This window comes from Podarcis cretensis (assembly GCF_951804945.1).
Source record: "Podarcis cretensis genome assembly, chromosome: 17".
In the NCBI taxonomy this organism is placed as follows: domain Eukaryota; kingdom Metazoa; phylum Chordata; class Lepidosauria; order Squamata; family Lacertidae; genus Podarcis; species Podarcis cretensis.
The window spans coordinates 32,602,217-32,860,176 of record NC_137187.1 but is presented as its reverse complement, the minus strand read 5'-3'; the positions used below and the strand labels follow the sequence as shown (position 1 = coordinate 32,860,176).

Below are 257,960 nucleotides of genomic sequence, written 5' to 3'. Positions count from 1 at the left end.
TTCATCAAATGTAACTCAATTGATATACAGCTGTGGGTTCTCCTACAGTGGTTTCTCCTATGCAAACGGCCCCAACAAGGAACCTGCTTGCCCCCTCAACCCTGCAGAGCCTAACAGCTTTGTATGCTATAGCAGGGGAGCACTAGACCAAAGGACCAGAGGCACAGCTTGTCATTTCTTTCTCAAAATCCCCAACTGCTTTTGTTCAAAGTAGCACCATTACTGCCCATTGTCTAGGAAAGTTGCTTCCTACTTTGGAATTTTCAAGGCAACCAGAAGCAGAAAAGGACCTACTGAATGATGCTCAGGTCTGGGCCACTGCTTTGACAAGATTCAGGCACTAAGCAAGAGGTTTCAGAGCTATTCCCATTTCTGTGATCTGTTGCTCTTTGATTTAAAGACAAAAGTATGAGAAAGACATTAAAGCAGCCATTAACAACCCAAAGGAAGTTGAGGACTCTTCATCAGCATGACAAATGAAAGGCACTCTTATGTGACAGCAGGGCAAATACATAGACTGACAGTGCTTTGTTATTTTCCCTTCTCAAAGTAAAACATACCCTTAAGGGTTTTTTTTTTTTGGGGGGGGTGTTCCCCTATACTACATCTTACTTCTACAAAAATCTATTCAGTGCTCATTTTAAGGCCCCCAAATTACTACAGCCAATGACATTAACACAATAAACCATTGGGGCAGGCAGCTGAGCATTTCATAGACATTTAGGCCATTGACACTTTTCTTTACAAATGAACACACACAATTCTATCAACCGGCTTGTGCTTTTAAAAATTCGACTGCTCCATGCAAGGTGGCTGACATGATATAGACATGAGCATCATTCACAATGCAACAGCAAAGGAGTAGGGGATGCAGCAAACGACAAAATCATCTCCAACTGCAATCGACCCATGCCAAATCAGCAAAAAACATGCTGCATGCCTGAAAGGGGTGGGGAATGATAAAAATCAGACTGTACCTAACTGGCAAGATTTGCGGACAGTGATGGGAAATATGCCCCCACCGCATTAAATAAGCGAATAAATATTGCAAAAGTTAATCCCCTTTTTGGCTGCAGTTTCCCCCCCCCCAAGCAAAAAAAAACATTTGGGCACTGCTGCTGAAAGCACCAGTAAGAGCAGCGATCAAGTACAATTCGCTCAAAGCATCTATGCAGTTGTGGAGATACGAAAAGCTTCATGGAGCAGTGGTTTGCTTGGAGTGAAACAAAACCGCAGTCCCTGGTTCAGACACCCATGTTCATGGCAAACCGCAAAGGTTTGGTTCACTATGACATGCAAAACGCTTACTTCAGATTGGGACCCAACTTTAGCTGATCCACCATCATATGCACCCATAACTGCAGAGAATCGGGGAATACCCCAACAGAGAGAGGTGGGATGATGGAATAAAGCCTAATCATCAACAACCATAAGAAAATAAACTTATAAATAAATAAGGCATGTATTTTATGAACATTATGTACATACAGAATGCAACGTTTTGTGCAAAGGAAATATATATCTCAAACATTATACATCATTTACATGCTCCACAATCAGAGGAAGTGGTTGGAATCTTTCACAGCTTCAGGTCAAAGGGGTTTTGAGTGCTTTTCCTTGGTATGTAGTGTGCTGTCCCCTCCGTCAAAGGAAGGGAACTAGATGTGTCAGGCCAAGAAAATAAAGTTGCCATTTGTTATCCTAGGATAGCAGGGTAAGTGGGTATTTTCTGCTTGTTCGTTACTGAGTTTAGGACGGACTGGAGCTGCGGCAGACATTTGGAATTTACACTGATTCTACTTCCTTGAAAATGTAAAGATCCTTCATTAGGTGAACGGTAGCTAGAGAACACACCATGAGCTCAAATTCAGCCCACCTTAGAACATGTGGCAACCTGGCGCTTCTATTCACAAAAGCTTAAAAAGCATCACATGCAATATATATATATATATATTTCAACTAAGGTGCAGAATCAGAGTTTAGTGCAACTCTAGAAGGGGGCTGGGAGTCCCATTTGGCGTTTGCCTTAGTTAAGAAGCCCTCCGTTAGTAAGAGAAGGGATAACAGTATACAAAATAAGGCAAAGCTAAGGGCAGGAAATTTGTAAAAAATATACCTGGCATAGAGAGATGCAGTGATAAGGCAACTGTAAACCTGTGACGAAGGTAGAAGACACAGGAGAATGGCTTCAATTCCTGCTTTCTTGGCCAGCACAATCTATTGCCCTTTGTCCACCTGCCAAAAGGCACAAAACGGACCAGCACCGAGCAAAACGCAACAACCCCCTTTTCCCCTCCCCAAAGTCAGCCTGCTTGTCTCATTGGTTCAGTTCTTCCCCCCCTCTCACCCTCCTGGCAACACGTGACAAGAGAGCCAAAAGAAAGGAATCAAGTGCAAATACAGAAAATGCAAGGTTACAAAGCTACACGGGTCGCAAAGAGAAACGAGAAGAAATCAAACGAAAGTGGCGGGGGAAGGCTGAGAGAGATCTAGCAGCTCAGGGCCCACAGAGGGATCCAGGACACCTCCACGTTGTCCTTCCTTTCTTTGGACGTTAAGAGGGCAAAAGTCACTGTTTCTTCTTTGCGGCACGGATGGCAAAATCCACTCTTTAAAATTTTCCCCAGTCTAGCTTGGGAGAAAGGGGCCCAGAGGCTCACGAAGGCAAGGCGAGTTCTCAGCAAAGGCTCATGTTCCCGATTCCCTTCCAAGCTTGCTTCATGCCAGCCTGTCAGGCCTTTGGAGAGAAAATTGCTAGGCACAACCGTCAGCTTGTGAAAAGGACCCCGAGACACCCAGGTGTGCATCCAGAGAACAGCCACTGCCTTTGTCAAGTTACCGTCCTTCACGTGCGTGAAAAAAATAGTAATAAGTGACCCTGCCCAGATTAAAAATGAGACTCAGAGGACAGCAGACCTATCAGTGCCGTGGCAGCACTGGATACAACAATAAATATATCGAAACATAAAAACTCAACAAAGTGGCCCTGGTTCGTCTGCTCTGTCCTGTAAAGACAGTTGCTGACCGACGTACAGTTTCTTCCTTTTAAAAAAGGGAAAGGTGAGGGGCTGAGGAAGGGAAAGGTCCATCGAGTCACTGGGGAAGTGGCGTCAGACGGCTGAGAGACAACGGAAGCCAGGGCGTGCGTGATCTCCCAGAAAAGCAGCAGCAAAAGTCTGGGGAGAGGCACTTGGAGGCGTTGAGGTGGGCTCACGCTGTGGTGTCGTCTTCCAGGCTGACCATTTGTCTCTGTTGGGGAAGAGAGATTGGAAAGGAAGTTACTCAAAGGGTTTAGCTAGGTGGAACAACCGTAGAAGCCAAAATGTCCCAATTAGGGATAAAAAGTGAGCCTGCCAGCCGATTGAGGAGAGAAACAGAAACCAACCTACTCAAGAAGACAGCGTTCAGTGTTTTGCGGTCTCTCAAAAGAGTCATCTTGTAGTAAGGTTAAAGCTTACTGGGAAATGATATACAGACGTACCTTGGAAGTCAATCGGAATCCGTTCCGGATATCTGTTTGACTTCCAGAATGTTTGGGAAACAAGGCGCGGCTTCTGATTGGCTGCAGGAAGCTCCTGCAGCCAATCGGAACCAGCGGAAGTCGTGCCGGACTTTCGAGTTCCAAATAAAATTCGAAAACCGGAACAATCCCTTCCGATCGGGAGCCAAAACGTTCAGCAACTAAGCCGTTTGATTTCTAAGGTATGACTGTACAATGAATTGAAAAGAGTGTTCAAAATAACTTTTATAAAAAAACAACAACCAGAAACAACTGTTGGGAGTTATAGGGACAGAACTACCTAAATTGTATAGAAATGTATTTATGTATGCTACTACAGCAGCAAGAATGCTACTTGCTTCAAAGTGGAAAAAAGCAGAAGTCCCAGTAAAGGAAGAATGGATACAAAAACTTATGGAATATGCAGAAATGGCGAAACTTACCAGAAGACTAAGAAATCAAGATAAAAAAATCTTTTTATAAAAGAATGGAAATGGCTTATTGAATATTTACAGATAAATTGTAAACAGATAAAAGCATTAGAAGGATTATTGTAATAACCTGCAGTTTCTTAAGAGTGTATATTTACAGTAGATAATTAAACAAGCAAGTTAAATGAATTTGGATATGCAGAAGGTATTTTAAAAAATAAATTTAAGGAACCGCAGAAAGAAGGGGAAGGAAGTTAAACTTTGAAATGTTAAGTTGATTGTAAAACTAATGAAATGTATAAACTTGAAAAGTATAAATTAAAAAGTTTTTTAAAAGGGCAGGGGGGGAAGGAGTCATCTTGCCAGACCCAGAAAATTCACATTATGGATTTATACAAACAATGAGCACTCGTGCTACTTTTGCACGAGACCTTTCCTGAAGGGCACTGTTCTTCCATGTTCTTCACTATTACCACGGTCAACCATGGCGGGAAGGAATGGGGGCAGGAGGGCTTCAGGAGAGGGGCAGGATGAGAATGACTTGGGACCCCCACTAATATCAAAGAACACAAAGCACCCACCAGCAGTACAGAAAACTGCAAAGTTCCCACCATTCTGAATGTCAGCTTACCGATGGGTATGTGTACCCCTCCTGGCTCCGACAGATGTGAACCTCGTCCTCTGTCGTTTTCTGATAGACAGGGTTGTCAAAATTGATGCTGTTGATGTTCCTCAGGCGCCAGTTCTTCCAAACAAGGAAACCCCCAAAGGAGATTAAACAAATCAGCACTGAAAAAAAGAAATCCCAGAAGGCAGGACGTTATTTTAAACCAACCTCTCCTAACTGCTCGGGAGACCACTGGGGACGATGGTGAATATAGCACTATCTATGTGCGTGGGGCTTTACAAAGAACGTATGACAGGCCTGTATCCCAAGAGGCTTACAATCTAAGTACGCTATACCGTATACGCACACCTGAGAAATTAAGGAAATTAATGAATAAAATATGCACCGTGACTTATTTGCTACACCAATACAGTCACACCTCACGTTACAGCTGCTTCAGGTAGCATTTTTTCGGGTTGCAGACTGCCGAAACCCGGAAGTACCGGAACAGGTTATTTCTGGGTTTTGGCGGTCACGCAATGTGCAGAAGCCCTAAATCGCGCTTTGCACATGTGCAGAAGCACCAAATTGCAACCCGTGCATGCGCAGACGTGGGTTGCGAACGTGCATCCCGCATGGATCAGGTTCGCAACCTGAGTGTCCACTGTATTATATTTAGTTCAAGAGCATCCCGAGAAGGACTACTGATTTGGGCTTCTGCCTTGCCCACAACTACAGTGGTGCCCCGCAAGACGAACGCCTCGCAAGACTGAAAACCTGCTAGACGAAAGGGTTTCCCATTTTGGAGGCGCTTCGCTAAATGAATTTCTCTATGGGGTTGCTTTGCAAGACGAAAAAATATTGCGAGTTCCCATGGGGTTTTTTCGCTCCCCCCCCCCCTTCCTAAGCCGCTAAGCTGCTTATCAGCTGTTCCGCTGATAAGCCGCTTAACAGCTGATCGCTAAAAGCCGCTAGACCGCTAATAGCGCTAATCCGGTAAGCTGTCAATGGGCTTGCTTCGCAAGACGAAAAAACCACTAGACGAAGAGAATCGCGGAACGGATTCTTTTCGTCTTGCGAGGCACAACTGTATTATTATTTATTACTATTCTTGTTACTATTACGATTACTATTACACTGATTGATTGAATTTATATACCACCCTATGGCAGGGTTCACAGAATAAAAACAAGATATAAAACCACAAAATAATAAAAATAAAAACAGCAAGCCACTACCTTCCCCCGACACACACACACACACACAAAAAAAACATTTTAAATCTGAAGAAGTGTGCATGCACATGAAAGCTTATACCAAGAACAAACTTAGTTGGTCTCTAAGGTGCTACTAGATAATTGTTTTAATTTTTTAATATATTTTGACATTTTAAAAGGGTATAGGATGTAAATCAGATCAACCCAAGGCCTGGTTAAAAAGGAACGCTTTTGCCTGGCGAGGAACTTACCCAGTGGTAGGACAATTGACAGCGCTGGGGGACCCCCTTGCCTTGCCCCGTCCGTTTCAGCAGCAATTCCGTTTCGCGCTGGGGAATAGAGGAAACTTAAAATTAAGCCCTCTCCAGTCTGGAATATTGCTAAAGATGCAGAGGGGAAGGAAGGGGCAACAGGAGAGGAGGAGGAGGAGGAGAAGGAGAAGAACTTGCACCCAACTTAAGTTTTCCTATGTGCACAGCACTTTGCACTTAGGTGCAAAGGAGCCATAACAAGAGTGTCACACACTCGGTGTAAGCTCTTACCTTGCTGGGACAGGGTGACCATCGGAGGCGTGGTACGCTCAGAGATGCCTGGGATGAGTTTGCTCAGAACGGTGGGGGCAGCGGCAGGCAGGCGTTCAGTTTCATGCCTGGGGGCACTGGTTGTGGCGAGCAGCCGGCCCAAAGGTGTGGTTCTTGAGGGAGGCTGCCGAGTTGTTGTGGCAGCAACGGAAGCAGGAGCCTCGGGAACAGTGTCTGGGTGGCGGAGACAACAACATATCAATTATCTCTCCAAATAAACACTTTTGCAGTCGTACCTTGGATCCCAAACGCCCTGAAACTCGGGACGTTTTGGCTCTTGAATGCCCCAAACCCGGAAGAGATTGTTCCGGTTTGTGAATGTTCTTTTGGAACCCGGAGCTCCCGGCAGCCAATCAGAAGCTGCGATTTAGTTTTCGAACATTTTGGAAGTTTAATGGACTTCCAGAAAGGATTCCGTTTAACTTTGAAGGTACGACTATACTCGTTTTGTGGAAAAGGGGGTACAGTCGTACCTTAAATATGCTTCAGGTCGAGTGTTTTCAGGTTACGCTCCGCGGCGACCCGGAAGTAACGGAATGCGTTACTTCCAGGTTTCGCCGCTCACGCAGACGCTCAAAGTGGCGTCACGTGCATGCGCAAAAGCAGAGAATTGCGACGACGCAGGTTGCGTTCGCTTCAGGATGTGAACGGGGCTCCAGAACGGATGCTGTTCACATCCAGAGGCACCACTGTAGTGTCTGTCTCTCTCTCTCTCTCTCTCTCTCTCTCTCTCTCTCTCTCACACACACACACACACACACACTGAGTTTGTACCCCAGCTGCCAGCTGCTCACTGCACAAAGGCTCGCTTCACCCATTTTGCCTGCTTACCTGTGCTGCAACTTCTCATGTCTGCGGCCAGGTGCATGCCATCAGGACAGGCACAGGTGTACTTGGCGGAGTGAACAGTGATTTGCGGGGCAGGGAGACAGAGGTATTGGCAGCCTCCATTGGGAGTTCCGTTCTTCTCACACCAGTTGACACCTGTTAAAGGGGGGGGGGAGAAGTTGTACAAAGGAGACTCAGGATGGCACAAGTGCCTGCGCAAGTCTTCACCTTCACGAACACAGGAGGAATTCAAGGGGAGCCAGAGGTTATCCTCACTGAATGGCATCTCAGATTGTCAGGCAGCAGAGGAACCAACCCCCCACGGCAGGTGGCCAGGAATGGACAAGACAAGGAAAAGCCCTTACCATATGCTTTAATTCAATATAACCTTGTTCAAAACCTTGATTTAAAAATGCCCTAGAACTTTCAGATATATATAATGCCAGGGTGCCCTCAACAACTTGTGAAAGGCAGATGGGGCAGATATTCAGCTGTCACTCCCCTAGTGCTTCTTCTTCTTCTTCCTCTTCTTCCTCCTCCTCTCCCATTATCTCCCAGCTTCCCCCTCATCTGCCTCTGAGCTGAGACCTCCCTCAAACCCGTTGTAATTCTGAACTGTTCCCTTCTCTGGAAGGGTCAGGCTGGGGAGGCGGCCTCCACCGGTCCTCCTCTGGCCAGTCCGTGACACAAACACTGCACCTTCCCACCCAGTGGGAGTCCTCCAAGACAGAGCAAAAACCACCACTGCTAATAGCGATGGGGGGGGGCTGTCTAAAGCAGCAGTTCTCAACCTGTGGGTCCCCAGATGTTGTTGGACTACAACTCCCATCATCCCTGAGCTCTGGCCTTGCTAGCTAGGGGTGATGGGAGTTGTAGTCCAACGACATCTGGGGACCCACAGGTTGAGAAAGGCTGGTCTAAAAGGCTCTCTTTTTTGGCAGATGAGAGGAGATGGAGTGAAGCTGGCCAAGGGCTGGAGGTAGATGCTGCCACCCAGGAAGGAATAGAGAAAGACCGCTTAAATAGCCCTGCCTTCTGCAGGAAGTGGAAGAAAAAGCCCGTACATGGCTGTTCTCCTCCGCTGCAGGAAAATAGGGGGTTTCCCTGGCGGCAGAGTGCAGCGTGCTAAATTGCTTATTGTCGGCACAAGCGCTGCCCTCACCTGACAGTCCAAAAAGCACAAGGCGAAAGAAAAAAAAAGAGAAAAAACGCATTTAGGGATGCAACAGCAGGAAGGCGGTCATGATCAAATACCTTTTGGCTGCCGTACAGAATGAAACAACGTCAGGTCCTGGGGTGAATACAGGTCCCCTGCCACCTTGACGATATCGGAGCCGGTCAGGCGGTTGGCGCTGAAAATTGCTTCGTTCATGACATCTGTCCAGAACACTTTATCCTGGGTGAAGATTCAGTGATTTGTTTTTAAATGGATTTTTTTAGTTTTCAACAGTAATACTGTGAACATAACCCCCCCCCCAAAAAAAAAACACACCATGCAAAGCAACACATGGGAAACATATGGCTTGCCAACTCAAAAAGTAACACTAAGATACATGCACAATAGGTTCACAGATTAATTAGTCCTCTCCATAGAGATGCATGCACTACAGGGGGATGTAGTAACTGTGCCGCCTTATTGATGTGATCAATAAACAAAGACCACATGTCCAAAATGAGGCCATTTCTGAATCTGCCTCACCTCAAAGACTGTGATGGCAAAAGGATGAGCCAGCTTGTCCTCATTCACAAGGATGGTCTTTCTGTTTCTCCCATTCACATCTATGCTGGAGATGGAGTGGAGCTTCGAGTCTACCCAGTAGAGGCGCTGGTTGGCCAAATCTAAAGACAGAAGGTGTCAGAAGTGTCACATGACCAGAGGAACACACCCTTCCATTCATATGAAAGGGAGCAAGCCAAGCATAAAGGTAGTTCAGAACAGAGAACATGACACACTGGCCAAGAGGCGTTGTAAGTTAGCGCTGCATCCCCAAACGTCTTTGATACTTGCAACAAACTACAGCATACAGCTTTCAGATGAGAAGGGTTCCCTCCAAATCAGACTGCTCTGCTTTATTTAGACCCAAGGGCCAGCCCATTCCCAAAAAGATGTTCTTGGCTTTTGGTCCACTGGATTTCAGAAACATTTTATCCTAACAATTTCTCAAGAGCGCTTTTGGTTACTTGCCATTGTTCAGAACTCTGCCCCTCAAAAGCCAGGCCTACAAGGGGAAAATGGGTGATTATCTGCACTCAAAAACCTAACTGATCACCATTATGACCTTTACTTTTAACAACTATATACAGTGGCACCTCAGGTTAAGAACTTAATTCGTTCTGGAGGTCTGTTCTTAACCTGAGGTACCACTTTAGCTAATGGGGCCTCCCACTGCCGCCGCCACGCAATTTCTGTTCTCACCCTGAAGTGAAGTTCTTAACCCAAGGTACTATTTCTGGGTTACTGGAGTCTGTAATCTGAAGTGTCTGTAACCCAAGGTACCACTGTACTTAAATGGAAATTCTCACTGCACCTTTTCTCCTCATGCATGACCCCCCAAAATGTTTGTGAATCCAACTCAGGAGCTTCAGATATTCTTAGGATCGGAGGTCCATCTCCCCCCCCCCCCCCGCCCTTCTAAATATGCTAAGCCTTGCCTGGCCCTTGTGTTTGCGAATGCGCTCCCTAACTCCATCACTACAACTGAGTCAGGGAGGATGACAGCACCGCCTAGCAGTGGGATGCTAATCCAGCTGCAAATGGGTTGCCTAAGAGAGCAAACTTTGTAGCAGCACAGAAGCAGGAAGAGAGATCAGTCTCAAACAAGCCCCACATTTGAACAACAAAGCAAGTCCCTTTGGATCATGAGTCAACAGAGCCTCGTCTTCCTCCAGCCTGCTCTTCTTATTCTCTTCCCTGAGCTATGCAGAGCTTACCTAGAGTTATTCCGTTAGGCCAAAGAATGCCTTCTTTCACCAGGGGAAAGCTGTCCACCCCATTCAGACCACTTTTGGCAATTTTCGCAGACGTTCCCCAGTCAGCCCAGTACATAAACCTAACATGAGGAAAGGGAGAAACAAACACACAATTTAAGCCAACTCTCACAGAGCAACATTGTCCTTGGGGGAGTTGACCCTAAGCCCCTCCTCCTCCTCAATGGACAGCAAACCTGGCAAAGGCTCTCACCCTCTTTTTTAAATACAAATTTATTGGGTTTTTCAAATTAACATTTTACAGAGATATATCAAACATAATAAAAACAAGATTCCTAGGAATCTTCTGGACTTCCATCCTCCCCTTTGTAGGTTCTGTTATTAATCATTTCCTCCCACATCTTTTATAATACTCCAAATCCTTTACTTCTTCCATTATGTCCAGAATTCACCCTTATAAACTACAAGTGTTATTCCAATCCTACAAACGATTTTAACTGTTTACAATGGCCTTTAAGGTAAGTTGTAAATTTTCCCTGTTCCTTATTAAAATTTTGGTCCTCCTGATTTCTAACTCTTCCGGTCATTTAAGCCATTTCAGAATAGTCCATCAACTTCATCTGCCATTCTTCTCTGATAGGGACTTTTATCTTCTTTCCATCTCTGGGCCAGTAACATCCATGCAGCCATGGTTGCATGCTTAGACTATGCATGTAGACAAAGCCCCTCTCTTGTCCCAAAATGCCGTGCTCCTTTTGACCATGGAAAGCCTCTTAAGGAAGCCACAGCCAGCACTATTCTTTTAAAGTCAACACTACCCTAAAACGCTGTCAGATCCACAGAGCTATCTTTGTATAGCCAGGCCACTGGCCCATCCAGTTCGGCGCTGTCTGTGTTAGGCATGGGGACCTGGGGAGTCCTCCAGATGTTACTGGATTCCCCAAATCTCATCAGCCCGAGACAGCATGGCTAAGAACCAAATAGTTGTAGACTTGTAACATCTGCAGAGCCAAAGGTTTGCCATCCTTTCTCTAAAACCCTGGGCAGTGAAAACAGGAGTCTTTTCTCAGTCTAATCTGGAGATGCCAAGGATTGGATCTGGGATTTTTTGCATGCAAAGAACGTACATTGACCATTCCCCCTTACTAATCCACTGCTGAGGTCCCATCTCAAAGGTCAGCCTCATTCACACATATCTTTTGCCTCTCACTAGGGCATGTCCCTAGAAACAAGAGCCCAGTTCCTCAACAGACTGGCAAATCCCCGCAGCATTTAAGGCAGAACATACCCGTGGACTGGATCCACCACGATGGCACACGGCTTGGCTTCAACTTCCTTGATCAGGGTCCTCCTCCTCAAGCCTTCACTGCTGGCCACAGAGATCGTGCCCAGGGCAGAGTCAGCCCAGTAGATGTTGCTGTGCACCCAGTCCACAGCGAGGCCATCTGGGTATTTGATCCCGCTGTCAATCACGGTGACATGGTGGGAGTGGTTGTCTGCTTTGTCTATTGGAGTGCTGGAGGCATCACAAAGAAACAAAGAATCCCCATTGAAATGAAGGAAGGAGAGAGACGGGGTCATACATCATGGGCTGCAGGATACCATACAGGACTGGTTTTCTCCAAGTAGTTGTGTTTTGGATCACATCTGTGCCCAGATGCGATTTAAAACGCAAATACTACTGAGCCCTGCCAGTTCCTGCCCGCAGTGCACACATTTCATCTATTTTTACCTGTATATTTTTTTCTGAGAGCTGTCAGACCAGTAGAGTTTGTTGTTGGCTATTTCCATATCTAAAGCCACCGCGTTTTTGAGACGGGGGATGAGGCTGCTGTACTCGCTGCGGTCGAGAGTCATCTTCCTGACCTCGTGGCGATTGGTGAAGAAGAGATATGCAATGGTGCCTGGGGAAAGGAGCAAGAAAAGGGATATTGGGAACTCTGTGGCTTTTAAACCTTCTCTCTCAGCTTCCAGAAAGCAACTAAGCAGATCAAAAGGTCTCCCGGAAGAATTATTACAATTCAATAAGTGGATTTTCCCAGCATCCAAAGTGCACTAAATAAATAGTTGTTTACTACACATTCCAACTGTCCATGCACTCGTCATTTCACAAGTCAGGGTGGATGAAGATTTTTTTTTATTGGATTTTTTTTATTTAAATCAGATTTTTTAAAATTTAAATAGGATTTTTAAAATAAAATGCTTTTGGAGGAAAAATCTTTCCAAAGATAGTTTTCTATTTAAGTTACATTATAGTCCAAAGGCTATTCATCAGGAAATTAGGATTTGTTTTAAGGTTTTCATGTGTGCTAAAACTAGTCTAAGGTGTGTGGGTTGTGTTTTTTTTAAAAAAAATGTTTAACTACATCAGTTAACAAACATGGATACATATGCTATAATGTTATTGTTTTAGTTAAATAAATTGTATAAATTGTTATTAAGAAATTGATTGTTTTTCTCCTGCCAATAAAGTACAGCATAAAAGTTGACCAAATATAAACAGTTAACTTACTAAACTTCACAATAATTTCATAATTATCTGTCTATGTACGGTATTTCTAACAGTAATGTTTGTCAGTAATGTTTGATATAACTGTAAAAACTACTCTGAAAATTTATTATTCCAAAAATGAAACCTTCATCTGGTTGTGAATATTAAGATTATACCAGCAAGAATGTCTTTCTGTAAAAAAAGATTTAAATCAAGTCTTACTGACTAGTGATTTACATCAACTTGATTTAAATCAAACCCACCTTGTCACAAGTTAAAAAAGCATCTTACACTATAATGGACCTAATAAAAAGGAAGTGGGGAGGAAAAGAAGTAAATTCAGGTCCCCAATATTACATTAAAAAGGAAGGAACTGCAAAAACAAGTTTCTGGGGCTGGATGTATTCCCAGGGGAAGGATGGCTCCTGCAGGTACCCTAACTTTTTTACCACCACCCTGCAATGGTTACAGTAATACTCTAGAGTAGAACATGCCCAAGACTTACCAATGGCTTTGCAGGCCTTCGTGGTAGGGTCAATCTGATAGCCTTCATTACATTCACACTTATAGCTTCCTTTCAAGTTCACACAGATTTGGCTACAGGTATCAGGGTTGAGACACTCATCGATATCTAGGAAAATCAAGAGGATGATACTCATCGCCTGAAGTCAGTAACGTACGACAATACATTTGCTCCCCGAGGCTCAAGTAAGTTTTCTCTACTGCGGCCAACCTGCTACTTGCCTGGAACCTCCCAAACAAAGAGGAGCAGGAAGTATCCCATAATGGTCTTGGACTTTGAACTACTCAGATTTTTCCCACAGTGGCCACCACAAGAAGCATCAGCCTACAGTTCCATGACCAGGTCTATGGGATTCAACTTGACAAAGGGGCAAATAAACATTTTATAGAACAGCTCGGGGAATCAAGTGACCGAGTTTGTTGCCTATGTGTAAGGGAAGAAAGGCACATTTGATTGTATCTTGCCTGCCTTTTTCTTACGGAGATGGGACAACGCAAGGCTTCGCCAACGGCATGCTCATCTACAACTTCAGAAGCCACAATCGCAGACATCCTTTCGGAAAGGCCAAATTTTTCAACCTGGGACTGTGGCCTCAGCTGGATGGACTTGGCCAGATCACCAAGCCTTGCTTTTCCCAAAGAAAACATATAACGAGAAACATAGTAACCTCCCTGACTCCCATTAACTTTCAACCAGATATGAATTACCGTATTTTTCCGTGTATAAGATGCCTCCAAGTATAAGACACGCCCTATTTGGGGGGACTCCAAATTAAGAAAACACTCCTCAGCACTACCCGTGTATAAGACAAGCCCCAATTTTAAACCTTATTGTTTGGTAAAAAAACAACAACCCTAGTCTTATACACGGAAAAATACAGTAATTAGAGGTGCATTAAGAAAGTTTTGTGTTGTGGAAAGAGGAAGAAAACTTTCCCATTTACCTTCACATTTTCTTTGGTTAATCAGCTGGAATCCTTCAGGGCATAAACACTCGTACCCAATTTTGAGATCGTTGCATATGTGGGAGCAACCACCCTTATTATCCAAACATTCATTTGTTCCTGGAAGGGGATAACAAAGAGCTTATAATGATGCTATTCTTAGTGAATGAATGAATGAATGAATGAATCTTTATTTGTGTCAGCCATCTGCCATAGCAAGAAAACAACAATACAATATACAAAGAATAGAAATAAAAAGTCAATGATGGAAAATACATTTTGGGGTTTTGAATCAATCGTCAAATACTGGATCTTATTCTGATTGCCCCAGCTAAAAACCTTGCAACCTTTGCTGTCATCTGCTCATCTTGATCCGCCAAGAGAAAGACACTGTGGCAGTGGCTGGGCGACCCAGAAAGGACAATAAAAGAGGGGTGATAATCTCATTCCTCAAGTCTTTATAAAGAGTGCAAACCAGAAGGGACTTGGGACTGCCATCTCCACAGGGACATAAGTGTTTTTCGTGTGGAATCTGTTGGAATCGTCCCTCTAATATTCTTAGAGAAATTGCTTACGCTCCTAACGAGACTTGTATAAAACAAAGAATATTGAGTCCCCTCCACCCCACAAAAAGAAGAGAGTGATCAAATAATGTCATTTACACAAAGGCCTCCCATCAGTGAGCATTTACGCTGGGTTAGGTAGGGTGGACCTTGTATACTGCAAGAACTTCAAGTTATTACAAATTCAAATAAAATGTGTATGGATTATTTAAAAAAAAATGATTGATATTATTGTTTCTAATTTGCATTTTATTTAACAGTTATACTCAGTTGATCGCATGAGATGTTGTGAATCACTTTGGGCACAATTTTGAGGAAAAGTGGGGTGCAAATAAACACACGATGATAAGTGTCAAAGACCAATGAAGAAGATTGCATTGCAAATTTTGCTTCTGCCATGAGCTTGCCGGCGGTGGATGGGGAAAGCCATCACATCTAAAATATAGGGCTTGTAATAGGCTTGTGGTGAGGATTTCTGGCGTGAAGCACGTACATTTTGCAATCGTGTCCCCATTTTCAGGGAGCTGCACCTCTGTGCTCAGCCTGGCAATTCCATGCTGTCTCTTGCAGAAATAGGAGCTCTAGAACTTCAAGTTGCTTGAGATGTGCTACACTGGTCTTTCAACTTGGGGCTTCCCATTGGGATCCTCCTGCAGATTTAAAAAACTGCTGGGAAGGATGAAGATTACCCTATCAGTGGCAACTTAGCAATTCATCACAAGAACTATTGCAGTGGGGAAAGCTTCTTTACAGCATCAAGATACAGAAGCTCTCCAAGGATAGGCAAATCTGAACTGGCAACACCAAAGAATGCAGCTGTCTCAGTGCTGGCACAAGTTGATCCTTTATTGTGGCATGGAGGAAAAAAGCCTCTGGGTTTTTGACTCACAAAACAACTTCACTTCCACCTCTCGTGCTTTCTAATAAACTTGGGTTTAATCTGTTTCCACAAGATAATGAGCTACGTACGGGCTCATATCAGCTCCTGCTATTCATTACTGCAGCAGGGAACCAGTTAACAGACCACAGCTGAATCTAGACATTTATTTTAAAAAATGCTGCAAAGATGTCTTTTTTAAAAAATAGAGAGAATTTGCCCTTAGCTCACCATCGCTATCTAGTGTCACATTTGTATAATGCACTTAAAAAAGTAAAGGACCCCTGGATGGTTAAGTCCAGTTAAAGGCGACTATGGGGTTGCGGCGCTCATCTTGCTTTCAGGCTGAGGGAGCTGGCGTTTGCCTGCAGACAGCTTTCCGGGTCATGTGGCCAGCAGGACTAAACTGCTTCTGGTGCAACCGAACACCGTGATGGAAACCAGAGCGTACAGAAACACCTTTACCTTCCTGCCACAGTGGTACCTATTTATCTACTTGCGTTGATATGCTTTTGAACTGCTAGGTTGGCAGGAGCTGGGACAGAGCAACGAGAGCTCACTCTGTCGTGGGGATTTGAACTGCCTACCTTCTGATCGGCAAAGCCCAAGAGGCTCAGTGGTTTAGACCACAGTGCCAACCACATCCCACATAATTTGCAGTTGTATAGCCAAGTCCCAGGTGTATGGCAATACATCACTTTCATAGAATTGCAGTGTTGGAAGGGACCTGAAAGTCCAAGCCAGAGGAGATGCAAGGCAGCCTTCTTACAGCACACCAACAGAGACAAGTATTAAAAAATTCTTACGGCACTCCTTGAGGGGCTCATCCGACCAATCCCTGCAGTCTTTCTTCGCATTGCAGACCTTGTCCATAGTGATACATTCTCCAGAATGGCACTTGAATATGTTTGGCCCTTCACAGGTTGTCACTGTTGCAAAATTAAGAAAGCACGTTTTTAATTCCGTCATTGCAATTCAGACCAATTTCCTTTTCAGTAGCCCTGGGAAAGCTACTGTAGCTTGAGGTAGGGTCTGGGAAAGCTTATAACACTTGCTTGGGAATAAGCCCCATGGAATTGAGTGAGCCAAGCAAGGAAATACTGGGCCTTGGGCAGTCAATCCTTCAAAACACACCTTGCCTTCCCTCTGGGTTGCTGAGCTAGTGTTGGCTTTCAGACCGCAGCAAAGTCTTCCCTTCTTCACAGGGAAGAAATAAGAACCTAACAGGGGAAAGCTTTGCAAGAAGGGCGACTGTTCTGAAATCCTACTTTTATATCTAGTTGTTTCAGAGTGCAATCCTAGCGTTTTCTACTCATAAATAAGTCCAATTTAACTCAAGCGGCCTTACTCCCAAGCAAACAGGTTTAGGATTGCAGCAATTCTGGAAGTAAGCTCCGTTAAAACACACTATGGCTTGCTTCCACATAAGCATGCAAAGGCTGGTGCTGCAAATAGTCTGTCCCGTTTATTTCCATGTTCTGCAACTCGATCCTATGTTTGTATATTGGGAAGCAAGCTTAAATGGCTAGAATGCAGCTGACTTTCTATATAAGCACAGGGCCTGTTGCCTTAGGATCACTGCTGAGACTTACAGGTGAGAAGACAACAGTCCAACCAAGCCCTAACTGGTTCCTAAGTCCAACAGTTAAAATAGCTTCTAAGGTGAAATAAAGCACCAAGCCAAAAAGAGGGAAGCAGTGCGAGGAGAGAAGCAAATTCTTCTTTTGCTTGCAAACTCTGCTCAACATTAACAGCTCGAGAGCTGCACTGCCGTGCAAAATGTTACATATAAAAATCAATCATCTCTCAGATTCTCATAGCAGAAACCTGCTGCTGCTTGCTATTAAATGACTTTCTGGGGGTTATTTTTGTCCCACTAATGCCATCATAACGTGAATGGCACCATCCCATTTAAGCAGACAGAAATCTTAAGGAGATTTCTCGACAGTCACTGTGCAGACAAGAGAATATGAGCAGATTAAAGGATCTTTACTTGAACAGGAAGAATTTTTAAACTAAGAGCCGGGATGAATAAACTGTGTAAAACATCTTAATTTAAATGGGGGGGGGTTTAGATCTCATTTTAAGGGTGTGGCCTATAATTGGGTCGATGCAGTAGTTGTCACAGCAGTGCTGGCTCAAGCCAGGCTTCAGATCTGCCCTAGGCCCACAAAACCTGTCTGGGTTACATACCGTTGACACAGCCAACCTCATCACTCCTGTCTTTGCAGTCAATCTCCTTGTTACACTGCAGGCTCCCATGGATGCAAGTACCATCATTGCACTGAAATTCATCTGGGCGGCATGTGACTTTAGCTGGGGGGGGGGGGGGGGAGAGAAGCAGAAACTTAGAAAGAGACCACTATGCTGAGATTTTAATCACCTAACAGCCTAACAGTGTAGAGTTTAATATGATTCCACGTCACAATAGCTGCCCATGTTGTGAGAGGCATCCTAACAGCGTGCAAACTGCTGGCCCTAACTGTGGGCAGCAGTGAACAGAAAGCAGTAAGCGCCATCACTGTACCAAATGCAAAATGATGCACATCCACCTTAACCTCTCATTTATCCCCTACAACAATTCAAAGTGTTGGTGCTGACCTTTAAAGCCCTAAACGGCCTTGGCCCAGTATACCTGAAGGAGTGTCTCCACCCCCATCGTTTAGCCCGGACACTGAGGTCCAGCTCCGAGGGCCTTCTGGCGGTTCCCTCACTGTGAGAAGTGAGGTTACAGGGAACCAGGCAGAGGGCCTTCTCGGTAGTGGCACCCGCCCTGTGGAACACCCTCCCACCAGATCTCAAGGAAATAAACAACTATCTGACTTTTAGAAGACATCTGAAGGCGGCCCTGTTTAGGGAAGTTTATAATGTTGTGTGCCGCCCAGAGTGGCTGGGGAAACCCAGCCAGACAGGCGGGGTATAAATTATTATAATTATTATTAATCCCTCCGGAAAGCAAATATAGGCACACTACGGTACCCAGAATTTACCACAGTCTGCCTCGTCTGAGTTGTCTGCACAATCAAAACCCCCATCGCACTGCCATTTCTGATGGATGCATTCGCCACTTCCGCAGTGGAACTCCAGCGGAGAGCAAGGATTGTCCTTCTCCAGCTTCCCACAATGCTCGGGCGACTCATCCGACCCATCCTTGCAGTCCGCATCTTTGTCGCAGGCCCAGAGCTTGGGAATGCACTCCGAGCTGTTGCAGTGAAACATTTCAGGGCTGCAGGTCGGGCCAGAGCAGCCTTCTTCGTCACTGCCGTCCTCGCAGTCGTGGTCTTCGTCGCAGACAAAACTCAAAGAAATGCAGTTCCCATCTTTGCACTGGAACTCGCTGTCGGCGCAATGTTTAGGGGCTGCAAGGGCAAAAGACAAGAACGTCAAGTCATGTTCTGTGCCTGCAGGCTGGGTCAATGGCTGCAGCATGCTGCCATTTTAAAAACAGCAGGATCAATACACAAATGGCTTTTACCAAGTAACAAATGACTTATTATTATTTATTGAATTTATATACCGCCCTATACCCAGGGGTATCAGGGTGGTTCACAGAAGAAAAACAAGATATAAAACCACAAAATACATAATAAAAATAAAAGCAACAACCCAATAGTCCCCCCCCCCAAAAAAAACCCACACATTTTAAAAGGGCAAAGGATGTAAATCAGATCAACCAAAGGCCTGGTTAAAAAGGAACATTTTTGCCTGGTGCCTAAAGGTGTATAATGAAGGCGCCAGGCGAACTTCCCTGGGGAGAGCATTCCACAGATGGGGAACCACTGCAGAGAAGGCCCTGTTCTCGTGTTGCCACCCTCCACACCTTTCAAGGAGGAGGTACACAAAGAAGATGATCTCAGGGACCAGGTAGGTTCATATGGAAAGAGACGGTTCTTGAGGTATTGCAGTCCTGACTTAGGGGCATTACAGTCTAAACTGATTCATTTAGATCTTTCCCAACTGCCTTTCAGTTAAAATTTCCAAGGTGATTTAAAGGGAAGGACAGTGAGGGGTGTATACAAGCTACTGCAGCTATAGGCACTAGAACAGGCTTCCTCAACCTTGGCCCTCCAGCTATTTTTGGCCTACAACTCCCATGATCCCTAGCTAGCAGGACCAGTGGTCAGGGATGATGGGAACTGTAGTCTCAAAACATCTGGAGGGCCAAGGCTGAGGAAGCTTGCACTAGAAGACAACAAATTAATCTCAACTGCTTCCCTTTGGTAGTTTTTTCTTAGTTAAAAAAAAAAAAAGAAGAAGTACCCAAAAAGGATTTGGAGGTTTGGCTGCTATATCTGTTTTCCTAGACTACAACAGGACAGAATAGATGAAGTTCTGTGCTATGGAAGCAACTCTTGAAAAGCAATGTGAAAGCTTGAATTGAGCGGCTACAGACAGGCAAAGAGAGCAGCTCTTCTATTTGCCAATAAAGATTACTGGTCACACAGAGGCTCTAGGCTGCCAATTCAGTTACAGGCAATAGGCCTTGATGTAGAAGAACTGGTCAATTGCTTCAAATTTCAGAGTGTTACTGAAGCATGGGTTCTTACAATGCTAGTCTCCAAACCCAGCCTGAATCCAGAGAGAGAAGCAGAATCCAGGAGTTTCCCCACCATTTTCATCCCCTCGACCCTGCCCGACACTTTGGTAAAGCTCCATTACTATCATAGCAAAGCCTACAGAGTCTGACTTACGGCAATTTTCTTCATCGGAGCCATTCTCACAATCAATCTGCGAGTCACACCGCCAGGACATATCAATGCACCGATTGATGCGGCCGCCACAGCTGAACTGCCCTGGCTCACAGGTCACGGACTCTGGAAAAGACAAGTCAGATGTTAAAATGCCACCTCAGTATCGCCAGCGTGGGACTGGGGCTCTGTGCCTGCTCTTGCATGGATGACACAGAGCCACCAAGCGGTTATGGGGCACTACAATGTCCATTACAGGTCAGCCTCTGCTAGGAAGACAGAAAACCAATAGTGTCAGTGGGCAAGTGCAAGCTACAGGAAGGCTGTCAAGCTCACCTGTGCCAAAAGTCCAAGGCTCACATAACATGAAACAGAGTCCTCCTGCCACATCAGCACACAATTGCCAAATTCCACTTCCACCCCCATGTATTGTACATACAGTGGTACCTCTGGTTACAAACTTACCGTATTTTTTGCTATATAAGATTCACTTTTTCCCTCCTAAAAAGTAAGGGGAAATGTGTGTGCATCTTATGAAGCGAATGCAGGCTTCGCAGTTATCACAGAAGCCAAAACAGCAAGAGGGATTGCTGCTTTCGCTGCACAGCAATCCCTCTTGCTGTTCTGGCTTATGGGATTCAGAATTTTTTTTTTTCCTTGTTTTCCTCCTCCCAAAACTAGGTGCATCTTATGGTCTGGTGCGTCTTATAGAGCGAAAAATATGGTAATTCGTTCCGGAGGTCCGTTCTTAACCTGAAACCGCTCTTAACCTGGGGTACCACTTTAGCTAATGGGGCTTCCCGCTGCCGCTGGCGCACGATTTCTCTTCTCATCCTGGGGCAAAGTTCTTAACCCAAGGTACTACTTCCGGGTCTGCGGAGTCTGTAACCCAAAGCGTTTGTAACCCAAGGTGTTTGTAACCCGAGGTACCACTGTATTGTGACTGGGCCAGGGGCAGAAGAGAGGTGCAATTTTCTTCCTGTTGCATGCAAACACAGCAAGTGGATACATTCCCCCTATTTCTGGCAGGATTTTTGCACCCTTCCTTTGGGGACTTTAAAACCCCCCACAGGACGCCCATGCATCTCCACTCAACCCTCTAATACTAAACCATCTGGGATAAAAACAAACTTTGCTGTTGTTCAGATTGATTCTGCTTTGCCTTAGGGCGTGTGCACACAACAGACAAAGCAATGTATTCATTTCTGCTCCCTTGGCAACCCCTGGACCTTGTGAATAGCTGTTTCCTAAGGAACCCATAGGGATGCGGGTGGCGCTGTGGGTTAAACCACAGAGCCTAGGACTTGCCGATCTGAAGGTTGGTGGTTCGAATCCCCGTGACGGGGTGAGCTCCCATTGCTCTGTCCCAGCTCCTGCCAACCTAGCAGTTCGAAAGCACGTCAAAGTGCAAGTAGATAAATAGGTACTGCTCAGGCAGGAAGGTAAACGGCGTTTCTGTGCGCTGCTCTGGTTTGCCAGAAGCGGCTTAAGTCATGCTGGCCACATGACCTGGAAGCTGTACGGCGGCTCCCTCGGCCAATAAAGCAAGATGAGTGCCGCAACCCCAGAGTCGGCCACAACTGGACCCTAATGGTCAGGGGTCCCTTTACCTTTAAGGAACCCCTACTGCAAACAACTCCTGGCTCTGACCCAAAGTTGTCAATTCTCAAGTTCCTTGGGGGCAGCCAGGACAGGCAAACCTGAAACCCATAAAATAGGTAATACCCTCCAATGCATCTGGAAAGGTTAACTCTTGACTTTGAGGGGGAATAGCAGGAAAATATCAGAACTGCTATGACACATAGCAGCAGCACTGTTGCATTTATAAGGAAAGCATCAATGCTTGCTTGGCTCGCTCTGGACTGCAAGGGGAGGGAGAGAAAAGAAATGGCTGTATTTCTTGTTATTCCTTCCTTATGTCTGAACAGAAGCAGGTTGCTGACCAAGAGATGCAGAGGTCATTGGAAAGACCTTTCGACACCGATCCATTTGACACAAAAAGGCTTGAGGCACCTGAACCAATCTCTCATGACTTTCAATGTGCCCCAAGACACTTTGCTGTTTTGCTGCAACGGACGGGCATGGAAGCTGATCTAATAAATCCACTGTTGCTTTGAGTCAATAGCACATAGCTCACATCTCTCTCTCTCTTTTTTTTTTTTATATATATATATTTATTAAAATTTTTAAACATAAATGCAGAAATAAAAACAATGAAACATATATCATAACATATTTTCTTAGCTTCATTGGACTCCCTCACGTCTCCCGCTCCCACTTGCATCATTGTCAATTCTTACCCGCAATTTATCATCTTGTTTACATTCTTATATCCCATTCATTTAAAATATAATCTAATAATCCTCCCAAAGGTTTATGTTTTTTCCTCAATCTCACTTGTCATCCTAATTCCATCTAGTTTAGTGGTGCTCAATTATTTATGATCTAGCATCCTTCTTAACATTCAACCAAATTACAATGCTTTTTTAAATAAATCTTAAATTTCTTCCAGTCTTCTCACATCTCTCAACAATCCCTCGAATGCCCAATGGAAATCCATCTGCCTAGCATTTAAGCCATAATGTCCCATGGTTCTGAATTTTCACAGTGTGGTGATGCAGGTCAAAGTGGACTCCCTAGCCACAAGGCTGCAGCCTCATATGTTGAAGTAAGTCCGTTCCAAGGCAAGGCATACCTGCCCCAGTGTGATTTAAGGTAGAAGGAAATAAAAAAAAAAGGTAAAAGACCCTTGGATGGTTAAATCCATTCAAAGGGAACTATGGGGTGCAGCGCTCATCTCGCTTTCAGGCCAAGGGAGATGACATTTGTCCACACGACAGCTTTCCGGGTCATGTGACCAGCATGACTAAACCGCTTCTGGCACAACGGGACACCGTGACGGAAGCCAGAGCACATTACCTTCCTGCCACAGTGGTACCTATTTATCTACTTGCACTGGCGTGCTTTCGAACTGCTAGGTTGGCAGGAGCTGGGACAGAGCAATGGGAGCTCACCCTGTTGCGGGGATTCGAACCGCCAACCTTCCGATTGGCAAGCCCAAAGAGGCTTAGAGGTTTAGACCACAGCGCCACCCGCGTTCCCAGTAAGGTAAAGCTAAGATGTCTCTCCCCACACTTGGCTTTCAAAAATTCCTACTTCACCTGGCAGTTAAGTTAGTCACCCACCCTCAATCCAAGTCTTGCTTTCTTCATCTACATCCCACGGGGGTGCAGAAGAGACTGCTCAAAGGGTTTATAGAGGTTGGAGAATGATCTACAAGACTAGAAGCCCTTAAGTGTTCCAGTATTGGCAGGGTCAAGGAAAACCCAGAGTGTTTTCTTACACACAGACGTTTTCCTTCAGCTCCCTCCTACGCAGGATGATTTGGGAGAGGGGGTGGGGAGTCAATAATAGTCAACTTACTGCAGGCATCCAAGGATTCATCAGAGCCGTCCTGGCATTCAGCCTTGCCATCACATATCCATTTATAAGGGATGCATTCGCCATTCCCGCACTGGAACTCCCTCCTCCTACACTTCTCCACACCTGCAAGAGAGAAGCAAGCAACATCGTTAGCCGCCAGAAAGGCCAGTGAAACAATGATCTCATAGGATCTCCCACTGCTGCAATCAGAGTGTGAATTGCGCCAACATAATAGCTTGATAAGAGCCAACAAACTGAAGCACAACCCTTGATAAGCTTGAGGCAGTTTGTGGCTGGCTCCCTGGAACAGACGCAGTAGCGTCTCACATTTCAGTGGCACCCTCTGCAACGCCAAACTCTGACACACACCCTGCCTCTCACCTGCCGTTGTGCGTCGCAACAGCGGCGCCGGTCGAGGTGCCCCAGAGGTTCGGCACCTGGTGCGACCAAACCGGTCATGCTCCCTGGGATCTGCCTTTGCCAGATGGCTAGGAGGTTGTCTGCTCCTAATGGGGCGACTCTCTGTCTAAAGGAGTAGGTATGTAGCTTGGGGTTAGTTCTGGATCCTTTTGTGTTGTTTGAGTGTCAGGTGGCCTCAGTGGGGCAGAATGCCTTCCATCAGCTGCACCCCTAGGGATAGCCTAACTTCTGCCATCTATGCTCTGGTAACCTCTGGGCTAGATTACTGCAAAACATTATATGTAGGGCTACCTCTGGAGACAGTTCAGAAGCTTCAGCTAGTGCAGAAGTCGGCAGCCACGTGGCTGACTGGGGGGGGCAAGACGGTTTGAGCATATTGCACCGATCCTGGCTCAACTGCACTGGCTGCCAATTTGTTTCCAGGCCCAATTCAAAGTGCTGGTTTTGACCTAATACGGCTCAGGACAGCAACACCTCAAGGACCTCTACCCATATGAACCCTGCAATCATCAGCTGAGGCCCTTCTTCATGTGCCTCCACCACAAGAAGTCCAAAGGGTGGCAACACAAGTGGGCCTTTTCTGCAGTGGCTCCCCATCTGTGGAATACTCTCCCCAGAGAGGCTCACCTGCAGCCTTCATCATACACCTTTAGGTGCCAGGTGAAAACATTCCTCTTCAACCAGGCTTTTGGCTGATTAACATCTTATACCCTTTTAAATGTGTTTGTGATTTTTGGCTGAAGGGCAGTACAGTTGTACCTTGGTTGCCGAAGACCTTGGAACTCAAAAACGGGAAGTGAGCGTTCCGGTTTTTGAACGATTTTCGGAAGCCAAACATCTAGTGCGGCTTCCGATTGGCTACAGGAACTTCCTGCAGCCAATCAGAAGCCGCACTTTGGTTTCCAAACGTTTTGGAAGTCGAACCGACTTTCGGAACAGATTCTGTTCAACTTCCAAGGTACGACTGCATACAAATTTAATAAATAGTAACAGCAGCAAAAATAACGACAACAATACAACAAGCAATGTCTTCATTGTATTGTGGGATAACCCAACTCTATACTACAGGAACTCAGACTTGGGACTTCTTGGCAACAAGAGGTACACTACTAATACGTAGCTACAAACAGCAACCGCCACTTCCAACTTTAGACATGAGTGTTTAAAGAAAAGAAAATCCAGCTCCGGTCACTTCAGATAAAGGGGAAATGCCTTAAACACTCAAATAAAGACTGTAAACTCATTCTGCAAGATGAGCCTCTTTAGAAACTTGACAGTTTCCAGAAAGGACCAGGGAACATAAGCTCTCTCGTGCAGCTAACATCCTAAGAAGATTTTGCTGATTGTGATGGGAGCTTCAGAGCAGCATGTCCGGCAAAACATGCTTCTGTGTTTCAGAGGCTGTTTTTTAAATACCTACTTACAGCTGCAGGTAGACACGGCAGCAAAATAAACAGCTGGCATGGAGAAGCTGTGTACATTTGCCCTGCCACGTATAAAGGTTTCAAACATAACTACCAGGAACTGCAGGCTTTTTTGTGTGGAAATTGTAAAATTTAACCAGACACTCCAATTTGGGGCCATCCTGACCCATAAAAAATTAACCTGGCCCTGGGCCCCTCTGATCATCCTATTTCACAGGATTTTTGCAGGGAATCATCAAAGGGGCTAGAATCAAAGTGATGATATTGCTGTATCTCACCCATGGATATCCCTAAAGCCCACAAAAATGACCTTGTATTTAGGGTAAAAGGTAAAGGGACCCCTGACAGTTAAGTCCAGTCACGAATGACTCTGGGGTTGCGGCGCTCATCTCACTTTACTGGTCGAGGGAGCCGGCATTTGTCCACAGACAGTTTTTCTGGGTCATGTGGCCAGCATGACTAAGCCGCTTCTGGCGAAACCAGAGCAGCACACGGAAAAGCTGTTTACCTTCCTGCCGGAGCGGTACCTATTTATCTACTTGCACTGGCATGCTTTCGAACTGCTAGGTTGGCAGGAGCAGGGACTGAGCAACGGGAGCTCATCCCATCGTGGGGATTCGAAACACCGACCTTTTGAGTGGCAAGCCCAAGGCTCAGTGGTTTAGACCACAGCGCCACCTGTGTCCTGACCTTGTATTTAGATATTAACTAAAGGTGGGGATGGGAATTATGAACCCCTGAAGAGCCATTGCCAGCTAGATGGACCAATGATCTGCCTCAAGGCAGAAATAAATTCCGCTCATCCACTGGGGCATATTTCCAACTGAAGATGCACATAACCGAAGCTGTTGCATAAGTGATCTTCCTTCGCACATCCTTGCATGTATGTATACTTTGCCTATGAGCAGATGTAGTTCTCGGTGGGCTTCATGGAGAAAGGTGCAGAACTGTGCCTTTAGCTTACAAAAACACTCTGCTTCGTTGAAAACCAGCAAGCTATAACCCTTAAAACAGGATGCACGGCTCAGGAAACATGCTTATTTCAAAACAAGGAAAACTAATTAAACTGGTCGCTCTCTTTTGAGGCGATTTAAATCCATTCGCTTTGCGCAAGGTTTTCTGCCAGTGTCAGCAACGCAAGCAGGAGATTCAGTCCAGATATTGGCCCTCCTCCTCTCTCCACCCTCCGCTATTAGCATAAGACAGAGAATTGACAGGCCGATGGGAGGTCCCAGCACTTTTACAGCTTTCACCAGATATTTGCACAGGACTCTTGCTTAGCAAACAGCTCTCTCCACCAGCAGAGTTAAAAAGAACCAACAAGGATATCCTCTCTACGAGCAGCACACACAACCATATAGGGACACACCCAGAATCGGGCCTCTCCCATTTTGCACTTTTGCTGGAGACAAAGGATTCTGAAAGAGAGAGAACCATTTCACACATCTGCATTTAAGCCTCAGCTGAAATACAAGAGTGATTTGGGGTTTTTTGGGTGGGTTATTTATTCAAAGCATCTGCATGCTTGATCCTTCCTGCTCTTACTTATCCCTGGTGCTCAGATAGAGACCAATTCTGCGCAACATAAAAAACAACAACATCTGGCTTGCCTTACATTTGAACGGCATGTGCTGAATGTTATCTAAATCTAAATCGTTATCTGCAAATGTTTGTCCTTTATTGAGGAGATGTAGGAAAAGAGAAAAGGTCAACAAGAGAACGCCTGAAGGAATTTGCTGCAACTGTTTGTCAGAAACTTCATTAATAAGGCAAATAGGTCAGGGCAAGCGTAGTTAAACATCCACACTGATCTAGAAATTTTTTTAGGAGTGGTTGGCTTTTGCTGCCCAACTCCCCATGGGACTCTGAGTCCCATAAGTCCACGATGGGTCACCGATGAATAGATGGAGGCAGGAGGCCACGAAAGCAAGGCAGATCTTCATTTTTCTGTTGCAACAGAGTTCCCTCTCCTGGCGAGGAGGCAAGAGAGACCCAGAACCAAGAAGAAACTTCTCTTTTAAGGGTTTCCGGAAGAAAAAGAACATCCCCTCTATAAATAGAAATTACATCACACCTAAGGTGTGATGTCACTGTGGCTCACACAGGCCAAGGGGCAATTTAGCAAGTTTCACAGAGTTCCAGACAGTTTGCACAAAACATTAGCATTTGATAAGACAATCAGGATGCCCAGGTCAGGCATCCCTCAGTGCAGAGCATCTGGGCAAAAAATGACAATTAATACAAAGGAGGTTCATAGATATAGGAGAGGAATCCCTTCAGGAACTTCCCCTGATTGCTATTTGCCTCTGTGTTCTCAAGCAAGGGAGATTAAGGAGGGAAAGGAAATATTGAGAGTCATTAGGTGAGCCAAGATGGCTTTTGGATTGCTCTCCTATAGTATTTTAGACATGTGGTTTATATACTTATATACAGTGGTACCTCTGGTTACGAACTTAATTCGTTCCGGAGGTCCGTTCTTAACCTGAGGTACCACTTTATCTAATGGGGCCTTCTGCTGCTGCGCAATTTCTCTTCTCATCCTGAGGTAAAGTTCTTAACCCGAGGTACTACTTCCAGGTTAGTGGAGTCTGTAACCCGAAGTGTTTGTAACCCAAGGTACAAACACTGTGTCTGTGTTTACCTTGCGCAATTATCAACATTTATTTTTTATTTGAGACCTCTGAATTCCTATAAAAACATGCAGCCTCATCCAAAGAAAGGTGTCAAGAATAGCTAGAAACTGAAATCACATGCCTCTCCCATGCCCCCAATACCACTTGGGAGCCATGCGCCATCAGTGGCAAAGCCCACCCAGTACCTCCTTGCTCACTTGCCCCATTAACACATCCTTTCTATAACCTTTTGGCTGGACCACAGTCAACACCAGCATTGCCTCACAGGTTGAGCAAAGATGGCAGGAGACAAGAAAGATAGAGGGAGGGGAGATGCAACAGAGAAGGTGCTGGAGGAAATCCAAGAGAGAAGATAAAGGGCCAGGGTTTTTTGTTTTTTAAAAAAAATAAGGCCCATATTTTTAAAATAACAATGCAACTAGAAATAGTAAATGGAGGGTGCAGGAGAAAGAAGCTGTTCTAAGAGAAAAATTGTGTAGGGAGCAGGGAGGAAGGGTGAAGGAAAACTAAAATGGACAGAGTTAAAATACACCAAAAAAAAAAACAAGGTCTGTGCACATATGTGAAAGTTGAGTTCATCGCCAAGAGGAAATTGTGGGAAAGAATTTAGCAAATTCTAAAGAGAGATTAGATATGAACAGAAGAATGACATCAGTAGCATCAAGCTCCTTGTGCCAGTCACCACTTGCCACCATTTCATGAATGGCTCTGCCTCTGCACCACCATTTTGCGATTGGTGGGTCTCAGGAATTTTCTGTCCTCTCACGTGGGGCTTGAGGGTAATAGGTTTTGAGACCCCTGATCTCTGGCAAAGACTGAAGTACCAAGGATAATTATTCAATAATTTTGAACAAGCGGAGTTGGAAGCTATAGTACCAAAATGCACTGCTAAATCCAGCCATTGCTCCTTAATCTCAAGGGAAGGAGAGAAATCCTGTTAGATTATGCTTGGCTCTCAGGTCCATCAGGGAAATTGATTGGTAAACTCGAGGGAGTTGTAGGAACAACTTAATTTGCACATATTCATGAACAGGGTGAAGCACAGTCTTGTTAACATCAAACCTAAAACATCTAGGCCTACTCTTGAAACATTACTGTGGAAAACCCAAATCCACCCAGCCCTGTTTTTATTTGGCAGAAATTTATTTCCAATTCTGTGACTTCTTGGTCCCCTTACATTTTCAAAGTCTTCTCCTTGCATACAGACCAGGAACTTTTCCTTACACAAATGGATGTGAGGGTCCTCGGTTACTCTTAAAAACCCACAGACTTAAACTCATGAAATTCATGTGGCCCATACGTAGTTGGCTTTTTTTGTTCATTCCCCCCCCCTTTCTTTTTTAAAAAGCGTACCAAAGTCATGAGCTTTGAGTTGCATTGATCACAAGGTGACAGTAAATGAAAGCAAAAAGAGGTTTCTTTCTGCTGGAAGGTGACCCCGGGCTGTTGTCCAACCACAGCAAGTCACCCAATCCAAGTCTGGAAGTTTTCAGTGGTTAGTGGTGTTACTGGGCATGGATGAGCTCAAATATCATCTGATCTTGCCTCAAAGCTGTTGTAAGAATGAGTCAAGAGCGTACAGCATAGGTACATAGGCCCCCGATTCTAACCACGGGTATTGGAAGAGATTTGAATCCAGGGAAGTACAGTTAGGATTCTAGCCTCCGAGAAGTAGCAAAACCACCAATATGTTGCCCTACCCAAAGCGACACAGTGGTACCTTGGTTGTCGAACTTAATCCATTCCAGAAGTCTGTTTGACTTCTGACAATGTTCGTAAACCAAGGCACAGCTTCCGATTGGCTGCAGGAGCTTCCTGCACCCAATCGGAAACCACAGAAGCAGCATCAGACGTTTGGGTTCCAAGGAACGTTTGCAAACCGGAACACTCACTTCCGGGTTTGCAGCGTTCGGAAGCCCAAACGTATGAGTACCAAGGCGTTCGACAACCAAGGTACGACTGTACAAGCTGCTAACTATGAAGTATCACTCTTGACAACAAATGGCTGGAGTATGCATCATAAGAGGTCAAACCAACCTCTCTACCTAGCACACATAACATGCAAGCAGTGGGGTAGGATGTTGCAAACAGGAAGGCCACACCGTTTACGATGGTCTCTGCATCACAACGTGGTTTGGGCAGGGCAGATGGATCAGCATTCCTGCTTCTTCACAATTACCCATTTCCTCCTTTGATTCTAGGGCTAGCAACATTCCTCGGAGGGTTGAGAGAAGGTTGACCAGGAGCAACTTGCAAACATTGATTGCTGCTCATGATGAAGGTGGGAAAAGGGAACCTGTTAGTGCAAAAACACCTGGGAGGCAGCAGACTGGAGAGGACTTAGAGAACGATTTCATCAGAACTTCTATTGTTCGTAAAGAGGAAGCCATGCTCTGGGAGTCGCACCTTAATACAGTGGTGCCTCGCAAGACGAAATTAATCCGTTCTGTGAGGCTCTTCGTATAGCGGTTTTTTCGTCTTGCGAAGCAAGCCCATTGACAGCTTAGCGGATTAGCGCTATTAGCGGTTTAGCGGCTTTTAGCGATCAGCTGTTAAGCGGCTTATCAGCGGATCAGCTGATAAGCGGCTTAGCGGCTTAGGAAAAGGGGGGGAAAGGGGGGGAAAGCCGCAGGAACTCGCAAGACATTTTCGTCTTGCGAAGCAAGCCCATAGGGAAATTCGTTTTGCGAAGCGCCTCCAAAACGGAAAACCCTTTCGTCTAGCGGGTGTTCTGCCTTGCGAGGCGTTCGTCTTGCGGGGCACCACTGTATTACCAGAATGGCGAAAAGGGGTTTCAAAGTGGAGTTTCTCTACAATGTCCAACAACCTCCTTTTGTAAACATGACTGAAGTTCACAGCAAAGTTTTTAAAGCAAATACCTAGGACGCAGCCAAACCTGGTGCTACCGTCCTTCAGAACTTTGCTCCCAAGGGGGCAGAAACGCCGTCCCTCAATAATTAACAGTTGCATGGCAGGAGATATGCTGCCTTTCACATTAAAAGATGGATATGCAACTATCAAAACTTCGCATGGTGTTAAGCTTCTGGAATAAAAGCAAGGATCTAGGTCACTCCTAATGGGAGTGATGCTATTCATTTCTACATCGGTTCGGCGTCTTGTATAACCAGTTAAACTTAAATTTAAGTTTCAGTCAAGAACTGGCAAGACATCATAGGCTTCTTACACCGAACAGATGGAGAAGTTGTCTCTACACAAGCAAATGTCTGCATTTGTTGGTTTGTACAGCTACAAGCGTACCACTCAGCTAACTGTGTACATAGGAAGACGGACTGTACACTTGTTGAATGTAATGTGTGAACACGCCTTATGAGCCCAGGAGGCCACACATCTTGCACTCCCTTTGACACAAAAGAAAACAAACATTTCCTTTGCTGTCACATCGAGACACCAGCATACAGGGTTAGTTCAGGCTGACAGAGGTGAAATTAGCGGAGGCAGATAGGCTGAAGGGTCCAAACAAACAAAAGCCAGAGAATCCTTCACATTGAAGGAAGTTTAGCCCACGTTTGCCAGAGGTGCCTTTCCAAGCCAAGCCAGAGGGTGTTTCTTTCTCCGACACCCATTGGCGGATTGCAAAGAAGCCGACAAATGGCCCGTTTGGCCCACAAACCAATGGGGAAGCAGAGCGTGTGGGGAAGGGGAACGAATGGGCGAGGGCCGGGTAGCGGGTTGGCTGGACTTTGTGCCGCTGAAGACAGAGGTGCCTCCCTTTCTAACATGCACCTTCCGATAAACCCCACCCAACACTGTCACTCGCTCCCCTCCCTTCTTACACCCAAGTAGTTGCTAGTTCCAAAGAGGCAAATGACACCATTCCATGTCCTGAGATCCATATCCCTTTAAAAACAAAAGGGCTTGTGGTCATTCCTTTGCCGAGGTCTTATTAAAAGATGCAAACATGCCAGGAGGTGCCATTCCTCTCTGCCATCAAACCACCATCGGTTTCCCAGACCTCCTGCCCATTTTCAAAAAGACACAAGACACTCCGCAGCATTTCCAAACATTCTTGCTTTCCCCACCTCGCCACTCCTCTCTCCCCCCCCCCATATTATTTTACACACAATCCCCTCCTGGTAAAGGAGTCCCATTTGGAGCCTAGGCTAGCAACCCTAATGCAGAGAGTTCCATGCATGTGTCTTCGCTTCTTCTCAAAATCAAGTTTTAACTACTTCCTTCCATGTGCATGCCTGACCCCTCCTTTGGGGGGGGGCAGGGAAAAAAAGATGCGCTTCCTCACAGGGAAGATTTGTGTCTTTAAATGAGCAAAAGGAAAGGAAATAATGAAAGGAGGAGCAAAATAATCCTGTGGGATCTTATCGAGAAATCATTTAAGAATCTCATCCTACCCCAGGGAATGTTGCTCATTAACAGAACAGTAAAGGCTGCCAGGTAATAAATCATCCCTGGGGAGGGAATCTATTTCACCCAATATTATCATTGCTATTTATTAAATTTACAGCAGCAAAATAAAAAATACAGTGACACACACATCCCAGGCTATGGCCCCCACCCTGAAGCCATTAAAGGGATGCTAAGGCTTGGGAGATCTTGCTCCTGAAGGATGGATGGCAATGTGATGGCAGGGAAGGAGCCGCCCTTATAAGCTCAGGGCGGGGCAACCAGCAGCAGACCCAGTCCTTCCAGTGGGCCCTGCCTTGAAACAGGTATGGAAGAGAGATCACAGCTCAGGTGGGGGGGGGTAGGAAGGGGTCGGGCACCAGCAGCCCCTCCTAAGCTCACCAAAGTTCATACCTGCGGAATCAAAAGCAGAGGATGCTGTGGGGTGGGGCAGAACAAGGGGGGGGGGGCAAAGAAAACTCTTTGTAGCCCAAGAATTCAGTTTCCGGTCAGCACTATTTAGGAGCCCGATATCTGGGGAGGGTTGTTACTTGGAGATGCCCTTGTTTAGAACACCCCCATTCAAAAGAAGCGGACTCAAGGGAGGGCTGCGGGAACCGGAGTCGCAAAAAGGCACACACCCCCCACCCAGACCTTGGAAGAAGCAAGCTGAGCCACCGGAGGGCCGGCCTACCTCGCAAGGTTGTTGCGAGGATAAAATGGGGAGCGGCAGGATGCGCGCCACCGTAAGCTTCTTGGGAGGAAAAGTGGGGATGCGAATGCAATAAAGTAGATAAATACATATATACATTTCCCTGGCCCCCGTACCCGCCTTTTGCTACCTGATCTTCTTATAAAGAGCAACATCCAGCCCTCTCGTTCCGCAAAGGGAAGGTCCCATATATATATATACATATACTGAGATCGGGATTAGAGGGCTTACCGTTTCCAGAAACTTGGGCGCAGAGCACGAGCGCCAAGGCTAGCAAAGGCGTTTGCAATCCACCGGGACTCATCGTGGCTCCCTCGGGCTGCTGCTGCTGCTTAATCTGCTCGCCCCTTGTTCTCGATCCCACCGGGAGAGTAAAGCAGGGAGACCCGCGGCGCGCAAACGGGGAGGCTGCCCGGCGATGGGTCCCTAAAGCGCCGCTTCTCCGCACGTGCGCGCACTCGCCCTGCTGAACCAGATTTGTAGCATCCTCTCCGCGCGGCTCCCCCATTCAAGCGGCGCGGGGGAGGAGCTTCCAATGGGGTGATTTTCAAACCTCCCCAATTCAAGCGCGTGGGGGAGGAGTTGCGAACGCACCATGTGACGTCAGCGAGTTAACCCTTCTTTCCCCGGTCCTTCTCCCCACCCCGCCCCCTTTGGGTGGGGTGGGGATATCCGCCTTGCTTTGCGCCCAGGGTGGGCGTGAGCGTTTCTCTTCCTGGTTTCACCCTATGCGCCTGATCTAGAAAAGTAGGGGAGATTGCCTTTTGCTTCCCTATGGAACTCTTGAGTCCCCCATGGGTCAGAGATGAAGGGATGGAGGCAGGATGCAGCGAAAGCAAGGCAGATCTTTATTTTTTTTCTGTTGCAACAGAGCTCCCTTCCCCTCCTGGCAAAAGGAGGCAAAAGAGACCCAGAATCAAAAAGATAACACCTCTTTTAAGGGTTTGCATTTTGGCATGGGAGGAGGAGGACATCCCCTCTACAAATAGAAATTACATCAGGCATAAAGCCAAGGGATATTGTTCCTGAGGAATTAGCAAGCTTCACATGGTTCCAAACACAGTTTGCACAAAACATTGGCATTTGATAAAGACAACCGGGATGCCCGTCGGACATCCCTCAGTGCAGAGCATTGGGCGAGGTATAAATAATAAATTATTATAATTATCTGGGCAAACAATGACAATTAATACAAGAGAGGATCATAAGAAGAGGAATCAATTCAGAAACTTCCCCTGATTGCGATCTGCCTGCTTGTTCTCAGGCAAAGAGAATTAAGGAGGCAGAGGAAATATTGAGAGACTTTACAGGAGCCAAGATGGCTTTTGGATTGCTCTCCCCTACTAGTTTAGACATGTAATTTAAATTCTTGTGTATGTGTGTTTACCTTGTGCAATTATCAACATTTATTCGATATTTGAGACCTAAGAATTCCTATAACACGCCAAAACGCATTTGACACCTTCGTGCATTGCAGGCGGGCGGTTGGACTAGATGACCCTGGGAGGGCCCCCCCCTTCCAACTCGACAGTTCTGGGATTCTATCCCACCGCGTTTTGGGACCGAGAAAGGTGGGGCTCGGGCTCTGGCGTGAGGGAGTTGCTGCAGAGGCTGCTTCTTTTTAAACACAGAGGAAGGAGCGGCTCAGGGGGTCTCGTAATTTGCTCCGGTATGAATGGAAAGATCCTGCTTCAGTCTTGCAAGCGGGGCCGGAAAGAAAACATTGCAGTAATGTAGCGAAACTTTTAACACTGGCCGTCACTCACGATTGCATGACTTTTGTGCTTTTTTCCTCACTCACAATTGCATGACTTTGTGCTTTTTGCACACTTCTTGGGCAGGGCAATTAAAAAGAAGAAAAAGTACGCATGCCCTGTCAGTACTTAAGTGGCATAAGATAATCAATAAATTAGAAGGCAAACACAAAAAGGCAACGCCTCCAGGCGTGAACAGGAAACAGAGACTGAAGCTGCTGCTCAACTAACAATCAGAATATGTTTGGGTGTGGACTACTACGGTTGAATCAGAATCACAGTTGGAAGGGACACCCCCCCCCCCGGTCATTTAGTCCAACCCCCTGCATTGCAGGTATCTTTCACCCAATGTGGACTCGAACCCAGGACCTTGAGATTAAGAGTCTCAATGCTTTACAGACAGAGCGGACAATGTCCAAATGCAGACAAGCCATGAGTTTGCCTTCAGTGCCATCACTCCTGCCAAATCTGACTGGCTTCATGATGTTGTGTAAAGGTAAAGGGACCCCTGACCATTAGGTCCAGTCGTGACTGACTCTGGGGTTGTGGCGCTCATCTCGCTTTATTGGCCGAGGGAGCCGGCGTACAGCTTCCGGGTCATGTGGCCAGTATGACTAAACCGCTTCTGGCGAACCAGAGCAGCGCACAGAAACGCCGTTTACCTTCCCACCAGAGCAGTACCTATTTATCTACTTGCACTTTGACATGCCTTCGAACTGCTAGGTTGGCAGGAGCAGGGACCGAGGAACGGGCGCTCACCCCGTTGCGGGGATTCGAACCACCGACCTTCTGATCGGCAAGTCCTAGGCTCTGTGATTTAACCCACAGCGTGACTTATTGCCAGTTGACTATGAGAGCTTCATATAGTGCAGATAGTCAACGTGGTGACCCTTAGATATTTATTGTACTACGACTCCTAATAGCTGCATTTGGCATGGCCGGTGGTCAGGGATTATGGGAGCTGTACTCCAACGATATTTGAAGGGCACCGTGATGTAGGGACACACACAAAGGAAAAGGAGGGGAGGGAATTGCTGTATTCCAAAATCAATATTGATCAATATAGCAGCAGCACAAGAATTTTTTGATTCCTAATTGTAGTGAACCCAACAGTAGCCCAAGTGTTACCTAATTCATGGGTTCTCAAACCTTCTACTCCCCAGGGTCAACTTCAGATGCCTGGAAATAACTGAGCCCCACCAGCCACAAAATGGTGCTGTAGGGGCAGAACCCTTCACAAAATAGTGGCAGAGGGAGGCAGAGTCTGCCATTATCAGCGGGCAATTACTGACACCACTTTCTCTTGATATCTAATTTGTTGTTGTTTAGTTGTTTAGTTGTGTCCGACTTTTCATGACCCCATGGACCAGAGCACGTCAGGCATTCCTGTCTCCCACTGCCTCCCGCAGTTTGGTCAAACTCATGCTGGTAGCTTCGAGAACACTGTCCAACCATCTCATCCTCTGTCGTCCCCTTCTCCTTGTGCCCTCCATCTTTCCCAACATCAGGGTCTTTTCCAGGGAGTCTTCTCTTCTCATGAGGTGGCCAAAGTATTGGCGCCTCAGCTTCAGGATCTGTCCTTCCAGTGAGCACTCAGGGCTGATTTCCTTAAAAATGGATACGTTTGATCTTCTTGCAGTCCATGGGACTCTCAAGAGTCTCCTCCAGCACCATAATTCAAAAGCATCAATTCATCGGCAATCAGCCTTTTTTATGGTCCAGCTCTCATTTCCATACATCACTGCTGGGAAAACCATAGCTTTTACTATACGGACCTTTGTTGGCAAGGTGATGTCTCTGCTTTTTAAGATGCTGTCTAGGTTTGTCATTGCTTTTCTCCCAAGAAGCAGGCGTCTTTTAATTTCGTGGCTGCTGTCACCATCTGCAGTGATCATGGAGCCCAAGAAAATCTCTCACTGCCTCCATTTCTTCCCCTTCTATTTGCCAGGAGGTGATGGGACCAGTGGCCATGATCTTCGTTTTTTTTGATGTTGAGCTTCAGACCATATTTTGCGCTCTCCTCTTTCACCCTCATTAAAAGGTTCTTTAATTCCTCCTCACTTTCTGCCATCAAGGTTGATCTGCATATCTGAGGTTGTTGATATTTCTTCCGGCAATCTTAGTTCCGGCTAGGGATTCATCCAGCCCAGCCTTTCGCATGATGAATTCTGCATATAAGTTAAATAAGCAGGGAGATAATACACAGCCTTGTCATACTCCTTTCCCAATTTTGAACCAATCAGTTGTTCCATATCCAGTTCTAATACATCTATGGAAATGGCTAAAATTCTTTGCCATAGTGTTGTCCTTGTGGCAAGGAGTTCCAAAGCTCAGTTTTTCCTCAAGCCAAGTACAGACATTGGTTCTGGGGGTATTGCATGGGTAGCCAACATGGGGTTCTGCAACTCCCATCAGTCTGAGCCAATATGGCCAATTTTCAGAGATTATGGGACTTGTAGTCCAACAAAATCTCTTAAGTGAGATGGGCGCACAACCCCAGAGTCTGTCAAGACTGGCCCGTATGGGCAGGGGTACCTTTACCTTTACCTTTAGTCCAACAATATCTGGAGTTGAGGACACTATGTTCGCTACCCATGTATTTAGCTTCTCTATTTAGGCAGCATTTGCTGGTCCAGAGTCCAGAAGTGAAGAACCCTCACATGCTTCTCAAAGTATTTTTACCCATCTCCTGTAATTTCTTCTCCCATTCTCCTTTCACACTCAATTCATATCTTCTTTCCATCACTCTGCCGCACCAGTTTCTTCCATCCCTCCTTCCTGGTCCCTTTACATTCATTTCTGCCTCCTGTAACAACCTTCCTCTCTTATTCCTTTCCTTTCTATTCCTATTTTATGAACTTAATAATTAATAATAATAACAATTATTATTTGATACCATCTTCTGAGGCCCTCTTTCATGTGCCACCTCTTTGAGAGGTTTGGAGGGTGGCAACACGAGAACGGGCCTTCTCTGCAGTGGCTCCGTCTGTGGAATGCTCTCCCCAGGGAAGTTCGCCTGGTGCCTTCATTAGACACCTTTAGGCGCCAGGCAAAAACGTTCCTTTTTAGCCAGGCCTTTGATTGACTTGATTGACATCCTATGCCCTTTTAAAATGTTCTTTTTTGGGGGGGTGTTGTTATTGAGTTGTTGTTTTTATTTTGATTATATATATTGTGGTTTTATATTTTGATTATGTTCTGTGAACTGCCCTGAGACCTCTGGGTATAGGGTGGTATATGAATTCAATAACAAATAAATAAAGATTTTATCTCATTTTCAAATTTCCTTCAATAGTTCCTCTGCCTTTTCCCCTCAGAGAGTAAGTAGACCTTCCCTAACTAAAACTTCCCTTTACTCACCACCCAAATCCTATGGTATGGCTCGTGAGTCAAGCAAAGAGGAGGCACACAGTGTCCGAAGGCCCGCTGTTTAAGAAACACCGACTCTACTTATCATCACAAAAGAGGAAACATCATTCGAAAAGATGATTGGGACATGATGAGGTTTCTGTTTGTTTTGTACTGTGGAACATTCATTTCGAGATTTTGGTAAACGTAAGCCACAGAGGAGAAGCTTGCTAAATAGCTCGGGGCCAAGGAGATTTACTCAGATGGCAACTCAGCTGATATCAGTGAGGCTTACTCCCATGAAGTGTGCTTCTAAGTAGACATGCGCAGGATTGTACTGCAAGGCTCCCGAGTGGAAGGAACAAAGGAGGTCTTAGCATACTTTAGCAAAAACGCATAATACTTTTGACACTGTGGTTAATAGAAGCTGCACATAAACTATATGTTCCTCTCCATGTAGTGCCTATTGATAGATTACTCACAGAGCATCATCAGAGTTTAGGAAACGGCATGACTCTTTTTGAAAGCGTAGATCACAGTGTACACTAAGGTCCTTGAGCAAGCACCAAAAAAAAAAAAAAAGCCTTTCAGTGTCTATTTTTGAACATCATGCAGCCAGCCTCCAAGTTAAAGAGGAAAGAGATTCATTCCACTGTCATACACAACTAGACAGACACACAAGCAAAGGCCGGCACAGCTGGTTGATCTCTGGATGTAACAAAGGTCCACATGGTCCACTCAAGGCTCAGCCACAAATCCTCAAAAAACAGTTTTTAGCCTGGTTTTTGGGGGGAGGACAAGGGACCACATGTCATTCCCACTGTTCTGCTCACATTTTGGATGTCCTGGAACAAAAAAACACTTTTCTCTTAACAGCGAGTAGTGCAAAAATGATTTTTAATACCTTAACATGACGGTTCCCCATTAATATATGTTCATTGTATCACAATTCTTGCCTTTGTCCTGGATTTTCCCTGCTTCTGCTCTCTACCTCCCCACGTGACCCGTAAGATAAACGTAAAGGGACCCTACCATTAGGTCCAGTCGTGACTGACTCTGGGGTTGTGGCGCTTATTTCGCTTTATTGGCCGAGGGAGCTGGCGTACAGCTTCTTTTTTTAAAAAAAAAAAAATTTTTTAAATTTTGACATAAATATATTTCACAAACATACAAAAGACAAAATGAAAAAGAAAAAACAGAAAAAGAGAAAACAAACAAACAAACAAAACATGAAATACATACAACTTTGATGACATTGATCGACTTCCCTTTATCTCGATTTCGGAAATTATTATCTTGTTTATCTATCTGCTGTGTCTATTCCTTAATAAAACTTTTTACGTAGTAAGCGTTATCTCATGCCTACTGTGATTTCTATAAGTACATATGTGTTTCTGATCAACATTTTAATTTTCCCCTTGTCTCTATTTCCATATATATCCTAAATTTATCCCATTCATTGTTAAATTTTGCACTTCTTTGATTTCTTATTTTCTGTGTCAATTTAGCCAGCTCCAAATAATCAGATAATTTAAGTTGCCACTCCTTTAGTGTTGGGATTTTTGGTGTTTTCCAGTACTGTGCTATGAGGGTTCTGGCGGCCACCGTTGCATATTGAAAAAAGGTTCTATCTTCTTCTTTGATATCCTTACCAATTATCCCCAGCAGGAAGGCTTCGGGTTTTTTAACAAACGTGTATTTAAGAATTTTTTTTAATTCATTATAGATGGATTCCCAAAATTTTTTGAGAATCTCGCACGTCCACCACATATGAATGAATTCGCCCTCCTTGCTCTTACATTTCCAACACAGTTTATCGCCCGTTCTATACATTTTATGTAGTTTTACCGGCGTTATGTACCATCTGTACATCATCTTATACATGTTTTCCTTTAGTGTCGTGCATGCTGAAAAATTCATATCTTTACACCACAATGCCTTCCATTTGTCAAACTCTATGTTGTACCCTAGGTCTACCGCCCACTTCACCATTACATCCTTTACTTCCTCGTCCTTGGTGTCCCACTCAAGTAACTGGTTGTACATTTTTGATAATAATTTTGTTTTACTTTCTATTATTTCAATCTGAAATCTAGATTTCTTGTCATTTATTCCGATCTTATTATCTTCCCTCCATATTGAATTAATTTGATGGTATTGAATCCAGCCAGTCAGCTTGCTTTTTATTTCTTCATAAGGTCTAATCCTCCACCCGGATTCTGTTTTGGTTAGTAAATCTTCATATGTCCATCTTTCCCCCTCTATATTTAATTTTTTAATTGTTAAAATGTCTATTGGTGATAACCACCAGGGCGTTTTCTGCTCCAACAGTTTTTTATTCCTTTCCCACACCTCCAGCAGTGGCCCTCTGAAAATGTGGTTAGAAAAACCTTTATGAACCCTTCCCTTGTCTCGCCATAAATAGGCATGCCAGCCGAATCTTAGATTAAACCCCTCTAGATCTAACAAATTTTTGTTTTTGATGACAATCCAGTCTTTTACCCAACAAAGACATGCAGCTTCGTAATATAACCTCACGGCGTACAGCTTCTGGGTCATGTGGCCAGCATGACTAAGCCACTTCTGGCGAACCAGAGCAGCGCATGGAAACGCCGTTTACCCTCCCGCCGGAGCAGTACCTATTTATCTACTTGCACTTTGACGTGCTTTCGAACTGCTAGGTTGGCAGGAGCTGGGACAGAGAAATGGGAGCTCACCCCGTTGAGGGGATTCGAACCGCCGACCTTCTGATTGGCAAGTCCTAGGCTCTGTGGTTTAACCCACAGCGCCACCCGCGTCCCACTAGTAAGATAGCTACTGTCAGAGCTGCCCCTAGGTCCCAGCTCACAGAGGACCAACGCCCGATCGTCATTATGTACAAAAGTCTTTATTGAAGTTCAACTTCCATTCCAAAGCCGCAGCGCGCAGCCCTACGTCTTAAACCCTAGACCGGCGAAGTCCCGTCTGAATCTCCTCCCCTCTGACACCAGTTTAAGATCCTAGCCCTGCTCCACCTTTTCCGTTGTTCTCTCCTCCTCTGGGTCCTCCTGCCCGCTGGGGCTTTCCCCTTTCTGGACTCTTCCGACGCTGAGTCTCCTGACTCCTCCCCCTGTCTCCGGCGGGCTTTAGGACTCGGTTCCCAATCCTCATTCTCTGCTGTCCCGCGCTCCTGTACATTTGAACTTGCCTCTCGCGCCAACCCAGTGACCTTCCTCCTGACCGTCACACTGCTTCTGTCACTGCTTCCCTCTTCCGGGATACTGCCCGGATCTGACCTCCCCTCCGTTGTCTGGCTCTCCGATGGAGGTGTGGCCAGCCCTGACTTATCTTCACTCCCTGGTGTGGAATCCTCTGCCCTCGATACCTGGGACTCTTCCCCCCCACTATGCTCTGGTGGGGAAGCTGGTCCTGATTTCCAACTGCTACTCTGGGAGTCCCTGCTGGCCCCTTGCTCCTGGAGTGTCCCCCTTGGGAATCCCCTTGCCCTGGCCACTGGCGCCCCCTTCTGTGAATCTTCCGATTCGCTGGAGAGGCTCATGGAATCTCTCGGGCCACTGTCATCTTCTCCTACGCTGCCCTCAGATTCTTCCCCTTCACTCTCCATCTCCCCTCTTCCCTGTGCTTCTGCTCCTGAACCCCTGACAGCTACCTATAAAAGATGGCCCTCCAGTTTCCCCCATACATCCTCTTGGCTGTCTCCAAATGCACACTCAATTTGTGTTGTGAATGTTGTGACCATGAGGAGGCATGATACCTGCCTTCTGCTCAGAAGTGAGCCCTATTCAATGCAAAGGGACTTACTCCCTACACGTTTCCCACCAGCCCAAGCACCTTTTTGCAAGAAGAGAACAGGCAGGGAGGAACACAATTACCGTATTTTTCGCTCTATTACCTAGAAGAAAGTTCCTTTGCACTCAGTAGGGCTTACTTAGGTGTGGGTGGCAAGTGAGCCATTAGGGGCACAATATATTCAGAGCAAACCACCTGTGCACCAGATGGAACTGCTGCCTGAAATGCATGGCTAGCAATAACGTTTAGGCAGAGCATGGGACGTGGGTGGCCCTGTGGTCTAAACCATTGAGCCTCTTGGGCTTGCCGATCAGAAGGTTGATGGTTCGAATCCCCGTGATGGAGTGAGCTCCCTTTGCTTTGTCCCAGCTACTGCCAACCTAGCAGTTCAAAAGCGGGCCAGATAAACCCTGGATGGTTAAGTCCAGTCAAAGGGGACTATGGAGTTGCGGCGCTCATCTCGCTTTCAGGCCGAGGGAGCTGGCGTTTGTCCACAGACAGCTTTCTGGGTCATGTGGCCAGCAGGACTAAACCGCTTCTGGTGCAACGGGACACTGTAACAAGACCCAAGCACACAGAAACGCCATTTACCTTCCCTCCACAGTGGTACCTATTTATCTACTTGCACTGGCATGCTTTCGAACTGCTAGGTTGGCAGGAGCTGGGACAGAACAACTGGAGCTCATCCCATCACGAGGTTTTGAACCGCCAACCTTCTGATGGGCAAGCCCAAAGAAGGGGTCAGTAAACTTTTTCAACAGGGGGCCAGTCCACTGTCCCTCAGACCTTGTGGGGGGGCTGGACTATATTTTTTTTTTGGGGGGGGGATGAACAAATTCCTATGCCCCACAAATAACCCAGAGATGCATTTTCAATAAAAGCACACATTCTACTCATGTAAAAACACCAGGCAGGCCCCACAAATAACCCAGAGATGCATTTTCAATAAAAGCACACATTCTACTCATGCAAATACACCTGATTCCCGGACCGTCCGCGGGCCAGATTGAGAAGGCGATTGGGCCTTAGTTTGCCTACCCATGCCCAAGAGGCTCAGTGGTTTAGACCACAGCGCCACCTGTGTCCCCAAGACCTTGCATAGTGGAGTGCTTTTCAATGTTTATTTATTTTAATGCATTTATAAACCACTTAATATTTTTTTGAACGCTCCAAACCCCTCGCGGGTCAATGCAAACTGCAATTTCCAGCCCAGCCCTGCCTTGTTCACATCTGATAGTGAAGAGAGTTGGGCAAGTGGCAGTGGTGGCCTGTCCTCTTTCACAGCTGCTCCCCTGCTGCTGAAGCCTTGCTTTCCGGGGTTGCATGGTGAGATTGCACGAGAATGCCACGAGATCTAACTGGAAGCTGCTGCCATGTGACCCTCATGCTTCAACCTGCCTCATGGGCAGCCTATCCCTGGGAATGGCACAGCTCCAAACACCTTTCTCTGCCCACTGATTCCCCACTGCAAATCAATCCCTTTCAGTGGCTTTTCCCACAGGGTTTCAAATGCAGGCAAGCATAAATATTCACCCCAAGCAAGGGAGGGAAGTCTCTTGAGCTGGATTAGGGAAAAGCAGATAGATTGATTTCTTAATAGCATACAGTACTGCTGCCCTACACTTCCATTCAAATTAATACTCAGAACAGCTTGCAAAAAAGGTGGAGATGTCATATACGATATTAAAGACTCACAAACGAAGGGATCTTCCTGAGGGCTTGCTTACTGAGCAGCCATCCTTATCTGTTTGTAGTATTATTAGACAATGGTGGCTATTCAATGAGCATTCATTCTGATTTATTTGTAGGGAGGTTAGATGAGATTGCATCAAAGCAAGCGTGACCACACCTTCTCGAGGGCACGTCCCTATCCCTTTGTTCTTAGCAGAAACTCTGATCTTTTTGGGCTATGGGTTTGTTGTGCAAGAGCTCTGGATCATCTTTAATTGCAAAGCCATCATAATATACCTTTAGGCAGCAGGCAAAAGTTTACCTCTTTAACTAGGACTTTATCTGTTTCTTTTTTTAATTATTTATACTTTTCCGGTTCCAAACCTTGACTTCCTTCCCCCTCTTTCAGTGGTTCCTTAAATTTATTTTTAATATCTTCTGCATATCCAAATTAACTTAATTTGCTCATTTATTCATCTACTTTAAATATATGCTTTTATGAAACTGCAGGTTATTACAACAACCCTGCCAATGTTCTTATCTGTTTACAATCTATTTGTAAATATTCAATAAACCATTTCCATTCTTTTATTTTTTAAAAAATTGTTATCTTGATTTCTTATTCTTCCGGTAAGTTTCGCCATTTCTGCATATACCATAAGTTTTTGTATTGATTCTTTCTTTGCTGGGACTTCTGCTTCTTTCCATTTTGGGGCACCCAGATTTTGGCTTCTATCTGTGGCTCTCAGAGTGGGTGGGTGGGGTGTATTTAATGTATTATTTTGAACCACCCCAGTACGGGAATGATTAAAAACAGCAGCCATTCAAAACAGCAGTAGAACCTAAACTAAGGGCTCATCCTCAGTCATGGGTGTAGCCAGGGCGGGGTGGGGGAGCCAGCTCCTCCCCCCATCAAGTAAATAAATAAAAAATACTTAACTACAAGTAGAAATAATCAGGATATTTGAAATTGAAAGGCTCTACCACAAAAAAGGCTCTGCTCATCTCTCTTGCTCAGCCATGCAGCATAGAGCAGTCATTCAATACCTTTGGAGAGTAAAGACATGGCTAAGGTCAACGATGACAGGGGAACATGTCAGTGGGCTAGGCTTGCTGAGTGTGCACAGAAAACGTGCATCGGTAAAAAGGAGGAATTTGAGAAGGAAGTGCTGAAAAGGTTTTCAGCAAATCCAAGGAAACTTGTTTCAGTTTAAAAAAAGATGAATAGAGGCATGCTCTTTGCAATTTTGCAAAATATACTCCTGAACCGCACAAAAGGTACTCCCTGTGGTTAATTTTTCTTTATTTAACTTCCTAGTTTTCAAACGCCTGAAGATTTTGACAGATTTTTTTTCTGAGCACTTGGGGTCAAAAGAAAGTAAGTTTAAACAACTGTTGTTGAGAGGCACGGGGCTGAGTTGTTTCCCATTTGCCCCACTCTATAGGAGCAAATATAATTCAGCGGAAAACCTTATTGATATTTGCTCCAATTCAATGGAAAGGAGCAGGTTTTCCTGGGACAGGACAAGTGGAAGTGCAGATGGCCCCCTTAAAATATTCTCTGAATAAAACTGTTTTCAAGTTCTGTTTGAAGGAGGGGTCCCACCCCTTTGCCACCCGACACAGAGCTCCCTTTCCTTTGCTCTCTTAATGGCTCATCGCAGAGGCAATCACCTGACAGCAGGAAGCTAGCCTTGCTTATTGAGCTTTTAACACTTGCTGGGGATGAAAATGGTCTGGCATCCAGTTTAATGCAGCAAGCCTTGATTAATTTCTAACACTTACTGGATCCAGCACCCTGAACACGTAACGGTAGAATAGCAAAGAGGATTTCCTTTGTCTACATACATACATAATACGGTATTGCAAATCCTTTGCAGGTCACATCTAGGACACAACAAGACGTCAGTTGTGTGTAACACAGCAGGTCCCTCTCAGCGTTGCATCCTTCCCTTTGAGCAATTCAACTTGCACTAGTTTTGCCATCCATCTTCCTTTTTCTAGGTAGTGGGGGATTATTTTAAGAGCTTTCACACACCAGATGAAGACACTGCCAATTTGGGTGGGGCACATGTTTCACCATTTTGTGGTTGAAACTAGAAACACACTTCAACAGTCTCTTCTCCCTCCCTCTCTCTCACACACAAATCACTTATTGCATATTGCTACAGACTCTTCTCCAACCACTGCATGGCGTCTTAATATACTCTGCAACAGATATTTATTACACTAGCTGCTGAATAAAAATGCGGTAAAAGCTGGTAAAATGCGGTCTTGACTATGCTACCACTCAGTGGATTTGTAACTGGCTGACTGACCGAACCCAAAGGGTGCTCATCAATGGTTCCTCTTCATCCTGGAGAAGAGTGACTAGTGGGGTGCCACAGGGTTCTGTCTTGGGCCCGGTCTTATTCAACATCTTTATCAACAACTTGGATGATGGACTCAAGGGCATCCTGATCAAATTTGCAGATGACACTAAACTGGGAGGGGTGGCTAACACCCCAGAGGACAGGATCACACTTCAAAACGACCTTGACAGATTAGAGAACTGGGCCAAAACAAACAAGATGAATTTTAACAGGGAGAAATGTAAAGTATTGCACTTGGGCAAAAAAAATGAGAGGCACAAATACAAGATGGGTGACACCTGGCTTGAGAGCAGTACATGTGAAAAGGATCTAGGAGTCTTGGTTGACCACAAACTTGACATGAGCCAATAGTGTGACACGGCAGCTAAAAAAGCCAATGCAATTCTGGGCTGCATCAATAGGAGTATAGCATCTAGATCAAGGGAAGTAATAGTGCCACTGTATTCTGCTCTGGTCAGACCTCACCTGGAGTACTGTGTCCAGTTCTGGGCACCACAGTTCAAGAAGGACACTGACAAACTGGAACGTGTCCAGAGGAGGGCAACCAAAATGGTCAAAGGCCTGGAAACGATGCCTTATGAGGAACAGCTAAGGGAGCTGGGCATGTTTAGCCTGGAGAAGAGGAGGTTAAGGGGTGATATGATAGCCATGTTCAAATATATAAAAGGATGTCACATAGAGGAGGGAGAAAGGTTGTTTTCTGCTGCTCCAGAGAAGCGGACACGGAGCAATGGTTCCAAACTACAAGAAAGAAGATTCCACCTGAACATTAGGAAGAACTTCCTGACAGTAAGAGCTGTTTGACAGTGGAATTTGCTGCCAAGGAGTGTGGTGGAGTCTCCTTCTTTGGAGGTCTTTAAGCAGAGGCTTGACAACCATATGTCAGGAGTGCTCTGATGGTGTTTCCTGCTTGGCAGGGGGTTGGACTCGATGGCCCTTGTGGTCTCTTCCAACTCTATGATTCTATGATTCTATGATAAACAGCTAAACTGCCCATAGCAGTTTCCTTTAAAAAACAAAAACAACTTTTAGCAGAGGGAAGAATTCAGTGTTCAGCTTAGCTGATCATTCCACCAGTGCAAGTATTTATCTCCACTACCCCAGGCACTGTTCTGGGTGTTCTCCCACACTCCTGTGGCAATTTGGGGGTGACATGAAGGGGAAAGAGGAGGAAAAGAACCACGGCACTAGCAGGATTTGTGCTGGCTCCCTCTAGTGCTCCTGTTGAGCTGAATCTGGACCGCTGGACTGAATCTGGACTGAAAGCGACCACCTACCTCTAATCATCTCCACTACTGGCCAAAATTCAATTCAGCACTCTCACAATTCAGCAAATTATCCAGCACTGCGTGGGAAAAAATGGACACCTGAGATAGCAATTGCAGTTGAGAATAGATTGAATTCACAAACTGCAATTAAGTTAAGATCAATTATAATAAACAATTTATCAATAGACTCCTCCCTGACGGCTTACGAAAATCTAATTGAGTCCTTGCAAGATGTGATCTCGGTTAACATAAACTCAGCTGGCAAGCCACGCACTGCTAAAGGGCGCGGTTCGTTTGACCAAGAGTGCCGCACAAAGAAGGAAGCCTTAAGAAATGCTTATTTGGCCTATAGAAACGCTGGATTAAACTACTTACCTCCATCTTATTTCAAAATCAAAAAAGAGTATAAAGCCCTTTTGGCCTCAAAAAAAAAGGCAGTCCGAACAAAATTCCTGGTCCATGCTATTGATTGCCTCACTAAACAATGAAACTAAACTCTTTTGGCAACTGGTCTCTGACTCAATGAAAAATAGTTCCTCAGCCCCCAGCTGTGTCATTCCAGCTCAGGTTTGGGAGAACCACTTCAGAAATATATTTATGGAAAATCCAAACCTCCCTTCCAGCTTACAGGATGATAACAGGGCAGAATTGTCACTGCTCCCTAATTGGAGGCCGGTTACTGTGGAGGAAGTCCATACATTAATTGGGAATCTGAAGAGTGGAAAGGCTCCGGGGAAAGACTTTATCCCAGCAGAGTTGATTACATCAAACCAGCACTGGTGGGCTCCGCTTCTGGCAGCACTCTTTATGGTAGTAAATAACTCGGGTAAGGTACCATATAGCTGGAAACATGCTATTGAGGCATCTAATCATAAGCCTGCATTTTTATCAAGCTTATATTTTGATCAGGGCCTGTATCTTAAAATGAGCTTAAAGATTTTCGAATGTTCATGCCAGGCAGAAGAGCAGCTGCCTAAGAACCTTGGCAAAATGTTTTTCCTCCTAGACAAGGGGGCCCCCTGATTTATAGCAGAAAACAATTCTCAAAGTCGTAAAAAGGGAATTACAGGCTGACAGCCAAGGTTACACTGACCCTACATATTACAGAAGATAAAAAAAAGAGATAAACATAATTAAGAGTGGGTAAATAGTAAAATAAAACCATGTGCCTCCCATTAAACTTGAGCCATATTTTCCTAAGGTTCAAAGGTCAAGAGCAATGGAAAAGCATCTAGCTGGCAGAAAGGAAGAGAGTATTTTGGGAAGTCTTTTTCTAAAGTTGTTTCTTTCTTAAACTGAGATCCTTTTAAGATTTCTTTTCCTTTTAAAAGGTTATTTATGTTATGTATTAAATATATTGGCTTAAATGTAATTATGCAAAGGAATTAGAAGCTAAGAAATGTTAAATCCTTATGCTAGATTCTTATTTCATATAGTTGGAAGAGATCACAGGGGCCATCAGCCACCAGCCTAGCCCCCCCCCTGCCAAGCAAGAGACATCATTAGAGCATTTGTCAAGCTTTTGTTTAGAGACCTCCAAAGGAAGGAGATCTTTCAATGATGATCCTTGACATCTGTTTAAGATAAAAATTTAAGATTAACCATCTGTTTTGGAGGGCAATAGGGCGAGGTGAGCTGGTAATTAAGGTTCCTTATTGAGACACATGTAAGATATATTACTACTTATTTGTCATTTATAGATAGAAGAATATATATCTTTTTGTTTCCCATAAAAGGACAAGAGGAAATGGGTGTATCTTTTGTGATTGGTTCTAGCAAACAGCCAATAGGAATTTCAACCAGGCTGATTGGACAGAGGCAGCCACAGGAGGAGCAAGGGGGCTGGATTAAGGAAATATAAGTGCTGGCCAGAATGGCAGGAGGCCAGGCCAGAGCTTGGTAACCATATACCACTGTGCCTCATATTTATTTGTCTGACAAATAAATTATTATTTTAATTTCTCTATTGCTGCGTTGAATATTTCATTCCAGCTAAGCGCTAACCACAAGCAGGGTGCTACACTATAGTAGTTCCAATCTTTAAGAGAAGCCACCCAAATGTACCTTCCAATTATATATTTTTTTTCTGTTAAATTTTTATTAGTTTTCCAATTTTAAAACAAGTCAATAACAACATACAAACATCAACAAATACAAACAAACATACAAATGTAGTTTCTTAACCTCATTTTCATAAACCTCCTTTCTCGGACTTCCCCATACCTCACCCTTTTTGCATCCTTATTTTACAGTTTTTCAGCAACCCTTTTTGCCAATTAAATTTAAACTTATTATCTTTCTCAATTTCACCTTAAATCATCAAACAATTTCAGCTGTAATTCTGCGTCTTCCTTCCCCTTGACATTTTAGCACTCCTCAATTTTGTAACAGTCCTTAAGATATACTTTATACTTCTTCCAGTCTTCCTCCACCGTCTCTTTCTCTTGGTCACGGATTCTGCCAGTCATTTCTGCCAGTCCCATAAAGTCGATCACTTTCGTCTGCCATTCTTCCAGTGTGGGTAGTTCTTGTGTCTTCCAATACTTTGCTAGAAGAATCCTTGCTGCTGTAGTGGCGTACATAAAAAAAGTCTTGTCCTTCCTTGACACCAATTGGCCGATGTACCTTCCAATTATAGGCCTATTAGCCTGCTCTCAATAACTGGGAAGCTGTATGCCCGTTTCCTCAGCAGCAAACTTATTATAAGATCTCTGGAACTTGAACATGTTCAACAATGAGCGCTCACACCTCCCTTTGTGGGGGCCCCCCTTTGCGGGACTGCGCACAGCACCTCTGGACACGTGGGACTCACCAGCTGGTTGGGCTGGCCCGCCTCCCTGCGCTAGTCATTGGGGGTTCCTGCCAAACCCCAGTTAACCTATCAACACTCTTGGGAGGCGGGGCCAGACACATAAATAGGAGGCGGAGTCAGCAGCAAACATGCAATCGCTGTCTCAGGTGGCAGTTTTGGCCTTGGGCAGAATCCTTTAGTCTATCTTCCTGGGGTGGTGGGCATGAAGTTGTAACTCACCCCAACCCCCACAGCGGCGATTCTAGGGTCCCCTCTTAAAGGGGTTTGTAAAATGGGAGCCACTGGGCATACACTGGGTGAGTGAGCACACCGAGTGAGCGTGCCTGCGTTGAGCAAGTGAGGGGGTGTGTGCTGCTTCCTCTGAGTGCCGGCTCGGTTTTTTCCCTTTTAGCCTTCTGGCGCCCCACAGAATTTGGCACCTGCAGGCTAAAAGGGAAAAAACTTAGCTGACACTCAATGGGAGCAGCACACGCACCCTCGCTTACTCAGCGCGCTCGTTCGGTGTTCCCCAGACTCTTGCCCAGCACCCTCTAGAACTTGGCACCCTGGTGCCCCACACCACTAGGGTCTGTGGGTAAGACGGCCCTGGCTGGAGAGATGGTTATAGAGGAGCAGGAGTGGAAATGCACGGGCGAAAGCTGGGACAAATACTGCCATCCAACAAAAGCGGGGGGAAATACCCAACAATTTTAGAAAATGGGTGGATTTTATGAATCTTCAAAGGTTGTGGTCTTATCTTTATGATGGAGCTGAGGGGTTCCTTCTTTCTTCCCAAGGACAACAAAAAGGCTTCTTTGCTGAACCTGCCCTTGGGAATGACGCTGAACCATGACAAAGTGTTCCCAAGGGATTTCCGTGCCGGGAACACAGTCAAGATGCCACTTAAAGCAGCAGCTGAAAGAAAGAAAAACAAATGAACTCCCAGCCAAGGTAAGACCACCACCTTGGAACATCGGTAGAATCTGTATGCTGCCCTCCCCCTCTAGGTTAAAGACCCCCAAAGGTTAACCAAGCTGCCGGAGCATGGAATGCAAAAATAAATGAAGTACTGACAAAGGGGAAATTCATCCAAAGTAAAGCAGATCTCTGCCTGTATTCAAAGAGAACAGATCAGAGATGGATTCGTGTACCATTGCATGTAGATAATCCGATGATCTGCTTTGAACAAGATGGGGATGATCATGAACTAATTAAAGTATTAAACTAAAACTCGGAAAGAAGTGTTATAAGAATTTTATGGTCTCAAATATAGAATAAATATTCATAAATGCACACATATCTAAATATATGAACCATGTGTCTGAAATAGTATGGGAAGGCAATCCTGAAGCCATTTTGACTCTCCCAATGACCTCAAATATTCCTCTGCAGTAAGGGAGACAAATGGGGAAAGCCTTCCTATTGTCTTTTTGCTTGCAAATCCTGTCTTAAGGGTGTATTTGTGTATGAATAGGGTGAGCCTGTGACCTGGACTCAGGAACTAAAGTGTTAACCATCACAAAAGAATGGCTGGGCTGCCAAGGTAATGCAATCAGTGACCATTATTAGGTATCCTGGCAGACATGATTTCTGCCTTAGGCTGCCTCCTTCTGTGATGTATGTATGATGTTTTGGGGAGAATCTTGGGCTACAGGGTGGGCAATTTCAATAGTCTATATAAGGGCTTGCGCACCATTGTTTGGGGTTCTCCCTCCTGTGTGTGATGAGTGAGGACCCTGTTGCAACCGTTCCTTGAATAAAGATCAGGCTTACTAGCCGCTTTGCTTCTCAATATACTCTGGTTGGCCTCTGTTACTTTCTCCTACCGATAGGGAACCTTAGAAGGACTCTGTATGGGCTCCTGGATACCCCATAAGGAAAGAGGAGCAGATTTTCTTACAACAGAAGGATATAGGAAACATAACACGCTACTTGGGAATACAAATAGAAAGAGAATATGAAGACCATCACCTTCTTAAAGCCACAAAACTGAAGAATCATAGAACTGCAGAGTTGCAAAGGACGCCAAGACTCAACTAGTGCAACCCCCTCCAATGCAAGAATCATACCTAAAGAATCTCTGATAGATGGCCATGCAATTTCTGTTCAAAATCCTCCAGCGAAGGAGAGTCCACCACCTCCCATCCCAAGGTAGTCCTTCCAACTGGTTAACTGCTCTTACCATAAAAAGAGTAGAAAGCTTTAGAATTAGAAATTCAAAGGCAATAAACACCATATTTTTTGCTCTATAAGACTCACTTTTTCCCTCCTAAAAAGTAAGGGGAAATGTGTGTGCGTCTTATGGAGTGAATGCAGGCTGCGCAGCTATCCCAGAAGCCAGAACAGCAAGAGGGATTGCTGCTTTCACTGCGCAGCGATCCCTCTTGCTGTTCTGGCTTCTGAGATTCAGAATATTTTATTTCTTGTTTTCCTCCTCCAAAAACTAGGTGCGTCTTGTGGTCTGGTGTGTCTTATAGAGCGGAAAATACGGTACTTTAGCTGCCTGAAAGAGATCAAAAAGCATGGTATTACCATTAAAAAGTAAAAAAGGTAAAGGACCCCTGGATGGTTAAGTCAAAGGAGACTAGAGGGTTGTGGCGCTCATCTCGCTTTCAGGCTAAGGGAGCCAGGCTGAGGGAGCCAGTGTTTTGTCATGCTGACCACATGACCCGGACAGCTTTCATCAACTTTGCCTCCAGCTCATCAACTTTGCCTCCCTCCTCCAAAAATACAAAGAAGCTCAACAACTTTTGTATCTGGATTTTCACTTTTTGAACTATGGCAACCCTAGGTTTGCATTTGCCCAGTTCATAGATCAAGATGATATCCTGCAAAAGAATTGGAATCGTCATATAGTTCAAGGAAGAACTGTCAGTACTAGGTGACATCTTGTTCCAATGTACAAGACTGCATGCAAGGCTTCAAAGGAAGATATGACGCAAAGAGTACGTGAAGGCCACTTGGATATAGAAAAATGTAATTATAGATAGACTTTTCTAGAGGCTACTGGCCAAACATAAATGTAGACGGAGAAAGAAGAGGGAAAGCCTGGCATGTCAGGAATTTATATCAGCTCTGATAGAAGAACCTGTGATGCTTTGGGGAGAGCTTCTGCATCCACGGTCAAAGGTGGGCCCTGACTTGAGCTAGCAGGAAAGAACTGTCCTGCTAATAATGGACTGTTTTTCCAACTACCCTGAGATAGTTCATCTGGGCAACATGACAGCCATTTAAGTAATCACCCTCATTGCATCAGTATTTGCTCAACACGGCATGCCTACTGTAGTACAAACAGATAACACACATCAGTTTGATGGCCACAAGTTCCAAGGATTTGCAAAGCTAGATGGGTTTATCCACAAAACATCCAGCTCAAGATATCTACAAAATCCAATGAACTTGTTGAGAATGGCCTAGCAAAGAGATTCCTAAATAAAGCAATGAACTCAAAGGCTGATCCTTATTTGGCGTGTCTTACTTACAGAACTAGTTACCACGCAGCATGGCCTCTTCCCAAGAAAACTACTGCTCATCACAAGACTGCCACAAGTATGACACAGTAAGATCAGTTGACAACGTGAAATTTACACGTACAAAAATCTGTGCAAGGTCAAGAGAAAATGGCATTACGATAAGGGTGCTAAAAACTTGCCACCACTTCAGGAAAATGACAATGTGTTGCTTTCAGATGGCACAACATGGAAACAGAAAGCCATAATGTCCCGCCGAGGGGATCCGCTATCATATTTAATGATCATGCCACAAGGTTCCACCTTTTTATAAAAAAATATTTTTTATTAGATAGCTTGTCTGAAAAAATAAAGAATAAACCAAAACAGGTATTTATCTCAAAATGGGAAGTCTTCAAACTATATTTGAAAAATAATTATTGTAGCTTAAAATCTGTTGCAGCATTCGAATAATTTCAGTAGTAGTTTCAAATATGATGTGAGACCTAAGACAGATTAAAACTTATTTAAATTCTGATAATAACTTGATATGTATTGGCAGCAAGTTAATGACAAGTAAATGAAGTAAGGAGCGGACGGGAAGTCTGATCTACAATAAAAAGACCATCTTTATTTTATTTTATTTTATTTATTTTATTTTATTGTTTTGTTTTGTGATTATTCTTTGGTATATTATTTTTCTTTCTCTTTTGTGTTGATGTATACAGATAATTGTCCTTTTTGTGTATTAAAATGAATAAAAGAAAAAAGAAAAGAAAAAAGAAAAAAGAAAAGAAAAGAAATCCATGAAAGAGGAGGAGGCCAGCAAAAGAATATGGTATGAGCAAACAGGCACTAGAAACTGGAACCCTTTTACAGAGGTCCAACAGCCATAAGACAGACAGACAGACTCGTCAGCATTTGTTTTGATATTACTCAGTGCTTTCTTTATTAAAAAAAAATATGTTTAGGGGTACTCTCATTTTCCTACGTCTATTGAACTTTGTTGTTGTTTAGTCGTTTAGTCGTGTCCGACTCTTCGTGACCCCATGGACCAGAGAACGCCAGGCACTCCTGTCCTCCACTGCCCCCCGCAGCTTGGTCAGACTCATGCTGGTAACCTCGAAAACACTATCCAACCATCTCGTCCTCTGTCGCCCCCTTCTCCTTGTGCCCTCCATCTTTCCCAACATCAGGGTCTTCTCCAGGGAGTCTTCTCTTCTCATGAGGTGGCCAAAGTACTGGAGCCTCAGCTTCACAATCTGTCCTTCCAGTTGGCACTCAGGGCTGATTTCCTTAAAAATGGATACGTTTGATCTTCTTGCAGTCCATGGGACTCTCAAGAGTCTCCTCCAGCACCATAATTCAAAAGCATCAATTCTTCGGCGATCACTGCCCCTCAATGAGGCCAAACTTAGATTCACAAAATGTTTGGGGGTACGCGTACCCTTGCGTCCCCCCCCCACCGAATAAAACACTGGATATTACCTTATTGTGTTCTTGTTTGCTTCCAGTTGGTACTATTAATATCAAAAGAGGGAGACGTGGTGATATCCCTTTAAGAGGTATGTCATGTTTGGGCGGGAAACCCTCTGGGAGTTTATATATTTGGGTGGTGCCTCAGCAAGAGGCAGAATGCAGGTGGGAGGTAGCACAGGTCCACGATGAAAGTAATATTAACTGTCTCCTCCAATTGTTCAATAAATGAAACAACATTAGATTGAAGAGTTCTGACATCTGTCAGGAAGGTTTAGGTCTCCACCCCGGACCAAAATAGGTGCTGATTTCATTGGTGCCATAAGGGGTGAAGGAGGTGAGAGTTGGCTCTGCCTTTCACAATATAGATTTTAACCTCTGGGGAAACCTCTGGGAATGTGATTTGAAGTTCACAGAATGTTATTCTTTGAAGGAGAACTACCGTACTTGGAAATGATTCACAAATGGTATTTAACTCTGAGCAGGCGTGCTAAGATGTATAAGACTGAATCAGATGAGTGCTGGAGATGCAAACAGGTGGAGAGAATGTTCTTTCATTTGTGGAGGACTTGTAAAAGGGTAAAAGCGTATTGGGAAATGATCCATAATAACTTGAAAAAAAATGTTTAAAAGTACTTCCCCCCAAAAAATCCAGAGTCCTTTCTGTTGGGGATAATTCAGACTGAAATTCCCAGGTGTCACAAAAGGTTATTTATGCATGCCACTATTGTGGCCTGTGTTTTGTTAGCGAGGTCCCAACCACAGAAGAATGGCAACTTACCCTAAGTTGACGGAATATGTGCAGCTTGCAAGACTTAACATATAGAATGAGAGAACAAGAAGAACATACGTTTAGAGAAGACTGGAAGACGTTTATTGAATATATGGGAAAGAACTGTACAGCTGAAAACGCTGGCAGCATTAAGATAAATTCAGCAGTGTAAATAAGTTATGATGGATGTAATACTGTAATGGAAAACTGAATGGTATAGTTTCTGTAGAATATGCAGGGATTTATGATATGTAAAATGAACCATGGAAAGAGAAGAAGGGAAGTCATTGATATCTTAAGGATGTAAAATGAGTATTTTAAATTGTAAAACAGAAAATTTAATGAGAGAGAGAGAGAGCTGGTATCGCTTTGATGTCTTCTGTTTGCTTATGACATTCTAAGGTTTCCTATCCAGTGTCGCCCCCTCCTCACACAAACCTCGTTCAAGCTGTCCTTCCAGCATTACGAGGAGATATTGCTCTCCTATTGTGCAGGGGTCAGCAAACTTTTCAGCAGGGGGCCGGTCCACCGTCCCTCAGACCTTGTGGGGGGAGGAGGCGGACTATATTTTGAAGGGGAACAAATGAATGAATTCCTATGCCCCACAAATAACCCAGAGATGCATTCTAAATAAAAGGACACATTCTATTCATGTAAAAACACGCTGATTCCTGGACCATCCGCGGGCCAGATTTAGAAGGCGATTGGGCTGCATCCTGCCCCCGGGCCTTAGTTTGCCTACCCATGGCTTAGGGCACCCACCAGGTGAGCAGCTAACGCTGTCGCAGAGCCCTGACAACAGATGTTCCCTGACAACCAGGTGGGATATAGGGCAGGGCCTCAGCAGCTTATCCATCCTTGCCAGAGGAGAAAGGATTTTATAAGGGGGGAAATCTGGTGACCAAAGGACTTGGCAATGCAATCCAGCACAGACAGGATGCTGAAGTTACTTGTCATGGGGACACGGCGGAGATGTAAGTGGAGCAGCAAAGCAGGCTGCAGATTCTGAGAGAGCACCACTAAAATTGAGGGGATTGCTGCTTCTTTCTACGTAAAGCCTCAGGAATTGCAGTGGCATTCCCCCCCCCCCCCACACACACAAGAAGGGCCAAGGGCAGAGGGGAATTATAGCTTGCCTTTGATCACCAGGCTAGCGATCCTTCCGGAGGGACGTACGCAACACCCATCTGAAGGGCCTCGCAATCCCTGACCTGCCACAGCATCACAGAAAGCCTTGGTGAGCTTAATTGTTTATCTGCCCTTGAAACATTTGCGATGTTTGCAGAGAAAGCGGAGTCCAAGGCCCGGGAATTCAAGGAAAGTGTGTTGAGATAAGAACTTCTGGACAGATGAAATAATAGCTGGTTGTGGTCAAGAGGAGTCTAACAGCATTGAGAAACCACAGGGACGCCCTCCATGCCTTAAACATTTTGGTCTTTTCAGCTGTTTTGGAGGAGGTTATCACTGATTATTTTTCAGCATTACAAACTCTGGCCTGTCAATTTCATTGTGAGACTGTGTGGGGGTTTTTGAAAATCCCCCTGTGATCGGGTGTCTTCTCAATTACATAGCATTTGCAATTCCTTGGGTGAAATTCACGCAGGGCCAGTTCACTCTTGAGGCAAAGTAAGGCAGCTCACCTCAGGAGACAGGATCACACCGCCTCCGAGGAATGAATTGTTGCAGCAACGGCTACAGTGCAATTCTTGGAAGCCGGATATGCCCCTCAACAGCACACCAGTTCCTTGGCAAGAAGGAGGTTATGCTGGCCGCCTTCCACTCCTTTTTTTTTTAAAGAAAAGTTTTGCAGACTTTTATGTGTGCACGTTTTATCAGATGAAAAAGGGTAATGTCTACAGCTTCTTTGGTGCCCAACATTCAGCGTACAAAAATGTAAAGAATATTCACAAATAAAAACACAAGCTCAACCTATAGAAGTGTTTTCAGATTTAGTGCATATCATGACAAATCTGCTTATGTACACACAGAAATTACTGCAGAAATAAATAGAATGTCTTGTGTTGTTGTTGTTGTTTGGCCATTTAGCTGTGTCCGACTCTTCGTGACCCCCTGGACCAGAGCACGCCAGGCACTCCTGTCTTCCACTGCCTCCCACAGTTTGGTCAAACTCATGCTGGTAGCTTTGAGAACACTGCCCAACCATCTCGTCCTCTGTCGTCCCCTTCCCCTTGTGCCCTCCATCTTTCCCAACATAAGGGTCTTTTCCAGGGAGTCTTCTCTTCTCATGAGGTGGCCAAAGTATTGGAGCCTCAGCTTCACGACCTGTCCTTCCAGTGAGCACTCAGGGCTGATTTCCTTCAGAATGGAGAGGTTTGATCTTCTTGCAGTCCATGGGACTCTCAAGAGTCTCCTCCAGCACCATAATTCAAAATGTAAAAGAGACAAGACAAGAATGTCTTGTAAAAAAAAAAAAAGAATGTCTTGTAAAAACCAGGAATTTCGTATCTTGTAAACGTTTGTTTTTACAATATAGCACTGTTCCAAATAAAATCCAAAGGGGCCTGGAGATTATCACCGTGGCCAAGAGTTTGTACCCCCTCAGCTGTGTTGGTCCAGTTGTCCTTTTCTTCCCCACCTTCTTTCTTTTGCTATTAGTCCAGTCTTATAAAAGGTGCTGGGTTAGGTTGCCTAATCGTGAAGTGGCAACTTATAAAATTTCTTTTCTGATTTCAAACACAAATGGATAAATTTGTTCCACTGCAGTGGCAACAGCCTTTACGTTTGGCCCTGTAACTGTGATACTTCCTGTTGAAAAAAACTGTAAAGTAGCTCTGAGAGATTTTAGCATGGGGTCTGTTGCTTTTTGTGATTTCCGGCAATCTGATTTCAAAGGGCATATTGCATACTGCTAAAACATTGACAACTTTAAAATCTGTAAAAATCACCTGGAAACCTAGTTTCTGCAGACTACAAGCTAATCGTCTGGCACCAAATTTAGCTTCTTCTTCACTTTAGCTCCTGTGCAAATTACTTTTCCTGAGGACCAAATTGTTGCTGTAATCCTTGGTTTCCGAAGCTTCATTAATACTTTCCCAACACCACGCTTGTATATTACATTTGCTCCCTCTAACGCAATCTTTCAATGACATCTTGTTTGGAAGACTCTGACTACATTTGTGATTAAAATGTCCAAGGCAACATCACTCTCCGCATCCATTGGGGTGACTCAGATTAAAACCTCAAGATTCTAGCACGACACCATGAAGATCACATCTGAAATCCTATATGTTCCCGTGCAGCCCAGTTGCTGTGCAACTTGTCACCATTGCCGTTTCAACACGCCGGCGCCGCCTCCTTCTCTAGCTCACCTCTTCCTACTCTTTTTCCCAATGTAGGTACAGTGGTACCTCGGGTTACATATGCTTCAGGTTACAGACTCCGCTAACCCAGAAATAGTACCTCTGGTTAAGAACTTTGCTTCAGAATGAGAACAGAAATTGTGCGGCCACAGCACGGCGGCAGCAGGAGGCCCCATTAGCTAAAGTGGTGCCTCAGGTTAAGAACAGTTTCAGGTTAAGAATGGGCCTCCAGAAAGAATTAAGTTCTTAGCCTGAGGTACCACTGTATTCACTCCCCCTTTCTACCTTGGCACGACGGTCAGGCATCATTTCGAGGTTGACCTCAGGTGCCACAATGAGTTTTGTCAATGGAAGCTCTGCTCAAGGATTTCTGCTTATGCAATGGGGCTTTCCTCCACTCTCTTCCCCACTCCACCTCACCCCACCCCCTGAAGTTGGCTCTTGTGGGGTGCAGAGGATTGTTCCATACGGCAAGCCAAAATGCTTGCGCCCGCAGAATGACAGAGTAACATTGAGTTCCTTCCATATTATCGCCAGGTTTATTCCCATTGAATGCATTGTTTAAATGGAACAGTCTGCTTTTAGCCACCAGATTACATTCTGGATATTTTTATTTGTCCTTTCAAAATGACTGCAGAAGTAGGAGATGGAGAAATCGCAGCTTCTCCTGTGTGACCTTTTCATTTGCTTGCCTCCCCAATCTGCTCCGTGGTGTGTGGGCTTTGTATTTTGGTTTTGGTTTTTTGGGGTTTTTTGCTGTTTGTTCTTTGTTATTTGTATTAAAGATTTTCTTGGTTTACAAAGGTATGTGCAATCAACCCCCCCCCCCCCCGTAACATTTTTTACAGATCAGTTTCATTTGTTGAGACATTAGGAAGGAAAGGGGGAAAGGGGGGTGGGGGTGGCAATATTTCTATTTTACTTAATATATGTGGGGTTTTGTGTCAGCGTCACTTGTGCAGGTTCTCTGCTATTCACTTGTGTTCCTTTGGTGGTGAGGGAGGTTGGGGTTGGCCTAGGGTGTGGTTGTTTGTTTGCGATTGGCTGTGGTGGTCTTTGTTTTCGTGTGTGAGTGGGGTGGGTGGGTGTTTTGGATCAGGTTAGCCATATTGATTTGTATGCTTGTGGTGGATTTTGGTCATTGTCTTGTTGGGCTGTGTATGTGATAAAGGGGAGCCATACCGGGATGAAGGTGTCTTCTATTTGTCCCCATGTCAGTTTCAGTTTATTGGTTAATTTTTCTAGTAGGGCTGTTTCCCATACTATTTGGTACCATTGGTCCATGCTTACTCCTGACAGGTCTCTCCAGTATCTGGCTATGATGCTTCTGGCTGCTGAAAGTAGGTGGGTTATGAGTTCTTTGTGGTGTAAATGGACATTGCTGTCTTGGAAGATGTTTAGTAGTAGAACAAACGACCGGCAGAGAGAGAATGGGCTGGAGAATGAGAAACCATCCCTTCCTGCTTTAATAGTCAAGTGAAAGGGGCAGAGATAATCTCAAGGCTGAAATCTGACACCCACAACCCTGCCTATGCATTAACTTTGCATGAGAATGGGGAAGGAGGCATCTAACAAACCTTGTCTTTGGAGGTCCTGAGGAAGGGCTTCCCAAGGCACTATGGGGCTTCCCCACCTCTTCCCCTCATGTACCACGCCTGCCACTGGCCCTGGAGAGGTCAGGAGGAGCCCCAGAACAGAGCGCAGGGTGAGGGAAGGGGAGGACCTTCTGTCTACCAAGCTGATGTGCTTGCGCCAGCATAGCGTGACATCAAATTCCATGTTTACTTTTTCCAAAGTGGTGCATGCCAGTGGCGTAGCGTGGGGGGTGCAGGGGGGGGGGCGGCCGCACCGGGCGCAACATGGGCGGGGGGCGCGCTCGCACTAGCAGCTCTCTGCCCCTACTAAAATCCACGGGTTAGGGAGCCCGCGCTCGCTCGGCTTGGCGAGGAGGTCGCGGAAGGGGGAGAGCGAAGCCTTCTGCCGCGGGCCAAAAAAGGAGAGGAAGCCGAGCGGGCAGGCGGGCTGGCTGGCGGGGGTCTGGCTGCGCCTGCTGCTGCCGTTGCCACTGCTGCCAGGCTTTGACAGCTTGGCGAAGCAGAGGGAGAGGAGCTTTATGGTAATTGCGGCTCTCTCTCCACTGGCCTTCTGGGTAGTGAGCCAAGCCAGGCAGGGAGTCTGGCGAGGGGGCAGGAAGAGACTTTCCTCCCTTTTTTCCACCTCGCCTGGTCAAAAAGGAGAGCGGAGTCTCCTCAGGGTGCCCTCAGGCAGGGCAGGGCAAGGCAAGCAGAGCGAGGAGGAGAGACAGGGGAAAGGGGGGGGGGAAGCAGCCAGGAATCGCCGCGGTGTGGAGGGGGAATCAATTAAGGAGAGAAAGCGAAAAGCCTTGGAGAAAGGGAAAAAAGGAAAGAAAAGAGGCAGCTCCGGGAGAGCGCGGGGGAAAGAGAAGCCTCGCTGCTGCTGCTTGGGAGAGTAAATTACTGTACTTGCCTTGCCCCGGGTTAGGGGGCGCAAATTACTTGCCTTGCCCCGGGTGTTGACAAGCCACGCTACGCCGCTGGTGCATGCTATTAAAAATGAAAAGTGCCCATGGTCCAGCAATTTCCCATGCTGGAATATGTCACATGTAGAGCTGTACTAGGGCAGTGGAGGCATTAAGAAAGCAAGGTTCAAGGCAGAACCAAAAAAACAAAACAAAAAACCAGAGGCCTTTCTGTTGGGGATAATTCAGACGGAAATTCCCAGGTGTCAAAAAAGGTTATTTATGTATGCCGCTACTGCAGCCCGTGTTTTGTTAGCCCCAAAATGGAAAATGAGCGAGGTCCCAACTATAGAAGAAGAATGGCAACTTAAGCTGACAGAATATGCGCAGCTTGTAGAATTAACATATAGAATAAGAGAACAAGAAGAACATCCGTTTAAAGAAGATTGGAAGACATTTATTGAATATATGGGGGGGGGACTGTGTACGCCTGGAAACGTTGGCAGCATTGAGATCAATTCAACAGTCTAAATAAGTTTCAATGGATGCAATAATGGAATACTGAATGGTTTAGTTTTGGTAAAATATGCAGAGATTTATGATATGCAAAATGAACCATGGAAAGAGAAGAAGGGGGTCATTGATATTTTAAGGATGTAAAAATGAGTATTTTAAATGGTAAAACAGAAAATTAAATAAAAATTCTATAGGAAAGAAAAGAAAAGAAAAGAAAAGAAAAGAAAAGAAAAGAAAAGAAAAGAAAAGAAAGGTCCAAGACAGAACTATGGCTGGGACAAAACCTCTCACACAGGGACGGAATGAAATGCACTGCCCAGGAAAAAGGAACTGGGTTAATTTTGTGACCAAAATAGCAAGAGGGCATAGACCTGCTAGGTTCAAGGAGCTGGAGTCTCTTGCACCTTTAAGAGTTGCATAGAAGGGATAATCCTGCCAGGTGCTGCTTTCTCTATAATTGCAATAATAGGATGGGAGAGCCAACTGCAGGAGTGCAGCTGTCCACCTCTGAGCATTAGCTCTTCTTTTTAATGGCATTCTCTTCCTTTTGACCTTGGGCCAAACTGAATAGGCAGGGCAATACATGAAATACATGCTTGCCCCATTCATATAGAATGTGGCGGCAGGGAGCTAATCTTTACATCAACAGAACATGCGGAGGAGGAGAACAGAGCTATTCCATAGCTGTGCTCCGTAGCTTCAAAATAGGTTTTACAGCTCAACTGGACAACATGACAGCCGTTTAATTAATCACCCTCATTGCATCAGTATTTGCTCAACATGGCATGCCTGCCGTAGTACAATCAGATAATACACATCAGTTTGATGGCTGCAAGTTCCAAGGATTTGCAGAGCTAGATGGCTCTATCCACAAAACATCCAGACCAAGGGATCTACAAAATCCAATGAACTTGTTGAGAATGGCCTAGCGAAGAGATTCCTAAAGAAAGTTATGAACTCATATGCTGATCCTTATTTGGCATGTCTTACAGGACTAGTCCCACACAGTATGGCCTCTACTGCTCAATAGAAAATTCATCACAAGAGCTGGAGTCTCTTGCACCTGTAAGAGTTGCAAAGAAGGCAAAATCCTGCCAGGTGCTGCTTTTGCTATAATTGCAACATTGTTTTCATCCGCCTGTTCTGCAGTTGAGGACTTCTTGGATCATTCTTTGTCTAGCTCCTTCCCTTTGATCTTAACGCCTTGGGTGACCCTGCTAGGAGTAAGAGATTCCCGACAGCTTGCAGTGATTCTTCAACATCAGCTTTGTTGGACTGGTTATGTTGTGTAGATGCCTGATTATCGTCTTCCAAAGCAACTATTCTATTCCAAACTTAACAATGGAAAGTGTAATGCTGGTGGTTTTGTTGCCTATGGACCTGGCATTGCACAGCACCAATGACGGAGGTGGGTAATCCCTGCTTGCCCTACTCTCGTCCCTTGGGATGGGGCGTAGATTGGAAGGGGTTTGAGCATCACTGCATCTCAAAACCCTTCACCGATAGTGATATCTAGCCCCACCGCCATTCCTCCCTAGCCCCTCGATAGTGGGAATCCCAGACCCCATACTAGCCTCTCCAATAGAGGGGTAACATCCCCTCATTAACAAGTCATCCCTGGGCCAGGACTCCTGGGTCAAAATGGTATGGGGAAGAGGTGAAGGTTTGATAGGGTAAGTATCCCTAGAAGATAAAACCCAACCAACCGCACCCCAAGCGGGGAGGGTGGTCCCACGGTGTTTCGTTAACTGTCAATCCCCCTCTCCCTCCTGGGTTGATTGGAGAACTGTTGGTTCTGTCTGTAGCTGTGGGAGTATTATTGAGGCATGTGCTATAAAATTAATTGATTAATTGCAGGAATAACATTATGCCAATTTCAGAGACAGGAGCAATTTCTGAGTGATCGTAGGATTTCAGGTGTGCCCTGACACGCCGAAACTCTGCCCATGTACCAGTGATAGCAGCATAAGTTGATTTATACCATGTCAGTGTAAAAGGAGAGTGAATCTGGCATGTATTTGCATTCCACACAACTAGGTTAGCCTCTCCCAAGCTTCTCTTCTCTTGATGTTTCAGCCCAATGGTCAGGGATGATGAAAGTTCAGAGCATCTTGAGGACACCAGGTTGGGGAGGAGTGCACAATCCTCTCCTCATCCAGCAAGTATGTTGTTGTTGGCAGGGAGATGATTTGATGGAGAAAGTTTCACCTGCTACGTTTTCCCTTTCATGTTGCTCTTAATGGCAAAGGTGCAAGAGTGGTGAAATAACATTTAAATCCTGGCAACCACACTGAGCTAATCACATTAGGCAATGCTCCTCAGCAGCAAACCAAATATTAATTTCTCCAGGTGCAGTTAGGGGTCTTTCTTATGCTGCAGCAAACACCTACTATTGCTACTGCTTGATGATATTAAACTGCCGCTTCAAATTATTGGGTTGGGTCTAGGTCATCATATTCAGAAGCTGACCCAACTGAAATCTAACTGACTTTATTTACTCGAATCTAATGCTCACCATTTTTGGCCAAATTACGTTGTGAAAATTAAGGTGCACATTAGATTTGATGGCACATTTGCATTCACCAACAAGGTTCTGAAGGTTCTGAAAATTCAACCAACAAGGTTCAAGGTTCTGAAAATTCAGGTGCTCATTAGATTCAGTGGCACATTAGACTCGGTTAGTTACTTGATTCCCGTTCAATACTCTGGTTTCTCTTCAGATTCACCTTTTCCTCAATTCCCATTTGGTACAATGCAGTGGAAAATTAAATGAGCCTTTTGGTGTACAGCAACGGCTCCCTTTTCAAGAGAGTGCAGGTGTTTGCTGGGTTGTGATGTAGTTATAAGTGAGTGTCTGTGTTTCTTGTTGACACCCCTGATGTGGGGAAATAGAGTTGCGTGAAGTCCTTGAAGCAAGATTTAGGTCGCTATTTAGGAGGCTGAAAGCCAGAAATGTCCAAGGTAGCTTTTTTTCTGAAATGCTGCCAGTTCCACAGCTGAGCAGTGTCAATATGTGGACGAGGTTAGCCGCTGGGAAACATTTTGAGACAAGGGCATGTACAGAAGGATGGACCTAAACTGCTGCCACTTAAGTTAAAAAAAGATGGCAGAGCAGCTTTTAAACCAATTGTGGCTGGCTGGCTGGCTGGGGGAGCCAATGGGAGGTGAGGGGCAAGTGCTATGTAGCTTTTGCCCCCCAAAATATTTTTGAACATCTGCAAATCTTGGGTTTCCCCCATCATGCCAGGTGATATTTCCTACTTGCATGTGGAACGGGTGGTGCTTTTTTGGCTCTGCAAAGATCTGCACATCTTCTGAGTTTGCGATTATTCTATATGTATAGCTGCTGCTGCAAGCCATTCTAGGTGTTGCTGCCAAGCTTGCTTTTGCACCAGGGGAACGTTGCAGAGCTCGGCTGATGTCTGGGGGATTAGTATTCCACCACCGGCATCGAATCTATTTGTTTCCCACCCGGGTCATTTGTCTGAGGAGAAAGGGATCTTGCTTCCACAGGCCATTCTCAACCTGCCCTCTGTTTGCGTTCAGAGTTCAGCTTGTGTTTACCAACACAAAACTAAACATATGCCTGCCTTGGTTTGAGGACACGGTTTTATGGTTCCAGGATTCTGCTGCTACAAAGACTCCTAGAGCAGCTGCAACCCAGGGGCTTGTTCACATTCCCCAAATGCCAGGGGAACCCCCCCCCCTCGGCATCATCTCCCCTGGGGTACACAAGGATGTCTGTCTGGCTCATTTCAATGCCATTAAAAAGGAGATAAAATGCCCTGTTCCCCAATCGTTGCCACGTTCCTCAGGACTCTCTCTCTCTCTCTCTCTCTGCGTGTGTGTGTGTGTGTTACTTTTTAAAGTGACTTTTTCTGTGAGGGTGAATTGAAGAAAAGGAGTCAGGGGACTACAGTACTTTGCTTCAGGATAAGAACAGAAATCACACGGTGGCAGCGCAACGGCAGCGGGAGGCCCCATTAGCTAAAGTGGTACCTCAGGTTAAGAACTTAATTCGTTCTTGAGGTCCGTTCTTAACCTGAAACTGTTCTTAACCTGAGGTACCACTTTAGCTAATGGGGCCTCCCGCTGCCGTTGCGCCGCCACCGTGTGATTTCTGTTCTTATCCTGAAGCAAAGTTCTTAACCCGAGGTACTATTTCTGGGTTAGCAGAGTCTGTAACCTGAAGCGTCTGTAACCCAAGTACCACTGTAGTGGGTATTTTGGGATGAGGAAGATTCTTCCATTGCTAAGAGGATATTCCTCCCCCTGTCCCACAACCACACACACATACACAAAAGGTCTGGTGTTACCACAGGACACTTTTGGGCACTACCAGGACACTTCTCCACTACTGACCTGATGTTTGCCCCGGACTCCTCATACCAAGCAGCTAGGTCTGGATGGTCATTTTTATTTTGCACAATACTTCCAACATACGGTTGCTCAAGGGTATTGTGGGGTGTGGCACTCATCTCATTTTCAGGCCAAGGGAGGAGGCGTTTGTCCGCAAACAGCTTTCCAGGTCATGCGGCCAGCAGGACTAAAATGCTTCTGGTGCAACAGGACACCGTGACAGAAACCAGAGTGTACAAAAAGATGGAGTGGACTTGTTCTCCATTGCTGCAGAGAGTGGGTCTTGAGCCAGAGGGCTGGAATTGTCAGGAGGCAGAATCTGGCCAAACATTATGAGAAACTGCCCAACCACAAGAGTCTTCTGACAGTAAAGCTAAAGGACCCCTGGATGGTTAAGTCCACTCAAAGGTGACTATGGCAAGGTATCATCTCGCTTTCAGGCCAAGAGAGCCAGCTTTTGTCCACAGACAGCTTTCTGGGTCATGTGGTCAGCAGGACTAAACCACTTCCGGCGCAACAGAACACCGCGACGGAAACCAGAGTGCACGGAAATGCCATTTACCTTCCCGCCGCAGCTGTACCTATTTATCTACTTGCACTGGTGTGCTTTTGAACTGCTAGAATGGCGGGAGCTGGGACAGAGCAACGGGAGATCACCTCATTGTGGGGATTTGAACCGCCGACCTTCTGATTGGCAAGCCCAAGAGGCTCAGTGGTTTGGACCACAGCGACACCCGCGCCCCACCTTCTGACAGTAGATTGGACAGGCTCTCCTTCCCTAGAGGTATTCTAGTAGAAGCTAGATGGCCGTCTGTCAGGGATGCCTTCATTGCATCCTAGCTGGCAGAGAGTTGGACTTGTTGGTCTCCAAAGTCCGTTCCATATCTAGGGCAGTAATGGGTAGGGTTGGGGAATGGCAGAGATTGAGGGGGAAACCTGCAAAGACCTCACAGGGCAATCCGACAGAATGACTCAGTGGGTGGGACAGGGCCAGTGATGAGGCCCTCAGCTACTGAAGGTAATGGGGCCCTTTAAATGTCCAGCTGTCTTTGTCAACAACAAATTGTTGTTGCTTTTTGTGTTGAATATATGCTATATGGTAATTTATGGACCTAATTGGTATCTAAAACCATTTGCACATGTTGCACATGAAAGCCAGTGTGGTGTAGTGGTTAAGAGCAGTGGACTCGTTATCTGGTGAACTGGGTTTGCTTCCCTGCTCCTCCACATGGAGCTGCTGGGTGACCTTGGGCTAGTCACACTTCTCTGAAGTCTCTCAGCCTCACTCACCTCACAGGGTGTTTGCTGTGGGGGAAGAAGGGGAAGGAGATTGTTAGCTGCTTTGAAACTCCTTAAGGGGAATGAAAAGCGAGGTATCAAGTCCAAACTACTACTACTACTACTACTATTCTTCTTCTTCTTCTTCTTCTTCTTCTTCTTCTTCTTCTTCTTCTTCTTACCATGCAACCAGTCCACGCAGAATGTAGGCACTCTGTATATAGAAATGAGCAAACCAGTGATATTTTAGGGAGTAGGCTAGCAGGCGGGGCCCATGACTTCCATCATAGGAGCCTACACAACACACAACACTGTTGCTGTATGTAGGTTCTATTTGATTTTTATCTTATATTTTGGAAATGTACATCCAGGTTTCTTCCCTTTAAATTTTTTGCCCCCCCCAAGAGAGTGGGGCCCTAAGCTATAGCTTTTTTAGCTTATAGCCTACGTCAATTCAGCACAGGGATGGGACTCAGCTTAGGGAAGCCCTGAGCAGCTGCTTCCACTTGCAAAGCTACTCCCCGCACAGCCCCAAAATTGACTCTGAAAAAAATATGGAATATGCAGAAATGGCGAAACTTACTGGAAGAATAAGAAATCAAGATAACATTTTTTTAAAATAAAAAAATAGAAACGTTTTTTTGAATATTTACAGATAAATCATTAACAGATAAAAATACTGGCAGGTTTACTGTAATGACCTGCAGTTACATAAGAGTATATATATTTAAAGAAGATGAGTAAATGAGCAAATTAAGTTAATTTGGATATGCAGAAGATATTAAGAACAAATTTAAGGAACCGCAGAAAGAGGGGGAAGGAAGTCAAGTTTTGAAATGTCAAAATGATTGCAAAATTAGCGAAATGTATAAAATTAGTGAAATGTACAAACTTGAAAAGTATAAATAAATAAATAAATGAAGAAAGAAAATTGGCCTGGGGGAGGGGCGTAGGTGGGTCAAGACATCTCTAGCGAAGTGTGCTACTTGGCAAGCCAAAATGTTTGCCTCCTTACAGCATCTAGGATTTTGTTAGCCCAGAAATTGGCAGGTGAGTGAATAAGAAGGACTGGCAATTAAAAATGACAGAATATGCAGCGTTAGCGGGTCTAACAAGTAAAATAAGAGAACAAGAAGATCAAGTATATAAAGAGGAATGGGACCGCAAAAGGGACTTCTGGTTGGCGCCAACGCTAATGGCGGCTTGCTCTCCGATCTCCGGAGAGGGAGCTGCTCCATGAGTTCGGGTCTGACCGCTACGGCGAAGCGGGGACCCCTAAAATCACAGGCGCGGAAGCCTGTGAACAAGGAGACTCGGTGGGCATCGTTTGCGCCCCCTTTTACTGCAAAAGAGCCTTTTTAAAGGCTCCGGAGGAGCATCGAGGGTGCGCAGAGCTGAGAGTCGCTACCCAGCCCGTGGAGTGAAGTCGCATCGCCATTAACAGAGAGCGCCGATTCCTTCCTGAAATTTGGACTGAAAGAGACTCCCGTGAGTAGGATTGGCAACCTTATCAGGACTTTAAATTAAATCCCTTAAAAATTCGGCCGAAAGTGGGGACGGTAAATAAAGGAAGTCTGCCTTCCCCAGATTGCATGACTGCTAAAGCAATGGATCCAGCAAGCTGTAATTGATATATTTAAGGATAAATTTTTAAAAGGACTAACCCTAGCATTGAGCTTAAGTCCCCCCCCCCTAGTAAGCAGGAACAGGGGGGGGGGGGAGAAGAAGAAAGGAAACCTGTGGGAAAAGTTTTAAAGGGACAATTTACTGCAGACTCTGACTCTGGGAACGGACTGCCTGGGTGAAGCACTTTGACAGGGAACTGTCAGATGTGTTGCAAAGTGGGGACTTTATTAGACACAATTTATTGAGACTTTGTAGAAATAATATGGTTGCAACTAAAAAGACTGAGAGATGTTTTTAGCAACTTTTTCCCTCTGAGGGTTTTTGGACTCATTGTTTCCTCGTTTTATTGAACATCTTGGCTCCCTCTAGAGGGCTGAAGGCAACAGTTGCAACACTGACTGTTAAAAACAAAGTCACTGGATTTTTCCATTCAAAACCTGTTCCTGTGAGAACGACCTTGGGACATGAGTGGCCCTGCAGATGAGATAGCAACAAGATCTAAGTCTAAGGCAGCACAAAAGAAAAGGGGCTCTTTATCAGGACTATTGCCAACAGGTCCAGGCGGACAGGAAAAAGGAACAAGTGCATTCATGGAGTCAGTGACGCAGGCATTACTGAAAATAAATGAATCTTTAGAAAAATTGAATAAACAGAGTACAGAAAATACTAAGCAACTGGCAGATTTAACGGCAAAATTAGACTTGAACACCAAGAGTGTGACATCTAACACACAGATTATTCACAAATTGGTTGAGGAAAACGCCACAATAAGGAAGATTGCAGAAGAAGCTAAATCCACTGCGGAATCTACACAGGAAAATTTAGTACCGGTCTGCAGGAGGCTTGACCAACATGAGGCGACCCTGTCTTTATGGGACATGCAGCGTAAGGAGAAGAACTTAAGACTCAGGCTGGTTCCAGAAAGTGAAGGGGACAACCTAGTGGACTTTCTCACAAAAGAAATTTCAGACTTTTGGCAGGAAAACCTAGAGGGAACAGAATTTGAGATAACAACTGCCTTCAGACTGGGCAGAAGGCAAGGCAGGAAGATTCCAAGGGACTGCCTGATAACATTGAGATCCAAAGAGGAAAGAGACAAGATACTAAGTTTGCATTACTAGAAAACACTTCAGATTCAAAACGTCTCTGTGCAAATCTACAGGGATATCCCAAAATACATTCTGGAGGTGAGAACTGAGTTCAAGACTTTGGTGGACCTGCTGAAGAAGAACAACATACCTTTCAGGTGGGAATTTCCACAGGGTCTGTCTTTTAATTTTAGAGGAAAGAAAGTCAAGATAAGAACAGTACAAGATAAAGAACAATTTCTGCACAAGTACGGAGAGGACTTGGTGAAAGGGGTTTTAAACTCAACCTCGGATACAGATTTGGGGAACTTGACATTTGGACTTAAATCACCAACGGACGAAGAACAGCTGCAGGGTGCAGTTGGAGGCAATTAATTAACAATGTCTCTGAGATTCTTAACTTGGAACTGTAATGGACTGAACCTTCCCAGAAAAAGGCGTGAGGTTTTCCACATTTTGAAAAGAGAACAATTGGATCTGATTTGTTTACAAGAAACCCACGTGACAAGGGCACAGAGAAGTTTACTTATAAATAAAAGATTGGGACAAGAATTTATTTCATCAGATAAAGTCAAGAAAAGAGGAGTGGTGATCTATGCAAAAGAGAAACTGGCTCCAAAACAGATCTTCAAAGATGAACAGGGTAGAATTTTGGCAATTGAGATACAGATTCAAGGAGAAAAAATTCTGATATTTGGAATTTATGCACCGAATGAAGGGAAGGCAGAATTTTACAAGAAATTGCACGAGACATTAATGGACTATTTGGATTATAAGGTGATCCTTTTAGGCGATATGAATGGTGTCGTCTCTACAAATATGGACAAAGCACAAAGACAGGTGATCTCCAAGGACGGGAGATTACCTAAGACTTTCTTTGAAATGACTGACAACTTGGACCTGATTGACATTTGGAGAACAAGAAATCCTCTCGAGAGGGAGGGAACATTCTTTTCAGAATCACAGATGACCTGGACAAGAATAGATCAAATATGGATTACTAGTGGAATGGCTCCAAAGATAAAGAAAGTGGAAATCTGCCCAAAGACATGCTCCAACCATAATGCGGTAAAGATGGAAATGAAAATAACAACAGCTGGTTCCTTCAGATGGAGAATGAATGACACCTTATTCAGAGATCCAGAGGTGTACCAAAAGGCCCAAAAGACTTTGAAGGACTACTTTGAGATAAATCTGAGGACAGAAGTGGAGAAACGAGTGATCTGGGACGCAAGCAAGGCCGTGATGAGGGGTTTCCTGATATAGCAGAATTCCTTGAAAAGGAGGAAACAGCAGGAGAAGAAAGATAAAATTTTGGAAAAGATAAAAGATAGTGAAAAGAAATTGAGATCTAACCCAAAGTCACATGAGATCTTGAGAGAAATTAAACTGTATCAGAAGCAATATATGGAAGTGATGAATCAGGAGATTGAATGGAAAATTAAACGAATGAGACAAAAGACATTCGAATCGGCAGATAAATGTGGAAAACTCCTATCATGGCAATTGAAGAAGAGACAGAAATTGAACACAGTCACAAGTTTGGAGGTAGACGGAAAGAACATTTCTAAACCAAATGAGATCAGCAATTGCTTTCAGAGTTATTTCAGAAGACTGTACGCACAAGGGCCGGAAAATGAAAGAGAAATGGAAGAATTTCTCAAGAAACATGGATTACAAAAAATTTCGCAACAAAGTATGTTGTTTTTAAATGAGAAAATAACTGAACAAGAAATTGAGGGTGCCATTCAAAATATGCAATTGGGGAAATCTCCAGGGCCAGATGGATTAACCTCCAGATACTACAAAGCTTTGAAAGACTGGATAATACAGCCACTTAAGGAGGTTTGTAACGAGATATTAGAGGGGAAAAGGGCACCTGAGACGTGGAAAGAAGCCTTCATCACACTTATACCAAAGACTGAGGTTGATAAAAAACAGATCAAGAACTACCGCCCTATATCACTACTTAATGTGGATTATAAAATTTTTGCAGACATTTTGGCAAAAAGATTAAAGAAGGTGTTGGTGGAGGAGATCCATAAAGATCAGACAGGCTTTCTCCCGGGTAGGCATATATCTACTAATGTAAGGAATATAATTGACATTATAGAAATGTTGACAGTGAACATTAATACAAAGGCAGTTTTAATTTTTGTGGACGCGGAGAAAGCCTTCGACAATATATCTTGGAAATTTATGAAAAAGAATCTCCATGGGATGGGGGTAGGTCAAAGGTTTGAAAATGGTATAAGTGCAATTTATTCTGAGCAAAAGGCAAAGTTAATTGTAAATAATGTGGTTATGGATGAATTACCTATAGAAAAAGGGACACGTCAGGGGTGCCCAATATCCCCATTACTTTTTATATCGGTCCTGGAGGTTCTGCTAAATATGATTAGGGGGGACCAGCTGGTAAAAGGGATTCAGGTCGGAGCCAGACACTACAAATTGAAGGCCTTTGCAGATGACTTAGTATTGACCTTGCAAGAGCCAGACACTAGTACCAAAAGAGCTCTAGAACTAATTCAAGTATTCGGCCAGGTCGCAGGATTTAAGTTGAACAAACAAAAAACCAAGGTACTGGGAAAAAACTTAACAAATGTTGAAAGAGAGAGATTCCAAGAGGAAACTGGGTTAGTGGTGGCAAAGAGTGTAAAATACCTGGGGATTAACATGACATCTAAGAATGTAAACTTATTTAAGGATAACTATGATAAGTGCTGGACTGAGATAAAGAAAGATTTAGAAATATGGTCAAACCTGAAGCTTTCCTTGTTAGGTCGAATCGCAGTAATCAAAATGAATGTATTGCCTAGAATGTTATTTTTGTTTCAGACATTACAAATTGTTGATAAACTGGACTGTTTCAAGAAGTGGCAGAAAGATATATCTAAATTTGTCTGGCAGGGCAAAAAGCCCAGAATTAAGTTTAAGATACTTACCGATTCTAAAGAAAGAGGGGGGTTTGCCCTGCCGGACTTAAGACTCTACTATGAATTGGCAGCTTTCTGCTGGTTAAAAGATTGGCTACTTCTTGAAAACGCAGACATTCTAGATTTGGAAGGATTTGATAATAACTTTGGTTGGCATGCATATATCTGGTATGACAAGGTTAAAGTGTATAAGGGTTTTAAAAATCACATTGTCAGGAAAGCACTATATAATGTTTGGATACGGTACAAAGATTTATTGGAAAATAAAACTCCCAGGTGGCTCTCACCTATGGAGGCCAAGGAGGTAAAGAAACTTAATATGAGAACTAATTGGCCGAAATATTCTGAAATTTTAGAACAAGAAGGTGGTGAATTTAAATTACAAAGTTATGAGAAAATAAAGTCCAAGGTACGAGATTGGCTCCATTATTTTCAAATAATGGAGGCCTATAAACAAGACAGGAAAATTGGTTTCCAGGTGGAGAAATCGAAACTAGAAACAGAACTGTTAGAACCCAATACTAAGAATTTATCAAGAATGTATAACTTGCTGTTGAAGTGGAATACAATAGATGAGACAGTGAAGCCAGCTATGGTTAAATGGGCACAGGATATAGGTCATGACATTATGTTTGCTGACTGGGAGCAGTTATGGACCACAGGTATTAAATTTACGGCATGTAATGCCTTACGAGAAAACATTATGAAAATGATTTACAGGTGGTACATGACCCCAGTCAAGCTTGCGAAGATTTACCATTTGCCCAATAACAAATGTTGGAAATGTAAAGAGACTGAAGGTACCTTTTTCCACCTTTGGTGGACCTGCCCAAAGATTAAGGCCTTCTGGGAAATGATTTATAACGAGATTAAGAAAGTGCTTAAGTGCACCTTTAACAAGAAACCAGAGGCATTTCTCTTGGGTATGGTCGGCCAGTTGGTGCCGAAGAAGGATAAGAATTTCTTTTTGTACGCTACTACGGCAGCAAGGATTCTCCTAGCAAAGTATTGGAAGACACAAGAGCTACCCACGCTGGAGGAATGGCAGGCGAAAGTGATTGACTTTATGGGACTGGCAGAAATGACTGGCAGAATCCGCGACCAAGAGAAAGAGACTGTGGAAGAAGACTGGAAGAAGTTTAAGACGTATCTCAAGAATTATTATAAAATTGAGGAGTGCTAAAATGCTGAGGGAAAGGAGGACGCAGAATTGCAGCAGTAAATTGTGTTTGATTTTAGGGTGGAATTGAAAAGGAGAATGAACTTACATTTAATTGGCTAAAAAGGGTTGTTGAACAATTGTTTAAAATTAAGGATGCAAAAAGGGGAAGGTATGGGGAAGTCCGGGAAAAGAGGTTTATGGAAATAAGGTAAAGAAAATATGATTTTTTGTGTTTGTTTTTATGTTGTTGTTTTTGTGTATGTTAAAATTTGGAAATCAATAAAAATTATTAAAAAATATATATATATATAAAGAGGAATGGAAAAATATTTTTGTGGAGTATCTGGAAAACAACTGTAAACACGTGAAAACGTTTGTAAGGTCGATTTAAATTCAACAGTTATAACACATAACAAAGGAATCATAAAGGAATGAGGGAGTTAGATGGATAGCCAAGAATATGTGGGATAGGTGGGAAAATTAAAGGAACCAGGGAAGGGGAAGAAGGGAAGTAGTAAATGACTGGTTTATTTTAAAGAAAGATGTGAATGGGGACAGGTTTATTTTAATGTGAATGTGACCAAACTGCGGGAGGCAGTGGAAGACAGGAGTGCCTGGCATGCTCTGGTCCATGGGGTCACGAAGAGTCGGACACGACTAAACGACTAAACAACAACAACGTTGAAAAATATAAAGTGGTTTTTTAAAAAGTTTGCCTTGGTGGGACGATTGCCTTAGCACGACATTGAACTCCTCCCATAATATTACAGCAAGGAAGTCTAAAGATGTAGCAATGGGGCAGGGTTGTTGATGTTTTTTGAAGGCATAAATAAGAGACACTGTTTGCCTCCACGCTGAGGGCCACAATCTCTCCTCCTCCCTCTCTCACTGCAGAAAGATGTATTTCATTCTAGGATTTCAACACAGCACCCTCATGTGGGACGTTACTCTATGTGCAGCTATGCACATCTGCCAGGAACGCGGCACCCAGCCCACATCTCAAGAATCTCTGGCTTCCCCGGAAAGGCCCTCCTACATGCTGCTGATTCGCAATGACGTGCAACAGACCACTTTGCAACTCCTCCCCTCTCTGCCGTGGGTTGGCTGCAAGACTGCATGGAGTGGGGTAGAGATATGCAGAGAATGTGCGGAATCCCCAAGCCCAAAACAGCTGCAGAGGGCAGCCTTCTCCTCAGATCCTGGGCTGGGCTTCCTGCCTCTGAAGCAGCTTTCCAGACTACAGCCCTCCTAGGTCACCCTTGGGCGGAAGAGCTGGTTGGTTGGAGTGGCAGAAACCGAGAGTGTTTGCATGCAATGTTTGCAGGAGCTTTGCTAGGCAGCAGATGAGCCCTTAAGCCGCTCCTTTTGTGTTTCAGTTATTTTCAATTTGCCTCTCCCTCCCTCTAGAATTTGTACTATGCGCTGGGGTCCTTCAGCCATTCTGGACGTCTGTTTAGGTCACGATGAAGCAGGTTCTTGCCTAGGAAAGCTCAGCCGGTGTGGGAGGTTGTCAGTTTTCAAGGCGCATACAGAGCGGCTGCCTCGGGCGGCAGAAGCACTAGAGGCAGCACCCCACCTGCCCTGCAGATTCTGCCACTGCCAGGATGCCCCACTGTCGCCACATTTTGGGGAGAGGGTGCAGTGTTGCTGATATTTCCCCCCGGGTGGAAAAGACAAATAGCGAGGCCTTGTGGAACACCTCTTTCATGCCATGTTTTGGGAGAGGAGCGTGTTAAGGGGTGGCACATTCTTGCCTCGCCTCAGGTGGCTAAATGGGCTGCCCCTGGGTGAATCTTTGGCATGATTCACATGCTCACCCATCTGGAAACCCTATGTGTCTAGTGGAGCAGTGGTTGCACGTGTATTGGTCTATTTGCTGTGGAACTGACAGAGTGAGCACTACACAAGGCCATCTTAAGCATATCCGGCACCATGGTGCAAAGATCCCTCTGGCACCCCACCCCCTGTTTCCCAGAGTTGTCAATCTTTTCCCAAGCCTATGCAGGAATCGGTCTCCTACCATGGGGGCTTGGGAAGGAAGCTGCACGTCCGCCAGCCATATAGTTGGTGGGACGCAGCTTCCATCCTAAGCCACTGCGGGGATTGCTCTCCTCCCGAGGAGACTTGGGAGGCAAGCTGCATGCCCACCAGCCATATGGTTGACAGGGCGCAGCTGGTGGGCATGCAGGAGGGAAAGGGGAGGCCGCTGGCAAAGCCGTGCAGCTCCCCCACTTGCTGGGGCGCCCCGAGAGGCTGGCACCCTGGCGCAACGCGCCAGTAAGCCCAATGGGAAAGACGGCTCTGGCACTACATGCATTATGTTCAGCTCCCGTAATCATTCAGGTTTTTTCCCTTTAGGCCAAAGGATCATAAGGATCCGATTTCTGTGGGTCATGCAGGCACTTTGCATCCCTCATGATTTCATACACATACACACCCATGTTGTCAAAAACGCACCATCACCCATGGGATTTGGAGATACACGAGTCCTTTGTCTTAAATCAGTGTGATATCCCTATGGACTGAAAGTAACTGCCACAGTTATATGGTGTGAGAGGTAAATTAAGTTTACTCCTTTCAATTTTTTTTTTAAAAAAGACATCTCAGATGCTGCCTTATGCGTGAATGGTCTACAAAAATGCAAACACAACATGCTGGCTAATAACTGTTAATGAATATATAATCGGTTATGATGTCATTCAAAATATCCGGAATAGTTCAACTGTTTTGGAATAATTATCAATGAAATATTCATACTAGTGGGGATCATGCTAGTGGATCGCCACTAATATGAATATTTAATTGATAATTCTTTGCTGATGAAGACTTTATTCCGAAACAGTTGAACTTTTCCGGATATACTGTGGTTTTGAGACTTTTGTGAGACGTCTTCCTTTGAGAGACGGCTTGGCATTCCTCGCCATTCATTGATTTGTTTGATTCTTTGTTTGACTCTGATACATATCACAACTTGTAGTTACTTGTATATTTTGTGAGATGTGTTGTATGATATATACATCATTTTGAAGTGGCTTATTCGTATATTTTGAATGACATAATAACCAATTCACTAACAGTTATTAGCCAGCGTGTTGTGTTTGCATTTTTGTAGATTGTTACATTTTGCAACACAGGGGTTTGTGTTTGTTCAGATTATGTGTGAATGGTGCATAAATAAAATCTACTCACGGTAGCCGCCCCATTATATATCATTTGGCTTTAAACCAGAATGGTTTGGAGTCTTGGGGCCAATAGACCATCCTGCACTCACCCTAGAAATAGCCCCCTATGTGGTACTATTTTGTCCACAACTCTCTGTACCCTGAAATGTCAAAACCTTCATCAGCTAGCCCTGGGGGTATCAAATAAAGCATTTGGGGGCAGGGGAAGCTTTGGTGGGGAGTGACCCCAGCAGACCCCCAGCAAAAGCAAACAGACCCAATTCCTCCAAGCCTTGTTGGACCTTAGAGGCATCGGGGCAGAGGGGCCCACTTCTGGATGGCAGCATGACCCATATATGCACACCTGTCTTCTCAGGGGCCATGACACCCAGTGCTGTTTATTTCTGATTTGGTGGCCACCTGCTTGCTTTCTGCTCACACAAGGTGTGGCACTTGTCACTTGCAATGAGGCATCTCTGACTCAGATGAGACTGAGGAAATAATTTGCCTCCATTTTTTGTGCCCAGGCCCCCAGAGTGGGGTCTTCTCTAGCTTCACATTTCCATGATGATTATGGGGGTTCTGACAGCTGTTACCTCAAGGCCCACCAACCAGACAGGACAGCAGAAGAGTTCCACACAGACTTTTGATTTACACAGAACTCATCTGTCCGGTGAACGTTTCTGTGTGCCTTAAGAGGCAGCCCCTTCTAATGGAATCTGCCCCCACTTGGAAGACAAAACTTCACAGGTCTTGAACCTTTTCTTCCCTGGGACGGACATTATCTGAGGCAAAGAAGCCATGTCAAGAAGACCTGGCAGCATTGGCACATCTGAATTACTCATAGGTACCAAGCCTTAAATTCTTGGACAGGTTTGTCAACAAACCTGAGAAGTGGGGAAAGGATGACTTCATCCTGTTTCATGTTGTGGGGAAAAGACTCTTGAAAACCAGAGCCTGCAAGAGCAAATCTGGGAGTGGCAGGTAGGAACATTTCCTATTCTGGTGCTTCTTCCTGGCAAACCAGAGACCAGCAGTGGGAATGCAACAGGCATGGGGACCAAATGGAGACCTCTGGGCCTCTCTGTCCTGCCCATGGGACAGGCTATGCCACCTCTCTAGACCACAGCGGTGGCTTGCAAGAGGGCAGGGTGGGGTAAGGGGGCAGCAGTGAGGTTGGGCAAGCTCCCAGACGATCCAAGTGTCTCTGTTTTCCAGGGGCAGACCCAGATACACAGAAGCTGTTTTGGTTCTGTTTTGATCCCGGAATGTCCCACTTTTCCTTAGGACGTCCCTGTTTTCCTTGGAGAAATGTTGGAGTGTATGGAGTTATGCAACCCCCGAGCCAAGGAGATAAGTAGTTTTTCAACCTTTAGAAGACATCTGAAGGCAGCCCTGTATAGGGAAGGTGTTTTTAAAAAAACATTTAATGTTTGATTATTATTTATATGTTAGAAGACACCCAGAGTGACTGGGGCAACCCAGTCAGATGGGCAGGGTATAACTAATAAATTATTATTATTATTATTAGTAGTAGTAGTAGTAGTAGTAGTAGTAGTAGAATGGAATAGGATGGAGAAATGTTGGAGGGTACGAGTTCCCCTGACCTTGCCACTGCAAACTTGTCCCTACCCATCTGATGAACACTGCAGTAGCACTATTGAGAGGAAACTGCTGCCTCTTTCCCCTGCAATCGACACAAGATAATATCCCCAAGGCAACTATCTGTAAACAAACAATAGACATCCATGCAAATGGCAAAAGTAGTTTCTCTCCCAAATAGATTTTATCTTAAACAATAGCAAATGCAGAAAATAAAGAGTTCACTTGTAATATAATACAGTGGGACCTCAGGTTACATATGCTTTAGGTTACAGACTCCACTAACTCAGGAATAGTACCTCAGGTTAAGAACTTTGCTTCAGGATGAGAACAGAAATCGTGCTCCGGCGGCGCAGCAGCAGCAGGAGGCCCCATTAGCTATAGTGGTGCTTCAGGTTAAGAACAGTTTCAGGTTAAGAACGGACCTCTGGAACAAATTAAGTACTTAACCCGAGGTACCACTGTAACTGGTTTGGTGCTCAATTTCTTCTCTTTCCAAAATGGATTTTATCTTGAACAATTGCAGACACAGTAATAAAGAGTCCACTTGTGACATAAAAAGGTAAAGGTAAAGGAACCCTGGACAGTCAAAGGCGACTATGGGGTGTGGCACTCATCTTGTTTTCAGGCCAAAGGAGCTGGCATTTGTCCACCGACAGTTTTCCGGGTCATGTGGCCAGCATGACTAAACTGCTTCTGGTGCAACGGGACACCGTGACAGAAGCCAGAGCGCACAAACACGCTGTTTACCATCTTGTCACAGCAGTACTTATTTATCTACTTGCGTTGGTATGCTTTCGAACTGCTAGGTTGGCAGGAGCTGGGACAGAGCAACAGGAGCTCACTCCTTCATGGGGATTCGAACCACCAACCTTCTGATTGGCAAGCCTAAGAGGCTCAGAGGTTTAGACCACAGTGCCACCCACAGCCCTACTTGTGATATACCAGTGGTTAAGTGCTCGGGTGTTGTTCCGGTAATCCGACATTTTGTCACTAAGGAGCTTAGTCATCAAGCTTTATAGTAAATAATGTGCAAGAGAAGACAGGATGTAAACAACTTAAAGCAGGAGCATATCTGTCCCCATCTGCATGTTTCCATCAGGAGGAGCATAGAAAGAGGACAATGTCCCTTAGTTTCTTAAACCTCCTTCCCCTTGTAGCAGGAGACCCCCCCCTTCATTACAATGTAATGCACAAGCACCACACACACACACACACACCTCCCACCTCCCCGACCCTGGAGATGTCCCTTCTAGAGGGGCATCCCCTAAAAAGCCTTCCGTAAATAAGGCTGAAGCCCCCCGAGGCAGCACCCACATGGCTGTCGGAACCTGCGTTCGACCGAGTGACTCCTCCGATGTGATTAACGACCTGAGCCTTTGATAAGGCTCCAAGCACGTTCCCATTAGAGTTTCAAAGCAGCAGAAGTGACGAGATTTATGAGCTACATGCTAAGAGTTTTATTACTAAGCTACGCAGACAGAAAATAAATACATCCTCTCTCTGTGAAAGCAGAGAGCAACTGCAAAAACAAAAGAACAGGAAACAGTAACATCACATCCGTCTCCCGTCTTCCGTGAGACTTCCAACAGTCTGGAATGTCTCTGGAATGTAAAACAGAGTCCTGTGACTCCAAGCAGCTGCACAGTGATAAAAACAGAAACTAACATCCTCCCCCTTTCTGTGAACACCACTGGGTAGGGTGTTAGTACAATCTCAGTACAAACCCAGTTTCTGTACATAGGTACAGTGTTGATCCTTCGGAACAACCTTGGGCAATAAATCAGCAGGAATTTCATTACCCGGCATGTAGGACACTGTTACTAGTCCTTTCTGAACACATTCCCTAGCATGTTGCAGCTTCAATTGCAAGTGCTTCATGCTTTGCTGACTTCCACTGCAGGTGGAGAAGCATTGGTGCCAATTTCCGGCTAGAGATCTCGCCGAGATCTCATGGAGAGTGAGAGATCTCGTGAGGCTTCAGCAAGGTCTCGTGAGAGCTCGCCCTAAGTTAGCAGAGGGGGCAGCGGCGGGTGGCAGTGCCAGCCGAGGTGAATGGTGGGGTGGCAGGGATGGGGTGATCAGTGCTGCAGAGAGGAGCAGAACTTTCCATTTTGCCTCAAGTGGTGAAACAGCATGTCCCACCCCTAACCCGGAAGATTGTCTGTGAGTTGATGAATGTGTTGCTTGAGCTGGGTAGGTGGGGAAAGATTCCTACCCTATGGATAGACAATTTGCATTCTTAAGGAACCACACTATTTGCTATATGGTTGTGTATACTTGCTGCCACTCCAGAGCTGTTCTTCCGATAAATTTATCTCAGTCTCTTTCTGCAACTACTGTGGGAATTCCAGGGGTTTTCAGTTTCAGCCTTGGTCAGGTCAGACATGAAGAAGAAGAAGAAGAAGAAGAAGAAGAAGAAGAAGAAGAAGACAACCAGTGGGGCCTACTTCCTTTTCCCACACTCAGTGAGGTGTTTTTTTTCTGAGAGTACTCGCGGGTACGCAGTACAGGCACATTTTATTTCTTAAAAAGTGTTGCACTTACTCTAGCACATGGGTAGGCAAACTAAGGCCCGGGGGCCGGATCCGGCCCATTCGCCTTCTCAATCCAGCCCACAGACAGTCTGGGAATCAGCGTGTTTTTACATGAGTAGAATGTGTGCTTTTATTTAAAATGCATCTCTGGGTTATTTGTGGGGCATAGGAACTCATTTCCCCCCCCCCAAAAAAATATAGTCCAGCCCCCCCACAAGGTCTGAGGGACAGTGGACCGGCCCCCTGCTGAAGAGGTTTGCTGACCCCTGCTCTAGCAACTTCATAGCGAGTACTGGCACCTTCTTTCTAGAAGAAACAGCCCACACTTATTTAAACCAAGCCAAAAAAAAAAAAATTCCATAAATGAGCCACAAAGACATCCAGTAGGGTTTGTTTGTTTGTTTGTTTAATTTATTCCAATTGTATCCCACTTTTTCCTCCAAGGGGTTCTAGGTGGTGCTCATGTCCCCCCCCCCCGCCACTCATTTAACCCCGACAACAACCCTGTAAGGTAGGTTGGGCTGAAAGACAGGCGCTGGTCTAAGATCACCTAGGGAGCTTCATGGTCTAGGATGGATTTGAACCCTGGTCTTTCCCAGATCCTAGCACGACACTCTTCACCACGACTCCACAGTGGCACTCGAAGCACTGAGTGAGCATGCTTTTCTGTCAAAGCCCTGGTGGTGAGCATGGTGCGTCTCCGGGTCAGGGGCAGCAAGCCGGTTTGCCCCAACCACAACATTGCGTCAGTACTTTCCTTCTCTTTAAGAGAAACCACCAAACATTCATGTGTACTGGAGAAAATAAAAAGACATACTGCCTTTGTCTGGGATGTGACGCATGTTTAGTCCTCTCTCTCTCTCTTTATTGTTTTCTTTCTTATTTCCTTCCTTCCTTCCTTCCTTCCTTCCTTCCTTCCTTCCTTCCTTCCTTCCTTCCTTCCTTTCTTTCTTTTCACGTTTATACATTTCACTAGTTTTATACATTTCACCAATTTTACATTCATTTTGACATTTCAAAACTTCTTCTGCGGTTCCTTAAATTTATTTTTGACACCTTCTGCATATCCAAATTAACTTAATCTGCTCCTTTATTCACCTTCTTTAAATATATACTCTTATGAAACTGCAGGTTGCTACAATAATCCTGCCAATGTTTTTATCTGTTTATGATTTTTCTGTAAATAGTCAATACAGTGGTGCCCCGCAAGACGAACGCCTCGCAAGACAGAAAACCCGCTAGACGAAAGGGTTTTCCATTTTGGAGGCGCTTCGCAAAACGAATTTCCCTATGGGCTTCCTTCGCAAGACGAAAGCCCATAGGGAAATCTCCGGGACAGCGGGGAAGCGCAGCGCGTCTTCCCCACTGTCCTCGGACCTCCTCCGAAGGCTGCCGGAGGGGCGGAGAGACCTCCTCCCGCCGCCAGCCTTGGGATGGCTGTCCTGAAGACTTGCGGTGGGAGGAGGGTTTTCCTTCCCACCGCCAACTTTCAGAATGCTGTTCTGAATGTTGGCGCGGGGAGGAAAAACCCTCCTCCCACCGCAAGCCCCGGGAACAGAGGAGAAGCGCTGTGCGCCTTCCCCTCTGTTCCCGTACCTGTCCTGAAGGCTTGCGGTGGGGAGAAAAGCCCTTCTCCGCACCGCCAGCCTGGCAAGCGGTCTCCATAGGAACGCATTAATTGATTTTCAGTGCATTCCTATGGGAAACCGTGCTTCGCAAGACGAAAAACTCGCAAGAAGAAAAAACTTGCGGAACGAATTAATTTCGTCTTGCGAGGCACCACTGTAGGCCATTTCCATTCTTTTATTATTTTTTTTAAATTGCTATCTTTATTTCTTATTCTTCCTTAAGTTTTGCCATTTCTGCATAAGTTCCATAAGTTTCTGTATCTATTCTTCCTTTGCTGGGACTTCTGCTTCTTTCCAAAGTTTAGTCCTTTCTCAGCAGACTGCAGATCATTCACACCCTCCCAGGTTTTGTTTTTTTGTCACATCAGCAGAGTGTGACAAAACCTTGGGAACTGGCATTTTGATGTCATGACTTCAGAGGCACATTTAGGGCAACGCGACCGCACTGGGCACCAAGCCTAGTGGGTGGTGCAGGGCGTCAGATCTATGATGTAGTGAAATGAGCAGAACAGAAGGGGGGGGGGGTTTGCCAAATTTTGGCCTCGCACAGGGCGCCGCTGAAATTTGAAATACCGAAGTCTACCTCTGGTGACTCCGACCTTGAACAGAGCTTCTGAAGTGAAACCTCTCTTTCCCCCCTTTTTTTCTTTTCTGAAGGAAGAAGAGAACAGAAGCAAAACACTCACAGGTACGGAGGTTCCACTGCTGCCTCTTCCTAGAGGCGAGTTTTTGACACGTGTGATGGCATATTCAGTAGGTGAGCCCAATGGCACAGCAGTGTGTGTGTGCAGAGGGGCTATTGCCCTGGGTGCAAAATTAGAGAGGAGCCCCACAAAATTTCAAAAGAAAAACAATCCAGTTTGAGGGGTTACAGGCGGTGTAAAAAATTAGTGAAATAAATAATAATAAAATTAACGGTTGGTGCTGTTCCATCCCCAGCTTCCCTCTCCCTGCCGGGAAAACCCTTTCTCACCCCCATCACCACCCAGACTTGACAGGAACCACCGGTTAGGGGGCACAATATTTGCCTTGCCCTGGAGGTGAAAGTTGCAGGCGTCCCTTTTCTTTGAACAAGTATGTCAAAAGGAAAACTTTTATTTTTGGAAACAGGGCACCTCCTAGTGTCCAGAAGTGCTTTTTGCAACATATAGTTTTGGCTGCTTGGCTTTGGACGCATGACTGGCTTAAAATGCAGCTAGGTTGTTTCTTCCCCACCTCCTTTGTTCAGATTAAAGCTGGATTTCTGGAAAATGCATCAGCATTCAGCGTCTCCTAAGAAAACCCTGAATAGATATAGGACTGATACGGATTGCAACTAACATTGTTGTGTGTAAACCATTTCCCAAACCAGTGGTGGGACTTCAGTGGATGTAAACTGCCCTAGAGGCACTGATTTTATCCCTACGGATGTTTTTGGAGGAAAAGCAGATTTTGGAGGCACAAAATGACCCCCCCCCCCTCTAAACAGTACGTTTACTTTTTCAGTTTTCACTGAGTTTTTGAGCTCTAGTTTCCCCTTCTGCTCCTGTTTCATCGCTATCACCCCTTTCCCACTGCCCTGGATCTCTTTTCCCCCAGGTGATCCCAGCCAAGCAGGGATTATATGTAGGGAATGTGGTGATATCATGGCACTATGTAGCCAATCCGATTTGGCTATGTGACAAGGCGGTTGAAAGCAAATGAAACCAATCCTTCATAGAATCATAGAATCAGAGTTGGAAGAGACCACAAGGGCCATCGAGTCCAACCCCCTGCCAAGCAGGAAACACCATCAGAGCACTCCTGACATATGGTTGTCAAGCCTCTGCTTAAAGACCTCCAAAGAAGGAGACTCCACCACACTCTTTGGCAGCAAATTCCACTGTCGAACAGCTCTTACTGTCAGGAAGTTCTTCCTAATGTTTAGGTGGAATCTTCTTTCTTGTAGTTTGGAACCATTGCTCCGTGTCCGCTTCTCTGGAGCAGCAGAAAACAACCTTTCTCCCTCCTCTATGTGACATCCTTTTATATATTTGAACATGGCTATCATATCACCCCTTAACCTCCTCTTCTGCAGGCTTCGCCTTGCTCTAAAATGATGTGGGGCCTCAGCTGATGCCAACTCCTGGAAAATCCTTGGAAGGTTTCTCCAGCCCTGTTGCAAGAGCTCATCCCTACTTCCATTTGCCCCACAATTTCTTAGGCACAGGTCTCGGAGGTTTTACTTTTGTCCCACCACTTTCCCCAGGAAAACCCGCCGTTTGCTGCTAAAGCAGAACAAATGTCAATCTCTGGGGAAACCCAACGTACGTTTGTACTGATTCAACAGCAAAGAGTGGGTTTTCCCAGGGAAAGTGGAATGACAAAAGCAAAACTGCTCAGACCTGTGCCTGGAAATCAAGGGACATATGTTTCCAGTATGTCAGAGACCAGGCTGAGGAGTACGGCTCTGATGAGGAATGGTGGGAGCCTCCCCCTCCCCCTGACCAGGATCCTGAAGCTGCCCAGGAGCAGTGGAGCAGTATACATCTGGAACAGTGGTTTGCAGAGGGGCATAGTTCTGAAGGCAAAAGTTGGGAAGAACTGGGGGGTGAACAGCAAAGTGAAGAAGAACTGGAAGAGAGAGAGCTAACAGACTCTCTCTCTCGCTGGAAAGTGTCCAGCCTATCAGTCCAAGGTCACACAGAGCAGATAAGGTAGCTACATAAAAAGCACAGTGGTTGTGAGATCAGGTTTCAAGGCACAGAAGTGACTAGGGGGGAAGTGGGTGGAAACCTTAATTGGGAGCACCTTCGTTCCGAGAATGGATGCTTTGTTCTTTTGCTGTGATCATTAAAAACTCTTTAAATGGTGAGAGACTCTTTTTGCTTTGTTCTGCTTATCTACGGCCAAGGGGGGGGGGGTGTAGGAAGCCGAGTCCCCAAAGCCTCACGCGGTACAGCAACAAAATTCCACGTTCCCACAGGCCCTCCAGGAATGGTTCTGAGTTGATGGGAGTTCCCAGTGCTTGAGCTCAGGACCTCGTCTCTTGAAATTGAGCCGGTGCATCAGCATCATTGTTTTCATGGCAGGCTGAAAAGACGTTTGGTCCCAAGCACACCGGCACAAATGCTCTCACCAGGCACAAGACCCACTCAGAGTCATACAACAACCTGGTTGCCACATCAAAAGTGGACTCTGATGTTTTTGAACTCCATCTGAAAAGAACCACCAAAATGGGAAAGGACTCCAAGAAAGTAAGATTCCAGTTGATCCTGGCCAATGTCCAGGACTCAAGCCAGCATTGTGCATCCCAGAGGCCCTTGAAGCATCTGCAAAGCTTGGCTGAAGAATGAACAAAATTCAGTCAATTTATGCAGATTCCCCAAGGCCAGTTGGAGATTCAGTGTATTGACGGGTTAATGTGAACAACACCCTCTTCCCAAGAAAATCCAGCTCTTTATGCCTATAAAGAAATAATTTAAGACCTTCTGATGGAAAGGGGGCAGGAGTCCTGATGGCCCTCTGCACACAGTTTATCCATTTGTACCCCACATCCCCACCCCACAGCCTCGTACCTGCCAAAAAAACTGCAAGCTCTTAACATATATATCTCAAAACCGACAAACCAGAATTATATTTGCATGGTAAAAGGAAAGTTGAGACATTGCATAGGTCAATGGCAGACACTGGATTATACAGGCATGCCGAAACAAGCCTGGCAGAAAGATACAAACTATTGATTCTCAGCTTCAAATTGAACAAGGTGTCATCAGATCCCTGCATTTGAACCTGGATCTGTACTGATCATGCAGGAAAGGGGGAGGCAGAGGAGGGAACCGAGTCAAATAGCAAAGGAGATGCAGGGGTGAAAGGTATGGAGCCGCTCTCTGTTCACGGCTTACTTCTCTCACCAGTCTTTGTCTTCCAGGAGAATGAGCCTGCCACCTGGCCAGATTCTGACACTGGAAGTGAGCCTGGCTAAGGGAAAACAATGCAGGGAGGCAAGTGGTGTGCTCAGAGAGGTGCAGTTTCTTCCCCCTTCACTCTTTTACGCTGTGTCCACACTAGGGCATTCATGCGTACATTGGGCTGCTGTTTCTGTGTGTACAATTGTGTATCTTTGTCCACACACAAGTGCTTTTACTTTTATGCCTTTATTGCTTGATGGGCTATACAGTGGACCCTCGGGTTACATGACCTTTGGGTAACGTAACTTTCGGGTTGCGAACGCGGCAAACCCAGAAGTGTATTCCTTTGTCGCGTGTGAATGCGCAGAAGTGCTCTATTATGCCATGCAGAAGCAGTGCCTCTACTTGCGGATTTTCGGGGTACGTACGGACCCCTGGAACGAATTACATTTGTATCCAGATGATCCACTGTATTCGCAAGAAGAAGAAGGTGGTTCGCAATTTGTAGGGTTGCCATGTTTCAAAAAGTGAAAATCCGGACACAAACGTTTGGCCAAGACCTTTTAAAAGCAATTTACAACCGGACATTATACTGCTTCTAACTGCAGTATTCCGGCTATGTCTGGGAAATTCCAGACGTATGGCAACCCTAGCAATTTGGGATCATTCACATTTTCCTGGCCACTTTCCCTTGGAGAAAACCGGGGCGGTTAAGCGCTCAGTTGGAACAAACGGTAATCGGGTTTTTACAAACGGGGCAAGTGGAAAACCTCTCGGACCCGTGCTTTCTAGACATGGGAGAAGTGAAGCGTGAACAATCCCACATCCTTTCTATATAGCTGGGGGAAATCCAGATTTAAACACCCACATCTCTGCTATTGTGATATGAAAATAAGGTAAAGGTAAAGGGACCCCTGACCATTAGGTCCAGTCATGGCCGACTCTGAGGTTGCGGCGCTCATCTCGCTTTATTGGCCAAGGGAGCCGGCGTACAGCTTCCAGGTCTTGTGGCCAGCATGACTAAGCCGCTTCTGGCAAACCAGAGCAGCGCACGGAAACGCCGTTTACCTTCCTGCTGGAGCGGTACCTATTTATCTACTTGCACTTTGACGTGCTTTCGAACTGCTAGGTTGGCAGGAGCAGGGACCAAGCAAAGGGAGCTCACCCCGTCATGGGGATTTGAACCACCGACCTTCTGATCGGCAAGTTCTAGGCTCTGTGGTTTAACCCACAGCACCACCCGCGTCCCTTGTGATATGAAAATACTGGGGGGCAAATCGGATGGGAGGAGAAATGCTTCATCTCAGAAGAGAAGGGAAAGCAGCTGTTGCGGATGAAAGCTGCAGCCAGAAAGCAGAGCCAGGGCTTGTGGAATGGATGCCATCTCAGGCGGGGATGAAAGGGTGGCGATGGCTGCGTAGCGTTGGAAACTAAGCCGAGAGGAAGGCACAGGAGGTTGTAGCAAAGCTCCTTGTGGGCTCCAGCTGAAGGATCCACCAGAGTGATGTGCAGGAATGTACACCTTGGAGAGACTTCCAGGGCTGTCCTGGGAGAGGAGAGTTTCCACTACGGAGATGCGCCAGCTTTGCATTTTCGGATGCGAAGGGAAGCGGGCTAGGTCTCATCCCCATTCTCAGCTCTGTCCACCCACACTGGCCCCGAGTGGGGCTTCTGCTGTGCATTGGACGGTTTCCCTGCATATCCCAGCATCTGGCCCACAGCACGGAGGAGCTGGTCGTGGTCCCTCTCCATCCCAGACAGGCGGCGCTCCTGCAAAGGGGACATGGGAGAAACAGTTGGCTTGTGTATCTTTCTCGCCCTGGTCTGGCCACAGTGATCCATGCAACGGTCACCTCCAGGCTTGATTATTGAAACTCGCTCTACGCGGAGCTGCCCTTGAAGCTGACCCAGAAACTCCAGCGGGTGCAGAATGCCCCAGCGAGGCTCCTTACGGGGTCCTTGCCGTGGGATCACATTCATCCTGTGCTTTACCAGCTGCACTGGCTCCCGGTGGAGTACATGGTCAGGTTTAAGGTGCTGGTTTTGACCTTTAAAGCCCTATGTGGCCTAGGACTCACATACCTATGGGACCGCCTCTCTTGGTATGCCCTGCAGAGGACCTTAAGGTCCACAAATAACAACCCTTTGGAGGTCCCGAGCCGCAAGGAGGTTAGACTGGTCTCAACTAGGACCAGGGCCTTTTCAGTACTGGCCCCGACGTGGTGGAACGCTCTGTCACAAGAGATTAGGGCCCTGCGGGACTTGATATCTTTCCGCAGGGCTTGCAAGATAGAGCTGTTCCACCTGGCCTTTGGTTTGGACTCAGTCTGACCCTTATGTTTCCCTCCCCCTTATGATTTTGATCTATGGGCTACTGTTAATATGAGGCTGCATTTTAAATTATATTTTAACCTGTATTTTAAATTGGTTTATTTATTTATTTAATTGTAATTTTACTAGTGTTAGCTGCCCTGAGCCTGGCTCTGGCCCGGGAGGGCGAGATATAAATAAAAATTTATTATTAGTTATTATTATTAAACCCCAGCACCTCTCACTGTACAAATCAAGCAGTGGGCAAGCGGGGGCCACCGAACCCCCCAGTGAATCAATTGTCTAACTTCAGCATATCTATGTGCAGTAAAACAATCAGGTGGGCGTTTTGCAGCTGGTCCAGCGACTCACACCTTACTGCAATGAAATGGGCCTGTGTGCTGAAATATCTCTTTGGAGTGTGCCTCCTAAATGAGATACGGATGCTTTACTCTTTCTGAGCCTTTAAAAAAAATAATTAAAGATTTCTTAGTTTACAAAAATACATGCACTGTCTCTTTTCTCAAGTTGTGTTTTCTACAGATCAGTTTCATTTGTTGTGAGACATTAGTGTTGCATACAATGTTAGGTTAGGAAGAAAAGAGGGGGGAATGGTGAGTGGGGTGGGGTGGGAATGCTTCTCTTCTTCTGTGGGGTTTTGTGTCAGCGTCACTTGTGTGGGTTCTCTTACTATTCGCTTGTTGTACAGTGGTGCCCCGCAAGACGAATGCCTCGCAAGACGGAAAACTTGCTAGACGAAAGAGTTTTCCGTTTTGGAGGTGCTTCGCAAAACGAATTTCCTATGGGCTTGCTTTGCAAGACGAAAATGTCTTGCGAGTTCCCGCGGGTTTTTCCCCCTTCCCCCCCTTTTTCTAAGCCGCTAAGCCGCTTATCCGCTTATCCGCTAATAGCGCTAATCCGCTAAAAGCCGCTAAACCGCTAATAGCGCCAATCCGCTAAGCTGCTAATGGGCTTGCTTCGCAAGACGAAAAAACTGCTAGATGAAGAGACTCGCGGAACGGATTCTTTTCGTCTTGCGAGGGACCACTGTATTTCCTTGGTGGTGAGAGAGGTTGGGTGTGGCCTAGAGTGTGGTTGGTTGTCTTTGGTTGGCTGTAGTGAGACTTGGTTTTGTGTGAGAGTGGGGTGTGTGTGTGTGTGTGTTTGGATCAGGTTAGCCAGATTGATTCATATGCTGTCGACAGATTCTTGTTATTGTCTTGCTGGGCTGTGTATGTAATAAAGGGGAACCCTACCGGGGCGAAGGCATCTTCTTCTGTTTGTCCCCGTTTCAGTTTCAGTAAATTTGATAAATGCAATTGTAAATTTTTTTATACTCTGAAGCATTTCTTCATTTTTTGGATTTTTTTACCAATTCTTTTTCTTTTATTTGTTTATTTATTTCCATAATATTATTTCCCTTATTTTTCTTAATTCTCCCCATTTGCTGTATTCTGTACCCTCTCATAAATGCTTTACTCACATCCCAAATTATTTTCCTCATTTAATTCAAAAAATTCTTTCAAGATTTCTTTCACTTTACTTACTCTTTGTTCATGTAGATTGCTACAGGATTGTGATCTGATATAGATCTAGTTAATTTTTCCGCTTTATTGAGATTCAACATCATTTTTTTAGATACCCAAATTGCATCAATTCGTCCACCTGATATATGTGCTTCAGAGTAATGTGTTATTATTCTGCCTGGCCTTTGGCTTGGAGCCAATTTGATTCCCTCCCTCTCTTTCTTTTTTCCATTCCTTCTCCTCCTGCGATGAGGCTACATTTTAATATTTTAATGTTTCAATATTTTAATGTTGTATTTTAATTTTGTTTTTAAGTTGTAATCATTCAACTTGTTTTTATTATTGCTTGTAAGCCGCTCTGAGCCCAGCCTTGGCTGGGGAGGGCGGGGTATTAATAATAATAATAATAATAATAATAATAATATCCTTTACCCTGGGGTTTTTTGTTCTCCAAGCATCGTAAAGATTTAAATTTTCAATTAAATCAAAAAAGGAGAGTGGGAGTTTACCTGAATTGGATATTTTGCTTAGTTTTTCTAATAAGGCTGTTTTCCCACACTATTTGATACCATTGGTACATGTACATTCCTGACAGCTCTCTCCAGTGTCTGGCTAAGATGTTTCTGGCTGCTGAGAGTAGGTGGGTTATGAGCTCTTTATGATGTGAGTGGGCATTATTATCTTGGAAGATGTTTAGTTCCTGAGCCTTTGTTGAGCAATTCCCCTGAGTGGCTCCCCATTTTCTCCTGCCCCTACCCCTTGACCACCAGGTTAAATGGCTACAAAGAGCCCTTACCAGATTCTTGGTCTTCTCCTCACTAGCTCGAAGCTTCTCGTGATCCTTCTTCCAGCTGGTCTCTACACTAGTCACCCTGCAACAGAAGAGGATCCAGTATAATCTAGCGAACTCAAGCTGCAAGACCTGGTTTCAACCTCCTCAGTCCCTACCATAGGTATGCTGGCTGGCTTTGGACAAGTCACTGTCTCTCAGCCCAAGGCCTCACAAGGCTTACAAAGGACATAAGAAAGAGATGCAAAACTCTTCTCACACTAGATACACTAAACCACTGGGGAACATTTTTTACTCCACTTCCTCATCGGACTTGGAACTTCAAAGAACCTTATAAAAGGTAAAGGTACCCCTGCCCGTACGGGCCAGTCTTGACAGACTCTGGGGTTGTGCGCCCATCTCACTTAAGAGGCCAGGGGCCAGCGCTGTCTGGAGACACTTCCGGGTCACATGGCCAGCGTGACATCGCTGCTCTGGCCAGAGCCAGAGCCAGAGCCGCACACAGAAACGCCGTTTACCTTCCCGCTGGTAAGCGGTCCCTATTTATCTACTTGCACCCGGAGGTGCTTTCGAACTGCTAGGTTGGCAGGCGCTGGGACCGAGCAGCGGGAGCGCACCCCGCCGCAGGGATTCGAACCGCCGACCTTTCGATCGGCAAGTCCTAGGCGCTGAGGCTTTAACCCACAGCGCCACCTGCGTCCCATAAAGAACCTTATAAGGAGCTGCTAAATTGAAGATTTCCACCACCTCTTCATTTTGGCAGGGGATTCTAATGCAAAACCCATTCTTTAAACCTTGTTCAAAAGCAGATGAAAAAACCTTCATTTTAGCAGTGGATCTGATGTGTTTTGCATGGAATCCTGCCAACCTGAGCAGGATTTAACTCATCAGCTGACCTTCTTTCAACCAAGTTACTTGGACTGCCAAGATTCAGGGCAGCTGCCCTTGGTCAGCTTGGTTCTGGCTCCAGAAGATGGCCTCTTCGTCTTGCTTCCTCGCAAGGGACTTGGGCCAAGACAGTGCCTCATGAAGGACAGGACAATAAACTGTTTTTATATGCAACAGCAGCAGCAAGAGTATTGTTGGCACAGAAATGGAAACAAGAAGAACTACCGACGAAAGAAGAATGGCAGACAAAATTAATGGACTATGCAGAACTGGATAAGATGACAGGAAGGATTTGAAACCTGCAGGACAGAGATTCTCAGAGGACTGGAGTAAATATATGAATTATTTGAAAAGCAATTGTAATCAGCAGATTAAGCTAGTAGGTTTGCAAGAAGTTTTGTAAGGAGGACTATGCGAAATATTGCAGAGAAAACTATGATAAGAATTATTAGTGAAGGAGTATTAAATGTAATACTGAAAATAATGAAATGCAGATTAAGTGATAAAGACTGGAAAATCTTCAGATGCAGTTGATGGAAGTCCAAAACATTGTATAAGATGAGAAAGCATGTTATATGATTTTTGGAAATTATTTGTAAAAATCAATAAAAATGTTTTTAAAAAAGATAGTGCCTCGTGACTAGGCACTCAAATCAGGGACAGACTGAAAAACTTCCAGGAGCCAAGGCACCAGAACTAAGGTGACCATGCAGGTCTTTAGAGGATCTCGTGGGATCCCTCACCTGGTGCTTAGCTGCACAAGGCAGCTCTCGGTCTCCTCCAGCCTCTTGCAGAGAGCCTCTTCCCGCTCCTGAAACTTGGCCTGTTCCTCTAGCAGCATTTGGTTCTGGGTCGTCAGTCTTTCCAGCTGCTCTTCGAAGAGTTGCTGCTTCTCCCTCGCTGTGGTCAGCTCCATCTGTAGCTCTTCCATCTGCTTCCCATACTGTGGGGGTAAACAAGGCTAGTAGTTAGAGCAGTCAGGGGCTTGAAGCAGTGAAACCTCTCTCTCTCCCGGGTGGCCTTGCACAGGGTCAATGGGGCAGAAGCAAGGTCATAGCCATGGCAAGGGGCCCAGAGGCAGGAATCCCGCCGCTAGAGCATCGGGCTTATTCGCACCTAACTTTTGCCCCACTCTTTCCAGGCAGAGGTCCACACTTAAAAGCGCTGTGTCCTAGCATGGTGTTTTTGTTTTGTTTTCTGCCCAGAGTTTTGCCTGTGAAAACCTACCCTTTAGCACTCAATCGTAGCAAAAGTCAATGTGGATTTTCTGCAGATGGCTGTTTGCTCCGATTGAGCTTTAAAGAGTGGGTTTTCATGGAGAAAGCTCTACGGCAAAAACACACGCACCCTGACAAAGACCTTTTAAACACGGACCGTGCCTGGAAAGAGCTGGGGAAAGGTAAGTGTGGATAAGCCCTGAGAGATGAGTTCTGGGTTCAAATCCTGCCTGGGCCATTAGCCTGTTAGGAGGCATTCCCAGTCCTCCACCATCACCTCTTATAGCCTAGGAATGACATTAACAGGCCTGCTTCCTAAGTCTAAGCATTACAGAAGCATCTGAAGGTCCTGAATCTTCCCGCTATCCCATTCTCTTCCTCAAGTCTGCAAAAATGATGGGATGCCAAGCATGAAACAGCGTTGTGGTTTTTGTTCTGTGGCGGAGGGGGACTCTACCTTAAGTAGCTAAGTGTACTGGAACAAAAGACTGCCTCCAGGTGACATAATTCATCCCTTTCTAGACATGGCAGGGCACCAGTCTATAGGGTGGAAGCCCCCTCTAAACTACCCAAACATCATTGCCCACAACAACATTTTTTTGAGAAATCACAACTAACTCAAGTCAATAGTGGACTGTCGTTCTGGTACCAGAATGCAAAGTGCTACTAGCGCGTACACTCAGGAGTTGGGGTGTCTGGGTCTGATATTCTGAGTGGAAGTGATTCTCCCACCTGTTCCAGGGGCTGCATGGCATAGAGGCTGCTTTGCTGGGCAGCTGCTTCTTCAGAGTGCCTCAGCCAAGGCACAGTGGGCTTCCGGGGCAGTGATGCAGATGGGTGGGGCTTCGGATACCCCTAGAACACAATCAACATTATTATTACTATGCAATAATTTTTATTAAATTTTCTGTTTTACAATTTCAAATAAACATTTTACAAACTTTAAGATACCCAGTGACTTCCCTTCTTCTCTTTCCGTGGTTCATTTTACCTGCATATTTTACTAGGTAAAGGACCCCTGGGTGGTTAGGTCCAGTCAAAGGTGACTATGGGGTTATGGGGCTCATCTTGCTTCAGACCGAGGGAGCCGGCGTTTGTCCACAGACAGCTTTCCGGGTCTGGGGCCAGCATGACTAAGTGGTTACTGGCGCAACAGAACACCGGGACGGAAACCAGAGCCCACGAAAACACCGTTTACCTTCCCACTGCAGCGGTACCTATTTATCTGCTTGCACTGGTGTGCTTTTGAATGGCTAGGTTGGCAGGAGCTGGGACAGAGCAACGGGAGCTGACCCCATCATGGGGATTTGAACTATTGCAGTGGGATTCCTGGGTAAACAAATTAGGAAAGTGACATGGAAGACAAGGGTGCTGTCCTGTGTCAAGAAGAAAGGTCACCCCTGATCACCCAGACCCTATTCACTCTCCAAACATGACTCCTCTAAAGATGACATCCATCTATCATGGATGCTTTAGCTGAGATTCCGGCATTGCAGGGGGTTGGACTAGATGACCCTGGGGTCTCATCCGACTCTAAGATCCTATGATTCTATGACAGTGGATGACCCCCATGATGGTGCCTATTCTGCACTCCCTGTGGGTCTTACAGATTCCGGTTCTTTATGAGGAGGTTTCACCCCTCCCATATCCAAGAATCTCCTGATGAGTCTGCTGATTCTCCAGAGAGGAGGAGCAGTGTTCTGCTTTCTACTTATTCAGCTCCAGCACCACATCAAAGAGTCAGTCAGTCAGTCAGTGTGTCGGAGAAAGAGAGAGACTGAGTGTTAGAGATCGTGTGTAGAGATAAGGTTGCTGCTAAGAGCAGCTGCAGACACTCAGTGCAGCATTCATTTATGCTTAGACCTATTTAGCTCTGTATATAGTTTTGTATTATAGTTGTAGTTATAGAATAAAAGAAGATATTCTACAGAGCTGCTCTCCGAGTGGTTTATACACTGCAAGACTCTGCTATACTCTGCTGTGCGACGACTGTATTGTGGAAGTGAATCCGGTGCTCACAACTCTAAGCTGTGAGTCCACAGCACTTTGACCTGTTCCTGTGCAGAAGGTGGTCTCTGGAAGTGCTACCTAGCCCGCCTAGCCCAGTCGGGGTTGAAGTGCATGAGTCCAGTTGGTGACACTGGCTCAAGGGTGATGCTGACACTTTACGCCTTTCCAGGGAACTTGTGTTGAGCTGCAGGCAGTTGGGGGCCACCAGTAGTCAGGAGGGCCAGTCTAGAGCCCCAATTACCTGGGATGCTTTGCTGCTGCCATGCGGGTAGGAGGTACAAAGTCGAGGGCTGCTCTCCCTGCTCTCGGCCACGTGCTCGGTGCTCCTTTGCTTCTGGAGACGTCGAGCTGCCTTGTTCTGAGTCGGGACGCTCTGGGTGCGCTGCACTTTGGTCCTGCTTCTGACTGGGTGCAAAGGGGCCAGCGGCTCTTCCTTTCCTCGGCCTTTCTGAATGCTGGTCATGGACTGGCTCTTGATCAGAGGACTGTGCTTGCCCAGTTCCCGTGGGGGCACAAAACCCGGCTTCTGGTTTTCCGCCTGTCTGGAACACAAGAAGAGAAGAAGAGTTTGGATTGGATATCCCGCTTTATCACTACCCAAAGGAGTCTCAAAGCGGCTAACAATCTCCTTTTCCCCTCCTCCCCCACAACAGACACTCTGTGAGGTGAGTGAGGCTGAGAGACTTTAGAGAAGTGTGACTGGCCCAAGGTCACCCAGCAGCTGCATGTGGAGGAGCGAAGACGCAAACCCGGTTCACCAGATTACGAGTCCACCGCTCTTAACCACTACACCACACTGGCTGGAAGGGTGGGAGTGCAGCGTGACTATAATGCAACAGGCAGCACTTGAACCTATCAAACCGAGAGAGAGAGAGAGAGAGAGAGAGAGAGAGAGAGAGATATGACCCCTGGCTGTTAATTCTTTACTGAACATGTGGTCTAAACCACTGAGCCTCTTGGGCTTGCTGATCGGAAAGTCGGTGGTTCGAATCCCTGCGATGGAGTGAGCTCCCCAGCTCCTGCCAACCTAGCAGTTTGAAAGCAGAGAGAGAGAGAGAGAGATATGACCCCTGGCTGTTAATTCTTTACTGAACATGTGGTCTAAACCACTGAGCCTCTTGGGCTTGCTGATCGGAAAGTCGGTGGTTCGAATCCCTGCGATGGAGTGGGCTCCCCAGCTCCTGCCAACCTAGCAGTTTGAAAGCACACCAGTGCAAGTAGCTAAATAGGTACTGATGTGGTGGGAAGGTAAACGGTGTTTCCGTGCGCTCTGGCTTCTGTCATGGTGTCCCGTTGTGCCAGAAGTGGTTTAGTCCTGCTGGCCACATGACCCGGAAAGCCGGCTCCCTCGGCCTGAAAGCGAGACGAGCGCTGCAACCCCATAGTCACCTTTGACTGGACCTAACCATCCAGGGGTTCTTTACCTTTTACCTTTTTTTTTTTTACTGTGTGTGAGTAGAGCTGGGGGGCACATAGCAGGGATGGTCTTATTTCATGTAAAAATAGCAAAGCTGAAATATATGCATTTTTAAAAAATGGCATAAAGCACTCACGTTTCTTTGATTTTAATCTGATATTTGAACATGCAAAAGATGGAGAATCATTTCAGGCAAGGAGGTACGTGGGTGCCAGGAATTGGGGCTGAGGTAAACAAGGGCCTGTGAGGCCTTCTGAAAATTCCAGGAAATCACCTAGTCTCTATCCAAGATGTAGGACCATAATAATAATTATTTATTATTTATACCCGACCCATCTGCCTGGGTTTTCCCAGCCACTCTGGGCAGCTCCCAACAGAATATTCAAAAAACGATAAAACATCAAACATTAAAAACTTCCCTAAACAGGGCTGCCTTCAGCTGTCTTCTAAAAGTCAGATAGTTATTTATTTCCTTGACATCTGACGGGAGGGCGTTCCACAGGGTGGGCGCCACTACTGAGAAGGCCCTTTTCCTGGTTCCCTGTAATCTCACTTTTCACAGTGAGGGAACTGACCATCATCCTATCAAACCCTCAACACCCAAACCGCAAAGAAAGCAACTCCATGGCAGGACAGAAGCCAATCCCATCTGAGGGAAATGCCTTTACAGCACCAAATGAATTTGATCCCCTCCCCCTCTTTCTTTTTTCCTTTCTCCTTCTGTGTTGGAACTCCGATTTGGGGACTTCCCTGGCTTTTTTCTGGCCCATGTAGGACCAGTCTGGATAGTTAGCCTTGGTGAAGACTTGCCGTTTTTATCCCCAAAAAAGTTTATGATTGGGTTTCCACTGAAATGAGGCTGCATTTTAATGTTTTAATGTTGTATTTTAATCTTGTTTTTTAAGCTGTGTTTCAATCAATTGTTTTTATATTTGGTGTTAGCCAACCCTGAGCCCAGTCTTGGCTGGGGAGGGTGGGGTATAAATAAAATTTATTATTATTATTATTATTATTATTATTATTATTATTATTATTAAATATAGTGGCCATTTCAACCCTGAGCATGATCAAGATCTATCTCCTGGATTTCTCTGAAAGCTGGTTTTCTTCTTGAGCCTCAAGAGCCAGCAACCATTGCTGTGATATCAGTGTATTCCCTCCCTGCCAGCCACCCCAAGAGCCAGAAGTGAGTCGTTTGTTACCTGTCCTCTGCACTGGGCCCAAGTCGAACGATGACAGGAACCGGTGTCCCCTCTTGTATAGCACGGAGGATTGTGGGCAGAGGCTCCAGTCTGTCTTTTGTCCGCTTATATGCAACAGAGCAAAAAGTACAGGTAAGAAGAATGCAGTCAGAGGGCTTGCAAAAATGAGAAACCACTGCTACTGGCGTGGCACGACTGACTGAAGGCTTTGCTCTCCCTCTGACAAAGGGGAGCAGAGGATCACACTCACACCTGGATTAGACCCTACAAGTCACATTTATGCATTTGTTAAAATATACACACATACTTTATTTTAATGGTATCTCCTGCTTTGGGTGAACCTCCCTCCACCCACCTAACCCTTCCAATCCTGCCTGAATGAGCAAATATATCTGAAGAATAAATGGTGAATTTCAAAATTCAGAAACAAATCCACCTTCACACATCCCATCACAAAAACTGCTCCCTTTCTTGTGTCTCCCTGTGTCCCCAAATCAATTCCTTTTCTTCCTGACTGCAATGCCACCGAGTTCCTCTCTTCCAGATTTAACACTTAATTTGTGAATGGGTCACTGAGATATTGCAAACAGATAGCTGGCTAGCAGGGATTTGTGGTTATTATTTATCGGATTTTTCACAGAAAAGGAAATTTTTGGATTAGACGGTGAGAAAATGTGGGCTGACCTTTTGGTGCCAAGAATGTCATGGAGTTACTGCAAAAAATAAAAAAGATTCCATACACCAGGAGCACCCATCCTATAATAAACACCCGCCTGTAAGCAGCCCATAGCAATATTAGCCAAATTGATGGCACCTTTATGTAAAATAGCTGGTATAAGCCACCAATGAGCTGCAGGAGGGAGGGGGATACACAGCGGGACCGAGGAACATGGATGACAGGCGTTGACAGATGCAAAGTCCCTGATGGATTGGCTTCTGCTCCAATTGCTGGCTCCTCCTAGGCTCCGCTACCCATGAGCAGGCCCAGTCAATGCATCTTGCCGCCAGGGGGGCAGGCCAAGCCCATCCAAGTGGAGGTGCCACACAAGACAGGCAGCTGGTACCTCTTCCAGGGTAGAAAAGATGTTGCAGAGCAGGGAATGCAGGATGGACAATTCCAGGGCCAGGTCAATGGAGTCGTCATAAGCAGGCAAGTGGATGGCACTGCCAGGGCTGGAGACGCTGCAGAGGAATGACTTCATGGTGCCCCAGTTGCGCTCCAGAAACTCATTCATGAAGCTCATGTATGCCTCCTTTTCTCCAAACCTGCAGAAAATGGAATAATAATAATAATAATAATAATAATAATAATTTATACCCCACCCATCTGGCTGGGTTTCCCCAGCCATTCTGGGCGGCTTCCAACCGAATATTAAAAACAATACAGCATCAGACATTAAAAACGTCCCTAAACAGGGCCGCCTTCAGTTGTCTTTTAAAAGTAAAATAGTTGTTTATTGCCTTGACATCTGCTGGGAGGGCGTTTGTAGTGGAAACGCAGAAGACAATTGTATTTCGAGGAGTTTAACCCTGCCCAAACAAGACATGAATACACTGTAATATTTCTGAATAATTAATTTATTATTATATCGAACGATTAAACAATCTACTTGTTTGTGCTCATTTCAGATTGCTTTTAAAAACTGCCGACCAAATCTGGTTCACCAGATTACGAGTCTACCGCTCTTAACCACTACACCACACTGGCTCCAAGCCATTTTCAAGCCTCATACTGAATCACCCTTCCTGGACACAGCCAGAGACACAGTTACCTACGTGGTAAAGTTTGCCAGGTTCTGGATAACCTTAGCCACCAGAGTCAGGGTGCGGGAGGTGGTGTCATCCGGGTACTCTTGAGTGAGGCCAAAGAGGCTGGGCGACATGATGGCCGGGCAGAGGAAGCGCAAGAACAAGGAGGCAGAGATGAGGCGCTGCCCGATGCTCGCTTTGCCCCTCAGCTGGCATGCCTCCTGCCAGGCAGTGAAGACCTCACTGAGCTCAGCTGGGAAGGAGCTGCAGAGAGAAAAGAAGGAGTTGGCTGGCTGTGAGAAGGCCTGAGGGCACACACTTTGGGATGAAGGGGTCGCACAGAACACCTGGATAGGATAGGGAATCGCTACAGAACAAGCCAAAACCGACTAAAACATCTGAAGCTATGATATTCATAAAATAGCACCCCGTTTCATAAAATTATCAGTTTCTGCTTGACAGCAATGCCAGCGTTTTTTGCACACAATGCCAAAGTCAGGCATTTTTGCCGCTTATTGGACAATGCAGTATGATACTGCTCCGTCGTTTTTTCCTCATACTTTACAGCCGCTTAAAGTGGAAGTTGGACATTTGGGGAAAGATCCAGGAATATCCCTCAGCTGAAACTCCCCGCTCTCCCCACAATGGCTGCCGTTCTAGCAGAGTGACACAGAGCTGAGTTGGACAGAAGCACATCCTGAAAGTGAACAATAACAGACCCAAGGAAGGTCTCTTGACTAGTTCACATTGTTACCTGAGCCAAAGTAATGATTTGTCAATGGCTGGCTCAGTGACTGGCCTCAGAAACTCTGAGGACTCCTCCTGTCAATCTGCTTATTCTGCAATCATCCTGATTCGCTTACACAGCAGTTAGATTATGGGCCTCTCCAGACATCCTTGTTTCTGGGCATTCATTAAAATGTCAGGGCAGTTACAGTATATGCAATCCCACTTCCAATGCTGTTTGTGCCCACAGAGGTTTCAGGACAGATGTACTTGTCAGGGAACTGCCATCGGAAGGACAGGTGGTGAGAAGGCTCCAGGAGAATAGGAGAGACAGTTCAGCAGAAGAGGGAACCAGTAGGGGGAGTGCGGGAGCTCCAAAGGAAAGGGAGTCGGAGGGGAGGCTCTGGGATACTTCCAGTGAGAACAGTGAGGAGGTATCAGGACACCCTTTAAGGACCCCCACCCCTCGCCGGAAACTGTCACGCAGGGAATCCAGGAGGCGCATGTCCGTGAAACAGCTTTTATGTTGGAAACGTTTCCGCAAACGCCCACTGTCAGATTCTACCAGCGACTGACGGAGCCACCCCAAAGGGCTCCGCTCAAGGCAGGGCTTCACTACACTGAGTGAGCTCTGAGGGATCAAGCTTTAACGCACAAGCAGCTCATTATCCCACCACAGTACTGCTTCAGTCCCAAGCAGTGAATGACCTATAGCTTCTTGTTGAAATCCCACAAATATTCTGGCGATTCTTGTCGTCCCACTTTTCCTGTGTTATATAGTGCAAGAGAGCCCACCTAGACATGCATAATGTGGAAACATTGGGGAGGAATTAGAGACTAATAAATTTATTTATTATAAATATAAATTTATTTATTATAAATATAAATTTATTTATTATAAATATATCACTGACGATTACATATTGCAGGATACACCTGCCTCGAGAGGCCCACAGTCCATACTTGATTGAATGTTTCTTCTCATTTGCTTATAGGGTGCTTACAGTATATGACAATGAGCATTCATCCTGAATTCCTTGCAGTCGTCCTGTTAATCTTCTTTAAATATAATTTTTCTTAAATTTTCTGTTTTACCATTTCAAATACTCATTTTACATCCTTAAGATCTCAATGACTTCCCTTCTTCTCTTTCCACATTTCATTTTACATATCTTAAATCCCTGCAAATTTTGCAAAAACTATACCAATCAGTTTTCCATTATTGCATCCATCGGAACTTATTGACACTGTTGAATTTATCTTAATGCTGCCAGCGTTTTCAGCTGTACACAATTATTTCCCATATATTCACTAAATGTTTTCCAATCTTCTTTAAATGTATGTTTTTCTTGTTCTCTTATTCTATGTGTTAAGTCTGCAAGTTGTGCATATTCTGTCAGCTTAAGTTGCCACTCTTCTTTGGTTGGGACCTGGCTCGTTTTCCATTTTTGGGCTAACGAAACATGGGCCACAGCTGTTGCATACGTAAAAATCTTCCTGTTAATCTTCGTCCCACACTTCTCAGGGCATTTCTATGTCACTTTCCTAACTGCAAAAAGGCTACAGGTTTGTTTTGGGGTTTTTTAATGGATTTGTTGCCCCGGGGTAATGGAGCACGCTACTTCAATTGCACTAACCTAAATAGTGCAATCCACTCTGCTAGAAATCCTTTCTCTTGTCCTCAGATATGAGAGTTGCTTGTCTTATCCAGCATAGAATCAAAGGCACTCTTTTCATTATGACTAAGGTCGCTTCCAAGCAGCCTGTTTAATGAGCATTCAGCCCAATTTGTTTACAGAGATTAGACAACCTTGGCTATCTAATGAGCAATCATCTTGATAAGACAAATCTGCATCAAGCAGCGGCCATTTCACTCTTTCCTTATCGCAAAAAATAAAATAAAAAATCCAATCTTTGGGGGAAGTGGGTTTGTTTCACAAGAGCTCCAAATCGGCATGAACTGTGCAGCCTGAACTTCCTGGGACTTGACTGAATCCCACCCCAAAACAGTGACACTCTGGTAGCGCTTGCTGAGCCCCAACATCTCGGGGAGCCCCTCCTGAAACTGAATGCCCTGCCTGTGGAATGTGAAACACAAGAGCAGTCAAGTACAATATTCCTAGAGTGAACATGTTTACACATGGGGAGGAATGTTTGTCCAGCCAGCAGGTAAACTTCCTGTTTCCTTCTGGGCTGGGACAGACTTCCTCTGCATGTGACTAGAGGTGGGCGTGGCCTCACCTGTGCAGGTAACAAAAGCATAGGACTGGCCGCCATCTCTCCATCTCTATGACTACTTTTGTCGAAGAAGCAACATCTGCTTAGCCAAAGATGCTCTCTTGTTCTCCAGCCAAGAGAGGACAAAGGGACTGTCTCCTTATGAGATAGTTTCCAGGTGTATGTTGCTTTTCTAAGCTAAGTCTGCCTTCTGGGATCCAATTATGAACAGAATGTGAGTGAGTAAACTCTTTTTATACTTTTATAGAAGACTGTGGTATGTCTTATCTTTTATGAGGCAATAAAGGGGGGGGGGGGAAATACCAGAACAGTTATTATAGAGGCTTTAGCGAGCCTGAGCAAACGCATCCGCTGTGAGTTTAAAAAGGGGAAGGTTACTCTGCTAAATTGTGAACTTGTTTACACAAGTTGGAAAGGTTATAATCAAACAATATATCCTCTTCTGCATCCCTGAACATTCCCACACTGCTGTTTCCCATTCATTTGGGCCAGAGTGCTGCCTGGCTGAGGGGGCCGTAAGAGGGATCCCGGACTGCAACTTTCTGGCTCGATACTCTGTGAATGAGAGGCATAGTGGCGGGCACAGAAAACCACAAATGGTGCCCCCGGCTTCACTTCTGCAGGCCCAGTGGGGAGAGCGTCCGCCCCCCTCCACCCGCCAATGACCCACTCAAGCACTCACTGGCTAGAAACAGCAATCCTCCGGAAGATCTCTTCACAGATGTGCTGCAGGTTGCTGCGGTTGTCAGCCAGGTCATACGGCGCACATTTGCTGGGATCCACTTCACAGCTGTCCTCTAAAGTGTATGGCTGGGCGACTATATCACCTGCAACACAGCCTCATGCTTTAATTTCAGCCAGGCTACAGTGTTGGCTAGAGTTACAACAGGGATACCTTAGACTACAACATGACCCACAATGAAGACCAGACTCAGGGCCGGATTGAGGTTTGATGAGGCCCTAAGCTACTGAAGGTAAAGGTAAAGGGACCCCTGACCATTAGGTCCAGTCGCAGACGACTCTGGGGTTGCGGTGCTCATCTCGCTTTATTGGCTGAGGGAGCTGGCGTACAGCTTCCGGGTCATGTGGCCAGCATGACTAAGCCGCTTCTGGCGAACCAGAGCAGCGCACGGAAATGCCGTTTACCTTCCCGCCAGAGCGGTACCTATTTATCTACTTGCACTTTGACGTGCTTTCGAACTGCTAGGTTGGTGTAATGGGGCCCTTTATATGTCCAGCTGTCCTTTGTCAACAACAAATTACCTCTGTTTTTTGTGTTGAACATTTGCTATATGATAATTTATAGACCTAATAGGTATCTAAAGCCATTTGCACATGTTGCCATGCAGAATGTAGGCACCCTATATATAGAAATGAGCGAACCAGTGGTATTTTAGGGAGCAGGCTAGCAGGCGGGGCCCATGACTTACATCATAGGAGCCTACACAACACAAAACACTGTTGCTATATGTAGGTTTTGTTTAATTTGTTTTTTATTTTGTATTTTGGAAATGTACATCCAGTTTTTTCCTTTAATTTTTTTGCCCCCCCCCCAAGAGAGTGGGACCCTAAGCTATAGCTTGTTTAGCTTACACGTAAATCCGGCACTGACCAGACTACTTGAGCATTCCCAGCTAATACTGCCATGAAGGGTCGTTTTGCATAGACCTGAGGTCAAAATGACTTCTTCTTATTTCAATTTTATATACCACCCTTTATCAAAAGATCTCAAGGTGGTGCATGATATTAGAAACACTTTACAAAACATCAATAATAACTTAGTAAAGAAGGCATACTGACCGACAGCCTACTAAAAAAATAATCATCATAATAACTATCCTCTCGCCCACACTTTTACAGGCCATAGAGAGTTGCAAGCTGTACTTTTTGCATTCTGTTGCCACTTCTTTTCTTTTTTAAAATTTATTTATTTGGTTTTTCAAATTAACATTTTACGCTCACATATCCAACATACATCATAAAAACAAGATTTCAAAGACTCTCCTGGACTTCCCTCCTCCCCTTTGTGGGTCCTATTGTTAGTCATTTCCTCCTGCATTTTTTATAATAATTCAAATCTTTTACATCTCCATTATATCCAAAATTCACCATTAAACTACGTGTTATTCCAAGCCTACTAACAATTTTAACTGTTTACAATTACTTTTAATTATAAATTATAAATTTTCCCCATTCCTTATTAAAATTCTGGTTTTCCTGATTTCTGATTCTTCCAGTCATTTTTGCCATTTCTGCATAATCCATCAACTTAATCTGCCAGTTTAAGTTTAACCAGAGAAGAATGACATTCTGTACCAATCCTGCAACTGAGGATAGCACTCATGCAGATGTTGAAGTGGGTTCTAGCTCACAAAATAAAATATGTTAAGTCTTTAAGGGAGTGCAATACTCTTTGTTGCTAGAGGCCCAAACTCTGGAGTTTCCTCTGGCAGCAATCAAGCAGGGAAACCTAACTAGCTCCTTCAGAAAATGCTGCACGCCCCTATCCGCCGATTGCCAACTTACTCAGTGTGGACAGCAGGTAAGGGCCTCCCACCAGCTTCATGTATTCATCGATGGCTTTGGTGGCAAGGGTATTTTCACGGAAAATCAGTGCTTCGCGCTCATCGAAACGGTCCAGCTCTGACACACCCAAGTCAATGAGAAAGTCCTGCAACACAAAACAGGAATGGTTAGTTGAACAAACCCTACCCTTCCTCAGAGATCTCCCATACCAACTGACTCACCCTGGAATCCTGATTCTGAACCAGGCTCCCAACCTAGTGATATCCAGGGCCCTGTGTCCATGCTGCAGCTCTGGGAAAGCGCAAAGCAGTCCAGGGTTATTCTTGCAGCAAACTTGGCTTCTGAGAGCCACTTTAGTAACCCTGCAATACTAGAAAACCCTAGAAGGGCAGCAGGCTGTAAGGCTAGAACCAGCGGAACACAGTGACAGGTGAGGGGAATCAGCTTTGAACTGGCTGTGCGGCTGTTGTATCCAAGGCCTTCCCATCTTCTACGTTGTGGGCCAGCCCCAAGACATTTTGGCACCTGAGGCAGATCCCAAAATGGCGTCCCACTCCCTGCCAGGGAAGAAGGGGTGGGTGAAGATCTACATCAGGAACATCAGAGCTTTTTTCCCCAGCTGGAACTCACTGGAACGCAATTCCAGAACCAATCAGGTGGACGCCATTGCCATTCTAAGAGAACGAGGGAGGTGTTCATGGTGAGTTCCAGCACCTCTAGCGCTGAAAGTGGTCGTGGGGATAAGTCAGCCTCAATAGTTCCGTTGGTTAGAGCATGGTGCTGATAATGCCAAGGGTGATGTTTGGGTCTAGGCAGTGGAGGAGGAATAGTGGAGACCACCTCCCCATCCTGACCCTCCCAGGGAGGAGGAAGAGGAAGGCAATTTAGATTTACAACAGTGGTCTGCGGGAGGTCACAGCTCAGAGGCAGATGAGGGGGAAAGTTGGGAAATAATGAGAAGGAGGAGGCAGAACTGGAGCAACAGCTGGCTGACACATTGTCATTAGAAAGCATTCCAGACCCTCCATCTCCCAGAACACAGCGAGCCTTAAAAGTAGGAGAGCAAAGAGCTCTAAGACAAAGGGCACGTAGCAGCACCCGTAGAGGAGATGATGAGAATGTGGGAGAGACGGCGGGTGGAGATTCACTCGGGACAATGCCACTATCCAAGAGGCTAGGCTCTATAGCCTCTCTCTGTAAAGATTGAAATAAAAAAGGACAGTAAGAAACTTTTCCTGGTCTTTATACTTTCCTGGGCAGCCAGCCAGGAGCCGCTGACAGCATCCTGACAGGTGCAGGTTCAATCCCCGTACGGAACAGCTGCATATTCCTGCATTGCAGGAGGTTGCACTGAATGATCTTCAGGGTCCCTTCCAGATGTAGAATAATAGGATCATAGAGCTGGAAGGAACCCTGAGGATCATCTAGTCCTAGGTATCTGCTGGCCCTGTGGATCCTGCCACCCAAGGCGGTCGCCTTGCCTAGCCTCATGGGTGGGCCGCCCCTGTCTACCTTTGCAAACAAAGAGATACCTTGGCTTTCCCTGTGCTTTGCAGGACGCGAACCAGCACCCCTGTCAGCTCCTCCTTGTCCCGGGCGTTAAGGCTGTGCTCCAGTCCGGCACACAGCTCCCGATAGTGGAAGGTGAGATACTCAGCAAACTCTTTGTATTGCACGATGGGCAGCACTCGGATGTTGCAGTAGCGTCCACGTAGCCGTAGGGCGGGCGTGTTGGGCCTGTCTCTGCCCAAGGGGTACCACCTTTCCAAGGGCTGGCGGACTGCAGCCAGTTCCTTCAGGGGAACGGCCATGCTGGCAACCGGGCTGCCCTTTGCCCGCTGCTGCCCGTCCTCCTCCTGCACCAGGCAGACCTGCAGCTCCACTGCTGGTGGAAGAGTCTTCAGGTCAAAGTGCTCCCCCCAGAAGATGGTTCCAGCAGGGCTGGCTGCCTTGGTTGTGGTGCGAGCGTAGAGGACCCCATCCAGTCGCACCTCGCCGAGGTAGCGCTTCCTGGGAACAAGGTCGCGGGCTTCGTACACCCAGAGGCTCAGCATGCGTTCGATCCGCTCGCAGTTGTCCTGGGGAAACGAGCCAGCGGTTTGGTTAAGAAACACCGAGACAGGGAGCAAGGCAAGCAGATGCAGCCAGAAATCCATCACTCGAGAGGCAGACTGAACGCAGGATGAAGGGAAAGCAAGAGGCAAGTGGGATGAGGTTGAAGGCGGAAGGTGGGTCAAGGTGGAATAATGGAATTGTAGACTTGGAAGGGACCCCGAGGGTCATCTAGTTCAACAATGGAGGCTGAATATATGTTTCATTCTCAAAGTTAAATTTAATTTGCTTGATTTTGTTATTGGGGGTTGGGAGGAAGGAACCTGAATTTGCACCCAATGAAAAAAATGCCTTGTGCAATGACTTTGAATGCACTTGTCCACTGTGGATTTTAACTATGTGCTATGCAATATATATAGCTCAGAGATGAACCCGCATTGATAAATGAACTAAAAGAGTGGTGACTTAATTCATCTTTTTAATAAAAAAAGCTGGGGGGGGGGGGTGGACAAAAAACAATGGTGGCAGAATCCAGCAGAGACAAGGCCAAAAGACGGGAGGAATTCAGGGCCTGTGTTTGATTCCAAGTACAGCAGTGCTAACTTTTCTATGAGACCCTGGAATGGTCAGGTCACAACTTCTGCCCCAGAGGAGAGGTGTGGACAAGTGCAGAGAACAGGACAGATGTCAGGGGCTGGACTGAGGAGGAATGGTGGGAACCACCCCCCTTTCTTCTGAACCTTCCTGAGAACAGGAGGACAGTATAGATTTAGAACAGCGGTTTGCAGAAGGGCATAGTTCAGAGGCTGCAGAGGGGAGAAGCTGGGAAATATTGAAAGAGGAACAGCAGGAAGAAGAAGCACTAGTGAGGAGACAGCTGACAGAGTCCAGTGTCCTTGGAGAGCATTCCTGACCCGCTGCCCCCCGCCCCCCGCGGACCAGGAGGGCATTGAGGGTATTAGAACAGAGAGCTCAGAGACAGAAAGCTCAGATGCAGGACTGACATAGATTAGGGGAGACGAAGGAGGGGTGGGACTTTACTTAGAGGAACGCCATTTCTAGAGAGAGACTGCATTCCTTTGTCTATCGCTGTGATTATTGAATAAACTAATTGGTACTCTTCTTTTTTATCTGCTTCTTTGCTGCCACCGTGGGAGGGATCTGATTTCCCGAAGCCTGACAATAGAGGACAGGGATTTATACAGGGAATAAGGATAGGAGAAGACGAGAGGGAAGGGTGGGTGAGTGGGCAAATACACCATAGGGCAAGTGGGAAAACCGGTTACAAAGGCATCATGCGCACTTTGCAAGCAGCACAAAGTACAGAAGATGCTTCTTTACCATACTGGGCTGGACAAGCCGGCGCAAGTCATCCATCCAGCGGGTCCTCTCGGCAGCAGAGCCACAGCTGAAGCAGCGGCGCCCTGCAGTGCTCAGCACCTGAGAAGAGGAAGGGAGGGTTGTGCTTAAGAACACGCCCTGGGTTTGTCCCATGGGCAACCAAACCCTGGGGGACTTGGGAGTGACAAGGAACAGGCAGGGTTTAATCCAAGCCAGGCATCAGCACTGCGTCCCAGTGCCAATGCTAGGGCCTCGCTGTAAGCTTTTAAAAAAGTGCTTGCATTGCTATCTCCTGCTAAGAATGGCCAGCCTCTGGCTTTGCCCTACTTCTTCCCCAAAATATGCTCCTCTGCTTCATCTACAGGTCCATTCCCAACAAAGGAGCTTCTTGCAGCCCCTCATGTAGCCACGACAGCTTTATAGATAAAACAACATAGCAGATGATGGAGAACTGAAGGCAGATTTGTCGAGGTTGGGAAGCCGAGTTCTCCACGTCTTGGACCAGCTGGAGGAGACAGAGTCCTCGAGTGCGTACAGAAGGCATTTCTTTCATCGCTGGGTCAAGCTCCCACCCACTCAAGGCCTGGCCCTGAACGTCTCCCTTCATAACTGGAGAAATGCAGCTTCTCAGGTCAAGGGATGACAATAGGCTCATACCTCAAAGCAGTACCGCTCTCCCAGAAGGCTGTTGTGAAGTGGGCGGATCAAGGCATCCTTTTCGTTGCCCAAGTCCATGAGAACAGCCGGGCCCGGAAGGGCCTCCCTGGAGGAAGTGACAAGAGGGGCCGGGACAGAAGCAGACAGTGTGGATGGATGGACAACCCTGAACATCTGACACCATCACCAACAGAAGCATTATTATCCCTTCCTTGCATATTTTATTAAGACTTTTATTTCTGCTCAGATTATACTAACTTTGCAGCATCTGGCAAAAAAAGTTATTAGAGGCTTGTCGCTCCCTTAACATCTTGCTTTGTCTTCTTTCCTGCCATTTTCCTAGCAGAACCAACCTAGAACTGGAGGAGGCGTTGGAAGAAGAGCAAGACCCTATCACGGGGCAGAGCACATACAGGGTTCAAGGGGAGTCACCCCTTCCTAGGATCACAACCCGGGAAAGAGGCTGTGTGGGCCCCCAGCCAAACAGAGCAGTTGTGAAGCAATATGGTACCCACAACAAAGTAAACAGAGCATCCTTTCAGGCATGGTGAGCTTGACAAAATTTCCATAGCATCCTAACCCCTCTGAAAAAGACACGGTGCCAGCATTTAATGCAGCCAATCCAAGTTATTAGACAAATCCCCTGATCTAATCTTGGTTTCGTTCTAGATCTCAGGAAATAAAAACAGAGGCAGAAAGAAACGGGGCCCATTGCATCCATAAAGAGGCATAAAAGACGGAAAACAATGGACTCTTCTGTTCCAAACTGGCTTCAGGGCCTACCTGTTACCATTAGCAACAAGTCCAGTAGAGGAGTCAGTCTTGGCCTGGAGCCGTCCTTTCCGGTCCTTGATGCGTTTCCATAGCAACCCCTAGAGATGGTGTGAGATGTAATAAAATCAATAAATAAATGAAGAAACGAAGGAATTCTGAGTGCAGAAGAGAGTTTATCTGTGTGACTTGCCCCATGACAGGAGCGTGGAACTTGGTTTGCTCTAGATGCGACTGGACAGCAATGTCCGCTACTCCCAACTATCGGCCATGGAGGTTGGGGCTGACAAGAGTTGGAGCCCAACAACATCTGGATGAACACAGGTCTCATCTGACAAGCGCCCCAGCGCAGATAATGGTAGTACCTTATGCCAAACCAGACCATCATGAGCCCACTCAGCCCAGTGCTGTTTTGAAATAGTTCTTCATAAAGCAGAGATTTGGGGACACAGGTGGCTCTGTGGGTTAAGCCACAGAGCCCAGGACTTGCCGATCAGAAGGTCGGCGGTTCGAATCCCTGCGACGGGGTGAGCTCCCATTGCTCAGTCCCTGCTCCTGCCAACCTAGCAGTTCGAAAGCACGTCAAAGTGCAAGTAGATAAATAGGTACCCGGGGTTCCTGCTCTGGCAGGAAGGTAAACGGTGTTTCCGTGCGCTGCTCTGGTTCGCCAGAAGCGGCTTAGACATGCTGGCCACATGACCCGGAAGCTGTACGCCGCCTCCCTCGGCCAATAAAATGAGATGAGCACCTCAACCCGAGTCGGTCACAACTGGACCTAATGGTCAGGGGTCCCTTTACCTTTACCTTTAAACCACATATTTACAGAAGACTGGAACTATTTGAAGAGCAACTGTAATCAACAAATTACGCTAGTAGGACTACAAGAAGTTTTGTAAGGAGGAATGTATGAAATATTGCAAAGAAGAGAGACATTATTTATGATATTTAAATGTAATAGTGAAATAAGAAATGTAAATTAAGTGAAAAAGATTGGAAGATATTCAGATGTGATTGATGGAAGTAAAAAAAAATTGTATAAGATATAAAAGTATGTTTAATAATTGTTGAAAATGATATGCTAAAAAAACTAATAATATATAAATGAAATAGCTCTTCGTCGTCTCCCTTGAGGAGTCATGCCTCCCTCCTAAGGCCCCATCTCTCCTCTGCTCCCAGTAAGCACCCGTCTGGGCTCCTTGAACCTGCAATATACTGAACATCTTCTGTACCTTCACATTGCTGAGCTGCGAGCCGGAGGAAGTCTCTTGGCAGGGTCTTTTTTCGGGAGTCTGTGAGTCTAAGAAGCTCCTTCCCTCGATGAGCATTTCTGTCGGGAGCAAAATGGACCAAGCAAAGTGGACTGGTTGGCTGTCATGTTGGCCAGAAGAGGCAGTTCCAGGAAGATGGGAGCAAGCGGTACCCAGTACCCAGCACCCAGCTCACCATTCGCTGCTCCCTCTGTATCCTGGACTGAGGCTCTTTGCCAGCCCAATTCTGACCCACCCAATGCACTTTGGCACTTTGGAGGCGGATACCAAAATGGTGTCCCCCCTCCCCACCAGGGGACCAGAGGTGAGGGAAGATCTATATAAGGAATACGAGGGGAATAAAGATTGACATCAGGACCTGCTGCTCCCGTGGACCTGCCTCACCTTGCCTCATGGGTAAGGTGAGCCTGCGAAATGAATGGTCACATACCAAATACCGTATTTTTCGCTCTATAGGACACACTTTTTCCCTTCCAAAAATGAAGGGGAAATGTGTGAGCGTCCTATGGAGCGAATGCAGGCTCCTTGGCTTGAGCGATAGCAACGCGAAGCCTCCAAAGCACAGGGGGAGAGCTCCCCCTGCGCTCCAGAGGCTTTGTGTTGCTTTTGCTGAAGCCACCTGAAGCCCCCGGAGCGCAGGGAACTCCCGCTGCGCTCCGGGGGCTTCAGGCAGCTTCAGCGAAAGCAACGCGAAGCCTCCGGGGCGCTGAGCAGAGAGGGGGAGAATTATTTTTTTCCTGTTCTCCCCCTCCTATGGTCTGGTGCGTCCTACGGTCCGGTGCGTCCTATAGAACGAAAAATACGGTACTTTCTACACTGGAGCTCTCAAGGAAACGTTTTGACACATGATACAATGGCTCTCCTGATCTTGTGCCAGGGGAAATTGTTCAGGCTCCACCACCTCTGTTACCTCATTTAAAGGACCTCACTGGCCCAATTTACGGGGCAGGTTGGTGGCTACTGAAAACTAGCTTCCCAGTGGTTGGTAGGGCTCTGACTCCGTGGCTCACATGATTTGGGTTGTTGTGCTTTGATGTCTAAATTACAAACACCCTGGGCATGATCTCGGAGGCTGGCAAGGACTGGATCCTTCCAACGCCCTGCTCTCCTTTTCAACAGACTCTCTCTCTGTGTGTGTGTGCATATGGCAATCTCTCAGTACTCACCATTGTCCCTCTGGGTACCTGGCGGGTATAGTAAACTTGACTCTGAAGCAGAACTGGCTCGTTTCCCATTCTGGAGCAGACCCTAAAATAGCAAACCAAACACCACGGACAAAATAGATGATGGTGATAATGATAATGATTTCCCTCTTCCCCATTCTTCTACACTACAGCAGGTGAAGACTTTCTTGTTCCAACAACAGCCAGGCAAGCCTTTTTAACTAGTTCTCATAGCAATAAATGGTCCAAGGCCATGGAGACTATTACTGCACGCTACTCCCTCCCAGATCTGGACACGCTGTCAGCTTGGGATCAACATAAAATCCGGGCCTGGATTCTTACTAGAGACGAGGCCATGGACCGGGCACAGTCCACCACAGCTCGCCTCTCCATGTGGCTCCCTAAAGTGAAAGTGGTAAGATCACTTGCCAACTACTTGATAGACCTGACGGAGCCCAATTTGAGAAGACCGTTTACCATGGCCCGTTTCCATTCTATACCCACGGCCTTCCTGCAGGGGATTTACTCTAAGACCCCTATTACTCAGCGTCTATGTCCATGCACAATGAATGAAGTAGAGGACTTCATACATTTCTTTTTCTACTGCCCTATTTATGAGCTAATAAGAACTAAGCTCCTCCTCTTGATCCCGTCCACCATCACATCTAAGGAAGACTGTTTGAAATCGCTTCTTGTGGACGCAAATCCCCAAGTTTCACGTGGGGTGGCAATCTTTATAGTGCAGGCCTTGAAACTCAGGGCTACTCTGACGGGGTAGTGTGTCCTAGACCTGGACCTGTCTTAATTCTTTTATTACCTTTTTAACCTAATGTCCCGAGCCTATTTTGGGGCCATTATATGCTTTATATACATTTGCAGTAATATCGCTTTGAATTTTGTTTGGTTGTTTGTCTCTAGCATTTTATTTATTTATTTATTTATTTATTTATTTATTTATTATCCTGCTATGGCTGTATGCTAATGCAATAAAGGTTTGATTGATTGATTGTTCCAACAACAAGAACGAAATGTTTTTTAAGGAAAGGAAAGGGCTGGTGCTCTGATGCTTTTATTGGAATGATCTGTATGTTTTAACAGGGGGGAAAAAGTTTGATTGTTTTAAATGATTGCTTCCCCCCACCCTCAACCTTTTAAGCTGGTTTCTATTTTAGCTGTAAGCCTCCTTGAGTCCCTGTCAGGGAAAAAGATGGGGCTTAGGACCACAACTGATGTATGGAAGTGAGAGCTGGACCATAAAGAAGGCTGATCATTGAAGAATTGATGCTTTTGAATTATGGTGCTGGAGGAGACTCTTGAGAGTCCCATGGACTGCAAGAAGGTCAAACCTATCCATTCTGAAGGAAATCAGCCCTGAGTGCTCACTGGAAGGACAGATCCTGAAGCTGAGTCTCCAGTACTTTGGCCACCTCATGAGAAGAGAAGACTCCCTGGAAAAGACCCTGATGTTGGGAAAGATGGAGGGCACAAGGAGAAGGGGATGACAGAGGACGTGATGGTTGGACAGTGTTCTCGAAGCTACCAGCATGAGTTTGACCAAACTGCGGGAGGCAGTGGAAGACAGGAGTGCCTGGCATGCTCTGGTCCATGGGGTCACAAAAAGTCAGACACGACTAAACAACAACAAACAACAACAAAATGTTTTTAAAGGCACGCGTATGCTTATGCAGCAGAACCAACAGATAGGTTTTGAGTGATAATGTTATATGTTTTATTTTAATTATCTCATATTTATCCCCATTTGATAACTTTTTTACAGCAGGGGTGGAGATGTAATGGGAAGTTGAGGGACTTGGACAGTTCCTTGGGGTCACGAAGAGTTGGACACGACTAAACGACTAAACAGCAACAAGGATCACAAGACCTCAAGGACTGCCTCTCCCCATAGAAACCATCCCGGACTCTCTATTCAACCACTGAAGCCCTTCTTTGTGTGCCTACTCCACAAGAGGTCCAGAGGGTGGCAACGCAGAACAGGCCTTTTCTGCATTTGTGGGATGCTCTCCCCAGGGAGGTTCGTCTGGTGCCTTCATTATATATTTTTAGTGTTTGAGGGAGGAGTGTATGTGTTATTGTTCTTGTTTTAACTATTTATTTGTGCTTTCCCCTTGTATTTTTATCTTGTGAGCCGCCCTGAGATCTTTTGATGAAGGGCAGTATATAAATAATATGATGAAATATAATAATAGATAAATAAATAAATAAATAAACAAATGAGGCAACTTCCTTCATGGTCCAAAGCAGTGTGTTAAGAAGAAGGCTTTTTAGCCAGTGTAGAAAATTTCTCAACTCCAGGAAAGCAGAAAGGAAAATGGGCCCATGATGATTTCTCTCATGGGATCCTGTAGAACAAGCTTAACATAGAGCTCCCATTTCTGCTCTGCTTCCCGGGCGCTGACATCCTAGCTTTTACTCTTCCACCCCCAGAGTGAGTGCTGCATTGGGGCTGGATAGAAGGCCCATTTTCCTTTCTACTTTCCTGGAGTTGAGAGACCTGTATCTGTGACCCATGGAGGACCATTACTCTATGAATCCTTACTGGCAGTGTAGAAAATTTGGCAGGAACCTTTAGGTACAGTGGTACCTCGGGTTACATACGCTTCAGGTTACATATGCTTCAGGTTACAGACTCTGCTAACCCAGATTTAGTACCTCGGGTTAAGAACTTTGCTTCAGGATGAGAACAGAAATCGTGTTCTGGCGGCGTGGCAGCAGCAGGAGGCCCCATTAGCTAAAGTGGTGCTTCAAGTTAAGAACAGTTTCAGGTTAAGAACGGACCTCCGGAACAAATTAAGTGCTTAACCCGAGGTTCCACTGTACTGATGCCATCCATAACCATCAAAGTTGGACTGAGCAGCGGTGGCTTCAGTCAACACTCAGCCAGCAGTTCACGGCCTGAGAAGCATACACTTCCTTGACATGCGACCGTGTGCTGGGTGTGCTCAGACAGACACATACACCCTCCTTCTCCCTCTTACAGTTTTGAATGTCAGAGATGGCCCCACCTCCTCATCTCTGCCCAAGACCATTAGCTGTCGATCCACCAGCGACACATTGGCCACATCCCAGATGGTTGCATCCGTTGGCACAGCCGAAGTCAGTTGGGTCAACTGGACAGTAGAAACATCACCTGCAAGAAGAAGAACAAGGAGGCATTTGAGTTTACCCGGGCTCATACTTGCTAATGAAGACGTAAGAGCAAAATATATTTTCCTCCCAACTAAGTAACTACCACCAACGTGTCTTTCCATTATATGCTATGCCCTTGTGACTTGTAACTTTTAACTTATGCCAATAAAGGCTAGTTACAACAATAAAATCATACAAAGTCATCCAAATACATTGATAATCCAAACACATACAATATATAAAAGACTAGATAACCACCATTGAATAAATCAGGCAACTTTAGATTTAGCATATATATAACTGTGTACAGCTGAAAATGCTGGCAGCATTAAGATAAATTCAATAGTGTAAATATGTTTTGATTGATGCAATAATGACATACTGAATGGTATAGTTTCTGTGGAATATGCAGGGATTTATGATATGTAAAATGAACCATGGAAAGCAAAGAAGGGAAGTCATTGATATCTTAAGGATGTAATTATGAGTACTTTAAATTGTAAAAAAGAAAATTTAATTATATATAGGGGGGCATTTTATATGCATTCTAACATACAATATGCATTTATGAACAGTGTTTGTTTTTGTTTAGGCCAGAGAAGTGTATCTTAAGATTCAGAGATGTGTGAAAACTGAAGGTTAACTGATGTTCTGCCATGGCCTCAGAGCCCAGCAGTGAACAGCTGGACAAAGGCTCAAAAGTCCTCAGTTCACCCCTAGACCTTTGTTGGAGCACACTTGGAGCTCTCCTTAGTGCTGCAATGCCTGGCCTGCTTTGCTGCCTTGCTCTGTGAGTTCCTCTAGGGCAGCAGTCAGCAACCTTTTTCAGCCGTGGGCCGGTCCACCGTCCCTCAGACCATGTGGTGGGCCGGACTATATTTTTGGGGGGAGGGGGAATGAACGAATTCCTATGCCCCACAGATAACCCAGAGATGCATTTTAAATAAAAGCACACATTCGTACCTACCTCTCCTGGTATGTCCCATAGAGGACCTTACGCTCTTCAAATAAAAACACCTTGGAGATCCCAGGCCACAGGGAGGTTAGGCTGGCCTCAACCAGAGCCAGGGCTTTTTCAACCGTGGCCCCGATCTGGAGGAACGCTCTGTCACAGGAGACTAGGGCCCTGCAGGGCTTGACATCTTTCCGCAGGGCCTGCAAGACAGCGCTGTTCCACCAGGCCTTTGGCCAAGGCACAGTCTGACCCCCTCCCTCTGTAATCCTCATAGCACTCCAGCCCAAGGGTTGCCATTAATTTGATTTTGAATTGATTTTAGAAGGAACTGATTTTAGAAAGTATTTCAATTAATTGATTGTGATTTTATGTAAACTGTGTTATTTTTTACTGTTGTTAGCCACTCTGAGCCCAGCTTCAGCTGGGAAGGGCGGGATATAATTTTTTAAAATATTATTATTATTATTATTATTATTATTATTATTATTATTATTATTCTACTCATGTAAAAACACGCTGATTCCTGGACCGTCCGCAGGCCGGATTGAGAAGGTGATTGGGCCGCATCCAGCCCCTGGGCCTTAGGTTGCCTACCCCTGCTCTAGGAAACCGAGGCAGGACATCAGATCTGCATATTAATCCAGGAATTGCAAATCACCCACTTAATGGGATCCCTTAAAAACACAGACCAAACAAAATCTATTTGGAAGCTGAGCTCAACCATTATGACCACGGTCACCTCACTAGATTTGCCTTGAACAATGGAAAGTAGCACAGCCTGTAACTTGGCTTCACTGAGTCACACACGCGAAATAATGGCAATGCAGTCGTACTTCTGGTTAAGAACTTAATTCGTTCTGGAGGTCTGTTCTTAACCTGAAACTGTTCTTAACCTGAGGTACCACTTTAGCTAATGGGGCCTCCCGCTGCCGCCGCACGATTTCTGTTCTCATCCTGAAGCAAAGTTCTTAACCTATTTCTCGGTTAGCGGAGTCTGTAACCTGAAGCATCTGTAACATGAAGCTTATGTAACCCAAGGTACCACTGTACCGGTGTTTTGGGGTTAATGGGCACACTACCTAGGGTCTTTTCAAATATTAAGCTGCCAGGCTGTGGGCACCAGAAAGTCAAGCATCTCATGCCCTCCCTGTGAGCCGCATCCGTCCTCCTGGTGGCTGGGATTTTCTATCCCACTCAAGCACAGGGAGAGGTCAGAGGGAAACGAGGGGGTGGCTGCCGGTTCCTCCTGTCCCTGAGGTGGATCCTGCCCGCACTTGTGCGGTTATGTGCAGATAGAGATCGGAAAGCTGGATGGGTTGGCATAATCAGTTGCAGCAGAAAAGCATTGAGCTGCAGTTTCCACTACTACCAAGAGCTGCATCATTGGGCAGTTAGTTCCTGCAAAACAGCAAAGCTTGTGCCATACCGTTCCACCTTCTTTCTGACATGCCAATCACCACAGGATAATCTTTGAAAGACATCCCCACCCACAGCAGCAGCCCTGCCCACCCCACCCTCTCCTTTGAGCGGCAGCTAGCAATTATTTGCCAGTTTAACAATCCCAAACAAAATTTGCATAGAGGGTTTGGGTGCAATTAGGAAGGGCGGGGGAAAGGAAACCAAAACCCAATGGGAAGAGACTTGTATACCTAGCTCCACACAAAAATGCAACATAATGTGGATGGGATGGCTTTGCACAGTCAGTATGCCCTGTTAATAATAATAATAATAATAATAATAATAATAATAATAATAATTTATTTATACCCCGCCCATCTGGCTGGGTTTCCCCAGCCACTCTGGGCGGCTTCCAACAGAACACTAAAATACAATAACCTATTAAATATTAAAAGCTTCCCTAAACAGGGCTGCCTTCAGATGTCTTCTAAAAGTCTGGTAGTTATTTTTCTCTTTGACATCTGGTGGGAGGGTGTTCCACAGGGCGGGTGCCACTACCGAGAAGGCCCTACGCTTGGTTCCCTGTAACTTGGCTTCTCGCATTGAGGGAACTGCCAGAAGACCCTCGGCGCTGGACCTCAGCGTCCGGGCAGAACAATGGGGGTGGAGACGCTCCTTCAGGTATACTGGGCCGAGGTCGTTTAGGGCTTTAAAGGTCAGCACCAACACTTTGAATTGTGCTCGGAAACGTACTGGGAGCCAGTGTAGGTCTTTCAAGACCGGTGTTATACGGTCTCAGCGGCTGCTCCCAGTCACCAGTCTAGCTGCCACATTCTGGATTAGTTGTAGTTTCTGGGTCACCTTCAAAGATAGCCCCATGTAGAGCGCATTGCAGTAGTCCAAGCGAGAGATAACCAGAGCATGCACCACTCTGGCGAGACAGTCTGCGGGCAGGGAGGGTCAGGTAGGGTCTCAGCCTGTGTACCAGATGGAGCTGATAAACAGCTGCCCTATGCTTTCACCTGCATTAGGTAATCTGAGATATCAGAATCTGGGCATTTCCATGTAGCCAGAAGCAACGTGGGAACAGGAAGAAAAAGAGTTGGGTGAATGACAGGAGGGATTGCACATAGGAATGTAACAATAAGTCTTCTTGGACTAGTCTCAGAAGACATTCCCAAGGATAAGGTTAGAGTTTTTTTGTATGCTACAGCAGCCACTAGAATACTGGTGGCCAAGGACTTCCGGGTTAGCGCGATCTGGTTAATGGCGGATTCCCTCCGAGCTCCGGAGGGAATCGGCTCCGCTGGAGAAGGGTTCTACCGCGACGGCGACGCGGGGACCCTCAGAAACCGCAGGCGCTGAAGCCTGCAGACTTGGTGACTCGGCGGGCACCTAAAGCGCCCCCCCTGACCCACGAAGAGCCTTTTTAAAGGCTGCGGAGAGGGTACAGGGAGCGGCGTGGTGCTGTGAGTGGACCGCTACTGCAGTGGAGCGAAGCCGCAAGCCATGGCCGGAGACCGCTGACTTTCTTCCCTGAAATTCGGACTTTAATTAATCCGTGAGTAGAATGGAATTTGGACTTTAAAATTTCTACCCTTGAATTCGGTACGATCGGGGGATGTGCTAAAGGGAAGTCCGCACCCCCCTGCTTACAGAAGATTTAAAGCAAGGATCGGAGAACTAAGGTGGAGAGTTTTTTCTTTTTGGTGTTTTTTAAAAGATAATATTTTCATGAATTTGACAGAAGAAGATTTGTGCTGGAGAGTAAGAGTGGAATTTTAGAAGCTTTTGTTTAACCCCCCCCCCCCAGACCCGGGAGTGTCCTGTATGTGAGCTGGAGAAAAAGGAACAAGGAGTTTGACAGCTGTCAAAGGAGCTGTCAAACGGGCAGTGAAAGTTAAAAATCTTATTATTTAACACCTTTCTGGACTAAATTTGTTATATTTGAATTAAAGTGGTTGGGAACAAAGTAGTGAAATAACAAAGTAACGGACTGTTGGGAAAAGACTATTAAGTAACCAGAATCCCCCTAGGGGAAACATTGAAACACTGCAATGGCTGCAGATGGAAAATTACAGGCAGAGATAGAAAGAATGTTTTTTCTCGTGGGAAAGTTGCAGGAGCAGACTACGGCTATGAGTAAACAACTTATAACCTTGAACTCTAAAATAAGTGACTCTGCTGAATGCACAATGGACTTGACCGGGAAAAAATCTGCAGCTGAATTAGAAGAGATAACTTCGGAACAGGAGGAGAGGGAACAAGGGCCAGTACAGATGGAGAGTACCAACCAGAAGCCTACATTGTCAGAACACAAAGAAGAAGACCTTTGGATTACAAATTTGCGAAAGATGCGAAAGAGGAGGGAGGAAGCCCCTGGAACACTTGGAATATTTGAATTTAAAAGAAATAAGAAATATGATTGGGGCTTCCTCTTTGAGTATGGAAGATTAGCTGACCTTTTGCAGCAGCTGGTATCAAGTACTTTGGATGGAAGAAAATCTGATGAGACTGAGCTAGAACTCCTTCGAGACCCGAGGACCAACAAAGAGGGCTACCAACAAAATCGGCAGAGAGAGACTGACAGAGATTTAAAGGCCTCAGATGTGAGGAATCCAGGCTAAAAACTGTTTTTGTGGACATGGGGACATTGGGAAGGGACAGAAACCGGGGCGGGGGGGGGGGAAAGAATTTTTAAAAAATATGTTTATGACCTTTGTGTTTGATTATTATGACCTATTTTTAAGATAAAAGGGAAATTCGTGGAAGGAATTCGAGTCGACCTTAGAAAAGGATTTAATATTTATAAGAAAACTGGATAAGTAAAATTTGGCCAAGTAATAAGAATTAAGTATTTCTTTAAAAACATATATATATAATAATAATATGTAAAGGATGAGAGATATGAACTTGCTGAGCTAATTTAATTGAATTAGGATGTATGAAGGGGGGGTGGGGGGAGGTCAAGAACTGGGGTTAGGAAAGTAAGGATATGGAACTTTATATGTGTTGTCTTTGTCTGTGTGTGTGTGTCTGTGTTTATAAAATGTGAAAACTCAATAAAAATTTTATAAAAAAAAAAAAAATAGAAAACTGGTGGCCAAAAATTGGAAGAGTGAAGAGACTCCTTCAATCTCAGAGTGGCAAATTAAATTTTGCGAATATATTGAACTAGCCAAGATGACAGCATCAATCAGATTGCAATCAAAACAAAAATTAAGAAAGGAATGGAAATGGGTTGAAGAATATATTGTACAAAATCATTCTATTAGAAATCTCTAGACTGAACCCATTAAGTTAAGAAGTTATGTTTTCCTCTTTTTTCTCTTTTTTTAATAGATGAATGACTATCATAATGAATAAAAATGAACACAATGTTAGAGGTTTTTATTAAGTAATAAGTTGGATATCACGCATGTGGCTGAAGGAAGTCATACTGGTATTTGGGTACAAGGGGAGGTGGTTGCAGGGTTAGATGTGGGGAATTTGCAGAAATAATATATTCATGTTATGTACAATGATAAAGGTGTATGGCAATTAACATGTAATGTGAATGGTGGCGCTGTGGGTTAAAGCCTCAGCGCCTAGGGCTTGCCGATCGAAAGGTCGGCGGTTCGAATCCCTGCGGCGGGGTGCGCTCCTGCTGCTCGGTCCCAGCGCCTGCCAACCTAGCAGTTCGAAAGCACCTCCGGGTGCAAGTAGATAAATAGGGACCGCTTACCAGCGGGAAGGTAAACGGCGTTTCCGTGTGCGGCTCTGGCTCTGGCTCTGGCCAGAGCAGCGATGTCACGCTGGCCACGTGACCCGGAAGTGTCTCCGGACAGCGCTGGCCCCTGGCCTCTTAAGTGAGATGGGCGCACAACCCCAGAGTCTGTCAAGACTGGCCCGTACGGGCAGGGGGACCTTTACCTTTACCTTTTTTAATAAAATTTAATTTTTAAAAAAGGAATGTAACAATGAGGCAATGAAAGAGGAATCATGGCTGTGCAAAGGACACGAGTTTTGCCCTCAATTCTTTTAAGGATCTATTTTCTACGGCTTATTGTCAGCTTCCAAAGTGATCTGTGAACTGTAAGAAGGATTAAAAGGAGAATGCTTGAGCACATGCAGTCTTTTCTCTTCAGCAAGGTTGCTATCACCCACTTAGGATCAGGCTAGGATTTCTGGAACCAAACTGCTTTTGACTTTTTCATAAGAGCCTGCATAAATTAAATCACACCCCAAGAGACCAAAACTATTCACTGTACATTAAACCTGGGGCTGTCCATTCCGTGCAATAGCAAAAACGTTCTCAGTACATGAAGCAGAATTCTGGGCACGGTTTGCATTCTGCGTTTTCTCTGCGCTTGCATGGGATCCTGCTGATGGACCCATAGCACTTGAGAAGCACCATTTCTAGGGCTGAGGAAGTAAATGTGTTTCTCAATTCAGTGCTGATCATCTAGGGTAGATTCCTGCATCTGAAACAGCTGAGCAGATAGCTGCTGAAACCCCACTATTCTACACATCACCCTTCAAGAAGCATTTTGCCGAATGGAAGAACATTCAGTGGAAGTTGGCAAAGAATCCAAAAGGAAAATCTTCAGAGTAGAAGAGGCTGAAGAAAATGAGCTATGCATAGGCCGTTAGACACCTGGGTCTAGATATTTAATGGCCTGCAAAGGAAGAGCAGGAACAGGAGGAGGAAAATGGGTTTTAAACTAAAGGAAACCATGCAGTTTTGAACTTTTCGTTCGGTCTAAAGAACCTCATCAATGGAAGATGCCGTCTCCAAAGTCTGCAGAATCTTCTTTGGTGTGACAGGCCTGTTCTAGCTGAAGAATAAGACAAGGCAAAGGTAAAAATAGAAGTAAAGGTCCCCTGGAAGGTTAAGTCCAGTCAAAGGCGACCTTGGGGTTGCGGTGCTCATCTCGCTTTCAGCCCGAGGGAGCTGGCGTTTGTCCACAGACAGCTTTCTGGGTCATGTGGCCAGCATGACTAAACCGCTTCTGGTGCAATGGGACACTGTGATGGAAATCAGAGTGCATGGAAACACTGTTTACCTTCCCACCGCAGTGGTACCTATTTATCTACTTGCACTTGCATGCTTTCGAACTGCTAGGTTGACAGGTGCTAGGTTGACGCGGGTGGCACTGTGGTCTAAACCACTGAGCCTCTTGGGCTTGCTGAACGGAAGGTCGGCAGTTCGAATCCCTGCGACGGAGTGAGCTCCCATTGCTCTGTCCCAGGTCCTGCCAACCTAGCAGTTCAGAAGCATACGAGTGCAACCAGATATTAGAAAATAAATTTAAGGAACCGCAGAAAGAGGGGGAAGGAAGTCAAACTTTGAAATGTTAAATTGATTGTAAAACTAATGAAATGTGTAAACTTGAAAAGTATATATAAAAACTTTTTTAAAAAAATCTGGGAAAATCTGGACATATGGCAACCCATGTAGCTCAAAAACGTCAACAGAGTGTCGCTGCCTGTTCCTTCCCCTCATCACCAGCTGCTCCCCAAGGCGCTCCTCACCAGGAAAAATATGGTCAGGTAGAAGGAGGTACTGGTCCCTCCCATCTCCACACAATCCCTGCCACAGTCAAGCATTCTTTAAATGCATCAGCAGCAGGAAATAAGCTAGGGAGATAGCTGGACCTTTGGCTGACAAGGGAGGCAAAGGCAGGAGAAGGAGTTTTCAGAGAAGCTGTGTTAATTCCGTCTTCACAGCAGAAGATACAGGGCAGATCCCTCAAGCTGAAACCACACACACACACACACACACACACTACAGTGGTGCCTCGGTTTAAGAAGAGTCTGGTTTAAGAACGATTTGATTTACAAACTCCACAAAACCGGAAATAGTGTCTTGGTTTGAGAACTTTACCTCAGTCTAATAACGGAATCTGAACGGTGGAAGGGCACCAGCGGCAGGAGACCTCATTAGGGAAAGCGCACCTCAGTTTAAGAACAGTTTTGGTTTAAAAACGGACTTCCAGAACGAATTAAGTTTGTAAACCGAGGTACTATTGTATTAATTTTTCTGTTTTACAATTTAAAGTACTCATTTTTACATCCTTAATATATCAATGACTTCCCTTCTTTTCTTTTCATGGTTCATTTTAGCAGCGCAACAGGAAACACAGGGGAACTCAAAACGGAGCGCATTCGGCTTCTGAAAAGAAGTTCAAAAACTGGAACACCTACTTCCGGGTTTGCAGCATTCGGGTTCCAAGTTGTTCGTGAACTAAGCTGTTCGAAAACCGAGGTACCACTGTACATTAAACTGATGTGTAGATGCATCGTAGGTCTTCCTGTTCATAGCAGAAGTCAGAGCACTAACTGGCCAGCTCTTGAGATGTTACAAGTTCACTTCCTTTTTCTCTCTCTCACCACCCGTCACATACCTCTTGGAATTTTTATTTTTATTTTTAAGAGGTTTATGATGACTTAACTTAAAAAAAAAAGATGGAGCCCAACACTACCATGCTACTGTATCTCCTAACACACACACACACACACACACAGAGAGAGAGAGAGAGAGAGAGAGAGAGAGAGAGAGAGAGAGAGAGAGAGAGAACTGGCTGGGTTGTTTAAAATAATGTTTGAGGTATTGACGGTCAAAAAATTAAATATGGAGGGAAGGTGGGCCACATATGAAGAGATTTTGATGGAAACCAAGCAAGGCTTAAAACTTAAACCATATGATCAAACTGAAGGTTTATTTACAGGGTGGTTGCAATATCATCAAGTTAGTGACATATTTAATGTTGATAAGAGGAAGGTTGGTTTTGAAAACAAAAAAATCAAGATTTCAAATCGATCTGTTGGAAAGCAGAAGTAAACTTTTATCTACGATGTACAATTTGTTGTTAGAATGGTTTACCAAAGATGAGGAAGTGAAAGAAGTGATGATAAAATGGGCACTAGACTTTGGGCACAACATTGAGTTTGATTCATGGATAAAATTGTGGAATGAAAATTTGAAATTTACAGCATGTATGGCATTAAAAGAAAATGTAATGAAGATGATGTATAGGTGGTATTTGACACCAGTAAATTTAGCTAAAATGTATAGAATGAGAGATAAAACATGCTGGAAATGTAAAGAATCAGACGGTGACTTTTATCACATGTGGTGGACTCGTGACAGAGTAAAAATATTTTGGGAACTGATCTATAATGAATTTTAAAAGATGTTTAGATATAAAAAGGTAAAGGTACCCCTGCCCGTACGGGCCAGTCTTGACAGATTCTGGGGTTGTGCGCCCATCTCACTTAAGAGGCCAGGGGCCAGCGCTGTCCGGAGACACTTCCGGGTCACGTGGCCAGCGTGACATCGCTGCTCTGGCGAGCCAGAGCCGCACACGGAAACGCCGTTTACCTTCCCGCTGGTAAGCGGTCCCTATTTATCTACTTGCACCCGGAGGTGCTTTCGAACTGCTAGGTTGGCAGGCGCTGGGACCGAGCAGCGGGAGCGCACCCCGCCGCAGGGATTCGAACCACCGACCTTTCGATCGGCAAGCCCTAGGCGCTGAGGCTTTAACCCACAGCGCCACCTGCCTTCCCCAAAAAACCAGAAGCATTTTTGCTAGGTTTGATGGGAAAGGAAATTGCGAAGATAGACCAAAGACTATTTATGGACACCACCACAGTTGCAGTGAGAACTTTAATGACCCAAAAGTGGAAGTTACAGGAGGTACCTACCATTGCAGTGGCAGGCGAAGATGATGGACTTTGCAGAACTCGCCAGACTGACTTGTAGGATTCGAGACCAGGACAATCAGAAATTCCAAAGGGACTGGAGTAAATTTATTGCATATTTGAATAATACCGTAATTGCAAAAATCTGAAGACACGAGCAGGATTGAAATAAATCCCACAATGTGGACAATAGGTTAACGATTTAAACTGTGTGATTGGATCTGAAAGTGGAAAACCTACTGAAGGGAAGGAGGGAAGTCGTATGCTGAGCAGAGCAGAAAGTCTTTGTGTTTGGTATTGTAATGTCGAAAATACTGTTTAAGGAGGAAAATAATAAATATTTTTTTAAAAAAAATGTTTGTAAAAAAAACAACACAGAGAAGCTTTTCTTTTGGGAATTATACAGCCAGAACTACTTTAACTGTATAGAAACTTATTCATGTATGTGACCACAGCAGCAAGAATGTTACTTGCCCCAAAATGGAAAGAAGCAGAAGTCCCAGAAAAGGAATAATGGATACAAAAACTTATGGAATATGCAGAAATAGCAAAACTTACCAGAAAACTAAGAAATCGAGGATAACAAACTTTTTAATAAAAGAATAGAAATGGTTTATTGAATATTTACAAATTGTAAACAGATAAGAACATTGGCAGGATTATTGTAATAACCTGCAGTTTTATAAGAGTATACATTTAAAGAAGATAAATAAATGAGCAAATTACGTTAAATTGAAGAAGAAGAAGAGGAGGAGGAGGAGGAGGAGGAGGAGTTTGGATTTGATATCCTGCCTTTCACTCCCCTTAAGGAATCTCAAAGCGGCTAACAATCTCCTTTTCCCTTCCTCCCCCACAACAAACACTGTGTGAGGTGAGTGAGGCTGAGAGACTTCAGAGATGTGTGACCAGCCCAAGGTCACCCAGCAGCTGCATGTGGAGGAGCGGAGACGCGAACCCGGTTCCCCAGATTACGAGTCTACCACTCTTAACCACTACACCAAGCTGGCTCTCTGAACATGCAGAAGATATTAAAAATAAATTTAAGGAACCACAGAAAGAGGGGGAAGGAAGTCAAGTTTTGAAATGTTAAAATGATTGGAAAATTAGTGAAATGTATAAACCTGAAAAGCATAAATCAAACTTTTTAAAAGGAAAGAAAACTGGCTGCGCTTTCCTCCCCATTGCAGGAGTTCACACAAAAGCACGCCACCAAATAAATAGTTTCTTTGCTTTTAAAACAAACAAACAAACAAACAAACTTAAATAATAAAATATAAACTGGAACAAAAGGCAGAGCGGTAGCACCGGCAGCAAAGGGAGAGGATGTGTCACTCATTATAAATGATATAAAATACGCCACACACAGCTGTTTCACAATCACATTCCACAAAAGCACTGCTTTGAGGTAAGGAGTGTGGGCCGTGCACAACAAACAAGTGCAGATTTATGGAGCAGAACGCCAACTCATGTAGGAAAGTCCTTTCACCAAAGTGAAGGAAGTAGCTACTATGGCCATCATTTCAACACCAGCAGAACGAAAAAGCTTGCATGTTTCAATGCAGACTTTTTTTAATGGTGCAGTCAAGTAAACCAAACTAAGGCATGAAACAGACACCTAAGGAAGACCTAAGCTCACCCAAACCGTATTATTAGCAGTTGGCAGAAGCAACGGAGCAGGAGAGGGCAGGGAGTGTCAAGGGATTTTCCTTTGCAGGTTGAGAGTTGGAATCAAATCAAAGAACACATTCAGATGTGCTCAGATGACTTTAGGCATCAAGAGCCTCACTGACTTCAGAATGGTGTCAATAGGACGGAAGTGGCTTGCAGTCAATCGTTTCAGCTTAACTGGGTCAGCAATAGATCTATTTTGCATCGTCTTTAGTTCAGCCAGCATTCCTCCCTTCTGCCCCACAGGGAAGAAAATCCCACTCAATTTTGCACCTAAACTGAAATGTGGTATAGGGGTAAATTGAAGAAGACTAGGAACTTTGCACTTTCCTAAACTTTTAATTATCTCCCCAGCCAATCACCAAACCAGTTCTTTCCTTCTTCTTCTTTTCATGGCAGCCTGATGAAAGACAGACAGCTTCTTACTTATTGCACAATAGTTTCTAAACTGTGGTTTAAAACCAACCATTATTCTTCCCAGAATTTGGCAAGAAGAGAAATTCCTGGAGAGGTGAAGAGGCTCACCCTTTGAGAAACAGAGGAAGACACTGGCAGCCCAGACATAGTATCACATCATTTATTTTCCTTGACAGATTAATCCAGAATATCGACTTCACTTTGGTTCTTTTTGCGTTCTAATACCGATCAGAACAGTTATGGGGTTGTGTCAGCTTGGCTAAAACAACCCAAATTCTGTGCATGAATAAAATACGGACATTAAGAGCATTTATTTTGCTCTTTATAGGGACGTGGGTGGCGCGGTGGTCTAAACCACTGAGCTTCTTGGGCTTGCTGATTGGAAGGTCAGCAGTTTGAATCCCCATGATGGGATGAGCTCCCATTGCTCTGTCCCAGCTCCTGCTAACCTAGCAGTTTGAAAGCATGCCAGTGCAAGTAGATAAATAGGTACCACCCCTCTCTTCTGGGAAATGATTTATAAATGAACTGGGAAAAAATGTTTAAAATAACTATTGTTTAAAAAACCAGAGGCTTTCTTATTAGGTATAATAGGAGAAGAATAACCGAAGGATAAGAAAGTACTGTTTATTTATGCGGTGACAGCAGCAAGAATGTTATCTGCCCAGGGATGGAAAGAAGAAAGAACCGCATCGAAAGAAGAATGGATAATGAGGATGATGGACTATGCCAAAATGGCAAGGCTGACTGGGAAGATCAGGCACCAAGAGGATAATAAATTCAACAAAGAATGGCATAACTTTATACAATATATTAAAGAACACTGTAAACATTTAAAAACGTTAGCAGGATTGCTTTAGCACTTATAATTTAAAACAACAAAGGATAAAGTTGAAGTGTAATAGTTTAGATAAACTGAATTAGATGCAGTAAAAAAGGAAGATAAATTATGGAAGCCAAGGGAGGGGTGGGGGAAGTCTGGGGGTTCAGGGAACCCCATATATGTACTGATATGGATTATGGGTTAATGTAAACAGGTGTGTGTGTGTGTGTAAAAATGTTTTTTGAAACTTTGAAAGAAAAAAAAAGGATAAATAGGTACCGCTGCAGTGGAAAGGTAAATGGCGTTTCCGTGCGTCCAGGGGTCCTTTACTTTTATTTTTTACTTTTTTTATTTTGCATATAGTCTACTATGGTGGGTGCAAGGCAAAGAGTCATGCAGAGCACTGAAGCATCAATTCCTTGTTGCTCCTTGCATTGTCACCTGGGATTTCACCAATCACTGCCTTCATGCTTTCAAAATATATCTCAGTCGTAAGCGACAGAACCCTAGACAGGATGTGGAAGGTGTTTTTGAGCAATATCAGGCCTTGAACCAGCTTTATGCAGCTACCTACTTCCCCCAGCCTGTCCTGCACGTATGGTCTGCTCTCTTCTAGTTAAAAACAACACAGAAACCCAGCAAGGTCCATCACAAAACTGCCCTTGGGGAGAGCTGTCTTACCTTTGCTCGCTTCCTTAGTCTCCCTTTCCGATCGGAGGGTCCCCTCCTGGTTCCTTCGGTGGGACACAGAGCGCAAGTACTTCCTTAAACTCATCTTACTGCTTCTCTCCTGGGCCTTGGGCACTTTGGCTGGAGTGGAGAAAGCCCTCTGGAAGACGGATCTCTTAGCAGCAGCTCTGCTGTCTTGGGGGGCCGCCGGTGCTTGTGGATGTTCATGGCTAGATTCAGAAAGCTCGGTCTCTGGCTGGCTTTGTACTCGCCTCCATTTCTGTAACTTGTCCCTGCGGCTGCTGCTGCCCCATGTCGCATGGTTCAACTCCGGTTCCTTCTCCCCATTCTGTAGAACTGTCTGCCACCTGTAGGACCTCAACAAGGACGGCGTATCTGTTCCGGACCTGTGTTTCTGGGGAGCCTCCATCTGAAAAGCAAAAGCGTAAATGCAGAAGGTTCCAGAAAAAACAAAAAAGCATCAAAAACAAAAGACCCTTGTATTCCATGCAAGGTTTCGGGATATCACAGTCAAGCTAAAAGTGAGCCCAGATTTCCCACCTTCTGGTTCTTACTGAATGGCCTAATACTCTTCCTGTCTTGGCAGTTTGACCAAAGCCACATGGTTCCCTCTCCTGAGCAGCAAGGAAACACAAGCGATACCTGCCTTCTCAGCATAGCTATCAAGCGTCCCGTATTTGGCGGGACAGTCCCTTATCCCAGCACCATGTCCCGCTGCTGTCCCTTATTGATGAGGCTTCGTTTGGCTGCTGGCTGGGCTTTCTGCCTTTGGCTCGGAGGGGCTCAGAAGCTAAACATACCTGTGCCCGGAAAATCCCTTATTTTGGCTGCTGGTCCCTTATTTTCGAGGCTGCTGGTCCCTTATTTTCAAATCTGTAAGTTGACAGCTATGCTTCTCAGGGCAATTGAAAGATGCACTTTTCTCCTCCTGAAACCCAGAAGGTAGTCTTTCCCCACCAAGGAACAGTCCTTTTTAGTGGCAGGTGGATGTTGCAGCAGGGTTACCGCAGTCAAATTCCATCCCTGTCCATTCGTGAAGTGCAACTGAGAGGTTTCTGGTCCTGAGAGATGCTGCCCTGCACCGGCTGTGTTTCAGTCACGGACATGTTTCTAGCAAGGCTCCTGCGCCTTTAACAACAGGAACAGAAAATAAGATGGCAAGCCCAACTGCACCCCACACTGTCATTCTCATACCCAGACACTTCCTGTGATGAAAGAGATTGCACCGCGCAGAGTTGCTAATTGTAACTTGCAAGCTAAGCTCCTTGAGGCTTGCAGAATCTGGGAGCGGACAGTGGAGTATCAACAGAAGCCCATCTGCCTTGTCTGAAACCGTCGAGAGAAGGTTCGCCGTGCTTTGCCAAACCTCGCAGACTGTGGCCCAGCTCCAAAGAGCCATGGGTGGGGCACTGTGGGGCTTGCCTCTTGAGCAACCGGCTCTGCCCTGACCCACAGAACCTGTCCTACCACATCCCTTGTGCACTGGGAAGCCATCCTGCCCAACTCCTTGCATGGTGCCAGCCTTGGAGCAGGGATTGCTCTGAGCTGGGATTGCTGTGCATCCCATAGAGAGGACCAACCTTTCATTTCCTACCCTCCTCCCTGCTGTGGGCACTGCTTTGTTCTAGGCAGCTAGCTCCACAGCCCCGGTTTAATACTGCAGAGGTGTCCAGAGGGTGAGAATATGCGACCCACAGGAACTGGGGCAGCAGGTTCGTCTGGCACAAGTTCATCAAAAAACCACCGAAGGGAAATCCTGGCTGAGTAACACCTGCAGAGCAAAATCTTTTAGGGGATATTTGTGCAGGATTTCGTTCAGTCTCAGTTGTGCTTTCCTGGGCTCTCTGGATATACTTTTTGTTGTGCATCAGTGTTTCTTTGTGCTCCTGATGGTATCAGGGCAGTTGTACACAATCCCCTTTTCAATACTGTTTCCACCTGCAAAGGTTTTGGGGGGAACATACTGCTTCCTTTGCAATCAGCGCATGCCCCATAGCTTCCTGCTGAAATTTAATCATTAGTTATACAAGCTTTTGCACCACAAATGTTCTGGTTTTTTGCCCTGCCTTTGTTGCATTTTAAAAAAATGTTTTATTTTCAATTGTATCTGCCCAATCAACGGCAAGATCTGCTGCAACAAAGGGGTGCAGAGTACATCTCCCTGTCCCAATTCTGTTACTTCTCTTCCTCACCCCTCATTCTGCAACCCCCACCCAATAACCAGTTCCCCTTCCACCACAGCACAGAGCCATCTGCCCAGTTACCTTGGCTTCCTGCTGAGCTTCTCACCCCATCCTGCCTTCACCACTTCACTGTCTGGCTGATTTCCTCCCCTCCTCATCCTGTGCTCTGCAAAGTCCCCATGTGATCTGCATCAAAGATAACAATCTCACCTCCCTCTGCCTGAGCAGCACCAAGGCTGCCTCTTACAGTGTGGGTGGCTGAAGCCATTCTCTGTCTGTCTAGCTCAGAAGGTGCACATTTGCAAAATGGACTTGGGCTGCTTGGACCAGGCTCAGCCAAAGCTCTCTCCCGGTCGATCCATTCTGCCACCAGAGAGCAGGTTATACACATTTCACATCTGCATTTCTTCCTATAAGGAGCCACATGGCAACCCAGTTCAGAGCGGGCAACTTGCTGAAGGGGGCCAAGCCTTGATGTTATTATTATTACTATTATTTATTAAATTCATATCCGTCATTCATCCAAGGATCCCAGGATTGCTCTTCTCCAGACTTGTGTGTGACGAGCACACATTGAGTGGAATTTAACACCATGCTACAGTGATCATTCTTTGAGCCAGTTGCCAAACCATCTCTCCCTTCCTTATGCTATTTTGGGAGTTCTTCAGATCCTGCAGAGCTGATGTGGGAGAGGAGGGGAGAAAAGCCCTTATTGCACTAGTGGGACCTGTTGTACTGGCTATTCAGTTGAATCAAACTCATTCCGTTTTGCATCTTGCTTTTGCATCAAAGGGCTTGCCCATCCTTCTGCTTGTCTTGGGCCTAGAAAGCCCAGGTCTCGGCAATTTTCCACTTCTTTCCAAGGGAAAACCAGCTCTTTAGTGATAGGTCAGAACAAATGGCAATCTGGGGAAAACCTGAATTGCTGTTTGCTCCGATTGAGCGCTAAAGAGCAGTTTTCCTTGGAGAAAAGCAACAGGACAGGGGGGAGTGTGGATGAGCCCCCAGTCAACCATTCAGATGCTGCAAGTCCATTTTGCAGCAGTGCCAGCAAAAGTTTCCTAGGACAAATGATGCCTGCCTCCAGCATAACAGCGCAAAGAGGATTCTTAGACAATTGAACAGGTAAGACCCTGGAGCAAGGGCCAAATTAAATGCGACAGCAAGAATTGTGATTGGATCTTCTTTGTTTTCAAAAGATCAAAGTGAAGGAGCCCAAATTAGATCAGGGTCATGACACATGGGGATGTGAGCTAAACCCTCTCACCTTGTGCCATTGACCCATTCTACGTGTGTCTTTTATTTATTCGAAAAGTTTCTGTGTTTTGGTGTGACCTATGGTTGACTGACTGATATTTATAAGCAACCTTTTGTTAATAATTTCCAATTGGTTCGTAAACATTAAAAACAAGTTCAATAATGATAAACAATATAAACAAAACATACAGCAGATCAAAGCACAATTAGCAATGAGAGATGTCAAAATATTCATGATTTCTGAAATAATTTTATAAGGTCTAGGTGAAAAGAAAAAAAAAATTGCCTAACACCTAAATGAAAGCAAAGTTCAGAGCAGATGTTCATAGGCTGCAGCAAACTTCTTGGAACTGTGAAAGCTCTGGCATCACAGCTTTCATCAAGTGCAGAAGAGAATATGGGTAGACGATGGGACAACGAGCCTCATATAACCACCATGCTTAATTCATGTATGAAGGGGTTAAAACCATAGAGTAAGCTCTGTCCTGTCCTGCCAGGCTTAGCTGGATCACTTCCCCCTACCTAATGTTGTATTCAGTCAACATGAGAAGCTCATTGTGTAAAGAGGTTTGAGTTGATTGCTTGCAGCTCAGACCACATGGCTCTCACAAGCCTCTCTTGAGTTCCTATACCAATAATTCAGGAACTTTCACCACTCTGCAACTAAGCCAGCTTAAATTTTTAACATAATTATTTATAGATTTCATTTATATACATTTCAATAGTTTAACAATAGTTCTAACATTTCAAACCTCCCTTCCTCCTCTTTCTGTGGTTCCTTGCATTTATTTTATCATTTTCTGCATATTCTAAATTAATCTAACTTATTCTCCTTTTATACTTAGCCAGGTTTTATTGCCTGTGAACTTTCTGAAGCACATGAATCTGAGCTTTAGAGAGTTTATAATCAAGCAAAATTTTTAACTTACCAAACTTGTGGTCTTTTTCCTATGCCGGAAGAAGAGGGAATCTCTGGAACTCACTTTGAAGGGCATATTTTAAAGGTCTAACAGTCTAAATTTCCACTGTTTGCTGCATATTTTGCGACTTTAAATCTCCACTGGTGTTTCTCCCACCAAAGAGTACTTGCCCCAGACTTGGATCTTGGCACCCAGGAATTCTCTGTTTATATCTATTTTTCCCTTGCACCAGTATGGACAACACCGGCGTCTCCGATTGGTGAGCAGTATGAAGCCTCTGGATTTGCCAAGTCTGGCTTTGACGCGAGGTGCCTGGTCTTCCACCTGCTCAGACAACACAGCAACAGCACCCGGCCTTCAGGCTCCCTCCTCATCCTTTCCCACACTCTCCAGGCCTACACCTGAGTACTGCAGGACCAGCCCTACCACAATGGCACACACCTAAGTTACACCCCATTTGGATTACTGCAACATGCCTTTTAAAAGTGCTCGGAAACTTCAGCTGGCTCAAAGAGCTGCAGCCAGATTGCTGCCTGGCAATGGTTATAGGAAGCAGACAACTCCCTTGTTGCAAGAGCTCCATCGGCTACCGGTCTGTGTCCAGGCACAATTCAAAGTGCCGGTTATGACCTATGAAGCCCTGCATGGCTTAGGTCCTACCTCTCTGAAATACCATACTCCCGCATGTGAACCTGCCCTGGTTCTGAGATTCTGAGAAAGGGTCTTCTTGGTGGCTGCTCCCAGGCAACTTTGGAACTCCCTCCCTGTTTTGACTGTTTCTCTCCTTGTTGTCCCTCTGCCGACAAGGACTCTTGGGAACAGACTGCTTTTAATGAAAGGCCTGGTTTTACTGTTATTATTTGTATGGTTTTAATAGATTTTTTTAAATATAGATAAATTCTGTCAAAGCTTAATTTTAAGAAAACAATTGCTTATTTCCTATGTTTTTAGCTCTTATTTTTATCTGTCAGCTGCCTTGAGTCCCTGCAAATATGCAATAATAAATATGCAATAAATAATAATAATAATAATAATAATAATCCACAGTGAACTGTAACTGTAATGGGTTAAGGGGCTGCTTGTGCGTAAATGGTTGAGTTCTCAAACTCATGCAATCAGTTTCTAAACTCTCCCAGTCTGCGGAGCCATGGATGCATGGCTACCTCAATCGCTGGCAGAATCCGTCAGTGGGCGCTTCCGGAATTTACGCCAACATAAGAGTTCCTTAACGGAAACTCTCCTTCTGGATTCTCTGCGTGACAGTTTCCTGCGCGGAGTAGGCGTCCCCAACGGAGGTCCTGAGACTTCTCCGCTGTTCTCACTGGAAGTATCTTGGAGCCCTCCCTCTGACTGAGTTTCTGCAGGAACTCTCTCTCTCCCCCTGCTGGTTCCTTCCTCAGCATCCGAGGGTCTCCTAGCCTCCCTGAGCCCTTCCACCACCTGACTCTCCGATGGCAGTTCCCTGACATCCACCTCCCCTCCAGGACCCCCCTCACCCCCCGTTTCCCCTTCTTCTCTGGGTGGTGAGACTGGGATCCCCCTGAAGGAATCCCTCTCATCTTCGGATGACTCGAAAACCGCCCTCCACCTACTACTGTCCCTTCGTCCCGAATACTCCTCCCCATCTGATTCTTCTTCCTCTTCCTGTCCTGATTCTGGGAACCCCTCAAACTCCTCTTCCTCATCAGTGGTGCCGAAGTGTTCCTCCCAGAACCTAGCCAAGGGCTGAGGCTTCCTTGGGAACCAGCGATGAAACGTTCCTGCTAAAACCTCATCTTCGACCGTTTCTGCCGGTACCCAGGTATTTTCGGACTCCGGTTCCCCTTCCCATGTCACTAAGTATTCCACCTGCTTACCCTTCCACTGAGAGTCGAGTATTTCTGCTACATGACTGCTGCACTCCCTCTCTTCTACTTCCGGTACCGCGGGAACCTCACCTTCACGTCCCAAAAATTCCCGCCCCTCCCGGTATGGTGACAGTAATGACCTGTGGAATACTGGATGCAGTTTCATGTTGTCTGGCAACCTGAGTCTGAAGGCCACCGGATTGACCTGTTGTATAACCTCGAAGGGTCCCAGTCGTTTCGGCCTCAACTTCTTGCACCCTCCCTTGAATGGCAACCCTTGTGTTGACAACCACACCCGGTCCCCCACCCTTATGGTTTCTCCTTCCCTTCTGCTCCTATCTGCCTGCTTCTTGTATTCTTCCTTGGCCCTATCCAAATTCATCTTGAGCTGTTGATGTATGGCTTCCATTTCTTCCACAAAATGTTCTGCTGCCTGTACGCTCCATCTTTCCCCTCCTTCCCCTGGAAAGGCCCTAGGGTGACACCCGTAATTGGCCATAAATGGACTCATGCCCGTGGACACATTTTCCGTGTTATTGTAGGCGAATTCGGCCAGGGCCAATTTCTCTACCCAATAATTCTCTCTGTCATTTACATAACACCTCAGATATTGTTGCAGAATACTGTTTGCCCTTTCCGCCTGCCCATTAGTTTCTGGGTGTCTGGCGGTCGAGAAATTGACCTCTACGTGCAGTAAGCTCATGAGCTTCCTCCAGAACCTGGACGTAAATTGTTTCCCTCTGTCGGAGACCACCCTCAAGGGGGCGCCATGCAACCTAAAAATGTGTTCTATAAACAACCTGGCGGTTTCTTCCGCCGTCACCGCATGTGAGCAAGCTACAAAGTGGCACATCTTGGTTAACAGGTCTACCACTACCATTACCGCAGTCTTTCCCTTGGATTTTGGTAAATCTGTCATAAAATCTATGGAAACTGCCTCCCATGGCCTTTCGGGTGTGGGTAATGGTTCCAGCAACCCCGCTGGTGCCGCCCTCTCCCCCTTTGCTCGTTGGCAGCGGTCGCACCCCCTTACATACTCTCGTACATCTTCCCTCACCTTGGGCCACCAGAACTGCCTGGTAACTAACCACATGGTTTTGTGTTGCCCAAAGTGCCCTGCGGTGGGGCTGTCGTGTAGTTGTTTGAGTACTCTACCCCTCAATTCCCCTTCCGGTATGTACAATGCCCCTTTGTAATACAACGCCCCGTTCCTTTCTTCAAACCCCCCTGTGTTCTCCCCGGCTCTCCTGAGCCCTCTGAGCTTATCTTGGGCATATTCATTGTTCTCTGTCCCTTCTACCAGTTCTCTTTGCCCCACCAATGCTGCTCCACAAACCCAGTGGTCCTCTGGGATAATATGCCTTTCTTCGGGCGCTCCCTCCCCCTCCATATACTCTGGCTTTCGAGAGAGAGCATCCGCTCTGACGTTCTCTGGTCCCGGTACGTAGCAAATCTCAAAATTGAATTTGGAGAACTCCTGCGCCCATCTCACTTGTCTCTGGTTCAGTACTCGGGCCGTTCTCCAATATTCCAGATTTTTGTGGTCCGTGCACACCTGGACCTTGTGCTGCGCTACGATCAGCAGGTGTCGCCACCGCCGAAACGCTTCATGAATGGCGAGCAGTTCCCGGTCGTACACTGTGTAGTTCCTTTCGGATTTGTTCAACTTCCGCGAGAAGAAGGCGCATGGTCTCCAGTCCGACGCATCTTTTCCCGGCTGGAGAAGCACCGCCCCTACAGCTCGATCAGATGCGTCCGTCTCTACCCTCATCGGCTTTTGTAGATCTACGTGCAAGAGCTGTTCCTCCGACGCGAACGCTTTCTTTAGCTGTTCAAAAGCTCGCTGCGCCTCTTCCGTCCAGACAAATTTCTTCTTACTACTGAGACAATCGGTGATGGGCGCCGTTAAGTGGGCAAAGTTTTTGATGAACTTCCGATAGAAGTTTCCAAACCCCAGGAATCTCTGCACGTCCTTCCTGGTTCTGGGTGTCTTCCATTCCAGTACCGCTTGGACTTTACTGGGATCCATGGCCAATCCCTTGTCTGACAAACGGTACCCCAGGAATTCCACCTCTCTGGTATGGAACTGGCACTTCTCCAGTTTTACCCACAGCTGGTTTGCCTGCAGCCTGCTTAGGACTTCCCGGACATCTCGGACATGCTGCTCCTCGTTCTCTGAGTAGACTAACACGTCGTCTAAGAAGGCCACACAGTTCTTATAGAGCAGAGGTCCCAGGACGTGATGCATGAAGGATTGGAAGCATGCTGAGCCCGCCTGTAAACCGAAGGGCATAACGAGATACTCAAAGGCCCCCAAGGGGGTGAACATGGTGGTCTTCCATTCATCCCCCTTCCTCATCCGTATCAGGTTATATGCCCCCCTCAGGTCCAGCTTGGTAAAAATCTTTCCCTTCCTCACCCTGGTCAGAATGTCGTCAATCCTGGGCATGGGAAAGGCCACTGGTTCTGACACCGCATTGACGGCCCGGAAGTCCACGACCAACCTGGGTTTATTCGAGTCCTTTTTGTCCACAAAAAAGACTGGGCTGCCCCCCACCGCTCTTGACTCCCTGATGAACCCTCGTTTCAGGTTCTTGTCTATGAACTCCCTTAACTCCTGCATCTCCCTGTCCGACATAGCGTACAGTTTGCCTACTGGTAGCTGGGCTCCCGGGAGTAGGTTAATTTGACAGTCAAAGGGTCTATGCGGGGGCAGTCTATCTGCTTCCTTCTCGCTGGAGACATCACTCAGGTCTGCGTATTGTGGTGGTATTTCTCCCTTTTCTCCCACCACCGTCCCTGCCAGGCTTGCCCTGGCCACCCCCTGAGTTTCTCTTCCCTTGCAGTGTTCTAGGCAATGAGCTGACCCAAAAGAGACTGTCCGCTGGTGCCATGCCACTAGCGGGTCATGTAACGCCAGCCAGCTCATTCCTAATATGATGGGCGGCCCCGCCAGGGTGGCTACGTGAAATGCAATGACTTCCATGTGCCTTGCCACCCTCATTGTCATGGGGACCGTTTGTTGGCTCACTTCCCCTCCCAGAAGTTCCCTCCCATCAATCGTGGTCACCTGCAAGGAATTACTTAAGGGCAGCGTCTGTATCTGGTGCTCTGATGCAAATTCCTTACTCATGAAATTGCAGGAGCTGCCTGAGTCTAACAGGGCTTTTATCGTGAGTGGATGTCAATTGGGTAGCTCTAGCAGCACTTCTATGACTAGAGCCGCTCTTGGGGGTTCAGGCTTGGGCACGTTCACTGATCCTTGGCCTGGCTGCTGTGCCCTGTCGCTGGCAGCCAGGCGTTGGCTTTTACCTGCTCCTTAACCCCCTCCTCCTCAGTCCCAACAGCCCCCACCATTCCTTGCCATCCCTTCCTTTGTGGGCACACTCTGGCAAAATGTCCTGGCTGTTGACAGAGGAAGCATTTTTTGGCGCTCTTCCCCTCCTTCTTCTGCCCTTCGTTGACGTTTGAAATTCCGCGCGCGCGCGCGCAGTCCCAATCTCCATTGGTTCCACTGGCGGGGAAGGTTGCTCCGGCATCTCAGGAATGCGGAAATCACTCCAACGCTCTCCTCTCCCTTCCCGCTTCTCCAGAGCCCTTGCCTCTTGGCGCGCTCCAATCGCAAGCGCCGATTTGGTCAGCTGATCCATGGACTCCGGACGGGGCACGCGGGAAAGTTCATCTTTCACCGCCAGGGCTAGCCCTTCTTCAAACAGCATTTGAATCGGGTCAGAAGACAGGTCCCACCCCAATTTATGTATGAGCATGGTAAACTGTGGGCAATACTCTCGGACGGACTGATTCCCCTGTTTGCAAGCCATTAACTGTCTCCGTACCGCTCCCTGTTCAATCTGGCTGGAAAACATCAAGTCCATCGCGATAAAGAATTTCCTCAAGTCTTTTAGGGCATCATTGTTCGATGCCATCAGGGGCCTCACCCATTCTCTAGCTCCTCCCTCGAGGTGCCCAATCACAAAAGCCACTCTCGATTCCTCATCGGCAAAATCATCAAACTGCAGGTTCAGGGCGTACTGCATTTCTGTCTTAAAGGCTTGGTAGCTTCTTGGGTCCCCCCCCCCCCGAATTTCTGTACCAACCCCGGTACCTTCCTTGCGATGGGGGTGGGCTTCCCCCGTGCATCCTGAGCTCTCCTCTCCTCGAGACGCGCCGTTAGCAGTGCCAGCTGGTGTTCCAACGCTCTGTTTCTCTCCTCCAGAGTTGGTCCCGCTCCAGCTCCTCCCGCTGCTCCGTCTCCAGTTGGGTTGCTCATGATGCCTCTCTTTCGCACACGCAGCGTCAAGGACTGACGGATTGCTGTAATGGGTTAAGGGACTGCTTGTGCGTAAATGGTTGAGTTCTCAAACTCATGCAATCAGTTTCTAAACTCTCCCAGTCTGCGGAGCCATGGATGCATGGCTACCTCAATCGCTGGCAGAATCCGTCAGTGGGCGCTTCCGGAATTTACGCCAACATAAGAGTTCCTTAACGGAAACTCTCCTTCTGGATTCTCTGCGTGACAGTTTCCTGCGCGGAGTAGGCGTCCCCAACGGAGGTACCGAGACCTCTCCGCTGTTCTCACTGGAAGTATCTTGGAGCCCTCCCTCCGACTGAGTTTCTGCAGGAACTCTCTCTCTCCCCCTGCTGGTTCCTTCCTCAGCATGCGAGGGTCTCCTAGCCTTCTGGAGCCCTTCCACCACCTGACTCTCCGATGGCAGTTCCCTGACAGTAACCAAAGTTTATTCTTGGCTAACCACTCATGGTTTGTTTGGGGGAAACAAACCATAAGTCCAAGTTTAGACATAACACCAAGCCAAACCATGGTTTACCTTCCCGTAGCACAGCAGTAGGGGAGGAGCCAAGCACTTTCACCCCCTAAACCACAGTTTAAAACATAGGTGAACTAACGTGACTGTTGCAATCCACATGGAAATAACATAGTGCCCTGAAAATCTGTCCCGAGTTAACACTCAAAACCAGCGGTGGAAAAACAGGAAAACAAACTCAGAGATGTGTTAAGAGAGGCATTCAAATAAGTAAAACTGAGGACCCAAGTAAGAAGGGGAGGGAAGTCAAGTATAAAAGGAATACGAATGAATCAATTTTTATTTTTGTTTTATTATTATTTATAAATACATGTTTCACCATAGGAGAACTGAGATGTTATAATGTGATTCTATGAATGTAACTTAAAAGAAACCAATGATTTGCCCAAAAAGAAGAAGAAAAAAAAATGAGTGAAATGTATAAAACTACTGAAATGTATAAACTTGAAAAGTGTAAATAAAATTTGGAAAAAAAAAGAATTACGTATCTCAAAGCCTGGTGCTCAAGCCTGCCTGAAAACCACATCCTCTGGTCTGGAAACATTCTTTCTAATACAAAGGCATGGGTGGCAATCCCCATAACTCTTTGGGAAGGCAAAGGCTCTCTGCAGATGTTCAGATGCACGCTGCTACTGAACAGTAGCTACAGACCTACTGCAGTAGGTCGGAGGAGCCCTCGTCCAGATTAAGCCCTGCCAAGCAGCAAGTGATGGAGAGTGCTACATCAGATAGGATACCTGACTTGTTTCTCAGAGGCCACTGACAGCAGCTAGAAAGAGCAGGTTTGTCAGTTTTCACCACGGCCATCGAATGCAGACAGCAGACTCATAATCGTACTGCCCCCCCCCGCCCCCCCACAGCGCAACCAACCTGAGAAAGCCAGACTTACATTTGAGGACAAAGGCCTGTAATTGGAAGCAGACTTAACTCAGCGCTTCAAGCTGTTTTCCACACCAGACTGATATGAAAAAGTGTTCAATTCAGAATCAAAAAATATGTGTAGAGTCCTCTTCCCCCAACACACACACACACACAACTGAATGCACTGCATGATTTACCTAAATTGTGGTGGTTTCTCAAAATAGCTGCGCTACTGTTTCCTCTGACAGCACTGTGGTGCTGACATAAAAGTAAAAGCTCATTATTTTCAGTGTGGATCCCGGGGCAAAGCTTCAGCCGCTCCTTTTTCGCCCTTCAGCAGCAGCGCTGAGGGCCGGGCTGGCTGCAGAAAGTTCTAGACCAGCATTTCCTTTTGCCTGTAGACTTGGCCCGGAAAATGTGCCGAGTGTGGATTGCAGCAGCTCGGCTTCTCACCAAAACACTGTCACCACCGTGTTATGCTGAAGAAATGCACTGGCTGCCAGTCAACTACCAAGCTAAGTTCAAGGTGTGAAAAGATATGTGCAGCTTGGGATCAGGATACCTGAAAAAACATCTCACCCCTTACATACAGTGGTGCCCCGCAAGACGAATGCCTCGCAAGACGGAAAACTCGCTAGACGAAAGAGTTTTCCGTTTTGGAGGTGCTTTGCAAAACGAATTTCCTATGGGCTTGCTTCGCAAGACGAAAATGTCTTGCGAGTTCCTGCGGGTTTTTTTTTTCTTTCCCCCCCCTTTTTCTAAGCCGCTAAACCGCTTATCCGATAAGCCGCTAAAAGCTGCTAAAAGCCGCTAAACCGCTAATAGCGCTAATCCGCTAAGCCGTCAATGGGCTTGCTTCGCAAGACGAAAAAACCGCTAGACGAAGAGACTCGCGGAACGGATTCTTTTCGTCTTGCGAGGCACCACTGTATTCAACTGATCTCTGCAGGCCTCTATCATCCCATCAGGAGGTTCAGTTCCATGTACTATCATACCCTCCAAGTGTCACGATTTTCCAGGACAGTCCTGGGATTATGAAAGCCATCCCGGCTTCTGACCTGGCCCCAGAATGTCCCGATTTTCCCTGCCATTGCCATCGCGCTCGGGGAAGAGGATGAGCCTGCGGTTGTCTCCACAGTGGCTGCAGTTGCAAAGAACTCCCTGTTGCCAAGCTCCTCCCTTGGGCAACTCATAGCGGTTGCCTAAAAGTGGGTGAGGAGGAGGGGAGGCTGCCCCTGGTGAGATCCAGCCCCCAGGCCCAGACAGGGGGGGGGGGGCATAGGGGCCACTTGGCCCGGGCCTCCGATTCCAAAGGGGGCCTCGGTCAGCATATATTCCCTATGCATTTTTAAAAAGCACTATTGTACAGTCATACCTTGGGTTGAATGTGCTTCGGGATGAGCGCGTTCGAGTTGCGCTCAGCAGCAACCCAGAAGCATGTTACTTCTGGGTTTCACTGCTTGCGCAGACACTCAAAATGACATCACACGCATGCGCAGAAGTGCCAAAACGTGACCCGCGCATGCACAAACGCGCAGACACGGGTTACGTTTGCTTCCAGGTGCGAACAGGGCTCCGGAATAGATCCCGTTCACATCTAGAGGTACCACTGTATATCTATATTTTCCATTTTGTCTTTATATGCAGATACGGTTCAAGCCTTGAAATAAAATTATTTGTCAGCATAACTTTCACAAAAATTATTTATATACTTACTTATTTATAAGACTTCAGTTAAAGGGGTGGGGCACATTATCTTCCTGACCTAGGCCTCTGCCTGGCTCTGCAAGGCCCTGCAAGCCCCGTGTGATGCACTAGCTCTGAGGCGCACGCAGAGGGCAAGAAGAAAGGGGGAGCAGAGCACAAGGAGTCCTGATTTTTTTAAAAAAAAATGTTTTGTGCGTACGTGTCTAATCCTGCCCCTTTCTAGTGTTTATTTCTTGGTGTGTGTTTTTCACACTGTGGACTCAAGCTTAACATGAGTCAGCAGTGTGATGCAGCAGTATAAAGGTAAAGGTAAAGGTACCCCTGCCCGTACGGGCCAGTCTTGACAGACTCTGGGGTTGTGCGCCCATCTCACTTTAAGAGGCCAGGGGCCAGCGCTGTCCGGAGACACTTCCGGGTCACGTGGCCAGCGTGACATCGCTGCTCTGGCCAGAGCCAGAGCCAGAGCCAGAGCCGCACACGGAAACGCCGTTTACCTTCCCGCTGGTAAGCGGTCCCTATTTATCTACTTGCACCCGGAGGTGCTTTCGAACTGCTAGGTTGGCAGGCGCTGGGACCGAGCAGTGGGAGCGCACCCCGCCGCAGGGATTCGAACCGCCGACCTTTCGATCGGCAAGCCCTAGGCGCTGAGGCTTTAACCCACAGCGCCACCTGCGTCCCGTATGATGCAGCAGTATAATGCTTTTCAATTGAAAAACTTGATGGCACTAATCCACTAGCTGAAGGGGAAGCCATGTGTGAAAACAGAACTTTCAGAATCAATCTCTAGAGCAGGTCTTTTCTCACTTACTTTGCTTGCTAAGGCACAAACCCCTTCCTATATGCTACAGTGACCATATGGAAATCAAAAGTTTTTTAAGCTAGTCCCGCTGATCTCTCTTCTCACCCCTTGCACCTTGTCTTTTCAGGAGGCAGGGGGCATGGCAGCATTGGAGCAGTTGGGAACAGACTCTACTTTAAAAAGATTCTAATGTAAATGGTATTCCCACATGGAGGGAACTTTTCCTTGTCAGTCTACAACACTCAGATGGTTGTAAAGGTAAAGGTAAAGGTACCCCTGCCCGTACGGGCCAGTCTTGATGGACTCTGGGGTTGTGCGCCCATCTCACTTAAGAGGCCAGGGGCCAGCGCTGTCCGGAGACACTTCCGGGTCACGTGGCCAACGTGACATCGCTGCTCTGGTGAGCCAGAGCCGCACACGGAAACGCCGTTTACCTTCCCACTGGTAAGCGGTCCCTATTTATCTACTTGCACCTGGAGGTCCTTTCGAACTGCTAGGTTGGCAGGCGCTGGGACCGAGCAGCGGGAGCGCACCCCGCCGCAGGGATTCGAACCGCCGACCTTTCGATCGGCAAGCCCTAGGCGCTGAGGCTTTTACCCACAGTGTCACCCGCGTCCCTCAGATGGTTGTGGTATCACCTTAACCAGCTGTTAGGATTACTTTTAAAACCAGATCTCTCTGTCCAGGCATACAGGAATCTGACAATGTTAGAACACATTTTTGTTAACTTTTCAATTGTTTAAGGAGATAGCATCTTCAATTTAGAGTGCTAATAGCCCCTGAATATGGCACTTTTGTAAGTGCAAGAATGTCCTGGACAATGGACCTAGAAATTCACATAAAGGTAAAGGGACCCCTGACCATTAGGTCCAGTTGTGACTGACTCAGGGGTTGCGGCACTCATCTTGCTTTATTGGCCGAGGGAGCCGGCTTACAGCCTCCAGGTCATGTGGCCAGCATGACTAAGCAGCTTCTGGCGAACCAGAGCAGGGCACGGAAACGCCGTTTACCTTCCCGCCAGAGCGGTACCTATTTATCTACTTGCACTCTGGCGTGCTTTTGAACTGCTAGGTTGGCAGGAGCAGGGACCAAGCAACGGGAGCTACCCCATCGCGGGGATTTGAACCGCCGACCTTCTGATCAGCAAGTCCTAGGCTCTGTTGTTTAACCCACAGCACCACCCGTGTCCCTTAGAAATTCACATACCTAATGAAAAATAGCCTGCCTTGTAGTCTGACACTGAAATCAGTTTCTGTCATAATCTGGGAGTCTTCATTAAAGTTATTGCTTAGGTGGCATTATGTACCAATAAGGCTATCCCGGATAGCTAAAGAAATTAGCCCCAATTGTTGGAGGAAATGTACTGCTAAAGGTACTTATATTCATATGTAGTGGCACCTCAATAACATTAAAACTTTCTGGAGCAATGTATTTTTAAAAAAATTAACTTGGTATGTAACATGATGGTTAAATTGTCTCCTGCACTGGTGCTGCTAGGAATTAAGACTCTTCATCACTCAAGGTTAGCCAAATAATGAGCTTCTAACATTTCTGTTAACACCTGCATGGATGCAGATTACCCAGATCCTGGAAGAAAGGGGAGGATCTGAACACTGAACCTTGGTATGCTAGAGTGTAGTCAGTAGTACTGGCTGAGAAACTGACTTGTTAGGTCCGAGCAACTAGAGGCAAACACAATAAATTTTCATGTTACGATACCTGGCAAATGTTTATTAAGTATATGAATTGTTTAGATCAGTGTCTCTCAACCTTGGGCCTCCAGCTGTTTTTGGACTACAATTCCCTTCATCCTTAGCTAGTAGGCCAAGTGGTCAGGGATGATGAAGGCCCAAGGTTGAGAAACAATGGTTGATCACAGAAGGAAACCACTGAATGAGACCTTTTGGAATAATTCAATGAAACTTTATTCCAGTGATACAAGTCTGTACAAATACCAGGACAAGTTTTAGTTGTTTGTTGTTGGACAATTGGGTTTTTTATTTTTATTACTGTAATTTGGAAAATAAATGAAAATATTAATAAAAGAAAAGAAAAAAATGCTAATATGTTTTAAAGAAACAGATACTCTGGGAGTGTAGAGATGCTCTCATCTCTTAGGGGGGCTGCTCCCTTCTTATGTGGTGGCTGTTGTCTGCTTCTCTTGGTGGAGGACTGTGGTGGGAGCTTCAAAACCTTCCCAAACTCAGGCTGCAGGCATCTTGTCAAGCTTCACCCACAGCTGGACAGCAAGCAGTCGAATAGCAAGAAACATCCATAACTGAAAAAGCAGGGAAGTGGAGGATGAATGTGCCACAGCCACATACAGAATAGTCTGGCTCCGATTCCATTTGTGGCTTAAGCCCCTGCCTCCTTTCAGAAGGGCTGGACGCCACCAACTTATATACCTGGGGTGCCACTTCTGAAGTGCTGACGAAGTGGTAGAACACTTGTGGATCTGAAGAGAGACAAGACGGAGGAAGAGTCTACCCACCAGGACTGGCCTGTGCAGTTTCCCACCTTTGAATGAGGAAACGTGGTTTTATGGTCTCCCTTTTTATCACTGGCCTCTTGCCATGCTGCTTGTAGGCCCTTTTGAGAACAGGCTGCCACTCTATCAGGGTTCCTTGGGCATGATCCAGTTGCTGCAGGGTTCATCTGCTGCTGTCCTCCAATTGTCCGACCTGAGCGAGGCCTATGAGCTGGGGAGAGGGACCCACGACGAGGCGATGGCCTGCACAACAGTCTGGAGGGTCTACACTTGAGCAGGAGAAGCAGCCTTCTTTGGGATCTTTAGAAACTCTCCAAGGTTGGGGAAGGACAGTTGGGATGTGCAGGAACCGCAGGTGAGAGGCCTCCATCATAAGCAGCTGTGCACAAAGAAGGCAGAAAGGGGAGGAACATCAGATAGACGCCAAATCCCACCAGAGTTCAGAAACAACACAGCTAAAGTAGGTTTTGTTTTTAAAGAAGATTTGGGTTCTGCCTTTCAAGGAGAGATGGATCCCGCTGTCTTCCTGGACTGGGAGCAATGCCCAAAGAGTCACCCTTGGTGGAGCCTTAAGGAGCTGCTTTGTCCAGTAAGATCATTGGTCTACCTCCACGCTGACTGGAAGGTGGCACTCCAGGGCCTCAGGCAGGAGTCTTTCCTTCCCAGTCCCATGTGCATGGGGGCGGGGTGCCAAACTGGGTCTTTGACCTGGGGAAAATAAAGCCTAGTTTCTCCCCTGCCTAAATACAATATAAGATTCTAGTCCTCACAGTCCCAAAGGGCTGATTTAAATGAGAACACAGGATGCTGTCTTCTACTGACTCAAACCACATTAGCACATCTAGTTCCCTATGGTTTACACTGACTGGCAGAGGCAGCTAACTAGGAGGCCTTCCCAGCACTGCCTGGAAATGCCACCAGGGATTTTTCATGCAAAAAGACAGGCTCCGCTACTGAGCAATGGCCCTTTGCCAGCCAGGACAGCATTTCACTGATTGGGGGGGCAGGTCAGGGAGGTGGTAATTCTCCTGCCATTTGGATGGAGACAAACAAAAAAAACTCAGAAAAATAACTGGAACACTCCCTGGGAACATGGAATTTATGAAGGTCAAAAAACCAAGGAGCATCTTTAAAAACTGCCCATGGGGTTGGGAAGAACAAGGCTTCATAATGTCTCCCCTCTTCCCCGCTTACCTTACCTTCTGTGGCAGCAGGGGAGGCAGACGACCATTCTCTGGGCTTTCAACTGAGCCAAAGGTAGTTGTCCGAAGTAGAGAGATGTTTCTGATGTCAACTGATCCAAAAAAGACAGTTCTCTAAAGCAGAAAGGCATCTCTGGTGTCAATTGATCTGAAGGAGACAGTTGAATGAGCTTTTAACTGATCTCAGGATCCTTTCAAACAACTCACCTGGTTTCCTGGGAAACAAAACATTCTGCAGCCCATTGTGAAGTCAGATCTTGGCCAAGGCCTCACCCAATGGACTGGGGGCTCTCTCTCTCTCTCTCTCTCTCTCTCTCTCTCTCTCTCTCTCTCTCTCAGGCCCATATCAACACTTGGTATCTTCATCCAACTTCCAAGCACCTGCCTTGCCCCTTAATTTACCCCTCACCAGGAGGGCCAGGGCAGCTGGATCTAGGCTTCCCTTACAGTTTCGCACCCCCAGCTTTGCATCGCTGTGGGAATCAAAGGGAATAAAGTGGGCCCTGACTGTGATCCGGTTTCTACCACCTCATGAAAACTCACCTCCCTGCCCAAGGTGTTGGCTGGCTGGCTGTTCCACCTTTAGTCATTGTGTATTATCTGTTCCAGTGGTTTGAAAGTTCTTGCCTTTTCATTTTAGGGTGTGGGCTAAAGGTAAAGGTAAAGGTACCCCTGCCCGTACGGGCCAGTCTTGACAGACTCTGGGGTTGTGCGCCCATCTCACTTAAGAGGCCAGGGGCCAGCGCTGTCCGGAGACACTTCCGGGTCACGTGGCCAGCGTGACATCGCTGCTCTGGCGAGCCAGAGCCGCACACGGAAACGCCGTTTACCTTCCCGCTGGTAAGCGGTCCCTATTTATCTACTTGCACCTGGAGGTGCTTTCGAACTGCTAGGTTGGCAGGCGCTGGGACCGAGCAGCGGGAGCGCACCCCGCCGCAGGGATTCGAACCGCCGACCTTTCGATCGGCAAGCCCTAGGCGCTGAGGGTGTGGGCTACACCTTCTCTTTCCACCTGGCTAACTCACCACCTCTAGGCAACTTCCAAAAAACACATTTGTACTCTCAGGGGGTCTTCCGTGGTGCTTTATTTTCACTTGAACACCCCACCTTTCCTCCAAGGAACTCAAGGTGGTATACATGGTGTGCTTTCCCTGTCCAAATTATCTTGGCAATAACCCTCTGAGGTAAGCTAGGCTGCCTCCAATACTGGAAGGAGTATGAGGCTATGGAGGCTTCGAATGATGCCCCCGATACCCTGGGTTGGGGGCTGGGGAATGAGAGCTGGAGGGTGGGGGGTTCACCCTGAGGGAGCCCCAACCCCATTATTCAAAAATGGTATCCTAGACCTTTGGCAGATACGGCCAAATTTTTACAATATGAAAGCATGACAAGCAGAAACAGAAGTTACCCCAGGCCCAGATAAACTACAACACAAACATTATGCTTAATTCCCCTTGAAAAGGAGATATTGCCCCTCATTTATAACAAATATTAAACTGAAATGTTAAAAAAAAAGAAATGAATCTGGAAATAGTGATCTATAACCCAAAAAAAAAAAGGATAAAAGCATAAGAGGAACTTAAGATTCTCAATCTCCCTGACAAGACACAGAACTCTTTCTTTCACAGACAAATTATCCTCTGTTACCAAGATAGAAGAGGCTTCACAGTTGTATAGTTAAACTAGCACGATCACCATATGTTTTTAGGCACCAGGTGAAAAGGTATCTTCTATAACCATGCCTTTGGCCTTTAACTCTCTCTGCCCCCCGCCTGCCCCACAACACACACACACAGTGAGAGAGATTTGGAGCAGAAGACATTGCCTCTCTCCCTCTTTCTTGCAGTGCTCTGTCTGCATTTCCAAGAAAAGGGCTGAAGGAAGAGGTGCCATGTTTGTGGGTCCACGAGCGGGCACCAAGAACAGGAGGAAGTTTTATAAAAGGGGTTTTATTTTCTCAAGTGAGGCTCACCTGGTGCCTTCATTATACACCTTTAGGTGCCAAGCAAATGAGAGCAAGCTCTCCAGATGCAGGTAAGGGCCGCCTCCTCCTTGCAGATTGTGTCCACCAGCCACACATTTTGAGGCGATTTTGGCACTTCTCAGTCGGAAAGCCTTTCATACCTATGTGTCAAGTCACCACAATTTTTTAAACAGACAAAGGTGACAGCTGGTTACTTCTCTTTGCACACAGTGACACAATTTTTCATTTTGAGTACAGAACTGATCCCAGGGTCCTCTCTCCTAAAAAGGTCCTTTGCTCCACTTTCCACACTAGGCAGTGAGTGGCTAGTTCTGGCCATTCATAATCAGGGTCAGGACAAACTCCTGACTAGTTACCCAATGTTATGATGATAAATCACCTTGTTTTATGTGTCCAAACCCTCCAGATGTTGCTGCTAGATTCCAACTGCCCTCCTCCCCCACTCCATGACATCTGACATCCCGAATCTGCTGTCTAGGGCTGATAGTGTGGGAAGTTTTACTTTAGCAGAGTTAAACAATCCCCTTTATAAGTTTATGCAGCCACCAGCTTGTTGCTGAGTCGTCTGAGTTCTACTAGTAAAGATGCCTTCCTGGTTAAAAATCCCTTTGAATACATCTTAAAGAATATACACACGAATCTGATTCATGTTAATATAAAACTATTTTACCCTCAGATTCATTCAGGTTTACAGAACTGCACCTGAAGGCAGGCTTAGGTTACATAACAAGCACATAAACTATACCAGAGGGAAGCTGGTCCTGAGGTGACTGCAACTGAGCAGTTATTTTTCAAAACTACCAGCAACCGACAAACTGGTTGTCACAGCGACCGGTTAGAACATGGAGGCCGTTAGTCCTCTATCAGAATGTTGTACTTGACTGCACCTTTACACCCCCCAGATAGGAGTTGAGAAACTACCGTAATTCAAGATGCTGGAAATGCACCCGATGGAGGGAATACTTAAGGGTGCGGGTGTGAGCCCTGCGAGGTGGGGTGTGTATTTTAGGGCTGAGTGAGCTCCTAGAAATTCCTAGTTGTGGGTGGTGAAACTGGGGGTAGGGGAGCATTTTACTGATTTTTTTTTGGGGGGGGGAGGTGGCAATTCTCCTGCCATTTGAATGGAGACAAATGGGGGGGGGGGGTCAGAAAATTAACCAGAACACTCCATGGGACAATGGAGCATCTTTAAAAATTGTCCATGGGGTAGGGGGAGAAGAACAAGGCTTCAGAATTTCTCCCCTCTTACCTTATTTTCTGTGGCAGCAGGGGAGGCAGGAGACCATTCTCTGGGCTTTCAGTTGAGCCAAAGATAGTTGTCCAAAGTAGACAGATGTTTCTGATGCCAACTGATCCAAGAAAGACAGTTCTTAAAGCAGACAGGCATCTGTGGTGTCAACTGATCTGAAGAGACAGCTGAATGAGCATTTAACTGATCTCAGGATCCTTTCAAACAACTCACCTGGTTTCCTGGGAAGCAAAACATTCTGCAGCCCATTGTGAAGTCAGATCTTGGCCAAGGCCTCGCCCAATGGACTGTGGGCTCTCTCTCTCTCTCTCTCTCTCTCTCTCTCTCCATCTCAGGCCCATGTCAACACTTGGTATCTTCATCCAGCTTCCAAGCACCTGCCCTGCCCCTTAATTTACCCCTCACCAGGAGGGCCAGGACAGCTGGATCTGGGCTTTCCTGACAGTTTCCTACCCCCAGTCTTGCATCCCTATGGGATTCAAAGGGAATAAAGTGGGCCATGACTGTGATCCGGTTTCCAACACCTCATAAAAACTCACCTCCCTGCCCAAGGTGTTGGCTGGCCAGCTGTTCCTCCTTTAGTCATTGTGTATTATGAGTTCCAGTGGTTTGAAAGTTCTTGCTTTTTCAATTTAGGGTAGGGGCTACACCTTCTCTCTCCACCTGGCTAACTCACCACCTCTAGGCAGCTTCCAAAAAAGACATTTGTACTCTCAGGAGGTCTTCCTTGGTGCCTTATTTTCACTTGAAAACCCCACATTTCCTCCAAGGAACTCAAGGTGGTATACATGGTGTGCTTTCCCTGTCCAAATTATCCTCGCAATAACCCTCTGAGGTAAGCTAGGCTGCCTCCAATACTGGAAGGAGTATGAGGCTATAGTGGCTTTGAAGGATGCCCCCCACACCCTGGGGTGGGGGCTGGGGAATGAGAGCTGGAGGGTGGGGGGTTCACCCTGAGAGAGCCCCAGCCCCATTATTAAAATGGCATCCCAGAACTTTAAATGTGTAGCACAGATACGGCCTAATAATAATAATAATTTATTATTTATACCCTGCCTATCTGGCTGGGTTTTCTCAGACACTCTTGGCAGCTCCCAACAGAATATTAAAAACATGATAAAACATCAAACATTAAGGACTTCCCTAAACAATACAAAAATAAGACAAGCAGAAACAGAAGTTACCTCAGACCCAGATAAACTACAACACAAACAAACGTATGATGCTGAATCCCCCTTGAAAAGGAAATATAGCCCCTTATTTAACTAATATTAAACTGAAACGTTAAAAAAAGAATCTGAAAAAAGTGACCTAAAACAAAAAAAAGGATAAAAGCATAAAAGGAACTTAAGATTTTCAATTTCTCTAGCAAGATGCAGAACTCTTTCTTTCACAGACAAATTTACCACAGATAGAAAAGGCTTCACATCTGTACCAGTTGCACTGGGACTACCATCATATGTGATACAGGGAAGCCATACCGGGGTGAAAACCTCCTCTTTCAAGGTGTGCCTACTTCTGAAAACTACTGATCTCTGCCAACAAACTACACTACACATTTGAAGGAGCCTCAGTCGTTCCAGAAGTTTCGTCATTCTGACAGAACACTCTTAACTTTTGCCCGTCATAAGGGATGTCACAGTCCCTGCTGCCCAAGGCCAGATTGTCCTCGACAGATGGGTTTCCCGGTGGGTTGGCTGCAGCTGGGCTCAGGACTGCCTGGGAAACATCCTGACGAGGCCCGTACATCATGACACTTGGGGCGCATGGAGTTTCCGCAAGATGCAAGACTGTAGCTGCTCTGCAACTGTGCACACCTGCAAATAGTCCTGTCCCTGGCCATGCTCCGTCTTTCAGGCCTCCCAGTTCCCCTCATGAAATGGGCTTATAATTGGGGATGGCAGCAAAGGGGATGGGGCTGCTGGCCTTCAGGGTTGGCCAGATTTCTGCTTTCCCCACCTGCCCACTCCCTGTTTATTGCAGGTATCTCTCATGTCTTCCCAGCTGTGAGTCCGTCTCCCCCAAGGTCCAATTTGCTCTCTTTGTCCAACTTTGGGGAGGTGGTCTCCATCATCCGCACCACATCCAGCATCTCCCTTCTCACTTCTTCCCTTTTATTTGATTTGTAAGATTTCTTACCTGCCCGTCACAAGAAGGTCCCAGGGTGGGTGACAGCTATATAGCATACCATTATAAAAATAGATTAAAGAAGCCCAGAGTTAGAAAGGGAACCCAGGGATCATCTAGTCCAACCCTCTGTGGTACTACTACTACTACTACTACTACTACTACTACTAATAATAATAATAATAATAATATTTATACCCTGCCCATCTGGCTGGACTTCCCTAGCCATTCTGGGCAGCTTCCCCAGTAAAACTGCTCCAGATGGAGAACAGTATAAATTTCAACAAAAGGAGATGAGTGTGACAGAAATGTCAGGGTTAAAAAAAAGATGAAATCTTCAGCAGGGAGGGAAATCTCCATGGAGAGGGAGCTCCGCTATGTAGGGGCTGCCATGCAGAAAGCCCTGTCTCCCCCACCTCCTGCCCTCCATCCCCCCCCCCATGTCTGATGGTGGGTGGAACTAACACAAGAGCCTGCCGCCATGCAGATATTAACTCCTGAAAAGAGTGATAGGAATGGAGGCAGCCATTCGTATCATTGACAGCATCCTGGGCAAGTTATTTCACTGGACCTAGTGGCCCATTTTCCTAAATATCCTTTCATTCTCTACCCCCCAGGCTCTGAGCAGCCCAAGTGTTTTGGGACATACCTTCCATCTGGCTTCCTTGAATTGAAGGTTTCCTGGAGACTGGTGTCTTTTTCTATGGTCCAAGGCTTGTTTTACATGTATATTCAGGCTGAACAGAAGATGGAGGGGTTCCCAACATTAACACTCCAGCAGAGACCCCATTAGGGTTCTAGGGGCATCACCCAAACCGTCAGTGTTTGGTTCTCACAGAGGGCAAGTTAGGCCTCTGTGTCTTTTCCAGCACCAGTTCCAGAACTGCCTGGTTTTCTCCCTCAAGGACGCAGACACTTCGATGGCATCATCTCCAGGCAGGGTCAAGGGAGGAAGTTGTGCCTTTTTCTGCTCCCTTTCCTGAAGCATCCTTAGTGAATTAGTTTCCATAGCAACATTTTGGCCCAAGCTTACATCACAAAGCAGATACTTCCCTGGCAACTGTTGGCACAGAGATTATTAACCTAACTGGGCTGATTGATTTCATCAGCAGTTTGCAAATATGACAGCCCTTGCAATATGACAGCATTTTCAGCAGCCCTAAGAAGACAGCTTTTCATTTGGTATCTTTGCCCACCTTGTCAATCAGAAAGCTTATGTTTTTCCAAGAAGTAGAACCCATTTCACTCAAAGCTTAGACAATTGAACTATTTAGACAATTCAATCATATTTTACAAAAGTGGTATGCTGTTTATTTTAAAAACACAGCTGCTAAACACATGGCCTCAATAATGGTGAAAAGGTTGGCATTTTTCTGCAGAACTCTATATTGTTGTGGGGTATTTTCTTCTGTGGGGTGACAATGCCTTTTCTGTGGTCTGTGGGAGAATATGCATGCTTATCACATAGAATGAGGATGTCTTACTTTGTTTTGGACATGAAAGCAGTTGCAGTGTTGATTTTCGTAACCTAGACAGAGCCACACAGAGACCCTGACCACATTATAGATTTAACTACACGGAGTGGCTTAGCAGTCAATCACTCTTCCCAGGGAACTCTGGGAACTGTAACTCTGTGAGGGGAAAAGGGGTCCCCTAACAGCTCTCAGCTTCCTTAACAAGCTATAGTTCCCAGAATTTTTTTCTTTTTGAGTGGGGAGCCATGACTGCTTCATGCGATATGATACTGATTTAAATGTCCAGTGCAGATGGGCCAGAGAAACTAATATAAGAACAATTATTACAGCTGCTGTTGCTAACTTGGTAGCTATGAAGAAACCATGTAGACACAGTGTTATAAGAATTCAAAGGTCTCAAATATAGAATAAATGTTCACAAATGTACAAGGCAAACACATACATAAGTATATGAACCACGTGTCTGAAATAGTACAGGAGAGCAATCCTGAAGCCATTTTGGCTCTCCCAAATTGACCTCAAATATTTCTCTGCAAGGAGGAAGGCAATAGGAAAAGCTTTCCAGTTGTCTTTGGACTGTAGGGGCTTTTACCTCTCTTTTCAAATACAGTCAGGCAAGTACCGTATCTGTTAAGCTGATCCTACTATCAATATGTGTAAGAGATTCAGAAACTAAAGTATCTACCATCTCAAAGGAATGGCCAGGCTACCCAGAAAAGGTAATCAGATAAGGCATTACCAGGTATCCTGGCAGACGGGAGAGAAGCAACACTCAAATTTCTGCCGGAGACCGCCTCCTTCTGTGATGTATGTATGATGTTTTGGGGGATGGTCTTGGGCAATTTCAAAAGTCTTTATAGGGTCTTGTTTGGGGTTCTCCCTCCTGCGTGTGGTGAGTGGGGACCCTGTTGCAACGGTTTATTTCCTTTAATAAAGATCAGGCTTACTAGCTGCTTTGCTTTCAATTAACAATTGGCCTCTGTTATTTTCTCCGACCAATAGAAATCTCCTGAGGGACTCTATATGGGCTCTAGATACTCCATAAGGGAATTAGACGTACTGTATTATTCTTATAACAACGGTCATCTTACATATAGCTAGATGTGAAATGGTGCAATCTCCCCCTATGGCTTTCAGGTCCAGGGCTGATGATATAGCTGTGGCAGAGCTCAAATTTCAGTGGCACCCTGGGCGATGCCAAAATTTGGCATCCTCTCCCACCTCTTCCCTTTCATTGGATGTCATAGTTGCAGGGTCTCACCCCCCCCCCCCAAAAAAAAATCTGCCTTGGATATAGCATGGTATTGCCCTGCTCTGATTTGGGACGCCATTTTGTTATCATTAGGGAAAACACAAAATTTGCACATGAAAGTGCCTTTTTTCAGTGGCTCTGTATCTCTATTCTGTATATTTGCCCTTGCAGAGAGGAGCAGAGGCACACAGTGGGCTGGCTGTGTAATTCTTGGACAGATTTCTCTAGTTCACCTCCAGCTGCATTCCTTCATTATTTTCAGTCCCTTTCTTCCACACCACTGCCCCCCACCATAGTCCCATGGATCTTATATTTGCATTCCCCAGTTTTTCAAATCAAAGTATTGTATGACTGTCATCATTTATTTTGCTTAAGGATTTTGAATTCAGCCCTGGCTTCCTTGCATGTGTTGAACAGCCGCCCCCTGGTGTTGGACTTGGGCATTGATGGCACTCTTCCCCCAGTCTGTGGGATGATGGGTTCTTGAAGACTCTCACATCAGGAAACAACATCAGGAAGCTCTATGTCAGATGCAGCGACGAACACCCTTGTCTGTAAAGCACCTCACTGCGAAACCTTTCCAGGTTTGAATCTCTTTGAAGAGTCTGTCTCCCGGGCATAGGGTGTTCCCCATCTGGCGGTGCCCATGGATGGTGTAGTTGGCTTGCAGCTTGGAGCCCCTCACAGCACACTTTATGAAATTGTTCTTCACCAGTTCCATGCTGTGGGCGTCTGGCAGCGCCTCCATGTAGTCCCCGATGAAGCTGATGCCGTAGCCTTTGGTGTTGTAGCTCCGTGTGTGCGCTCCTACCCAGTGCCAGCCTCTCCCCTGGTAGATGTATCCATCACCTCCGGCAACATAGCTGTGCAAGGATAGAAGATAAGTGTTGTATTACCAAGGAGCTCAGCCTTGCTGTCATTCTCTCTCTCTATATATATATATACAGTGGTACCTCTGGATGCGAACGGGATCCGTTCCGGAGCCCCGTTCGCATCCTTAATAGAACGTAAGACGTGACTGTGCGTCTGCGCATGCGCGGGTCGCGTTTTGCCGCTTCCACGCATGCGCGTGATGTCATTTTGAGCATCTGCACATGTGCAAGCGGTGAAACCCGGAAGTAACACGCTCCGTTACTTCCGGGTTGCTGCAGAGCGTAACTTGAAAATGCTCAACCTGAAGCACATTTAACCCGAGGTATGGCTGTATATATTTATACTGTGGTACCTTGGTTCTCTAACGCCAAAAACCCGGAAGTAAGTGTTCCGGTTTTCGAACATTTTTCAGAAGCCGAATGGCCGGTGCGGCTGTCAGCTATTGTTTCCGGGGCACCTGCACCAATCAGAAGCTGCGCTTTGTTTTTTGAACATCTCAGAAGCTAAACAGACTTCCGGAATGGATTAAGTTTGGTGCTTTGTTTTTGCTATTTATTTTGCGTTTTTGCTTTTGAGGCTTTTTCGCTTCATTTGTTTTTGTGACTGTGTGGAACCCAGTTCAGCTACTGATGGATTGATTGTGTGACTGCGGAAATGGATAAAAGCCCCCCATCCAAACAATGACTATCATCATGTTTTACTGTGCTTGATGTCTTTAATTTGTTAGAAGCCACCCAGAGTGGCTGGGGCAACCAAGTCAGATGGATGGCATATAAAAATTTATCATTATCATTACCGGTTCAAGGATTTCCACTTGCACAATGGAACAGTCACCCCCTGCCCTACCCCTGGATGTCCCCTAAATATGTTTCTAGGGCTTTCACAATGCTCTGGATAAGATTTGGGGAGGGTGTGGGGCACATGCAAGGGACAGGATGTGCTACTTGAATGCTGCCCACAGCTTTGCATAAGGTAAAGGTAAAGGAACCCCTGACCATTAGGTCCTGTCGTGACCGACTCTGGGGTTGCAGCGCTCATCTCACTTTATTGGCCGAGGGAGCCGGTGTACAGCTTCCGGATCATGTGGCCAGCATGACTAAGCCGCTTCTGGCAAACCAGAGCAGCGCACGGATACACCGTTTACCTTCCTGCCGGAGCGGTACCTATTTATCTACTTGCACTTTGACATGCTTCCGAACTGCTAGGTTGGCAGGAGCTGGGACCGCGGGGATTCGAACCGCTGACCTTCTGATCGGCAAGTCCTAGGCTCTGTGGTTGAGAGCAAAAACCAGTCTGCAATCTCGTTTTCCAGTTGAAAGGTAGGCTATTCATCCGGTTCCACAGTGCTATTTTTTCTAGAAAAAGAGGTGCAGGAACTCATCCTGAACACCTCCCTCATTCTCTTATAATGACAATGTCTCCCACCTAAGAAGTGCTGGAACTGAGTTCCAGTGAGTTCCAGATGAAAAAAAGCCCACGTGTTCCATGAACTCTAGTGTTATACTCCAGTGTCAAAAGGAGTGAAATTAAGCTTTTGAGATCAGAAGCTGGACTAAATTATGATCCTTTCCTTGATCTAGGAATTTCATAGTTCTTGGTGTGGTAATAAACTTTTTTTTGGAAGGTATAGCTTCAGGCCGTAGGTGAGAAGGCACCTGGCATGATGGAATGCTCAACAACCATGCAAAAATACCCCCAAACTGGAAGTCTGGAAATAGGTTCTAGACTGACTTTCCCATATGCAGGGTTTTTAGTTATTTATTTAAATAAGCCACCACCAGCAGTATGAAGTTAAGTCTGAAACACAGAGAATTAGGCCTCATTTGTTTATTTTTAGCCAAGAATGGCATGGGTTGGGATGGGAACGACATCTAACTGCAATTTCACCCCAACTTGCAGAACTCAATTCACCTTTCGCAGGATTCTGCACTGGGAAATCTTCTCTGAGCCTACGGTGCATTAAACATAGGGATGCTTGAAGAATTTGATATTCATTGATACTTATTAGTTAAGTGGCCTTGATATGCCCTGGGTGGAATAAGGACTCAGCTACATTAGCAAAGAAACATGCAACACCAGATGGTGCCAGAGAGGAAGAAATTTTAAAACGCTATTTTCCATAGAGATTTTTTCTTTTGTTAAAACAATGTAATTTCTGGCTTATTTATAGCATTGCTTTCCTGTGTTTAAAGGTAAAGGCACCCCTGACTGTTAGATCCAGTCGTGGACGACTCTGGGGTTGCGCACTCATTTCACTCTATAGACCAAGGGAGCCGGTGTTTGTCTGCAGACAGCTTCCGGGTCATGTAGCCAGCATGACTAAGCTGCTTCTGGCGAATCAGAACAGTGCACGGAAACGCCATTTACCTTCCCGCTGGAGTGGTACCTATTTATCTGCTTGCACTTTGACGTGCTTTCATACTGCTAAGTGGGCAGGAGCAGGGACCGAGCAACAGGAGCTCACCCCGTTGCAGGGATTCGAACCGCCGACCTTCTGACCAGCAAGCCCTACGCTCTGTGGTTTAGATCTGTGTTTAGATCCACCCTAACACACAAATGAGAACTAAGTTATCCACCAGATTCTGCACTTCTTCAAAGGTTGCAAGACAGTTATTTCGCAGCTTAAGTTGATTGGAATCTGCCTTTAGATATGCATGGTGAGGAAAAAAAAACATTTAGATAGGGTTTAGAAAGCATTGCTTTGAATTTTTTAATGCACATTAATGCAGAAATGGAAGGAAAAAACCTATGAAAACAACTCTTAACAGGTGACAGATCTGTCCATTCCCAGTTGTGTATTGCAATAGGACTGTGCTTACCTGTAGCCAATGTCATCCCAGCCACGGAAATCCTGGTGGAATCTCTGCATCGAGCGCATGTCCGCTGCACACGATGGGAAGCTTCGGCATGGCTTTGCAGGGGTGCTAGTGTGGTGGATGTATAGGAAGCCCAGGGGCAACTGAAGCTGCGCGGGTATTCCTCTGTAGGGTCGGGCGCCCCACATGCACCGTGGGATGATTGCAGGACACTCTGTGAGGGGAGAAGAACACGGCTGATAAAGTAGGTCATGTGTTTAAAAAGCAGGTCAGCCAGCATGTCTGCTTGGTGGAGGGGCAAATTATAGGACAAAGGTGTTATTTGAGGCACAGCTCCTAGGTAAGGGTAGATAAAGGACTCCTGGACAGATCCATCCAGTCAAAGGCGACTATGGGGTTGCAGCGCTCATCTCGCTTTCAGGCCGAGGGAGCCGGCGTTTGTCCAAAGACAGCTTGTCAGGTCATGTGGCCAGCATGACTAAACCGCTTCTGGCACAACAGGGCACCGTGACAGAAACCAGAGCGCACGGAAATGCCGTTTACCTTCCCGCCACAGCGGTACCTATTTATCTACTTGCACTGGCGTGCTTTCGAACGGCTAGGTTGGCAGGAGCTGGGACAGAGCAACAGGAGCTCACCCTGTCACAGGGATTTGAACCACCGACCTTCTGATCAGCAAGCCCAAGAGGCTCAGTGGTTTAGACCACAGTGCCACCTGCATCCTAGGGCCAGATCACAGACATCCAGCTCTCCATGTGCTTAGAGCTGCTATGTGATTTCACCCTCAGCTATCTTTGTGCATCAGGATAAACCAGTCTCATATGGTCCCCCCTACCCGGTTACATTTTGCGATCACATACCCTCCAACATCCTAGTGATCAGAATTGGTGCCAAGCTCTTACGGGAGGCAACTGACTCATGCTAGAGCAATGGACCCCAAACGAGGACATCCCAGGATCCAGCCAGAAGCAAGGATGGCTTCCATAATTCCAGGAGTTCCCACTCAAATCGGGATACTTGAAAGGTATGTGTTCATGTACAGTTTACATCAGGGGTAGGCAACCTAAGGTCCATGGGCCACAAGCGGCCCACAAGGGTCGTTTAACTGGTCCATGAGCCGCCCCCAAATCAAGCTGCCCGCTCGGTGAGTCCCTGCGTGCTGCACTAAACCGACGCAGAGTGGCGCAGGGACTCACTTCCGCGGTGCCGGAAATCATGTCTGCATATGCGCAGACGTCGGAAATCGCGGGCACAACCGCAATCCGGCCCATGGAGGGATCTCTGCTGGAGTGAACCGGCCCAGGTGAGGTAAACCTTTTTGACCCCTGGTCTACATTGCTAATGTCATAGGCACCAACTCTATGAGGCCCTGGCCCCTTTGCCCCTCCAATAAAATATTTAGGGGGACACACACACAATATTTTGTGCAAGTTGGTGCCTTCCTCCTTTTTGGCACCATTTCTGAGCATGTCTGAACAAGGGCAGCTGGGAGGAGGCAGGCTGGCCGGCCATTAGGAGAGGCAAGGGGGTGGCGGATGGGGAGGGGTCATGGGAGGCAAGCAAGCAGCCCCAAATATTTTGCATGGGTTGGAGTGATGCATGTCCTCTACTCTTCCCCTTTCCCTCCACAAAATGAGAGTCTGTGTAATTTGCTCCAAAGGTCTTAGCAGAAAAGTGGGATATGATTATGTTAAATAAATGAACCCCGTGAACAAAGGGCTTTGAAAAGAAGTACATGTGGGCAGCATCCCATCTATGTAGTAAGAGGATCTCTTGTTTAGGATGGAATAGGGTAGGAGACAAACAGAGAACTAGTAGGGAGAAGTATCTTTACATTTAAGGACCTCTAACAAGGGATGTGGGAAGGGATTTGATTTAGTGTGCATTTACAGCAGAATGTATTGCCCTTTTTGAAACAATCTGAGAACTAAAGCACACCCATCCTTCAAAATGTGCCCTTCTTTTAATTTTGCCAATATAGTTCTCCAGGAATAAATCCGTTCTGGAGATATGGTTTCCCACATGTGATCCATACCTACATACAAAGCCGTGAATTCTTCTACAGCCTGGTTTGCGATGGATCTCAGTTCTTCATTTGTGAGGCCATCAAACAAGGGGTTGCTTTCATTCAGCCTCCGGAGCAGGAGGAGAGAATCCTCTACTTGCATCCTCAGCTTTTCCTCGCTCACCAGAGCTGCAAAGTTCTTTCGTCGGAAGTTGCTCTGCATCGGACTTTCGCCTCCCAGGCCCTCTCCACCATAATAGTCCTTCAGCAGGACACTGATGTTGGATGGCGGATCTGCTTTCTCTGCCAAGTAAGTACCTAGAATGAGGCCATCCATTGCACCATTGATAAAAGCATCTGGAAGAGTTGAGGGAGCCCCCATCAAGGTGAATTTTTGAGGTGCAGAGATGCTGTCCCAGCAGCCGTCTGGTCCCAGGGCCACCTGGCTTTTGTTGGTGTGAAAGAGGAGAAAGGCTTTGCCGAGGTCCATGGCAATCGTTGTGGCAAAGAGGGGCTCCAGAGTAAGGGGTAGCTCTACCACAGAACTATTGGTGGAGTTGGCGATCAAAGGTGTGGCACGCAGAGTCTCCTTATGGCTCCTCTGGAGCCCAGCAGCTATCCCAGCAAGAAGAGGACTTAGCGAAACTGTAGTCCCATCAGGAGTCAAGACCACCCCATGTTCTACCAAGGAGGCGTCAACCTCGTGGTTCACCAGGTTTTTGAGGAAAATGCTCTGCTGCTCACTCAAATAAGACACGTCTGAGGGCACCGAAGTCACGGGGCCGAGGAGAAGCTGGCAGAGCTCGCCCTCGCAACACTCCAGCTCCCGGAAAAGCTCTGTCACAGTCTGGTCCGGGGTCCTTCTCAGCTGGGATTCAAAGTCTTCCAAAACTCCAGTCACAGAGTCCATGTGCAATGTCAAATAATCTGGAAAGGGCAGGATTGAAATATCACAATTGGAGCGAGCAAGCAGACAGTAGGACAGGAGAAAGAAGATTTTAAAGAGCAGGTTTCTGTGGGGAAAGTGGCATTGGCAGAAGTGCTCAGACACGACCAAAAAAGCACAGACCCAGGGGCATAGCATGGGGTCAGGGGGGGCATAGCCCCGGGCACATGGTTTTCAGGGTGTGCAAACCAGGTGCCCCCAGGCAAGGGGGTCTCTCACTGAATGGCTGCTCAGCCAACACTGGGGGTATTCACTTGTCAAGGGCTGTGTTGACGGCTGGTCTCCTCCCTCTACAGGCAGGCAGATGGCACAGTGCAGCCCGGCTTGGCTCTGGTGGCAAGGCATGGGCTGGTGCATAGGCTCTGTGCCCACCCGCCTGGGGGTGTTGGTGGCAAGGGCTGGGCTGGCACAGAGGAAAATCAGGGAACCACCAGGTAAGTAGGTACAGGATTGTAGCCTACACCTGAATGAACTGGGCTGCCCTTTGGCAACCGATGCCAGGACTGTAAAATTAACACACTGCTCAGCTAATGCAAGTCAGCTGTTGGTACCCATATTGGCTGACTCATATTAGGTCTATCAGAACATGCCCTTTGTGAAGAGAGAGAGTTAAAACAGAAATGAATAGCGCTCACGAGGCTTTCTGGTTATTCATCCGGCAAAAGCATGCAGGAATAGTGGAAGTTTTGAGGCAGGGCTAGAAGCAAATTCCCTGGCCGAGACTTTAAGACCTGGACACCTGTGATTTCAAACAGAATTCAGGCCGCTACCCATTCCCTTCTGTCCTTCTCAAACTCATTTGTTTGTCACCCCAGAGGCTTTGTGAGAACAGAGCTAGCACAGCTCTGGGTGCATATTGGTCGAGTCTTACCTGTACTGTCCGCGGAGACACAGAAAAGCACAGGTACGAGGCTCAGCCATGGTAGCAACATCTCGTCTGCTGGGTGAAGTGCAGCCTTTGATTGTGGAGCCAGCTGGCACCTGAAGCAATGAGGCGTAGAGGGGAGAAACAAATAAATGTCAAGGGGCTGGACTGCTGAATGTGAGCTGGAGGCCAATGAGGAAAGGCAGTGGTTCACAACATCCCCAGCTCATACCCCCCCCCCACCATCCTGAATGGCAAAGCCTGTCTTCAGAACATGCAAATTTCACCTCTTCACTTGAGAAGCTCTGTAGAAAGCGGCTTTTTAAGGACCCTCGAATGGTTTTGCAAAGCAAACGCTGATGTTCCACAAGTTCTAATATTTTTTGTACCCTGTTCTGCTGCAGTTGATCTGGAAATACCTAGAAAGCTATCCAGAGATACACATATGTGCAGAATGTTCTTGGAACTGTTTAAAAAACTTTCCATTGTATTTTATTAGTGAAAGAATGGTCAAGTGCATAGCTTATTTTTGAACCTGGCTTTTGTACAGGGTATTCAGGAGGCAGCTGTGACAGACAGTGTTCTTTCCTGGATATGAAAGATCCTGCTATGAGGTCACACATAACCTTGGTGACTTCTGGATTAGATTAGTACAATGCACCGTATGTCTGACTTCTCCTTGAAAAGTGCCTTGCAACAACAGCTGTCCATGAATGCAGCTGACCAACACATATTTTTTTCTCTTATTACTCCTCAGTGACACACACAGCCAAACTTTCTCTAGATGTAACACTGCATTTCAGTTACCACCACAATCATATACATGTCTGCCCAGAAAGAATCCCATTGAGTTAAGTAGGCCTCACTCCCAGATAAGTGCATACAGGACTAGGGACTAGCCCCACTTACCCAGGAGTAAGCCCTATCGTCCCTCAGGGGGACTTACTTCCAAGTAGATGCGGTTAGGATTGTGGTGTAAGTATTACATCAGCTTGGCTTGCTCAGAACATGCAATGGAGCATATTTTTGTCAGGAGAACTGTCAGTTTGGACCTTGCTAGGCTTGCTGAACAGCAGCAAACAGGCACCCAGTAAAAGGTAAAGGTAAAGGACCCCTGGATGGTTAAGTCCAGTCAAAGGTGACTATGGGGTTGCGGTGCTCATCTCCCTTTCAGGCCGAGGGAGCCAGTGTTTGTCCACAGACAGCTTTCCGGATCATGTGGCCAGCATGACTAAACTGCTTCTGGCGCAACAGAACACTATGACGGAAACCAGAGTGCACGGAAACACCGTTTACCTTCCTGCTGCAGCGGTACCTATTTATCTACTCACACTGGCATGCTTTCAAACTGCTAGGTTGGCAGGAACTGGGACAGAGCAACAGGAGCTCACCCAGTCATGGGGATTCGAACCACCGACCTGATTGGTTTAGACCACAGCGTCACCTGCGTCCCTGAGGCACCCAGTATTGCAGCTATGACGGATTGCCTATAGTCTGAAGATGCAGGAAATGTGCAGATCAACCCTGAAACAAACTTGACGGAAACACATGGAAGAAGGAGCCCTTATACCAGACCCTTACTGATTCCTGAAGTGTCATTTTTTGCACTTCTCTAGCTTCTAAAAATAAAAGCCAGACTGGGAGTGGGGACATTACCTGGCAGAAGCAGGTATCTGGAAGGACACTTAGTACAGTGGTACCTTGGGTACTTAATTCGTTCTGGAGGTCTGTTCTTAACCTGAAAGTGTTCTTAACCTGAGCTACCACTTTATTTATTTATTTTTTTAATAATTTTTATTAACTGGCCAATCACATCAAATTAAATCACATCATATAAATTCCGAATTACAAAGCCAAATTTTTAAATTTTGTTGGGGGAACCCATACTTCAAGATCCAAAGGGGAATTCAGATCATCTTCTTATTACTGCGTTAATGTCCAAATCAGTCCCAATCAGTCCAAACAAAGTTCATAATTCTATCCAGTCTTATCTTGGTGTTGCCACATCATATCTTGTTCATATAATTTCTCTTTTTCCTTTACGATCTCTTCTGTTAGTCTCCTTAAGCCGATAGCAAGTGTAATAATCCTGTGTGGATTTCCCGTTCCTTCACTGTCCAGATGGTTTCCATATATCTCCTTCGTAGATAACATCACTTTATCCATCGTAAATTTTGGCATTTGTCGCTCTTAAGTCCCACCGAGGAGTTGATTCACGATATGTAAACAACTCTATTTCTCTCTTTCTCCTCCCAGACCCAAGAGCTCCCACAATGCCTCACAAAATGGCGAACGGCATTTTTTCCTGACTGCGTCACTCCAAAACTCTTAGCTTTCCAGCTTCATCTTGAAACATTGCTTTGGATCGAAAGTTTATCTCCACACAGCCTTAAATCCACAGCTTAAGTCCTTAATTTCTGACTCATTAGGGGAGGGGGATTCTGTTAAATCACATCTGAGCTACCACTTTAGCTAATGGGGCCTCCTGCTGCCGCCACACCGCTGCTGTGCGATTTCTGTTCTCATCCTGAAGCAAAGTTCTTAACCCAAGGTACTATTTCTGAGTTAGCAGAGTCTGTAACCCGAAGTGTCTGTAACCCGAGGTACCACTGTACAACATTAAGAATACATATCCTTCCAAGATAAGAGGTGTGTTCCCTGCTTGGTGCAACCTATTCTTTCCATCAGGGAGGAATCACCCCTAGCCTAAAAATGATTTAGCAGCAAGTCTGGACACACACACACACACACTGCCAACTTCCCTTGGTGAGGAAACAGCTGGTCTCCTACCCTGTTCAGTCCTATCTAAATCATTCAATTTCACTAGATACGGTACATGCCTTTCCAAGAATAAACAAAGTTCTCTGTTATCTCTCTGAGGGGTAATTTTGTAACTCTGTGAACTTTCCTCCCTCATAACCCGAGTGGGTATGCTTGTTTGCCTCCCTGAATGTGCAGAAGGCAGCATGACTCATGCCAAGGGCTGAGTCTAACAGTTGCTGGGCATGCAGCAACTACTTCACTCCTGCACAAACCAGCTCCTTTTCTGCAGGCTGCTGGTTTTGAGCAACAGAATTACGGTAGGTACCTGTCTCGCTTCACACTGTTTAAGTCGTTTGCGGTGGTGTCATCAAAAACTCTTAATTCAAAGCCACTGGTGGCACCTGCAAGAAACTAGCTGGTTGTATGCAGAGTTGACACATCCCCATGCACAATTTTCATTCAGTTTTCTAGTGGCGATGATTGCACCCAGTTGGCCTCAATTCATAAAAAAAGTCATGTTCCACACACTGTGTCTTTCTCCTCCAAAGAGAGAAAGAATTTAGGCTGGACTGCCTATCCAGCTGCTGCTGCTTCTATTAATTAATTAATTGATTAAATTTATATTCTGTCCTTCATCCTACACATCTTAATCTGGACCTAGGCATCACAACCCACTATTAATTTTTTAAAAATTAATTATTAATTCCCTACCTATCTGGCTGGGTTTTCCCAGTCACTCTAGGCCTCTCCCAGCAGAATATAAACAATTATTAACAACTTGCTCACTGCACAACAACTTCATTTTCCTCCTCTCTTTGCAAGAGGGGCTTGGTCGTTATTCCTCCTACCCGCCCACCTCAAAATTCAACAAGGATACTGTGGTTAGATCAAAGCTTAGAACATCACCAAAAAAAGTGTGCCCCTTCTGATAAAAGCCATGGCACGGGCAAGGGTGTATATCTCAGAATCTGCAGCAAATGGCCTCTGATGCAGAATCCAGTTGTTATTTCAGGATTCTAGTCCTCATGTTGATAGAACATAGGTGACAAACGCCTTCTTTCTTCTGTTGGTTTGGAAACCAGAATTCCATTTTCCTCGCTTCTTTAGTAAAACCTGTCTCCCTATCCAGATTACTCGTATATTCCTGATCCCTCCCTGTTCTTGTCAGTTGAATCCAGAAATAACATTCCTTTGGGCAAGTAACTGCAGCATTTCTGTGCTTATTACAGCACCCGGCAGACTTCTATAGCAGTGGAATCACTCATGTCTTTGTAGGGTTTCTGGAGGTGAGGAAGCTGCATTTCAGCATAGCTTCCTTTCCACCACAGTAGCCCCTATGGGTTTTCTATTTGTAAAAGGAAGAATTTTGTAATTCTACATTTCAGCTTACTAAACGCAACAGAGAAAAGCTATTCAGTGCTGCCCTGGAAAAGTCCTCCTACAGGGGTTCTCCACTCCACAGCCATTTCACTCAAGGGCATAAAATCCCTGGAATTTATGGGATCACAACAGTTTTGGCACAGCTAAGGTGAGATGCAGCAATGACAAACCTAGACAGCATCTTAAAAAGCAGAGACATCACCTTGCCGACAAAGGTCCATATAGTTAAAACTATGGTTTTCCCAATAGTGATGTATGGAAGTGAGAGCTGGACCATAAAGAAGGCTGATCGCCGAAGAATTGATGCTTTTGAATTATGGGGCTGGAGGAGACTCTTGAGAGTCCCATGGACTGCAAGAAGATCAAACGTATCCATTCTTAAGGAAATCAGCCTTGAGTGCTCACTGGAGGGGCAGATCCTGAAGCTGAGGCTCCAATACTTTGGCCACCTCATGAGAAGAGAAGACTCTCTGGAAAAGACCCTGATGCTGGGAAAGATGGAGGGCACAAGGAGAAGGGGACGACAGAGGACGAGATGGTTGGACAGTGTTCTTGAAGCTACCAGCTTAAGTTTGACCACACTGCGGGAGGCAGTGGAAGACAGGAGTGCCTGGCGTGCTCTGGTCCATGGGGTCACGAAGAGTCGGACACGGCTAAACGACTAAACAACAACAAGGGTGAGATGCAGAGGAGACCTAGAACCAGAAAATAGGGAGTTTGCAAAATCATTTAGGACTGAACTCCTGATGAGTGCAGTAGCCGTGGGGAGAATAGCCTGTCCTCTTTTAGGGGAGGAGAAAATGAAGAGGGCACCTCTATGCACAGTGCTCTCTGTGCAATCCCATCACCAAAGCCCGCAAGAGCCATTCCCCTATGCTATCTAACTGGACAACAGCAACAACAATCTTTATTACAGTCCAGAGACCCAACAAATTGTTACAAAGCAATACACAATTCATACAGCCTACCTCCAGGTTAAACAAGCATTTTGTTCAGAATATAGGGATCATTGGTTCTTGCAACCACCAATAAAAACTTTGCCACTGCTAACGTTCTAATTGGAAAATGGATGCTTACCTTCCTCATGCAGGGAACCAATGTGGTAATGCTGCCAGCTACCTGGGCTCAGGGATCTTATACCATTCCCGACAGCCGGCCAGCCTTACCCAAGCGATTTCCCCACGTTCATGACAGATGCGACAGGCTGCCGTTTCTGCACCGCTAGCAAACCTGCTCTGTCAACGTGGGTGAGCTACCCAACCCCTCTGCTTGGAGGAATTCCCAGCGCTCTGACCTTGTTGACCTGCTGAGGGAGATCCCCTAAGCGCTCCAAGCAGGGATTTGGCAGTGTTCTGCTGGGAGGCACATTATTGACACAAGGAATCTAAACAAAGTAGGGCAACACATGAAGGCACGCAATCCTTTGGTATCTGGGGTGGGGAAACCGAGGCAGCAGGGTAAGGGTTTCATTTCCTCAGCATCTCCAAATTGGCAGAAATTATGCCTGGTGGATTCAGTCAGTGGAGAAGAAGATGATGTTCGGTGTTTGCTGATGAAAGTATCCACCATGTGCAGAGGATGGGGAGAAAACACATTACAGTCGTACCTTGGAAGTTGAATGGAATCCGTTCCAGAAGTCTGTTTGACTTCCAAAACATTCAGAAACCAAAGCACAGCTTCTGATTGGCTGCAGGAAGCTCCTGCAGCCTATCAGAAGCTGCGGAAGCCCCATTAGACGTTTAGCTTCCAAAAATAGTTCGCAAACCGGGGGACAAAAAGACATAACATCTTACAAGGACAGAAAGAAACACCACGGACATAATAATTGCCACGTGCAGGAAGAACAAGGATATAGTTTGAGTGCCTCACTTGTAGTTCTATAAATCATTTAATGTGTCAACACAAATAGAAGTTATTAATATCGCAGTTGTTGTATAAGGGATTATTATTATGACTGGAATGTAATGGAAATGAATAAGATTTTGGAACGCAGAAATAAAGCAAATAATCAAGCCACCAATTCTAGCACGCGGGGGCCCACTTTATCCAAATTATCTAAATCTGTATTTGAACGATTGGTAATAATAATTGTATACAGTGGTACCTTGTTTTGAGTCCGGGATCCGTTCCAGAGCCCCGGACGCCCAACGAAAGCACCATTCTGTGTGCACACACGGAGCAGTTTTGCGCTTGTACACATGCATGAAGCATGATTTAGCGCTTCTGTGCATGCGCAAGCAGCAAACCCAGAAGTAACCCGTTCACCACAATGGACAGAAGACAGGGTGGATGTAAATGGTGGTACCACTGTAATAAATTAGTATTGATATGATGAGGCTATTATTGGATTGTAATTGAAAACTAACAAAAATGTTATTAAAAAAAGAGAAAGAAAACACATTTGCTCACTCAATTACCTGCTCTATTCATAAGCATAGAAACATCTCTGTATTGACTCCTAACCCAACAAACCCACAGCAGCTAAGAGGCCTAACTTTCTTTCTAGCTTACAGATATTTTACTTCTAGATTAAGGAGAGAATGTTTTCCCTCAGCAACACAGCCCCGTGATTGTTAATGGAGGCCAACGTTTCTGTGTGCCATAGAGTCTCTTCTTGGACAACCATAGGCAACTGGTGCCCCTATGGATCTAGCCCCCAGAATCTCCAGGCTAGCCACTCATCCCCACTCGGCATCTCCAGATCTGTGCAGTTGTGAACCACACCTGGAGTCCTGTGACGGGTTCTGGGCACCTCAGTTTAACAAGGATATTGACAAGCTGGAACATGGGAAGAGGAAGGCAACCAATCAGTTGCCACAAACAGAACTTTAGTCCAATGTTGATTTGCTGGCCAGCATTGACACCAAACATGACATAGCGATAGTGGAGGTCAGGTGCTGCAATTTAGTTAAGATCTGCGGGTAATTACCATGTTGCATCATATTTATTGCCTACATTTATATTTTGCCTTTCCTTCAAGGAGCTCAAGGCCATAAACATAGTTCTCTGCGTTCCATTTTATTCCCACAATCCCCCTGGGGCTGGATGAATGGTTATCTTCCAGTGAGCTTCATGCAACTAAATCCAGATTTGCTTAAGGTGGAGAATCCCTAACAGACCAATGACTTATTGCCGGATGAGATAGATTGTTCCCTGAAAAATTGTCATTTTAGCCTTTTATTACTTAATTGCTTCCGGGTGTTATTACAATCGAGCAGTATCTAAAGCTTGCGAAACAAAATAAATAAATGTCAGAGTATTAATTGCAGGTAATGCCTGTTCCGGTCCGTCCAGATCTGAAAGAGTAGCATCATTCCTTTAAGGACTGTTATCATGTTAAGGTGCTCCTGGGTCACTGCAATGACCTAACTAAACTCCACCTACCTGCTTATCTAGGGATGACTGCAAGTCCTCCGAGCTGATACCACACGGCTTCTTTTGTTCCGCACAGCAGCTAGCGCCATTTTGACGCCGAATGAAATACTGAATGCCAGTGATAGAAAGGGTAGCGGTTGGTTGCATGCACGTAGCACATCGTTTCCCTCATTTTAGGTGAGATTTCTGGTCTTGTCCAGTTTCCAGGTTTACAGATGTATAAGCCATTCTTTAATGTAGGGTACTATGAGGCAATAAGGCCAGATCAGGCTTTGCGGGTTAAGCTGTGTTGTAAGAATGGAAAAACACTGACCGTACGGGCGGAGGCCGGAAGTCAACAAAGGTAGAGGAATGCTGCCAAAAAGTATTTGTGATTGAATGTATTGCCCTCGGCTGTACTTGAGGGATGATTCCAACAGATTCCACACGAAAAGCGCTTATGTTCCTGCGGAGATAGCAGTACCGAATTGGTGGCGCATACCTTTCTGGCTTGCACTCTTTATAAAGACTTGAGGAATGACATTATCACTCCTCTTTTATTGTCCGTTCCGGGTGGCCCAACCACTGCCACAGTGTCCTTTCTCTTGGCAGATCAAGATGAGCAGGTGACAGTAAAGGTTGTAAGGTTTCTAGCTGGGGCAATCAGAATAAGATCCACTATTTGACTATTGATTCAAAACCCTAAAATCTATTTTATGTTACTGACTTTTTATTCCTATTCTTTGTACAGTGGTACCTCGGGTTACATATGCTTCAGGTTACATACGCTTCAGGTTACAGACTCCGCTAACCCAGAAATATTACCTCGGGTTAAGAACTTTGCTTCAGGATGAGAACAGAAATCGTGCTCCGGCGGCGCGGCAGCAGCGGGAGGCCCCATTAGCTAAAGTGGTGCTTCAGGTTAAGAACGGACCTTCAGAACGAATTAAGTTCTTAACCTAAGGTACCACTGTACACTGCAAGCCAGTCCCGCAGCTGCTTCCAGACCTGGAGGAGGTACACACTCTGCATGTGCTCAGGAGCACGTCTCGGCGATGCCTGCTCACCGGCATTGATGAACAGCAGCCTCTCCATCGCCCCGCCTCCATGGAGCTCCGAGGCGGCATGCACCATGCGCTGCCACCCGTCGTCTGAGGCCGGGTCAGCGGGCAGGCCGCGCATGTGGAGCGCTGGGCAGGCAGTGTGCAGCTTGCCCTCCAAGTGCTTCAGCATGGCCGCCGAGCACTCCACCAGCAGCAGCACCAAGCCGGGTGCCAGGCACGGGTCCAGCAGGCATGCCATGCTCCGACTGAAGCCCCGTGATGCGCCCATCATGATGCCCATGGCGCGGTCCAGACCTGCTGCCTGTCCGCCAGCCTCTCCATCTATGGCTGCGCCGGGTTTACCTCAGTGCGCGGGCAACGAGGCTTCGGATTGGCTGCATCTGATTAAGCATCTGTAACCCGAGGTACCACTGTATTTGTATTTTTCAAAATATAGTCTGACCCACCACAAGGTCTGAGGGAGTGGACCAGCCTCCTGATGAAAATGTTTGCTGACCCCTGATCCAGTGCTAGCATGAAGGAAAACATTAAACAGATATTTGTCTCTTTGGCTGTCCCATAGCAATAATATCAGCTGTTTGGGAGACCTGACATTGAAAGGTCAACATTTCCAGTGTTTGGGGGTCTTCTTGGCAACTAGGTTGCTGATAACTTTACGAGAAGACAGGTTTCAAATATCTCACTGTGAGATTAAAGGGAAGATTAAGTAAAAGTGGGGATTCCCTTTTGAAATACGTGTGCGAAGAACAAGAACACCAAGAATAAAGAGGAGACGGAGGAATTTATTGCGGCACAATGTTGCTCCACTGAGTGCAATGGGGTTACTCCCATTTCAAGTACAGAACTGTAACCTTAGGCAAATCAGATGTGACAGAAGCACAGTTTCAGAACAATGAATCAAAAACATAGAAAATTACAGAAAATAATTCTGATTACTGAAGCCTTAGAAGCCTACATAAGGACAGACATGAACAAATCTCAGTCAATTATATGGCCTAATTTAAATATTCTTTTCTTCTTTTATTGTTTTTTTTTTTAGACTGTGTCATAAGTAAAATAAAGTTTAGATGCTGAATGTTAAAGGAACCAATAACTCTTAAATTTTAAAACATAGCTCAATTCTTGGAACAATAAGCTTTTCCCTACAAGAACAAACATTGATAATATATATTTACAGTATTTATCAGGATTAAAGCTTGGACCAATATATGACTCCTGCATTAAGTATCCCGTGTGAATTGCAATTTGCTCAAGAAGAGTCACAAATGACTCAGCTGGGAGATCGGTTTTGGAGTTTATAGTCCCACGAGAGTAATGCTGGAGTTGGGTATATGGGCCAGATTGATTTCCTCGTCCCCCATTTTCTTCTCACAAAAACTCTGTGACATAAACATGAGGCTCATCCAGATTTACCTTTGCATTGCATTTCCAGGCACAGATCCCGACTTTCCTGATCCTCCGCCATGCATTTCCCCATGAAAACCCGCTCTTTCCCAAAGGAAATAGCAGTATTTTAGTTGTCTTGTGAAAAAGTCTATGGAATCTATAAAGAGTCTGAAGGTAAACAAAGCACCTGGATCGGATGACCTTCTAACTAAACAGTGTAAGACTCTTATAGGTATTTCGCTTATTTCTAGGAATTAATCTATTAAATGCATGTCTGCAACAACATCCCAGTTCCAAATACTTGGAATGAAGCAATGATTTAATTACTATATAAGAAAAAGGGAAACCCCACAATGATGAAATCCTCTAGCTGTACAATTGTCAAATCAGGTCAATAAGATCTTTATAATAATAATAATAAATAATAATAATAATAATTTATTATTTGTACCCCGCCATCTGGCTGGGTTTCCCCAGCCACTCTGGGCGGCTTCCATAAAAACCAAAAATACACTAAAATATCACAGATTAAAAACTTCCCTGAACAGGGCTGCCTTAAGATGTCTTCTGAATGTCAGGTAGTTATTTATCGCTTTGACATCTGATGGGAGGGCGTTCCACAGGGAAGGCGCCACTACCGAGAAGGCCCTCTGCCTGGTTCTCTGTAGCTTTGCTTCTCGCAATGAAGGAACCGCCAGAAGGCCCTCGGCGCTGGATCTCAGTGTCCGGGCAGAACGATGGGGTTGGAGACGCTCCTTCAGTAAAGTTTACAAAGTAAACAAGCTAATAGGACACTGGGCTGTATTGCAGGCAGATTACTCCTATACTAGCCCTATTAATTTGTTACTTGTGTGAAAGAGTCATGTGAGTACAAAAGACTGTGGGGCTTCTAGATGGCATAAAACATAAGAACCCTGCTGGATCAAGTCAGAGGCCCATCTAGTATTGCATGCTGTTCTCAGAGTGGCCAACCAGGTGCCCCTGGAAAGCAGGACCTGGGTGCAACAGACCTCTCCCCACTTGTGATTCCCAGCCACTGGTATTCAGAGGTATTCTTATGGCCATTGATGCATGGGGAATCCTACACAAGTACAACAGGCTCCCCACTGCAGACCAAACACATGGGAAGCCACAAGAAGCCACATGACCACAGGGTCTACATGGCTAGAGCTAAAGGTGTGCCTCTGCACCCCTTTGTATTTGCATTACCCCTTTGTGAAAGTAACAGATGCAGAAAAAGCCTTTGAGCGTGTCAAGTGGCAACGTTTATTTCAAAATGTTCAGCAGCTTCTCTAATGTAACAGCCACAAACCACATACAGCTTTCAGGGTCATGTGGCCAGCATGACTAAGCTGCTTCTGGCGCAACGGAACACCATGACGGAAACCAGAGCACACAGAAATGCTGTTTACCTTCCCGTCGGAGCCATATCTATTTATCTACTTGCACTGGCCTGCTTTTGAACTGCTAGGTTGGCAGGAGCAGGGACAGAGCAATGGGAGATCACTCTGTCGTGGGGATTTAAACCACCAACCTTCTGATTGGCAAGCCCAAAAGGCTCAGTGGTTTAGACCACAGCGCCACCTACGTCTCTTCTGAGTAAGTGATGATAACCTGACTCAAGACGTCTGGGATCAGAGAGGAGTGTTGCTTTTTCAGCTATTGCGTTTATGTGACTTTTTGACTGAACATAGTAGTGAGCGCTCTCATCTTGCTACAGAACAGCCTCTCACATGCAGACACCTGTACTCCCAGGAGCCATTGTGTACCTCACAGTGAGGGGTGTGGCCTCAGATGGGCTGGTGATTATGCCTTTGACCAATGGTTTCTCACAATTTCCTTTCCCCCACTCCTATTGGCCAGCCTGCCAAACACTAATTTGCCTTGAAATTTAGCCAGGTAGAGCTGGTTACTTCTGGGAGGTCTTGATGTGTGATGGTCATGGCTACCCACAGGTAAGAGAAAATGAGAAGGTCGTTACCTCAGCATATAGATTTCAGAGGAAGGTGTGAGGATAAAGGGCAGAGAGGACAGCTCTGGAAATGGGTGTTGACCCAAGAATTCGGCAAGACTCTTCTCAAACTTTATGATCTTTCATTGGCCGTTATGTTTTAGTCAAAAACTAGCACTGCCCAGTCCTTCAAGATGATCTGCTCTGGGGGTCTCGGTGGGTCTAGCCAAGCTACATTGCTAGGCTTGCTTGCACAACCAAGATTCAGAGGTGGGCTTATCCCAGATTGAGAGCATACCTTTTGGAGTGTTTGGTATAAACCCGTTTGCTGACAATCTCCAGTTATTTAGAGGTATGTGCCCCCAAAATAACAAGCCTGGTTAAGCAGACATGCACTCCAATCATATTTATATGTGTGGAAGGTAGACCTTGACTGATAGATTTTCATACCCAGCATGTGCTATATTTGGGGTTTATGAAGGATTCTTCCTACGCAGTGAAACTGGTTTGTGGTTGGGTGTTAGACAACCCGGAACTGAGATCCCTCACCATGGTTTTTGGAACTGTGATCAGATGCCTAGCCTGACATTGTCTGTTTAAGCTGTTCTTTGCTGTTTTCCTTCCTGCTTCTCTGATGTGATAGAATGCAGGAGGATGAGTTGAATGGCTTTAAGTACCTGCAGTGATGTGGAGTGTTATGTCTGGATATCGAAACAATCATTGCACACATGAAGATCGCAGGCGATGGTTGCACCAGCAACTGAGCTTCTCTTATGGCTCAGAACCACCAGCATGGAGCAGATCCCATGGGATCCTGTGGAATGCACAATACACTCTACGTAAAAAGCACTGGTGCCATTAAGTTTAGGAATAAAGTCCGGCTGCTATTCAAGGGTGGAGAGGCATGACACTGTTGTGGCATTGAGTATCTTGGGCACCATCTTGTTTGAAGGAGGACATTGCAAATGGAACATGGCCACATCTTTCCCCAAAGAAGAGTGTTCGTAACCTTATTGGTTGCAAGTAACATGCCTGTTACAACCCTGTCTCCCCAGCTTTACAAAACAGCCCATTCAGACTAATGAAAACAAGAATGGAGTTTTCATCCACACAATAATCGCCACTGCTCAGCAAGGATTACCTGTGAGATTATAGTGAGAATAGTTAAATGATCCTTATTTATAAAAGGATTTCCCAATTTTTTCCTGTTCCCCAGCTCTCAGGGGTTACCATGACAAAACTCTAGCTTTAAGCGTCAATTATTGTAAATAAGATGCTTGACCAATCGCGATACAGATGGATATTCAGTTTTGTACATGATTCTATGCCCTCATTTGATATCCTACTTCCTTGTGGATACACAGTCAGATTGGGCTGCAGTGTGATTCATGTTGTCCTCACAGCACAGGTGCTTTCTGACAAGTATAATTGAAGGCCAGAACCACCCAAGGAACAAGCATTCTCAGAACATGAATGGTGATATTTCAAGTCAGTGGAAAACCCATTGCCTGGCTTAGCTTCGAAAAGCCAGTGTGTCTCGATTACTGCAACTCCATTTTAAAGCCTGAGTCTTGCTAAGATGCCAGTCCTACACCATGCAGGATATCCTGTGCTTAATCGGAGAGGTGCTTGGGCAATCTGTTGGGGAGAAGCACTACGCTCCCTTGAGAGGAACCAGGAGTTCACACCCAGAATTGGAAAATGTTTTGCCCAATGATACAGGTTGCTCAGAGAGAGGATGGCAGGCCTGGATTTGACCTGGAGCTTTAAGCCAAATACTAAGTGTATATTTTTCAATGTCCGTGCCAGATGGTTTCTAGCGTCATGCAAGATAACAGTATTCTTTGGCAGTCATCTGTAAACATTGTAGCAGTGCACGCTGCCTTGAACTTTCATGCGTAATTGCAAAGATTTACATAATTGTACATTGAAAGAAGAGGATCGTTCTAGTACACAGTGACGTTATTCTAGGTCTTGCCCCTGTGTCAAAACAGCTCTCCTTGTCTCTTCAAGGAATTCCTTGCCCCCACTGAAGAAAATTCCTGAGCTACTTTAAATCACCTAAGTGCTGAAGTCAAGGCTCCTGGAATAGGTAGTGGAAAAAGACAGGCAAACTCACACTGAATTTTGCAAGCTGTGGCTAGCTTCTCTCGCCACAGCTTGCCAAAGTGTCACTGGAAGGGGGTGTGCATTTGAAAGAGAGAAAAGAAACAGAACAATTCAAGCTTAGAGGATCTGTGGCATCAGAAGTGCTGCCACATGAGCATGGGCATAACCTGATTCTCCTGGATCAAGCCAGACCCCATATTTCTCCACCTTTAATGGTTGAGACGGATCATATGCCACAAAATAAAGTGTAAGCACCTAAGAGCCCACTTGGATCAGTCCAATATCCTATCTAGTCCAGCATCCTCTGTCCCCCAAGTGCCAACCGGAGAAATACACACAGAGGCCATGAGTGCAGCAGCCTGTACTATTGTTCCCCAATAACTCAGAGGCATGGGGTAATTAAATGAGTTATGGCCAATTCACAACATTTGTGAAATCAATACATCAGGTTTGGGTTTTTTGTTGAGTTTTGTGGTATTTTATATGTACATCTTTTTGTTGTTTTGTTTTTAAACTATGACAATTCTAATAGCCACCCCTAAGCTTGGTTTCACCACATCCCTTTTTTTTTAACAAGAACCAACAAAGCACAACGTGTTAGAGCTGGAAAGAACATCACAAATGACTTGGCCCAGCTAGAATTGCTCTGTTATCCTTTATATAACACCAGAAATGTGCCTGTCTCTTGACACATAGTTAAAAAAAAAAAGGCAAGTCCCTCGCTCTGAGCACTCACAATCTACAATTTGACAGGAAGGAAGAGAAGAACCAAACAAAACCAGCCAATCAGGTGTTACCTAACAGACTCGTATTGCACTTTGAACAACCGAATGCTTCCTTGACCTTTGCAGTTTATATTATTGATTCAGGGCAGGTCCACATAAGGGCAGGATCTCAAGTTCAGTTGAGAGGCAAATTCACAGTTTGTCAACTGGAGATGTCTCCAAATAGCGAAGGCAAGGTTTAAGGTGCCTGACCCAGCCCCAGCCCCAGCCCCAGCCTAGCAATATCCTTATGTGGGTCGCTTCTCCAGTCTTCAGGTAGTGGCTGAAAGCAGGGAAGCAGAAAGAAGGCCTTCCTTTTTCTTCTGCCCTGCCAACTATCAAACCAGTTCCAGATTCTGCCTCCCCCACTTCCCTCAGATTGCATAGATCTTTCTGGTGCCAACTTAGCTGTAAAAAGTAAAGGTAAAAGACCCCTGACAGTTATGTCCAGTCGCGAACGACTCTGGGGTTGTGGCGTTCATCTCACTTTACTGGCTGAGGGAGCGAACGTTCGTCCGCAGACAGTTTTTCCGGGTCATGTGGCCAGCATGACTAAGTCGCTTCTGACAAAACCAGAGCAGCACACAAAAGCGCTGTTTACCTTCCCACCGAAGCAGTACCTATTTTTCTACTTGCACTTTGACGTGCCTTCGAACTGCTAGGTTGACAGGACCAGGGACCGAGCAATGGGAGCTCACCCCATTGCGGGGATTCAAACCACCGACCTTCTGATCGGCAAGCCCTAGGCTCTGTGGTTTAACCCACAGTGCCACCTGTGTCCATGGTATATGTATACAGGCTGTATTTGGTATGAAGTTGTAAGTGGGGGAGGGGAAGGGAAGGGAAGTGGAGGTGGGTTAAATATGCTCTCTGTTCCAGTTTTTGAAAATGCAAATATATATATATTTTTAAAAACAACTCTGTGCCAAACTGTTGCAGTTGTTTTGCAGCGTTTTGCAGCAAAAACTCTGCCTTTTGCTGCACCCCACCAACCAAGCAATCACTACGCCAGCCCGAGGTCATAGCTATCATCTTGAAACCCAGAGTTGTCCAATTCATTCCAAGCCAGTGCCAAAGTGCAGCAACGGTTTTGCAGCAAAAACCAGACGGTTGACTGCCATCCCCTCACTGACACCAGATCCTTTTGATCTGCTTGTGATTAGTCTACGCTCGCTTGCAGCTGCAGGATTAACAGAACTGCTCTCATTTCCCAGGGATAGTGGCAGAGGCACACCGAGACTTTGGAGCAGCTGCGTCAACTGCTTGGTGTTGGCATAAAACCCGACCCCCTCTGGGTGTTCTGCCGCTTGGGTTTCCCTGGAAGTGAAGGAAGGTGCCCATCCCAGAGCAGCCTTGGAATGCTGTCCAAACCCAACTTGTGCCACCTCTGTGGAATCACAAAATGGTTGCCCCGCCACCGGGCCTCTTTTCAACCAGAGCCCCAGCCTCAGGGAAGAAGCAGCAGCACAGGACTCTCCGACCTGAAACTCAGATATTAGACGTCTCCCATGCCACTCCAGTTCTGCCCATGTCCTGCTCCGAGGAGGATCTCTCCTCTTCCTCCTCTCTGGTCTCCAACCCCCGCACAAGTCCTGCTGCCAAGAGTGTGAGTACATTCCCCATGCAGAGCGATTCCTCCAAGTCCAGCTCCCTCAGCGACGATGCCATCAGCTTGAAGACAGCGAGCAGCCTCAAGTCAGGACGCTTAGGCCCAAGCAAGGCCCAGTCGCAGAAGTCTTCCTCTCAGCTCCCTTTGCCTCCAAGCAGGAGTACGAGTTGCTGCATCCTCTCCCGTTTCCCAGAGGATTGGCATTCTCGGCCCAGAACCCCACTTTGTGCAATGCAAGAAGCCGGCTGCTCCACGCCACCTGGCTCGCTGAAGTCTCCCTCCTCCTTGCCAGCACCCAGACCTCTTTGCCTTGGGGTGGAGGAAAGGCAGCCGAGGGACAAGGAAGAGAACTTTGAGCAGCAGCTGTCCCACATGGAGGCCAGGCTGAAGGCTGTGCAGGAGCAGCAAACGCTGTGGCTGCAGGAGCTGGTGCCGGCTGTGCGGCGCGTTCGCTCGGAGCTTGCCAACATCGGTCAGAGCCTGGGCAGGCTAGTGCAAATGTTTGAAGCGCAGGTGCCCGCCTGCCCACACTTCCATGCCACCCAGGAGAAGGGAGTGGACAAAGCTGAGGGCAGCAGAGCAGGAGGCAAGCACCTGTTCCACCCCACCTTCACCCATCGCCCCTGCCAGGAAATATAAAAGGAACCCCAGCTCTGTATGTATGCAGAGCAGTTTCCATTATATACAGAACAATGGTGTCAAAGTTGTTTTGTGTTGAGTGACACTCTTTCCTAATACAGTGGTACCTCTGGTTGCAAACGGGATCCATTCCAGAGGCCTGTTCGCAACATTAAAAGAATGCAACCCGCAGCGGCACGTCTGCGCACCGGTTTCGATTCGCCACTTCTGCGCATGCGCGTGATGTCATTTTGCACTTCTGCGCATGCGTGAGCGATAAACCCAGAAGTAACCCTTTCCAGTACTTCTGGGTCACCACAGGACATAACCTGAAAGAATGTAACATTAAGCGGACGTAACATGAAGTATGACCGTACCCTCATGCTGTGGGCAAGAAGAAAATGAGGAAGGGGGTACTAAAGGGATAAATGTAAGGTTCTGCACTCAGGCAGGAAGAAGCAGCTGCACCAGTATAATATTGGGGACACCTGGCTTGCCAGTAGTACATGTGAAAAGGATCTAGGGGTCTTAGTAGGCTGCAAGTTTAACATGAGTCAATAGTGTGGTGCAGCAGGAAAAATGCAAATGTTATTCTAGGCTGCATCAACAGAAGTATAGTGTCCAGATCAAGGGATGTAATAGTACCACTCGATTCTGACTTGATTAGACAATACCTGGAGTCCTGTGTCCAGTTCTGGGCATCACAATTTAAGAAGGATATTAGCAAGCTGAAATGTGTGCAGCAGAGGAGGACCCAGGGGAGAAAGGGTCTAGAAACCAAGTGAAATATACTCAGAGTCGCAAAGTGATTTCATGCTCTTTATTCAGCTCATAGTGGTGAGGAGGAATGAATGAAAGTCCCCTCAAAGTATCTGTTTTATATACATTATTTACACAATGGGCTGCACATGATTGGCTAATTCCGGAATTCTACTGTAAGCCAATCAGGTTGTGGATTCACTTCTATCTGGAGCATGATTGGGTGGTTCCTGCCAACCAATCATACTGCTGCATTGTTCTAGGACCAATCAGACTGCTGCATTTTGGATCCTATTGTTCTAGGACCAATCAGACTGCAGCATTTTGGATCCTATTCAACTCAGTACATAACACCAAGCCTTATAAGAAATGGTTGAGGGAGTTGGGTATGTTTAGCCTGGAAAAGAGGAAACTGAGAGGAAATCTGATATCCACCTTCAAATATTTAAAGGTCTTTTGCTGCCTAACTCCCCATGGGACTCTGAGTCCCCTAAGTCCATGATCGCTCAGAGGAGGAGGGATGGAGGCAGCATCCAGCAGAAAGCAAGGGAGATATTTATTTTTCTGTTGCAACAGAGTTCCTTTCCCTCCTTCCAAGGAGGGAGAGACCCTGAACAAAAGTGTGCAGGAACCTTTAAAGACTTTTGACATTGTGCAACCCCCTTAGTCAAAGACCACCCCAAAATCATCATACATACATCATAGGAGGCAGGTGTTCAGCAGAAATCCTGTCTGCCAGGATACCTAATAATGGTCGCTGGCTGCATTACCTGGGCAGCTTGGCCATTCTTTTGCGATGGTAAATACTTTAGTTCCTGAATCCAGGTCACAGGCTCACCCTATTCATACACAAATACAGTGGTACATTGGGTTAAGTACTTAATTCATTCTGGAGGTCTGTTCTTAACCTGAAACTGTTCTTAACCTGAAGCACCACTTTAGCTAATGGGGCCTCCTGCTGCCGCCGTGCCGCCGGAGGAAGATTTCTGTTCTCATCCTGAAGCAAAGTTCTTAACCCGTGGTAATATTTCTGGGTTAGTGGAGTCTGTAACCTGAAGCATATGTAACCTGAAGCGTATGTAACCCGAGGTACCACTGTACATCCTTAAGACAGGATTTGTAAGCGAAAAGACGATGGGAAGGATTCTGCAGTGCTGGTTTTGGTTTTTGGTCTGGCTGGCCTATGTGCTCCTAGAAGTGGTAAAGGGTCTTCAATGTTTTCGAAGAAACGGTACACAAGCAACCCAGCCCTCAGGAAATTGTCTGTATTTGAAAGGATCTGTTTAGTTGAGAGCCCGTCCTTAAAAGTCACTATACCCCTATTTTGGGCCGTATCATGAGGGAGGAATTTTACCTTGATGATATTTTCAGCTGTCACAAGGCCCCTGGTGACTATTCCAATTTTTTGGGGAATATTTACTTTTCTTTGAGCATATGATGGGTGACCTCTATTTGTGGGAAGTATTGTGAAGGCAAGTTTGTGATTATTTAACGTTAGCTTCCAACAAGTCTGTGTTGTTTTATCTTGATCCTTTTTTGTTATGTTAGGGTACACGGGATTTCTTTGCAATGTCAAGAGAAGGGTTGGTTGCATGGGAGCCGGAATTTCCTTTGGTTTTCCTATTTCCCCACTAGAGGGCTGTGTGTGATCTGCTGGGGCGTGGGGCTTTTCCTCAGAGAAGGCTTTCCCCATTTGCCTCCCTTACTGCAGAGGAATATTTGAGGTCATTGGGAGAGTCAAAATGGCTTCAGGATTGCTCTCCTGTACAATTTCAGACACTTGGTTTACATATTTAGATATGTGCGCATTTATGAATATTCATTCTGTATTTGACACCTTGGAATTCTTACAACGCCAGAAAGAAATGTGGGGCAAAGGGGAGTGTGGATGAGCCTGGAGGTGGGTAAGGCCACAAGGGGGCAGAAGAAGCGCCTCATCTTTGCCCCGCCTGGAGGGGCGGGAAGAAGGGAGGCGGAGATGGGCGCCTGCTGAGCACCTTCTCACCTGCACAGCACAGAAAGAGACGGAGTAGAAAAGGGGAAGGGGAGCGCACGCGCGAGGCCAGGTAAGGAAGGGAAGCCGTGCGCTGCAGGGGGACTCTTTGGAGAGAGGAGATGCTTCGCCCCCGCTGAGCTGCCGTCCGCGTTCCTCGCGGATCTCCAGCCATTCCGACGAGACACGTTTTCTGGCTTTGGCAGCCCAGGTCCTGCGCCAGCTTCCAGCAGTCCAAAGGGCATCCTCTCCGGGATGGGGAGGTGATGCTGTAGGTTCCTGGGCAGCCCAGATCCCGCCGAAGCGCCGCCTCCCTCCCTGGCTCCCCACCCCTCCGCACCTGCTCGGCTGCATTCCTGGCACCTGCCAAAGCAACGTCGGGAAAGTGGCCCCGAGCAAGGCGGAGCGGAGCGCAGAGACCCCCGCAGGGGAAGGAGGATCGGGAGGCGCTCGCTCGGTCGGTTGCTGGGTTTCCTTCTGTGCGTAACGCGGAGTGCCTCGCAGGTTTGTGTGTTAGAAAGGAAAGGGGAGATAAACTATGTAAGTATGCAATCAAGAGGAAATAAATATTACAAAAAGGGCACAGACGCGCGCCCCCATGGGTGTAGCCAAGGGGGCCGGCTGCCTTCCCTAGATCAACAAAAAATATGGAAAAGCATTGAAAGTAATCAATTAACTGAGGTTCTCCCCCCCCCAGCGGAAACCTGCCCCCCAACCAAAGCCTGCCTCCCGTAATGTCCTTTTTTGGGGGTATATTTACCCATAATTCCCCCCCCCAAAGTACCCTACCTTTTAACAACAACAACAACAACAACAACAACAACAACTATTATTATTATTATTATTATTATTATTATTATTATTACTATTTCATACCCCACCCCTCTAGCTGGGTTTCCCCAGCCACTCTGGGCAGCTCCCAACAGAATATTAAAAACACAATAAAACACTGAACATTAAAAGCTTCCCTAAACAGGGCTGCCTTCAGATGTCTTCTAAAAGTCAGGTAAGTTGTTTCTTTCCTTGACATCTGATGGGAGGGCATTCCACAGGGCGGGCACCACTACCAAGGAGGTCCTCTGCTAAATGTTGACAAACCAAGCTGCCCTTATTTTATAATTATTATTTTTTTCAAATTTTGAAATTTACAAACAGTTATCAACCAGCATAGAAAGAGAATTCCGAAGAATCTACTGGACTCCCCTTCTCCCCTTTGTGGATCCTTATATTGACCTTTTCCTCCTGCATCTTGTCTATCAATCCAAATCTATTAAATCTCCATTACATCCGTAATTCAACATTAAATCACAAGTGTTTATTCTAATCCTACTAATAACTTTAATTGTTTACAATGGTTTTAAGGGTAAATTACATCTTTTCCCCATTCCTTGTTAAAATTTTGGTCTTTCTTCCTGATTTCTGATTCTTCTGGTCATTTTTGCCATTTTGGCATAGCCCATCAACTTAATCTGCCACTCTTCCCTGGTAGGGATTCTGTCTTCTTTCCATCTCTGGGCTAGTAACCAGTGCCGGATTTGTGTATAAGTTAAGCAAGCTATAGCTTAGGGCCCCACTCTCTTGGGGGCCCCCAAAAAAATTAAAGAAAAAATACCTGGATGTACATTTCCAAAATATAAGATAAAAACAAATAAAATAAAACCTACATACAGCAAGAGTGTTTTGTGTTGTGTCTGGACCTATTAGGTCCATAAATTACCATATAGCATATATTCAACACAAAAAACAGCAACAAATTGTTGTTGACAAAGAACAGCTGGCCATATAAAGGACCCCATTACCTTCAGTAGCTTAGGGCCTCATCAAACCTAAATCTGACCCTGCTAGTTACATCCGAGCAGCAGTGGTCACGTACATAAATAGTCTGTTCTGATCTGTTGGAATTTCGGCACCTAGAAAAATCAAGCTGCGCTTGTGGCACAGAAAGAAAGTTGGCTGCCTTAGTTTCCCAACACTTTTCTAGTGGACGCAGTCTGGCCACGTCTTCCTGTCAAAGGGCTAGCGCTCTAAAAACATGGACCCTGACCTAGGAAGTGCAGTGAGGAAGACCAACACACTGACTCTGGCAGAATGTATGAACTTTGGCAGACTAGAGACGGCATCATCTTCACTTAATCCCTATACATGCATACTTTGGGATGTGGATGGGTGAGGGGGGAACCAAGTGATAACTAAATGCAAAAAGTACAGTCTCTGTGTTTGTTCTCGCTATATTAAAAGAACAAATGGGCACCAATCTGCCATCAGAAATGGCAACATTTCTTTTAAAAGGAAAATAAAAGTGGGAGGATATCTCAGTCTCCCAGGACACTGTCTTGGAATTTGCAACCTTCTCAAAAAAAAAGGAATACCAAAGCGAAGAAGGGAGGGAAAGAAAGAGAACAATGGGTCCAAATTAGGGGGGGGGGGATCGTGGTCTATGTAACACTCAAGATGCCCATATGGACCATTCATAGCAGCAGTCATGAATGCAAGCATTCTGGTGTTTCTCTTCTTCACACCAGTATTTGGATTGCAGACTGTTGTCTTTAAGCCCTATGGAAATAATGTGCCTAATTGTAATGGGTGGGGCTTGCCACCACAGGGGATGCGGGTGGCGCTGTGGTCTAAACCACTGAGCCTCTTGGGCTTGCCGATTGGAAGGCTGGCGGTTCGAATCCGCACAACGGGGTGAGCTCCTATTGCTCTGTCCCAGCTCCTGCTTACCTAGCAGTTTGAAAGCACCCCAGTGCAAGTAGATAAATAGGTACCACTGTGGCAGGAAGGTAAATGGCGTTTTCATGCGCTCTGGTTTCTGTCACGGTGTTCTGTTGCGCCAGAAGCGGTTTAGTCCTGCTGGCCACATGACCCAGAAAGCTGTCTGTGGACAAATGCCGGCTCCCTGAGCCTGAAAGCGAGATGAGCGCCGCAACCCCATAGTCGCCTTTGACTGGACTTAACCGTCCAGGGGTCCTTTACCTTTCCCGCCACCACAATCCCCACCCCACCCCAAATGCATTCAGTATAACTGGTTATGTCACCTGAAACTTTACTTGCTAAAGATGAGTGTTGTGTTTCTAGCACACAGCTGCCAAGGCTTCTAGGGTTTAGGGGGAAAACAATAACCTCTTTCTCGCACTTGTAATTTCTACTCTCACGTAACCACAGAGCGTTACGTGAAGTCCTGCACTGTTTGAGCTGCAGAAGTGGGAGACAAGGACCCACTGGGGTCTCGTGTTCTCAGAAGGAAGGAAGGCAGAGCAGATGAGGGAGACCACTCTTTCAAAAGTTTGTGCAAGCAGGCAATCTTTTCTGCTGCACCTTGCCCTACTGTGCAAACCGAAAGCAATTAGTGGATTAGGCAGCCCAGATTTGAGAAACTCGGCTATGGCAACACTAGGGCTCTTTCTGAGTCACCCCAAGCAGCATCTCCTCCCATGCTCCCAGTTTCTGTCTGGGGAATCAAAGGCAATCTCTACATACAGGACTTGCCCCGGGGCAGCGAGTGGTGGGATCCCTCTTATTCACCCCAACATCCACTTTGGTTGCAAGCTGGGTCTTAACAGTGACGGAAGCCAGTCTGCAGAACAAAGCTCTCTGATTGGCTGCCTCCTGTGACGTCACAAAGTCACCCTTCATTCTCACGGCAGGTTTTCTGCTTTTTGAATGGTGATAAATGAGAGGCGAGCAATTGGTCAAGGCAGCAAGCATATTCCCAGACGTAAAGAAGCTGCTTTGCGTCGATGTTTGTTTTGGGTCCAAATTGGTTATCTTTCTGCCAGGATCTGGGGGAGACTTGAGTTTGAGTGGAGAAGCAGCAGAGGAAATTATTACAATTATTATTAATTTATTGAGTTTATATACCGCCCTATACCTGGGGGTCTCAGGGCGGTTCACAGAATAAAATCAAGATAAGAAACCACAAAATACCTAATAAAAATAGAAACAACAACCCAATAGCCCCCCCCCAAAAAAAACCCATACATTTTAAAAGGGCGTAGGATGTAAATCAGATCAACCAAAGGCCTGGTTAAAAAGGAACGTTTTGCCTGGCACCTAAAGGAGTCTAATGAAGGTGCCAGGCGAAATTCCCTGGGGAGAGCATTCCACAGGCAGGGAGCCACTGCAGAGAAGGCCCTGTTCTCATGTTGCCACCCTCTGGACCTTTCAAGGAGGAGGCACACAAAGGAGGGCCTCAGAAGGTGATCTCAGGGTCTGGGTAGGTTCATATGGAAAGAGGTGTCCTTGAAGTATTACAGTCCCGAGCAGCTTCACCATATCCCATTGTGCTATTTTTGCACTCAAAATTGCCCCCGGGTATTCCCCCCCCCCCGGAAGAAAATATGTTAGCACTGTTATCTTTCCCATGGAAGTGAATTGGAGTGAGGCAAAAAAAAAAAAAAAGGTGGAAGGGAAAGTAGCCCCCCTCCAGCCGGTCTCCTGGCCCTGATCACAACCGCCAAGACAACTTAAGTGAATGAATAAAAGTGTTCCAGGGACAGTGGAGGGTGGATACACATGACTAATTGGAATCTCATTCCGCCCACTGTTTGAGGAGTTGCAGGGCTGCCAGCACCGTGAGGGAAATTGGAAAGTGAGTCTGTCTGAAGGTGGAATTTTCTTGTTTTGTTGGCCTATCACCAAAGGGCGCCTACTCCAGTTTCAATGTGCACCGGTCTGGCAGGGTGTAGCGGGTTTGGGGGGGAGCCAGTGTGAAGGGAGAGAGTCCAATGTGACCGATTCTGGGGGTGGCGGAGGCTTGCTTAAATTCTTGCTCTCAACCTCCCTCTCCCACTGAGCACACTGTGTCTCTTCTGCCTCCCTCTCCTCCTTGCCTCTCTCTTCCAGAATGTTGCCCTTCACTGACTGGATCCTGGAGAAACTGGCTCTCGAGAAGACCCTGTTCCGGACCATGGCTGTCTCCAGCCTCTGGCTTTTGCTGCTGGCTTTGCTCTTCCGTTCGCTTACAGACGTCTTTGGCATGTGCCACCGCTTTTACGTTAACTGCCAGAGATTGCGTTGCTTCCCAGAGCCCCCGCGTCGCAACTGGCTCCTAGGGCACCTCAACCTGGTAAGTGTGGCCTCTGGAGCTGCGGCTTGGATTGGTCAAGGAGGGGGGGTCTCCAGCTTGGCTGAGGGGAGGGAAAGGAGGGGGCACTGAAGCAGCCATCCCTCCTTGTGGTGGGCAAGGGATGAAGACCGCCATATCTGGGTGCCGATGGCTCGCAAGGCTTGCCTAAATTCAGAACTGCAGGGAGGGCTGGTTGTGCCATTCTAAGAATGTCTTTCAGTCTGAGACACCATCCATCCATCCATTCATTTGTGTTATACAGTGGTACCTCAGGTTACATACGCTTCAGGTTACATACGCTTCAGGTTACATACGCTTCAGGTTACAGACTCCGCTAACTCAGAAATAGTGCTTCAGGTTAAGAACTTTGCTTCAGGATAAGAACAGAAATCGGGGTCCGGCACGCGGCAGCAGCAGGAGGCCCCATTAGCTAAGTGGGGCTTCAGGTTAAGAACAGTTTCAGGTTAAGAACTGACCTCCGGAACAAATTAAATACTTAACCTGAGGTACCACTGTAAATGGGAGGCAGAAATGAGGAGAGAGCCAGCCCAAAGGGCACATGTTTTCAGATTGGGAATGCGCTCTAGCTGGAATGTGAGGAAGGGAGAAAAATTTGTATCAAAAAAAAGATCTTGCTTGCCACAACGGGTACAGGACAGATTGAATGGGTCCTTTGTTCTCACAAACAACTTCCACTCCCAGCTTGCTCAAATGTTGCCGCATCCCCAACCACGGTCCTGTCTTCCTCTTCCTTGCGTTTTCTCCTTGCAGGTTATTTGAACCCAGCTCTGCTCTGCCACAGTTTGGCTTGTCCTCCCAGCAGATTGCTCCCAGCCACAGAAATCATAGAATAATAGAATCATAGAGTTGGAAGAGACCACAAGGGCCATTGAGTCCAACCCCCTGCCAAGCAGGAAACACCATCAGAGCACTCCTGACATATGGTTGTCAAGCCTCTGCCTAAAGACCTCCAGAAATGGCAGAGCTGTGTACAAGTCAGGCAGAGGTTTCTGCTCCCAGCAATTCCCTTCAGAATGCGATAGCAGCAAGACCCGGTCACCTTAATTGGGGGGGTGGAGAGAAATTAAAGGCTCCAGAAACATGCACTCAGCTCCCTTCCTAGCGGGCTCCTTGCTCTTCTTTCCCCAGAACTTCACAGTGCTTCCTCTGTTTTCTCCCTCTGTTTTTCTCCTCTCACCGTCCCTCGCTCGCAGGACTGTTTCAAGGCACACTGTGAGCCCTGGGCCTGGTGACACGTCTCTCAGGAGGCCAGCTTCTTGGCAGGAGCTGCTGAGGTCTTTGCTGAGCTGTTAATGAGCAGGCCGGGCTTCCCTGGAGCATAGTTGCCAAGATGGGACTGGGCATGAACCCAGAGACGACTTTGGGGTAGAGCAGTGCCCATGGCAGGGACATGACAAGGCTATCTCGGGTTTTATTCACACTTTCCAGTCACAGTCTGCACTTTAAAGCTCTGTGTCCAAGTGCGCACGCGCGCTCTCTCTCTCTCTCTCTCTAATTCTGGAGTTTCCCTGCAAAAAAAACACTGTTTACCACTGAATCAGAGCTGATGGCAACCTGTGGATAACCTCCATATCCTTTTGTGATCCTTTTGTGTCATCCTTTTGTGGTGAAAGCTGTGGGGCGAAAAAAAAGAGCACTCAGTCACTGAGGATAAACCCTCATTTGCTTGCCTTTGTTCCTGGCTGTTTGCATGGGTATGTCTGTCAAATTATCCCCCAGAGGTTCATAGGCTTGGGCCCTTTGCCCCACCCAATCAACCCCTATGCACTCATCATCCTCATTCCTAGGGGCGGAGGAGGAAGGGGGGCCAGTGGGGGTGGGCCACCCCGGGTGTCACCACTGAGGGGGGTGGCAAAATGGCGGGTGGCACTCACCACGGGGCCTGCAGCGTGCCCAAGCCACACATCTCTCCTGGGAGTGACGTAGTGGCTTGGGCACCCGCAGGCCCCACGCTGCCCCAAACGGTCCACCCGCCGCCTCCCCCTCAGCTGTAGGGCAGCTGAATGGGAGGAGGCCCCACTGTGCTGGTCCCGTGGGTTAACCGTGAGGCGAGGTCCGAGTCCAGTGTGAGGTCGGGGGTGCAGTATGGAGGCAGTCCGTCAAAGATGAAGCGGGGTCCAAGGCAGGGAGTTGGGTGAGGTCAGGAGCTCCGGCAGAGAGGCAGGACAGGGTGCAGGCAGGAACTGGCTACCAACAATGTTGCTTCTACAACTTGGGACTGGGGCTGGCTGGCTTTTTATCTGCCCTGAGGCATAGGGCGGCCCCTGTCCACAGGTGACTCGCCTCTCCTGGCCTGGAGGCGAGCACTCCTCCTGCGGGAACTTAGTTCCCTCCGCCTCTCTGCCCTGAGCCTCTGCAGCTCAGGAGAGGCTGGAGGGTTACCAGACCCAGAGGCAACCTCAGCTTCCCCTGACAGGGCTGAGAGTGGAGCACCTGTAGGCAATGGGTCCTCCATCACCTCAGGAGCCAGAGCAGACTCAGCTGGTACCTGCACCTGAGGATCCAGCACAGGTGAGGACCCTTCAGGCTCAAGCCCCAGCCCTGGCTCAGCTGGTTCTGGAGGCGGGGAATCCTGTGCAGGCTGGGGTTCCTCAGGTTCAGCCTCCGAGTCTGAATCCCAGGCCATCACACCCACAGAGCACCTTGCCGCAGCTGCCCCCCCCCAGGCAGCTGGCCCCGCCTCTGGGTGCAGGGCACACACACCGCCCCAGGCACCCGATTGGCTTGCTCCGCCACTGCTCATTCCCCCATCCTTCCCCCCACCCAGGGCTTAGGGATGGGTGGCAACAGTGCTTTTCTCTGAGCATAAACAAGGGTACGCAGTGCCAGCCCCATTTTATCTAGAAGAAAAGCACTGGGTGGCAGTATATGCCTCCTTAAGCAATGCTCTTGTCTCTTTAGCATCTCTAGTGAATATGAAGCACCACTCTGGAATTCTGAGAAAGCTGCTGGCTTTGGGACTCATTGCTGCCTACCAGCTGCTGTATGTATAGTCACCCACACAGCCAGTGGGAACATCGGTGCCCGTCCCACTGAGATGAACGGGGCCTTTGCCAGACCTTGAGATGCCCCACAGCAAGCTCGTTTTATGAAGTGCCACCTCTTTCCTCTTGTTCTTGTTGCAAACCTTGGCCGGCATCCATCGCTCCCTTTGCCTCGTTCTTGGCAGTCCTGCCACTTGGACAGTGATGCCATTAGATGTGGTTGGACCTTGGACTTAACAGCCCCACATGGGTCTCTCTCTCTATGTCACCTATTTCCTTTGGTGGCCCTCTTCCTCATTCTGCTGGCTGGTGGGCTTCGGACTTAGCCCCCAGAATCCTGTCCCAATGGCACCGCGGCCCCTGCTGGTGCCCACACTCACTGCCTCTGTTGCTTCCAGGTTTTGCCCTGTGATGAGGGTTTGGCCAAAGTCTCCGAGCTGGTAGCCACCTACTCCCAGGGATTTGTGACGTGGATGGGGCCCTTCATACCGCTCATTTCCTTGGTTCATCCTGATTATATCAAGCCAGTTGCAACAGCCTCAGGTACTGTGGTGGTAGATTGTGGCAAGACTCAGAGTCGATCGCAGGCCCAAGAGCATTCAGTAGCGGCCATCTTCTCCAGGCGTGAATGATGGAGTTTCCATAGCGAAAGGTGGACCTTGGCCAAATACATGGTCTCATGCTGGTATGAAGTTGTTTCCCCCACCCCTCAGACCAGAGTTTCAACACAGGCACTGAACTGACGGGGGGGGGGGGGAAGGCAGGATGGGAGTGAAGGAAACAGTGTTGAGATGAGAGATGCAATAACTTTAACCATGATATTGTATTGTGATTGAAACCAGCTTGCCCACGTGCTGAGATCTGCTGAGGCTGTTCTCTAAGGGCCCTTCCCAACTGGAAGTGCTCCGAATAACAACAAAGCAGAAGACTTTGTTTTATTCATTTAATAATGAATTAGCACATGTCTTACTTAAAGAAGTGCAGCCGGTGCCTACATTCGATTCTTGTTTTGTTTCTAGATTAGGGCGTTTTGCTTTCTTGGACATTTAAATTTGTGGTCATTTTTAGTGGCCGCCTTGTATTATCCTTAATGCAACAATTTTATTGTGTTTTTAGGGTTTCATTACCACCCAGGAATCTGTTGAGGAAGGGTTGAGCGGCCCTTCACCCCCCCCCCCAAAAAAAAGGACAGAAAATTGCATGTAAAATGTACTGATTTGCATATATAGATGCAAAGTTGTTAATGATTGATTTAATGCAGGACATCTTGCCGTCTTGTCAAAGGCTAACTGGGTGAACTGCGTGTACCCTTTCAGTCTGCTGTCCAGTAGCTAACTATTGATAGACAACTCCTTCCTCCTTAGGATTGATTATCCTCAAACCAGACTTAAACTGAGTAACATGACCACCCTAGTGAAAGGGCAGTATACAATGTTTTAAATGAAGAAGCAAACAAAAATAAATGTAACACTGCAAGTATTTTTTTCATTTTCTTATGGTGGATTTTCAGGATGGTTTTATTATTATGAATAGGTTGTGTGTTAATGATTCTATCTAGCTGCAGGAGGAATAATAATTATTGTTATCTATGATATTTCTGTGCCACGCTTCATTCAAGGATCACAGGGTGGTTGACAGCAGTGGCGTAGCGTGGGGGGTGCAGGGGGGGCCGGCCGCACCGGGCGCAACATCTGGGGGTTAGGGAAATCCATGGGTTAGGGGGCGCAAATCCATGGGTTAGGGGGCGCAAATTACTTGCCTTGCCCTGGGTGCTGATAACCCACGCTACGCCACTGGTTGACAGTACAGTGGTACCTCGGGTTACAAACACTTCAGGTTACAAACGCTTCGGGTTACGAACTCCGCTAACCCGGAAGTAGTACCTTGGGTTACGAACTTTGCCCCAGGATGAGAATGGAAATCGCACAGTGACAGCACGGCGACAGCGGGAAGCCCCATTAGTGAAAGCGTGCCTCATGTTAAGAACGGTTTCAGGTTAAGAATGGACCTCTGGAATGAATTAAGTTTGTAATCCGAGGTACCACTGTATAACAGAAAAACACAGAAATACACAACAGCATAGCAAACAATGACCAGAACACATACACACCTCACAGACATAGCTTAAAGTCGCGTGGCTTGGGCGCATTGCAGGCCCCATGGTGAGTGCCGCTCGCCATTTTGTCAAACCCCTCCCCCAGTGGGGACACCCGAGGCGAACTGTACCTACTGCACCTCCCTTGCTACGCCCTCTATGCCCTGACCGGGACCACTGCAAAGTGGTGCCACTGCCCCCCTAACTTGGGAAGCTGTTCCAGAACGATACCATGGTTGATGGTTTCAAAAGCTGCTTAGAGGTTGAGGAGAATTTACAGGGAGACATTTTCCCTGTCTCTCTCCTGACATAGGTCATCATACAGGGTGACCAAAGTAGTTTCTGTGTCCAAACCAGTCCTAAACTCCAGCTGAAATGGATCTAGCAATACGATAAGCCGTGGTGATGACAGAGAGAGTTCCTAAGGAGCCATGATTGTGAAAGGCGGACCCTTTCAAGCACAGGCAGGGGTGCTAGACGGTAATGAATTCAGCATCTTATAGGAAGGCAGCTAGGAAGTGGGTTTCAGTTCAGATGCTGAAGCTAAGACGATTGATTTGATCGAGGAGTCAGGGCAGCAGCCTCTAAGCGATTCCTGCGTCCGTTCTTGAGAGAGAAGGGGAATATGATGTGCCATCGATCAGAGAACGGCTATCACTGACTGGCAGGATTCCCCAAATCCCTCGCTGGTAAAACACTGGTTGCCCTAGATTTGGTGTCATGAATAATGGAGGTTATGACACATAGCATTTCCTGGCCACGATCCAAACACAGCTGGAGCCTCAAGGGTATGACCTTTGAAGTCCTGGTTTTTCCCGAAGCAGGCCTTCTTTGCTTGCTGCCTCATGTAGAAGTAAAGCACAGAAGTGAACAGATCTTTGGAGTCCAGGCACTTTTGGAGCCAGCAGTGGTGTAGTGGTTAAGAGCGGTAGTCTTGTAATCTGCGGAACCGGGTTCACGTCTCCGCTCCTCCACATGCAGCTGCTGGGTGACCTTGGGCTAGTCACACTTCTCTGAAGTCTCTCAGCCTCACTCACCTCACAGAGTGTTTGTTGTGGGGGAGGAAGGAAAAGGAGATTGTTAGCCGCTTTGAGACTCCTTAAGGGGAGTGAAAGGTAGGATATCGAGTCCAAACAACTCCTCCTCCTCCTTCTCAACGCCACATCCGCCTCTTATCTCGTTCTCCCAAGATGATCAAGGTTGCTCATTATTGTGAACACTTGCAGAAGCTTTCCAGCGTTTCCCTAACCCTACCTGGCACAGGAGCCAACTCCAGGGGGCCGTGGGTGCTTAGGCACCCACAATAATATAATCGTGGGGGCTTGGCACCCACAAAGTCAATGAGAAAAGCCGGTAGGCGGCAGTGGCTCTCTTCTCCGACGGCTCTCTTCTCCGAGAGAGAAGCAGTTCAGCCCTGACCTCTGCAGCCAGCGAACGAAGCACCCTTTTCGGACGGGGGGGAAGGCCTCAGACATGGAGGCACGGTCTCTGAGTGTTCCCCTCCTTGTGGAAAAGGGTGACTCGCTGGCTGCAAAGAGGAGCCGCCTCCACGCGGACATGCAACATCACACACACACGTCTGCACGTGGTGCGTGTGATGTCAAATGCACTATGTGCAGGCATGTGTGTGTGACATCGCATGTCCACGTTGTGGCAGCGGGCACCCACAAGCCTGAGTTGGCACACCTGCTTCCTGGAGATGCCAGAGGCCTTTTGTAAACAAAGCAAGCGTTTCAATATTGGACTATGCCCCCTGGCCAGCTAGTCACTTTCTAGCTAAGGTGCGTGTCTAAAGAAGACACCACAGCTTTTTAGCTTCCTCGTTTTCCTATCACACTTGTCATAGGAACAGTACCAGTTCTCTCTATAACTGCAACCTTTCTCAACCTTTGATCCACAGGCATTGTTGGATTACAACTCCTACCATTCCTAGCCAGCATGGCCAGCGGTCAGGAGTAGTAGAACTACTGTCAGATATAACGGGAGTTGTAGTTCAGTAATATCTGGAGGGACGCGGGTGGAGAGAGGGATGCGGGTGGCGCTGTGGGTTAAACCACAGATCCTAGGACTTGCTGGTCAGAAGGTCGGTGGTTTGAATCCCCGCCACGGAGTGACCTCCCGTTGCTCAGTCCCTGCTCCTGCCAACCTAGCAGTTTGAAAGCACATCAAAGTGCAAGTAGATAAATAGGTACCACTCCGGCAGGAAGGTAAACGGTGTTTCCGTGCACTGCTCTGGTTCTCCAGAAGCGGCTTAGTCATGCTGGCCACATGACCCGGAAGCTGTACGCCGGCTCCCTCGGCCAATAAAGCGAGATGAGCGCCACAACCCCAGAGTCGGTCATGACTGGACCTAATGGTCAGGGGTCCCTTTACCTTTTTAATATCTGGAGACCCAAGGTTGAGAATGGAGAGGTCTAGTATATTGCATTTTGTCTTTCCTTCTTTTTCTGCTTGGTTCTTCTTGCGGGCTGCCATCTTTCCCCCTGGCACACGGAGAGAGTTAATATCGCTTCCATTCCAGGAAGGCTTGGGCCTTGCAATTAGTCATTAGCCTGGAAGCCACTGGTGATGAGGAATTACACACAAGCGAGTGAATGGGTTGGTGGACAGAGCATGGAGTGTGCCATCTCCCCACTGTACCTACAATCGAAATGCGACAAGCTGGAGCTCTCCGACCTCAGGACTCTTAACTAACTGTTTCTTTGCAGGCTAGCAAGCTTTTTGCGTTATTTACTCACACAGATCTTGGGGAGCAGGCTGAGCTGGCGTCTCTGCTAACCCAATCCTTGTCCTAGGCACGAAGCAACGAGGAAGGGCTGCAGGATGCCGCGCAGCTGACTGCCCAGTACGGGCAGATCTGTGTCTGGTGGTTTGGGCCCTGGGTTCCAATTCTGAGGCTTTTCCATCCAGAGACCATCGGCCCTGTGCTCCGGGAATCAGGTAGATTGTGGCACAGGAAGTGGGCACGTGTAGAGGATGTTCCTTAGGGCACAAAGCTGGAGCCATGCAGCGGGCTGACTTGAGGGTGGCATCTGGCTGCCTGTAGGTCTCATGTCGGGCATAAGAACATCAGAAGAGCCTGTTGGATCAGACTCTCCAAGCGCCCCTAATTTCCAGGGACAGTCCCGGATTTACAGAAGCCGTCCCGGTTTCTGATTTGATCCCGAAATGTCCCGCTTTTCCTTAGGGCGTCCCTATTTTCATTGGGAAAACGTTGGAGGCTACGGAATAGGATGTCCCCAGGGCTTTTTTTCAGCTGGAACTCACCAGAACTCAAGGAAGAATGGATACAAAAACTGATGGAATATGCAGAAATGGCAAAACGTACCAGAAGAATAAGAAATCAAGATAACAAACTTTTTAGCAAAGAATGGAAATGGTTTGTTGAGTATTTGCAGATAAATTGTAAACAGATCAAAACACTGGCAGGGTCATTGTAATAACCTGCAGTTACGTAAGAGTATATATTTAAAGGAGATAAATAAATGAGTAAGTTAAGTTAATTTGGATATGCAGAAGGCATTAAAAATAAATTTAAGGAACCGCAGAAAGAGGGGGAAGGAAGTCAAGCTTTAAAATGTCAAAGTGATTGTAAAATCAGTGAAATGTATATATCTGAAAAGTATACGTAATATTTTTTTAAAAAAACAGCAGCAGCAGCAGCTCAGTTCTGGCAGCACTGCCATTCTAAGAGAAAGAGGGAGGTGTTCGTGGTGAGTTCCGGCACCTCTTTTTCTGAAAAATAGCACTGGGCATCCCTATTTTCAAAGCAGCGTATCCGCTTCAGTCCATAGAATTCAATGAGCCATTGACAACTTGCCCCATGCCTGCCTGCTTGGTTCAGGTTTTGACCTTCAGACTACCATCTTAGACGTGACTTTATTGGGGGAGGGGAGAGAAATTAATATGGAGAACTGGCGATAATATAGGGAGAAATTCTTTTATGTGACGAATAAGAGGAAATGAAGTGAGTTGCACAACAAACACACACATTCAGAATATTCCACAGCAAGAAACCTCGGGAAACTGCTGCATTTGCAATAGTGTTCACGCATGGCCATAAATGCAAAATGATAATCAACTGGTTGTGGATATATCAATTATCAATGGAGATGGCTTCCATTATATTTTCTCACTGGAGCCTTTGGCAGTTGTAGACCCAATCATGCATTCTCTGTAATTACAATGGATGGTCAATTGTCGGAAGCTGAATGTGCAGCATGGCTTTGTCAGAGGAATCCTTCCACTCATCATTGCAAAGGGACATTGTTAGATGCTTTTAGGAAGGCTTGTTTTCACCATGGTTTGTTCAGGAAACCATGAATTGTCCCACAGAGAAGCAAACAATCTCTAACTTGTTTCTCCAAAGCTTGCTTTGTTTTCCCAACTGCTCTTGCTTTGGGTTTTTGTGCCCCAGCAATTGTCTGGAGTGGACTGGCCAAACAGGATTGGACCAATTAGGGCTATCTGGTTCAGACATAACGCCAAGCGTGCCATGGGTCATAAGCTAAGACCAAATTATGGCGTTCCACCACAATTTTTTGGCAGAAAACAATTTATGATTAGTCTGCCGAGCTGGGTTTGCTGTCGTTGGCATCTGTCTTTCTTGAGAGACAGTGGAGTTCACCTCTGGGGCTGAAGTCAGACCGCTGCATTGGCAGCACCAAAGGGACCTCTGCAGCGTGCAAGCCTAAGCAATGTGCATGGGCGTCCTGGGCTGCCCAGTCGACAAGACCCCCCTTTCGGCCTCGCTGATGTGGTCCGGAAGGAGGCATATAAGGAGCCATCCAACATCTTAGGGACTCTACTTTGGATTTGTGTAGGGCCTTAGCCTTTTCTTCTGCCTAATATATCCTGCAAAGCAGTGCAGATTTGGATCAGAGTTTTCCTTCTCCTACATCAGAGGTCAGCAACCTAAGGCCCATGGGCCAGAAGTGGTCCATGAGCGTCGCTTAACCGGCTCGTGAGCTGCCCCCGAACCAAGCCGCCCACTCGGTGAGTCCCCACGCGCTGCGCTAAACCGGTGCGGCGCGGGGACCATCTTCCACTTCTCCAGAAATCGCTTCTGCGCATGCCCAGACGCCGGAAATCACGCCTGCGTTGAAGGGTGCTGTACAAATTAGGGGATCTGAGCCTGGCTGCATCACTCCCTGCATGTTCTCAGGGCGGAGTAGGAAAAAGTTGATTTTTGTAAAGAAAATAAAAACAACCACACCACCTCTCCAACAAAATAAAAGCATGGCAAATGTAAGTCTGTGCTCTCTTTGCCACGCTTATTTTATTTTATTTTTATTTTATTTTAGTCTGATGATAATTTCATTTTTGTGGCTGCTTGGCCTCAGTGAGCTTCCCTGCAGAGAAGCAAACTTGTTTCTCCAAAGCTTGCTTTGTTTTCCCAACTGCTCTTGCGTTGAGTTTTTGTGCCCTGGCGATTGTCTGGAGTGACTTCCGGCGCCGCGGACATGTGCAGACGCGGTTTACGGTGTTGCGCTGTGTCGGTCCGGCCCACGGAGGATCTCCGCAGGAGTGATCCGGCCCGTGCCCGGTAAGCCTTGCTGACCCCGTCCTACATGGACCACCTTCCCAGGTTGACAAACCCCTCCCTTAACACCCCCCACACCCGTAAATCATAGTAAGCCTAAACAAATCATGTGAAAACCAGATCTGTGTCTTCCTTCTCTGTCAGGGAAATGAGAATGTCCCACCCTGCCTTTGCCTTACCTGGAGTGTGCTTGTGTATGTCTATATTCATGCTCTGCATCTATTAATTTGTAGACTCAAAGTTTAATGCTGCGTGGTTAATTTTGCTTCAATTGAGATGGGAGAGGGAAGGTTTTGTAAAGTGCGTTGAAGGGTGCCATGCAGATTATGGATCTGAGCATGGCTGCATTACTCCAAGGATGCGGAGTTCTGTAGGAAAAAAGTTGATTTTTGTAAAGAAAATAAAAACAACTACACCACCTCTCCGACAAAATAAAAGCATGGCAAAAGTAAGCCTGTGCTATCTTTGCCACGCTTCTTTTATTTTATTTTAATTTTATTTTAATCTGATGATAATTCCATTTTTGTGGCTGCTTGGCCTCAGTGAGCTTCCCTGCAAGTGCGCCCATTCTGTGCTTCTAGTCTGATGCAGATGCAAATATCTGGGGCTGGGATGATCCCTTCCTGAGCCTTTGCTCTGTGCTGCTAGGCAGAAGGTGTTCCAATTCCCTTGCTCCACTCCCCAGTGGAGGTGCCCCTGAAAACACTTTAAATTATTTTTATTGCTTTGATTTGTGTAAGCCACCTTGAGTCGCAGTCTGGGGGGGGGGAGTAGGATATAAATAAACATCATAATAATTGTATGCCTAATTTCTTCAATACTTAAATGTCTGGAGATCTGAGGACTAGACTGAATGTGTTTCTGTTTTTCTCTGCCCTACAGCTGCTGTTGCTCCCAAAGACAAACTCTTCTACGGCTTCTTGAAGCCTTGGCTTGGTAAGGTACCCTGCCCCACACCTGAAACTTGTCAGACCATGAGCTCTTGTGCCAGGGATAAGTACGTAGAGCAGGTGTGGGGAACCTTTGGCCCTCCAGATGTTACTAAACTACAACTCCCCTCATTCTTGGCCATTGGCCATGCTTGCTGGAGCTGGTGGTAGTTCTGCAACATCTGGAGGGACAGGGGTTCCCCACAATTGATGCAGAACAGGGATCTGCAACCATAAATGTCAACTGTCCCTTATTTGGCGGGAAAGTCCCTTATCCCAGCGCCGTGTCCCGCTGCTGTCCCTTATTGATGATGTCCCTTAAATTTCCCAGGTTTCAAAGGAAGCAGCTCCTCTCCCTCCCTCCCTCCCTGCCGGCCAGGGAGGAGGGAAGCTCCAACTGTGTTGCTTGGCTGCGTTGCTCACCCAATAAGGAGTCTAAGAACGACTGGGGGGTGGAGCTTGCATGCCTTGTGCCGATCAAATCGGCCGCGTTGCCTGGGGATTCACCTTTGCTCAGCGCTTCCCAGTGGAGAGGTGACAGTGGTTTTCCTTGCTGCACCCCCTTTGCCGGGTTGCTGTGCTGTGGGAACCACCGCTTGAGGCTTTGTTTGGCTGCTGGTTGGGCTTTCTGCCTTTGGCTCGGAGGGGCTCAGAAGTCGAACATACCTGCGCTCTGAAAATCCCTTATTTTGGCTGCTGATCCCTGATTTCCGAGGCTGCTGGCCCCTTATTTTCAAATCTGTAAGTTGACAGCTATGTCTGCAACCAGTTCGTTTGGTTTTTCAAATGACAGTTTTACAATCACATATCCAACATACAACATAAAGACAAGATTCCATAGAATCTCCTGGACTTCCCTTCTCTCCTTTGTGGGTCCTATTGTTAATCATTTCCTCCTGCATCTTTTATAATACAGTCAAACCTCTTCTTATGCCCGCCTCCACTCGCATCCATTTTGCCCAAAGTCCATGGCAAACCCAGAAGTAACCAGTGGGTTTGCCGCCGTTCGCGCATGCGCAGGAGCGGTGATTGCTGTTCGCGCATGCGCAGAAGCAGGCAAACGCTACCTGCGTACAACGGCGCCTCTCCCAGCGACCTGTTTCGACTTCCGGACGGGCCTCCGGAATGGATTGTGGTTGTGAGTAGAGGTTCTGCTGTAATCCAAATCTTTTACCTCCCCATTATATCCAAATTTCACTATTAAACTACAAGGGTTATTCCAATCCTAAAGGTAAATGTAAAGGGACCCCTGACCACTAGGTCCAGTCGTGGCCGACTTTGGGGTTGCGGCGCTCATCTCGCTTTACTGGCCGAGGGAGCCGGTGTACAGCTTCCGGGTCATGTGGCCAGCATGACTAAGCCGCTTCTGGTGAGCCAGAGCAGCACACGGAAACGCTGTTTACCTTCCCGCCGGAGCGGTACCTATTTATCAACTTGCACTTTGACGTGCTTTCGAGCAGAGACCAAGCAACGGGCGCTCATCCCGTCACGGGGATTCGAACCGCTGACCTTCTGATCGGCAAGTCCTAGGCTCAGTGGTTTAACCTACAGTGCCACCCACATCCCTATTCCAATCCTACTAACAATTTTAACTGTTTACAATGGTTTTTAAGATAAATTATATATTTTCCCCATTCTTTATTAAAATTTTGGTTTTCCTGATTTCTGATTCTTCCGGTCAGGGATCTGCAACCTGTTCAGATCCTTGCCCTGCTTTTCACCCAAACATGCCTTTGGGGACCCATTTTCAAACCTTTAGCCATATATCTGCACGGTGCTACTGCTCCTATCCCGACCCACCAATTGAAGACCAGTAATATAGAAGTTCAAAAAGGACTGTATTCTGTCTGCCAGTGGAGTGCTTATCCTGGCATGCATAAGCTTCCAGTCACTTTGGAGTGATAGATAGGTCTTGATTGGGCTTAGGTAGGGACATCAGACAGGACCCTGACATGGTTAAGGTGCTTCCATACCTGGCAGTGTTTCCCAACCTTGGGCCTCCAGCTGTTTTTGGACTACAACTCCCATCATCCCTAGCTAGCAAGACCAGTGGTCAGGGATGATGGGAATTGTAGTTCAAAAACAGCTGGAGGCCCAAGTTTGGGAAACACTGTGCTATAGTACTGAAAGCACAGTATGAGAGTCGTTTTTACAGCCAATGAAACAACTGAGCTTACTTTACCTTATAAGAGTTACCAGCGTTAGGATAACTGTGACTTTAAGGATGAATGGGAACCCTTTACAAAGTATTTGAAGATGCAACAGAGTGAACTGGACTCCTTGGCTGGTTTTGAATAAACATTCACAAGCTTTTTATTGATAATAATCAGCTAAATAGTTTGAGGATCTATGCAACTGTGTAACATGCAGAAAACAGCATTTTTAGAGAAGTCAAAGACTGGAACAGAGGGAAGTCGGGGGGTGGGGGTGGGTGGGTTCTGTGGGGGGAGGGAGGGAGGAAAAATGGGGGGGGGGAATAAGGATGATATGTTTCTGGATAATATGTTTTGTTTTAATTTTGAATAAAAAAGTTATTTAAAAAACAGAGAGTTACCAGCGTTACAGCACAAGACAAGACGAGCCACAAACAAACGTGAATCTTGGGAGTTTAATTTGTACCTGGATCAGCCTTTTGTTTAAAGACAGGGATGAATTTTAACAGCAGCCAGGAACATAGAATTGTAGAGTTCGAGAGGACCCAACGGTCATCTAGTCCAGTCCCGTGCAAAGCAGGAATCTCAGCTAAAGCATCCATGGCAGTTGGCCATTCAGCCTCTGCTTTGAAACCTCCAAGGAAGAAGAGTCCTCCCGAGGGAGACTGTTCCACTGTCAAACAGCTCTTGCTGTCAAAAAGTTTTTCCTGACCCTTAGCTGGAATCTCCTGTCTTGTAACTTGAAGCCATGGGTTCGAGTCCTACCCCCCAGAGCAGAAGAAAACAAGCTCGCTCCATCTTCCTTAAGGCATTGCAAGCTCAGAAATTCCCCTCTCACACTGCAGTTAATCTTGAACAAGCACTCATTGAAGTTGTTGGTGTCCCCTTGATTAATAATAATAATAATAATAATAATAATAATAATGTATTATTTATACTCCACCCATCTGGCTGGGCCTCCCCAGCCACTCTGGGCAGCTTCCATAGAAACCAAAAATACAGTAAAATATCACAGATTAAAAACTTCCCTGAACAGGGCTGCCTTAAGATGTCTTCTGAATGTCAGGTAGTTGTTTATTGCTTTGACATCTGCTGGAAGGGCGTTCCACAGGGCGGGCGCCACTACCGAGAAGGCCCTCTGCCTGGTTCCCTGTAGCTTTGCTTCTCGCAATGAGGGAACTGCCAGAAGGCCCTCGGCGCTGGATCTCAGCGTCCGGGCAGAACGATGGGGGTGGAGATGCTCCTTCAGGTATACAGGACCGAGGCCATTTTCACTTCCGGTCGGCGCCAGCGCTTAATGGCGGTCCGAGCCTCGAGCTCCGAGGCAGGACTGCTCCGTTAGTTCGGGTCTCACCCGCTACGGCAAGCGGGGGACCCCTAAAATCACAGGCGCGGAGCCTGTGAACAAAGGAGATTCGGTGGGCACCCTTTGCGCCCCCCGGTACTGTGAGGGAGCCTTTTTAAAGGCTTCTGAGCGGCATCGGGGTAAGCGCGGTGCTGAGAGTCGTCACCCAGCTAGCGGAGTGAAGCCGCGTCGCCATGAGCGGAGAGCGCCGATTCCTTCCTGCAATTGGAATTTGACCACAACACCCGTGAGTAAGATTGGAAAAGCAACGGGACTTTTAAAAAATAAATTTGGCTGAAAACGGGAAAGGCAAAAATTAAGGAAGTCTGCCTCCCCGGAACTGCAGAAGGAATAAAGCAACGAAAATCAAGCTGCACTTAAAGGGAACCTTTCTAATTTTTTTAAGCTGTCAAACTGACATCGGACTTAAAATCTCCCCCCAGACTGGCAGGAGAAGGGGGGAAGGGATTGGAATGTTGTTAATCTGCTGGAAAATTAATGGAAATTAAGACCTTCCATTGCCAAATCCCCTGGGGTCGGGCTGCCCAAACAAGACACCTGGGACGTGGACTGTCAAACTTTGAGAAGCGGGGACTTGTTTGCAAAAAAGTTATCGGACCTTAGATGTACTTTGCTGCATTTTGGCCACATAGAAAAATAGAGACTTTATAATTTGGACATTCGAAACTTTTGGCTACTGTTATACTCCCTTGCTTCTTTGTTTTTTTTTCCATCTTTGCCATTTGGATACAATTGAATGCTCCCTCTAGAGGGCTCTATCTGAAACTGTTGCACTTGAAAAAGTAACAGTGGGATTTTCCACTTGGGAATCAACTCTGTGAAAACGACCTTGAGGATATGAGTGCCCCTACAGAAGAGATAGTAACAAGGCAGAAGGCAAAACAATCTCACAAGAAAAGGGCCTCTATATCAGGAACTGCAGCTGTGCAGGAAAAAACACCAGCTTCTATGGATCCTATGACTCAGGCTCTACTTAAAATAAATCAATCCCTGGAAGCATTGACAAAACTTTCGACAGAGAATTCTAAAAAATTAACAGAGTTGACAACAAGGTTGGATGTGAATACGGCTAGTGTCGCATCGAACACAGATTCTATAAATAGATTAATTCAGGAAAATTCAGAAACACGAAAGATTGCAGAAAGTGCAAAAATAACAGCTGAAGAGACAAGGGAAAAATTTGGGCCTATTATTAAAAAAGTGAATGAGCATGATGCAGCCCTCTCCTTACTGGAACTTCAACGTAAAGAGAAGAATTTAAAATTTAGATTGGTGCCTGAAGTGGAAGGGGACAACCTTGTGAAATTTCTCACAGAGAACATCATAACTTTTTGGCGGGAGGAATGGGAGGAAGATGAGGAACTTGAGATAATATCAGCCTTTCGACTGGGTAGAAGGCAGGACAAAAAACCAAGGGACTGCCTAATTACATTGAGATCAAAAGAAGAAAGAGATAGAATATTGAATTTGCATTACCAAAAGGCACTGGTGATCCAAAATTGTCAGATACAGATTTTTAAGGACATTCCTAAATACATTTTAGAGGTGAGAACATATTACAAGAGTTTAGTAGACCTGCTGAAGAAAAATACTATACCATTCAGATGGGAATTTCCACAAGGATTGTCCTTTAACTTCAATGGAAGGAAGATTAAAATAAAAACAATTCAGGATAAAGAACTATTTCTAGAGAAGTATCTGGAGGATTTGCAGAAAGGAACCGTGGAGGAGAGGGAACCACCCGATATAGCAAATTTGTCATTTGGACTTTCATTACCACCATCGGAGGAAGAGCAGAAGCTTGGAGCAGTTGGAGGAACAGCTACCTAAATACAAAATGTCTCTGCAACTCCTTAGTTGGAACTGTAATGGTTTGAACCTTCCTCGGAAAAGAAGACAGGTTTTTCACATTTTGAAGAAAGAACAATTAGACATAATATGTTTGCAAGAAACCCATATTGCCAGGATACACAGGAAATTATTAATAAATAAGAGACTCGGTCAAGAATTCATTTCATCAGATAAAGTAAAGAAAAGAGGTGTGGTGATCTATGCAAAGGAAAAGTTGGCTCCAAAATTGATATTTAAAGATGAACAAGGAAGATACCTGGCAATTGAAATACAAATTCAAGGAGAAAAGATATTAATTGTGGGAGTTTATGCCCCAAATGAAGGGAAGGCGGAATTCTTTAGGAAGTTGCATGAGACATTAGTTGACTTTTTAGATTATAAAATCCTAATGATGGGAGATATGAATGGAGTTGTCTCAACAAACATGGATAAAGCACAGAGACAAGTGATCTCGAAAGAAGGGAGACTACCAAGGATCTTTTTTGAAATGATTGAAACAATGGACTTGATTGACATTTGGAGAACAAAGAATCCTTTAGAGAGAGAGGGAACTTTCTTCTCAGAAGCAAAAATGACATGGACAAGAATAGACCAAATTTGGATTTCTAGCAGTCTGGCGTCAAGAACAAAAAAAGTAGAAATCTGCCCAAAAACGTGCTCCGACCACAACGCGGTTAAGATGGAGATGAAACTAACAACTACTGGTTCCTTTAGATGGAGAATGAATGACACCCTATTTAAGGACGAAGAGATCCACAAGAAGGCCCTTAAAACATTAAAAGATTATTTTGAGATCAACAGGAAAACAGATGTGGAAAAAAGAATAATTTGGGACGCAAGCAAAGCCGTGATGCGAGGTTTCCTAATTCAACAAAATTCTATTAAGAGGAAGCAACAAAATGAAAAGAAGGAAAAAATTTTAGAAAAAATAAAAGAAGGAGAGAAGAAGTTGAGGTCCAAACCAAAGTCTCATGAGATTTTGAGAGAAATAAAGTTTCATCAGATGCAATATATGGAACTCATGAACCAACAAATAGAATGGAAGATAAAGCAAATGAGACAAAAAACTTTTGAATCAGCGGATAAATGTGGGAAACTTCTGTCATGGCAATTGAAAAAAAGGCAGAAAATGAATACGGTAACAAGTTTAGAAATGGATGGAAAGATTATCCACAAACCCAACGAGATCAACAATTGTTTTCAAAGCTTTTTTAAGAAATTGTATGCACAAGGGCCAACCAACGAGCAAGAAATAGAAGAATTCATCAGAAAATACGGTTTACCAAAAATTTCAGAACAAAGTAAAAGGATCTTAAACGAGGAAATAACAGAACAAGAAATAGAGGGTACCATTCAAAATATGAAACTGGGAAAATCACCAGGACCAGATGGCCTGACGGCCAAATATTACAAAATGCTGAAAGAATGGCTGATACAACCATTGAAGGAAGTTTGCAATGAAATTTTGAAGGGGAAAAAGGCACCTGAATCGTGGAAAGAGGCTTTCATCTCACTTATACCGAAAACAGAGACTGAGAAGAACCAAGTTAAAAACTACCGCCCTATATCTTTACTCAATGTGGATTACAAAATTTTTGCAGACATTTTGGCAAAAAGATTGAAAAGAGTGTTGGTAGAAGAGATTCATAAGGACCAAACAGGCTTTCTCCCAGGTAGACATATGTCAGACAATGTGAGGAACATTATAGACATTTTGGAGCTGCTGGACGTTGACATTAATAGGAAAGCAGTTTTGATTTTTGTGGATGCGGAGAAAGCCTTTGACAACATTTGTTGGACTTTTATGAAAAAGAATCTCCAAGGGATGGGGGTAGGTCAAGGTTTTGAAAACGGTATAGGTGCAATATATTCTCAACAAAAAGCCAAATTAATTGTAAATAACGTGGTAACAGAAGAAATACCTATAGAAAAAGGTACACGACAAGGTTGCCCAATATCCCCTTTACTTTTTATATCAGTCCTGGAGGTTTTGTTAAACATGATCAGAAAGGACCAGTTGGTTAAAGGAGTTCAGGTCGGAGTTAGACATTATAAATTAAGAGCATTTGCAGATGATCTAGTATTGACCTTGCAACAGCCAGACACTAGTACTAAAAGAGTTTTAGAATTAATTGAAATATTTGGTCGAGTAGCAGGTTTTAAATTGAACAGACAAAAAACGAAAGTGTTGGAAAAAAATTTAACAATGGAAGAAAGAGAGAGTTTTCAGAATGAAACAGGCTTGGAAATAACAAAAAGGGTAAAATACCTAGGGGTAAACTTAACATCTAAGAATGTGAATTTATTTAAGGATAATTATGAAAAATGTTGGTCAGAAGTTAAAAAGGATCTGGAAATTTGGTCAAGGCTGAAACTTTCCTTGTTAGGCCGAATCGCTACTATTAAGATGAATGTATTGCCTAGAATGCTGTTTTTATTCCAGATGCTGCAGATTGTGGACAAGATGGATTGTTTCAAGAAGTGGCAGAAAGATATATCAAAATTTGTCTGGCAGGGCAAAAAGCCCAGGATTAAATTTAAGATTTTAACTGATGCAAAGGATAGAGGGGGGTTTGCCCTGCCGGACTTAAGACTCTACTATGAATCAGCAGCTTTCTGCTGGTTGAAACACTGGCTACTTCTTGAGAATACTGACATTTTAGATCTGGAAGGGTATGACAATAGCTTTGGTTGGCATGCATATTTATGGTACGACAAGGTAAAGGTGTACAAAAGTTTTAAAAACCATATTGTAAGGAAAGCATTGTATAATGTTTGGATTAGATACAAAGATCTGTTGGAAAGCAAAACCCCTAGGTGGGTGTCACCAATGGAAGCTAGGGAAGTAAAAAAGCTTAATATGGATTCTAAATGGCCAAAATATCATGAGATTATAGAATACGATGGTGAAAGGGTGAAACTTCAGAGTTATGAGAAACTAAAACCTAAGGTTCGAGATTGGTTGCATTACTACCAGATAAATGAGACGTTTAAACAGGACAGGAAAATAGGATTTCAGAAAGAGAAGTCAAAATTAGAAACAGAATTGTTGGAACCCAATACTAAGAATTTATCAAGAATGTATAACTTGCTGTTAAAATGGAATACACAGGATGAAACGGTGAAATCAGCTATGATTAAATGGGCACAAGACATAGGTCATGATATTATGTTTGCTGACTGGGAACAGTTATGGACCACCGGTATCAAATTTACTGCATGTAATGCTTTAAAAGAAAATATTATGAAAATGATCTACCGGTGGTACATGACCCCAGTCAAGCTTGCAAAAATTTATCATTTGCCTAATAATAAGTGTTGGAAATGTAATGAGACTGAAGGCACTTTCTACCACCTTTGGTGGACCTGCCCAAAGGTTAAAGCTTTCTGGGAAATGATCTATAATGAAATTAAGAAGGTCCTTAAGTGGACTTTTCCTAAGAAACCAGAGGCTTTCCTCTTGGGTATGGTGGGCCAAGTGGTGTTAAGGAAGGATAGGACATTCTTTATGTATGCCACTACAGCAGCAAGAATTCTACTGGCAAAGTATTGGAAGACGCAAGAACTACCTACTCTGGAAGAATGGCAAACAAAGGTGATTGACTTTATGGGACTGGCTGAGATGACGGGCAGAATCCGGGACCAGGGGAAAGAGACAGTGGAAGAGGACTGGAAGAATTTCAAGATATATCTTAAAAATAACTGTAAAATTGAGGAATGTTAAGATGTCAGGGGGTAAGAAGTAAAGAATTGCAGCAGTAAACAAAAAAAACTTAAGAAATATTTATGAAAAAGAACTAAGACAATGGACTTAAGGGTTGCTAAAGAATTTTAAACAAGGATGCAGGGATAGGGAGGTATGGGGAAGTCAGAGAAAAAAGGTTATGAACCGATGATTATGAAGTTATACTGTGTTACATTGTTCTTTATTTTATGTGTGGAAAATTAATAAAAATCATTATAAAAAAAAAAAAGGACCGAGGCCATTTAGGGCTTTAAAGGTCAGCACCAACACTTTGAATTGTGCTCGGAAACGTACTGGGAGCCAGTGTAGATCTTTCAAGACCGGTGTTATATGGTCTCAGCGGCCGCCCCCAGTCACCAGTCTAGCTGCCACATTCTGGATTAGTTGTAGTTTCCGAGTCACCTTCAAAGGTAGCCCCACGTAGAGTGCATTGCAGTAGTCCAAGCGGGAGATCTACACAGTAGGAGACACTTTACAGCAATAAAATCATTCTCTGCAAGGCTTCTAATTTGTGGGCGCCAGAAAGCTACCGCTATTCATCTCCCAAAGGGACTGTTGCATCATTGTTGAGCTGACTTCACAACTGCCGCCTAATTAGGGCAACTAATTACCTGCAGGTCTATCGACTTCTGATTGGGAGATCAAGTTGTTATCTGTTCCTTTAGAACTTCCTTGTAAAGAGATAATTTTGCATCCACAGTGACGCCCCTTAGTCTCCGTAGACAACCCTACCAGATTAATGTCCTCTGAGCTCAGATGCAGTTCAACATCCTGCCTATCAGGAGAAGCAAGGCAGATAATCCCAGGGTGGCCAGACAAGGGTAGGATCCAGTGCCCATCCTTCATTCTTAGTCCGCACCATCTGATGGAGGTATCTTGTGCCTGAATATGGCGATTCTGCTTTTATCTTTTATGATCATTAGCTACTAGTAGAGTGAGGGACGCAGGTGGCGCTGTGGTCTAAACCACTGATCCCCTTGTGCTTGCTGCTTGGAAGGTCGGCAGTTTGAATCTCCATGACAGGGTGAGCTCCGGTTGCTCTGTCCCAGCTCCTGCCAACCTAGCAGTTCGAAAGCACACCAGTGCAAGTAGATAAACAGGTACCGCTGTAGCGGGAAGGCAAATGGCATTTCCGTGCACTCTGGTTTCCATCCCGGTGTTCTGTTGTGCCAGAAGTGGTTTAGTCATGCTGGCCACATGACCCAGAAAGCTGTCTGTGGACAAACGCCGGCTCCCTCGGCCTGAAAGCGAGATGAGTGCCGCACCCCATAGTCACCTTTGACTGAACTTAATCGTCCAGGGGTCCTTTACCTTTTCCTTTTTTACTAGTAGAACTAGTGGTATACCTAGGCAAAATCGAGCGCTGACAGTTCCACCCATGTTTTCCCATCAGGGTGGATATTTTGATCTTTGGGGTGTGGTTTTGTGGACCTGGCTGTTCATCTTCTCTGGGAGTTTCACTGGCTGCAGGCAGGCCATTCCGCTGCCACAATACTGCACCTCAATGAGCCTCTGTTTCCTTGTGCCAGGCGATGGATTACTTCTGAGCGGTGGAAAGAAGTGGGGACGACATCGGCGGATGCTCACCCCGGCTTTTCATTTTGACATCCTGAAGCCTTACATGAAATTCTTCAACCAGAGCACAGACATCATGCACGTGAGTGCCTTCAAAATACTCGTGCTAATGCACTTTCGCTCCATGTGCTTCTCCTCATGCTCTTACACAGGGGACTGGATGCAGCCCACCAGGTTTGTAAATCCGGCCCGTGGACCCTGATGCCCACTCGGTCAGTCCGGTGTGGCATTTCCTTGAAAAGAAGCCGCAGACTCCTCGTCGTGAGGGGACTGACTTCCAGGATGCTGGAATGGCTTTGGATTGGCTGCAGGAAGTTCCTGCAGCCAATCTGAAGCCACAGACACCTCTGAGTGGCACAGCTTTGGATTGGCTGCAGGAAGTTCCTGCAGCCAATCCAAGGCCTTGCTGCCCGCGTGTGCCCCAGTGTGGCCGTGGATGGAGAGGCCGGTGGGTGGGCGTCGGGTCTGGGCCTCGCCATGGGCATCGTGACGGGCACATCATGGGGCTTCAGCTGGAGCTTGGCGTGCCTTCTGGCCCCGTGCCTGGTGCCCGGCTCAGTGCTGCTGCTGCTGCTGGAACAGCTGGAGGGCGAGCTGCACACCGACTGCCCAGCGTTCCGTGTGCGCTGCCTGCCCGCCGACCTAGCCTTGGACGACGGGCCACAGTGCATGGTGCACTCCACCTGGGAGCTCCACGGGGATGGGCCCATGGAGCGACTGCTGCTCATCAACAACGCCGGTGAGCGGGCGGCGCTGAGACACGCTCCTGAGCGTGTGCAGAGTGCGTTCCTCCTCCAGGTCCAGAGGCAGCTGCGGCTTGCAGGGTACCGTATTTTTCGCTCTATAAGACGCACCAGACCATAAGACGCAACTAGTTTTTGGAGGAGGAAAACAAGAAAAAAAATATTCTGAATCCCAGAAGCCAGAACCGCAAGAGGGATCACTGTGCAGCGAAAGCAGCGATCCCTCTTGCTGTTCTGGTTTCTGGGACAGCTGCACAGCCTGCATTCGCTCCATAAGACGCACACACATTTCCCCTTACTTTGCTCTTATAGAGCAAAAAATACGGTATTTATATTTTTCAAAATATAGTCCACCTCCCCTAAGCTCTGAGGGACAGTGGACTGGCCCCCTGATGAAAAAGTTTGCTGAGCCCTGCTCTTACACATCGCTCTGCCTCAGCACCATCTGTGCAATGCAACCAATTTTGGGTTGCTTTCTACCCTGGAACTTATATGAACTGGGGTTCGTCTGCATGACCTTGTGTGTGAGAGTCAATGCACACTTGCTTTCTGTTTGGAAGAGATGGCCTGCATTCATTCTGTTGTTTCCACTTGTCATGTACTCCGATCAAAGAGTTGTGCCTTGTGCCTAGGAAACTTGTGTGTCAGCATTCAGGGCATTCCTTTCCTCCATAATTGCTGTTGAGATTGAGATTTTTAAGGGGGGGGGGGAATACCTGCAAAGGAACACTTAGTCAGAGAGAAACTTCATCCTATCTCCTTGTTTTATTCAAATACTCAGTGTTGTTGTTGTTGTTTAAAAAATAATTTTGAGTTTTCCGACATTGGGAAACTCACTTCTCCATCCAAGCTTTTCAGAAAGTTTATGTTATACAAATGGGGGGGGGTGTTTGAACACTTGCAATGTTCCAGCTACTTCCACTGCTTGTACCTATCTTAGTATTGAAGGTTTGTATGCTTTTTCAGTTGCCTCCCCACTCAGTATTTTCTTGCTGACAGTGTGCTGCAAAAGTATAATATATTACCGCTTCTCGAGCAGTTTTGAAGGGCTTTATAGGGATTTGCCTGTAAAGTAACTGCACTTTTTGAATCCTACTTTGCTCCTCTACTTTAGAATGCCACACCTGCAGTTAGCACTGAATAAACTCATGTTTCATTTTTAATGTTGATAAATGTGTATGCATGGTCTGTGTGTGTTTGAATATAATTTAAGCATGACGTGGAAGCATGCCTCAAAGGGGCCATGTAATAGGGATGCTACACAGTCAGCTGCTGAAAGTTCTGTTTTCAGCTCTTTCCTGTATAGATATTGAACATTAGCATCTCTGTCTGTCTGTCTGTCTGTCTGTCTGTCTTTCTCTGTCTCTCAGCTTCACTCATCTGCCATCATTGCACCCACTCTGTAATGTGGTTCTGTCCCCAGCATGGGCCTTCCCCTGCTGCCCTTCTGCCCGTGCTGTGTCACCTCACTGGTCAGTCCTTCGCCATTTGCTGCCTTCCAAAATGTTGATTCTTGTTCTCCCCTTCCATTTTTTGGCAGGCCAAGTGGCGCAAGTTGACCTCGGCAGGCCCGGCCTCCATTGACATGTTTGAGCAGATCAGCCTCATGACGTTGGACAGCTTGCAGAAATGTGTCTTCAGCTACGACAGCAACTGCCAAGAGTGAGTAGGCTGGCAGAAGGAACGCTGGGGGAACTCATATCTTTCCAGATCCTTTGTCGCCCAGCCTCTAGGTTGTTCCACAAGGCCCTTTACCCATTGATTCTGGAGCAAGCTAGCTTCAGTGCTGTAGCCCCAACATCATAAGGATCTGGAAAGCCCATGGAAGTGGGGAGGAGAGGGTAAACCAGGACTCAGGAGAAGGAGGAACTGCCTACTTGTTCTCAGATTAGATCCTCTTTTCCCCCCACAGAAAAAGATACGAGGTTATGTTACGTGACAGAATAGCAAATGGCGTGTATGAGTCACTCTCGTAGCAACCCAGTAGGCAGGGGGCTTCCTCAGGATGTAAACAAGTGTTCCTTGGAAATCCCTACAAGGTGTGTTCGCAGGGATCCGCAATAGTTCAGCAGCTTTGACAATGCCTTAAATGTTTTGCACAGGAAGAAACAAAAGTATTTGACTCAGAAAGGTGGCTATGTTGGTCTGCAGCAGGTTCATGAAGCAGAGGGCTGCCTTGGGACGCTATTGAACTCAGTGGGATTTACCAAGGAGTAAACACCTAGCATGGTGCTACACCTGTGTTATTGGGGCATCACAAGTATCCATTGACAGTACTTCACTAGATGTTTCTCCGTGGGCATTCTAACAGCAAAAGCCTAGGCTTTTTGCAGTTTCAGTGCTAATGAGAAACAGGTACTGTTACCTGTTAAATGTTCAATCATTTGGGGAGTTTTTCAGCTGTTTGGGCCTGTGCTGCTTGCTTGCACACTTGAGAGCCAGTGTGGTGTAGTGGTTAAGAGCAGTAGACTCGTAATCTGGTGAATGGGGTTCGCGTCTCCGCTCCTCCACATGCAGCTGCTGGGTGACCTTGGGCCAGTCACACTTCTCTGAAGTCTCTCAGCCCCACTCACCTCACAGAGTGTTTGTTGTGGGGGAGGAAGGGAAAGGAGAATGTTAGCTGCTTTGAGACTCCTTAAAGGGAGTGAAAGGCGGGATATCAAATCCAAACTCCTCTTCTTCTTCTTCTTCTCCTCATACTGGGGCCATGTCAAGACCTGAACAATGTTCCCCAAAGAACCTGTTCTCAGACTCCCTTGGACAGCTTCTGCTGAGACTTCCTCCCATGTCTTCTCCTGACAAGTAGACTTGTTATATGTTCCAGGAAATCAAGTGACTACATTGCTGCCATCTTGGAACTCAGCAATCTTGTCGTGCTGCGGCAGCATGCCCTGGTCCACCATTTTGACTGGCTCTACTATCTATCGACGAACGGCCGCCGCTTCCGCCGTGCGTGTGACACTGTGCACCGCTTCACAGCCAATGTGATTCAGCAGCGACGAATGGCACATAGCCGCTTGGGGGATGATGCCTGGCTCAAATCCAAGCAAGGCAAAACCGTGGACTTCATTGATGTTCTTTTGTTGGCAAAGGTACTAGGCAGAGAGAGGGCAAGGAAAGGGACAGTGTGGCTCCTTGTCTATGGAAGAGGGGAGTTTTATGGGAACTGATGCCCTGCCTAAAGAGGAAGGTTGGCGTCAACTTGGGAAAGCTTAACCCTGTGGCTTATAGAAGAGGTAGACCAGACTATTTGGAGACAAGGAAAGGGAAGAGCCATAGCTCAGTGGTTAACCATTTGTGTTAAATGGAAAAGGTTCCTTATCTGAAACCCCAGAGATTCATTTCCTTCTATATATACACACCGTATTTTTCGCTCCATAGGGCGCACCGGACCATAGGGCTCACCCCGTTTTTAGGGGGGGAAATCAAGAAAAAAAATCTTATTCCCCCCAGCCCCAAAGAGCAGCGTACAGGATGCGCGCAACCTCTCCCTGCCGGAGGGGTTGCGTGCGGCTATGGCACAAGCCAAGGCATCCAGCAGGATGGATCCCGCTCACTGTTTTGGCTTCCTCTTTAGCCCCACGCAACCTCTCCCTGCCGGGAGAAGCTGCACGGGGCTAAAGAAGCCATAGCCCCGTGCAGCTTCTCCCTGTTGGAGGGGTTGCGCGCGGCTATCCCTGAAGCCTGGAGAGCAAGAGAGGTTGGTGCGCACCGACGCCTCTCACGCTCCAGGCTTCAGCGAAAGCAACGCGAAGCTTTTGGAGCACAGACGGAGTGCTCCCTCTGCACTTCGGAGGCTTCGCTATCGCTATCGCTGAAGCCAAGGAGCCTGCATTCGCTCCATAGGACGCACACACATTTCCCCTCAATTTTGGGAGGGGAAAAAGTGCGTCCTATAGAGCGAAAAATACGGTATATAAAAATTTTTAACATATCATTTTCAACAATAATAAAACATACTTTTATATCTTATACAATTCCCCCCCCCCACCCGACTTTCGGCAATCACATCTGAAAATTTTCAAATCTTTTCCACTTAATTTACATTTCTTACTTTCACTATTGCTTTTAATTATCATAACTAATGTCTCTCTTCTTTATCTTCTTTGCAATATTTCATATATTCCTCCTTACAAAGCTTCTTGTAGTCCTACTAGTGTAATTTGTTGATTACAATTGCTCTTCAAATAGTTCACATAATTGTTCCAATCTTCTGTGAATCTTTGGTCCCTAAGATTTCAAATTCTTCCTGTCATCTTATCTAATTCTGCGTAGTCCATTAGAGAGATTCATTTCCAGTCAGTGTGGAGCTGAGCTACACCAGGCTTCCTCAAACTCTGCCCTCCAGATGCTTTTGGCCTACAACTCCCATGATCCCTATCTAGCAGGACCAGTGGTCAGGGATGATGGGAATTGTTGTCTCAAAACATCTGGAGGGCTGAGTTTGAGGAAGCCTGAGCTACACTAACCAGGGGTCTAATCCTGGTGCCCTCCCCTGGCAGAGACGCTTGTGAGACTATCAACGGGTCTTTGTGTCGTTGCAAACGCCTGCCTTTGTGCTTGCAGGATGAAGAGGGTCGACACTTGTCTGATGCTGACATCGCAGCTGAAGCTGACACCTTCATGTTTGAAGGTGAGGTGCCTGGATTGGGTCTGATCAGTCACCGTTTGCAGTATCTTTCTGGGGTGACACAATCAGGCCACATTTCCTCCTCCAAGTCACAGAAGGACAAGAAGGATTTTCAGGTCATGTTCAGCAACTGAGTGTTTAGGAGGGGTTGAATTATGGGTTCTGACCCCCCATGAGGTGAAATACTTCCCAGAGAGGATCATTGTGTACTGTCCGTGGTTCTGACCTGCTGTTGCCCCAGTTCCGCTGCATACAGCCTTTATCCACAGCCATTGGGGTCAGGTCAGTCATTGTGTGCTGGTTTCCTGAGACACAATACTTTCGTTTCAGTAAAAACCAGACTCTGGGGTTATATGTGCAGCTGGGGGTGAGGTGGAGAGAGAGGGGGGGGGCTCTCTGGGATTAGATGCTTTTGTCAACTGGATGATCCTTTGAAGGTGACCCAGAAACTACAATTAATCCAGAATGCAGCAGCTAGACTGGTGACCGGGAGCGGCCGCCAAGACCATATAAAACCGGTCCTGAAAGATCCACACTGGCTCCTAGTACGTTTCCGGGCACAATTCAAAGTGTTGGTGCTGACCTTTAAAGCCCTAAACAGCCCGGCCCAGTATACCTGAAGGAGCGTCGCCACCCCCATCGTTCATTGAGGTCCAGCTCCAAGGGCCTTCTGGTGGTTCCCTCGCTGCGAGAAGCCAAGTTACAGGGAACCAGGCAGGGGGCCTTCTCGGTAGTGGCACCCACCCTGTGGAACGCCCTCCCATCAGATGTAAAGGAAATAAACAACTATCTATTAGAAGACATCTGAAGGCAGCCCTGTTTAGGGAAGTTTTTAATGTTTGAAGTTTTATTCTTTTTTAGTGTTCTGTTGGGAGCCGCCCAGAGGGCTGGGGAAACCCAGCCAGATGGGCAGGGTAGAATTATTATTATTATTATTATTATTATTATTATTATTATTATTATTATTATTATTATTTCCTTGTGCTCATGGGTAGTAGGTCTCCAGCTTTACTTTGGGGTTGCAGCTCAGTCCTCTCCAGTTGGGATCTTCCAACTTTTGGTACTATTGACAGCCAATTAGACAATTAGAGGTCCAGGGAAATCTTCCCTGGTTGGACCTTCTGTTGTCAGCCAGTGCTGTGGTTGATCTGAAGCTCCGGGTGGACCGGGATGCCTCTTCTGTGAGTTCACACTCACTCTCCCTCCCCACAGGCCACGACACAACAGCAAGCGGCTTGTCCTGGGTGCTGTACAACCTGGCTCGACATCCCAACTACCAAGACCAGTGCCGGGAAGAGATTCAGAATCTGCTGCGAGGCCGGGAGACAGAGGAGATTGAATGGTGATGGGATATGAAGTGGGCAATCAAGAGGGTGGCAGGTGGAACTGAGCCCAGGTGTGGGTTGCTCATCTACAATGCAGTTTAATGTTTTTGTGCATGTATGTCCATCTGCACGTGCACAGCTTAGAAAATAAGGTAATCCACAGAGGATTTAGTGCTAGGCTCTCATTTCATCCAGTCTTGCCAATGAAAATGAAAATGGCTGAGCGTTGACAAAGCGTAGCTTCACTGACACACCTCTGCAGATCTCCTGTGCTTATTTTTCTTAAAAGGCATCTTTCAGCATATTATGTTTATGAATCTGGTGTGCCAAGTGGTACTCCTCAAATCTGATCTTACGTCTCCTTTCTAAATTCACTTCTAAATTCACCCTCAGCTCAGCACCGGCCATCTGGTGAGCGGGAAAAGGTTCTGTGTTCAAAACTGTGCAGCTACTATCTACTGTTTAATATCTGTTATTCTCCCCCCCACCCACCCACCCAACATGAGGAGTATACAGTCGTACCTTGGCAGTTGAACACCTTGGCTCCCAAACAAATCGGCTCCCAAACGATCAAAATCTGGAAGTGAGTGTTCCAGTTTTCGAACGGTTTTCGGAAGCCAAACATCCGGTGTGGCTTCCGTGGCTTCCGATTGGCTGCAGGATGCTCCTGCAGCCAATCGGAAGCCATACTTTGGTTTATGAACGGTTCCGGGAGTCGAATGGACTCCCAAGAACGCATTCTGTTCACAAACCAAGGTACCACTGCAATTGGGTATTTCTGGCCTGCCTAAAACCACACAGAGGGAAACGATATTGGAACGATAAGCAGTGCTCTTCCCAAATTTGATTAGGCGGAACAGCCACCCTCACAAATCCAACGTGGATCCTCTGCCATGGGGGCATCCATCCCAAGTATGCCTATGCTTCTGATGGAAGGAAGGTAGGAACCTTTGCCTCAAGACTCTTATTTTCCCCTGACATTTTGAGCATCCCAAGGCAGCCCACCCCCACACTTTGAGGACCACTGCTGTAGAGCCAGCATTTTGACAGACAAGCACAAAGCCTTGCGTACAAATCTCAAAGAACAGTTATGTTTCTATTATATAGGAAAAGTCTGCAGGCGCCATTATTTATGCTTCCGCAGCGAAAAAGCTCAAAGGGTGTGTCTACTTGGCACCGCTCCTGTTCTCATTCCCTATTTTGAAGTGAGGGAAAGGGGAACACGACGAGGGGCACCCATTTCAACAAGAACGATACCATGCAGTCAACACAGCCTTAAGATAGGCTATGTTGTGGCAGTTTGCCACATGTTCCTGTGGCGATCACACAAGAGCCCCCGAACGTTTGACGGTCTATTGACCCTGTGCCACCACTGTGATTGCTTTCTTCGCTGCCACCACCCCGCTTCTCACGGGGACACACGGAGTCCAGACCGTTGTTAACATTAACAAATAATCAAGTTTATTTTTAAATGCAGGAACAGGCGTATGGTTTCAGTTTATTTTTCTCTTGTCAGTTTCTTAATCTTAGTTCCTAACAACTCCAAATTGATTATTCCTTTTTTTTAAAAAAAGATATTTATTACATTTTCAAATATTACACAAAAAGAAAGCACATTGATAAAGAACAAAAAACAAACAAGTATAATTTCAATCCCTTATTTTCATATACCTAACTTCCCCGACCTCCTCATACCTCCCCTTTCTGTATTCCAATTTCTGTATTATCAGTTCAACAAATCCTCTCCCTTATTCTCAAATTAATTTTCACTTTTCCTTTCTTTTTTCTTAATCAATACCGCTGAAAACCACTTAATTTCTAAACCCACATCCAAATTGATTATTCCAACTATCTATCTAACTCAACCTAACAATTCCTCTCACTCTTTCTCACAATACAACTCTACCAACCCACTGCCTATTCCTCCCTCTTCCTTCTTCCGCTCCCAAACCTCAACTCTCAACCCCTAACCTCAACTGTCAACAACCCAAACCTCCACTGACTTTCAAAACCTCCCACTCTAACTTTTACTCCCCCCTTGCATTCTCACTGGCCAATCACATCACACTCATTTTAACCCTTTCCTTATGACCCACCTAGGAGGCAAACGCCACAGTTCCTTACCAAGGTCCCCAGAATGCAACATCCACGCCACATCCCTAGGGCAGGAAGAGAAAGAGTAGAGGGATTGCCACCTGTAGTCCTGCGCACTGATGCTATAATGCACCTACTCTATGGTTCCGTGATGCCATGATGCCAGTTGGCCGTCATAAACAGTAACGGTGATGTTTCCTCTTTTTAGGGAAGACCTGTCCCATATGCCTTTCACCACCATGTGCATTAAAGAGAGCTTGCGCCTCCACCCGCCAGTCACGGCCGTTTCCCGCCGCTGCACCGAGGATGTGAAACTGCCTGATGGAAAGATAATCCCCAAAGGTACCTGGCCTCAGCCCATCCCATGCCAGTTGGCATCATGCCCTGTGCCAGCACCTGGCAGGTGGACTCTGTCAGCATCGCCCTTGAGCCAGTGTACCAACTGGACTCATGCACTACAACCCCAACTGGGCTAGGCGAGCTGGGTAGCACTGCCAGCGACCACCTTTCTCACAGGGACAGGTCACCGTGCTGTGGACTCACAGCTTAGAGCTGAGAGCACCGGATTCACTTGCACAATAATACAGTCGTTGCGCAGCAGAGTTTTGCAGAGTCTTGCAGAGTATAAACCACCCGGAGAGCAGCTCTGTAGAATATCTTCCTTTTATTCTATAGCTACAACTATGATACAAAACTATATACAGAGCTAAAAGATCTAAGCATAAATCAATGCTACACTGAGAGTCTGCAGCTGCTCTTAGCAACCTTATCTCTAGACACGATCTCTAACACTCTCTCTCTCTCCAATACACTGACTGACTGACTCGCTGACTGATTCACTCACTAAGTAGAAAGCAGAACATTGCTCCTCCTCTCTGTAGAATCAGCAGGCTCCTCAGGAGATTCTTGGATATGGGAGGGGTGAAATCTCCTCAGACTCCTCCCCTCCTCCACTGCTACATCCTGCAGCAGCGGCAGTCTGGGGTTAAAGGTGCTGCTGTGCTGTTGTATTTTTACTGCCCTGTCAGAACAAGAGATGCCGTGAGCCCTAGGTAAAGGGTAAAGGGACCCCTGACCACTAGGTCCAGTCGTGGCCGACTCTCGGGTTGTGGCGCTCATCTCGCTTTATTGGCCGAGGGAGCTGGCGTACAGCTTCCAGGTCATGTGGCCAGCATGACTATGCTGTTTCTGGCGAACCAGAGCAGCGCACGTTAACGCCGTTTACCTTCCTGCCGCAGTGGTACCTATTTATCTACTTGCACTTTGACATGCTTTCAAACTGCTAGGTTGGCAGGAGGCCGTGATCCCTAAAGGTATTCAAACTGGCGGTAGGGAATTAAGTCCATATTTCAGAATGTCCCGCAGGAACTGGGTTGCTTGTTTGGCTTGCTCACTCTTATACCGTGAAGTCTTTACGTATACATTTACAGTAGTAGCTCTGGTTGCAAACGGGATCCATTCCGGAGGCCCGTTCGCAACCTGAAAAGAACACAACCCACGTCTGTGCATCTGCGCACGCGCGGGTCGCGATTCGCTGCTTCTGCACATGCGCATGATGTCATTTTGCGTGTCTGCACATGTGGCGAAACCTGGAAGTAACCCTTTCCGGTACTTCCAGGTTGTCGTGGGACAGAACCTGAAAAAAAGGTATCATGAAGCAAATGTAACATGTGGTATGACTGTATGAAAAATTCAAATGCTTTGAGGGTACATGTTTTCAGTCCAGGTTAATCTATAATTACAAGTCGTAAGATTCATCAGAAGCCATATTTGATGCAAAATTGTATCAGAAAATGGGGAAGGGGATGGATTACCCCCCCCCCCATTATTCGTTCACTGCCATGGTTGTGAGTCTAAAAGTGTTGAGGAAGGACATTAATAAGTAATCCAGCCTCATTAATTGGTTTCGGTTGTTTTCCTGCCCTCTGCTCTGCTTCTTTGGCTTCCACATTCAGGAGATCAGGCAACACACGGTGGGATCAAGTTGTGCATTTTCAAGTGTACATTAACAAAAAGATACGAGGGAGAGATGGCTCAGAGAGGCTGTCATGTCTCCCTGGTGATATATAATCTGGACCCAAGTGATGGTGACTTATAAAAACATTTTTGTTTTGACTTTTTACCTTGCTTTTCCACCAAAAGGACGATTAAGGACACTTAACAGCAGCATTCATGTTGGTATGTTCCACGGGTGATTACCCGTGACAAGTAAATGGTATGTTAATCCTTGGAACATACCACTGAATATACCATAGTACTGAGAAGCTTGCAGTGTTTGTATGTCCTTAGGGCTCTTTTTGTAACTGCAGCAAGCTAGGCCTCTGGATCCACTGCTGACCTTTGTCTTGTGGGTGGGATGCCTCGGACGTGGCTGCTACCATTGCTCACCCCTAACATCTGCTCCAGATGGTTGGCTGACCCTCTGGAAAAGACGTTAAGGGTGTGCAGAGACAGGAGAGGAAAGCGAAGCCCCACTGCATGAACAGAACACGGCATAATTCAGCCTGGACGCTGAGGTCCAGCTCCGAGGGCCTTCTGGCAGTTCCCTCCCTGCGAGAAGTGAGGTTACAGGCAGAGGGCCTTCTGGGTAGTGGCACCCGCCCTGTGGAACACCCTCCCTTCAGATGTCAAGGAAATAAACAGCTATCTGACTTTTAGAAGACAGCTGAAGGCAGCCCTGTTTAGCGAAGTTTTTAATGTTTGATGTTTTATTGTGCTTTGAATAGTCTGTTGGAACCGCCCAAATTGGCTGGGGAAACCAGTCAGGTGGGCAGGGTATAAATAATAGATGATGATGATGATGATGATGTACATGGATACGACCCCCACCCCAGCCAAAAGAAGATCCTGAGTTCATTGAGAGCCAGCAACACTAACAGAGATGTGGAGCAATTTTTGCTCAGAATGTGCCGTTGCAAAGCGTTAACGGCAGCTCTTAAGCTGAGTCCATAGTCTTTAGTGTTCTGCTCTTCCGAATCTCATTATTATTATTATTATTATTATTATTATTATTATTATTTATTGAGTTTATATACTGCCCTATACCCGGAGGTCTCACAGAAAAGATCACAACATATATAATCAGAATAAAAACAACAACCCAACACATTGTGCGTGACATTCTCTATGGTGTGCATATCCACACATTGATTAGAAACTCTTCCCTCCCCAGGGAACATCTGCTTGGTCAGTATCTTCGGAACCCATCACAACCCTGCCGTCTGGCCAGAGCCTGAGGTATCAGTTTCTGCTGTGTATTTTCTGTTTCTTCCCCTCTCCCTTGGGACCCTTTGGGACCCTTTCCTGGGCGTGGGGGCTGCTCTACGAGGACTCAGTAGGTCGTGTTGCTAATTTCTTTTACTCCCAAACATCTCACTTCTTCTTTCTTCTTCTGAAGTGTGCATGCACACAAAAGCTTATACCAAGAACAAAGTTAGTCTCTAACGTGCTAAAGGTAAAGGTACCCCTGATCGTTCGGTCCAGTCGCAGACGACTCTGGGGTTGCGCGCTCATCTCACTCTATAGGCCGAGGGAGCCGGCGTTTGTCCACAGACAGCTTCCAGGTCATGTGGCCAGCATGACTAAGCCGCTTCTGGTGAACCAGAGCAGTGCACAAAAACACCATTTACCTTCCCACCAGAGTGGTACCTATTCATCTACTTGCACTTTGACGTGCTTTCTAACTGCTAGGTGGGCAGGAGCTGGGACTGAACAACGGGAGCTCACCCTGTCATGGGAATTCGAACCGCCGACCTTCTGATCGGCAAGTCCTAGGCTCTGTGGTTTAGACCACAGCGCCACCCGCATCCCTCTCTAAGGTGCTAGTGGACAATTTTTATATATATTTTGACTGCATCAGACCAACATGGCTACCTACCTTCTTTCCAGTCACCCATAAGCTCAGTCTGTTTTTGTTCTTATAGGTCTATAACCCACACCGCTTTGAACCGAAGGCCTTGCAGAACCAGTCACCGCTGGCCTTCGTGCCCTTCTCAGCGGGACCCAGGTAACAGAGAGCCTCTTGGAGCCAGGTCTTAATTTTCTTGAGTGTTGGCTACTGCAGGGTATCGTGAGATATTCTGACCTAGATAATACTGACAGTGGCCACTTCCTCTTAGAAGAAGAAAGTCGTTCTTAATAATAATAATAATAATAATAATAAATTTTATTTATATCCCGCCCTCCCCAGCCGAAGCCGGGCTCAGGGCGGCTAACAACATTAAAACAGTGTGACATTATAAAACATTATAAAAAAGAATTAAAATCAAAATTGATGGCAACCATAAACTAAAACTTTGTAAAGATTGCCAGAGGAGGGGGTCAGGCTGCGCCCTGACCAAATGCCAGGTGGAACAGCTCTGTCTTGCAGGCCCTGCGGAAAGATGTCAAGTCCTGCAGGGCCCTTGTCTCTTGCGACAGAGCGTTCCACCAGGTTGGAGCCGCAGCCGAAAAAGCCCTGGCTCTAGTTGAGGCCAGCCTAACCTCTCTGAGGCCTGGGACCCTCAAGGTGTTTTTATTTGAAGATCGTAAGTTCCTCTGTGGGGCATACCAGGAGAGGCGGTCCCGTAGGTACGAGGGCCCTAGGCCGTATAGGGCTTTGAAGGTTAAAACCAGCACCTTAAACCTGATCCTGTACTCCACCGGGAGCCAGTGCAGCTGGTATAGCACCGGATGAATGTGATCTCTAAGCGAGGACCCCGTAAGGAGTCTCGCTGCGGCATTCTGCACCCGCTGGAGTTTCTGGGTCAGTCTCAAGGGCAGCCCCACGTAGAGCGAGTTACAATAATCCAGTCTGGAGGTGACCGTCGCGTGGATCACAGTGGCTAGGTCAGGGCGAGAGAGGTAAGGAGCCAACTGCTTAGCTTGGCGGAGATGAAAAAATGCCGCCTTTGTTGTAGCTGCAATCTGCGCCTCCATGGAGAGGGAGGTATCGAAGATTACACCCAAACTCTTAACGGACGGTGCTGGCACTAATTGCACCCCCGCAAGAGATGGGAGTTGCCCCCTCAGTCCCATGTCGTCCCGTCCCAGCCAGAGGACCTCTGTCTTCGAAGGATTTAACTTCAGCCGGCTCCCACGTAACCATCCAGCCACAGCCTCCAAGCATCTGATCAGTGTGTCTGGGGCCGAGTCCGGGTGGCCGTCCATCAACAAATAGAGTTGGGTGTCATCAGCATACTGATGGCAGCCCAGCCCAAAACTCCGGACAAGCTGGGCGAGGGGGCGCATAAAGATGTTAAAAAGCATCGGGGAGAGTATTGCACCCTGAGGCACACCACACACCAAGGAGTGGCGGGATGACAATTCCCCCCCAAGCGCCACCCTCTGTCCCCGACCAGAGAGAAACGAGCGCAGCCATTGAAGGACTGTGCCCTGGATCCCCACGTCGGCAAGGCGGTGGTCCAGGAGTTCGTGATCGACCATGTCAAAGGCTGCTGACAGGTCTAGAAGAATCAGCAGCCCCGACCCGCCTCGATCCAGCTGCCTGCGGAGATCATCTGTTAGGGCGACCAGAGCCGTCTCGGTCCCATGACCAGCGCGGAAGCCGGACTGGAATGGATCCAGAGCTGATGTTTCATCCAGAAACCTACCAAGCTGTTCAGCAACCGCTCTCTCAATCACCTTACCCAGGAATGGAAGATTCGAAACCGGGCGGTAATTGGATAGATCTGAGGGATCTGATGATGTTTTCTTTAAGAGCGGGCGCACCACTGCCTCCTTCAGTTCCCCTGGGAATGTCCCGGTGCCAAGGGACAGATTGATGATATCCCCCAGGGGGGCCCGCACCTCTTCTGGACACGCTCTAATCAGCCAGGACGGGCACGGGTCGAGAGGACAGGTGGTGGGCTTTCCAGCTCGGAGGAATCTGTCTACATCAGCTGGGGATATCCAGTCAAAGTGGTCCAATACTGAACCCGAGGACAGTCGAGGGGCCTCCAGTTCCTTTATTGTATCCAAATTGGCAGGGAGGTCATGGCGGAGCAACAAGACCTTCTCCGCAAAAAAGCTCGCAAATGCCTCACAGCTGTGTGTCAAATTGTTATTTAAATTTGGCTGTCCTTCGAGGGACGTTAAAGACCGAATTATACTAAATAATTGTGCCGGGCGAGAGCTAGCGGATGCAATGGAGGCCGAGAAGTAGGACTTTTTAGCGGCCTTCACTGCCATCTCATAGGTTTTCATAAAAGCCCTATAAGATGTTCTTGAGGCTCCGTCACGGGCACCCCGCCATACTCGCTCTAGCCGTCTGAGGTCCCGCTTCATTTTCCGGAGCTCCTCGGTAAACCAGGGAGCCCGGTTTCTGCGGGGTCGCAGAGGGCGCTTAGGTGCGATCTCATTGATGGCTGCCAGGAGCTGGGTATTCCAGGCCTCAACAAGCTCAGTCAATGAGTCGCCAGGGGGAGAAAGGTCCCGCAAGGCTTGACGGAATCTATCAGGGTCCATCAGCCTCTGCGGGCGAGCCCAAATTGGCTCGCCACCCAAGCAGGGTGGGGGTGGAACGTCAATCCTGGCTTTCAGAGCATAGTGATCAGACCATGGCACCTTCATCGAAGGAAACATGATCACATCTATACCGACGCCAAAGATCAAATCCAGCGTGTGGCCTGCTTGATGTGTGGGGCCCGAAACAAACTGGGAGAGCCCTAGTGTCGCCATGGAAGACACCAGGTCCAGAGCCTGTGAGGAGGGAGTGGCATCAGCATGGATGTTGAAGTCCCCCAATACCAATAGGTTAGGGAACTCCAAGGCCCAGCCGGCCACCGCCTCCAGCAGGCCTGACAGGGTGGCTGCTGGTGCGCTAGGTGGCCGGTACACCAGCCAGACAGCCAAGCTCACCTCGGAGCCCCACACTAGGCCAACACATTCAATGCCGGGGATCGATGGCGATGGTAGAGCCCTGAAAGAACAATCTTCCCGGATTAATAACGCCACCCCTCCCCCCCGGCCCACAGTCCGCGACTGGTGAAGGACGGAGAAACCCGGGGGCGCCATCTCTCGTAGGGTAACAGTATCCCCTTCGCGCACCCAGGTCTCAGTCACACATGCCAGGTCAACCCCCTGCGAGGTGAAGAAATCTCGCAGGGTGGCGGTTTTGTTGACTATAGACCTGGCATTGCACAACACCAGTGACGGAGGTGAGTAATCCTTGCTCACCCTACCCTCGTCTCTCGGGATGGGGCGCAGATTGGAAGGGGTACGAGCATATCCGTATCTCGATCCCCTTCGCCTATGACATCTGCCCCCACCGCCATACCTCCCTCGCCCCTCCACAGTAGGAATCCCAGGCCTCATACTTGCCTCCATTTACAGAATATAAAAACAAACAAACAAAAACAATTACAAAAAACAAAACCAATCCCCACCCCACTCCCCAACCACCCCACCCCAACCCACAATAAATCAAAACAAAATAAAAGTACATGGATAAAAACCACCGCTTATGGTGGTACAACAAAGCAAAAAAAAAATAAAAACAGTTTAAAACATATAAAAACACTTCCAACAACTGCTGCAGCAGCACCAGTGTCCCCGAGGCTGCGTCGGTGGTGAGCGTGGGCCCCGCCCCCTGGCCTGGTGGAGAGTGGGCCTGCAGGGGGAAGAGCCCTCCCCACAACGCACGGCAAAGCGGCAGCAGCAGTGTCCCTTCATGCTGTGCAGTCAGTCTATCGAACTCCCTCCCCCTGGAGGCCTTTAAAAGAGGATTAGACAAATTCATGGAGGAGACTGCTGCAGGCGAAATAGCTCAGTTGGTAGAGCACGAGACTCTTCATCTCAGGGTTGTGGTTTTGAGCCCCCATGTAGGATGTAAAGATTCCTGCATGCCATGACCCTCATGGTGCCTTCCAGCTCTTGATTCTATGAAAAGGCCTCTCCTTCCGCAGTTATTCCCCCAGAAAGAGCTCGCGGTCAGGGACATCTGAATTTATTTTGGTCCCTGTGTGAAAGGGATAGAAGTTTCCAGTGCTAATCAGTAAAAATGTAAACAGCTTATCTATGGGCACATAACATCAAACCATGAAGGAGACTGATGTCAGTGGCTACTAGCTATGATGATAGGGCTGCCCATACGTCCAGATTTTCCTGGACATTATTGGTACAATGGTACCTCGGGTTAAGAACTTAATCCGTTCTGGAGGTCCGTTCTTAACCTGAAACTGTTCTTAACCTGAGGTACCACTTTAGCTAATGGGGCCTCCCACTGCCGTTGCCGCTGCCCAATTTCTGTTCTCATCCTGAAGCAAAGTTCTTAAGCTGAGGTACTATTTCTGGGTTAGCGGAGTCTGTAACCTGAAGCGTCTGTAACCTGAGGTACCACTGTATTTCAAAGGCGGAATTGACATCCGGGGGGAATTTTCAAAAGGCGGCGCTTTGTCCTGGGTCTTAGGCAAGTCAATCGGTTTTTCGGGGGGCGTTTTTGGTAAACCAAGTTTTGTCAACAACTTTGGAGTGTCCTGGTTTTTATTTTTTGAAATATGGCAACCCTACATGATCACTATGCTCTGCCTCCACAGTTGTGAAAACAGGATGGGCCTTTGGCTTGATTCAGCAGGCTCTTCTTACATTCTCACTGTATAATCTTTTAGTAACATTTTCAAACATTTTCACAATCATATTCATATCAAAGAATTACATTGTTTCATAAATTGACTACAGTGGTACCTCTGGTTACGAAGGCTTCAGGGTACGAGCTCTGCTAACCCAGAAGTAGGTGTTCCTGGTTACGAACTTTGCTCCGGGATGTGAATGGAAATCATGCGCCTCTGGTGCGCGCACAGCAGGAGGCCCCATTAGCAAAAGCACACCTCAAGTTAAGAACAGTTTCAGCTTAAGAACAGACCTCCGGAACGAATTAAGTTCATAACCAGAGGTACCACTGTATAGTATTTTTTTTTTTTTAAGTCCATTCTTCTATGAAAAGTTCGTCATTTCGATTTCTTAATCTCACTGTCAGCTTTGCCATTTCTGCATAGTCCATTACTTTCAAAAGCTATTCTTCCTTCACTGTAACTTGCTCTCCTTTCCATTTCTGTGCATATGATATTCTAGCTGCCATTGTCACGTACATAAATGGTTTAGTCATCGTATTTGGAACCTCCGTCCCTGTTATGCCTATAAGGAAAGCTTCTCATCTTTTGGGAATAGCCCATTTAAATTTCATTTCCTTATATATCATTTCCCAAAAAGCCTTTAGCTTTTTTCCATGTCCACCATATATGGAAGAATGACCTATTGTAAGAAAATCTGCTCCCTTTGCTTTATGAGGTATTCCAGAGCCTGTATGGAGTCCTTAAATGGGTTCCCTATTGGTAAGAGAAAATAACAGAGGCCAACCAGAGTATATTGAGATGCAAAGCAGTTAGTAAGCCTGATCCCCACTCACCACATGCAGGAGGGAGAACCCAGAGCAATAGTGTGCAAGCCCTTATATAAACTTTTGAAATTGCCCACCCTGTAGCCCAAGACCACCCCCAAAACATTATACATACATCACAGGAGGCGGTCTACAGCAGAAATCCTGCCTGCCAGGATACCTGATAACTGTCACTGATTGCATTACCTGGGCAGCCTGGCCATTCTTTTGTATGACTATTCTTTTGAATAGGCTCACCCTATTCATACACAAATACGCCCTTAAGACAGGATTTGCAAGCAAGAAGACAATGGGAAGGCTTTCCCCATTTGCCTGCCTTACTTCAGAGGAATATAGGAGGTCATTGGGAGTGTCAAAATGGCTTCAGGATTGCTCTCCCATACTATTTCAGACACATGGTTCATATACCGCACATATATGTGTGATTTAAGAATATTCTATATTTGAGGCCTGAAAATTCTTATAACAGACTCATCTATCTGCTTACATTTCCAACATATGCTTGACACATTTTTATACATCTTGGCTGGTTTATATGCTGTTAAATACCACCTGTACATCATCTGAAGATAATTTACTCTTAATTTACAAGCAGTGAATTTCATATCCTTTTCCCATAACTTCTCCCAAGAAGCCATATCAATACGATGACTTACGTCTTTGGCCCACGGAATCATTGTTGACTGCTCTCCTTACATGCTCACATTGATCATCTACAGTGGTACCTCGGGTTAAGAACTTAATTCGTTCTGGAGGTCCATTCTTAACCTGAAACTGTTCTTAACCTGAAGCGCCACTTTAGCTAACGGGGCCTCCCGCTGCCATTGCGCCGCACGATTTCTGTTCTCATTCTGAAGCAAAGTTATTAACCCGAGGTACTATTGCTGGGTTAGTGGAGTCTGTAACCTGAAGCATATGTAACCTGAAGCGTCTGTAACCCGAGGTACCACTGTATTTCCTCTTGGCAGTGTGGTGGGGGAAGGAATGTTGGGGTGCCTTCCATGACACTGACCTCTTTTACGTTTGCAGGAACTGCATCGGGCAGAACTTTGCTATGTCAGAGTTGAAGGTGGCCTTGGCCTTGACCCTGCTGAGGTTTGTGGTGAGGCTGGATGAGAGCCAAGCCGTGCGTCGTTTGCCAGCATTAATTCTACGGGCAGAAAATGGACTGTGGCTACAGGTGGAGCCAGTGCGTGCCCGGCAATGATCGGGGAGATGCAGAAGATTTGAAGTCTCTGTTCCAGCGTTTCAGCTTGCACTGTAATGTGCAAAGAGATTTATGGTGGCCAGAGAGCCCTCTGCCCCAAACAACACGGAAGGCATGACTCAATTGTCTTTGCCTCAGAGCCCTCGTTCCCGTCTTGCCTGTCTTGCCTTTGTGAAGGCGCTAGCAATAGGTTTGTGCTACATTAAAGATGAAGTGTCTTGACCATAAAATGCAGTTTTGATTTTGCTGTAGATCCCTGACAGATAATGGCATGCACATAAGATCCACCATCTCCCTAGCAGTTTGCTGCACAACTCTAGCCATAGGGCCTGTCTGGTATCAATAAGAGAATCTACTTCCTGAGTTGTAAAGGAGCACATCTGAAGGCAGGCATTGCAAACAAACTTTGGCTTCGGTTGAAAGAGGCTCCCTTGTTTACACTTCATGTTGGTTGAGTGCTCCCCTTGGTCCTGATCTTGAGAAGACCAGGGCCTCCAACCTTTGGATGAGAGAGTGCTAAAAAAAATAAAATAGTATAGTCACTTTGCTTCTTGAAAAATTTGCATGTTCCTTCTCTTTCTATGTAAAATATATATTTTTATTGATACTTATCAAAAGATATATAACATTCATGCCCATTACAAAGTATCTTTTTCTAATACACCAGAATAAAAGAAATATTTTTAAATCTACACCCTTGTGCAAATTAAATTGAAACAAAGCATGTTTTTCTATGCCACATTGATCAGTTTGTCAAGCACCCACAAAAGATGTTTTGGGTGTACTTCAGTTATTATGGTGTCAGAAGTCTGCAGCCAATAGAAGGAATGATGCGCTCACCACAATAGATTGAGGTTCTACAAAAGAGAGTTATTCTAGAGCTGGAAAAGAGGTATCCTGACGGTACTGGGATATTGCAGCAGGATCTAGCCCCCCGTCACACATCAAAAGTGGTGAAGAAATTCATGACAGAGCAGCAAATACAGGTACTTGATTGGCCAGGGAATTCCCCAGACATAAATCCCATTGAGAATTTGTGGGCTATATGCCAATTAATTGAAACTAACAATGAATTTAGTACAGTACTTTATTGTACAAAACTCACATATACATGTACAAAATTCAGATATATGTACATTAGTAATGGATATGACCTCCGCGATTTTTAAGCAGCATTTGAACACGGTTTGGCATGGAGTCTACTAGTTTCGAACAGCTACTGTTGATGTTCGGATCCCTGTACCACACCTGAATCAGCGCCTGAGTGAGCTTCTCCATAGTCGTACAGTCTACAGCTCAGAGGCAACTTTTGCATATATAGCCCACAAATATATAGCAGGCTTCTGACAGCATAATAACTGAAGTATCCCCAAAACATCTTCTTTTGTGGGTGCCTGACAGACTGATTGATGTGGCATAGAAAACATGCTTTGTTTCAATTAATGTGCACAAGGGTGTAACCTAAAAAGGAACAGGAGCAAAAAGAAGAAAAAAGAAAAACAGAGAGGGAAAGACTTCTGGTTCTCTGCCACCTAAATATAGTATTCACTCATTAACATCCAACTATTCTATTTTCTATAAGCCACTATTGTTTCAGTCTTCAAATCCAAGTTCAAAATCATTGACAGTTATTAAGAATCGGAAACATTTTTGCGTGAAAAAGAAAATATTTCCCTCTTCTGAAGAAGTGAGTGCCAATCCTTAAGTAGCCACAGTCCACACAGAAGATGGAGGTGTCTCCAGGCTGGGGCGATGCCCAAGTTTTGCAAAAGTACAAAAGACCTTAGAAAAAAACCTACATGGAGGGGACCACAGTACAACCCAAGCACTCTTTGGTGAGAGAACGGCAGCTGAGATTTAACACTGCAAAGCAGGCAGCAAAGAAAAACATGGAAATATAGGCTGTAAAACCTTTAAAAAGTGCCCACCTGGCGAGTCCACAAAATGTCGCCTTTTAGAAGTTCTTTCCAAGCTATCTGAGAAGCGCGCTAGCCTTAGCCTTATGAAAACCCATGCCACAAAATAGTTTGGTCTCTATGGTACCGCACAACTGCTTCTTGGAAAATTTGCATGTCCTTCACCTTTGCAAGAAATAAGCACCTAGCAGCACATTTAGTGAAATGCTTGCTGCGTTTGGCATCACTGGGCAAATTCCATAGGTTCTACACACGTTGTGGTTGAACCTTGGATCAGAAAACAACAGTTTCAATGCCCTGGAGAAAGGACACTGAAATCAATACCAGGGTATTAAGGAACTTGTTGAGGATTTGATTTAGGTCCAGCTACTGCTTCACAAACACTTATCTCAGATCCCACTCTGTGTGTAGATTATTAACCAGAGTGTCCCCAGGCCTCCCTTTGAAAAAATATAAATTGATCATTGTCATCTATCCAAGCAATCGGCCTAGCAAAGGGCACCTCTCCACAGCCAGAGAGCAAAGGGCAAAGCGGAACGTGAATGCCTATAGACCCACCATCTTGCTGTTTTTTTTTTTACAAATCTTTTATCTCCGTTGTGCATTGTTGGGGAGTACAATGTGCCTTGCCTCCAAATAATTCTTGTCTCCAAATAAGTACTGTACAATATTCAACTTTGGGTTAAAGAGGCCATTTAATCTTTGCTGTTACCCCTAATGTGTTTTTATATGGTTGTTGTAGTCGTTTAGTCATGTCCGACTCTTCGTGACCCCATGGACCAGAGCACGCCAGGCACTCCTGTCTTCCACTGCCTCCCGCAGCTTGGTCAAACTCATGTTGGTAGCTTCGAGAACACTATCCAACCATCTCGTGCTCTGTCGTCCCCTTCTCCTTGTGCCCTCCATCTTTCCCAACATCAGGGTCTTTTCCAGGGAGTCTTCTCATGAGGTGGCCAAAGTACTGGAGCCTCAGCTTCAGGATCTGTCCTTCCAGTGAGCACTCAGGGCTAATTTCCTTCAGAATGGATAGGTTTGATCTTCTTGCAGTCCATGGGACTCTCAAGTGTCTCCTCCAGCACCATAATTCAAAAGCATCAATTCTTCGGCGATCAGCCTTCTTTATGGTCCAGCTCTCACTTCCATACATCACTATGGGAAAAACATAGCTTTAACTATACGGACCTTTGTCGGCAAGGTGATGTCTCTGCTTTTTAAGTTTTTATGTGGTACCAAATGTTTTATCAGTTCGTAGAGCATGAGACTCTTAACTTCAGTGTTGTGGGTTCAATCCCCACATTGGGCAAGAGATTCCTTGCATTGCCAGGAGTTGACCCTCAGGGTCCCTTCCAACTCTACAATCCTATGGTTCTAGGAGTACTGTTCTTCTAAATGTCATTTTGCTGTAAGTAATGGGCCCACCTGCTAGCCTGCTCCCTAAAATATCACTGGTTTGCTCATTTCTATATATAGGATATATATATATAGGGACGCAGGTGGCGCTGTGGGTTAAAGCCTCAGCGCCTAGGGCTTGCCGATCGAAAGGTCGGCGGTTCGAATCCCTGCGGCGGGGTGCGCTCCCGCTGCTCGGTCCCAGCGCCTGCCAACCTAGCAGTTTGAAAGCACCTCCGGGTGCATGTAGATAAATAGGGACCGCTTACCAGCGGGAAGGTAAACGGCGTTTCCGTGTGCAGCTCTGGCTCGCCAGAGCAGCGATGTCACGCTGGCCACGTGACCCGGAAGTGTCTCCGGACAGCGCTGGCCCCCGGCCTCTTAAGTGAGATGGGCGCACAACCCCAGAGTCTGTCAAGACTGGCCCATACGGGCAGGGGTACCTTTACCTTTACCTTTACCTTATATATAGGATGTCTACATTCTGCATGGACTGGTATATACCTCTTAATTGTATTTCACTATTAATATAATATAATATAATATAATATAATATAATATAATATAATATAATAAAATATAACTATTAATATATATTAATATTGTATTTCAATATTAATATAATATAAGAACTATTAATATACTTCTTCTTAATTGTATTTCAGTTCAACAATTACTTTGATAAAATACATATTTTGTTATGTGCAAATGGCCTTAGATACCTATTAGGTCCATAAATTACCATACAGCATATATTCAACACAAAAAACAGCGACAATTTGTTGTTGGCAAAGGACAGCTGGACATATAAAGGGCCCCATTACCTTCAGTAACTTAGGGCCTCATGAAACCTAAATCCGGCCCTGTATCAGACATAAAACACAGGCACATCTGAGTTCAGACACCGGCATATCTGAACTAAACCACATGCATATAAAGGCGTGCACATCTGAATTAAAGCGTGTGCATATAAACCCGTGCATATCCGAGTTCAAACGCGTGCATATCTGACCTTAAACACGGGCATATCTGAATTAAAGCGTGTGCATATAAACGCGTGCATATCTGAACTGAAACGCGTGCATATCTGAATTAAAGCGTGTGCATATAAACGCGTGCATATCTGAACTGAAACGCGTGCATATCTGAATTAAAGCGTGTGCATATAAACGCGTGCATATCCGAGTTCAAACGCGTGCACATCTGACCTTAAACACGGGCATATCTGAATCGAAACGCGCGTGCACATCTGGATTAAAGCGCCTGCACATAAACGCGTGCATATCTGAACTGAAACGTGTGCAGCTCCGAGTTGAAGCGCGAGCATCTCTGCGCCTCTTTGCCACATTCTAAGCCCGGAAATCCAGCGCCGCCTCCCCCGCTTCCCCTCCCCCTTCCTCCGGGTTCTGACGCGACCTCGCCCCGCCCCTGCCCGCCCCTTCTGGGCTCCTGACCGGATGTTGGGATCCTCTTGTTGTTACTTTCCGAGCCGGCCGCGAAGGAGGTAAGGGAGTCCCGCCGTCGTCCCCCCAACCCCGAAAAAACGAAGCTTTCATGTTGAACGTGTGCATGCACGCGCGCGTGTAGTTATGTGGGTCCGGCGTTGGGATTCCGGGATTGAGTGCGGGCGACCCTCGGAAAGCCAAAGAGCATCTGGCTGACTGTCACCCAAAGTGGTGAAACCAGACGTGACGTGTAGGAGGGACGCGTGTCCGGGGGATCCCGACGACCTTTATTTTCGCTGCGGGAAAGCTGCCCGCATCGGGGGCTGGGGAGGCGGGTTGGATCGGGGCTGCGGCACGGAGGGAGGGGGTGCGACCGTTTGCCCCCAGCGCCCCTTGATGGAGCCTCGCCTGGGGTGGTTGTGGGGAGGGAAGGAGACGGATCCTGCGAACGGGGAGGGAAGGAGAACACGGGCAAAAAGTTGCCACACAATTGAAGAGCAATTGAGAGGAGGTGTTTATGCCCCAGGACAGTTCAGAGAACAATAGCACACAGGATCTAATCAAATGAATGAGATTCTATCAGAGCGGGGAGCAGGATAGTCTACTGCAGACTGGCTATTATTATTATTAGTATTATTATTATTATTACCCCACCTTTTCCACTGACAGGGACTCAAGGCACTTTATGCATAAAAATAAGAACAGCTAAAAACATAGTTGTGGGGAGCGCCAAACATTTAATTAAAAACAAACCATTGATTGATTGATTGCATTTCTGCCCCACCTTTTCTCCCAAGGAGCCCAAGGTTGTGTAGGTAGTTCTCCCCCTCCTCATTTAATCCACACAACAGCCCTTTGAGGTAGGTCAGTGACTGGCCCCCAAGGTCACCTAGTGAGTTTCATGGCTCAAGCAGGGATTCGAACCCTGGTCTACCAGGCCCTAGTCCGACACTCCAACCACGACACCACACTGGCTTTTAAAACTATGTATGTGGGTGTAAGATCTATTAAGAACGTACTGATTATTGCAATTAAAACAGCACTGCACCGACACTTTCATTAAAAGCAGTTGGTTCCCGTAAGCCTGTTGGAACAAGAAAAAACAAAATAAAAAAATTCCTTCCAGTAGCACCTTAAAGACCAACTAAGTTAGTTCTAGGTATGAGCTTTCGTGTGCATGCACACTTCGAAAGCTCATACCTAGAACTAACTTAGTTGGTCTTTAAGGTGCTACTGGAAGGAATTTTTTTATTTTGTTTTGACTATGGCAGACCAACACGGCTACCTATCTGTAACTGGAACAAGAAAAGTCGTCTTCGCCTGGGAGCTGGAATGACTTCTCTAGGGAGGGAGTTCCAAAGTCTGGGAGCAGAAACCGAGAATAGCAGGATCAATAGTGTCAAGAATGAAATAGCTGAATAAAGAGGGACAGTTTCTGTGGTGAACTAGAAGGTCCCTGGATCTGCTGGGACCAAATTTGGCAGTGTTGCATTCCAATTCTTTTCTGCTTCCCCTTTACTAATCAAAAGTGTGTCCAGTCCTACCAATTCCTCTCTTTTCTTCTCTCTCCTCTTTCCCCTGACTTTCTCTCTCTCTCTATAATTTTTATTAAATTTTCTGTTTTAAAATACTCATTTTGCATCCTTAAAATATCAATGACTTCCCTTCTCTTTCCACGGTTCATTTTACATATCCTAAATCCCTGCATATTTTACAAAAACTATACCATTCAGCATTCCATTATTGCAGCCATCAAAACTTATTTACACAGTTGAATTTATCTTGATGCTTCCAGCGTTTTCAGCTGTACACAATTATTTCCCATCTATTCAATAAACATTTTCCAATCTTCTCTAAACGTATGTTCTTCTTGCTCTCTTATTCTGTATGTTAAGTCTGCAAGTTGTGCATATTCTGTCAATTTAAGTGGCCACTCTTCTTTGGTTGGGACCTCGCTCGTTTTCCCTTTTTTGGGGGCTAACAAAACACGGACTGCAGTAGTAGCATACATAAATAACCGTTTTTGACACCTGGGAATTTCAGTCTTAATTATCCCCAACGGGAAGGACTCTGGTTTTTTTTGGCAAAGTACTTTTAAACATTTTTTTTTCAATTCATTATGGATCATTTCCCAATACTCTTTTACCCTTTTACAAGTCCACCACGTATGAAAGAACGTTTCCTCCACCTCTTTGCATCTCCAGCACTTACTTGATTCAGTCTTATACATCTTAGCAAGCTTACTCGGAGTTAAATACCATCCGTGAATCATTTCCCCCAGACTTTCTCATGCCGCTTTTTAATGTTTGGACCCAGATGGAGTTCCAAGTGTCCTTAGCCAACCCTTCAGGTTTTCCGATTGCGTCTGGTGGAAACCTGAGGTTGCTCAACATCCGTACAAACTGCTCTTGGAGAGAGCTTGCCTTGCCAGTTCTCCGCCTCTGCTCTGCAAGCGGGTGCTGGGGAAAAAAAACATGTTCCATGGGGCTACAAGTCCTGTATCCCTTCATATGCGCTCCCTAGTCTCCGCCATGTAAGCCTGGCACTGCCCAGCTAATCTTTAACAGATAAGTCTAGGTGGGAAAGAGTTGAGCTTCTCCGAAGGCAGAAATAGAAGAATGGTCCCAAAGCGCTTCTCATTCCTTAGCTGACAAATTCTAAATAACAACAACAACAACAACAACAACAATAATAATAATAATTATTATTTATATCCCACCCTCCCCAGCCAGAGCCAGGCTCAAAGCGGCTAACAACAATAAGGCATTCTCTAAATATTTAACCTGGCTTGCCCTGTTAAACTTAAAAGTGTTCACAAGGACAGTAGCCTACTGTATGATTAGTTTTCAAACGTGTACAACTTGCCGTTCTCGCCTTATGTGGCCCCAGTAAAACTGCTTTCAGTGGAAATCCACTATAGCAGATAACGTTCTTAGTTTCAAAACAATAATACGGGTATTGTCACGGCTGCCGATGCAGAAATGTGCAAAAATTCCTTCGTCAAGGAGTTGGTTGTCCTTTGTCATGATTGGTTGGGCGTGTGCTAAAATTGCATTTTGTTGTGTTCCTCCTAAATCCCATGAGCTTGACTGAATGAAAAGTCTCGAGGGCAAATGAAGAAGTGAAAGACTACAAAATCTCAGCAGCCGAGCCTTTTGAGGAGACAGAGGTGGGGTTACCTGAGAGCAAGTGGGGTGCAGCGGTTAGCGAAATGAGCTAGGATAATAGAATCATAGAATGGTAAAGTTCGAAGGGACCCCAGTAGTCATTTTCTGTTAGCTAAAGCATGGGCGAGAGCTATCTTCAAATCCTCACTTGAGCCATCAAGCTAACTGGGTGACCTTGTTAGCAAACTTTTTTTGCAGACTTTTTCAGCAGGGGGCCAGTTTACTGTCCCTCAGACCTTGTGGGGGGCCGGACTATATTTTTTTGGTGGGGTGATGAACGAATTCCTATGCCCCACAAATAACCCAGAGATGCATTTTAAATAAAAGCACACTTTCTACTCATGTAAAAACACGCTGTTCCCTGGACCGTCTGTGGGCTGGATTTAGAAGGCGATTGGGCCAGATCCGGCCCTTGGGCCTTAGTTTGCCCACCCGTGGGCTAGCTGCTCGATTTCATCCTAACCAACCTCACAGGATTGATTGAGGAAAAAATGGTGGCGGATGAACAGTGGGATATAAATGCAATATTTATATTTGGTTTAGGGAACTCTCCTGCCTTCAGAGGCTCTCAGGGGGCATGTCTTGGATTTTAGGGTGTGCGTGTGTGTGCGCGCGGTGAAGAATACAACACTGTGGTTTCTTTTGTTCAGTGTGCTGAACTTTGTGTCTGTGCCAATCAGCAGTTTAGATCCTGTGTGGAATTTCCTCTTTGGACTAGTAACCAGAAACACAGGGTTGTCTCACTGAGAACGGTTCCTCCTTTTTGCAGTTCAGCCGGAGCGCTAGGTGAACCTCCCTCCTTCCCTGCCTCAAAGGAGCTGGGAGCAGCTGTTTTGTGCTCGCTTTGCACAACAGCATCACGAACGGCAAAACAAGCTGTTTTGTGGCAAGGCCTGTCTTGCCTGCTCACATTTCCTAGAGCTGCTGGGGCTGATGTTGCGCCTAGGCATAATTTGCCATGGCTGCATCTTCAAAGACATGCGTTTGTGTTGTTCTTAGGTCCTCGCTGGCAAACAACGCCTCAAAGGGGATCGAAAAGCAGCAAAAAGTCACAAAGCCGGTCTTGTGAGAGACTCTTCTGATAGCAGCTGACTCCGAAACTGCGGGATGGGTAAGGGCAGAGGACATTGCTGTGAACGTTGCAAAGCTGTGAAGTTTATTTCCTGTTGATTGGTCAGATTCCTGGGTATCGGGATGTAAAATTGAGCTATGCTTTGATGGGGTTAATTGCTGTAACACTGTATGTTTCAGCGCTTGAGTAATCTAATCTGGCTAAACCACAGGAATCTCTGGATCACGCTGATGTGAACAGAAAGGATTTCAGTCCCCTTCCTTATGGCATGAAATCAGGACTGTAGAAACCTGCATGCTTTCCCCCCTCTTTGCAGAGACACAGAAGCTGCTCACCCCAGTGAATAGCTATGGGTCCCAGGATGGGGACACGAGGCCAGACTTGGGCTTTGCTTCCATTCAACCAGAAGAAGAGGAGCTCCGCAGGCGTCTGAAGTATTTCTTCATGAGCCCCTGTGACAAGTTTCGTGCCAAAGGCCGCAAGCCATTCAAACTGGTGCTCCAGCTGATCAAGATCCTAATAGTCACCATTCAGGTATGTGAGATGCAGGTGGCGCTGTGGTCTAAACCACCGAGCCTCTTGGGCTTGCCGATCGGAATGTCGCCAGTTCGAATCCCCGCGATGGGATGAGCTCCCGTTGTTCAGTCCCAGCTCCTGCCAACCTAGCAGTTCGAAAGCACGCCAGTGCAAGTAGATAAATAGATACCACTGCAGCGGAAAGGTAAATGGCGTTTCCATGCGCTCTGGTTTCCGTCACTGTGTCCCATTGTGCCAGAAGCGGTTTAGTCATGCTGGCCACATGGACAAACTGGACAAGCTGTGGACAAACAGGACAAATGCCTGCTCCTTCAGCCTGAAAGCGAGATGAGCTCCGCAACCCCATCGTGACCTTTGACTGGACTTAACCGCTACTGGAAGGATTTGTTTTGTTTTGTTTTGCTTTGCTTTGTTTTGTTTTGTTTCGACTATGGCAGACCAACATGGCTACCTACCTGTAACCTGCTCTAGTCAGTTACCACAGATAGAAAAGGTTTCACAGTTGTACTGGGACTACCATCATATATTTTTAGGCACCAGGCAAAAAGGTTTCTTCTATAACCAGGCCTTTGGCCTTTAACTCTCTCTGCCCCCTGCCTGCCCCCCAACACACAGAGAGAGATTCAGAGCAGAAGACATTACCCTCTCTCCCTCTTTCTTGCAGTGCTCTGCCTGCATTTCCAAGAAAAGGGCTGAAGGAAGAGGTGACATGTTTCTGGGTCCACAAGCGGGCACCAAGAACAAGGAGGAATTTTTATAAAAGGGCTTTTATTTTCTCAAGTGAGGCTCACCTGGTGCCTTCATTATACACCTTTAGGTGCCAAGCAAATGAGAGTAAGCTCTCCAGATGCAGGTGAGGGCCTCCTCCTCCTCCTTGCAGATGGTGCCCATCAGCCACACATTTTGAGGCGATTTTGGCATTTCTCAGTCGGAAAGCCTCTCTTACCTATGTGTCAGGTCACCACTTGACTTTTTAAAACAAAGGTCACAGCCGGTTACTTCTCTTTGCACACAGTGACACAATTTTTCATTCTGAGTGCAGAACTGATCCCAGGGTCTGCTCTCCTAAAACGTCCTTTGCTCCACTTTCCACACTAGGCAGTGAGTGGCTAGTTCTGGCCATTCATAATCAGGGTCAGGACAAACTCCTGACTAGTTACCCAGTGTTATGATGATAAATCACCTTGTTTTATGTGTCCAAACCCTCCAGATGTTGCTGCTAGATTCCAACTGCCCTCCTCCCCCACTCCATGACATCTGACACCCTGGATCTGCTGTCTAGGGCTGATAGGAGTTGGGAGTTGAGAAATTCAATTTGCTGGAAATGCACCCGATGGAGGGAGAACTTAAGGGTGCAGGTGTGAGCCCTGCAGAGGTGGGGTGTGTATTTTAGGGTTGAGTGAAAAATGAGCTCCTAGAAATTTGTGGGTGGTAAAAGTGAGGGAGGGGGAGGATTTTACTGGTTTTTTGAGGGGGGGAGGTGGCAATTATCCCGACATTTGGATGGAGACAAATGAAAAACTCAGAAAATTAACCAGAAGGCCAAATAACCAAGGAGCTTCTTTAAAAACTGCCCATGGGGTAGGGGGGAGAAGAAAGCTTCAGAATGTCTCCCCTCTTCGCCTTTTACCTTACCTTCTGTGGCAGCAGGGGAGGCAGGAGACCATTCTCTGGGCTTTCAACTGAGCCAAAGATAGTTGTCCAAAGTAGACAGATGTTTCTGATGCTAACTGATCCAGAAAAGACAGTTCTCTAAAGCAGACAGGCATCTGTGGTGTCAACTGATCTGAAGGAGATAACTGAATGAGCTTTTAACTGATCTCAGGAGCCTTTCAAACAACTCACCTGGTTTCCTGGGAAACAAAACATTCTGCAGCCCATTGTGAAGTCAGATCTTGGCCAAGACCTCACCCAATGGACTGTGGGCTCTCTCTCTCTCTCTCCATCTCAGGCCCATGTCAACACTTGGTATCCTCATTCAACTTCCAAGCACCTGCCCTGCCCCTTAATTTACCCCTCACCAGGAGGGCCAGGGCAGCTGGATCTGGGCTTCCGTTATAGATTCCCCCAAACACCCCCTGCCTCGCATCCCTATGGGAATCGAAGGAAATGAAATGGGCCCTGATTGTGATCCAGTTTCCAACACCTCATGAAAACTTGCCTGCCTGCCCAAGGTGTTGGCTGGCTGGCTGTTCCTCGTTTAGTCATTGTGCATTATCGGTTCCAGTGGTTTGAAAGTTCTTGCCTTTTCATTTTAGGGTGGGGGCTTCTCTCTCCACCTGGCTAACTCACCACCTCTAGGCGCTTTCAAAAACACATTTGTACTCTCAGGAGGTCTTCCTTGGTGCCTTATTTTCACTTGAACACCCTACCCTTCCTCCAAGGAAGTCAAGGTGGTATACATGGTGTGCTTTCCCTGTCCAAATTATCCTGGCAATAACCCTCTGAGGTAAGCTAGGCTGCCTCCAATACTGGAAGGAGTATGAGGCTATGGTGGCTTCGAATGATGCCCCCACACCCTGGGGTGGGGAATGAGAGCTGGAGGGTGGGGGGTTCACCCTGAGGGAGCCCCAGCCCCATTATTCAAAAATGTTATCCCAGAGCTTTTAATGTGTAGTGCAGATACAGCCAAAGTTTAACAATATGAAAGTAAGACAAGCAGAAACAGAAGTTACCTCAGACCCAGATAAACTGCAACACAGACTTACGATGCTGAAACCCCCTTGAAAAGGACATATAGCCGCTCGTTTACCAAATATTAAACTGAAACGTTAAAAAAAGAAATGAATCTGGAAAATTAAAATCTATATTATGTCCTATATCTATTGCCCAGTGTGTCATAGATTCTTAACTGCTCCTCTGCTTGGTCCCTGCTCTCTGCCTCCCCTCCACACAGCTCGTCCTATTTGGGCTCAGCAATCAGATGGTGGTCACCTTCAAAGAGGAGAACACGATGACCTTCAAGCACCTCTTCCTGAAGAACTATGTGGATGGGGCAGAGGAGACCTATGCAGTTTATACACAGGCAGATGTCTATGATCACATGGTCTACGCAGTGGATAAGGTGAGAAGCGAGTAGAAAGCTGGTGGGGAAGGGGAAGGCAGCTGGACTTGACCAGGATGACCATTGCAACTTCCCCCTGTAGTACCTGGCCGTTGCGAACGAGACAGTCGGACGCTATGCCTACGTGCATGCGGGGAGTGCAAACCAGTCGGCGCTCATGCTTTGCCAGCATTACTACCGGAAAGGAAGGATTGACCCGGCCAATGACACCTTCAACATAGACCCCAAAGTCATCACAGGTGAGCAAGTGCCTTTCCTAGGGCCTCCAGCATCCTCTATGCTCTGCGAGGGATGCGGGTGGCGCTGTGGTCTAAACCACTGAGCCTCTTGGGCTTGCTGAATGGAAGCTTGGCGGTTCGAATCCGCACGACGGGGTGAGCTTCTGTTGCTCTGTCCCAGCTCCTGCCAACCTAGCAGTTTGAAAGCACACCAGTGCAAGTAGATAAATAGGTACCGCTGTGGCGGGAAGGTAAACGGCGTTTCAATGTGCTCTGGTTTCCGTCACTGTGTCCCATTGTGCCAGAAGCAGTTTAGTCATGCCAGCCACATGACCCGGAAAGCTGTCTGTGGACAAACACCGGCTCCCTCGGCCTGAAAGCGAGATGAGTTCCACAACCCCACAGTTGCCTTTGACTGGACTTAACCGTCCAGGGGTCCTTTACCTTACCTGTGGAGATGACCCATCTTGCTGTTTGAGTTCCACACTGCGGTTTAGAGTAGGGTTGCCATATTTCAAAAAGTAAAATTTCTGACACCCATAAAGTTGAGGGTTTTTTGTTTTGTTTTGTTTTTTGGAAACACACCAAAATTGTTGAACTTTGTTTTCGGAACAAACCAGCTGCTTTTTCCATCACATCGCCATACATCCAAGTATTCCCGGACATTTTGCCAATTTGACAAATTTTTCCCCAATGCCATTTTTACACCTGAAAACCAGGACATGTCAGGAATTTTCCTGACACATGGCAAACCTAGTTTAGAGGAAAGGCGTGCGTTTAGAGTTAAGGCACAATTCCTTGTAGAGTCTGGAAACTCAGCTCTTTACACTTTCTGCTTTCCTGAGTTGTGCTTCTTTCAGGTTTCTAAGTTACTTGACTCTTGTTGATCTGTGACCCAGATTGAGGGAAGCTGCCTTGTTCGTGCAGGAGCTATTATTATGGAATGCTATTCTCTGCGTTTTACCTCTTACCAATAAAAAATGAGTAGCAAGTGTCACTTTAGTTTGAGAAGATACCACAAAACTGCTGGCGTTTTTTCCTTTCTCCCCAATGCTGCCCCTACACATATGAATCTGTTCCTCTTTTCTGTGTAGAGTGCGTTGGCATTGATCCCCCACAGAATATACCTTCTGCCCAGGACTCTGAGGAGACATCTGGAGCCCTCCTGGAGCCAGACCGCAGCTACAGGAACTTTACTCTCAAGTTTTACAAGTAAGTAGACACACTTTCTTGGTGTTTGCAATAGCCGGAAGGGTAAGACACACACTCCAACTGGAGGAATTCGCAGGGGGGAATTCATGTTTTTCCTTGCAACTTTTTTTAAAGTCATTGATGCTTCCTGCCTCCCATTACATTTGGGGGGGACAGCTTTGCAGATCTGAAGGTTTCTGCCTACTAATCTTACATTTATCAATTGACATGTTGCAGCTGTTGATTTTTGTACCCAACATGGTGTCAGGGACCATGCTGAGGAGGAATGGTGGGAGCCTCCCCCTGCTCCTGATCAGGATCCTGAATCTTCCCAGCAGCAGGGAAGTAGTATAGATTTGGAACAGCGGTTTGCAGAGGGACATAGTTCAGAAGGCAGAAGCTGGGAAGTACTGGGTGGGGAACAGCTATAATAATAGTAATTTATTATTTGTACCCCGCCCATCTGGCTGGGTTTCCCCAACCACTCTGGGCGGCTTCCAACAAAGACCAAAAATATACTAAGATATCACATATTAAAAACTTTCCTGAGCAGGGCTGCCTTCAGATGTCTTCTGAATGTCAGGTAGTTGTTTATCTCTTTGACATCTGACGGGAGGGCGTTCCACAGGGCAGGCGCCACTACCGAGAAGGCCCTCTGCCTGGTTCTCTGTAGCTTTGCTTCTCGCAATGAGGGAACCGCCAGAAGGCTCTCAGCGCTGGACCTCAGTGTCCGGGCAGAACGATGGGGGTGGAGACGCTCCTTCAGGTATACAGGACCGAGGCCATTTAGGGCTTTAAAGGTCAACACCATCACTTTGAATTGTGCTTGGAAACGTACTGGGAGCCAATGTAGGTCTTTCAGTACCGGTGTTATATGGTCTTGGCGGCTGCTCCCAGTCACCAGTCTAGCTGCCGCATTCTGGATTAATTGTAGTTTCCGGATCATCTTCAAAGGTAGCCCCACGTAGAGCGCATTGCAGTAGTCCAGCTAGGAGGAGAAGAACTGGGAGAGAGAGAGAGAGTTAACAGATCCACTTTCTCTGGAAAGCGTCCATCCGCTCAGCCCAAGGTCAAGGAGAGCAGCACAGCCCAAGGTCAAGGAGGGCAGCACAGAAAGCACAATGGTTGCAAGATCAGGTTGCAAGATGCGGGAGTGACGGGGGGTGGGGTGGGGACTAGGGAGGAAGTGGAACCCTTAATTGGGAGCACCTTCATTCCGAGGGATGGGTTCTTTCTTCTCTCGCTGTGATCATTAAAATTTGTAAGTGGTAAGAGACTCCTTTCGCTTTGTTCTGCTTATCTACGGCCAAATGTCGGGGAGGAAGTCGAGTCCCTGAAGCACATGGTTTTCAAAATGTGCAGGTTTTGCCTCCTTTTTTCTGAGCTTATAAGGCTCAGCTCCCTTCAGTTTTTCTGACAAGAGAGGCTCTCCATTCTGTTTGCAGTCATTCAGTGGGAAACTGTGACGTTCGGTGGTAGATTGTGACAGAGCTGACCCCCCACGTCTTGTCTCTGCCAGGCTCATCAATGTCACCATCCGGTTTAAGCTGAAAGCCATCAACATCCAAACCATCATCAACAACGAAATCCCGGACTGCTACACCTTTTCCATCACAGTGAGTAAGGATGCTTGAGGAGGTGTTGCTTTTGCCTCCTTTCCGCCTGTGTTTGAGGAGCCCTCATTTACACGTTGGACTGAGAGGGCCGGAGATACTGCTCTGGGGCTTCTTCTGCTGTGCTGCCCAGTGGAATTTCCCCCAGGATGTACATTGTCATTCTTTTCTTCTTCTACTCCTCCTCCACCCTCAGATCACATTTGACAATAAAGCACACAGTGGCCGAGTGAAGATTCACTTGGACAACAAAGTGGATATCCAGGAATGCAAAGACCCCAGTGTCTCTGGCAAAGGTATCAGGGGGTTTCAGGGGGAGCAATACAAACATTTTCGAAGGCAGCACCTCACCTGTATAAGAGCAGCGCTTAAAGCACTGCTCAGGGACCGTTTGCAGATTGATTTTTTTAAGGGTTTGGTCTTTAGTTCCTGGCTAATGAGAATCAATATCCTAATTGACTTAAAGGATATTTGGTTTTTTCATGGCACTGTAAATCTGAATGTGTCCATAAGGCTAGCCTCATCCTGCCAAAATACGGACTTCAGAAAAAGAGATTTGAGTGTTATGTGGAACTCTTTCTCAGCCTCCACGTTGCTGACATCCCATTCATGAACCCATTGAATTGCATCTTTGATTATGGAAACCTCTCAGTTCCTTCTTAGCCATCTAGTTTAATGACTTGCCAAAGCCTGAGACGATCATTTCATAAGCTTATGCTGCAGAAAGGAACATATTTCTTTAGTATCCAGTTTCACAAACTGATGTCCACAATGATGATGATGTTTAAACTCTTTGTCATATTCGTCTCATTAGCTGGTGATTTTCGTTTTCTAAATTCAAAAGTCTCAACCTCTTTAAGATTTTCTTCATAGGGAAGGGTGTCTGCATCACTAAGGTTTATTTGTCCTTTTTCTGCACCTTCTCACATAAACTTTTCTTTGAAGGGCTGGGATGACCAGACTATACCTTATATTCCAGGCATGCTACAGATTAGTATAATGGCATTGTGACTCCTGCTGTTTTACCGTATTTTTCGCTCTATAAGACGCACCCAACCGCAAGACACACCTAGCTTTTGGAGGAGGAAAACAAGAAAAAAAATATTCTGAATCAAATGTTGTTGAAGAGGCTTTGCACGGCTATCCCTGAAGCCAGAACAGCAAGAGGGATTGCTGCGCAGCAATCCCTCTTGCTGTTCTGGCTTCAGCGATATCTGCGCAGCCTGCATTCGCTCTATAAGAATCACACACATTTCCCCTTACTTTTTAGGAGGGAAAAAGTGTGTCTTATAGAGCGAAAAATACGGTACTTTCAGTTCCATTTTTAATTATTTCAAACATTGAATTGGCCCTTTTTACAATGGTCACAGCCAAATGGCTTATATTCTCAGTGATCCCAAGGTCTTTGTCCTGTGTGTTTTTTATCCCAATTAGGCTCGATCAGTCCTAAGTCCCTACAGCTCAGGCTGTTCTCTCTTCTTCTCCCATTTTTGCTTTTGGCAACCCCCCGTTGCCCCCTTTTCCCACAATTCTCTCTGTCCCTGCTCCAGCTGGCCTACTTTTCCCTCCAGAAACTCGAGGACTTCTTCCATGTGCCTCATAGCATCATTTTTGCTGCCTGCAGAAACTTCCATCCCCCAGCAACCTCTGGGTTCTCTAACTAGCCTATTTGGACTGAAAATTCTGCGGGTGGGGAGTGTGACCATTTCCTTGTTCTCTAGCTCCCCGCATTTTCTAGAAACCCAACACTGCCTTCCTCCTTTCTTGCAGGAGACAACAGCTTCCGGATGTTCTTTGACGTGGTGGTGCTCCTCATCTGCGTACTATCTTTCATCTTGTGCGGCCGCTCCATCATCAGGGGGCTTCTCCTGCAGCAAGTGAGCATTGCTGGGTCATCCTTATTTACAGACGTACCACCCAGGACTTTCTGCGTGAAAAGTCTATGCTCTTGTCACTGAGCCAGCCACACACAAATTTCAGGCTGCTGCTGTCTGCAGGCAAAAGCTTTGTTGCGCTAATCCGCTCCAGTAAAGAGCAGTAGCTGAAAGTGATTGTAGCGTTGGTGGGGCAAGAAGACAAATATTCCAAAGTATGTTTGCATTCATAAACCTGGATCCCGTGCAACTCAAGGTCTGGCCAGGCCACGGCACGAGGACCTGCCACAGCAATAGTTGTGTGGAGTGCAGAAATAGGGAGGGGAAGGGTTTGAAAGGCACCAGGTGACTACAACCCCTCCAGAACACACACAGACACATAAAATTGAAGGGAGTTCTGGTGGTTGTAGCAGGGTGGGGTGGGGAATAATGTGCCAAAACAACTTTTAAAAGAAGAACATGAAAAATGTTGTTAGGATGGGGCAGAACGTAGATGAGACTTTTGCCCAGGGATGTTAGCAAAGGACATTGGTGAAAACTTCATCGTCTGCTTAAGGCAATGCTTAATGTAGCAATCAAAAATTGCTTTCAAAATTAAAAATCCTGCGTTTATGTGATCCAGCAGCTTTTATTCTGCAGAGACTCCAGTGCCGTATTCTTCTAGCAGTGGGGACTATGTCGGCCAAGTTTTTTTATCAGGCTGGGTGATATAGCAATATATCATCCGAACCCGATTTGAATTCCATATCTTGTATTGGTTTCATAGTTTTTGACCTGGTAATATATTGTGACTCCTGGTGTGTATGTGTGCGCGTGCGCTATGCAAAAAACACAATGTGGGGGAAAAACCGTGAAGCCAGTCAATGCCTCTACGTGGCTCCATCCTTATTTCAGACATTGTGATATATCAGTATATTGCAATGTTTAGCTGTTATCGCGATGTTGGAAACCAGATATCGCCCAGCCTTAGTTTTCCCCCTCCATTGCGGAATAGCTAGCGGTTGCCTCGTAAGTACTGTGTTGCTGCCTAGGCTTGTGCATTGTGGTTGGAGTCTTCCAAGCTTAATGGTAGAAGTCCTTATCTCCCCCTTCTGGAGCAAGGGAAGCAGGAAAGGAGAGCAATCGAGAGCGGCGGGGACTTTGACAGGAGGGAACAAGAGGCCGTGTGTTTTTCAGGAGGTGGGAAGCTCACCAGCAGCTCCTTTTCCTTGCACAGGAGTTCAGCCATTTTTTCCAGCGCCGCTACAATCAAGACATCTGCCTGTCCGACCGCCTGGAATTTGTGAATGGTTGGTACATCCTGCTGGTGGTGAGCGACATCCTTACTGTGTCCGGAACTATCATGAAGATTGGGATTGAGTCCAAGGTAAGAAACAGTCTAGGTGTCAGGAGCTGGACTGAGGAGGAAGGGGGGGGGGGAGAGAAGAGGAGGGCAGTATAGATTTAGAACAGTGGTTTGCAGAAGGGCATGGTTCAGAGGCTGCAGAGGGGGAAAGCTGGGAAATATTGGGGGAGAGACAGCTAACAAACTCAGTGTCTCTTGAAAGCATTCCTGATCCCCCATCTTCCAGAAGCAGGTGTGCAATGAGAGTAGCAGAACAGAAATCTCAGAGGCAGAAAGATTAGCCGGCGCAAGGGTGGCGTAGAATAGGAGGGACTGAGGGGGTGGGACTTTACTCAGAGCAACGCCATTATCCAAGAGAGACTGCTTCCTTTGTCTCTCTGTGAATACAGTGGTACCTCTAGTTGTGGACACGATCCGTTCCGGGGTGCCATTCGCACCCCGAAAAGTCCACAACTGGAGCGGCGCAAGCGCGGAGCGCAATAGAGTGCTTCTGCACGTGTGCGCCCGGCAAAACGTTTGCCGCGTTCACAAGCTGAAAAGACCACCATGAACCTAGCGCAACACGAGGTGTGACTGTATTGAATAAACTACCAGTACGTTTCCTAGCACAGTTCAAAGTGTTGGTGCTGACCTTTAAAGCCCTAAACAGCCTTGGTCCTGTATACCTGAAGGAGTGTCTCCACCCCCATCATCCAGCTCCGAGGGCCTTCTGGCGGTTCCCTCGCTGCAAGAAGTGAGGTTACAGGGAACCAGGCAGAGGGCCTTCTCGGTAGCGGCACCCGCCCTGTGGAACGCCCTCCCATCAGATGTCAAAGAGATAAACAACTATTTTACTTTTAAAAGACAACTGAAGGCAGCCCTCTTTAGGGAAGTTTTTAATGTCTGATGCTGTATTGTTTTTAATATTCAGCTGGAAGCCACCCAGAGTGGCTGGGGAAACCCAGCCAGATGGGTGGGGTATAAATATTAAATTATGATTATGATGATTATACTTGGTAAGAACTCTCTTTGTTTTTCTGCTTTTCGGCATCCCACCGGGGGAGGGATAGGATTTCCTGAAGCCTTGACACCAGGCAGCCTGAGGGCTAGAGCCCAGGGAAGAAGGTCTCAGATCCTGGGCTACAGTCTGAGCAGAAGAGACCCTGCTCTCACCACACGTAAAGAGCAACCCCGCACAATGTGTTGTTTATTTGCAGAACTTTGCCAACTATGACGTATGTGGAATTCTCCTGGGCACCTCCACACTCCTGGTTTGGGTCGGCGTCATGCGTTATCTCAGCTTCTTCCAGAAGTACAATGTAAGCTGAGTCCCCTTGCTTGCTTTCTCATGCCCTATACAGTATATACAGACAGGAGCAAGATCCCAAAATGAATCCTTTATTTTATCTTTTTAAAAATGAAACCTGAGATTTCCTTTTTTAAAAAAAATAAAAAATTATTTGGTTTTGAGATTCAGGTGTTCTGAGTTTCTCTCCACCCAGTGGAAATTTCCTTACAGATCTACATTAGGGATCCATATTTTTTTTGCATCATACAACTCCCATGCCTTTAATAACTGAATGAAATGCAAAATTTTACCAGATGGTGCTTCCTGGCATCTCCTTATCAGGAAGAGTTTCGCCTGCTAAATGTTGACAAACAAAGCTGCTCTTGTTTTTTTGTTTTGTTTTTAATTATTTAATTTTTCAAATTTTGAAATTTACAAGCAATTATCAAACAACCAACATAGAAACAGAATTCTGAAGACTCCTGAACTTCCTTCCTCCCCTTTGTGGGTCCTTATATCAACCTTTTCCTCCTGCATTAATCCTCTATTAATCCAAATCTTTTAAATCTCCATTATACCCAAAATTCAACATTAAACTACAAGTTAAACTACAATCCTACTAATAATTGTTTACAGTGGTTTTTAAGGTAAATTATATATTTTCCCCATTCCTTATTAAAATTTCTGATTTCTGATTTTTCCAGTCATTTTTGCCAATTCGGCATAATCCATCAACTTAATCTGCCATTCTTTTCTGATAGGGACTCTTTCTTCTTTCTGTCTCTGAGCTAATAACATCCAAACAGCAGTGGTCACGTACATAAATAGTCTTTTCTGATCCATTGGGAGTTCGGCACCTGAAATTCCTAAAAGAAAAGCTTCGGGTTTTTAAGAAAAGGTTGTTTTGAACATTTTTTTCAGTTCATTATATATCATCTCCCAGAATTCTTTTACTACCTTACATGTCCACCATGTATGAGAAACCTGAGATTTCCTGGGTGATGGATTCTGTACCCCAAAACAAATGTTGTATTTGTATCTCCTGCCTGTTGCCCGATGCTCTTGCAGCTTCAATGTTCCTTATCTGGGTCACTACTAATTTCACCAAGACAAGAGCCGACCTGAGACTTGTAACCAGGTCTCCCTGATCCTAATTGAGGGCAGCATTTTCCCACTCAAGTTTTCTCGCTTGCTGTCTCCCTAGATCCTCATTGTCACCATGCGGGTTGCCCTCCCCAACGTCATCCGTTTCTGCTGCTGTGTGGCCGTCATCTACCTGGGCTACTGCTTCTGTGGTTGGATTGTGCTGGGACCCTACCATGTCAAGGTATGTGGAAAGGGGAGCAGGGGGGACAGAACTGTCATGGAGCCACCAGCTTCAGTGCAAACAAAGCAATGAACTTTTCAGATCATTGTCACTGTTAATATGTGTCTTCCTTGGGGAAAGGGATGGTTGCCTAAATCTTGGAAGAGTTAACGCTACAACAGAGCCAAGTGCTTGTAGGTATTATTATTATTATTATTATTATTTATTTATTTATTTATTTATTTATTTTCAATTACAATCCAATAATAGCCTCATCATAACAATACCAAATTATAATACAGTGGTACCTCAGGTTAAGTACTCAATTCGTTCCGGAGGTCCGTTCTTAACCTGAAACTGTTCTTAACCTGAAGCACCACTTTAGCTAATGGGGCCTCCCGCTGCTGCCACGCCACCGGAGCACAATTTCTGTTCTCATCCTGAAGCAAAGTTCTTAACCCGAGGTACTATTTCTGGGTTAGAGGAGTCTGTAACCTGAAGTGTATGTAACCTGAAGCGTACGTAACCCGAGGTACCACTGTACAATTGATAATACCAATCATTCAAATACCGAATTACCGTATTTTTCGCTCCGTAAGACGCACCTGACCATAAGTTTTTAGAGGGGAAAAGCAAGAAAACCAATTCTGCACAGAGCATGTAAGCGACTCTCGCTTTTCTTGCTTTAAAGCAAGCAAAGCGAGAGCCGCTTACATGGCTTCTCTTCCGCTTTGCGCAGCTCTCACTTGCTCGCCCATCCCTCCTCCCGCCTCGCTGTAAAGCACGGTGACGCCAGAGCAAGAAGAGAAGGAGGAGACACCGGGCAGGTGCTTTGCTTGTTTTACAGCAAGGTGGGAAGCCAGCAGGAGCAAGAGGCGCTGCGCAGCTCTCACTGAAGCCAGCAGAGTAAGAGCGATAGCTGTACAGCGGCTCTTGCTCTTCTGGCTTCATAGCGAAGCAGTAGGAGTGAAGCCAGCAAATTATTGAAAACCTGAAAATCGTTGTCGTCGTTGTCATAAATGGCTGTTTCTCCCACTCACCTATTGTCTCCAGATTTGGGGCCTCGCTTGTCCTCAGCTCTTGTCTGCTGTTTTGGTTTCAGTTCCGCACCCTCTCAATGGTGTCAGAATGCCTTTTTTCGCTCATCAACGGGGACGACATGTTTGTGACCTTTGCCGCGATGCAGCAGAACAGCTACTTGGTGTGGCTTTTTAGCCAGGTCTACCTGTACACTTTCATCAGCCTGTTTATCTACATGGTGCTCAGCCTCTTTATTGCTCTCATCACTGGCTCCTACGAGACCATCAAGGTTTGTTGTTGTTTAGTCATTTAGTCGTGTCCGACTCTTCGTGACCCCATGAGCACGCCAGGCACTCCTGTCTTCCACTGCCTCCCGCAGTTTGGTCAAACTCATGCTGGTAGCTTCGAGAACACTGTCCAACCATCTCGTCTTCTGTCGTCTCCTTCTCCTTGTGCCCTCACAATTTAAATCACTAGTCAGTAGGACTTGATTTAAATCACTAGTCAGTAAGACTTGACTTAAATAACTTTTTTTACAGAAAGACTCATTCTTGCTGGTATAATCTTAATATTTACAAGCAGATGAAGGTTTCATTTTTTTGAATAATAAATTTTCAGAGAAGTTTTTACAGTTATATCAAAAACTACTGATTTGCTTATACTATTAGAAATACATTGACAGATAATTATGAAATTATTGTGAGGTTTAATAAGTTAACTGTTTATATTTGGACAACTTTTCTGCTGTACTTCATTAGAAGGAGAAAAATAATCATTTCCTTAATAACAAATTAAACCATTTATTTAACTAAAACAATAACATTATAGCATATGTATCCATGTTTGTTAACTGATGTGGTTAAATGACTTTTAAAAAAAAATATCCTGAGTTTTAGCACACATGAAAAACTTAAATCCTTATTTCCTGATGAATAGCCTTAGGACTATATGTAATGTAACTTAAATAGAAAACTATCTTTAGAAAGCTATTTTCCTCCAAAAGCATTTTATTTTAAAAATCCAATTAAAAAAAATATGATTTAAATTAAAAAAAACCATTATTTTTTTTAAAAAATAATTGATTTTTATCCAACCTGGTGAGACCTATTGAGAGCGTTGCTGAGTGTGTGCTTGTTGCCTTGAATAAAGAAGGTAACTTCACTAACAGCTGGCTCTGCTTCTTCTGCTCAGCTGCATCTGACTCCAGCCCTGAGGCCTAGCGCCAGTCCAGAGACACCGTCTGAATTTTTGTGTCTGACAGGAGTCCTGTCCTTCCTGCAGTCCCAGAACTGCTCTGACCCTCTCTCTTGTCTCTTGCTCTTGCAGCATCAGTGTGAGGGGGAAGCAGCCATCACCCAGCTCCACGCTTACATAGCCGAGTGCAAAGACAGCCCCAAATCGGGCAAGTTCCGCCAGGACAGTGCTTCCTCGTGTTCGGTCTTCTGCTGCTGCGAGAGGTGAGTCTGCAGGGGATGGGTCTCGAGTGACTTCCACGCTATTCTGAACGCCTGTTCTTGGACTCCAGCCATTTGAGAGAGCCAGTGTGGTGTAGTGGTTAAGAGCAGTAGACTCGTAATCTGGTGAACCGGGTTCGCTTCCCCGCTCCTCCACATGCAGCTGATGGATGACCTTGGGCCAGTCACCCTTCTCTGAAGTCTCTCAGCCTCACTCACCTCACAGAGTGTTTGTTGTGGAGGGAGCAAGGGAAAGGAGATTGTTAGCCGCTTTGAGACTCCTTTGGGTAGTGATAAAGCAGGATATCAAATCCAAACTCTTCTTTGGGTGACCAGGCCCCGTTTGTACTCCAAGAACAGACCCCACCTTTAAAACAAAAAAAAAGGTAAAGGACCCCTGACGGTTAAGTCCAGTCGCGAACAACTCTGGGGTTGTGGCACTCATCTCGCTTTACTGGCCGAGGGAGCCGATGTTTGTCCACAGACGGTTTTTACGGGTCATGTGGCCAGCATGACTAAGCCACTTCTGGCGAACCAGAGCAGCGCACAGAAATGCTGTTTACCTTCCCTATTTATTTGCTTGCACTGGTGTGCTTTTGAACTGCTAGGTTGTCAGGAGCAGGACCGAGCAACGGGAGCTCACTCCATAGTGGGGATTCGAACCACCGACCTTCCGATCGGCAAGCCCAAGGCTCAGTGCTTTAGACCACAGCGCCATCCGTGTCCCATAAGACCCCACCTTGCCCCTTCCCAAATCCCTCTTCTGTGCAGGGGGTCAGGGCTGTTCCTCCAGAACAGGTATTAAAGGACTCATTGGGGACAGAGAAGCCAGCGCTTGGAGCCCAGGACACATCTTTGGGGGAGGGGGCACTTAGGGCGCAAAGCTTGGTGGTTCTCTCTTCTCCCTCCTTTTTCTTTCCCACATAATATTTATAAGTTTTCCAAATTTTTAATGCATCAATACCAAATTACATCAAATTGGATATATTTTTTCCCGAAAAGTTGTCTTCCCACTCTTCATCCTAAATGTGTCCCTACTTTCCCCCATTGCTTGATATTACATATTTATTTCTAATTCGCATTTCATTCCTTATATTCAGTTTACAGTTATTATTTCTTTTAAATTCCCTTACCCCTTATCCACCAGCTATCTATCTATCAATTCCTGCTCGTATATACAATATATTCCCTTAAAAAACTAAAGTTATACATCCCCCTGCCTGTCCACTTTAAATCATTACTATATCTATATTAATTGTACTTTCTTTTGCGTTTGCCGCCATTTTTATCTTCTCCACCATATTTCGCATCTTGATAATAATTTTTTTTAGTTTTCAATTACAGTCCAATAACAGCCTCATTATAACAATGCTGAACAATAATACAATTACTGATACCAATCATTCAGATACCAAATTACATAATTTAGGTGCCTCCCCCCGCATGCTAGAACTGATGGTTTGATGATTTTCTTTATTTCTGCATTTCATATTTCACTTTCCAGTAGTTGTTTGTCACCAGTCAGCGCCCATTTTGTGTCTAGCCCCATATTGTTTTGTGATTCACGTTCTCTCTGCAGCGTTTGCGATCTATTATCCATTGTAAAATTATTTCTCCCTCCTTGAACCCTCCCGCAAGAACCCCACTGCAGGAGAATGTCCTGGTGGTGAACTGAGCGCTGTGACAGAGAGCGAGAAGGACTGCCTTGACTGATTATTGCTGGGCACGGATCTGTAGCTGGACCTCTGAGACTGACGACGCCTCCTGTCCCCTGTCTTCCGGCAGGGACTAGGACGGGAGGGGGCAGCCGATATCCTTGCCTCCTGCGACCTTATGTGCCGGTTCCACGGAGAGCCGTTGAGACAGTCCTTGGTGTCTGAGCAACAGACACTTGGGGGACCAGGGGGAGGGGGCAGGGACTAGAGTTTTAACCAGTATCTCCCCCAGTCTTGAACTGGCGCTGCAATAGTCCCGGCTGATTTATTGCTGGCCTGTGTGTACCAGCTTTTCCCAGGCTCCCTGTGAGATTAGCAGGTTTGCCAGACAGTTGCAGTGGGGGAATGCAGTTTTGCTGTGTTGTTGTTTTTTAAGAAAAGTTTTATTTTGGAAGAAAAAAGACTTACAAAGGGTTACGCCAGGAGTGAGTCAAGGCAAAGCCCTTTACGTCGCTTTTGAGGACTTTGTGGAGGTTTCCACGCTGCCTGCGCATCAACCTTTCCAAGTGCCACATTTGCCTCCGAAAGACTGGCGCAAAGGTTCTGCTTTGTTTCCCTCAAGCACCTGACATCTGGCTGGCACTTGGCAGGTTCGGGATGCTACAGGATGGATTTTAACAAAGCCTCTACATCGTAAGGGGTGGGGAAGCTGTTTCAAAACACTGGGGTGAAGGGCAAGGCTTTTCCTGCCTCGCCCTCTGCAGGATTTGCTCTGGGGTTCGGCTAAAGTGTTCTTCCCATCCTCTTCCAGTCCGTGGCCTTGTTGCTGTTTTGGTTTGGAACAGATTCTGTTCTCGGTCAGGCAGGTAGGCCTGTCTTAAGGATGACACATCTAATCCCATTTCTGCAGCCTCTGTATAGACAACTGTGCTGGGCATGGCTTGCGTTTCAATCAGGTATCAGTATATCAATTTATTTCCCCTGGATTGTTGCACAGGAAGATTGCAGCATGCTCCCTGGTCAAGTTTAGGATTAAGAGAATATGGGATCTTAAATGAAATGTCAGTAGGCTAAGACTGGAATCTACTTTGGAGAACATTTTTTTTCTGCTTCAGAAGAGGCACTTGCCTACAGCTAAGGCATGGGACCGCTTTCTGTGGGTAGTTTGATCTTCAAGGCAGTCTCTTGCACACAATTCCATGTTGTTTGGGATTTTGCATTGAGGCTAAGGAAGATATTGGTATTTATGCCAACGAGGGATCACCACATCCACTGATTCCCAAGAGTGCTCCGGCTCTACTCCGAAACAGTTGCTTTTATGAGTAAGGACACCATTTTCTCCTGCTTTCTCTGGGCCTCCTTTAGAAAAATGAGCTCTGTTCCAGGAGACGAAGGGGATTATTGCAACTCTTCACTTCAGGCGCAGAAATGTCTACGACCAAGTTTAGAATTTGCCTTACCGGACTCTGTCAGGAGGAAGAGGAGCTAACTGTGCCATTCCTTCCCTTCCACTGTCTATAAATGAACTAGTGAAAAAAGAGAGAGAGGGAGGTCTGTTGACCTCTTAAGTATTGTCAAATAATGGTCACTTGTTTTAAAGCATTAATTTTATAGAACTGCTACAACAAATGAGATGTAACCAATTTTGAGTGTTAATATAATTTATGAAACAACGAAGTTCAGTTCTGAATGACTGAAGTAAATAATTTACAGCTAAACAGAAATACAGGTATGAGAAAAGTGATGTTTCAGCGTTTGGGTTGTTTTTTGTTTGGCTTTTGTCTCCTGGAGGGTTTGCTAAAACAGTTATGGGTCTTGTATTTGTAATTTCAAATATCAACTGCAAAAACTTTGTTGGTTCTTAAGAATGAATATTCCATTGCCTAACATGGGAAAAGGCAGAGGGGGCTCCTTCAACATTAATTCCACAGCTCAGAGGCTTCTGAGCTCCCTGATGAACTCATTGGATCTTTCTGACCAGGATGCTATTCAGAGGCTTCTTTCGGCTTTATTGCAGCTGTCCATATCCTCATTGCAGGCCAGCTAGGGAGCTGGGAGTGAGGAGTGTCTTGAAGTTGAGGTTCCTTTTTTTTCCAATTTTTTTTTTTTATTGATATTCACGTTTATCACATAAAAAATAAAAAGGAAAAAGGAAAAACATTACAAAACACACAACAAAAAACACACAAAAATAAACTCTTACTTCAAATTACTAATTTCATTACAATAATAACCGACTTCCTCAAATCCCCTCTAACTGAATTTCA

At 46.2% G+C, this 257,960-nt stretch overlaps 6 protein-coding genes, 1 long non-coding RNA gene and 1 pseudogene across 15 annotated transcripts; 3 read left to right on the top strand and 5 right to left on the bottom strand.

The window, feature by feature from the left end:
* Window positions 1–1,443: 1,443 nt before the first annotated feature.
* Window positions 1,444–33,670, bottom strand: LDLR (low density lipoprotein receptor). Its single transcript, XM_079959263.1, has 18 exons — window positions 33,379–33,670; window positions 23,600–23,722; window positions 20,180–20,302; window positions 18,479–18,847; window positions 17,682–17,804; window positions 16,295–16,417; window positions 14,049–14,168; window positions 13,088–13,213; window positions 11,824–11,995; window positions 11,380–11,607; window positions 10,095–10,213; window positions 8,863–9,002; window positions 8,418–8,559; window positions 7,167–7,319; window positions 6,297–6,509; window positions 6,006–6,083; window positions 4,562–4,719; window positions 1,444–3,249 (listed from the first exon to the last, which is right to left on the bottom strand). The coding sequence occupies exons 1-18, from the start codon at window positions 33,653–33,655 to the stop codon at window positions 3,211–3,213; spliced, it is 2,826 nt and encodes a 941-aa protein (XP_079815389.1). The 5' UTR covers window positions 33,656–33,670; the 3' UTR covers window positions 1,444–3,210.
* Window positions 33,671–58,474: 24,804 nt separating this feature from the next.
* Window positions 58,475–59,123, bottom strand: LOC307206108 (TATA box-binding protein-like 1 pseudogene; annotated as a pseudogene). The gene has a single exon. The product of its transcript is annotated as a TATA box-binding protein-like 1 pseudogene (transcript).
* A 27,974-nt stretch (window positions 59,124–87,097) lies between these two features.
* On the bottom strand, window positions 87,098–135,210 carry RASAL3 (RAS protein activator like 3). 3 transcript variants are annotated; one of them, XM_079959206.1, is made up of 20 exons: window positions 132,295–132,610; window positions 130,831–131,158; window positions 130,022–130,439; window positions 116,273–116,397; window positions 113,253–113,334; window positions 112,048–112,145; window positions 110,831–110,919; window positions 110,048–110,153; window positions 109,391–109,489; window positions 107,530–108,075; window positions 105,998–106,142; window positions 104,154–104,298; window positions 100,535–100,771; window positions 99,823–100,024; window positions 98,759–98,862; window positions 96,381–96,681; window positions 94,862–94,984; window positions 93,656–93,855; window positions 92,031–92,106; window positions 87,098–89,168 (listed from the first exon to the last, which is right to left on the bottom strand). In XM_079959206.1, the coding sequence occupies exons 3-20, from the start codon at window positions 130,437–130,439 to the stop codon at window positions 89,013–89,015; spliced, it is 3,252 nt and encodes a 1,083-aa protein (XP_079815332.1). In that variant the 5' UTR covers window positions 130,831–131,158; window positions 132,295–132,610; the 3' UTR covers window positions 87,098–89,012. The 3 variants fall into 3 exon arrangements, with proteins under 3 accessions (XP_079815332.1, XP_079815331.1, XP_079815333.1); XM_079959205.1 differs by lacking the exons at window positions 130,831–131,158; window positions 132,295–132,610 and adding an exon at window positions 134,400–135,210; XM_079959207.1 differs by lacking the exon at window positions 130,831–131,158.
* An 11,118-nt stretch (window positions 135,211–146,328) lies between these two features.
* LOC307206562 lies at window positions 146,329–242,574 on the bottom strand. The gene is made up of 3 exons (XR_013834344.1): window positions 241,317–242,574; window positions 148,115–148,265; window positions 146,329–147,294 (listed from the first exon to the last, which is right to left on the bottom strand). It is a non-coding gene; the product is annotated as an uncharacterized lncRNA (long non-coding RNA).
* Window positions 156,548–169,083, bottom strand: PGLYRP2 (peptidoglycan recognition protein 2). 3 transcript variants are annotated; one of them, XM_079959532.1, is made up of 5 exons: window positions 168,930–169,083; window positions 163,716–163,825; window positions 161,929–162,825; window positions 159,897–160,107; window positions 156,548–157,067 (listed from the first exon to the last, which is right to left on the bottom strand). In XM_079959532.1, the coding sequence occupies exons 2-5, from the start codon at window positions 163,774–163,776 to the stop codon at window positions 156,731–156,733; spliced, it is 1,506 nt and encodes a 501-aa protein (XP_079815658.1). In that variant the 5' UTR covers window positions 163,777–163,825; window positions 168,930–169,083; the 3' UTR covers window positions 156,548–156,730. The 3 variants fall into 3 exon arrangements, with proteins under 3 accessions (XP_079815658.1, XP_079815657.1, XP_079815659.1); XM_079959531.1 differs by having other exon boundaries at window positions 169,019–169,056; XM_079959533.1 differs by having other exon boundaries at window positions 156,871–157,067; window positions 161,933–162,825; window positions 169,019–169,056.
* Window positions 171,358–230,788, top strand: CYP4F22 (cytochrome P450 family 4 subfamily F member 22). 4 transcript variants are annotated; one of them, XM_079959515.1, is made up of 13 exons: window positions 171,358–171,404; window positions 188,305–188,527; window positions 196,423–196,567; window positions 200,052–200,105; window positions 210,743–210,870; window positions 213,072–213,193; window positions 214,356–214,623; window positions 216,098–216,164; window positions 217,374–217,503; window positions 219,789–219,922; window positions 222,753–222,817; window positions 223,504–223,586; window positions 229,983–230,788. In XM_079959515.1, the coding sequence occupies exons 1-13, from the start codon at window positions 171,373–171,375 to the stop codon at window positions 230,158–230,160; spliced, it is 1,629 nt and encodes a 542-aa protein (XP_079815641.1). In that variant the 5' UTR covers window positions 171,358–171,372; the 3' UTR covers window positions 230,161–230,788. The 4 variants fall into 4 exon arrangements, with proteins under 4 accessions (XP_079815641.1, XP_079815640.1, XP_079815643.1 ...); XM_079959514.1 differs by lacking the exon at window positions 196,423–196,567 and adding an exon at window positions 191,931–192,075; XM_079959517.1 differs by lacking the exons at window positions 171,358–171,404; window positions 196,423–196,567 and adding exons at window positions 183,471–183,532; window positions 191,931–192,075.
* Window positions 175,466–180,792, top strand: LOC307206081 (uncharacterized protein). Its single transcript, XM_079958872.1, has 2 exons — window positions 175,466–175,611; window positions 179,695–180,792. The coding sequence occupies exon 2, from the start codon at window positions 179,883–179,885 to the stop codon at window positions 180,726–180,728; it is 846 nt and encodes a 281-aa protein (XP_079814998.1). The 5' UTR covers window positions 175,466–175,611; window positions 179,695–179,882; the 3' UTR covers window positions 180,729–180,792.
* On the top strand, window positions 234,866–257,437 carry MCOLN1 (mucolipin TRP cation channel 1). Its single transcript, XM_079959509.1, has 15 exons — window positions 234,866–234,969; window positions 239,077–239,188; window positions 239,466–239,683; window positions 242,583–242,750; window positions 242,833–242,989; window positions 244,063–244,180; window positions 245,679–245,775; window positions 245,969–246,068; window positions 247,543–247,649; window positions 248,863–249,012; window positions 250,188–250,289; window positions 251,463–251,585; window positions 252,667–252,873; window positions 253,911–254,041; window positions 255,677–257,437. Exons 2-15 carry the CDS (start codon window positions 239,185–239,187, stop codon window positions 255,711–255,713), a joined length of 1,719 nt encoding a protein of 572 aa, XP_079815635.1. The 5' UTR covers window positions 234,866–234,969; window positions 239,077–239,184; the 3' UTR covers window positions 255,714–257,437.
* Window positions 257,438–257,960: the final 523 nt, after the last annotated feature.

What these genes read in the sequence shown, in the direction of transcription:
- LDLR (XM_079959263.1), bottom strand. Translation starts at nt 33,655, where the DNA reads ATGGGGGAGCCGCGCGGAGAGGATGCTACAAATCTGGTTCAGCAGGGC. An exon ending in CTCCGATGAAGAAAATTGCC is followed by an intron (nt 18,848 to 20,179) that starts GTAAGTCAGACT and finishes TTGCCCTTGCAG; the next exon opens with CCCCTAAACATTGCGCCGAC. An exon ending in GCCTAACGGAATAACTCTAG is followed by an intron (nt 9,003 to 10,094) that starts GTAAGCTCTGCA and finishes TTCTGTCTTTAG; the next exon opens with ATTTGGCCAACCAGCGCCTC.
- RASAL3 (XM_079959205.1), bottom strand. Translation starts at nt 134,465, where the DNA reads ATGCCCTTCAAAGTGAGTTCCAGAGATTCCCTCTTCTTCCGGCATAGG. An exon ending in TTACCTGCTGTCCACACTGA is followed by an intron (nt 104,299 to 105,997) that starts GTAAGTTGGCAA and finishes GCTGTGTTGCAG; the next exon opens with GTGATATAGTCGCCCAGCCA. An exon ending in TCTTTTCTACCCTGGAAGAG is followed by an intron (nt 98,863 to 99,822) that starts GTACCAGCTGCC and finishes GTTGCATATAAG; the next exon opens with CGGACAAAAGACAGACTGGA.
- PGLYRP2 (XM_079959531.1), bottom strand. Translation starts at nt 169,041, where the DNA reads ATGAACGTGGGGAAATCGCTTGG. An exon ending in AACGTGGGGAAATCGCTTGG is followed by an intron (nt 163,826 to 169,018) that starts GTAAGGCTGGCC and finishes TCATTGCTTCAG; the next exon opens with GTGCCAGCTGGCTCCACAAT. An exon ending in TGGGATGACATTGGCTACAG is followed by an intron (nt 157,068 to 159,896) that starts GTAAGCACAGTC and finishes ATCCTTGCACAG; the next exon opens with CTATGTTGCCGGAGGTGATG.
- CYP4F22 (XM_079959515.1), top strand. Translation starts at nt 171,373, where the DNA reads ATGCACGTAGCACATCGTTTCCCTCATTTTAG. An exon ending in GAGACAGAGGAGATTGAATG is followed by an intron (nt 217,504 to 219,788) that starts GTGATGGGATAT and finishes TCCTCTTTTTAG; the next exon opens with GGAAGACCTGTCCCATATGC. An exon ending in CCCTTCTCAGCGGGACCCAG is followed by an intron (nt 223,587 to 229,982) that starts GTAACAGAGAGC and finishes TTACGTTTGCAG; the next exon opens with GAACTGCATCGGGCAGAACT.
- LOC307206081 (XM_079958872.1), top strand. Translation starts at nt 179,883, where the DNA reads ATGGTTGCCCCGCCACCGGGCCTCTTTTCAACCAGAGCCCCAGCCTCA.
- MCOLN1 (XM_079959509.1), top strand. An exon ending in AGATTGGGATTGAGTCCAAG is followed by an intron (nt 249,013 to 250,187) that starts GTAAGAAACAGT and finishes GTTTATTTGCAG; the next exon opens with AACTTTGCCAACTATGACGT. An exon ending in GTCTTCTGCTGCTGCGAGAG is followed by an intron (nt 254,042 to 255,676) that starts GTGAGTCTGCAG and finishes CCCTCCCGCAAG; the next exon opens with AACCCCACTGCAGGAGAATG.